Here is a 238,449-nt window from a genome sequence, read left to right on the forward strand (position 1 = left end):
CTTCTGCTCTTTGTTAATAAATTGATTATCTGATTATTGGTTTTGGAAGAAGACAGGAAAGGAAGTGATTGAGTTGGGGTTCCCACAGACCAATGAGCCAATCATCAACAAGAAGCTGCGTATGGTCAGCACAGCCGCAGACGCTGATGTTTCAGATTTGAGGAAGTATGCATTTGGTCCATACCCTAAGCTGCACTTACGTACTCACTCTTTTTGGCTGCACAGCAACAGCGGGGCCAGCCCTATGAATGCAAATGTCTTTGACTGAGTGAGTGACCTCCAACACCTGCTTCTTTTGCTCATCAATCAGCAGCAGAAGAGAGACTCTGTGGTGTGGTACAACCTCCAAATTTCACACATCCATACATGGTCCAACCATATACTAGGTTTTGTTTAAACTCTGGGTGCAAGCAAATGCTGGGGAGCCATTACAGGTCTAAAAATACATGTATTTATAAAATCTGCCCATGAAGACAAATGGTTTAAACGTGTTTGTTAGATCTCATACACATAATGAGTATCTTTAAAATACAGCATGTTTGTCATGCTGTGAATGGAGCTTATATTAGCATAGCTACAAGCTTGTTAACTACTGATTTACAGTACATACCAACCCAAAGTCAGTGCTCTCCAGGTAAGAGTTCAGTCTAGAGTTACCAGGCTGATTGAGAAGCACACAGTGTTGGTGCTGTAAACGCAGCTAAGTCACACTGAACTGAAAAGGATAGATTTCATCACGGAACAGGTCACATGACTCCCATCCTTCCATCCACCCGCCCCCTGCAGAGCTCTGTGGCCTTTCTTGTGAAAAAGCCAAAAGTGTTCTACAGCTTTGATTAGTTTAATGAGCACACACTGAAAGCACGCAGTGTATTGAATATAAGCTATGTATATGACCTTCTCTGTAAATGACTGGTCATCTGTGTGACAAGCCACATCATAAATATCTGATGGCTGATGACCCGTGAATCCATGTCTGTTGACACATGACATAGACACGATGAGCTTGAGAGATGAGAAAGTTTTAGCAACAGGAGGTGTAAAACCAGTGGTGTGCAGTCAGGCTTTGTGAAAATAAAATAGCACAAAGAGTCTGAAGACATGCTAACAGCTCCCAGACACTCCAGTGTTATACAATCAACAATATATCAGGTGTGACAACATACTGAGAATTTCCACTTTTCTTAGAGACTGATGGTGGCACTATACGAAGGGTTAAGGGATCATTAAAATCAAAAGGCTTTATGCCCTTGAAAGCATTCATGTGCACATAATGTGTTGTTTTATAGTGTAAAAGTATTTTCACCTGATTAGTTATTAAAGTCCACAATACCATAGATTTGAACGGTTTGCTGATATTCTGTATGTTTCTGGGCTAACAACAGTAACCTGCTTCATTTAGCCCATAGACCTGTTTTAATACTAAGCAGCGTGTGGAGGTATATCAGAGCGCACTGGGATACACCTGGGTAATGAGGCCATCCCTTCATGCAACTACATGACTCAGTTGTGTTCGGGTATTTTATTGTGTATTATTGTGTTTTATAGTGTATATTAAAGATGTGAAAATCAATTATATAGTATTGCAGTTAATATCAGAGGAAAAACACATTCAAGAGTTAGATGCAATTAAACTGCATTATCTAGAAAAATATATGTGTAAATGTTTCAATTTTATCTTACAGACACATTGCTTCCAACAAGTAGACTGTTGTTGTGCTCTAGACCATGGTGAGCTTGGGAATACACTGAGCTTTGAAGAGCACTGTTGAGATAAGTTTATTGTGTGTTGGCTTTTTTCAGGTGTGGGTTCAGTCTGAACGTGTATTCATGTAAGTTTGGGTGTTAGAATAGCCCTATGACACTACACAACACTACTGACTGTAGCCCATTCTCTCCCAATGTGACTTGTCTTACATAATATGGATACTGTCAAGACTATGTTCTTATCACACTCACTGAATTTCGAGGTCTGCAGATTTCATGCATATAAGATGCATCTGTGTTAAATTTGTTAAAAGGTTTATTAAAACTTTGAACTGAATTTGGTTTTCATCACAGGCAGTGGCTCTTGTCCTCACTGACTGTTACTGAAAGTGGAGATAGAGATGGAGAGAGTTGTGAGTGCACATACAAAGGGAGAGTAATGAGGAAAAGGCTAAAACTTTGGGGCAAGTAATGTGATCTAAAATGAGGGGAAATAGTGATGGAAAAGTGGAGAATCAAGACAGTTGGGAAAGAGTGGTAGAAAGAGCGATGGAAGAGGGAGAGTTGATAATTGTGTTTCTGACAGAGGGAGACAGAAAGAAGAGGTGGAGTTGCTAATAGTGTGTGTGATGTTGGTATTGATCAGTCACACAGACAGAGAGGTGGGACGTGACACTATGACCTGACACTGTGGCTAATCGAAAACTAATTCCCTGTCTCCATCATCATCATTGTCGACATCATCATCCTATCACATGCACACGCTTTCAGCTGTGATCAGACATCGTCCAGCAGCTATTACCTGTGTGAGGATTTCATCTAAAGGGAAAATATTAAGAAAATATTCGCAATTCTAAGAAGCTTTCACTATCAGGACCAACTTTTAGCACTACAAAGCTTCATGAACACAGGTTATCATCTACATGTCCTGTACCCTGTGAAACATAAAGTCTGTTGTGTGTATCCTTATAAAGAACACATGCAACAACACAAAAGCTAATGCACCTTTCATTTCCTGTACTCTTCCTTAGCTGAATTTGTATAGCTATGTGTAGACACACTGAACAAAATAAAATATTACTAAATGTGGAATTGTGTGTGTGAATCTCATGAAATTTAAAGTCTTCTTGGCAACAAATCCCATATGCAGACCCTAACCACCAAAGAATTGATCTTGCTAATTGTATGTGTATCCAAAGCTTGATATGTTTTGTCATTCTGTGCCATAGACTATAGATCGGCACAGGTCAAATGACCTACCCAAATCCAATGTGTACAATTTTATTGGAAAGGGACCGGATGACAGTCAGATCCACTGACAGTGTAATGCTCCACCAAATCCTTACACCATTAAAGGAATACTGTAGTTCAGCAATTTTTTGTTGATTTGTTTTGGAGAATGAGCTGAGAAGATTGAAGTTTGTGAAGTGTCTTTGTTGTGCAGTATGTTTTTGCACCTGATTTTCATTTAGTTTAATATTAGTCGATGGGTTAACATGACTGGAATGCATCTAGCACAAATTACATTTTTTAAGAAAAGTCAGCAGTGTGTTTGTTATGGCAAGGCATTATAGCTTTATAACACATACTTGTAGTAGGAAAGTTTAACATTAGTCAGTTTAATGTCACTAAGCAGACTTCTTCTTCTTCTTCAGTGATGTTTAACGGCAGCTGACATCCAAGTACTCACATCACTGCCATCTCCAGCCCAACTTTAAGTTGATAAGGTGAGAGTGTTGTTTGCGTCCACCTGATGAAGTTCAGTACTCACTCTCTTTTAGCTCTGTTTTTACTCCCTATTAACCCCTGAGGGAAATATATAGGTTTTTAGCTGCTAAATGCTACGTTGCTACTGCTATATTCACCAGGTAGTCTCTAATTTTGTCTGTCTGCTGTTTGGTGACAAGCAGGTAGAGACTTTTTAGAGCTGCAGTCCAAATGATGCTGTGAGAGCAGTGAGAATGAACGGAAACAGTAAATATGAAGCCTGGACAGCTGAACAAAGAACTGAAGGTACCATAGACCCCTTTGTTTTCACGTTGTCATTTGAAACATTGTTATGGCAAAAATATCAGTTAGAGCAGTTTCAATTCAATCAAACCACCAAGCTTTGCCACATACATGTCAGCAATAGCATTAATAAAATAACAGATGCAAAGCAATAACTTACATACATAATGTGTGTGTACATACCATCATATATACACATGACATCATGTATTATATGATGTTGACAGGTCTAATTTCATTCACCTCTGCTCTCTGCTGTCTGTCTATCTCCATCTCCCTGCTGTCTGTCTGTCTCCTTCTCTCCATTAGTGAAGGTGTCTCTTTGGGTCGATATTTAGCGGGATGACAAATGGTGACGCCCACTTCTCTGTAAACATCCAATCATAGACCCTATGACTCCCAGCTGACCTCTGTCCTCTCTCTATGCTCAGGGGAACTCTGTGTGTGTGTGTGTGTGTGTGTGTGTGTGTGTGTGTGTGTGTGTGTGTGTGTGAGTCTTTGTGCACATGGCAGACTGAGAACACTGAGAGATTACTCTGTCAATAAATGTTTTTATTTGCTCAGGGGCAGATTGGAGCTTTTCTTGAAGTTGAAAAGGTGTTTTTGAAGCACTTTGTTGCGAGGCGGCGCACAGACAATCTCTGTAATCAGATCGCTGTCTGGAGAACAATGTGTGGTCAAAATAATGAGCAGAAATCACAGGGTAAAAACCCTCAACACACAATCAATACTGATGACAGAGACAGTGAAAGAAATAGAGAGATAAAGGCCCTCTGCCAAATGTAAAAAGACCTCACTCACCATTTCAGTGGACATTCTTCGAGCTCTGCAGCTACTGGGACAACATTATGAGTGAGTGAGTGTGTAGGAGACTTCTTCAGTCGTCTAGATCAGTTTCTGTACAAACCACAGCGAAAAAGAGGAGCTAAATAAAACCTTGTCTTCACTGAGGTGGAAAGGCAAGACTTTAATCATTAGCTTGTCTTTTCACTGTTGGCCTTTACCCCAGTTTTATTCAGGATGAGGACATGCAAGAACGGGCTGGGTTAAATAATTTCCAGTTTTTAGGTATTTGTTTTATTATTATTTTTTAAGAACCTAGTTTTTCACATCCCTAGAAATTCAAACTCTACTGTCTAGCCTTGAGCAATTATTAATTTTTATTTGGAAATTATTTGAATTGAAAAAGCCATAGTATACATTATATTATTAATGTCTTAAGTTGATATAACAACTTTTTTCTTTCTTCCGTGAGTTTACCAAACTACAAAATTGAACACTCAGTCCCTGCCTGGTTAATATACCTACTACTTATACTCTGCTAAAGATGGTTTATTAAAGACAAACATTCCTCTGAATCATGTCAGTATTTGGAAAGACAAAGCAAGTTGTTGCAGTCAGTCATAAACACACTCTCTGACAGACAGTTCAAGTTAGCAGTTATAGCTCATTAGTTGTTGATTGATGGACAGTCAGAGGACAAAAAGTGACCAGTGTGTTAGAATCTACCAGTTAAACCATTAGGCATATCATATTGTTTTAAGTGTATCACTTTTCTGATGCCAGACTTCTATAAAGGAATGTTAACTTAAGCTGCTACGGCAGCATCATTAGGGAGCATCAGTCCAAACTTTTACATTAGCAGGCAATATTAACTTACTGTCGTAAGTGCACAGCTGTGTAGTTTGTTATCAGTAAATATAACACTATAGTGTAGTGTAGTGTAGTGTAGTGTAGTATTTGATATCTTCCTAAATGTGAGAATAATTCTTCATTTAATACCTTTCATTTACAAAGTTTGTTCTCAAACATATTAAGGAGTTTAATCTATAGAATGTAATCTCTATTTAAATTGCAACATTGGTCAGAAAAAAACATACAATTAGAGATTTTCTGCATCATTCAGCCTTATATTTTACTACTGAGATAATGGGACATCGTGACACTAACACAGTTTTTAATGGCGGGACAATCCATTTAAGATTCTTGCCACCAGAATGCATAACTGAGCTCCAGCAGAAGGACATGATGCACTATGGTATTTCAGAACTGCGTCCTTATATGGTATGTTTTTGCAGTGAGTCTTGTCAGATGTGATTTCTCTGTGTGCCTGTGTTCTCTCAGAATTCTCTCATCCATCAACAAGCAGAAAACCAAGAGGAAAACAAAAAAATCAAGAACATGAATGTTGCTTATTTTAAATCAATAATTACTGTGTGGATAATTTACTGTTCATGCAACAACACTGTGCTTAGCTTTTTTTTTTTTAATGAACTATGGGCCTTTATTGACCCATTTATTGAGACTCAGTTGTTTGTTGCTTGCTTTGTCTGGGAAAATTGCTTAGTGCACATTTTAAGTGAAAATAAAATCCTGACCAATGTATGTTCATGGTGACAGTGGGAGACCCTCATGTGGACACAGTGATAGGATAAATGATTGATTTTGAGGTTCCAGCTGGAATACTGATTCTTATACAGGGATACAGATAGGATATTGATTATTCTTGGATTATGTAGAAACAGAGCGTGGACAGGTTGGAGCAGCTCTAACAATGGTTATTTTCACCATTGGGGCAATGGAGTCTCACCGCCAATACAGGATTTTCAGAGGCCCATTCCTCTACAGTCAAGAGAGTGATGTTGTATAAGATAGCTTAAATAATGTTAGACTATAATTGCTTCTGAAGCTTTCTGGGCTTTTCATTATATGACAGAGGCCATCTTCCAGTTCGAGATGGATTTAAAGAGAAATGATTTTATTTGAAGGGCTCACCAGCAATCTTGAGTGTGGGGAAGCTTTTTTTCCCCCAAGATGTCAAAGTGGTCCACTCAGCAGCTTTATTAAACAACACATGGTCTGAAGGGTTCTCAGTCCAAAGTGATACTTGTGGGGGGCTCTTCATGTGAGGAAAAGACATGAAAGCTGGATTGATTCAACACTAATTGAGTGGGAAAGTGTTCAGCATTAACACCTACTTGAAAAAACAGAAACCGAAAGAGTAGGCAGGTGCCTCATTGTCTTCTCCTGTTGTCAGATTTTGGACAAACTATCTCCATGTGACAACTTTACAATAAAGAAGCAGCAGCAGTAGAAAATGTTAGTTTTGTAACTGTCATACAATTGAATGAGAGTGACCATTAAACAATGAGGCTAAATAACTGAAACTGAAACTGAACTGTCTGCATGTTCTCCCAGTGCCTGTGTGGGTTTTTTCCGGGTACTCCAGCTTCCTCTCACAGTCCTAAAGACATGCACATTAGGTACACTGGTGAGACTAAATTGTCCATAGGTGTGAATGTCAGTGTGAATGGTTGTTTGTCTATATGTGTTGGCCCTGTGATGGACTGGTGATCCATACAGGGTGTACCCCGCCTCTCACCTATTGACAGCTGGAAGGCTCCAGCCCCCCCACGACTCTTCACGGATAAGCAGTATAGATAATAGATGGATGGATGAATTATATGCTGCATTATATCCTCTGAGTACCTTGGGCATGAGAAGGCAGCTTGAATCGGTTGATAGGGTTTGATTTGAAACATATTCCTATATGTTGTCACTGTCTTTTGATTTTCTTTTAATTCATTAAGACTGACACTGATTTATAGTTTGAGGATTGTTTGCATGAGGCAGAATTTTCACTGAGTAACAGCAGCTTTCGTTTATACTTGTGTTGCAAACAAATGACTTAAAAGTCTAATGTTATGTGTTTCACTATAAGGCTACAGTGATAATAAAAAAGTAGCAATTGCTTATCCACACATAGAGAGTGGTCTAACTCATTTACAGGATAACTTCTGTATTTCCCTGTGTTTTTGGGTGTAATTGATTCATAGGGACAAAAATCGTTGGAATCGGTGCAGGACTGAGCAAGAACAGTGTACCCAGCCACCACGAACACCTGCTGCAGAGGGCTATTGTGCCTGTCAAAGTAAGTCCACTATCGCACCTGAATCCTTGATACACTGGTACTCTATCATACCTGAATAGAGTGACACCCGCTAGTCACTGATACACTGGCATACTGCTTATGCCATCAGCCAGTTCCACTCTGTATTTGAATTTGTTTTAATGTAGACTTGTCTTTTACTCCCAAAAAAAACAGTTTCCTCAGGTGAAACAAGGTCTGTGTTAATTACATACAAGGTAAGAAATTAAGTGTGAGTGTATCCCTGAGTGTGTGTGTGTGGGTGTCTCTCATTGCGATATACAGTATAATTACAGACAAGAACTTCTACACTGGCATACAGTGACACTCAGGTGATATCTTGACACTGCAGTATGTCTTGATGAGACGTTTTCTTTCTTGCTCTCAAAAGAGACGCGTGCATGCACACACGCACACACACACACATACAGACACATATACACATACATATACTCAGTTGGGAGTTTATTAGGAACACCATTCACACACACAGTCCTTCAATAAATCTTCCTTCAGGAAAGTTATAATGTTCAGTCTGTGGTGAAACTGTTTGTGAGAGGTGTTGATTGAACTGATTTACTTAATGGTCATTTTGGAGGCTGTGGTTTGTGGTGCTGTTGAATACAGACAGGTGTTAGTATTATTTAACACAGGATAAACAATAAAATCACCTCTATGGATATCAAGAGAATTGAACACCTCTATCTGAACATCACAACTGTCTTGAAGGAGGATTTATTGCAATGTTATTGTATTTGACTGCATTAGTTTTAGCTAAGTGTTCCTAATAAACTGCCAACTGGGTGTCTGTACCCAGCCAGTGTTATGTATAGAAGACTTGTGGTCCTCAAATGCATGTTCAGACCAAATATACAGTAATTAGTAATTCTACACATATTAATAATATACAGGGAAGGACATTTTGGCACCTCAGCACTCTCTCTCTCTCTCTCTCTCACACACACACACACACACGGGTATTAGTGCACAGTGATTATACAGTCAACACATCTACCTACATCTGAACAGTAATTACAGATAACGTGAGACGAAGGTGCCACGTGTCCTCTTGTCCAGCCTTCCTCTCTCTCTTCCTTTCCTAAACCTCTTCTGTCCTCTACTCTACTCTCTGTCATCAAAATAATTATGACATCATCTGATTCACAGTGGACAGAACAAGCTCATCACTGCACACATGCACAGGAACACACATGCCCCAAACTTGACACATATCCAGTGTAAAGCCCACATTGGACCACCAGTATACAGTAATTATAGGCAGACGGCAGAAGTTCTATCTATATCAGAACATTAATTACACACTGACCTCATCCACACACATATAGAGCAGTGCAGAACATTAATTACATACAGTCAACAGAGAAATGGGACAAGGTGACATCTCAACACTCCTTTCATGGCATCATCTGAGAACTTATGTGGCTGTATGTGTGTCTGACAATACTCAGCTGCAAAGAGTTTATAGGTGAGGTCATTTCTCTTGGCCTTTTCAAAGCTAAAAACACAAGACTGTAAGGGCAAGGAATGGATTTAGGATGTTGGAGGGGATTTCAGTCAAACTTTCTGCCCTAATCATCATGTCCATGGTGCTTTCTTGTGTAAATAATACTTTGAAACATACTGTTTGTTGGAAATGGTAACAATAAAGCAATGCTAAGAAGAGGTGTGCACCAGAAACTCAAAGATTTTTTTCTTCTATTTGTTTTTTTTTGTTTTGTTTTGTTGTTTTTTTTTTTGTTTCCCCATGGGGGTCTGTATGAAAGGGCTGATTCCTACCAATACAGTTTTTTCTTTTAGTTAAATACTTGTACCTGCCATCAGCAGCAACAATAGACTCTTTATATCCATATCCCTGATATTGATAATCTGCTATTGTACAGTATATATCAGAAAGATTTAATAAATTATATAATCACTGGGGTACTGGGGGCTATAGTTTCCTCCCAGAGAGTCTAAGGGACTTAATGAGGAATTTGCCTAGGGTGCAAACTATGCTGTAATAACTGCCATATTTATAAGCAAGCCTCACCCCTCTGAGAAACAATGTATAGTCAGTAGTCACATTTTTAAAATAGCAATACTGAACATGGAAATAAAAAAACTGAAATGCAGTGCCCATAGGTCATTCTCAGTCTCAATTAATCTGTTTCACCTAATACATACAGTACATATGGTGCTGCTGACAGGATTACTGTAAACTTCCTGAAAACCACTGCATCTCTCTAAAATCTCTGTTTGTTCATTGCCTCAAGCACATGAGTTCCCAGGAATGACATCTCAACAACTATTGCATGTCTGTCCATCTTGGGAAGTGATTGTTCTTCCTCCATTTATTCCAGTTAAAGGATTTTTCCTCATCTACTTTGTCAAGCTCCTTGAGGCAAATATGTGATTTGTGGTATTGGGAAGAGGAAACAGAGTTGCATAATTAATTTTTCTCTGAACAAAGACAATCCATATGTCATTTTATTTACAGAGGACTTCATTTCAAGCAGCTGCCAAATTTAGTCAAATAAAGTCAAACTCATACCTCACACCCTGAACTGCATCCTTTAAACAGGCTACTTCAACAAGAACTAACAGTCTAATCTAATGCTAAGACATATTTCCTTACTGTTACGGGCTGTATGTTTGTGGTGCTCTGTCCTTTTCCTGTCTTCCCACTAGCTCCACCCAGGTGATACCTGATGACCCATCAATGAACTGCACCTGGCATTAGTGAAGTGCTTAAAAGCTCCTTTGCCAGTGTCAGAATGGCAGAGGCTCCCAGTGTGGGACTGCTGGACATGTTGCTTCTCAGGTTGTTGAAACACACAAAAAGAAGCAGGCTGGACAAAGCCAGATCCCTCTCAAGGATCATGATGGGATAACCAGCAACGAGGAACAGGTAGTGGGGAGGGTAGCATTCAAGTAAATGAACTGCAACCAGGGGTCTGTACCATGAAGCAAGTTCAGCTTAGTGTGCTTTTCTTTAGGTTATCTGGAACCATAAATTTGACCTTTACAAAGATAATAATGTTCAATTTTGAGCTGTCGCTGTCAGACAGGTATTTTTTTCCCTATTTTTGCTTTTTGGTCTGATATTGATGGTACATTGATTACATTTATAATTTTCAGTCGTGTCAACCACTCAAAGCACTTAACACTATAGGTCACATTTACCTATCCACACACACATTCATATGGAGCTCAGCTCTACACATACAGCATTCTAAAACACACACAGCACAGCTCATACACTGAAGGTACATCATCAGGGGAAATTCAGGGTTCAGTATCTTCCCCAGGGATACTTTGGCACGCAGACTGGGAGAGCCAGAGAATTAAACCTCTGACTTTCCAGTGGGCAACCCACTGTACCTCCTGAGCCACAGCCACTCCCACAAACCATTATTAATATGTAATGCACAGAAAATGTTAAATACAATGTCAGACTAAAGCAGAGAGGAGAGGGGAGAAAGGTAGTTGCCTGATGAAGCAGACAAGACAAAAGCAGGTAAATTTTCAATCCAATCATCATCATTTCAATCATCATCATGCACTGGAGCCCATTATGTCACTTCAATGACAGAGGACTTCATTTCTGAAGCAACAGCCAAATTCAGTCCAATAATATGTTTACCATAGCAAATCCTACTCCAGTTAACTGTGTAGGATTATGTGAGGAATTCTTATCATTGTGATCCTTGGCTGCCATCTTCTGGCAACTCTGCATAAAGGCAAAAGTAGTAAGTAAACTCACAATTGTGTTCATAAGGTTGTGCTTCAAATGGAAGAACTGTTGCAAAATAAATTACAGAGCAACACTGAACTATTTTTGTTTATTATTACATATGCAAAGGTTAAAGGAAGAATTAAAATAATTTTAGACAATTTAAATAGGAACTCAAGAACACTGACAAATATCAGGGCAAGCTGTGCAAGTCTCTGAGTCTGACCAGTAGTAATTTATAGTATTCTTTCTTTGGTCACCAAAATGTTGTTGATTTGGTTCTTGTTTTTCATGTTTTCGTCTGCTGTTATGAATATATGTACTATAGAATGTGTGTTATAGAATTTTCTAACATTGTATGAAAATAAACTACACAATATTTTTATATTTTTTTCAGTGTTGTTACTATTAAGGAGCAGCTGAGGTGGCGGACAGCTATTGTACTTTAATCCCTCCCAAAATAAACTGACTTTTATGAAAATGGTTTCATATCTTACAAATGCAACTAGTGGAGTAAAATTAAATCAGACATTACATAGAGACACAACTATGATTTCTCATGATTACTTTCTCTTGATGATGATTACTGCACTCAGTCAGATATTATGAGTGTGGAAAATTGTTTTACTTCATCCCACCTCCACCCATTGTTGTATTAAAAAGACTAACTCCATTCAACTTCGGTACCTTGAAGAAGCAGAGAGGAGAAAAGTGAGCATGAAAAGTGAATCAGCCAATAAACTGCAGCCAAAAATTAACAACTTATTATTTTCTATGGATTATTTAGTCAATTTAATTTTATTTATATAGCGCCAATTCACAACAGAAATGATCTCAAGGCACTGTACATATAGAGCAGGTCTAGACCGTACTCTTTAGCTTATCAAATTTACAGAGAGAGATCCAACAAATCCCACCATTTTGTGGGTTCATTCAGAGATTGCATTGCTTAAGTGTCACTGTTGTAGTTTGGTTGAATTTTTAGCACCTGTTAATGTTAAGTGTTCTATCCATTAATCTATCCATTCTCTGCTATTTATCTAGAGTTGGGTTGCAGTGGTTAAGAAAGGTAGTGCAGACTTCCCTGTCCCCAGCAATAGTTTCTAAATCTTCCTGGAGGATTCCAGCCCAGCCTCTCAAGTGTGTTATCGGTCTAACTTTGGTCCTGATATTAGTTGGACATGCCCCAAAAAACACAATGGAAGGCATCCAGGAAGTATCCTGATCAGATAACTGAACCATCTCAACTGGCTTCATTCGACATCAGTGAGCAGCAGCTCTACTTCTAGCTCCCTGTGGGTGTTTGAGCTCCTAATCCCCATCTATAAGGGTGAGTCCAGCCACCTGATGGAGGAAACTCATTTCAGTCATTTGTATTCATGATCTCAGTCTTTTGGTCATTTTAAGGGTTGGAACGTAGATCGACTGGTAAATCAAAAACTTTGCCTTTCAGCAAAGTCCACTAGAACTCCTGCTTTACTGCTGAGCCTGCCTGTCAATATCACACATCCATTTTACTGTCACTCATTCAAAAGACCCCAAGATGCCTGAAGTCATTCACTCGTCTTTCATCCCAGACTCTTCACACTTAGTTGCAATCCTCGTGCGAGCTGATGAAACCAACAGAACCACATTGCTGCAGGGAGCAGTGAGGTCATTCTGAGGTCCCTGAACTAGGCACACAGGAGTTCAGTGCTATAGTGGAAAATGATGATATATTTTTGTATGTGAAATGGTACATTATACATCATTACAGCCCAAATTTGCCAATACTTCCAGAGCAAAACAATAAAAACACACAGTGGCTGCTAAAACTAAGTAAACTATGTGAGACCTCAGTTTCTTTTCATTGGCACCTTTCTCGTACTGATGTACTACACTCTGTTCACATCTTCCTGAGGATCTGTGAGGAAAGAGGATGGAAGGGGTGAAAATCTTTGCTGAGTGGTTTTGTTCATTGTTTTCATGTAGAGGGAAAATTGCAAAAATGACAGGAAAATAAATCTGCCTCCATTCTGTTAGAAAGATGTCAGTAGCTTCTCATTTCAATCAAAAACAGTTGTCATCTGTTTCACTTGGTTTTGATGAATTTAGCTATGACTAACTTATGGAGACAGTTAAATACATCAAATAATGCAGTGCTACAGCTGCAAAAAGAGAGAGAACACTGGCATCAATGGTAAAAATGACACATTAATAACACTGGATCCTGACCTGTCAAACAGACAAAGTAAACATACTCATTACATGGATGATCCGTCAACAGGAAAGGACAGCTGGTGTCCACTCCACTCCAGGGACTGGTGTTTTGCCAGATGGGTGATGTGTCCAGTCGGTTGTAGTTCAAGGAATCACCAGTCATCCAAAACCACTCTTCACCCATCAGGGACCTACCAAAAGGGAGTTCTTGAACTTTTAGTGTCCCTGTTCCATGTGTCATGGTCCACCCATTTTATTAAATATACTTTGGGAGCTGACTTGTGTGGTGATTTTTTCAGGTGAAAAAGTAAATACAATTTTTTTTTTTAAATGTACACTAGTTAATCCAAATAATTCCTACTTTGAGATTTGCTTTGACATTTTTGAAGATGTGAGGACCTACCAGGCAGAAGAGACTGCTTGGCCATCTTGCTCTTCCTTTGCCAATTCAACCTGAATGGAGAATACAAACAGCAATAGAATTCAGCAAAATGAGCTATTCCCCCAAAACAAAACTATTAGTCTATGTTTATTAAGTATTACTACCATCCTTAATCTCTGCAACAAGCATGTTGAAATTTTCCCTTGAGGGCTAAAAATCAAATCCCCTCCTGAATCACAAACATTTAAATATCTAATAACAAGTGCTGCAGTTGATGCTTATTTGTCTTAGATTATAGAAAAAAATAACAAGGGAACATGTTTGATTTTTCCAGACACACAGATGAAATTATTATTCTACAATTTAAGGTCAGTGGCTGGATAGAATAGTTTGAAAGTGGTTTAAAAGTAGTCGTGCTTGGCTGGAGGTCCGTATGGGGGGATAATCCCATGCTTGCAATTTCTTCCCCCAACTGTGGGGAAAAAAAACAAATGTATAGACCTTTGGTGATGAAAGTACATTGTACATATTTGCTGATATTGTGGCCTCAGTTTGCTAAATACTTCTGTCATTTGTTTGTTTGCTGTATGAATTAATGGATCTCAGCGGTGACGTGTGTGTTTGAGTCAGGAGGGAAGCTGGACAATGAAGAACCTGGGCCAGTGGCTTTGTAAGTGGCTGAAGATGATGACCTATTGACCTTTGTTAATCTGTCACATCTAAAGCATGCCGTGTTAGTCACATTTCGCTTTGTGTTAATGTTTCTGTTAATCTCAGTATCTTTTGTTAGGAGTATAACACTCCTAAGAATCATTCTAAATCTTCCACATTGTGTCCACATTATTAGCTGTTGTTGCTTTCTTCACTTATATCAGCCCAGTCAGTCAATACTGGGCTACTTAATACTATGGACTGTGAATAATTATTGTCACAGGACCTCTTACTCAACCAGCCCAGTAAAAGCCACCTGTACTTGTACCATCCATCCAGACTGGAGATGTACGTTATTCAGGAAAGCAAAAATAATGGAAACAGATATTTCTTGACAGTTTGTATTTCAGTCGATATTCAGACAGCTCATAAAACTTAATTTGGTTAAAAATCATATGAGGATGTGGGAAAATTTTAATTATCTTGAAGGCACAATAATTGCATTTGACTGATTTAATGCGACTTCTGATAGAAACCATGCCCACTTGCAGTCCTTTATCCAAATACAGATACAGATCATTTTGTTGGTTCAACAAATACCCAATGACGTCTCAGTACATCACTAATACAGACCAGATGTTAATTCACAAGTATTAAGCAGTAAACAGAGGTTTGATTTCTTAATTTGAGTGTATTAATTTGTGGAACAATACATGGCATAAAAACTGATATAATAGTTATAATGATATATATATTGTATAACTTATAGTTGGAGTGGAGTAATCATACAATATAACAGCGAAAATTGCTCAGTGGCAACAGTGGTCCAGAATTCACTCTACTGGTCTTAAGTACAGATGGGTGACACATTAAAGGAAAGACCTGAGGTAATGAGTGGGGAAACATAATGAATGCAGATGCTTCTACACAGGGCCATGGCATTGTACAGTTAACATCCAGTCATGCTTTGTGGCATGTATAAAACTACTGAGCAGGCCCAGTTGATTCTGACTTTGTATCAAGATGGCAAGAGGAAAAGATCTAAGTGACTTTGAAAGAGGCTTCATTGTCCCTACGTAATACTGTCGACATTCTCAGCACTTCTTTTTGCTTTCTGTGCCAAATGCCTGTATGGGCATCAGAAAATGGGCTTTTGTGTATTCTGCAACTGTGGCACGGAATACACTGGCGAAGGATTTGAACCTTATTGGATCAATCTCTTTAAATACACTTTAAAATGGTAGAACTAGAGGCAGATTCCTTAAGACGTCACTGTTTTTAACTTAACTGGTTATGAAGCAGAAATCTTGAAATGGTTCGAGCCTGGGTCTTTTCTGTGTGGAGTTTACATGATCTCCCTGTGTCTGTGTGGGTTCTCTCCAGGTACTCCAGCTTCCTCCCACAGTCCAAAGACATGCACGCTAGGTTAACTGGTGACTCTAAATTAGCCTGTAAGTGTGAATGTGAGCATGAATGGTTGTTTGTCTCTATATGTGATGGACTGGCGATCTGTACAGAGTGTACCCCACCTCTTGCCCATTGTCAGCTGGGATAGGTTCCAGCCCCCAACGCGACCCTTAACAGATAAGCGATATAGATAATGGATGGATGAATAAATTTAAATTGGACCTACCTGGTCAAACAAAAGGTTACATAAATAAAATGACATTTTTGGGACACAGATGGCAGGAGCTCAGCTGGCTGGTATTTCAATACAAACAGTAACTTAAGTGATATCAGCATTTAGATCTATGGGAAAGACAACAAAAAAAATTGCATTTGAAAGCAACTGAACTTATTGGGACTCGTTTAAAGTTTAAATGAAGTTTCTAACACAAAGTATGCTGAAGTAGTAAAAGTTCAAAGAGGCTGAAGTTTTCACAGATTTGAACATTCCGTCCATTCATTTGAATGGGTAAAAATTTGCACAAAAAGTTGAATATTTTAAAAAGTATGAATAGTATAAAAAAGTTGAATGCAAGTAATAATGTCCTGAATGAGCTGAACATTTTGGTGGTTGAATGGTTTTTCTAGCACCAAGTATGTGGGAGAAGTTAGACGCCAAAAAACGTACGGAAGAAGAATAAAAAGGTTTGAATAACTATGGATGGATGGATGTATTTATAGTGTTTCTCAGTGTATCATGGGAACCAAACTTTTCTTTGGGATGAATAAAATTAATCATGTATGCCTGTAGATACCGCTATAGTGTGCTTTGTTTAAATTGATGGTAATCACAGTTTTCTTAACAAAGTCAATTAAATAAGTAAAATAAAACTTTGTCAGCACTATGGCCAGAGACACATATTTGTGACAATAGAACAGATTGACTTCTTTCTACTTTCAATTTTTTAATTGATCTCAACTTTTGCAGATCTTTGTCCTCAGCATTCTCTCAACATCAGAAACCAAGATGATTGAAGGGATTGAGCTACATCCCTATTCTCTTAACAGCAAATTGTGTGTGATTATTTGCATGTAATATGTCACGCTAGGAACTTAACTCAGTTACAAAGCAAAGGCTCTCTAACCTTGACATTATCCATCCTGCTGCTTTATCTCAGTATTAAGTTCTTATATACAAAATAAATGAATGCATTTCTGTAAAACTGTGCTGCACAATTTAAGGATAAGGACAATACTAGAGCAGAAAGATGCCAAAGGTAAATAGGATCAGACAAGCTGATTATTTGTTTCTGAATAATTTCCAGTCATTTGTCATAAGATAAGTTTTGTTTCTCCATAGATAATAAGTGCAAAAGTCTTGAGCATTGCTTTCACTGAAGCATCTCCAGTTCAATAGTATGATTTATGTTATATATATAAAGGCAAGTGCAATTATATGATTTACAGTCTTATATTGGACATTTTTCAATCGTCTTGCCTGACAAACACCCTATTGGGCATTTTGGTATTCTTGTACTGAATATGGCAGAAATCTATTCCACCAATTCAGACTGAATTTTTGTCATAGATGGCCAAGTGATTCAGATGGTGACTGAAGGCCAGCTAACAGGTTAATCCTGCTGGGGCTCTCTATTAAAACGAAAACTGACAGTTCTTCATAGTGCACAGTGCTCTTGTAGGGACAAAATCTATTATTAATGTCTGACATTTTATTTTCTCTTTAAATAGTCATATTGAAAATAAATAAGGTAAACAAATAACCACATGGCAGTGCAATGCACTTCAGCTGAGGCGACTGACTGATCCAAATGGAGGTGACTGCAGCACTATCTAATTTTAAATGTCCTGCAGATGGCAGTGTAGTACAATGGGTGGGTCCTTTAAACATTACACACTGTTGTGTCTGATATTTCTTCAACAAAGTCAAAATTCAGTTTCACAAGAACAAATATGAGGTTTTAAATCACAGACTCTGACAGTTAATGATTATGGTATAAGCTTTGGATGACAAGGTACATGGATATTTGCCATTTGTCTTGTGTGTTGCTTTATTAAGACCACCCTCTATTTCCTTGTTTATTAAGGGAAGCCAAAAAAATCTACTGCCCTTTCTGCTTAGTGGAGCCATGGCCGGGCCAAGCATAAATAAACCAATCTTAAGATCCCAAGTCTATTTTCAACTACAACATTATTTGTAAAGAAAGATTTTAAAAAAATAAATGCACTCTTCTGGCAAAAACGTTCATGACTTCAAGATGAAATTCATTAAGTTCATGAAGGCTGTTTGTGGGGGTTGTTACTCAGCTTTTTTCACATGTATGTGTCCATGATTTTATTAATATCATCATGAAATAGCCATCTGAATAAAGGCCTTTTAACTTTTTGCCAGAAGAGCACCTTGGATTTTTCTTTTTTTTTTAACTTTTGTGTTCCCCACCAAAGAGCATCAGACTCATCTGTTTTCCCTTTAGAAAGAAATGTGTTGTTTTTGCACTGTTTTATGTTTGTAGTATTAAATTCAAAATTCTGTTCAGCATGGACTCAGTAGCCTGTTAGGAGGCCCGAGGGTAACCCCAGGTTATATGCTAGAATATTACCAAGCCCTTGGTTTGTTGTATAATTAAATCAGTGTGGAAATATGAAACAATGTAAGCTTAACACCAGCTTGGATAGTGGAGGTTGTAGCCTCCATTTTGACAGAGAGACTACGTTTTTACACAGGACCTTAAAATCAGATAATAAAATACGAAACACTTTGTTTCCCTTATCATGTCTGCGGATTTTGGACTTCATAAACTTCATTACCACAAACCACTTGATGAGTAGTCGGGCTGACAGGAGCCTGTTGATCGAGCGATATTTTCATTTGAAAGTGCCGACCGGAAGTTTCCCCACCGATCGCGGAGAGCTTGATACTGGTTAAGTGAACGCTGTACAGCTGGCTGCATGGAGGAAAGCTGCTCTCTGAACGAGCGTAGTGGACATTTCTTAATAGACAGGACACTGTGAACAACAGCACTAATGGAATGAGAGAAGACCTGCTCTGGAATATTAGACTTGTTTGTTCCACTCAGGAGCCTCCGGTTTTCTAATTTGGATAAAGAAAAGATTTGAGTCTGCTGGGTGCAGAGAGGAGCCAGGACACCGCAGAAAACATGTACGTTAATTCAATTTTTTTCTTTTTCTTTTTCCTATCCTCATATCTAACTTGCCGAATTGACCAGCCCTCTATCTGCTCTGGGTTAGTCATAGTTAACCTCCTATTGCTGGTTCAGGGTTTAGCTGTTAGCCCTGGACATCTTTTCTGTCTTGTTAAAACGATTGTCTCTAACTGCCTCTGCCTGCTGCAGTCTCGTCCTGTCTCCCTTCAATATGTCCCGTCCACTTCTCCTCTGCATGGGGAAACCAGCACGCCAAACCCGGTTAGCAAATCTGTTAAATCTGTCGGACTTCTAGCTTGAGCTCCAGCTTCATCCAAGCTGTTTCAGTAAAATATCACCTTATTGGTTTACTTGTTGTTGCAGAACATCCCGCAGTGTTCTTACAAGAAAACAAGTAACAGTGAGTGGTAGCAAGCACTGTGAAACATCCGCTAAGAGAGCTAAATTCCCACTAAAATAACTGCTGCTCGCGTGTGGCAGAACCCCGTATGAGTCCCTGTGCACCTTGTGCGTGTCGTGACGCCGAGTTTTTGAGGGCTTTCACTTAAATGTGTCACGTCGTTGACGAGAGTCAGCGCCGTCACAGTCTGTCAGTGTCACTGAAGTTGGGGTGAATGTTTGTCACTGGAAACAGAGAAAGTGTCTGAGCCTTTCTGTGCGCGTGACCGTGAGGCAGTGCGTAAGGTGGAGGGCAGTGTCCATGTTTTCATGAGCAAAGCTTTGCGTGACAGACGTGTGCAGTGTGTGTGTGTGTGTGTGTGCGCGCGCGCGCGCGTGCAGATGGAGTATTAAAAGGGAGCTGCATATTTTAAACGTTGAATATTAAAATGACAGTAAGACATGAAAAATATTCATATTCATTGTTCAGTCAAAGCATGGATTTTGTTTGTGTTTTTGCGCACGCGCATATGTACCATTTTAGAGGAGTTGGACTAAATTGCTTAATAATTAATATATTAATAATAATAATTAATAATTAAGTTATTTTTACTAATTACTGTGTAAAATATGACGTGATCTTATATCAATTCTAAATGTTCCAATTTCCATCCATTAAAATATGAAATGTTTATTTTTAGAACTCGTCTACCTGTTTATGGCAAAGCTCAGTAAGACTTCCCTCACGAAGTTTTATTGCTCATTCTTATTTGGCTGTTAACAAGCAACAACCATTATCACTTGCCACAACCAACCAAACATTTATTTATCCAAAAAAAAAAGAAAAAAAGAACCATATTTGACATAACAACATTTGACTTCTCATCAGGATCCTTGTCCTTGACAAACTTCCAACATTTGACCGACTCTGATAACTACTTAAATATTTGTCCTTTAACACCAACTTAGTCACATTCAGTCCAAAATAGGAAATGACACTTCATTGAAATAATTAAAAAATATATATTAAATGTTTATACATAGTATCTGTTGCACCTGTAAAATCTGCAATGTGACTGATGTCTGACCTTGTAAAGCTGGTGGGGCTAGTTTTCCTTTGCCATTTAGATTTGCCTTTCAATGTGTGTGTGAACTGTAACTGATGGTGACTGCCTATTTTAAACACTGAATTGAACTACCAATAAAAACTGCCAAACCTCCTCTGGTTCCAGCTTCTCAAATCATGAGGTTTTGTTGGTCAGCTTAAATAAGCAGTTAGAATACATGGCTTTGGAATCTGATGTCTTGTGATTGGTTTTGTCATAAATGTTGATATTTTCAGACTAAATAAATGATTTATTGATTACATGATGATGAAAATAACAAATTTTCAGCCCCTCTGCACCCTTCACCCCCATTGTCATGACATGTGACAAACTGTCTCTAAATGGAGTGACAGCATTCTTGGCATAGCTTTGAAATACAGCACATACTGTAGAGGTAGTGTGCCTGCGGAAACAAACATACAATCCTGTTTGATTGTGTTCCAAGGTGGAAGGTTGTGGAATCCAAATGTTGCTGTAATAGGTGACAAAAACATAGTCGGTGAGGCTGACTGTGGGAATGCTCCTTCGAAACCACAAACACACTCTCTCTGTGTTGTTCTCTCAGAGCCAAGTGAACAGTGAGCCCATTGTGCCATTTCAGGGCTCTCACTGTTAGAAGACCTAATTCAGCTAATGATCAGGCTTAAGCTAACAAGCTGCATGAAACAGATACAGAGCAGAGGGCAGACACTGAGCTCACTCATTTGAATCATCTGATTTCATCCCATTCAACATTTATTGTATTAATTCATAAAGCAGGATGGAACAACTCTTTGCAGCCTTATCTTTGTACTCGTTACACTTTCAGGTGATTTTGGCTGCAATGCAGTACAAAATAGTAAAATCTGGAAAACACTGTGCACACAGGCAAGCTTACACAATCAGGTATGCTTGTCATCTTTGTAGTCTGCTTAAGGGCACATTTCTTTCATACTGGTTCAACCCCACAGCATATGATGTGGTCAGAGGATGAGCACTAGCTCACACCGCAGCTTTATTTGCTTCTGTGTTTGACAAATTTACTCTTACAGTTTAATTATTTGGTAGAATGAGTTGGTTGTGTCAATTTGGTTGTAATATTAGAGTTGGTTGTAATATTAGAGGTAATAATAGATAAATACTGTGCATTTTGACCACATTCTGAGCCACTGAAAGAGAAACTGACCAATAGGGGAGTGAAACAAATAATAGTTAAATTGTAGTGAAAATGTAATGAGTAATAAAATATCTAATAACTAAATGGTGTTTACAGACACTAGATCTCAACCCAGCTGAACACCTATGGGAGATACTGGAGCAACATGTTAGGCAGTGCTCTCCACCACCATCATCAAAACACCAAACAAGGGAACATCTTTTAGAAGAATGGGGAAAATCTATGTTAAAGAGCGCTAAAGCTGTTCTGGAGGATTGTAGTGGAACAAAACAAAACATAGCAGGCTCACAGTAGCTGGATATGGGTGCTTTCACAACTTCTAATTTGGCACATATCTTCACCTGAACTCAGAGATGAACTGATTAAATTTTTGTGGTCAAAAGTCAAGCTCTGTTAGTGTCTGAGCAACAGTCAAAAACTCCAACATGTTGAATTCACTATCATGGAAAGCTGGGAAACTGGCAAATATACACATTTGAGAAGCTGGGTCAGTGAATTTTTGGCAGAATTACTTCAGTACTTGTAGTTCTTGCTAATAAATTAATCAATTCATCAACCATTTTGTCATTTCAGCTCTAGGCTCCTGGGTGCTTGGGGAAATAATGAAACTGCCATGTATAGTGATGATCAATAGGAAACTCTGGTGTTGAGACAGTTGTCAAAGGTCTAGTTCCAACCAAATTCTAGTGTGGTACGTTTCTGGTCCAAAAGCAAAAGTGGGGGCAGGGTTTGAACTTAGCTCTCAAACTCTGTTTTCTTCTTAAATGTACTACTTCTTTTCATGTGTACACCTGATTTCAACACTAAGAATACATTCGAAGGTAGATGGAGAAGGTACACCTACCGAAGAGTATCTCCATGTGTGCTGTTATCCCCAGCACTCTGTCTCTTTCTCTCTCCCTCACACACACACACACACACACACACACACACACACACACACACATACACATGGTACTTTGAAGTTAATGACTTCCTCTGGTGGAGTAGACTTCCTTGAAAAACTGGACAAACAGCCAATTAACACACAAACTCTCAAACATGGACATATACACACTCATATAGACACGTACACACACACACACACACACACCAGTCTGGACCATTAAAGTTATAATGAGAGTTAAAGGACGTTGACTCCTCAGCTAGATGATGTTGTGAAACAAGAATATTCTTCCATGGTTTGAACTGAACAGTTTGGTTTTTCAGAAATAAAAGTTGTATTTTGTGGTCTGGAACATTTTTAGCTGCCACAGTCAGTGTTTTCGTTCTGGATTCACTCTAGGTCCATGTCATGCCACACTGAAAGGACTATTCCAAAATAGTAAGGTGGTTTCTATGGGCTGGGTTATGCTAAAAAAAAAAGAACTAGTTTCAACAACAGGTTGTCTGACCTTATCAAAAGGTATAGTTGTTTCAAACAAGCTTGAGTTTGGCTTATCAAGTCATCCGTCATGCAGAGGAAGAAGACATGACCTAATTTTAATATGGGGATAACGCATGTTGTCAGGCATTGTGTCCTGGAGGACCTGCTTAGTGTTGTACTAAGCTGAAAAATGACAGTTTCACAAAGTTATAGAAGTTTTCTGACACTGTGCCCCCCAGTTTCAACCTGTAATGGTAACAATAATACGTGAATGCAGTTTTGGAACAGTTTGGTTATGTTTAGGTTGGTAACCTGCTTAGATAGGTTTAGTAAAGGGTCATAGTTTGGGTTCAAATAAGTGCCTCCTTAGGGTTAGACGACCTTAAAGGTCACAATAATAGACACAAAACTAAGGTTGTGGAGCTGTCAGTCATAAACACAAACCAGCACTGAACACTTGTTTAACATGGGAATCAAACACTGTTCTCCTGTGTGAAACTTTGTTTTGTTGACCCATCCATTCACCCCTCCTCCTCATGTGTACTTTGTTGCTCTTTGTATTACATCACCTGACTTCTCATTTTCTCCCATCATATTTCTACTAGAGGTGGCTTAACAACAAAACATAACTCATAACTCAATATCAGTCATAACAAGCTGCCAGCATGATGACTTATGGGGGGGAGGACAGTGTCATCAGTAGCCAGTAAAACTGTTGAGTATGTAAAGAATTTCACTTTCGTGCAGCTTCTGCACAAGATCTCCAGAACAAATGTCCAAACTACCACTTGTTGAAATATACATGCATTTCTCAGTTTATTAGAGGTGTTTCTAATATTGTGTTCAGCCTATATATATGTATATGTATATATATGTATATATATATATATATATGTAAAGATTCAATATCAGAATAATAATAGCAGTATAATGCAATATAGTTTAACAGTATCACAACCTATAATCTCTAGAATGAGCATATTTTCAATACAAAGTGAAGATTAGAAACTTTATAGAAGATTTATTGCAGTGCTGTTGGATTGGATTACATTTGATTTAGCTTGGGGGAAATACTAAACTGGTAACTGAATGTAGACATCATTTGCAACTGAAACATATGGTATCTTTAATCTATAAGTCTAAAACCTTTTAATAATATTTAGCCCCGTTTATTAGATTCTTTTGCATTGGTTTGAAACATTGACTATTGTCTGTGAAAACAGAAAGAGTGAAAATGCTAAACAAAACATCAGAATAGTCATCAGTCATAAGTACACATGGGTGGAACCTTAAGAATGACAGAGTAAAGCTGGATCACTGTTATTATCAAACCTCAGAAGTTCTACCTGACGTGACCTCTGACTCAGCCCAGTCAGGCAACACACTTAGTGTGTGTGTCCACGCAGTGGAGTTCAATACAGAGTGACTCATGGCACTGTCTTATTCTGTCTAATAACAGAGCTGCTGCAGTAATCGTATATTGCACTGGCAAGAAGGGCTATTTAGCCCTTTGCTGACCTCCTGTCTGTCTCTGTCAGTGCATGGAGAGAAGTTTAGTCATTGGTGGGTCAATTGCTGTTATTTTCAACTTCTGTAGTCCATTCCCTGAAACGCTCTTGCTTTGAAAAACATTCAGGGGAATTGTTGAGTTTGCATTAACTGCAAATTTACACTACACAAGCTGTGTTACTTCTCTTTCTCATGCTTGATCTCATTCTTCTGTGAAGCTTGTTAGTCTTATCAGTGATTTCTTCTTTGCAGTAGGCCTGGCTGAAGTTTAGATAATCAGGGAAATCCCTGCTCATCTTGTCTAATCATTTTTCCCGTTCATCTTATCTGCCCCGCCCATTCTCCTCTTCTTGTAACTCCACAAACCCCCAGCCTTCTCATTCCAATTGCACAGTGGTTTAGAAGCTGGTAATACATTCAGTTGGCAGTTTATTAGGCACACATAGCTAGAACTAATGCCGTCTAATACAGCAGACCTCCAATAAATCCTGCCCTCATGAGGTTATAATGATTCATTCAATCGTATGATGCTTTTTGAGGATGTAGTTTGTAATGCTGTTAATATGTTTCAACTGCAGCTTCCAAAATGATCAGAAAGGTGAATCAATACCTCCTTAAAACAGCTTTGATACAAATTAAACATTACAAAATTCATGAAGGAGGATTTAATACAGGGCTGTTGCATTAGACTGCATCAGTTTTACATTGATTGTTTCTGTCTCTCTGACCTCCTCTCCACCTCTGGTGGTGTCTGCACATGCAGATGGTTCAGGTAAGAGAGATTATAAGGGGATTAACCACTTGGCCTTTTGCCTGTAAGACCAAAGCCATGAAAACAGATAGGGAGAGTAAGATAGTAAGTGCATACATGTAAATACATTTATTCATCCCTATGCAATGAATATGTAAGAAGATGAAATACCTTGTCCAATATATATAATGTATAATACATATACAGTATATAATAATATATTGCAAGGATATGGATGCTTTAGGTCTGAAGCCTTATTATGTTACATATACTCCAAAACATATCTTATTGTGGAGAGGTGCTGTCAAAGGCTTCTCTGACCTTCTCCCACCCTCATTGAACAGCCTGGCAGCAGCATGGAGATATTCCCTTCTAAAGTAAAGTTTAAAGCAAGCCCTGCTAACCAATCAGAGAAGGCCAGAGTCCGGGGTGGGAGCTCACGTATGTCAATTAATATGTGAACATGCCTGCTCTCACACACTGAGGCTTCAAGCTAGTATCACATGCCATTTAATTAGTCTCAGAACCTGCGCACATAACAACTTTCACCTGGATAGGACTGTACAGAACAGTATCCACACAGGGAAAACCATCCACATGAGGGAGCAATTGTGTTCTTCATGCGCAAATGTGGTCCCATACACACAAACGTGACCCCTCCCTCCCCCCATACGCACTCAAAACTGCCCGAAACTCACTTGCTGGTCAAGTTGATGTTTGAAACTGTAGATGTGGGAACAGTGGCTGGTGTCTCAACGAGAGGGTCAAATGAACGCTCGTCAAAGCGCTGCTGCTCGCAGGGCTGCGTGTGAGCACATACTGTTCTGTGCACTCACACAGCAGAAATGCTCCCTCGCAAGCATGGTTTTCCACTCATGGATATTTTGTGCACTTGTACCACTTGTGGGATGAGCAGAGTGGTTTGCTTTCCAGTCTAATGCAAGCACTAGCTTGATTTCCAGAAATTGCATATAGTAGCTTTAAGTCAGTCAACCAATTTAGATAGCACTGCCAGTTTAACTGTAACAGCAAAAGACCAAACACCAAAACACCTGCTATGGGCAAAGGCACACCTGCAACTTTGACCCCTCACAAAGAAAGAAAATCTAAATAGATAGGTGATGCGTCACTTTGACTGGGGTCATAAGTCTGATTTTGGTGAATCCCTGTCTGACAGTTGCAATAGGGCTTTGGAAGAATCTGGGTTCAATGGCAGACAGTCTAAAATGACTGAATCCCAAGATAAAGACAACAACCTTGATCTAAGATCTTAACAAAAGCATGTGTTATGGACAAAAGTATACAGTGAGAGTGCTAAACCATCAATTCAACATTTGTTGTGTGTATCTCTTTACCTACCCATGCAACAGCTTACCCTTCAAGGTTTTCCATGAAGGGTTAACCTAATGACACAGTTCCCTGAGTGAACAGCCTGCACACTGGCCCAACAGTGAAGAGTCACAGACCCAAGTACAGTCAGTGCTCTCTAGTAGCAGGGGTTCTTTTATGCCAACATAACATTTTCACTTCCACACTTAAATTCAGGCATGCAAAACAATGCTGAATACAGTCTAGGAACAAGCATTTTTTTTTTAAATTCAAGTTTATAGTATGTTTATTATTAGGATGGGAAGTAAAACTCCCACATTTAATACATAACTGCCAAGTGAAAGACATAACTTCAATCTTCCTGTCTATTTTAACATGAGTATTAATGTAGAGGTTATTTTCAGTATGGTTATGTGTGGCTCTGAACCATATTAGACTGGCTACAAACTAGTAATTAGCCTGCTGCACTCCAGTGACAGTTAAGCTGCTTATTGGCCAGCTGGAGATTAACCAGAAAGTCCCCACTTCACAGGGGTCCACACACACACACACACACAACCACACTTAGAGAGCCTGTCATGCAGTGCTTAGTGAAGTAGGAACAGTCTGTCAGCTCATTACCAACCTCATTTTACGTCACCAGAATGAAACATGACTAAAATGATTTGTTTCATCAAATAGAACGGTACAGTACAGGGTTGTCCCTCCTCCACAAAATCTAAGGTAGGCCACTCTGACTACCTAAAAGCTCAGGTTGTAAAAGATGAATGTTACTGGAGAACATGAGCAAGAAGGAGCTGACCTTTCACAATTTTTAGCTTGCTTGTGAAGGCAAAATCAACACTTCCTGCTGCTGCTTCACAACAAGAACCCTCCAAACAAAACTTTGCTACAGCTTTTTGTTGTGAAATAAAAGTACAGGTACTTGGGGTACAGTGGCAAGAAAAAGTATTCAAACCCTTTGGAATGACCTGGTTTTCTGCATTTACATCTTCATCTAAGTCACGAGTACAGGCAAACACAATGTGTTTAGGCTAATAACACACAAATAATTATAATCTTTTACACACTCACAGTGCTGATGGAAAACGCAAGTGAGCCTTTGGAGTTAATAACTAGTTGAATCTCCGTTGGCAGCAGTAACCTGAAGCAAGCACTGCCAGAAGCTGTGGATCAGACCTGCACAACATTCAGGAGAAATTTTAGGCCATTCTTCCTACAGAACTGCTTCAGCTCAGACATATTCTTAGGATTTCTATTGTGAACAGCTCTCTGAGCTCATTCCACAGGATTTCTGTCAAAGTCTGGGCTGTGACTCTAAAAGCTGGATTTTCTTTGTTTGGAATCATCACCATATTAAGGGTCTTTGTCCTGCATCATCATTTAACTTCTACTGATCTTCAGCTGCTGGACAGCCACCCTGACATTATCCTGTAAGATACCTTGCTAAACTTGGGAATTAATGATGGCGAGTTGTCCAATGCAGCCCCAAATGATGATGCTCCCTTACTGATTGCTCTGCGTTGTGTATGTGGAGTCATCTTAGCTGAGTGTTTGCGTCTAGAGAGAGGAGCCACAGTTCTAAATCAACTCAGTTTTTAGACAGTTTGTCTGACTGTGGACTAATGAATATCTAAACTTTCTGAGGTGACTCTGGAACCATTTCCAGCTCCATGCAAATCAGCAGTTCTTGATGGTAAGTCTTCTGAGGTCTCTTTGTGACCTGGTTCACATCAGTAGATGCTTCTTGTGAATAACAAACTCAGAATGTTTGAGTATTTTTGAGTGTTTTCAAGTTAGTCTAACCCACAACTCCAGTCTGGTTTCATTGACTGAACTCCAGTTTTGCTAACACCTGACTTCAACTTACACTGTGAAAATTTGTGTGCATAAATGCTTTGAACTCCAAAGGGTTCACTTATTTTTTACTGCCAATGTTACTTAACCAAGTGGTTAGAAATTAATGTTAACTGTCTTGAATTTCTGAACAATAATAATAATAATAAGAAAAAATCAGTTAGGAACTTCATACTATATTGAAATTGAATTTTTGGCTGGGGGACCTTATTGCCCATCTCTCTTCCTCATTTCTTGTCATCTTACTCTACTATCACTATTTACTGAAGACCTAAAATGTGGCTGCTCACAATGGAAAATGACACACTCATCAACAACAACAGCAACATAGAGGTCAGATTTTGACTGTATTGACTGTATTGACTTTTCAGTTTGCATTTTACTTTAACATGACAACAGACTTTGAGGATGAGAGCTAACCAGTGAACCAGTGATTTTTACCCACTTACCAACATGACTGGCTTTTGGAGGTACAACAGAGAATGACACGCAGATCATGGAGGCAATTAAGATACTTTGAAGCCCAGAGTGTCTGATTACTTCTTAACACACTGAGATGATACATGTTTTTAGATTCAGTCTCAAAGTAATTTAGATTGTTGTTGTCTGTACATCCATCAGTACAGTGCAAACAGGAACTACTAATAGCTAATTTGGCATACTAATGTTGGTTAGCTGCAGTGTAAACAAATCTGAAACTTGAACTTGGAGCATGATTGTCCACCAACTAAATGTAAGACAAAGAATATTAATAGGAGAGACAGCAGCCGCTCATGGTCTCAAGGCACCCTAATTGCTTTGATATAGGGTCGCTCTCTCCTGAATTGGATGGCTGAATCTGTACTGGGCACCAGTGAAATTTCTAAAAATATGAAGCAGGACACTGTGGAGCTGTTAACATTCCCTGGACAGGGATTATTTTTAACCTTATAATGGGAAACACAGACACTCAGATAGAGAGGCCTTGGCACTGTTCTTGATTCACCTTTTTTGCTCAAATATTTTTTTCCTTTTTTTTTTGGTAACTTACTGGGGTCTTTGTTGGTACCAGCCAAGAAATAGTTTGGCACAGAACCTCTTAGAAAAGGTTGTTTTTTACATTTTGGTTTTGCACAGATTGGATCTGCTGGGTGGATTTTGTTCACTTCAAACAAAGCCAGGCTAGCTGTTTCTGCATGTTTCCAGTCTTTATGCTCGGCTAAATTAGTGTACAAAAGTGGAAGTGGCATTAGTGTAAGTTTCAGTAAGACAGCTGATAAGTCTGTCTCTGGATAGTCTATGGATACTCCACCAACTTAACACACGAAAATGGCTTAACATGTCACGGGGACTACTACTCAACAGTGCTGCATGAAAATAAAATAGCATTTATCAAGCACAGGAGGGTATAACAAACATATGTTGATGCTGTTGTATTTTTGGATGCTTATTTGATCTATACTGTGGACTCAAAGTCAGGATATCTTAATATCTGCTGCATCAACCAATACTAAGCTGTTGGTGTGCTCCTCTAAATAGACCTTTTTCCTAACACATTATAGGCAGGGGAGGCAGAGAGAAGGCAGGTTTTTACACATGATTCTGAAATAAAGTTACAGCAGATGGATGACAGGAAAATTAACTGACCATTGTGACTTGTGACAAAGTGGTGTGGTAGACAACTCAAAGCTTATGTTGTGGTCACTACAGTTTTTACATCAGGAGGATTATAATGGTGCGTGTGTTGCCTTTGGTATGCACATTGTGTCTGACTTTTACCTCAGTTTCATGCTGTGCCAGCCTCCATGATTCTTCACCGTGACATTTTCTGGATTCTTCTGTTTATGAAATCCTCCCCTACCACCACCATTTGGTCTCTCTCTCTCTCTCTTTACTTCTCTCTTACTCGCTGACTGTTGCCAGCATGTAGATACTGGTATCAAAATTAAGTCTCGAATGGTCTAAAAAGAAAACATACATATTTGTATACATTGGTACATTTGTTTACAAGGTAAGGTATATAAATGGTTCTTTCTTCTGGATGACAGGAATTTATGTTTTATATTTCCATTTGCAACAGCAAATGTATTAAGTAGGAAACATAATCACTAGCTGGATTATATTCAGAGGCAAAGTATTTTTTAATGAATGAAGATGCAACAAAGGACATTGCAGTTTTGTGTGGCTTAACCATAGGCTACTGAGGTGACCAATTTAGCATCAGGACTGATAGTTTCATCTTGTTTAGGTCAGTTCATCCATACAAATTAAACTATTTAAACTTGGCACTCTCTTTACAAAGATAAATGAACTTTTTTATTTATTTATTTTTTTATTATTTTTGTCAGAAGACCCACTTCCTACTGTTTCTTTGTTGGTGAAGATTTAAAAGTTAACAGTGGTAGAAAGCATTGCATGAACAAGTGTGATAAGAGTGATGAGTTAAGAATATCAAACCCAGACACAGTAATAATAAGAAAATGTGGCAGCAAACTACTGCTGGAGTTTTATGGTGGTGTATCACTCTTGAATGAGCCAGCAGAGGTCTCAAAACACTCCCTGCTCACCACTGTCTTACCACAGGATGACACTGTGTACTTGGACAAGAGTGTACTATAACTGCAAATAATATTTCATCGTCATGGACCGGTTATTTGCAGGAAGTTTCAAGTCACTGCAAGTTGATTTGCCTTGAAAAAATGATCAGCAGTCATGGAAAGTGTAAAAAAAAGAGGTTGTAGTGAAATGGATAAAACATGTAAAATCACTGCTATGGTATCTATCCTGCTATACAGTGTATGTCTTATCAAAGGAGGAAAAGGAGGATGAAAGATGGGCAGTGTTCAGAAATAACAAAAAACACCATGGACTTTATTGCATGTTTTAGACCTTTGATAATAGAAAAGAAGGCAGAGAAGATAAAGTATAGGTGTGGTGATTAATGATTTAACTCGCTGCAATTTGGGGATGTAGGAGCACAAGAAAGGGATAAAGAGAGGAGACAGAGACACAGGACACCTTTAAATTCTGAAACCTTTTACACATCAACAAAATGCAGCAAAGCTTTCAAATCCACTAAACAGAAAAAGAATGAGTGGTAGAGGAGGATGTGGAGAAAGCTGACACGCCTACCTGGTCAGTCAGAATATTGGAGTATGATTGGAATGGAAAGAATGTGGCTTCATTTCAGCACAGTGTGTATGTGTGTGTGTGTGTGTGTGTATGAACCCACTATACTTGTTGGGTACGACAGTTCCGTGGTGACCAAAATGCTGGACCCTGCAAGTTTAAGTGACCGTCTCAGGGTTAGGACTTGGTTTTAGGGTTAGGTTTAGAAAAGGTTTAGGTTAGGGTTAGGCATTCATTTGTGATAGTTATTGTTAGGGGTTAGGGAGTGTATTATGTCAGTGATGAGTCCTGACAATGGTAAGTGTACAAGGATGTGTGTATTTGTGTTGAGCTGTGCTCTGAACCCAAAGACCAACAAATTCACTGTTGCATTTGAAATCAGTAGACCCCCAGTTGCCAACAGCTACTGCCCACTAAAATATTAAAGTAACTCCAGTCATTGAAGATCACATGTAATAATTTCATTATTGCTTTAAAATGATGTATTTCTCTTTGAAAAAGCATGTTGGGTTTGAATAGACAGTGAGGGGTTAATCATGAGTGTAAATCATTTATGGATAGATGAGCAGAATCTGATTGCAGATCTGATTGGCAGAAAGACTTTATATTTGCACCACCCTTTTCCAAACAAACATCACTTTTCAGGTACAAATAAAAGCCAAGAAAAAAACTGCATTTATTGTTGTTATTGTATGTACAGCCTTCACAGGTTTGGCAAGTGAAAAGCCTTTAATGTGAAACAGTGGTAGCAGGAAGTGATCTCTTTAAATCAGCTGTAACTTGACAGTGCTGGTGCAGCTGCAGGAGAGCAATCACTTCAGACTGGTGAAAATGAACAAAGTAATTTACAGCTGAAATGCTCTATGTGACTGGTGTAAAAAAAAAAAAAAAAAAAAGATAGAGAGGTATGATTAGTGCAAGGGACATCAGTGTGTGGGAACCATCAACCTTGCTATTAGAAAACATTTTAAAAGTTCTGGGGAGGATACACTGATACAGAGAGGGTTTCTAAAATGAGCAATAGTGCTGAAAAGGGTAACTGTAATTATTAATCTGTTTTGTAACAGAAAAATATATATGGCTCTTTTTACTTAGTCAGTGTGGGAGGCCATCAGGTCAGTTGTTTGTTGATTGTGCACATGGAGCTTTGGCATTTTACTTTGTCTGTTAAGGTCTGTTAGGGTCTGCTACAGAGAAGCGTCCTTATAGTAAGATACCAGTTTTCATGGTGGGGATAGTGTTTACTGATCATGTGCTGTTTGAGTCAAATAAAATATATCATTAATGCCTGAAAATCTTAAAGCTGTGAACAGTGAATCACCCGGGCAGCAGCTGCTGTATACACAGTGTCTCTAGTCTCTGAACAGTAATATATTAGAGTGTGTATTGATCAGTGTCAAAAAATTACATCCTTGTGTGTAGTGTGTGGTTCTCACTGTCAGATGGAGAGATAACCCTTGAACATGTGGGTGTCAGATGGTTCTATTGTGTGAGTGTAGCTTAAATAGCGGCTGCTCTTCACAGATAAACACTGAGCTGTCACTCCTGTCCACAGCAGGCTGTCTTACACATTATGGATGTCTTTTTGTCCACAGAAATAGGGCAATACTGGACTTCTGGAATAAGATGAAGATTCAAGTATTTCAAAAAAAATAAAAAAATCCTGCAGATAGTAAACATTTTAGAATAGGAAAAGCTATTCAAAAATGATATTCACTTTTGCTGAGAAATCTATTGTGTGTATGTTGCATTTTCTTCTACAAAGGATTTGTCTGTCTTTTGCTTTCACTTTATTAACTTTTTTTTTTTTCATTTGTCATGCTTGAGACTGTTGGCAAATGTCAAGGTTGAAAGCGTTGGTGTGGGCATCCTGTTTCCTGGATGTTAAATTTGATTGATAGATCCATGAGGTTTCATCAGATGCTAAAACACTGCACAGTTTCAATTTCATCAATCAGAAATGATGATGCCAGTTGCACAGAACATGGACTCATGAAAACCACTGCTGATGGCTTTCATTTCAAGGCAAGCAGTAGATTGACATACCATGACATATACCAAATTTTTCCGCTGCATAAATTCACTGACTATAACCTGTGGTTTCCCATAGCTGAAAGATTCAGGCACCTTGTGAGGCTTAAGTAGTAGGTTCTTCTTTGTGTTTCCAGTGTATTTTAGAAGCATCTCAGAAACACATGATCAAATGACAAAATCAAATCACTTTAAAATTATGTATTTAATCATTAATGTGCCATTTGGTAGGTTATTGAAGTAAACAATAGTTTGACAGTCGACACTAGGAGAAGTAGAGCTGATATTTTATTGATTTTCTCTAACCCTAACCCTAACCTTAATAATGATGCATTAGTGTGTACACAGCATTTTATTGTAGCTGCTTAAGGTGGCCTAGTTTTAACTACTCAACCATATACACAGTTAGTTTAGTGCAGTGGTTTCCAACGTAATAGTCGGGCCCCTCCAAAGGATCACAATTTAAACTTTTCATATTTTCAGTTTTTCACTCATCTTTGCTTTTTGTCAAATATTGGATACATTTACTTTTATTCTACCTTAATCAGTTATTAAAATGAAAACACAAGAGAAGTTTAGAGGGGAAATGTCTCTTTGATGAAGTGGTAGCAATTCTTTAACATCATGTGAGAAGGGGCCCCAAGTAAACACTGTTTTTGGGAGGGGTCACAGTCCCCAAAAAGTTTGAGAACTGCTGGATTCATCTTTAAAACAATGTTGTATTTCATCAGTTTATAGTATGTTTCTCAATTTAAAGTATCTAGTAACTATATCTGTTAGATAAATGTTGTGGAGTAGTAAGTACAGTATGTCCTCCTGAAATCTGATGGAAAAAAGTAAGTAAAAATACAAGTACAATGCCCTTTTGCAAAAGTTTCCACCATTGCAAAAGGGCATCCAGCACATTGAACCTCATTGTAGTTTTGAGTTTGCTCCACGGCACACATTGTGATGCCTTTATTTTACTATAATCGTGTTTCATCTTATGATGTTTTTCCTACACTGGATATTTTGGTTTGTCCAACAAGTGTTCTCTGTGGTCCGTTGTTTTTTAGCATTGGTTGTCCTGAAATGATGGTTTCTGTTCAACGTGCTTGTTCTGATGTGACATCACATCTAACTAATCAGTCATCACAGCAATCTGCTTATTACATAGGGCACAGAAACCCAGCATATGAGACAGCAGGTATGACTCTGAATCTCTGTCAGCTGATAATCAAACAGCAGCAGGTGGTTGAGGCACTTTAAGTGTAGGTGGAGACAATAGAATTACTTTCTATTTGGATTCAGCCACTATAATTTGTTTGAAATATGTATTAGTTTGTATTGTTGGTGAGATCGCAACAGTGGAGCCAGCCCTATAAATGTGAATGTGAATGACTGAGTTGATCGGCCGGGCGTTGGACTTTTACCACCACTGTGGACTTTTTGTGTTTCCCTTACCTTACGCTACACAATGTTGGGTTCCTGCAGTGGAAAAGTGTTAAAGGTAATCTACCAGGAATCATGTTTAGCACAAATTTCATTGACTGGATGACACTGAATTGTGCTTTGGCCAAAGTTCTTCAATAGGGTCATCTGATTTGGTTCACTTGAGTTCAGAAGAATTCCCACTTCACCAATTTTCAATTAGGACCCTTAGTTTTCAGGCTTTTCCATGTCCCCAGAGTTCTTTCTAAAAAAAAAAAAAAGAATGTGTCATTACTGCATTAATAAATTTAGCCAATGTCTCTCTGCACTCAAATGATGCTAAAAACCAGCAATGAGTTATGTTTGAAAAAAAGCATATTGATACTGTTGTGGGAGGATGTTGGGTAAAGAATTCTGTAATGTGTGTGTGTGTGTGTGTGTCTGTGTGTGTGTGTAGTCAGAAACAATATGTTGAACAGGGAGAAGGAGGGGCAGGAAAAACTGGTGATGTCAGCAGGGAAGAAGAGAAGGGAGGACCGCCTTGCTTTTTCCTTTTTCCTCCCACCCCCCCTCCTCTTATCAGTGTGGTAGAGAGAGAGTGAGAGAGAGGATCAGTAGGAGAGCGAACGAAGCTTTAACAATTGTGACAGTGGGGATGGGGGAAGAAAAAAAGGGAAACGGACCAGGATAGAGAGAAAAGAAGTGAACTTAAAGACATAGTTAGACATAGTTATTCCCACTGTCCAACAAGTTCAGAGAAACAGATGCCACAAAGAGCAAGAGAGTGAAAGAGAAAGGAAAGTGAGAAATCAGAAAGTAAACCGTGTGAGGACTGAGCGCTTGTTTCTGGAATTGGGTGGACCCATCACTAGGAAGAGTCGACATCAACCAACACAGGGACCATGTACAGTGGATATGGAGGTATGAACCAGGATAGTGCAGCTCAGTGAGACTAACTCATCTCTAATCATTAACTCTGTGTTTTTCAGGATGAGTTGACTGTTGCTGGTTAACAGGTGTGTAACTTATTATGAGTTGATGACCTGAGAGATCACTCCAAATACCATCAGACTAACAAACCTGTAACGTGTTTGGAGCAACATTTGTTTATCATGTTTCTCCCTGAACACAGCAACATAAATACAGTGTCAAATATGTTTTTCTTTCACTTTGCATTACTTAATTAAACTGGTCAGTGACATCAACAGAAGTGTTCATCCTGCTAATGAAAAGACGAGCAGGGTCACTCCACCTGAAAGGACTATGCCACTGTGCCATTGCCAGTACATACTATAGTAAGAATAGCCAGGGTTGTGTTTCGACACCTATCTATCTGGATTTGTTAAACTGAGTTAAAGTGTCTTATAACAACACTGACAGGCCTGTATGTATAGTACACCGACAGTTTGTGTGTGATTGTTAGCCTTCATGTTGTGTTAAATTCCACTTTGTCTATAATGAAGACAGTGGATTATTTGAATCACTTTAAGAACTGATTTCTTCACAGCCAGTGTGAACAGCAGGAACATTTACAGCACTGAATAACCCTTTCGTCATATGTCACTATCAAGACAGACTTGAAATAATGTGAACAATTTGTGACAATTTCAACTGATGTAACGTCTCTTAATTTTTCAACAAAAATATATTGAGATTATATTTAGAGGTTTTAGTTTCAAAGTCCATCAATTCTTAATTTGTCACCAATTTTATGTTGCAATTTAGTCACAATTTTTTTTTCATATTTTGTGTCGTCAACATCTTTGTCATAGAAAAAAAGGTTGTTGACAAGATATTTTGTTACATGGCTTTCATTCAACTAAATTAACATTATTCAAAACTGAAACCACCCAAAAATGGTGTGTGTGTGTGTGTGTGTGTAGTATGAATGTTATCCTAATGGAATTAATGCCGTGGAAATATTGAACATGTTTTGCTTTAGTTACTATGACAACATGTACTCATGGAGGAGGTGATCCAAAACAGCAGCAACAGAAAATAAACTCAGCAATTTGATACTTGAAAAAGAGGAACTTAGTAATAAAGGCATAGTTTTAAAGAAAGATCTGGATTATGCTGCACCAGATATTTGTAAGTGCATCGCTAAGTTGACGTGTGAGGTCACTCCTGTTCTCCCCAGTCACCAGCAGCTAGTTTGAAAATAAGACCCTTGTAATTTGTAAATTGTTTGTAAGGAAACATCTGGATGTGTGTGTGAACAGGAAGTGACTGCAACATCACAAGCTGAACTTAACTTAAAAAAATTACAGTTTATAACAGCCTGTTGTACTGTATAAGATAAAAAAGTTTACATCATGATTAAACAGCATTTCCATCAAGTGTTAAGTGAGACTTGTCAACCATATTCCTATATTACCTCTTATGCACTGTAACAACCTATCTCTATGTAAAACCTAGTGTGTGTGATGCAACTTGGAGAGTTTATGGTGTACCCTTTCATACTTTGTTTCATACCTGTTATTTCTCTTTTATTTTTAGGTATTTTAATTTAGGTTTTAACAATAGTACAAATACATTAAAATAAATAGACTAAATGTCCACATTACACATATTCTGTGAAAATAACATATTCCTGTTAGAGATAGATAGTCCATCAAAGTGAATATAATCTCTGCTTTAACTGATGTCAGAGTTACATTTTTTTGCATGGTAATGCAGTTGTAAACAGCAGATCAAGTAGCTTAAATCCCTACTGTGTTACCACACAACAATAACATAACTTTAACTATGAAACTAGTAACTAGTATTATGCCTATTTCTGTGGTCCTCTCAGCTTTAAAAGAATTTTTCAGGCACTTGTTTCCTTTTCCTGGAAATGAGCAAGCATGGCTGTACAGTAAAGCATGTTGGGTTATTCCTGTGACTCAGTACAGCCATAAACTGTGCTAGTCTTTTCCTGACTCTGCCCTCCTTGCAGGATGTCACGCCCTCTGGGGTTTCCTTCTAAAGACAGTAGTATGAATGAGGGAGGGTCTTGGAGTTATGAAACTTAACTTAATGTACAGTATGGGGGTGATGCGAGAGAGAGAACAAACAGTGTATGAAATAGTGGTGTTGTGAGGGGAGGAAACTATTAACATTAAATGAAGCATTAATAATCCCCAAAGGAATACTAAGGACTAACCTGTCTTTCACCTTGCTTAACATGCAGTGTTGTCAGTGAGCACATTTCACCCAGAGAGACCATTCGTCTTTATTGCCATTCTAGTCACCTTATTTGTATTTTCAGATCTGTCTGGGACAGGAGGCTAATTCATTCACTAATTTGTTCGTCTCCGAGTTCTTACCTCACCTACCATAGTTAAGGGTAGAGATCATTGTCTCCCACAGATTCTTATTCTAAACTTTAACATACCAAACCTTAACCCAACATCCTTTTTATAAAGTTTATCAAGTCTGAAATTGGGTGCAAGGTATTTGCACAAAACCAAACAGGTAGTAAGTCCTTATTTTTCACACCAAGCATGTCATTTCATGCAATGTGAAATCTTTCAGATTTGACTCTAAAGAAATTTCCAGGGCATGCATGATTCAGATTCAGATTCAGATTTATCACTTAAGATAATCTTGAATGTGACATCTCAGTGTGCCTCGATGGAATTTATTCAAATTTGGCACAGACATTCACTTGAACTCCAAGATGAACTGATTAGATTTTGGTGGTCAAAGGTCAAAGGTCACTGTGACCACACCAAAAAATGTTTTGGCCATAACTCAAGAATTCACACACTAATTAACTGCAACTGGACTGGTTGGAGGAGGCATACAACTACAAGGCAGTAATTCTAGTTTTGTTCTGTTTTCTTTCCTGCACTTAGTAATACAGTAACACAGGATAACAGACACAGAGGCTGAAGACAAAGAAACTCATTTGTTTGCTACTGAGACGCTCTCAGCTCTGATGCTGAATGATGGCATATGTTTTCATATCACACATGATGAAGAAAGACATTAGGGTAAAACAGAAGACTCATGTAGGCTGTTTATAGAAGTTCAGCATGGAGCGGCTGCTCTGCAGGTTCACTGAAATGTACGGGAATACTGTATATGTTGATATGTTGAGTACTGAGATGTATTGATGAAGATCAGTATTGCCTGAGCGTTATGCATTTTTAGTCTAAAAAACACATACATAACATATTGCAAAATATGAAGGATTTATGGGCTGCAGTTGAAAATGTATTTTCCCTTGTTCTTAATTCCACTACAGATATTTCTGTTTTTTATTTGTAGCTGTTGTATAATTTATATTCCAGTTAAGTTTACTCTCTGACATTCACTGTTAGTGATATTTTGCTCAAATTTACTGTTGAAGAAAACAATATCCTACCTCAGCACATAGCTATAAAAATTCACTGTAACATGACCCTTATCATTATCAAGTTGTTTATAAAATATTCTGTAATATTTATATTGGTATCAGTTAAAATTCCAGTAATGCTTGAGGTCTGTAACAGATATGAAACATGTAAAACGTGTATGTGATTATTATTTGAGTAACAAGAATCCGCTGTGAAAAAGTATACATATCTGGTGTTCCTTTTTGTAGTGCAACCTTTTGTGGTTCCACTGAAATGTATTAAGTGGATGACGCCTTAACTCTGTGAAACACTTTAAACTACTGTGAAATGAAAATGTTAAAACCCCACCCGAAGCACTGCTGTCATAGTATTACACTCGTCATTTACAGGCCAAAGACATATTTGCAGCTTGTTGATGAAAAATTCTGATTTTAATTGGACCTGAAAGTTTCGCATGAGGATTTCTTAGTTAGATTTCTGAAAATCCTAATTCTTATCTGACTAATTAATACAAAACTTAAAAACTTCCTATCAGCAGTATGTTCAGCTAGATAAGACAGGATTGCTGAGTCTGGAGACAGTAGTACAGGTGCGGTGTTGGGATCAGCAGTTTGATTATTATTCTAGACACAAGTGTGTTTATCCTCTTTCCCACACTGTGTGTGTGTGTGTGTGTTCTTGGATCTGCCAGCCTGTCTGGAGTTGAAATTCCTTACACGACAGAGATATGCACACCCAGTTTTCCCAAAAGTGCATATACACATGCACACCCATAAAGTATGACTGCTTCCACTGGACATAACAAACAACATGACAGTTTGCTATTTTTAAAACCTTAAAAGTAGAGAGTCATGAAATATTGTCCAGTGGGTTGTGCTAGAACAATGTCATGAATATGATCTGCATATTTCCTGGCAATCTGTTTTACGAAATTTTATTTATAGGTTTTGTGTGGAAATTAGAAATTTTTTAGCAAGATGATGCCACTAGAAGAACACTGATAGGCTGAAGTGTTTTGTGTAAAATCAATATAAAGAATTTTGTAATATTCCCTTTTTATCAGTCAATATTAGTGCATGTCACAGTATAGGTTAAGTCAATTTTTCTGGTAAGTTTAAAGATTCACACAAGCTTTAAACTCCTCCTAGTATTAGAATTAAAACTGAAAAATAACCATGAATTACCTGAGCTGCCAACAAAAAATGTTTTTAAATAAATAAATTACTCCAAAATAAACCAGACCTTAGTCATATTGGTTTAAATCCCAATTCAGATCTCAGTTTGAATCTCAAATATGACAGCAGCATTTCTTTTTATGCTGCTTAAACATACAGATAGTGATGTTGTGGTTTGTTGTTGGCATGTTTCTCTGAGTGCCTCACTGCGTTTTCTAGGGGAGGGGTCGAGACAAATTCTACCAGCTCTGGTCTTGTGGCTTTGAAAGTGAAGTTGATGCTGATGTTTTAAGTGATAAACCTAGTTCGTTATATTTACTGTTTGTTGGCAGAGTTTTTTCAGCATGATTAATGATATTCATCATCAGTATGCTTTGCTGAACACAGTAAAACCATATGGTGTATCAATGGTATATTAGAAATTATAATTTTCTCATTAAGGAAATGTTTCTAACTCAGTAACTGTTTTATCATTTCTATCATCTAGCACTAGCATACAAGAGGTTTAAAACATTGTGAATAATCCTCAGAGGACCATGAATATATACTCCTTGAGATATCTGGTTCCAACCAAATAACCACCATCCTGTTAGTGGGCAAAAACAATGTATAGTAGAAATGGACTAAGTGTTATGCTGTGTGTGTATGTGTGTTTGGGTGCAGGCAGCATTTTTTTCCAGAATGGTCTGGGAAAGAGAGGCCAGAGAGCATCAAACAATAGGTGTGGTGTCACATACTCGCTTAGCACAGGCGTATGGAAGGCAGAGTGTGTGGCACAGAGCCACAGTTCCAGTGTTTATATGAGAACATCAATAGCAGAGGAGATGGTGTGACTGGAATCTGTTGTTATCATTGGGCAGGACTGCACCACTGTTTGGATCAGGTAGGGAACACATAACACAGCACAGTTTGATGGACATTTTCAGGTTGATGAGTTTAACTGTTGAACTTGAAGATGAAGTAGTAGAAGTTTGAGTTGATGGCTCATTAAACTTGATGGGATGTTAACTGATCAGCCAATGGAAATCTACTAATAAGGCAGGAGATTACAGAGGAGATAGGACAGTGGTGTGTGACGGGGGGAGAAATGTGCAGACTACCACTACCCTGTCTGAACAGGGACTCTGACAGAGACATGGAGCCCCTTCAAGGTTGGTGTTTTGTTTTATTAGAGATGTGTTACAGTACAAAAATCCCACGGTTTGGTACATAGCATTATTTTGGTTTTATGGTTCAGTATATTTTTGATATACAAGGGAAAACAAGGAGAGGTGCAGAAGATGTCATTTTTGTAATTTATTGTGGAAAATGTAAACATTAAATGGTGGCTCACTGGTTCTTCTGGCATATGGTAGATGACAAAACAAGCGTTGATGGGAATGTTGTCCTTTCAGCGTACTCTGTGTCGAGACCTACACACCATCTCCTTTTTGGGTGTACACACATACTGTCCGTAATGATAAGCATTCACATACACATGCAAGCTGACGCTGTAAGGTGCTGTGGGCACATCTACAGCAAGCACGCGGGAAGACTGGGGAAGAAGAAGAAGAAGAATAAAGCCAAACATGACAATCCCACCACTGAGCAGTACATGTACTGTTTTACTGTTCTTCTGGTCTTCATAAATTTGCTGGTTATCTGACCATTAATGTGTTTTTTAAGGAGGTGTAAAAGGAGGTGATTGGGTTGGAGGTACCGCAGACCACTGAGCCAGAGATCAAAGGGAATTGTGCAGATGTTTCAGGCCACCAGTTGCAGTTATGCAATTGCAAATCTTTGTGGAGCCCAGTGTGAGAACGATGCAGCAGGCCCCTATTAGAGTTGGATATTTACACTTTGACAGTGCAGTCTTAAATTCTGAACCACATTTAGTTAATTACTGATTTGATGGAGGTTTATCTGCTCTGGACACAATAGATACTACTATAACAGTAAAGAGCATCTTGTGCCTTGTATGTGTGTATGCCTAGAGTTCTGACTCTGAGAACAAGGGGAGACGATTTTGACTCAAATTGAGACAATCAGGTTCACAGAGTTGATAATTGTTGTCTTTCATTGTTTCCCTGATTGAATTTATACAGGCATCTGATTCCCAGACAGCGCTGCCAAAAAATTTACATGCAAGAACCAGATTAGCAAGTAAATCAGCCTGACAGACCTGCTGTGGTTAGAGGATTTAGTGCTTCTTTTAATGACTCAGATACCTCTGAGGAGCTGACACCATTGTTACGTTTCCTTTATTTACCACTATATGCTGGTCCAGCTGTATTTCACATTTATGTAAGATATAGTCAAAGACATAGTCTGTAAGACAGACTTCGACCTCTGAGACATCACTTATGATCTAAACTTTCTCATAGAGACTGTGAACTGCTGTAACAACGACCCCTGATGATTTATCAGGAAATAACAGAGGAAAATCTCTGAATGTGATGGACCCTGAATGAACCAACTTTTCCAGTTGCTCTGTTTGTCTACTCAACACCTCTGGCAGGCTCAGTTTCTCAGTCTGAAATGTGTTTTTTTTTTTTTTTTTTTTTCCCTTTATCTCTCGCTCCCCTTCAGCTACTCTGTCTGTGTGACTACTTAAACTAGGTTAAGTCAACAAATGGTTGACCACAGAGTCCCACAGCACACACACATACACATTTGTAATGATTTCAAGGATGATGAGTAAGAACTAATTACTTTCGCTCCTGCCACTGTTTCTGTTTTATTTTAACACTTTTGCTTTTGGTTAAAAGTAAAATTAAATGTTCCAAGTACGTTATTCACAACACATTTTTCATAAGCAACAAAAAGATGCTGCCAAAATTGTAGCAGTCTGTTTCTTTCAGCTACAATATATATAGCAAAGCACTCTTTCCATCCCTTGTGATTTGGTTCAACTCCATCAGACCTGACCTTTTCTCTCCAGCCAAATGACTGCAGACCTCAGGACTATCTCCCTTTGTTAAATTTCCTGTCAGGAGAGGCAGTTGCATCTGACTTCCTGTAGGATTGTGACATTTCCTGTGCTGGGGGTGGGTGTGGTGGGGGGTTTGGCAGTCATCTTGCAAAGGCTTTTCAGCTGTTTGAAGAAACAGGATGCAGGACATTGGATAGGCCACAGTAGGAAAACACTGCTTTAGCTGACAGAAATTAACCGCTGACTTAAGCCACAATAACAAAACGCTGCTTCAGGCCATAGACTTCAGATGTTAGTTAATGCCCACAGAATGGAAAATGGATTAACCTGCAGACAAGTAGTGCTGAAATTATTTAAACTGAAGCAAAATGTTGCCTTGGTGACACAACAACAGTTGACATAATGTATCCATATACTAGTTGTGGTTTTTAATTATAGCCATTGTAACAGATAGAGCCAGACACAAGAAGGTGTCGAACGGCACAGTGACATCAGAGGCTTTCCAGTGATAATTCCTGCATCAGCTACACAGTCATGGACTCACACAACTAGCATGGAATCTAACACACAAGAACTGGGCCATCAAAGTGACCAAAGCTCTGTTGTAGACCCAATCAGAGTGTATCAACAAAGGTGTACAGAACAGTGAATACTGTTAGACCTCTAATAGTAAGTCTAATAGCTCCATAATTCAGTGGCTGAAATGCCATGGGATTTTTAGAAGAGCTGGATGATTTTTCAGTTTTTGTTGCCCCAAGCCTAGTTTATGTTTTTTTTTTTTAAAAAAAAAGAGGAAAAAAGGAGTTCTAAAACTTTTGAAAGGTAATGTACATCCATGCAGTTTACAGACCCACTTCCAAGTCTGGGTTAGGGTTAGGTGGTTAACCATGCTTTCAGTGTCATCTATGTATAGGTGGTGTGTGCGGTGTGTTTCTACTTTGATTAACTGACTCTTCCATCCATCTACTTAACCTTGTTACAATGAGAAAGAGGCAGTTACAGACATACTGTATCATCATGTGATGCACAGTGCCGAATAGCCGGCAGTGTAGTGAAATGGGGAGGATAATTTACTGTGGTTTTCATTGTGATGTCATACCATTATGTGAGATTATACACATGACACATGATTGTATTTGTCAAGGATCAAGGAAGTCTTTATTATTTGTTATTTTACAATTTGTTTCAAAGCCAGCATTTTTACAAAAGAAACAAACATATATATATATATACCACATACAAGGAACAGTACACCATAATAAATGAACAAGGACTTACATAGAGCTATTTAAAATGATAATACCAGCAGGAATAAAAGAGTTTTTAAACCCTATTAGTCCTGCATCTTGGCACCACAAATCTGCGGGAGCAGCTTAAAGTGATGTGATCACAGTGTACAGATAGCATTGCAGTGATCCTGGTCTGTATGTATCAAACTGCTAAAAGCTAAAATATTTCTCTTATACCCCTACTCACAGACTTTTTTTATTGAATTTCATAAGACTTAAAAATGCTCCTAAATTTAAGAGAACTTCAGAAATCTCTTAAGAGTAAATCATACATGACTGCAGTACAGAGACAGACACACGCCCTCAGTGGTGCCACAGCTGCAACCTAGTAATCTAAAGTGCATGCCATGTAATTGCAACATCCCTGGTTCAGTTCAGACTGGCACCCTTGTACTCTCTTTCCTTTTTTCTGTCCTTCTCAGCTGTCAAACTCTGAAATTACAGCAGAAGTCCTCAGAGAAGTATTAAGTAAAGGCACAGAGTGTATGTTAATATCAGGTGGGAATGGAGTGGCAGTTGCATCAGATGTGCATGAGATGGATGACTGAAGAACATGTCAGTTCGATCCATCATGCTGCGGTGTTAGCAGTCTGCTTATGGTTCTTTTCCTCTGCTCTGTACAGGGAGTCCGTCCCGAACTCTCTCCACCATGTCGCTGTCCGTTCGCCCAGTCAGACGCCTCACCTCCAGATCCATCACTAGGAGCCAGAGTTTTACTGGAGTAAACACCTACGACAAGCCCTACAGGTACACACACACACACACACACAGACACACGATGTGGGGAAGTACACACTTGACAGGACATCCTGTCAGGTGGAGCAGCCTGACTGTGTGTATGTTTATGTGGGGTGGAGATGGACCGATATGGCATTTTTAGATCTGATACAGGTTATTGTTACTTAATTTTCAGATAACAGCTGCATGTGTCCATATAAATTATTGGGATTATGTATTTTGAAATTTCAGACTGGATGGATTGCATGCTACAGAGCAGCTTTTATTCAGATGATCACATTTGAAGGGAATGGTGGTACTTGTTTTCATTATTTAGCTCTTCTTTGTTTAGCTTGCGAGCTAAGCCAAGTTTGTACTGGCTGTGAAACCGCTGACACTCAGGCCTGATAAGCATGAGGATTTATTGACATCAGTGTTGTTTCAGTCATTACTATGACCTCACAAACATTCCCAATGGACTGTGAAATTTGAGGCAATTCATCTTGTAACATCTAATAACACAGTTACAGTTTTGCAGCAATTTGACTTTATTTGAATGATGTTGTTGTGATCAGTGGATTCAGTCACTGAAGAAAATGTGTTAGGAAATTGTTGCTGGACAATTTTCTTTTTCATTATGGACCGAGCTGGGCAGTTCCCCCCTTCTTCCAGTTTTGCTAAGGCTAAACATGTCACATAATCATATCTCACATTTTGCACTGTCCCTAAATAATCTATTACAATGAAAGAGGCAAAAATAAGTAGGATTTCTATATAAGCCCACCGCTACCTCAGCCCCTTTCTTATAGCTGAATTATAATGTGAATTTCTTTGTTATATACCCACACTACATTACACTGCACAAATTTGTCAGTTTTACTATTAGTGGTTCTTACCTGACAACAAATCAGTCATTTGGAACAATTTTACAACTACCCTACACTTGTCTTGTGTGTGCTGGAATAGGCTGGGTCATTTTTGTGACCTATTTACATTACATGCCAAATTATTGAGTTACTACAAGAAATGCTTCCTATCACAGTATATTACTTTATGTTGTTATATCACGAAACTCATTATTCAATGCCAAGATCTCTCATAAAAACAAGAAACAACATCCAGCTTGAATAAGTTACATAATGAAGATTTTCACAGTCTCCTCACTGCTGTTGTGGCTGCATACTCAATGAAACTGGCACAATTGGTACTTGGCCCAAAACACTATTTCTCCTTCATTAATGATTATTTGATTGTGCAAGATGTGTGTAACTATAAAATGAAAGAGAAAATATAACATGAACTTTATAACATGAAAAATATCCCATAGTAATGTAAGAAGGATCTGGTCATAAAGTGAACATGTTGCATGGGGGAGAGTGACAGAGTGAGATGTCAGTCTCATGTAATTTGTTGAGAGACAGTTTGATGAAGCTGGTCTGAGGACGTCAGTTGAGGATGTCTGTTGAGCTGATGTTGTTGATGTTGCAGGAACCTCTCAGTGTTCAGCACTCCAGGTCTCAGCAGGAAGCCCAGCAGAGCCAGCAGGATGTTCACCATGTCCACCAAGTCCAACCCACCACCTAAAGTTCCTCAACCAGAGCGACTGGATCAGGTCTATGAGGCTCTGAAGAAAGGCCTTCAGTGAGTACTCTCACAACACACACAGACACTCATGCATACAGACAGCAACTCTCAGCTTTAATTTTTTAGGGGTCGTTTGCTTGATGCTGCACTAGTGACTGATCTGCAGTTCTGAAGTGTGCTCCTATATTGTTTTACTATTGCAACATGTTTCAGGAGAAAAGAAATGTCCTGGATTGACATTAAATCTCCCTGATTTGATTCCTCAAAGACAATATCACTTGCTCAATTTTCCAACAGTTAAACTTACCCCACACAGAAAAGCCAAGTCAAAAATGAGCAACAACTGCTGCGTTAATGTTAACATGAGGCTCAAAGAACCCATCAAATGGGTAATTGAACCTCGTGGAAACCTCAAAAGTACAACCAATGAAGTCATCACAAACGTTTCAGCCTCTCTGTCCACCATATCATCACCAAACTGTCTGTTTCTCTGTAACCAACAGGCCATTGGTTTACACTTTAAGGAATAGCTGACATTTTGGAAAACAGTCTTCTGGACTTTCTTGCCAAGAGTTAGTTTGGCTTAGCAGACCAAGACTAAGGATTGAAAACAGAGGGAGACAGCCAGCGCTCAGTTTGGAAATCCACCTACCAATACCTCTGAAGCTCAGTAAAGTAGTGCTTTAAAAGATCAACTCTCAAGTGTAGAAAAACACAGTTTACATTGTGCTGGGTGGTGCCACCAACTCAGCTCCAATTCATTTTCTAAAAGAAGTGGTGAGTCACTGGTGAGCAGCACAATGGGTTTAGTCAGTGAGAGACGTCAGGTAGTGCAGAGAGTAAAGTCAAAATCATTTTCTCAAACCCTCAGCACATAAACCCAAAAATATCTACATGGTTAGATTCACTTACCCTTTAACAACTTCTGTCATTGTGTGTTTGTGTGCATGTGCGTGTTTTCAGGTCTTACCTGCAGGTTCATCAGATGGATTTGGACAACCTCAGCAGGCAGATGAAAGAATCAAAGAGGAACTCCAGACTGGTACATCCTCACATCTTACTTTTAATCCTAACTCAGTTACAATTGCATTATGTTTAACGGGGGACACGGGCAGTTTTATCTCTTGACTTTGATTTGTCTTGTGTGTCCCAGTGGTTTCCTAAAGATCTTACCAAGTAGCCAGGTTATTGGCTGGCAAGTAATGTGTCCAATTATGTCACATTCGTCTCAGTCTGTGGCCTTAGGCATTCTTGATGAAGCAAACTATCATTTAACATCAAAAGCATATGATACATTGTGCCTCCACTTGATTAAAATGTGAGGAGTACTAATGACTTGATGTTTTCTTCCTCCTCAGGGTTTCCTGTATGAACTGGACAAGGTGAGCTACTGTGACTTCAACTTACTTCAACTGCAGAGAGGATTTGGAACAGTTTTATTTTACAGATTGGCCTTTATTCCAAATCCTGCCTGTTTTTTAAGTATGCAGTCATATTTTAGTAAGATGCCTCCTGTTTCAAATTGCTATTAATGTAACACTCAGCGCTTCCTCCATGTTTACCTGTAGTTTTTATAAATTCATTATCATGTTTAATTTCCACAGTGCTAATCACATTAGTCATGTCATAGTTGCCACTCTCTCAGTCACTTCTACTCACTACAATACTTTTAATTTGAAACATTTGTAGGAGGTCTTGATGATGAAGTATTTATGGAGCTCCTCTGCTGACATTTGGATGGGAATGAGATCCTGTTCCATGTCCATGACCCTCTTCACAAAGTCGTGGACACGCTTAAATAAGTTGAGGGAATGTGAATGAATTACAATGACATACTTCAGTTACTCACCATTAGACATGGAGTAACTATTAGACACTTAGACACTTTATTCGGCTACTAGGATCTCATTCCCACGTGTTATTAACTCTTGGCCAAACAATATTATTTCCCTTCAAATGTCACTAGAGAGGCCCCGTAAGTATTTGTTTTGTCTTGTGTATGCTGTGGAATTGCTTTACCACTGGATTTCTTATTATTAGTTAGTTATAGTTATTACATTAGAGGTCATTTGCACCACCTCAGTTTTTTAGTAGACACCAGCCTTTATTTGTTGTACCACCCTGAGCCGTAAGCTGAACTTGGGTTAATATACTGTGAAAATAGTTCAGCCTGTGTTGAATAGTAGGAATGAATGTGACTCTGTGCTTCACTCTAACAGCAAGTGAAGGTGACGGAGAGGTATATAAGACGACTGGAGTTTCACCTCAGCAAGGTAAGACCTCCACAATCCCTGTCAGACAATACCTTTTCACATCAGTGAATGTTCTAGAAAAAAAAAAAAACATGTCCAAAACAATTTGGAAATATCATAGACATTTATCATGATTTAACTCTACTTGACTGGTTGTTTTACATTGAGATTGAGTTTTCATTCCTCTGTGCCAGTGATGGCCATGGCCAGGGGCAGTAATGTCTATGTACTGTTTGTCCCATTCGTGGGCACTATTTCTCAGTGAGGCCTTAATGGAATTTCACATACATTCACTGGGACTCTAGGATGAGCTGATTTGCTATTTTTGGCTTAGAGGGAATTCTTTCAGATTCACTTGGACTCAAAGATAAGCTGAAGAAATTTTGCAGGTCAAAGGTCAAGGTCACCATGACTGCACAAAATGTTTTTGGCCATTATTCAAAAATTCACATGCTAGTCAACTGCTACTGCACTGGTTGGTGAAGGAATACAACTGCAAGGCAAGTAATTCTACTTGCACTTGTTCACATTACCTTTCAATCTTTACCATATTTTGTTGTCAGACTACAGAGAGTGGACAAAACAGAAAAACCTTGTAGACTTACTGACTGCTGATACAAATTAGTGGTCAAATTTAGAAAGCCAATGCTGATGAAGGTCTGCTTGAATTTAATTTCCGTTACACATCTAAAACCAAGTACCAGTCAATGATACTGGATGTGTCGACTATAGTAGAGGTCTGACAATCTCCATTTTATCAATTAGCTTTCAAGTCAGCATAATTCAGTGATCAAAACTGAATCTCTTAAATCCAAAGAAGTCTGATGACTCTGTCAGAGCAGATCAACAGACTATAAAAGAAAACACCCAGAGAGGAAATACCACTGCCAAAGATACTTAGTCTCTGTATTTGTAATTAAAGTGGGAAAACAGGAAACTCGATGTAATTTAATTTAAGAGTACTTGTGTTGAACTGTGTAAAGCAATTAATGTCACTGAAAACATGAAATGATATCTACAAATGTCCAGACACCAGAACAACATGACTGTTTCAAATAGATGGAGACCATGGACACAACAAGGCCTCCTGCTGTAGGCTGCTATGGCAATACACAAGCATTACACACCAGGGGCGTTGCTAGGCATCTACTGGGGCACAGGCTCCCCACCGCTAATTCTCCCATGTTCAACAGAAAAAGAATATCCATCCAAAGAATAACAACTCACATTACAGAAGTCATGCAATAATGTTTCAATTAAAATGAGGTCATTTTGTTTCATTAAAAAAAAAAAAACTGACTGACTGACTGTCACGTTACCAGACTTCAGACTGCGCTCAGTGTCTTGCACCAACACATGGGGAAGCTGCGTGTGTGTTGTAGTTCATCTGCTGCTCAAGCACAGTGACATGCACTGACGAACAGGCATAGGTGCATAGGCTATAGCTCCTATGGAGTCTACACTCTCGCTACACGTTTGAGTAGAAATACATCTATTCTTTTCCCATCAGTATGCCGTAATTATCTGAATTAACGCAATGATAAGCATTGTTGAAAATTAATCCTGGCATTTATAGTGGGGCACGTGTACCAGTCAAGGTTGTCTAGCGATGCCAGTACCATACACCGTGTTGGTAGTCCCCAACAATTAAAACTGAAAACACTATAGAGCAGCTTCACAAAGTTCAAACCCATAAGAAACCCAATGAAAAATTTGTGTGCTGACTAAGTGAGTTTTAGGAAAATTATAGGATAATGTCTGGCACTTGGAAACATAATTTTGCTTCCTGTTGCTCAGTAAATCTTGAATCCATTCTTTGTGTTTTTCAGTATCATTTCTGGATCTATGCTTATACTGTACTTAGTTATATAGTCGTGAACAGGAACAAAACAGCAACAAACAGAAACCACACTGTGGCTTTTGTTATACGTCCAGCTCCGTGACTAATTAATTTCCTTCTGGAAACACTGATAAATATCATTATGTGTCATGTGTATAATCTGACGTAATGATATGATATCACACCCAACACCACAGGAAATAATCTTCCCCATTTCACTACACTGTCAGATATTCAGCTCTGCAGTGAATAATTTCTCTCTTTCTTTGTCTTTTACTCCTTGCAACAAGGTCTTGTGGATGGATTAAGTCAGTAACCCATTATGCTTTGGGTTTGTCAGCTGTCTGAATGTCTTGTTAGGCGCTATTAAAATAAACTATACTATTGCAACTCTAGTTTTACTGCAGTAAGATTCAGCTTGCTGGAGACAGAATCTCCTGTTTCATTTACATGTTGAAATGGTTTGACATAGCTCACCTTCCCTGACCACAATGTTTTAATGACCACAATTTGCAATTGTCTGACTGATACAGGCTGTCGCAAAAAAGTCCTCACACTGTTGAAATAACAGTTAGCGAGGAAATTACCTATTCCAGGCAGGAAAAAAGCTGAATGATGGTGGCAAAGAGTCAACAGTGTTGTTGTACTGTGTGGCAAAGGTGATAAGCTTACATTTTATGTGCTGCCCAATACATGTCTATTAGACTGAATGCCTCAGATTATATGATTGTGTACACCCATACACTCTATATGTGTAATATCATTAATTTTATTGCAACAATAACTTATCAGCCACATCACTGTGCTCAGCTGCTGATACAGCAATGACTCAATAGCAATGTCCTGACAAAGATCACAGTACACAAGTAAGGAGTGTACGTAGGGAAGTATCTATGTACTGTGCTTGTGTCAGTGTGTGTTCTCTCTCTTACTGGCAGGCTCTCAGCTGGCAGTAATGCTCGTTCTGGTGGCCTCTACATTAGCCAGCTATCAGTGTTGTCATGAGGTAGGATTTTACTAGCTAACAAACAAAGCTGCTCTCACTGGATAGATGAAATGTGGCCATTCTGTTGGGGTCTTTATGATGGCACATGATAATGCTGCACATGATCTCAACATTGTGATCTCTCTTTGTCTCTCTGCATAATTTAACACTTACTTAACGGGAGATAGGGAAAACTGAATTGTAAGCCTACAAGTCCCCCATATATAAACACACACACACACACAGATATATATGCAGTCTCATTTCCAGTTTTCAGTGAAAAATCTCTGATAAACCTACTGTACACTACCTGCCCAGCACCAGACAGCTGTCAGACAAAGTTAGCAGCTAGTTGGTGAACATAGTGAAGCATTTAGCAGCTTAAAGAGCCAGATATTTTTGGAGCTAAAAGGAGACTGAATAATGGGCTTATATTCAGAAAGAGAAACACAACTCTAAGTGAAGGCTAATTTTGCTGTGTGTCTGCTGGATGTGTAAATAGAGATATAAAATGATAGTATGTCAGTGGAAAGCATACACATGGAGAGAGGCAAGACCAAGTGATGAGGAAATGATTTTAATAGTGCACTTCATACATAGTTTTGAATATGCAATTTAAAAGTTGAATGTGGAGACTGTGCAGGGTGACATATTTTTGCCAGAGGCTGCAACTTAAGCAACCTCTTTTATCACCTTAACTTAAAGGCATGTCTATGACTATGTGTTTCACAAAGTGCCCTGGTTACAACACAAGTAGCCTAGCTCTGTAATGCAGACACTACCTCCTTGGCTGCCATCCTGACCATAGAACCTGCCTGGTATTGACTTGTATTTTGAACTCTCCACTTGCTATGATACTTCTTTCTTCTTTGTGTAGGAAGGAAAGATTAAATGTGCACCCCTTTGCCCTCTCTCCCCAGATTGAGGAGCTATATGAGGCTTACTGTCTGAAGAGGAGACTCAGGGATGGAGCCAACAAGATGGTGAAGGCATACACTGCTTCTCCAGGCAGTAAGGAGGCTAGAGAGAGTTTAACAGAAGCCAATAAAGGCTACAAAGAATACACAGAGGTAAGACAAAGAGGATTGGAGGGATAGGGTGAATGTTAAATAACAGTAATAGTAATCCTTGTGAGAAAAGAGGGCAATTGGATATAACAAAGCATAGCTAATGGGGATCATGCACAGTATCAATGGCAGCACTATAGTTCAAACCTGTTAAGTCGAAATGAAGAAATGAAAGTCACCTCTTCTCTCCTCTGTAGAACATGTGTGTGCTGGAGAATGAGTTGGAGAACCAGCTTGGGGAATTCCACATTAAGATGAAAGGTAAGAATGAAATGGCGAGTTCATACATTTATCTACAGTCTTTACTCCTTCCTCTTATATAATAGAACACTTGTTCTTGCCATGCCTTTAAGACAGTCTTCTTCATATTTGGCATACAGCATCTTTGCACTCACATGATTCAAAGTATCAGAAAATTACTGCTACTCTAAATCTCAAAGCTGGTGTTGGTCAGGTAGTTTTGTGGCACCAACTGGGTAAAATCAGCAATAATATGAAAACAAATTTCCAACAATTATTAGAACTTAGATCATCAGTTTGTTTGGTCTGCTCTGGATGAATAGTAAAAAAATGGCATCTAATTAAAGACTACAGCTGAAATATGCCAGAAAAAATCAGTATTTGCTAGATACATGCCAACTCAAGCACCAGATATGGCATGACCCATTAAATCTCACAAGAGGTGGATGGTAACATGTTTTTTTAGTCTCGCAAAAATAGGTATGATCATCCATTATGTAGCATTTTCATACAGAATTTGGTGCAGATCACCCTGTGTCAGTACAAGGACCTCAGTATACCTGTTTGTCTATTACCTGTTGTAATATCACAGTTAATCATTGATTTGTTTGTTTGTTTTTCTTATCATATAATGATTTATTGGAATCTATGAGAAGCTGATAAGTCACATCAGTTTCTATTTGTTTTTCAGGTCTGGCTGGATTTGCCAGGTTGTGTGCTGGTGACCAGTATGAGGTTAGTCCATCACTTCTCTCTCTTTCTCTAAAGAAACAATTAATGACACAATGTTTTTAAAACCTAACCTTTAATCACTGTTATTCACTGTTGAAAAAAATGGAAGGTTAGAGACTGGTGGATAATTATCAAGAGACCCTGGATCAATCATCATTTCTTAAGTAAAAGTTTAACCACAGCAATTTTAAAGTTAGTGGGGACAGTGTCAAGTGTAAGTGATAAATTAACAATATATAGAATCTTATGTCCCAAAGCTGGCCAGAGATCCTTGGAGGTTTTAGCTGGTAGATGATAAAATATCTTCCATGCAATGTCCCTTTCAGCGGGTAGAATGGTGAGAGCTTTGAAAAGCTAAGCTCTCCCACACTCACAATCTAATTAAATAATTTTAAGATAACCAATCTCAATTTTTGTGTGCGTTTTCGTCTCACTTAGGATGCCTTCAGGCCCACATTCTGTTTATGGTTCTTGGTTGCAAATTTCCTTTCAAGTTCTTACATGTTAACAGGAAGGATTGCCACAATAGTCATCTACATCTGTATTATATGTTCATTCTTTATGTGTCAAAAAAAGATTGACACTGTGTGTATGTGTTTTTGTGTGTCTTTCTGTGTGTGTTTAGATCTTTATGAAGTATGGTCGACAGCGGTGGAAGCTCCGAGGCAGAATAGAGATTAATGCCAAACAGGTGTGGGACAGTGAAGAGATGGTGTTTCTGCCACTAATCAATGAGTTCCTCACTGTCAAGGTCAGTCCCTCCTGATTTCCATGTTATGTGAATTTATTTTTCACTGTGCTTGATTCTGAATACAGCTCCAGAGGAAATGGAATAGCCCATTCATACTGACATACTGGTTCAGGATTCTGTCCCTAGCTAGTTGGTCCTATCCATACAGTCTATGGGCCTATCTTTCACTTTTTATGTTCTTTTTTCTTATCTGAAATTAAACTATTAAAAATATATATATTTTTTTTTTTTGCAGTGGGGACAATAATGTTATTAGTAATTAGTTTGACATTGAATCTGGAGGGCAGAAGACAATGGCAGCACCATCACACAATATTTCTCTGTCTTTCTAGGTGACAGAACTGAAGAGTTTAGCCAATCACGTGGTTGTAGGAAGTGTCTCCTGTGAGACCAAGGACCTGTTCGCTGCACTGCCCCAGACAGTTGCCGTGGACATAAATGACCTGGGTACTATTAAGCTAAGCCTCGAAGTCACCTGGAAGTAAGTTTTGCAAACCATGTTGTGTATTTGAAAAGTACACTAAGCTTCATGAGTTCTGTACTGTTTGTTAATTTAATCAGTAAAGTGTTATTCATCACTTAAATAGTATATGGAGTTTTTAATTCATTCTGTCTTTTGTCTCTGTCTTCTCCTTCCTCCATTTCTTTGCTGCCCCCCACCACCTGCCAGTCCATTTGACAAAGATGACCAGGTGTCAGTGGCAAGCACTGTCAACAAAGCCCCAACCGTCAGTAAGAGATTCTCAACAATCTTCAACCAGACTCCACCTGACACGCCGTCTTTACGTGAACAAGCCTTCTATGTGAGTTCCTCCATATTCTAGTCGATTCTCTTACCCCTGCTCTCTCCAGAGTAATGTTTGACTAAATGTTTTTCAAAGGAGGCACATTTGGCTTAAATTTGCTGACGGCTAGTATTTTGTGCTGATATTCACCACTACCTTTATATTTGACTATTATATAATGTATAAAACATTCAAATGAGAGAGGTGTAGACAACTGAGGAGTGACCAGACTTCTTTTGGACTTACACCCTAATGCATTTAGTTTGTTTCTGGTCTTTTACCAGAGTTTTGGTAGATGTCTAATAAAAGGTAATTAACAGGAAAACACTGGGGGAGGCAAAAAATGATACTGTCAGATTAATCACATTTCTGGAACTGGCCATTGTATACTCATGGACAACTGAGACAACAGAGTTGAGATCTCTGGTTTAGAACCACTACGAGTGAGTTTAGCCACCAACCACTGGTCCCTAACTGCTCCATTGCCCTTTGTTCCACCTGCTGCTACTCTGACGTGCAGTCTCTGCCTCGGAGTCTGATCAGGCGGCAGCACTGGCCACTGCTGGATATCTTCAGAGACACACTTAGCCACAGCTGTTCCTGTAGTGACAACTCACCAACAAGACAGCGCTCTGCTGTAAGTCATGATGCCGTAGAACACCTGGAGATTGTAGAAATGCAGAGTCTGCTGGTGTATTGACTAGTGGCAGCAGTGATGGTGTAGAATATTAGAAACCTAGAACCGTAGTCTCCAACTGTTTGCTCATAGATTCATGGTGCCATGAGGTATGTATGCAAGGTTTCCAAACAGCTATCCAGCTGATTTCACTGATTGGCTCCTATTTGAGAGCAGGAAGTAGAAATCTGATGCTGTAGTGTTTGGTCAAACTGAAGTCTGCACATACTGTATATGACTCCTCTAGACAATCCTCTTAGCCACCCCTGTTGTAAAATTATGATGATAAACTTTGGAGAATCACGTATCTATAAATCTGTGTGTATACCACTTGATGTAAGTGATGATAGTGTAAAACCTGTGAGACTATAGAGGATTTAACTTTTTTTTTCTTTTATCACAACCTTGGCCAAATGTTTGTAATTTTGGCCATACTAAGACAGATTGTAAACAAACCTCCAGGTGAGCATGTCCAGAAGAGAAAACAAAGGTGAATGGTAAAATGATAACCAAAAGCTTATACCTATTGTACAACTATGTACCATACTTTTGACCTCCAAATGAAGTACTGTAGATAATCTGATACTGTATCAACCAATAACATTGCCGTGTTCCCAGATCTCAACAATTGCTTGGATGAGTATAAAGTCATTTTAATTGATATAAATTATTGCCAAAACTATGATTGTAAGGACAAAATTGTAATAAATAGGAACCATCCTATGGTCCTTGAACACCTAGTAATGTAATACTGAGTGCAAAGGCTCTTAACACACAACACTAGGTAAAAACCTAGTATACGAGGGGGCTTCAAAAAGTTTGTGGAAAAAGTACATAGCTAAAAATCATATGCAGGGATTTTGATCTCAGTGCACCTGTACGTTCTCGTACTAATGTGTCATAACATGTTCTAACATCAACCCTTAAATGCATGTTGCAACGCAAAAATAAACATCATAACTTTTCCAACTGTCCTTTTTCCACTGACTTTTTGAAGCCTTCTCGTATAGCCGGACTGCTGTTAACTCATTATATCATTGCGTTTCCACTTTTGCTGTGTGCGTTCCTATCAGGGCCCCACTGTTGCCGTCCGACCAAAAAGTCATGACAAACTCTTCTCCATTATGATAAAACACTTAAAAAGCTAGGACTTTGAATCCATACTACTGTAAGGGTTTCATATGACATGTTATTTGACCTCGTCTAAAGGCAAAACTTTGCTCTTTTCACAAAAAAACACAATGTATCTCTTTTCTATTTGGTCAAGAAATTGTGTTAGCTTATAAATCCCTGTGCAGTCACTTATCTCCTCAAACACCTCAAATAGCCTTTATAATTATATATATAATTGTGGCAGGTGCATTAGGCATCAGAATGTATTCACCAATTACATTTTAATTTAATCAGACTTCTATGTATTTGTCCATATCCACCCCTTTTTCATGCTCTCCTCTTTCAGAACATGCTCCGTCGTCATGAAGAGTTAGAGAATGGAACAGCTTGGTCTAATTCATCTGAATCTTCTGATGACTCCTCTAGTCCTCAGCTATCTGTAGGAGGGCTACGCAACTCTACAAATCATAAGGTAACACACAACAGACACTTAACATTGTTATGATCTGCAGTTTTGTGCTGTAATGATAGTAATATTCTGATTCTATCTAGCTCTACTCTCTGTTAATAATTGTATTCTATGAAACATGCCTGTCATTCAGTAAGATAAGAATGTAGACTTTACCCAAAACCGTACTGTTGTGTGTCAGCAGCCATGCATAGAGCTCACCATTGGCTTCAGTTTAGTTAGGTTAACAACCTTCTGACTTTTCTATTCTGTCTGTGGTTCTCAGCCCCAAGGCTCACAAAATACATAGTAGTTTTCAAGTTTTTTCAAAGAACACTCATTTTTAAAGAAGCAGCTCCTAAAAAAAATATTTCCTAAAAATATTTTCCTAAAACATACTGTAATATTGTGAACGCACACTGTGAGTATAGAATCAACAGTTTTTATGTCAAAAAGTGACAGCTTTTATATTTATCTGTCACATCCGTTTCACCTAGAGGTCTTTCCTCTCACTCTCCTTAGGGGACCTGAGGAAACTATCCTATCCTGGAATAACGATTGGCCTTTTATGTTGCAATTGTCTAAACTCAACCTCAGGTTAATTAAAAGAGGTGGGGGACCGGGTCTGTTTCCTGGTCAGTGAGAATTGGCATACTCAAGATAAAGATACTTCCTGTGTTGCCATATCCTTAATACCATGTAGCCACATTCACTTCTGAATGGCTTTTTTGTCAAGATGGGCACACAGGTTAGGTGAGTTACACAGACTGAAGGGACAAGGTCTAAGAGGCTCAAACATAATACCGGACAGCCCAACTACAGCATATATACGTGTGTGTGAGTGGGTAAATTAAGTTACTAACACATGGCGCACATGCAGAAATAATGCAATTTTTTGTTGGTAATAGATACAATCAGAGTTTTTCCTTGACTTACAAATGCATAATTTTGTCCAAACCTTAATCTATGCATGATACTTCTCACATTTTATTTTGCTGTCTGTGTAGAAATTATTTTAACGTCCATAATCATAATCATGTATTATTACGCACCTGCAACATCTGTGGCCTCAAGCCTGCCTTGAGTGAATATCTTTAGTTTTTGCATTCACTGAACTGTTTAGATTTTGGAGGTTAAAGGTCAATATCACTGTTGCAGCACACAACATGTTTTTTGCCATATCACAAGCATTCACATGCTAACCACCTAGTAACTGCACAGGTTCTCAGAGGCACACACTGCAAGGCAGTAATTCTAGTTATTTTGAAATTAAAGCATTAAAACAAAACACAGTGATGCTCACAGGAATAAGGTAAAGGTAAAGAAAAGGAGATCAGTGGGGAAAATTTCAATTATTTGTGTTATCTGATGAAAACACATCCATAGAGGTAAAATTTTAGAAGAGATTTAAAGGTTGCACAGAATCTGTGAGCCTCCGATTCGAGTCCTGAATGACAAGGCCCAGTCAGTGCTTCTTTGTTATTAAACAGTTTAAGACCCGCTACAGGATCTAAAACTGCTGTGCACTGGCTCATGAGGAGTCAATAGGTCTCCAGTTGACGAAGGGGCCAGCCCATGAAGAGCTCTAAAAGTGATTTGTAAAATTTTAAAATCAATTCTAAAATGGATTAGCAGCCAATGTGCTAGAACCACAATTATGCAATGTCATCTGTTATAATGGCAGTTCTAAATATTCCCCTTGGGGTAATTGATCTGCACGCCACAGATAATACCCAGTATCAAACTAATGATCAGTTGAACTAAGTTTGATCAACCGGAATGTTTTGATTGTAGAACATTGTGGTGTTTCTTTACTATGACTACTATCAACTCTCTTGGTGAATCAGTGTGTCCATGTCTCTGTCACTCTGTAGGCAGTGGTGGTGACACCAGACATTCAGCCAGCTGTAACAGGAAGTTCCTACCCACAGCCTGACATCTCATTCTGCCTCCGAGACTCCTCTTCCCCAACTCCAAACTCCACTCACAAAGCCAGCACCATCAGTGAGGTTCCCAACACACCGCAACACCAAGCAGAGAGCAACAGGTATTGTTCCATCTGGTTTTCGAGCTTTTTGGGGAGAAAATGTTTTTTTAATCCTAGTCTACGTTCTCATAGTTTGACACATGTCCAAATCATATTTGTTGACTGATTACTTGTTACATCTGCCCACATGCATAGGGAGGGGTTTACATGCTTGGTATATAGTGTGTTCTGTCAGTAATACCAAATCATTTACAGGGAAGAGGCGAAGGGCACGGTCACTGTGATGACAAAACCTGCCAATGAGGAAGAAGATGCAGGGAAACAGTCTCCCATAGCAACAGAGGATGGGGTGGTGACCAACAGCCACACCTCACGCAGCTACTCGCGCTCTCTGAGCCACATCAGTGAAAGTAGCGCTGATGGCATTGTGTTGACGGACAGGTCAGCCGGCGAAACAGGGGAGGTGATGTCTTTGGCCTCCGGGATCTCCATCAACGACATTGAAATGGAGATGCCCAGTAGAACTCCTGAGCCGCCCAGCTCTGCTGCTGCAGACACTGGTGTCATCGAAGAAAACAAAACAGCTGATAATGTCCCAAATCAACACCCAATCAGGATGCAACAGGACACATCCAGCCCTGTTCTCACATCCTCCTCTACCAGGACTGAAGGAATGGACTATAACACTCCATCACAAATGAACACACTCCCACACCCAGAGTGCAGCCAACTTCCAGACAGTGGGGATGTGACATATGTAGCCCGGCGGGTGCCGGTGGAGGAGGAGATGCCAGGTGCAGGTGCAGAATCTCAGTCCAGAGAGGGTGATGGTCCTGTGGACTGTGGGCTAGAGGATGCCCTGGGAGTTGTAGTTTCCTCTCTGGATGATTACAGAGGACAATTCCCTGAGTTACAACTACTGGAACAAGAGCTCAAGCTGCTGCAGGTTACACTGAAGGTGAGGATGGAGCATGTGTGAGAAACATGAGAAGTTGTATCCAGAAGCTGGTAGAGTAGCCTGAAAGTACACTGAAGTAAAAGTACTGTTACTGTGTAAAAACAAGTACTCAAATAGAAAGAAAATGTGTAAAAAGTGTCTGGTAAGTAATTTAGTAATTTACTACATTACAGAAAAAAAGGCACACACACACACACACACACACACACACATATATGTATATATATATATATATATTACATACATGCAGCCTTAGTGATGTGCTGTCTGTGATATTCATATATTATCAGTGTATTGATATTATAGGTGAGTACCTAATATGCCATGCTTGCATATAGATGTCACAACATACAGATTACAACATGCAGCTTGTGTGTGCTGTGTGTGATATGTTATCAGTGTTTGATATTAAGTGGAACATGTTTTGTAGTCCAACTATGACTCTGTGTGTGTGTGTGTGTGTGTGTATAGGGTGGTAGGCACAGCCGGTCGCCCAGCGTGGTCAGCCTCACGGTGGAAACAGCTCTGGGCAGCTTTGATTTCCTCAACACGTCTGACTGGGAGGAAGATGAGGAGGAAAAGGGTGACAAGAGGAATAGAAATGGCAGGTCAGTGCTGATAATGAACTGTTGGAGACCAACCAAATTTTGCACACATACATTACATACATAGGAATAGCTCAACAGCTCCTATATCAAGTGAATAACCTTCCACAGCTTAATTTGTGGATAGTAAGCAGACATGTTGAGGAATCTCTGTTATTCCAGGATCTTGCTGCCATCTAGTGGAGCTCTGTGCTATAAACATATGAATAGGATGGAAAAATATATAAAAATATAAGCTTTAATAACTTCCTCAAAATCTTGAAATATGCCTTCACCAGGATTTATTTACTGCTCTAACTAGCTGCTATCACTTGTTCACCATAGAGTAAGGTAATGTAATCTGTGCATTTTAATGGCTGGTTAACCTATTTCAAACATTAAAGCATCCATGTTGAAGAAATTAAAAAACAATGTTGCTGTAGGAACGCTTAAAATAGCCACAAAAGTAGTCATATGAAAACTAAAGAAGAATCTACAGTCATAGTCACTCTGTTGCAGCTGTACTCATGCACAGTGGTGCAGTGTGCTAAATGGTAACATAACATAAATGGTAACATATAGTTTAATATACTAACATTTGCTGATTAGTACTAAATACAAACTACAGCAGAGGCAGATGGGAATGTCACATATCTGATCATAAATCAAAGTATTGGACAAAGTACTAAGTTGACCTGATGATGGCACCAGAGGAAAGGCTAAGGGATCAACAAGGTTATTGCAGTTCATCATGAGGGGACCAATGAGTGTCAGGTGGTATGGGTTTAGAGTAGGAGTACACTAACCCATTCTTTGAAAGGAGAGTTTATCAAGAAAAGGCATGAGCAAAAGATAGTAGCCAGTGATATTTACCAGCTCTCAAACAGAGTTGGAGCTGCTGCCCTCAGGACAGAGCTACAGCCTGAAATACAAACATTCTTTCATAGTCTCTGCAATAATATTCACTTTTCTATATCATCAAATAATTTGCACCATCTCTATATCACTGTAATACATTTCCTCCTATTCTTTCTTATGCTTACTGATAATGTGTTGCTTGGTTTATAGTGTCTGTTAATGTCTATGTCTTTATGTCCTGAGCTTAATTCTCTGAACTGAACTGAACAATCCAGTCGACCCCGACCCCTTAAACGTTGAAAATACCTCCTGTATGTGTGTCAGGTCTCTGCAGGACAGAGGCTGGGACAGCCCCTCCTCTCTCACCTCCCCCCTCACCACAGGCTGCACCACCTTAGACTGCTCCCTGGTGGTCCACTTGAAGAACTGCAGTGCGCAGTTGTTGGTAAGAGACCTCAAGAGAGACCTCAGCACTGTCCTCTAGTCATTTCCCACACTTGGATAGAGGTCTCTAACTGCCGTAATTACATATGCTTATGTGATATTGTTACCTTGAATTCAGTCTGTCAAGGTTCCGGCTTAGCGGTGATATTTCCTTTGTTGATTTATCTTGGACAGAAGCAGCACCATAAAGATGAGAATTGGAGATAAAAGTATTTCTGTTCATCATTTGCTCTGAAGTAGTGGGTGGAAGGAGCTTTAATAATGGTTGATATTACTTTTTTCCAGGAGAAAATGAAACCATAATCAAAAGTTTGTTATTTACAGATTAATAAATTTGTTTTGCCTGTAGAAATCAATAAATCAATTTTTTAATTCTTTTCTTAGTATAGTTTTCATTATAGTTAAAAGTAGTGACAGTGTCACTACTGCTGTCACTGAAAAGTAGTGTCATCCAGCATGAAGCAGTAGCAGACTCAGTCACACTTGTGGTGATAGTTCATATATGACATGCTGTATTAGTAAAGGCAAATTTTCTGTGGCAAACCAAGATTGGTTAGTTATTTTAAACAGGTGCCATATAATCAATTAAAGTGCATCATATCCATAGTATTAGAGGTGGACTACAGAGAACCAAATCAGTGTTGTGGTTAGAAAAATGATGTTGCTGCTCTGAATAAATGCATAAATTGACATATGGCGTCATGTCTGTAGCGTCTGGGCATGTTTGGTCCTCTGCGGTGTGGAGAGATGTACGCCTTAGACAGACTGCTGAGAGAAGCTCGAGTGCTCGAAATCATCCGACGCATCACCAAGGACAACCCCAGACGCCTCAGACAGCCTGCTGAAGGTAACTCCTAGTATCTATACATCTGTCTGTACTCCACTGTGTATCTGTCAGAACATACCTTACATTAAAATGACTACACTGTTATCTCAGCCTCAGACTGATCAAAACATGTTAAACTACAACAACACACAGCTACTAGAAGCACAGAATATACTTCCACTAAATCTGCACAACCTTCTGAATTTGTTTTGTAATTATAGACAACATTTAGAATCATTAACTGTGCAACTTCATCTGCATTTTCATCAAAATACATTTTGTGATAGACAAGGCAGATTTTTGAGAATGCAGAAATCTTGGGAATAGCTGCGCTTCATGAAGGCAGATTTTAAGTGACCCAGACACATGTCCACTGAGTTTCAGCTATTTCAGTGCATCATGTTCCTGTAGCACCACTTATAGTTCAAATGCCACCAATTCACTCAGAGCTGATGTGTGTAACGTTTAATCTAAATTTGGTCACAACGTTAAAAAAAACACCCGCCTAGTGTTCTGCAGGTCCTACTCATGCCACCAAAACAGCTCTGGTCACGCAAAGCATGGACTTCACTTGACCTCTGACCTCTGTGTACTTTGGTATTAGGCACCAACCGTTAGCATCAGATCCTTTAAGTCCTGTAAGTTGTTTTGGACTTGTTTTTCCATGACATCCCACTACTACTTGATCAGATTGAGATCTGGGGAATTTGGAGGCCAAGTCAACACCCTGAACTCCTCTTGTTGTTGATGTTCCTCAAACTGTTCCTGAAGCCACTGCTGAAAGGCCACTGTCATCAGGGAAAGTGTTGCCATGAAGGGTGCACTTGGTCTGCAACAGTGTTTTGGTCAGTGGTACATGTCAAAGTAATATCCACATGAATGGCAGAGCCCAAGGTTTCCCAGCAGAGCATTGCTGAGAGCATCACACTGCCTCTTCCCACAGCACATCCTGCTGCCATCTCTTCTTCAGGTAAACAACACACATGCAAACGGCCATCCATCCACATTGTGTAAAAGAATTCATCAGACAAAATCCACCTTCGTTTATTGCTCCATGGTCCAGTTCTGATGCTCATGTAGGTGCTTTCATTTGTGGACAGGGGTCAGCATGGGCCCTCTGACCTGTCTGTGGCTACACAGCCCCATATTCAGCAAGGTGTAATGCACTGTGTTCTTACAGCTTTCTATCATAGCCATCAGTACAGCTTTCAACAATTTGTGCTTTGGTAGCTCATCTGTGGGACTGGACCACATGAGCCAGCCTTTGCGGCCCACATTTATCAGTGAGTGTCGGGCACCCATGACCCTGTCACCGGCTCACCAGTTGTCCTTCTTTGGACCACTTTTGGTAGGTACTGGGCACTGCATACTGTGAACGCCCCACAAGACCTCTCTGACACAGTCATCTAGGCATCACAATGTGGCCCCTGTCAAAGTGGCTCAGATGGCTTCTTATGCTGGCCCATTCTTCTTGCTTCCAATACACCATCTTCAAGAACATATCCCACCCCTTGACAGGTGCCATTGTAATGAGATTATTCATGTTATTTACTCCACCTGTCAGTGGTGATGTTATAGTAGGTCAGTATATACTGATCAGCCACACCTTTAAAACCTCCTGCCAAATATTCCCCTTCCCCTTCATAGCACCAAAACAACGGCATCCTGTTAGGATGTGAACACAGGACATTGCTAGTGGTAGTGGATCCTTTGGGTTCTGTGGGTTGCGGGGGAGGACCTCCATGGATCGGTCTTGTTCCAGTGCATCCCACAGATGCTGGATCAGATTGGCATCTGGGGAATTTAGAGGCTGGGTCCACACCTAGGGCTGTGTGTTGTGTTCTTTGAGCCATTTCTGAGTGGTTTTCCAGTTGTACAACAGTCAGTATAATCTACACAATCTTAATCGTGGCCACGTTAGTAAAGCGAATTTGAATTTAAGGTAAAGAATGAACTTCTGTGCTCAAAATGAAGAAAGCCTGAAAAAAAAAAACTGATGCTAAAATTTAAAAGCTAAAGAATAATCTTTCTTTTGTTCCTTTCTCTTTACTCTGTTATACCTTCTCTCCATTACAGTGATACCTCAGCTGGGCCTGTGCCAGGGTGCTGTGTCACTATGGCAACAGTGTGTGAAGCAGGGCAGTGTGTACAGCGTTTCTGCTGAGAACTTCCTGTTAACGCTGTCTACAGCCTACTCCAGCATGCTGCCTGAGAGGGCCAGCAGCATGGCAGACACAGGTACAACAACATCTGTGTATATGCAGTACTTGTCACAGTGGGTGCCATGTTAACACGCGTGTGTTTGTGTGTGTGTATGTCTAGTGTTCTTGTGTCTGGTTGAGCGAGTACTGGATCAGAGGCTACCACGGCGGGGCTGCAACAGAGATAAAGTGACTGTGACGCTGTTTCAGCTGTGGAGTTACTTAGAGGCCAACGACATCAGTGACATGGAAACACACATCACAGAGCTGGCAGAAGAGGGTATCTCACACACACACACACATACAAACACATGTATATACAAAGCTAAATGAATGCAGGAAAACTTTCTGATCAGTGGCAGTAATCAGTTATAACCTTTCTCCTCCAGTGTGGTTGGTACAGAGACTGGCGTCGTGTGACCAGGATGTGATCGTCAACACTCTGCGGCGTCCTGCTGAGTGCAGCCTGAGGAGAGAAGGACTCCATGCTGTGGCCAAATTACTGAAAGACCCACGAGGAAAAGTGTCAGCGTCTGCTAGCTCTGTACTGAGAAGCCTGGCTGCCCAGCCCAGGCAGAGGGAACAGGTGAGAGGATACTGCACACAGTGTATATGTACTGAATGTATCTGTGCATAATAAGTTTCTCACCAAAATCATAAGAACATATGGCATAGTGTAATTGTGACACAGTTTCTAATTTTCAGCATTTTTTGGCACTATGTATTATCATCCTGCATATACATACATAGGCTGATAATATTGACCAGGCTGTAATCATAAGGCTTCTGTCATACAAACACATTGCATAAACAGCAATGTAAAAAAGTGTCAGCCTCATACTTGACATGTCAAAGACTGTAAACACTGTGTGTTCTCCTCCTCAGGCCTTGGTCAGCTGTCTGGAGCTGCTGGAAGATGAGAACGTGGACACCAGAGTCTGCGGATGCAAGGCCTTAGCTTGTCTCAAAGTAGGAACACATACACAGTTCGAGTACTCTTATCCAAACCTGTCCCAGTCTGTCAAAAAGCTATTTTAGGGCAACACTGATTTGATTTAGGGCACTTGAGTGGTATATACTTATTAAAATCTTGTTTGTTTGCAGCTTGTTTGTGCTATGTATTTATCATACTGACCAGTGTGTTCCATCTGTTATCATTCCAGGCTAAAGAAAGTATCGACCAGTTGGTGTATCTTTGTCGGACAGACAAAGAAGAAGTTCGAGATGCTGCCAAACAAACGCTGCTAGTGCTTGGTAATAATAACCGTCTTATTTGTCAGAATGACAAAACAGGCTTTACAAAGTGCTTAACAGAGTAAAATGAAATGAAAGTAATGAAAACACATCAAACATGCAGATGTTAGGATAATTAGAAGGCTCTGTTTTGATGACTGCAGACTTTGTGAATGGTAGTGTGGATAGTTTGGTTTTAAAAATTCAATAGTGCTTTGGGGCTTTGCCATGTGATACCTTTAGGTAATAGAAATCATTTTATATTCAGCTCTAAAGCAAACTTGGAGCAGTGTAATGAAGCTATGTTGTGAGTAATAAAGCTGTTTGTTGTTTGTTAGAGGTCTGACAGCAGAGTTTGAACAAGTTTGACTCAAAAAAAAAGACTAAGATACGTAGACTTAAAAAGCTGTCTCACCCAAATCTCAGCATTCATTTTAGAGAGTATAATGTTCTTACCATGAAAATAAACCCACAATCAGATAGTCAGCCTTAAATCACGAGTTAATTGTGTTCAAATTTGAATATGTTTTAATGAATGCACTTGTTGCATTTTACATATATATTTACTGTAACATGGTGACTAAAACATTGTCCTTTGGTATTTTTTCATCCATTCATTTTTTATTCTATTCATTCACATTTGACACCAGACTAATAATTAAGGCAGAAATAAGAAATATACAGTTCATCTTTCTTCTTTTCTGCCTTCAACACAAATGTCTCTGGAGACGATCAATGCATTCATTCATTCATTCATTCATTCATTCATTTGTCCATTCTTTTATTCACTTTGTCCATTTGTTGTTGTCCCTCCATTCATTGCATGGAGCAGGGGAGGAGGGGAAGATGGCCCACAGACATGTGGAGACGTCTCAGGACAGCATACCAAGACTCTTCGCTCCAGGAAGCATGGCCAGCACAGCTTTCTAACATAACAAGGATACACACACACTGGGTCAGAACAAAAGTGGAAGGTCAGCAACACAATATGAATATTGTGTTTCAGCTGTGCTTTGACACAGTGTCATAAGAATATACAGTATGGTGTACTCCTGCCCCATTACTAACACTAAAACATAAAAAGACAAATATAATATATGATATACAGAATACACACTGTCAGAGAGGTGGCAATGATATTCACATCAAGGACAGCACCTCTGCTTAACACTGGGCAAACATTTAAAGTCAGTAAGCTACAAATACAGCTGTTTATTTTTTATCAACATGTGATAATGAGGTTGGACTGTAAAGATGCTGAGAAGAATGTATAATGTGAGCAGACTTAAATGAAAGGATGGATAAAGGGAGGAGTAGAAGGATGAAATAGATAATAAAGGAGGAAGATGCGGAGGAGTTAAAAGGACAGGGTGGAACATGTCTGCATTGATTTAAGTCATATTCAAGTCCGATTACTGGACAAACTCCCTCTCATTGCAGTCATTTCCTTCCCAGACACAAATGTATTATTTTGAAATTAGTTTTAAAAAGTCTGGAAAGCTATTTAAAGTCACTTTGTCTATTTTCATAGCCTATCAAATGCCAAAAATGTACAAAATGTTTAGTTTCTTGCTATTTCTGATGTCTTTAACTCTGGTTTTGACTGATTTACATTGTGACCCAGTAGGCATACATAGAGTTAGTATTCCATTACATAGAATAATGCTACCCTAGCTCTACATAAAACCACTTTTCTTAATGGATACTCTCGTCACTTGTTCAAGCTTAAAAGCTGTTTGGACAGCACTGCTTCAGATGGAGAGCTTGTTCTGTGGCATGCATTAATGACACCAAATGGATTTTCTCACACTGTTCTCACACAGCACTGTAGCTACTGGCTGTACTCGCATTTGAGACTGAGTCAAGTGACAAAGACCAAGAAAAAATCTAATAGTATCTGAAGCAAAATATTCTTGTACAATTTTTTTTTACAATAACTGTGAAAGTAAGATTTCTGTCTATGCACATACTACCAGGCAAGAGTTTTAGGATACCTCAATTTTTCTAGATTTTATTGGAGTTAAAGCAGTTTGAGTCCAGTAAATAAATGTAATTACAAAGGTAAGCGTTTAACTGCGCGCAGTTTTTTTTTTAATTAATGCAAACAGTTACTACAGGTGTCCAAAATCCTGTTGATGACTTATAAACCCTCTGTCTGTACAAAGGCATTGTTGGAACAAAGTGTGTTAACTATACCCTATACATATTAGGACAACAATGTACTGCAGGAAGTAGTTCTGTATATTGCTGTCAGAATGGTGAGAAAATAGTAACTAATTAACAAACCCAAGATGTAAGATAATGATCCAAAACATTATGAGGGAAAGATGGTGGCTTTACATGATGGAAGACCGGCACAGTCTCTACACTTAAACCCCATCAATCTGGTTTGGGATGGACTAGATATAAAAAAAAAAACATATTTGTGGGAACATCTGCAACACTGAGACATACTTCCCAGATAACACTTCCTTGTGTTAATTTTGCTTATCCACTGAACTACCTAATTTCAATAACAGCTGGAAAACTGAAGGTGTTCTCAAATTTTTGGCTGGCAGTACATATGCATAAATGTAGATGTCTAAAATGAGGATGCTTGGTTGATACATGAAAAAGACACTGTGGGAAATAAGCACGTCACTGAACACTTATAGTTTAAAAAATGCAGTGTCTCTGGAAAACTGACCAGAGATCTACTTGCACAGCTGCTGTGAGACATTAACAGTCAAAAGTACAAGTACAAGTCAAAACACCCACACATCTTACTGTCCGAAAGTTTCAGGACCAGACTAAAGATTGAGACCAGAATTGAGTACTACAGCCCTTACTTGCAACACTGTCCAATGCATGTGAGAGTGGTTAAGCTGAAAGTGTAGAGGATGTCATCATACCAACACTTGATCAGTGCATAGAAACAGTGAGTGACTCACTTAAATTGGAAAAAAGTATTGATTTGTTCTCAAAACATAGACAATCTGAAATTATTGATCTTATTCATATGAATTCCTTTTTCACTGCAGGAACAACTAGTGGACCACTGATCCTGTGAACACTATGAACAGATTAAGATCCAAACAGGACAACAAAAACATAGAGTAGTATTAGCTTGAAGTATCAGCTCAAAGAATAGGTTCAGATCCTCACAAATTTCTCATTAAGCTTAAGTCTTACTGGTTGCTGTAATTATTGTTCCTCTCTGTTATGGCTGTGACCTTCGTAGCATAACTGCACTCAAACTTAAAACACACTAGTTTGTACAACATGTTGTCTGACTCTATCTAAAGGCAAAAGTGTTACTACCTGTTCTGAAAGGAGGAGTTAAAAAAACATGCTGTCATTGCATCCTCCTAGTTGCATTCCATTGCTTCCCTGATCTTGCTCCGCAAACTCCTGCCTGTTTTGTGTATCTCTGTATTCTCGACACAGTGAATTGTACAAACATGGATAATGATGCTCACTTTCACACAGTCTTTCCTTGAAGATACTGGCAGTGATACTGGCCTGTGTGTGACACAGAAAGCTGTGTGAAAAATGGAAAAGCAGAGCAGAACAAAAGTTTATAGCCTTCCTCCTTTCACACCTCCAAAAACCTGGCCAGCCACTGCATGAGGTGGGTGTGAATGCTAAGGGGTTTCAGGTGTATTTTAAGCATACTGACGCCTCGAGATTAGGTAAAATGCATGCTTAAGGGAGTATGAGGCTTCAGCAGCCTGCCTTCTACTAGCAACAGCAAAGATTAATTTTTGTTCTTGCATTGAGAAAGAAAATGCTTAATGAATATGGAATACATCTTTTTTTGAGTACAAACAAGTACTTTTCTCCATTAACCTGAACTTCATACATGTTGCATCATATGCATGAGCTTTGAATTTTTGATTTAGAGAATGACTTTGGAGTGTCAGAGGACTGTGTTGGAGGAGAGTCGCACCCTGGGAAGCAAAGAAATAAATGAGATCTTTAGTGCATTCTGTTTGTTGATATGGTGATAAAGGATAGGTTATGTTCTTTTACATTCTTCCTGGATTTGTCAGTGGAGCTGGAGTCCTCTAGCCAATTGTGTTATAAAGCAGCTTGTAACGAGACAGGTATGGCTTCACTGTGTTGCTCAGGATGACATGTTGTTACTGATGCAGGGAGGAAACCCTGTATACAGTAAATACAGCAGCCCAAACAGCTGTAGTCGGCAGCCAGCAGCATGTTTGAACTTGACAGACTTGCACAGGTAACTGAAAGCAAAAACATTTGCTTTAGTCCCATGTTGGCGACACATCTACCACTGGCTTACTAACTGTGAACTGTCTTCCAATTCAAAAGCTAGAAACGAAAGCTTTTCATTCTCTGTGATGGAGGCCTAATGTTGTCAACATGTTGGCAGGTTACAGGTTAGAAAGAAAGAAAAGATTGATTCACGCTGCAGTTCTGTTGGAAGGGTTGAGACTGTAGAAAACTTATTGAGTTTCTTCTGCACAGAGAATGGTTTAAGCAATTCAGTGCCATTACTCTTTACAATTATGACATATCTTATTCTTAATGGAAATACATATGACTTTATGCCACTGGAATTTAATATTCTGTGATTGTAAATTGTTTTTATCTAGCAGAGTCTTCATTTGTAAATGTATACTTTGTTTTATGAGATGCATTATTACTGTTAAAATTCTTTTCAGTCATTCACCCAATCAGTTTGATGAATTGATTCATTGTGTGGCATTGGCACTGTACCACTGATATATCTGCCGTAAATGGGGCATTCTGTTTGGAGTCACTGAAAAGTTGCATTACTGTCACATATTGCAGTGGAAGGTTTTGTCAAAGGCAAAGACAGAGATAGATGTCATCAGTTGATCAATTCATTTCAAATTTAGCTCAGTTGAATAACAGTTGAACCTCTAACAATGAATCACTGAAGATTTCTGGCTTGAAAGAATATAAATTTCTATTTGTTTGTGTTGTTTAACTACTTGCATCCTTAAAATTTTGAATAGGAATAACTACAATATAACTGTCTTGAACTTCAAGTAAACTGGCCTTAGACATGGAATCGTAAATTATTATAGGGCCATACCAGTGTTTTTGCATGTTTATGCCACATACTACATATAACAAACAAAAATCTCGACAATGCAGCTGACCATTTTCCAAAGTAAACACATTGCATTCCCCAAAGAAAAAAATTGAAGACCTTATTCAAGATTATTGACTTCAAAGTTATCAGATCTGTAATTTATGATAATGACTCAGTATTTCATAATTGCTTGATGTGTATTTTAAAATTATGATATAGTAGCTCATAATTAAAAGATCCATAATTATGAGATGACAATCTCGTAATTTCAACAGTTTACTCATAACTAGGAAATATGATCTCATTGTTTTGTACTATTTTCTCATAACTATGAGATACAGATCTTGTAATTATAAGTTACTGAGTAATGCTTTGGGATAATGTCTTTTCTTTTTTTTTTTAATTAAAGTGGTGATTCCAGTTTGTTAAACACAAAGCTGAGAGAGATAATCAAACCCAACCAAGCGTCAGCTATTTGTGACTTGATATTGTACATATTCAAAAATGTACTACACTACAAGTTTGGCCAGCATAAAGTCAAGAATGTGTTTTAATATGGAAATAGATTAAAAAAAAAAAAGATGAAAACACTGGTATCATACATTAAGCAGTGGTAATATTTCTCAAGAGATGACTAGAATCACTTTAAGTATTGAAGCATCATACACTGTTTTCCTCATAGTTCATAGACGTGCTAGTGAAAATGCCAAAATGTTCAGCCCCAGTGACCTCAGTTGTCCCTGTTTTGTGTAATCTTGTTTCATTATTTTCATAGTGACACTGCTGACAGTGATGCTGCCACTCTGCCTTTTTTTATTGGAAGTTCATCTCAGTCCAGTGACTGACGATAGTATATCATTACTGTATTGATAGTATATGGATGTGTCCCAGCTGCATACACTACACTAGTTCTTTGATGTAAAGATGATGCATTAATATTAACTATGCACAAAAAAAGAAACTGAAAATTGTATTAAGTGGATGTAATTCAGAGTCTAGTACTGTTACTGTTTGTCAGTCGGTCTACCACTTTGATCCAGATTAGGAAATCATCAGATCATAAGATCAAGAAATAATTGATGGACCCATGAAATGTGGTTCAAACATTCACCTCGACATCAGGATGAGTTGTAAGGTAACCCTCTGACTTCTTTAACGTTCATGCTACCATGCTAAACTAAGTTGGTGAACATCAACATTTTAGCATGCTGATGTTAGCATTTAGCTCAAAGGCCTGTTGTGCATAAGTGCAGCCTCACGCAGCCATTAGCATGGCTGTAGACTACCTGTTTTTCTGTTGTCTAAGCTTCCATAGCACTGGCCACAATTGTTTTTTGCATAACAACAGTGTCAATAAACATCACACAAAAATGTCATAATTTTAGTCTTGGCTGCTGACAGGTTTTAACTGCACCTCACTTTGTGACTTTTATCCAACAGGTGAATATGCTGCATGCTCAAAACAGTAGAACAGAATTAGTGTAGTGTGTATAAATGGGACACAGCTTTTGTCTTCAAGCAGAGGGGTTCATGTTCCTAATGTACAATGTGCCAACCCTGTTTACTTCTCAGACATCAATCTGACATCAAAAAAGTCTTTGTGAACTCTTGAGCTTAATCTCGAACAGAAATATTTTTCCTCATAGCCCTAATTCTCTTTAATACATCATAGATGTGTATTTATTGAAAACAGTAATTAATTATTGATTGATGGTCCCTGAAAAGAAGTGACATTCAGATATTATTTTCAGCTGTCAGGGGGAAGGATAATCCAGACAACTAGCTGGTTATATGTTGTGTACAATTTGGATGTTTACTTCTTTAATATAGCATATTATAAGCAACAGGCTGCAGTGTCACTGGAATCATAAGATTGATGTCGTGGGGGGACTCATTGTTTGTAAATATGATGGCTACCACTGTATGCAATGTATGCACCACTAGTTTCTATAGGACAGCAGCAGTCTGCAGCTATACCTCTGCATCCATAAAGCATCTCAAAGTGTTTAAGTGCCTCAAGGTTTGACAGTAACAGAGATGCAACAAGACATAGATGAGATACTTTATTTAAGAATGAAGAGAGTGTTAAGCAGTGGAGAACCACTGTAGCACATTATATATTTTTTTCCACAAGCTTGATAAATTGTGCAGCATTGGGCACAAATTGTTTTATTCTTTTTGTCTTTTTTAAAAATATATTTCCAGTTATTCTGGTGTCAAATATATACTAACTATTAAAGATGTGTTTAAATATTGTCTTGAGTGTCATTGTGTTAATTGAGCTACATTATGACCTGCTCACGCACAAATCAAAGAACATACACAAATAACTGGCTGAGACCTGCCCTTAGCTTATTCTCCTCATTAAACAGATCTGTTTGTGTAGTGTCATTTTTCCTAACATTCACTTCATGATCATTTGAACCAATGTACTATAGGATTTTGCCCAGAGGATTTAAATATAATTTATGCTGCATTCATGGCATTTGTGGAAGTTTGGATGCCCTATTGAAAACGGGAAAAGCTCAGTTCAGATATGCAGATAAACCACAAGGAACATGGTTGCAGTCATATCATCATGCACTGATTAATAATTGCTGCACATATGTGATTGCACATTCAAACCAATGCCAAAAGGCACAGAATAAATATTTCTGTGACTTTAGTTTATCAGTTACTTTTTGCATTCTCAGTATGAACACACATGCACTTATGACCGGCAGATGGGACTTTATACTATACAGCAAATCAAATACTACAGATACTACAATTATACTAATCTGTCATGGCATTTAACAGATACACTCACGTCACTTTAAGTAAACCAATATATTAGTTTTATTTGAAACAGACATAATTGTTCGAGTTGTACACGTTATCTTCATTTTTAATGTTCACTTTGACCCGTATTAATTATTTTCTGACAGTGCAAATAATATCTCCGAGGGTCGTGAAAGCAACCCGGATCCTAACATTGTGATAAATGGTCTTCAATATATTCCAACGGGGCGCCCCTCCTGGCCAATCAGGGTGTCTGCAGCAGCTTCGACACCACCCCCCAGCGGCCGCACAGGCGCACTGAGCTCCCAACTGCCATTTTGTGGCAGAGGCTACTCTGCTAAAGCGGGAGAGGGATTAAAACAAACTGCGAAGAAGCCTGCATTTCTTACCAGCCTATTAAACTTTGTAGCAGACACTCTGTGCTTTCGGTTGAGTTAAACGGGAGGAGAAACACACTAAAAAGAGGTAAAGTATCACTACTTTTCTGATATGGGGGGAGTTTGCAGGATCTTTAATCGGCCTCTAGGTGTCACGATGGGGCTCCGGGTCTGGGCAGCTCGTCGGAGAGTGTTTGTCTCCCTCTATCGTTATTGAAAAACCCGTCAAAATACGTTTAAATAACCGAAGTTCTAATAAATGTATACGCAGCCCACTGTATTTCACGCGTATCTGTGAAAATATCGTCGAGGAAAAGTTACGAATACTTCGTCGATTTGGTTGGAGAGTTTAGGCCAAGGCGTCCATTTTCTCGCTTCTTTGTTTCCCGTCTTTACAGCCTTGACGACATGGAAACTGGCGGGTTTAAGTTATCGCCCATAGCTAACGTTAGCTTGTTAATATACGCATAGTCTACAAACAAGCATTCCTACGTATACTATTACATTACATCGAGATTACACACAAATAACCTACTCGCATTTTAGTCAGTAGACGTTACTTTGACTTTGAGCATTCTGCACAATATTAAACGAGATCTTAATTTACAGAAATCCATGTAGCAACTGATGTTAGCTAAAAGTTAACAGGGTTAGCTCAGATTCAAGGCCCTTCCCCACCCAATACTCTTAGTAACGTTATGTACAAAAGCGTCGAATGCGCCCGAACCCCAAAAGTGACCGTGACACCCAGTCACATTTCATTTAGCAAGATTGAAATTAAAGTCGATTTAGGGTAGCTTTCCTGGTAAGCGAGGTACACACACACAAATTGTAACGTTAAGCCCAGTGTGGAAAACAGAATGACGAGGCATTCGCAGCAAAACGATCCTCGGCGATCACAGCAGCCACTGATTCACCAAGACCATATACACGATTTGCGTTCTCCCAAACTCTGCCGTCTTCAATTAAAGAGTATTGCATCTCTTCTTAACTCCTGTCACCGCGGCAGTGGTCGGAATTGGCAGTTGTTGTTGCACCCGTCGCCCGCTTGTCTCTTATTCTAAGCCCACCTAGAGCCTCATAGCCACAGATATATATTACAGAAGAGAGCTCCCTCTACGACTCGGCTTGGAGAGCTACAAAAATACCGCTGTATAAATGCTGTGCAAGGAGGCGACAGTTGCCCAGCTGGGCACTAATTATCTTTGCCACATTGTGGTAAATTTGTTGTACCATAAGTCAAAGGATCTATGAAGGCCTATATCACAGCCTCTCCGGCTTCACCTATTTAGCAACATAAAGACAAGTGTACATGGAAACCTGGAGACAAACAGATGTCAGGCACTGTCACAAACATGACTATGCAGATGTTACTCTGCTTGTCAGTGAAGCTATATACAGTTCACATTTGCCAAGTTGTTTGTATTCAATCTCTTGAGGCCAGAATGCACCTCTGATGTTCATAAAGGAACTAAGCAAATTCACTGACTACTTGATGTAGTTTCAACTACCTACATGCAAGTCCATCTTATTAGGTACTTTGGTTGTTGATGTAAATAGCCATCTAATCCAAAACATGAGTCATGCTTCTGTAACTTATACATACTGGTTAGTGACGCAGGCAGGATCAAGGGATTCAATCACTGTTCAACAAGGTATCGAAATAGTTTTACTCTGTCACCCACACAATCTTGAAATCTAGATGCAGTCCAATTCTTGAGCCATTGTGCATGTGTGGCAATTCCGCCTTGACCAAAATCACCAATGAAATGTTCAGTGGACTCAAAAAGTGCCAGAAAGATCCTGAGCTTGTGGCTTGTTGAGAAGTCATTTCAAAGCCTGTGTTTATCGATGTCAGCTTTTATAAACCCATGGAAAACATCCTCTGCACTAATATCAACAGTGATGTTATCCAAATGAGAATTTCCCCTTGTGAAAATCTACTTCATTCCTGCTTCTTCTAGATACAAAAGGACGACTTGCTCATTATAAAACAGCTCTACCCAATAAGGATGGCTCTGTCTGAATGCAGAGTGTTTTGATGGATTGTGAAGAATCTTTTCAACTGTCTGTTTAATCAAAGTTGGACTGACACCAAAAGCAAACACTGAACACTGCCTGGTGTGTGTGAGCATCTGTTTGTTGAGTCACCCTATTCACCACTTCACATCACTTGCTATATCTTGGTTGATAGGGTGATGGTATACTCAAGCAAACTGGGACGTTCTCTGCTGCTGTGCTGAAATACTTTTTAAAAAGAGGAGAGGAGCTGTCCTGAAAGCACTTAATAGTAGGGTGAATGTAGTATGTGATGAAATATTCCTTCCTCTCTTGCAGGTTTAAAGGCAGGTAGCAGCCTGAAGCCTAAGGTGAGCACACGTTTCTTGGAACAGAACTGTTAGAGATTTGTAGGGTGTTAAAATCACTGTCAGGAATTTGCAGCTGTATAACCTATATACCTCTTCTCCCACCCCAGGTTGGCAGGGACAGTCAGGTAGCAGACAGTTGATTGAGCAAAGCTCAGGGCTTTCTACAGCAAAGCAAAAGGGAGATTGCCAGTACCACAATTCTGCAGACTGCAGCCCAGTGTACTGAAATCATGTTGAGAGTCAATTTATCCTTGCTATTCCAGGTAACGCTAGTAGTGTTAAGTGCCAGCAATTTTACAGCAACGGGTTGTTTGAAATATGTCACACTTGTCTCAGACATTCCCTCAAACACACCGTTCAACAAACCTGTGTCAGACACTAGTAAATGAGGGTTAATTAGCTTCCAGTGAGAAATAGATGACCAAAAACATCAGTTGCAAGAGACTGAGATTCAAAGCAGTTAAACATAAAGCAGGACTATGTTTAGTCAGCCAACTCACAGCGGGTGGATTCTATATTATGTGAAATGAAATTTACTGCATAAGTTCTGACTCACTGCTGACAAGTCTAAACTATACCAAGTTTTTGATAGCCCTGTTTTTCATAATATACTCTTACTACTTTTGACTGTGGTCGTGTATGAGCAGAGGGCGATTTTGGTGAATATTTGCTCTAAATAGTCTCAGTTACCAGGCTTTAATCCTTCTCAGCACCCGCAAGAGTGGGGCAAACATGGAATCAGACACAGTGGTCAGTTCTATGTTGGGAGTAGAGAGTAACAGGAGGAAAAATCTGCACATTCCTCAGCATGATGTATCACACTGTTAGCTGATGTATGTTTCCACAATGCTATATTTCAGTTCCTTCCCAGCATGGACGGAGGGCCAACAGAGGGTGTAGGGGTGGTGGAGGTCCCCTCCAAAGACTTCCCCTCCATCCAGGCCGTTCACAGCCAGGATGCCATGGTTGCTGACCTCCTCCAACAAGCTGCAGAGGCCGGGGGCGTGGTAGAGGGACAAGCTGGAGTTGTCCTTGAACAAGGTTCTTACTAATTGGATATGATGTTTTCCCACAGTCTAATTATAAAAAGAACACAGAGTATTATGGATTCCTGTTGTATTTAGACACATTTTGTGGGGGATGTGGGTAAATGTTTTATCCCCCGGCAATGTTGTGTTTCAGGTCATGGGGAAGGAATGGTAGCAGCCACCCAGGCCCAGCAGCAGCTAATGGAAGCTGGGGTCGGGGTTGGTGTAGAAGGCGGAGCAGGGGTTGAAATGATGGTTATGGATTCACTGGATCCCACCCTGTTGCAGATGAAGACTGAGGTATGACCATTGATTAAAAAAATAGCGTTTGTTGTGACATAATAGTCACTCAGTCTTGCACAACTTAGTCTCACAAGAATGATTTATTTGTGTGCTGATGTTTTTGTAGTTTTAGAAAAGAAATCACTGGAACTGAGGATAGCAAACATGCCAGCCAGTGTGAGTTGCTTTGCCCAAAATTTCATGTAACAGCCCATTAACATGACGTTGATTTGCAGGTGATAGATGCTGCAGTGGGGGGATCATCAGCCGCAGTGGGTGTTGTTGGAGGGGTAGCTGGTGCCGCTCACCAAGCGACTGTAACAACGGTGGACCAGACTCAAATCATCACACTGCAGGTAGGTGCTCTTTTGAAGACACTTCACATCATTTTATCCTCGGTTATTTAATCTTTTGACTCTTTTAGTGTCTGGAAAACACTGGATTCACAAACTGTGCATACTCAAGTTTCATATCAAGTCTGAGATGTTTCATACCAAATCTTTAATCTTTCTTAACAGATATCCTGTATATTGCCCAAACGTGTGTGCTGACCTTCGGTTTCTCTCTGTCCTCAGGTGGTAAACATGGAGGAACAGGCAGCTTTGGGCCTGGGAGAGCTCCAGCTCGTCCAGGTGCCTGTTTCTGCCACCACAGTGGAAGCCCTGCAGCAAGGCACTTTTGTAGACACCACTGCAATGCCAAAGGATGGAGACCCAGTCATCTGCCACACCCTGCCACTGCCAGAGGGCTTTCAGGTACACACACAGCTCATTGGCTAGGCTTCAACTCAGACATACAACATTAATGCACGACTGCATTTGAAAATTAGCAGCTGCATCACTTGCTGTTTTTAGGCCCCCGGCAGAAATTTACTTCAGTACAATAATCTGTTACTTGTTGAAAGTTGATTCACTTTTACGTAAAAGTCGTTGGGTCAAACCTAGAAACATTTCTGGTGGACCAACTCAGCTCAGGTATGAAGTAAGCACTGTCATGTTAAGACCACAGCAGCACAATGCAAAACAGATTAACTACCTTCTAAGAGCACTGTGATAGATTTATCACTTATTTATTGTCTCTTGAGCACAAAGAAAAGAAAATATGTTTAATAGTCTACAAAAAGATACAAAGACTTACATCAAACCTCACAAACAACTTGTCAATAGTGAGTAATTGACAAAACAGTTATTGTGTTTGATGTGTAGGTAGTAAAGGTTGGTGCTAATGGAGAGGTGGAGACAGTGGAGCAGGAAGAGGAGGGAGGAGAAGCCCACCCTGAAGAGGAGGAAGACGAGGAGGTGGGGAACCAGCTGTTGGAAGAAGGGGAGGATGAGCCTATTCAGCCTCCAAATGACGACCCAAACTGGAATAAAGACCCGGACTATCAGCCCCCATCTGGAGCTGTCAAGAAGACCAAAAAGGTAAGATAGCTGTATGGTGTCAGTTTCTTTGTCACTGGGATGTAAGACTCTCTCTATAATTGAACGATTTGTACAGCATTTTGTGACAGGTTTATTTAAAACTGTCATTCGCTGATGATGAGGTCTGATGACTCTCTGTTCTTCAAGGGTAAAAAGAGTCGTCTGCGTTATGCTGAAGGAGATAAAGACATGGATGTCAGTGTCTATGACTTTGAAGAAGAGCAGCAGGAGGGCCTTCTGTCTGAGGTCAATGCTGAGAAAGTGGTGGGCAACATGAAACCACCCAAACCCACAAAGATCAAGAAGAAAGGTGAGACACTACTGTCCCCTGGACCAAGGGCGTGATGGAAATGACACGACGAGTCACTGTTTGTAAAGTTTGAGTTGAATTGCCTCCACAGAGTTGGTTTGGCTTAAAGCACAGCCATGGAAGTAACAAAATAACATACAACATCACTCATCTTGATGCTGAATAACAGTATACTTGCACTACATATAATATTACATACAACATCAGCTGCATTTCAAGACAGACAAGCTTTGGGATTATTTGCCTGTATCTACTGTTATTACAGTAACAGTAAAATGAAAATGCTTTTTAAATAATATTTAAAACTCAATACAACATTTTCTTGAGTATTCTGTCTAGGGTGTAAATTGGGAAGAGTTTAGTTTTCAGCTGTCCTTCAGATGCAGTGTTTAGAATGTCATTGTTTCACACTCACAGAGGGTGACTGGGATTTTCTTGATGTTGTGTGTTAGGAGTGAAGAAGACATTTCAGTGTGAACTGTGTAGCTACACCTGCCCCCGACGCTCCAACCTGGACAGACACATGAAGAGCCACACCGATGAGAGACCTCACAAATGCCACTTGTGTGGAAGAGCCTTCAGGACAGGTCACCTTGCTAAGAAACCATCTCAACACACACACCGGTATCCACCACCACACATCTTCATAAAAATATTAGACTTCAGAGACACCAAGTAGTGGTATTTTAAGAGGGAACAGAAGAATGCTTTAGTTTCATAACACCACCCAAGGGTAGCTTTCACAGTGTATTGTTTCTTCTTTATGCAGGAACTCGTCCACACAAGTGCACAGACTGTGATATGGCTTTTGTGACTAGTGGAGAGCTGGTTCGTCATCGTCGCTACAAACACACACATGAGAAACCCTTCAAATGCTCTATGTGTGACTACGCCAGTGTGGAGGTAAGTCTGCTTTATGTGCTTGACATTTTGAAGTTTAGGTTAATGCATTACAGTAACGACACTTGTCTCCATCCACATCTACTCATATACACGTGAAGAAGAGTAAAAATGCTGTGCTGTGGCTAGCAGCACTGGAGGGGGGAGGTTGCAGTGTGTTTCTCCTGCAAGTTAATCCTCCAAGAGTCAAAAAACCGTTAATAACTGCAGGTCTATATAATGGCAGGTGCTTTGCTTTGTTTTAGTGTTCTGCAAGATGACTATGAGTTTGTATGTTGCTGTTTCTGTGTAGGTGAGCAAACTAAAGCGTCACATTCGTTCCCACACTGGTGAGCGTCCATTCCAGTGCAGTCTCTGCAGCTATGCCAGCAGGGACACATACAAGCTGAAGAGGCACATGAGGACACACTCAGGTAAAACTTATACTGTAACTATCTTTTCTCTAAGGCAGAGACAGAGGACAAGTTGGCATATGTCAGTTTTCAGAGATAAAGGGCCTGTATTGTTTGTTTTTATTTTATATATAACTATAAACAACTACAACACTATAATTTTCACTTGTAATAAATGAAATTAGGCTACAGTGGTGGATTCTGTGTTGTCTAATTCTAGACACTTGAAGTAGTTAATACACTGTTTAATAGCTTCTACCTTAATGTTATTTCTTAGGATTCGTTTGTATTCTTTAACTTTGTTAGATTAGAAACATTAACTGAACAGTGATAAACCTGTGTACCTGTTCAATCGTCTTCCCAGGAGAGAAGCCTTATGAGTGCTACATCTGCCATGCCCGATTTACCCAGAGTGGAACCATGAAGATGCACATTCTGCAGAAACACACAGAGAATGTGGCCAAGTTCCACTGTCCACACTGTGACACTGTCATTGCACGCAAGAGCGACTTGGGTAAAACACACACATATAAACACACTGTTAGCCATTTTGTTTCATTTCCATAATTTGTTTTCAGTTGTTAACCGTCTCCTCGCCTCTCCAGGTGTCCATCTTCGCAAGCAGCACTCGTTTATTGAGACTGGAAAGAAGTGTCGTTACTGCGATGCAGTTTTCCACGAGCGCTATGCTCTGATCCAGCATCAGAAGTCCCATAAGAATGAGAAAAGGTTCAAATGCGACATGTGTGACTACTGCTGCCGCCAGGTCTGTATGCTAGTATGTTTGTGTAATGAAATGTAGGGTTGTCATACTTGTAGCAAATTGGTCAATTCTCTGAATGGGTGACCTGTACAACAACTTGTTTAAAGAATCATTTAAATATTAAACTTTTAAGTTGGTTATTGGTTAATGTTAATGTCCACCATCGGTGCTCTTGGTGCCAAAGGAAAAGCTGGGATCATAGGGCATTAGAATTCATCCTCTTGAAATCATGAATGCCTGTTCAAAATTATATGACCAGTGATGGTAGAGATTTCAGTCAGGGGCACTGGGCAGACACAGGGCCCTGCCGCTAACATAATGAAATGTAATAATTTGAATGGATATATGGTACTGGTGGGGTAACTATGGTGTGTCCCATTCTGCTGGGTCCAGGAGCGCCACATGGTGATGCATCGTCGAACCCACACCGGAGAGAAACCATATGCATGCAGTCAGTGTGAGAAGACCTTCAGACAGAAGCAGCTGCTGGACATGCACTTCAAGCGCTACCACGACCCCAACTTTGTCCCCACTGCCTTCGTTTGCCCGAAGTGTAGCAAGACCTTCACTCGCAGGGTAAGTACACTTCTCTTTTAGCTGTCTTATACCTGAAGTAAATTCTTAGACTATAACTAATATGGTTAAAAAAGTCATCAGAGTCTCTAACAGTGTGTTCTTGTAGAACACCATGGCACGCCATGCTGAGAACTGCAGCGGTGAGGCAGAGGATGCTGAGAACGGAGCTCCAACCCCAAAGAGAGGGAGAAGAGGAAGAAAAAGGAAGATGAGAAGCAGGCGGGATGAGGATGACAGCGGTGAGAATTTAATGCTGCATGCACAGGCACATATACTACGTTCGCTCAGCCGTGGTAAGTTTATCTGATGTCTGTCTTTATTGTATTTCTCTGTCGTTCAGAGGAGGATCACGTTGAACCGGATGAGGAAGACGAGGGGGAGGGGGAGGAAGAATCATCACTGCTACAGGAAGAGGAGGAGCCAGAAAGCATGGAACTGGACCAGGCTCCTGCCGCCATCCCTGTACCAGCCCCCGACGAACCACCAGTCAAGAGGAAACGAGGCCGGCCCCCGAAGAATGCCCCCAAGCCTCCTGCATCCAGCAAGTCAGTCAGGGTGGCTTCCAAGACAGCTGCTTCTGGTGAGTTCACTGAAAGGATTAATTAAGACACCAGCTGATGTTAAGGAGCACTTTCAAAGAAAGTCTTGAGGTCAGGTGGTCACATAAAATTAAGTACTGTAAAAGCACATGCACACTATTTAGTTATTTTATATTTAGTGATGTCATCATCAAACTGCAGACTGGAACTGTTGGAGCTGATGATAATGACTGATTCACTTGAAGATTCATACCATAACTTGAACACTGAAAAATGGAACTGAATGTACATAAATAAAGAGCAGTGTATATGTGAGTTATTAATACATGTCTCAGAGAAAAAAACTATAAAAATAGAATTGTCTTTGTAACTGGAAAGAAATCACTGGCAGTAATCTCATCCTTTAATGCAGTTCTGGCAAGGTAAACATTAGAAATAGTACACCGCTACACTAAGGAAAAAGTAGAAGCATGAAGCCTGATTTAGCTGGTATTGTTACTGTCAAAAGAAAGTCAAAAGTAGGTGTATTAGTGAAGACATTTGAGGACTCATTAAAAACTATATTAACAGGATAAATTGCAACTGAATTGTAAACAAACTTAACTTTGTTGTTGTGTTTTGTAGCTGCTGCCATCATTCAGGTGGAGGATGAGAGCACCGGAGCAGTGGAGAACATCATAGTGAAGAAAGAGGAGGGTGATGCCTCTGCAGCAACACCTCTGGAGCAGGGAGTGGCCCTGACAGTGGAGGGGGTGGGGCTAGATGGGGAAGGGGTGGAGACTGTTGAGCTGGCTGTGAATGAGGAAACGGCAGCCGCCGCTGCCAACGGAGATCTGACTCCAGAGATGATCCTCAGCATGATGGACCGGTGAACACAACACACAGTCACACACATGTAGCCGGACTATGTCTAAAATTGGCGAATACAAATTAACATTTCCACATTTTCATGTTCCATCTGTGTGTGCTTTTAATAGCAGCCATTTTGCTGCAAGAAATGGTGACAGCAAAAACAACCGTGCACAAAGTAAGAAAGCTACATGCAAATATTTCACATCCAGTTATGTCAGCCTGCATACTGATGTTTGTGGGTCTCATATGTACACACATACACAAAAATACCAGATCCACCCTCACACACACCTGTGTCATCTCCCACATCATATACAATATCGTCCAAGGCTAACAACCGACTGCTCTCAGCTCTTAAATACTTTTTTCAGTTTGAATGTCTTCTGAATGAATCATTGTGTATTTTGCTACTTGTGTCTACCCAAAGCCACATCCTGTGTCAGTCCCTACCCACACATTCTGCAGTTAATGCTGAGCCGGAAACTAACTCCTCTCTATGATGCTCTGCCACAAGGAGTCAATATTTGATCTACCTTCACCTCTCACTTTTGTTTTTCTGCTGTCTTGCTTGAGGTTCTTGCAACTATGCTGATTTAGCAACTTCCAAGCCTTTATTTGTGTATATATAGATATAAATGTAGTTTTTCCTAATGAAGACGTAGTATATGGTACTTTAGTTTGCCTCTGAGATATCACTTGCTCTCAGTCATATGATCTGTATATTTTTTTTCCCCCAAAGTATGACTTTCCTCCTTGGCCTGTGTTAAGACGTGGCCCATGTTGTGGTGTTAGTAGTTGGCTGTTTGTACATTGAGGCTTTTGCAGTACAACGTTGAAGGATTCTTTTTAATAAATTCCCAAATGGACAGGCAGACACATTCAAATGAACAGAACTCCGTGACTACCAGTCAGCTATCTTGTTCATCTGTTAGCCATCCAAACTGCCAGCACCCAACTTGTTCTATGAAAACTTTCCCTCAGTCAGCTCTTGTACATTAAATACGTGTGATAGCTGCTAAATTAGTTTTCCAGAACCAACATAGTTTGAGTTTTAAGTTATTTTTTGACTGTTTTTCTATTTTCTCCTACCTATCACTGTTGGAAGACAATTATCATTTATAGTTAATGTTCCTCTTCCTCCTGTTTAAAAAAGAACATAGATAGTTTGCCATCACATAAACTGAATGACCCCTGCTGGGAGAGAAAATACAGAGAATACTGATTGGTTAAAATATTTTACCGTAGTTGTGATTTTTAACATTCCAAATACTTCAATTAATATGGAATTATGTCTATGCATTTGAATCATCTCACTTGAATTAATCAGTAATAACAAACTCAAGCGATGTTTTGCAAGGTAATATCAGCTGCTCTTTATTCCTCCTTTAAATGTATTCACATCCCAGTTCATATTGTGTTTAGAACAGAAATGAAAGACCAGATTGTGAATCAGTGTGTTGCTCAAACACCACCCTCCCCCACAATAATCATTGATCACCAACTGTGGCAGGTGATTTGCATGTACATATTTTAAACTCCTTTGCTTTTTGATTTTTTGTGAACCTTTTTAATGTTTTTAAACAGCTGATTTGGAGATATGTTGGTTAAAAAGGACATCAAGGGTTTCATTAATGTGGTAGACATATTTGTACCGTACCTGGTACTCCATGTCCTGAGTTCATAAAGGTGATCTGCAAAATGCAAACAAAATGCAAGCTTTCCTTCCACTGATGAACCCATCTTAACCAACCAAACTGAATTGAACTAATCTGAATCACTATGATTTTTCTGTTCATATTTTGTTGCTCATAGCCTTTTTGTATCTGCTTTGATACTGTTACAGTTTTCATTTCTGGCCATTTTGTAGTGGTCACTGGGTTTCTCTACAGGTTGGTTGGTTCAGTTCAGTAGTATGACAGAAGCTCTGTCTCAGTCTGTTCTCCTTTATCCTTTGGCCCAAAGGTATGAGGCTTGTTTCACGTTTGCAGGAACAAGATGATCTTGAGTATGTGCTGAAAGACAAAACTCTTTGTTTCTAAAAGCAGATGCTGAATGAAGTTCAGCTTGTTAATTGTCTGTAATAAGACCAAAACAACCATCTGGTTCTTTTTTTTTTGTTGACAGGTTCTAATGCTGTTTTTAGAAGGATGGCAGTTTTTGGAGGCTATGTATTTTGTTTACTCAATATTATGTAATCAAGAGGGCTATTCCACACTATCCTCAGCCTTGGACTAAGGCTCCGTTAGCCTAGGTCATGCAGTTCCAATGGCCTGGGCTTTCAGTCATTGTCCATTTGCAGCTGATACCAAGGTATGTGCTGACTTTGGCCCTGGCCAATCACTCCACAAAAGGAATCTTCATGGTCCAAATCTTAACAAATCATATGATTTGAAACTGTTGAATATGTTCAGATCTACAAGCTCTGAAGTGGCTTCATTTCCCAGTGACAGTTTGACCACATAGGTTACAATTGTTGTTATGTGGCCTTCCTTTTATTACAACAAGACCTGTCATTGTCAGATGGAACCATCTTCTCTGTAACATAACATTGATTAGATGTTCACTATTATAAAAATGAGGATGTACGTAAAGAACAATGGACATGGAAATGGTCACAGAAAAATGTTAGTGCCGAGATACTGATAGGTGTCTGAGGAAATTAATGTTCATACATCAAACTGACACTGTAACTTTTGTAAGAATCATTCAGAAAGTGACTGTACCGCTGCGGTCTGAGATGTCTTTCTGTAAGATGAGAGAAAACAAAATGTTCTGTTATCAATTTATCATGTTATTGTTCTGCAGGCGGACAGATGGAAGATTGATGTCTGCCTGTTCTCATAGCAACAGCAGTGTTTTGTTTTGGTTTTTTTTTTTTTTGTACCATGCTTATTTCTTTTGCAGAATTGAAAGAACAGTTTTAAGATTTAAACACATCCCTGTAGTAAGACCAAGAGAACAGAAGAAACCTTTGTCATGTCATTTTGATGCTGAGACACTGTACAGCTGATGAAAAATAAAATCATCCTAATGGGCCTACAACTGCTGCATGCCTCTGTTCTTTCATTTAGTTAGTACAGTTGGGCTGAGGATGGGGCTGAAGAGATGGGACTCATTTAAGTCTATGGCTCTTTTTCCAGGTCAGTGCAGAAAAATAGAGGGGGTGATGTGGATTAAAACATCTTGATACTTGTGTGATGTTTGATATGGTTAGTATTATTATGACAACTGATACAGAGAACGTATTAGGTGTTCTGTTGGCGTTGATTCACAGTTTGAAAGATCCTCCTCAAACAAGTTCTAAAACAACGGAATAATTTTGTGTCTGACAAAGGTAATGCACAAAAATTGAATTATCTAGTTAGTTATAGTTCTCCCTCACTGGAAAAAAAATCCATGAAAATGCACAATCTTCCTTTGAGCAGTCTTAACTGCTGGACTATGAAATCCTGCTGTTCTGCTCAGTAAAGCTCAAACATCCAAGTCAAGGGACAAAAAGAAAACCATGTTTTTTAGAGGAGGAAAACTTGAAGATAAACTGAATTCTCTAAATATGGGAAACAACTATTATCAATAACGTTTAAAAAAAAGATTTCACAAGAAAGAAAGAAATGCCTGTAACAGTGGAAAGGAGTGATGAAAAAGTATTGTACTAAGTACAATTTTGAGGTACAGTAACTAAATAATATTTTTTCTTCTTCTTCATTTAAGGGGGAATTGTTGTCTGTAGTTACTAGTTGCTAATAAGAGAAAGAGTTTTGTCTTGTGAGATATGTTAAGGTTAAACCATACAATAATTATAGTTTAAATAAGAACCACCCCAACCTGTAACACTAAAATGGGCTTCAACTCCAACTTATCTGTTATAATAATAATCCAATATGTGTAACAAAGCAGCCTGTCAAAGGGCCATTCTGCCTTATAAGTGCTCTTTCATTTCACAATTCACTCCATCTTAATGCTAATACTTTTGTACTTTTAATCGAATATAATTTTAAATGCTGGACTTTTACTTGTAATGGAGGATTTTCAGTTTGTGGTATTAGTACTTTAACTGATTAAAACACTTTGTCCATGAGTGGTGCCAACAAAATATCTGAAATATAATTAGGAGTCATTTCTTATGCATGTTTTGGTGCCCCCTGGTGGTCAGAGGTGAATTAAGCAGCCTTGCACTGCTGATGACTGCAAAGCAAACATCACCTGATAGTCTTAAAGATGACATTTTCTGGTATGAGGTTCAGTCACTTTGATGCTTTATTGCATTTATGCTTGCCAGCATTTAGCATAATCACCTGAACCATTCAATATTCTGACAACTCATGTACGTTTTTAACAGTTTGAAGCTCACCTTTGTGAAACTGCAGATTTCCTGACTGTGGTGAGTTTCTTAGTGTGGGAGGTTAGACTGTGTTCCTGTCTGTTCAGACTTCTTTACGTTCACTACAGTAGTGACTCAATGTGGAACAGGATGTGTGTGTCGAAGTTCATGAGCAAAAACTGTGTGCACAGTAAGCAAGAAAAAGTGACGTTTGTGCACACATGCATGAGTGGAAAAGAGAAAGTGGGTTATATGCAGACGTGCATCTATAAGAGAAATCTGGCGGTGGTTCGTGTGTGTGCGTATGTCCACACCTTTAGTATCTTCACCCTGCATTCTCTGATTTATGGTGCCATGTACCAACACCTTCCTCCTCTGGTACCAACTCTTCAGCTGGCACTGGATGATTTATACAGATTTTCTTACTCCAATAGGATTTATCTTTTTCTTGTATACTTTTGTTGTTGTTGTTGTTACTGACACATTTAAGTCCACGATTCTTTCTATCATTTACCAGTGTTCAGTCACTTCACCGTTGATAGGCGAAGGGAAACTGTAGGAACAGTAAACGATGATCAGAGCTTGACTCTTTGTACCACTTTCCATTTATATCAACATTTTACCGAAGCCTACAAAATGGACTCCGTCTCTCAGACCCTGCAAGGTAAGATGAACCGACTTCAACAACAACATCAGTGCTCTTTTATCTTAGTGACAGTTTGAAGAAGTTTTGAAGAAATGAGAATGAAGCAGTAAAACAGCTCATCTTCAGAGCTGAAAGCCTACTGGTTTTTAAAGGAGCAGTGTGAAACAGTGTGTGTTTTACCCCATGTGCTACCAATCATGTATTTACAGTCAGTGTATTCATCTCCACCTGGTAAAAACTGACAGGAAGGTTATAATGTTCAGTTTGTGTTGAAACTGTTTCAGGGAGGTGATGATTCAACTTCATGCTCATTTTGAAGGCAGTAGTTTGTGACACTGTCTAATTGTACTGCCTTATATCAACAGGCGTTTTTAATATTTCTGCCACTGAGGGTAGGTCTACTATTAGAAGAATGTTTGTTTTGTCATTTATGGTCTAAAACATGCAAATTGATCCTAAATTTGACAGCTTTAAAGCCAACAACAAAAGTGGAGGGGTCTGGTATTTTCATACTAATGTGGAACAGAAAAGCCTTAAAACAAACTGTTGACCAATTGTAGAATAAATAACTAAATACTTCATGCTCTGTTATATGTACAGTATCAGAGAGAGACCAGACATCAGTGCACCAAAGTCTGACTTCACAAACATCATTTGAACTGGTCTGCACAGTGAAGTCAAGCTTAGGTTTGCTGTTAGAAAGGTCAAAGCTGAGTGAATCAGTTACACAAAAGTAATTTATACCTAAAGGGTAGCCACCCTCAGTTAACAGCTGTGTTTCCACTGTGACACTAACTGACAATAAAATGGAAACATGACTCAATCTGTGGTTTGTTAATAATGATATGAACTAGGCTAAGAGATGGAAAAGTTTATTATATAATAATACAAATTACTATTATATAGTAGTTATATAATAATAAACATAAGGGACAGGAGAGGCTACAGATGCTATTTCTCAATGAATTGACCATCACCATTTCCACTCCAGACATCATTCCAAACTCAAAATTGCATGGTAAGACTTTTCTTTAAGTCCCTCTGTTTAGCATTTATAAGCAGTATACAAACATTTAATAAATGGTTTATAACATACCGTGACGTAGTTATTAGGCAGATATGAGGAAAGTGAACCGAAAGTATTTATTAATATACAGTATTTGTCAGTGTTCAAACTTTTCCCATGAAGACATATTTTATACAACTGTGTTTTTATGTCATAAATGATCTGTTACACTGCAGGCTCCACTCTCATCCATAGGAGGAGGAACAAAACACGTGGATCTGCCTACAGCTTCATTATAGCCAATTTATCAAATGTTTATATACTCCTTATAAATGCTAAATATGGAGACCTAATGGTAAAGTGCTGCTCAATTTATCATTTAAAGATATAGATTTGATTTAATGTGCTGCATTAAAGACAAAACACAACTGACTGAATAAAAGAAATGAACAACATCTGAAGATAAAATGTAAAAATAAAACAAAAAAAAAATCATCATGAGGTTGAATATGTTCATGATATTTATTCTTTCAATCCATGTGGTCTACGGCATGTTTTCCTTTCATGCCATTAAAGTGATCAGGCTGTAACAAATCAAGACTTTAACTGTGTTTCTAGATGTCTTATTTTGACAAGTAACAAAAAAGGTCAAATTCAGGCAGAACATAACTGACAGTGTTGGGCGTGTTTACTTTCAGTTTTTTACTTCAAGTAGATATGGCTACCTTGGCTGTTTGCCAACCAAACTAGAGAGACAAGATCCAGCACTGAAAAATGAAAGAGTTCCTGAAAGAGGAGCTGATGCCATATCATAATGCTAGATAGAGCTAATTGTGGCCCAGAATTATTTTCATAAATGTTGGTTTGACTGACAAACCTCACAATATACATCAAACCACTTGTGGCTGTTGTGGTTCCCAATCAGTGACCAACAGTTGAAACATTTTTTGTTCCTCCATTAATTGGTTCCTTTCAGAGGACCTATTACATTCACAAAGTACATAGAGAACATCAGTCTAGAGAAGTATTAATAGTACAAAATGATTAAATATGACAAAAACACTGGAATTATTTTAAAGCATAGTCTAATTTCTTATAGAGTCATCAAAGTCAGACATCTGCTTACCTTCCTGCAGAAACCTTTGACTGCTGTTAGACAAAACAAAAAAAAGTTCCATCTAGTTTTGTCACTGCATGTGTCATACCCCCTTAGTAATACTGCCAAATATGTCATGGCAACTGACAGAAATAACCTTGTTTCCATCCTGTGATATTCTCACTCCGCTCAGTCATTACACTTGACCCTGATGGGAGAGAGCAGAGAAAAACACCAGCCCCCTCCCTGACCCAGCTGCTCTGACAATAACTTCAACCTCATGAAAATACTACGCTAAAACCATGCTAACCCTGAAATGATTGAATGGCGCGTTGTGTCTAGTCTGTAGAAGCTGTCATGACAGATACATCAGTTCAGTCAGCCTGTAGTTGACAGTGATCCTGTTTGTGTCTGTGATCCTGTGAGCAGATCAGATCTCAGAGCTGCTGAAGCCTCACAGAGTCTGTGTGGTGACACCTGTTGTTATAAACCACTCCAGTCAGCCATGTGGGAGGTCGGCCAACAGGTTTGTGGTGAGTGATGGACAAAGTCCTTCATGGGACAATAAAGACTTTCTATCTAATATTATTATGCTTACTGTAGATATAAACCAGGTATAATTTGAGCTTTTATGCAACATGGATGGATTCCCTTTATATTAAATGAGTAGAAAGACACAGAGCCACAGTGACTCTCTTATTATGTGAAGCAGCAAAAATTATTATTCTTCTCAACATGGCAAAATACACTCCAGCATAACTGCAGTCCTCAGTCCTGCTGTCCACTTTTTCAAGTTAGGTGAGTGAGTGCTACCCTGATGTTAACCTCTGGTGTATTTGCTTTTGATAAATAGATAATTATAGGTATGTGCATATGTGAAGGACTGGTGTGCACAATTTTGTATTATGGTTCTGTTTAATCCAAGTTGTACCTGTGTATGTACAACTTGGCCTGTCGTTGGCAAGGCTGGATCACCAAACCAAAGTGTACACCAGACTCTCGGGTCCCCAAAAACAACAAATTCACTGTGTGTCACTTTGTGGCATTTTATTACATTTTTCCAAGAATATGTATAATATATATAAAGTACAGCATCAGGTGACACCTGCACGATGACCTTTTGTTCCTGTCTCATAATGATTGTTTTGTATCTCTCCTTCTAATCATGTCTTTCTGTCACAGGTACTGAGCCTGTGGAGAGGTTACCTGGTTATAAACAAGCAACCTGTCAGGGTAAATCATCACTCAAATGTTAAAACGCCTATTGTTGTTCTGACCACTTTAATGTGTCACATTATAAATCTGGACTGGAAGATGGGAGTGGCAGGGATGTTGCAGGGATCTCACAGTTTGATGGAAATACTTTCAATTTATAGACATCTGAAACCTGATGATGACAGTTTTAAGCAGACACGGTTTGATTTTAAGGCTCTGTTGTAAAGCCTGTTTAGCCATGCAGACAGTTTTGGTTTTATACACAGAGATTTTTAGATATCTTCCTCTTGTACTGTTAAGTTTGTAAGGACTAATTTCAGTTTTAAACCATGGTGGTGACATCTATGCATTGTGAAAATATTGTGTGTGTGTGTGTGTGTGTGTGTGTGTGTGTGTGTGTGTGTGTGTGTGTGTGTGTTTTCACATACATGTCTGTGTCAATGTGTTCAGGTGGAGAGCACATTCAGCTACCTGGAGATTTGCTCCATCAACATTCACAGCCTCACACAGGTACAGCTCAAAATAAGCTACAGCTTATGTGTTTTCACAGAAAGTTAACATCAGGCATTTATGATGTGATGTGTGTGTGTGTGTGTGTGTGTGTGTGTGTGTGTGTGTGTGTGTGTGTGTGTGTGTGTTGCAGATTGTGCTGGAGACAGACAGGCAGACTTTGTCTTTCAGTGTATCATGTGTTGAGGATCTTGAAGCTATGGTCAGTCACATTACTGCCTCATTGAAGAGGATCTTCCCTGATTCATCTCCAGGGTGGGTCTCACTCCACAGTCTGCTAAAACACACAGCAATGAGTTTTCATGTCCTTGATGCAGAATTTGACTTTCACAGCACAGCAAATGTTAGCATGATAGCATACTAAACTAGGCTAAACATCAGTATATTAGCATTGTACTGTAGACTTTATGTTAACATGGTGTTGTTAGCATTTAGCTCAAAGCACCACTGTGCTTGAGCACAGCCTCACAGAGCTGCTGTAGACTCTTAGTCTGGTCATTCAGTCTCACAGTTTATTTCTTACCCTTCAATCCTCAGAAAGCTGTTGAAGACGATTCCTCCTGATCTCCAGCAGAGACTCCTCACATTGACTGGTGTGATAGAAGAACAGTTCAATAGTCAGCCTGGTTCCTGTGGTAATGCACTTTTTCACATCTTATCAGTGTCTGTGTTGACATATAATGAGCCATTTGTTAAATTGTCATACTTTGATGAAGCTGGAGATGAGACCTTCACCCTGTGCAGTGAAGGCTAGGGTATCTTGCAGGCTTTTTCAAAAGCCAAGATCGAACTGTTTTTAAGAATGCCCTCTGCTTGACCACTCCCTCTAACATCAATGCATCCATCCATCTTCTACACGCCTTATTCTTAAGGGTTGCGGGGGGGAAACCATTCACATTCACATTCTACTGCAAGCAGTCTGTACATTTAGAATTTTAAATAACGAGTCATTACAGTTCACATTTTTATTTCTTTCCCACGTTTAAATGAGTGTTTGAATTTTGACTAAAAAGTGACAGCCATTGTATCTAGCAGAAGTGTATTTTTTGTTCTGTTTACCCAGATGGTCACTGATATATTTGCCTCTATAGGAAGCTCATGTAGATGTTTGAATGTGTGTTCCACAGGAGGATTCTCTGATACCTATGCTGCTCTTTGTGATTTCAATGAGATGCCATTTAGAGAGGAAATTCAGTGGGTAAGCCACTACTGTACTACTACTAACTACTATTACTACTGCTGCTGCTAATAATGATAATAATAATGATGATGAATCAACTTAGACTACTCTAATATGCCCTATTCCATAAAATAATTAAGTGACATTATACAGCCACTTGAAAATAACCCAATGTTGGCACTGGTGTATCCAGCTAAAGCATGGCTAACTACTTTGGCAGGATGTTGATAACATCTACTACACCCACAACTCCAAACAGTTCAACCTGCAGGACTTCAGCCACTTAGAAAGCAGGTGAGATACAGTGTAGTTGTGTCATCCAATCTTACCTCACTTCAGTCACATAATCTGCTTAAATTCCTCTCCTTGTTTCTCCTCTCCTCTGCTGTCAGAGACTTGGCATTGGCAGTTGCAGCTCTGTCTTTCAACCAGTGGTTTACCAGGATCTGCTGCAAAGAACTCAAGCTGGTAAACAGTCTAGTGTTATTAAAGAACTGTGAAATGATTTGCATTCTCGAATTCCAAGTCCACAACCCAGTTTTGTAAGGAGATAGTTCACACACTGAAAAAAAAAGTAGAAGAGTCAACATTTGAGTTAAAGGACCTTTCATCAGCACTGCTTGAAGTAAGCTATCAGATCAACAGCAATGCTCAGTCAGGAGGAGGCAAAGGGTGTTTCACATGATTTTAAACACATGAGTTAGCATGAATAATATCAGACTGGATATTTGTTTTAGACTTTGTCTGTCTCTCTGTCCTTGTCCCTTCAGTCAGTAGATGTCCAGCAGCAGTTGACTTTCTTGCTGTCCAGATCTCCCAGTCTCGAGGAGCTCTCGCTGGAGGCCAGTGGACTCAAACTGTGAGTTTGTGTGTGATTGTGTGCAGATATGTAGACAGGTAAAAGTGAACAAACACTTCCCTCAACAAGACTTATTGAGGTGCATGAAACTCTCAACTTCCACTTCTTTAGGGATGGTGCTCAGTGACTCACAGTTTAGATTTAAAATAGATGTTCCTTGGAAAGAGCTTCAAACTTGTATAGATAATTCTCGAGCTCTGTAAATGTTAAACGGGGCTTTGCACAGGTGGACTCTGGCCACAGGTGAGGTGCTCTGGACTGGCCAGATTGTTTAAAACTGGGATGTAATGATGCTGTGGTAGAGAGCCCTCAGTACTGTTAAACAAATCTATGCCATCAGCCTGTAACTTCATCGATGTAAGTCAATGTTCACTTGTGATAAAAGTTTGTGTGTTTGTGTGTCACCACTGATCCTGGGAAGATTTGCAATAAATTCCTCAGATAATGTGTGGGCAAAAATCTGTTGCTTTCAGTTGGTTGATATTTTGAATGTGTACATAGATAGACCAAGAGACAATAAACCATAAGGTTTGTCCTAACTAAGGAAACTATACCTGTGAAAGACTGAAACTGAACAGGCTGTCTCTCGGTCTAATTTAAAGTCTAAGTTATAGTTATTGATTGAGATGGAAAAGAAACCTTTTTATTCTGCTGCAGGGACTTTGCAATCAAAATGGCTGCTGCCCTGCGGGAGCACACTTCCTCTGCCCTGTGTTCCATCAACCTCACAGGCAATCCAATCGAAGACAAAGGTGAGCTTTTACATATCATATCTGAGTGGCACAAGCATGGTATTAGATTAGAGCTTCCATCTTGACACAGGCTGCAGTTGTACTGTTTCATGTCTTCCTCTGTGAAGTTCTGTCAGTTGCTATATTCATGAGCTTCAAGCATGTAGCTTAATTACAAAAAGAGGAAAAATCTGCCTTTAAGAGGAGAAGTTTCATCTTCCCCTTAAATATACTGGGGTCAGGAAAGTTAAGGTAAAGTATTTCTGATAATACAATTGCACAAGCAGGTAAGATAAACATGGCTACCAGATACAAGGATGGACCACATGTGAAACAGTGTGTTTTCTTCAGTAATACTAATAAATTCACATATCGTTAGTGCAACAGTAGACCATTTTCACAGCAGACATTTTAACTTGTCAGAGCAGGAAAAGCACTTTACATTACATTATCGCTGGCTCCATCAGTACCAGAAATATAAGTAAATGAAAAACCACGAAAAAGGTCAATAGTACAAGAAGTGGCAACTGAATTAATATCAGCTGTACATTTAAATGAACATAGCATTGGTATTTCTTTGTGTGTACAGGGTGTACTATAAAACAGCTGGTTGTTTAAGTCAATGCACACATTGGATTTCAGACATATTTTGTATGTGTGTTTTTAAAGGTGTAATAGCTCTCAGTCAAGAGCTGGGGAATCTAGCTGAGAGACTCAAGCACCTTTCTCTGTCCCGGGTCTCAATGACTGCTAGAGGTAGACACACACACCACACACACACACACACACACTCATTTTGCAGACTTGTATTCATTTGTATTAATTTCCTGGAGTCTTTCCTGGAGGGCAAAATACTGAACCCCACGTTGCCCCTGATGTGTGTATCATCGGTGTGTGAATGGGTGTGAATGTGCATAGAGCAAGTGCTGTATGAATGTGTGTGTGAATGGGTGAATGTGACGCGTAGTGTAAAGTGCTTTGAGTGGTCAATATGACTAGAAAAGCGCTATATAAGTACAAGTCCATTTACAAGTACATTTACCCAAACCCCAACCATAACCATTATTTACCCAATGACCCAAAAATCTGCATTTTCCCAGTTGGTGACACAGTTTTTGTCCCCAAATGTCTTCCTCTAACAACATGACCACTATTTGTGCTGCGGTCTGATGCATCTGTTTCCAGGTCTTGGCTGTCTGAGTCAGCTGTTATCCTCCAATCAGCTCTTCTCAGCTTCTCTGACACACCTCGATCTGTCTGGTAATCCCAGCAGCCTGGTTACTGAAGAGGCCACGGTACGCTCTGCTCTGTGTGTGTGTGTGTGTGTGTTTCATGTCAAATGGTGTGGATTGAAGACAGATGCATCATGCATACATATACAATACACATGTTATATATACATTCCCAGAAGTGGAGCTGTAATTTGAAGGTTTGGGGGAAATCACAGCAGGCTGGTACAGTTCCAGCTCAGTGACTGAGTGCTTGCAGGACACTGTGTTAAAACAACATTATGTAACTATTTAACTTAACCCACAAGAGCCCAGACCCATTTGTCCTTTTAGGAAGATTATAAATTATGGCCAATATAAAACAGACTAAATGGACCACATGTAACACATCTCTGAAGTTTTATTTTATGTATATATATATATATATATATATATATATATATATATATGTATATATACACACACACACACACACACACACACATGTATGTATACACATGTATGTATACACACATTCTTCATGAGTTAATAATAAATCAATAATGTGGAGCTTTCCACAAATTTTAAAGGGTTTTGTTCTCACACTGTGTAACTTGGGGTGAGCAGTTACCATTGCCTGTGAGAGGCGCACAACCGAGCGACAAGAATCAAGAATCATAAAGAGGCCACTGTTGTTCAGCCGCGTTAAATTGTGTTGTTTTAAAGATGGAGAAAAAAGATTAAGATTAAGTGGGAGTGCAGATAAAATATTGATTAAAAACAAAAATCCCACCTTAGCTGGCTTTAGCTACATGCTCCAGAATACTGAGTATATTCTGCACATGTGATCAGTGCAAACTATTGAGTGCTGTGAAAACGATAACTTAAAACAAAATTCAGTTTTCTTGAGGTTACAGGCACTCCACTGCAGAGTACAAGACTTCAAAGTACAATTTGAAGTAATTTTTTGCGTGAAGTATAACAGGTTTTTTCACATAATGTATTTTTACAAAAGCACTTTATCAAAAGCAGTTTTTGCAAAAATGCTAAAATTTTTCTACACTTACAAAAAGTGGATAACATGATATACAACTGTAATTATGCAATATTTAAAGGAGCAGTCCACATCGCTTACTTTCTGGGCTGAAAGTCCTGGTATCTGTTCAGGGATGTGTTCAGGGACGGACCAGTTAACACCGGCTTGTGGGAATAACATCTGTTTGACATCTGATTTATTTTTCAGCAACACTTTAACTGTGCACTCTCTGCAGCAAACCATGCCCCTGCATCCTTAACATTATTACACTATATGTATATAAATTATGTGTGTGTGTGTGTGTGTGTGTGTGTGTCTTGCAGTTTCTCTTCAAGTTCTTGTCCAGCACTAACTCTCTGTGTCATCTGGACCTCAGTGATACCAACTGCCCTCTGGACACGGTCAGTGAGAGACAGTTTATATAAATCTATCTCTCTTTGTCAGCTCGCTGTTGCAGGTCAATATGGCTTTCATCCTTTCACCAGGATATGGTAAACCTTGCTTAGCAGAAAGACTGAATGTAGAGGGCAATTTATTTAATCTTAGTTACATGTTCTTATTTAAATTGTGTAGAAATATACAGATGGTTAACAGAACATAATGGTGTATCATATGGCATTAAAATAGAGGACATTTTCAGCTATGACTGACTGTGAGATTTAATCTAGTTCCATCCTATTACTTATTTAAATTGCCTAAAAGCTAAAAGTTTATCTATTATTCTTACTAATTTATTGTTAATATAAACTATTAGTGTTGGCTGGATAAATTGTTTAACAGACTGTTTCTCTTTCTATCTAAAACAATATTAGAGCCTTTGAACGCTTGCAGTGTTTCAGAATGGTCAGTCAGATGGTGATAATCCTGTGGTTACACCTTTAATACTTATATTTAATACATTTCATTAGGCTACTGCCATATTGCAATATGGGCTAGAACTTGTTGCAGTAATTACAGTGTGTTGAGAAAAAACTTCCTTAAATGCATGCTAAACACTTCATTACTAATTTCCTTAATAATTACAACAGATACATGTATTTACATGGTTATTTGTAAAATTTGTGGCAGTGGACATATTAAAAGGGGAAAAGGGTGCACTGAGGCTGCATGTATATAGGGGCCAGATTTATGTCTTATTAATATTGTGTGTTGAGCGTCTGTTTTAGTGAGTTTGTACAAAACACTTACTTATTCATACTTTCTCTTGCAGTTATTTGTGTCCCTGTCTGCTGGATGTTGTTACAAACTGACTCACTTGAACCTGGCCAGGAACCCCTTCAGCCACAGGTCAGCTCCACTGTCACAGCTCTGTAACATCAGTGGTCCTCAGTGTGTTAGTTTTTGAGATTTAAAACCTGTGAACTTGACGTTCTCTCTGCATTACTGAGACTCATGGAACAGACTGCCACCAGGGCAGCTCAGGAGGTAGAGCGGGTTGGAAGGTTAGTGGTTTGATCCCCACCGAAGTATCCTTGAGCAAGATACTGAATTCCACTTTGCCCCAGATGTATCATAGGTGTGTGGATGGGTGTGTTAGAGCGCTTCATATATATGTAGGACAAGTGGTGTATGAATGTGTGTGTGAATGTTAGCTGTAGTATAAAGTGCTGTGAGTGGTTGGTATGACTAGAAAAGCACTATATAAGTGCAGTCCATTTACCATTCTGAGTATTGTACTACAATACTTGTAGTACTACAACTACGGTAGCAGTACTAAAGTACTTGTATATGTTCTATACATAGCTTTTCAGTGGCATTTTCTTATATTGTTTCCTACCTCTGTATTTCATGAACATTTTTTTAATCCATTATTTTCTGCACAGAGCAGTTAGTTACCATCCACACATCGTTTTCATGATGCACTGTGGGGTAATTCACTCCACAGAGCAAAATAATTCTGACTAAACATTCAGATAACACTATAGAAAACTGATACACATTTTAGTGGATGATTTCAGACACAACCAAGACCTTTTCTGGAGGAGGAAAAGCACATGTGGAACTCACAGCAGTAACAATGTCTCTGTTCCATGTTAGTTGTCTAAGTCCTGTCAATGAGCCTGCTCGCAAAAATACCAGAGCCCAGACAGACACATAGACTTAGACTTAGACTTAGACAGACTTTTATTGTCATTCAGTATGCAGCAAGTGTATACAGAACGAAATTTTGTTTGCATAGGCCTCAGTTTTTTACAGTTTCAGTGCAGTATTTGTGCAAAAATTTTGTAAGCAGAATATGAATAAATATGTATAAATATAAATATTAGATATGTACAGTAGGATTTAGCAGCAGCAGTATGGATTAAATATTAAATATATAAATATCTATATAAATGTACAACAGCAGTCTAGTGTGAGACTAGCAGCACTGAGTATTTACAGACAGAAGTTGAAAAAGAATTTGTAAGTGTTTAACAGTCATAGAAATTAATAAATCTTGTTGGTGATGTTGTGATGTCAAAAGTTGTGCAGTGAAAAAGGCAGGCAGGTAAAACAGCACAAAGAACTGTAATGTTAAGGCAGCAAAGACCATCTGGCACTGGGTGGCTGGAGTATGAGGCTAATGGAGGAAATGCAGGGCAGGTGTACAGGCAGGTGATGAGTCAGGTGACGAGCTGAGGATGACTAGTGCGTAGACTGTGACATGACTGGAAATCTGAAATGAATAATTTGGTGGAATCAAATTCTATGATCCAATCTAACACAATTTCCATGGTGTGGGTAATAAAAGTGGGCTAGAAGAAAACACAGCCTATGACTTTGTGTGTATTTGTGTGTGTGTGTGTGTGTGTGTGTGTAGAAAGGTGCGGGATGTGACGAAGACCATTCTGGAGTTCTTCAGCCAGAGCTGTGAGCTAAAATATGTCAGCCTATCTGGAACCAAACTACCTCCACAAGCCCTCAGGTGTGTTAACTCCCAATAAATACACAAATTTAATATTCACTTTCATTCATTTATTTATTTTGAGTAACATAACGTTCATTCTTCACTACATGAGGTCTGTAGTTTGTCACGTTTAATACATCTTAATAAAACAGCAGTGCTAATACTCCACCCTGTATCAATGTGCTTTAGTGAGGATAACAGTGCATATGCACATTTGTGTTTGCTAACTTAGCTACCAAGGCAGCTAGTGGCTAAATAAACTGTTGTTGGTCATGTGTGCTTAGTGATATCAAACAACAGAAAAACAGCTATTGGAAACATTAGCATACACTGTGTTTTATACAAGCAGCAACCATAGTCTGACCCTCATGCAGACATATGTCTGACAACACAGACTTCCTTTTAAGCCAACAAATGACTATTTTCTTTGCATTCATAGTACTATTATCTGTCCACATACACCCGACACATGTTTCATTTCACATTTCAGCAAACTACACTCAACTGGGGGTTTGTGGTTCCTGAGTCTGTTGAAGGGGTGAGAGCTGCCAAAGCAGTTGTGCTCTAACATGTATTTTTATTTCATATATTTCAAATGTTTTGTTTGGCAACTAGGTACTTACTACAGGGTCTTGCAACCAACAATCATCTCTTTGGGCTGGAGCTGGACCTCAGTAGCTGTGAGGTACAGTGCACACACACACACACACACACACACACATATGCAAAAGCACCTTTTTCATTTGTAACGATGGGTAGCAGAAGCCACAGTATACAAATTATTGTGTGCTTGTATGTATGTGTGTGTGTGTGTGTGTGTGTAGCTACGTTCAGCGGGAGCCCAGGTAATACAGGAGCACATCTCTGAAGCTAGAGCGATCAAAACTCTGGATATCTCTGACAATGGTATTCAACACACACACACACACACACACACACACACACATCACATCATACAATTTTCACAATAATCCTCCAATTCCAATTCAGGACATTATCCTGCAATTAGCCTTAGATGGTAAACTGGCAGAACTGACCTGCTGCAGCTCCATGGTTTAACTCCGGTGATAGCCCATTCACCTGTTAAATCACCTCTGTGCTGGGCAAAACTAGTGTTACTGTTAATGACTGATATTGTGCTGTGCAAGACTAACTTTGTTGCAAGCAATGTCCCATTAAGTTTTTTGAAATAAGATTAAAAAAAAAGAACATATATATACTAAAGTATAACTATACTAAAGTTTCTGTAAAGTCACTAAACTCTATTTAGATGTTCACTCTCAAACCTCAAAGACAGCCAGTTTTGTTTAGCACAATGAGTGTGGACAGGGGGGAAACCACAGTATAAAATGTTGCATCTCATTCGTTTAATCCACATGAAAAATGAAGTGTATAAACAGCAAGCTGTGGTTTTACAGGTGGTTATGAGCTGGACTGTTACTCAGCTAGGAGCAGTGACCTCCTGGAGTCTTTGGTTGTCTGACAGCCAGAGGCGCCATTATCATTTATTTGCAATGAAAGGCCTTTAACATACAAACTGAACCAGGCGATAAAGTTAATTCATAAAATGTAGCCTCCTTTAGTTTGCCTCTATTAAAACACCTTTGACATTGTGGAGGGATGTTGCCCAAATTCGGTTATGGAAAGTCGAATGTTAAGGCTACAGGTTATTGAGGGAGAGCACATTTAGTTGTTTTTATTAGCAGATGAAAGAACACATACTTACAATTTTACAATTTGATTAACACATCTCACTGAAATATGGATATACTTTTCATTTTTGAAATATTTAATGAATGATTGTTAATGACTATTTCAAACACCCATTTTTGTCTTAATGTTGACATGATAATCTCTGTGCTGCTCCCTCTCTCCCCCTCCTCGTCCCCTGTTGGGCTGTAGGCTTTGAGAATGACATGGTGACTCTGGTTCTGTCTGTCGGTCGATGTCACTGTCTTCAACGCCTCGCGCTGGGGAGAAACTTTGCCATGAAGTCCAGGTCTGGGGAAAATAATACAAAGCCATGTTGTACATGCTCCATTGTACATGATCCTTTTACTCTACCACCTCATCTTCTACCTACAGACAGGTGACAAATGAATTTCCACAAAAAAATGAGTGGAGAACCAGAAAAGCAGTGCCCCCATCCATAGAGCATGAGGGGTCACTGATTGGTTTGATAAGTATGAAAATGATGTGTATTATATGCTGTGGCCTCCATAGTCAACATATCACAGCTATATTGAAATCTATGGGGGTGTATGGCCTGACATGTTAGACAGCGCTCTAAACCACCATCATCATGACAGAGTTCAGAGACTTGCAGAATCAGCACCTCACTATGGTTTTCACTTTAATTTGTCACCTGTCTGTAGATATACAGTACTGTGTGAAAGATTTAGGTGCTAAAGGTAAAGTTAGGTCAAAAATAATCAGCTGATTAATTTTTATTCATGCACAGTGCAGCAAACAGACAAAACCTAAATCAGATTAGTATTTCTTATTATACCCCTCCCCCCTCCTACCTGTACTTAAGTAGTTTGTTCGAGCATCTTGGAGAAGTTCCTTCAGTTCCTCTGTGGACTCAGGTTGTCTCAGTGTCCTCTGTCTCTTCATGTAATCCCAGACTGACTCCATGATGTTGAGATCAGGACTCCTTGTTCTGATCAGACACCTCCCTGATGCTACAGATGAAGGATCAGACTAAAAACATCTGAAGTGCCTAAAACTTTTGCACAGTACTATATATGCATAAACCTTTGCACACAGACAGCTGGAGATAACTGAATTGTCATGTAGCCACAAATTGAAAACTTATACTTATAAATTCACTAGAAATAAATAATATGCACTGCATATGTGAAATCTACTGTTGATACACAAGGCCCAAGTGACATAATGCCTAATGAAGTAGTGGGAGAAAAAAGTCTTTGAACGTTGATGCATTCATCTAGGTCTCAGTGTGCTTCAGACAAAGTGCTTCTTAGACTGTATGAAAGTGTCAACTATAATCACCACTTGTATGATTCATCACATCAAGACTGCAAAAATACAAAAGATGCAGAGTTCTTGGAGAGAGCTCAGTGACTCAGTGGGATGCAGCCAGGAGGAGGCTATGACAGCAGGCTTTTCATCCTGCATGTGTGGCCATGTGGCGACATGCCTAACTGGCTTTCTCAGTCTAACATTGTAGGTTTACCTAAATGTTCAAAAGATAATTTTTCCGTCCTCCTTTTGCTCATTTCATGATATCGTCCTTTCTCGTCTATGTCATATTCCTTGTTTTCTTTGTTTGATATGTGCTCTCTCTGATATGTACTCTCAGAGCTCTCACTGATGTTCTCCATCGTATAGCTCAGCTCATTCAGGATGAAGAGTGTGTGAGTGACACCTCCTTTCATTTCATTCACTTTCAGTGTCAGTAATACTAGGATCCTCATTTCAATAAATGATGGATATACAGTGTCATTTCTGTACTTATTTACTTCTCTATCTCAACGTTGTTGTTGTTGTTGTTTTTGTTTGTTTGTTTGTTTTTTGCAAATGCCAGACAGAATAGAATACTGCAGTGCAATATACTTGTATATACATTTGTTATGACTTACAGTATTAGTGGTGGTGTACATGTGTTTGATGCAGGTGTGTGTGTGTGTGTGTGTGTGTGTGTGTGTGTGTGTGTGTGTGCAGCCCTTGCAGTCTCTATCAGTGTGTGACTCCAAGCTAAAGACAGGGATGCACATTCTGCTGAGCGCTCTGGGTGGCAATGCTTCTTTGGCTGAACTGGACATCAGTGGAAACAACATCGGAGACACTGGAGCCAAAATGCTGGCTAAAGCCCTGATGAATAACACCAGACTGAGGTACACACAACCATGCATACACTAGCCTAGGTGTTGGATACAATAATCAGGGGCACAGTAACTGACTTGTCATCACATTTTCTCATATTAAAAAGTGAATAAAAAGTGAATTACAGAAAAATGCCATCCTAAGAACCATAGACAGTATCATGGTTGCATCTGTTTCTGTAACACATCATAATGCAAATTGTTCCACTATATGTGAACACAGCATTACATTAGAACATATTTTGTTCTACAACCCAAACATTATTTATCTCTATATATCTGTATAAACATATTTTTTCACTGTAAGCTGCTCCACTGTTTGCCACTAGATGTCACCATTTCATCATTTGAAACTAACATTCAGTATTTGACTGGCTGCAACTGTTTGTTGTATTTGATGTTGCATAGTGCAACCAGACTTTGAGGGAGCTTCCCTGACCTGACCTCTCTCTATTTTGTAGGACTCTAACATGGGACAGAAACAATGTAACTGCGAGGGGTTTCCAAGATGTGGCTGATGCCTTAGAAAGGTCACACACACACACACACACTTGCATGCATACATGTAAACAACTACTAATAGCTGCTTAGATAATTCTGAAAAATCCTGAAAAAAAATTGTCCTAATTGCATGTTGTTCACAGTACTGTCATGTCATGGGAGGCTTTGGCTACAGATGTCAGATAACACAGTTGAAAGTCACCAGTGAGAGCTAACTATCTAAATTTGATATCAACATTTTTGCTAACTTACACTTTCAAGGCCTGCAGTGCTAATTGCAATCTAGACACTGGATCAAACCCATAATATAATAACCACAATGCAATCAGTAAATTACAGTTCAGTTTCTCAGAAGTCCTGAAATACGATATTTTTTTATGTTGTGCACTCAACAAAAAATGATTTCTCAGGACATCAGGGGCTCTGTAGTAAACAAGCAGGTGTTTAGGAGATGTAATGTTTAGTATGTTAACTGTCTTAATTCAGTGTGCTAGCATACTAAAATTTGCTAAATAGCACTAAGCACAAAGTACAGATGTATTGGGAATGTTGTTAGTTTTTCAAGTATTTGGTCATAAATCAACTGGAGAAGCAGAAATTTTAATCTGATACTGGAGCTAGATGAAAAGTCAGAGGATCACCAAAGTTATTACAGTTCATCCTGAGGGGAACTTGCATGTGTATATATCCAGTAGTTATTGAGATATTTCTGTATGGACCAAAATGGTGGAAGTCCAACACTGCCATCTCAACAGCCATGCTGCCATGAAGACTAAAAGTCTAAAGGAAGTGTGTTTTACTGCACAGTATGCACGGCAGATTAATCCCATTTGGATAGATGTGAATTTTGATGTCAGGGTTCTGTGTTGGACAGGAACTTTACTTTGCAGCAGGTGTCTCTCCCTCTGGCTGACATCACACAGAGTTACCGCAACAACCCCGACAGAACAAAGGAGGCCCTGCACAAGGTCAGTGAGTATAATCTGAAAAATATTTTAAAATGTAAATGATTATACAGTACATTTGTCATTTCTCACATCTTGTTTTCTTTCACATGCCGTCTTTCTGTGTGAATGTGAACAGATTCAGCAATGTTTAGACAGAAACAACCAGAGACAGTCTGACACAGTGGAACTTCAACAAGTGTTAAGAACCCAACAATCTGAAAAGGTAAGAGGAATAATAGAAATATAACATATGTAGTTACAGGTCAGTTAACAGCAATAATACAAATACTGTTAGTGACTGCCTGAGGCTGTTAGTAGGAGACACTTTGTTCTAGATTTGACTTAAATTTCAATCAAAATTTGAGATTGACAAAACTTTCCAAAACTGTATTCATTGTTTCCACAGAGTGATATTTTCATCAGAATAAAAGAGAAGTCTTGTTAGAGTAATCACTGAAATTGAGATTATTATAACTGGTTATATTTTGAAAATGTTTAGTACTGTATGTGCAGGAACAGTTATGGGTCTACTCATAAATGTGTTTTCATTGTTGTTTCGGGAATACTACACATCCTCATAGTACAGAATATAGTTGGAAAATTATGAATACCATGCAGGGAACACTGCATGGGAATGGGAATTAATGAAATTGCACACACACTTAGCAGAACCAAAGCAGGTGGAGGGTGGTGTGTACAGCAATAACAATGGCCAGCAGGACTCTAGTAAATTCATTTACCAATAAATATATGGTAAATTAAATTAATCCTATCATATCAAAGATGAGCTCTAACTGAAAGTTTGTCTTTATTAAAAAACATACATATATATATATTAGTTCTGGATACCACCAGTTTTTGTCCAGGTCTGTATCTTCAGCTCTGTTGTCCTCACTTTTAGCTGGTCCAAGGTATGTGTCGACAGCTGGAAGACAGCCTTCAACGTTTAAACCACTTCAGCAGTCAGGAAGTCCAGGCTGACATCCTGACAACACATGAGGTGCTGCACAACGCCAGGGAGTCCATCAAGGTACAGGCTGCTCAGATGGGTTTGGAAAACCACTGAGGATCATATCATTATCAGCCAACATAATCACAACCAAACTATATGATTAAATCTAATGCAGTCTAATACAACACAACAACTGAGCCATAAATTCTACCTTTACAAAGAAAATAATGTTCACTTTGACACTGTCAGACAGGTGTTAATTTTGCAATATGTTTATTATTATGCAGATGTGTTGAATGGGACTGCATTGTTCTGGTGTCTCTAATGTTCTGCCTGCTACTTTTGCAAACAGAGACACATTTCTATATAATGCAGCCCAAAACAACACTACCAACACTCTGAGCTTTATAGATATATGGCAGAACTGTTTCACTGGATTACATTAGATTGTATAGGCATACTTAATAAAGTGACCAGGAAGTGTAAATGATGCCACTAATGTTTTGTTGGCTTTCCAGCTGCTCCCCTCTTTGTATGAGGCAGGCAGGAAAAGTGCCTCTGATGGAGACTTGGTGAACAGCATCCTCACTAACGCTGCTATGGCACTGACCAATGAGTTCACTCAAAGCATACAGGTACACATTTAAATACACCCACTGAGCACCCTATCACACAAGCCAAATCACAGCACAGCTAACTGTTAAGTGATAAAGATTTCATATGTATGCCAGTTTTGTAAAATTGTAGTATGTGGACAACCCTCTAATAATGTGCCTCAAAGACAGGAGTTAACAGCAAGTTAGTGAAACAGTAATACTTTTCTATCTCTGACATTGTTTTGTGATATGAGTGGCAAGTTTAAAACCTGCTCCCATGAAAATCAAGTTTTTAACTTTATTAACATGTCCACATGGTGATGGGAACTGCAGGGACAGTGCAAGGGGCAAAATTGTATGTAGCCTGAAACTCAAAACCCAGGGACTGTGGCGTTTGGACATTGAGAAGACAAAGTTCAGAGAGACCTGAGTAAGACAAATCAAATCCCCCCGGAAGCTGCAGGAAAGAAGAACCTAAAAGACAAGATCCCTGATAGTGACACTGAGAAAGCAACTCCTTCAATTACACAGCATTAAGTAGTGAGCAACTCTCTTTGTAACTGTTGCACACTTTTAGCATATACCTGGAAATGTACCTAGCTACTGAAATGTAACAGCACATCATTATTGCAGAATGATTATAATTGAACATCATTAACATATACCCAAATCCCTGGGACATGAAAGTTTCGCTCTGTGTTTTCCAGGAGATGGCTCAAGGCCTGATGAGGTGTGCAGAGGCAGTGTGTCCACGGGTGGTGCAGCGGTCAAGTGTGTGCGAGTGTCTGTCAGAGTCTGTGTCCAAAAGATGCAGACAAACACACACATTCCTGAGAAGCACTCTGGTGGAGAGCACAGGGCAGATCATCATCAACAGACTGCGGTAATAACACTTGTGGAGAGCAGTGTCATTTCAGTCTGTTTACTGAACCTCATTCACACTGTATAATCTCCATAGATGCAGAATGATGTGATTGACTGTGAGGAACAGTTTGCAGGACATCTTGGATAGAAACTGTTTCTCTGGTAAAACCAGGAACTATGGAATAATAATCTGCACATTATATCAACAGATTCACTTACCGTCTTACATGTAATCAGGATTAGAGACGTTGTCTAGACAAGGGTCTGCGAACGGAGCTTCCTTTCTCACTGTAAACCTAAAACATTTAATACTAAAAAAAGGTTCCGGCAGCCTGTACTCGAAATGTGTTGCTAATATTTAGTCCACCTCATTTACATAGAAGGAGCAAGAAATAATATAAACACAGAACAATATAATGCCATTCAATACAACAACTGATAAATCATCAAGAATAATAAGATAATAAGAAGAATTCATTTTTATCAATAACAGGACTCTTGGACTTTTGGAAATTTAAGTGAAAACATTTCAGATATGAGCTTTGTTTTGCTTGTAACCAGCAAATTAGGCTGTGCAGTGCAGTAAGCCATTCTGTTTTGATAAGATTTCTTTATTATTTAAATTTATAGTGTGTATGGTGAGTGATATTCTTGTTCCTAGATGACAAAACTTCACACAAGGTTCTATGTAGAGTCTTGGCTAACCAGGTCATTAACCTACACACTTAAGTAGCATATGCTAAGAGTTAAGCCACCACCTCAACTGGGCACCGGTAATATAGCTTTTGCCACCACAGTGGCCTTCAATGAGTCCAGTATTCTCAACAACTATTGGATTTTCATGAAACTTTGTCCAGATATTCATGTTCCCCAAATGATGCCTCAGAATGACTTTGGTGGTTCCCTAGAGTTTCCTCTAGTGTCGCTTGCAGCTCAGAGTTCTCACTTATCTAGTGAATCTCTTGACAACTAGTGGATGGATTGAGACAAAACTTGGTACAGACATTCATGATCCCCACAGGATTAATACCACTGACTTTAGTGCTTGACCTAGGACTGATTCTCTGACTAGCACCACTCTCAGGTCAAGATACTTTACCAGATATATGCTAAATAAATGGTATTCCTGTTAGCATTCATTCAACTTTATGTTTAGTGCTGATGGGTTGTGTTAGCATGTTACTCACTCAAAGCACTGCTGCTGAATTGAGATTGTCTAGGTAAAGGTGTTGAAGTCCAAATAAGATATTTTTTATTACTGTAAATAACAAATAAATTGATTCATTAAATTATTATTGATTTAGCTTTTTTGTTTTCTGTCTTCATCCATCCAGTGAACTAAGACAAACAATGAGTGTCTCTTTGGCTGAAAGCATCATCGAACAAGTACAACAAGATCTGACAATGGCACAGAACAAAATGGTAAATGTGTGCATGTGTGTGTGTCATGACATGTTGATGATTACTGTCCTCCATATAGTGTTTAATATAGTGTTGAATCTATCTCTACTGACCTCAGTTGCTGTTGTTGCAGTGGGTAGCCCTGTTTCCTAGAAATTATGTGTCTGTACAACTACATTGCTCTCACAGCACCTGGTTAAAGTGAAGGAAAGATGCTGGTCTGGTTTGATACAGAAAATCATTGAGTTTAATTATGTTTACACAAAAACTACATCTTTCCCTAACCTTAACCAAAGCACTTTTGTTGCCTAAACTTAACTACAGACGAGACTCTGGATGTGAATCTCAGTCTGTGATGTAACAGTCATGTGCTTTGAACACCTGTCATCCACCCCCACGACCTTTTGGTGATTCTGCAGCTGTTAATTTATTAAGAACTGCCTAATCCAGGCAGTGATTACATTCCCTAGAAAATATATTTCATGTTTGCAGTTTAGATATATCAAAATAGAATTTCTATGATGTGGCAGTGGGCATTGCAACAGGAACAAACACTACTGGGATGTTTTGGGAAATATCTTTCATTGCTGTCTTATGCAGAATCAGATGGAAAAACTAATCAGTTTCATATCTGTAGGTCCACAGTCCAGGATGTGTTTAGCTTAGCTTAGCACAAAGACCTGAAATAGGAGAAAACTGCTAGCTCCATCAGGAGGACCTTCCAGTAAATCCAGTTCTTAGTGTCACTCTGTATAAGATGGTTGACAAGCATAGCTCCTTGAATGTTGTGCTGTTAAACTTCCCTATTCTTTTTACTCGTCACTATAGTTACATAGTATTGTTAGTGATATTTTCCTTGTATATTATAAGAAACATTATCTGGTATTATTTTTGTTCATGCACTGTTTTTCTTTGTTTGTTGTTTAGAATTGCCTTATGAAAGAAAATTCTTGCAATCCTCTTAAAGCCAGCATCCCAGAGCTCCGTCTAGTTGACACTGACTTCCCAACTGATGATGTAAGGGACACACACCCCTTTATCTCTCTACTCATTCTGTTATTCATGCATTCATTTATGTGTTGGATTTTCCTTTTTTGTTCTACCGCTTACATTTACTCTGTCCATCACCAGTACAGTCCGGCATTTTGGAGAAACAGTTTCCACTCCAAGAGCCTGAGGCCTGCCCCTTCAATTAAGAGTAAGACACTTTGACTGTTAATATGAAATCCATATCCCTCCTTCTCTCTGAATCTGAGCACAATAAGAAACTACACAGTGAATATCCAGGACTAAAAATTACTTGGTTCATAGAATAATTTTGATAACTGGCATAAATAACCAAAAAAAAAGTGTTGATATATGTTATCAAAGACTATTTAGACACCCAACAGATGCTGTGTTTAAGTCCACCTGATGTATGTTCATTCTCCTTTTACCTCTGATTTGGTCTTACCAACTACTGAGAAAAATATCTCACTCTCCACTGTGTTTGACAGTTACTCTCTAACTTTGTCTGACAGCTGTTTGGTGCTGAGCAGGAAATGTAGAGTGGGTTTATCAGAGCTTTTCACTGAAAACTGCTGGAAAGAGGTTCACATTACATTTAGTGATGTAATCCATTGTTAATACAAACACATTGATGAGAGCAGCTTTAAGTATACTCATTTATCTTCAGTGAAATACATAACTGTATTAAACCCAAGCATTACCTCGTTTTGTATAGATTGTCCATGTCCTGACAAGCGATACTGTATATGTTTAACTGTATTAGGCTACATTGTGTGCAGTGTGCAGCTAAGAGGTAGCATGCAAAGCTAGCTAGGTTTGCTGAAACTATGTCCAATGTAGCATCACAACTGTATAAAAAAGAGAGTTGAAGGGACAAGGAGAAGTGTGAATTAAGTATGTGTACATATGTCTGTACCAAAACACAGCTACTGGTCTTCTGCAAACACTTGTGTGTTTTGACCCTAACCGACCTGACCTGAGTAGTCACCTGTATGTTAAATTTCTGCTGTTACAGTAACTTGAATGTTGGTGGCAGGGTAGCAGCTTGGCCTGGAGGTGCCCACAAATACTAAATCCCCTTCATTATAATTCAAAAGCATACGTTAAGGACACAAATTAGTCATCAAATTAGTCAATTAGCATGTATTAGTCTGTTTTTTTCTCCATGACACCTCCATACCAGTGCTGGATAGAAAATGCAACTTAACAAATTAGCAAATTAGCTACTCATTGTGCTTTACCAGCAGAGGGGCTAAGGTTAGGGGTGTATGAGCATATTTAGATTGAACCAATTTGCTCCCATGCACTTAAAATCAGTCCCATCAATTTTTATTTCAACCACAAAACACATTTGTAGATGATTATATTGGTTATGGTATAATTAGAAAAGACTTTATTATTATGGAATAATAATCAGGATTGTGAACACAAGATTAAATTCTGTTCTGCTACTGTAGAAATCCAGTATGAAATTAGTATGAGTATGAGCCCAGGTATAAATTATGACCTGCTATCATGCTATTTCATCTCATCTCATTGTATTCCTCATGTGTGCTGTGACCATGCTGAACCATTCTGTGGCAGACAGAGCACTGTTTGGCTAATTGGAGCATGGCCTGTTTACTTTCACACCAGTGACTTTCACCATGGGAGAGATGAGATGGGTAGAAGATGGAGGAGGGAATGATGAGGGGAAGGGAGGAAACATGGGGGGATCTGGGGCACTCCTGCTCACAACACCCCATCCTCACTCTTTTTGTTTGATATGACACTAACAATAAAATAAGTAATAATACAGCAAAATAATATAGCTGCTCCTCATAATTTTGTGTTTCTTTGTACTTGTGTTTGACAGAACTACTAAATGTCTAAAATTGAGTTTTGTTTTCTAAAAAATGTGTTCATCAATTTGCATTTCAAATGCCTCTGAAATATTTAGACCAGGACAAGATCCTGAAGCTGAAATATTAGTAATAATTTGGTTTAACCCTGCCACATTGTACCTTGTCTTGTGTGTATGACTGTGTTAGCTCTGTGTGTCAGGCTGATAACTGTGTTCCTGTGTGCAATACAGTGTGACTGCAGCATCCATCTGCTGCTCTGCCTCCTCTCTGTTTCCTCTCTGCATGGCTATGCTTAACTGATTATTTCTCTCTTGTATGCTCTGCTCTGCCCCCCTTTGCCCACCCCCCTTTCGTTGCTTAGCCTCTCCTCCCCCTCAGTCTTTCTTCCGTAACACCCCCTTTTTCTCCTTTTTAACACTTTCTTGTCTCTCCCCATGTCTTCCCTATCCAGCTTCACATGTCCTAGTTATAAATACATATAGTACATTCAAGCAAAAAGCATGCTTACTGCGTGGGTTGGATTCCCCATCTATCCCTCCCCTCCTCCCTCCATCTTTCTCTCTTTCATTATCTCTCTATGTGCCTTTCCGCTCATCATTCATGCTGCTTCTCTCTCAGGTCTTCTGGATGCAGACTGGGAGCAGCAAACCAGGGACAGAGGAGCAGAGAGAGAGAGGGGAGGAGGTGCCGGAGAGGAAGGAGGAGGAGAAGGAAGATGTGGCCTCCCTTGGTTGCCGACAGCAACCCCCTTGTCAGTCATGGCCTCAAGCCCCTCCCCTTCCCCTTCCACTTCCCCGTCCCCCTCCCCCCCGGGACGGAGGGGGAGGGGGCGGAGGGAGGGGGTGGTGGCAGTGGTGGATGCTGCAGCAGCAATATCAGGAGCAAGAAGAGCATCGTTCATTCCTCCTCCCAGTCTCCCCCTCCTTTACTCCATCTCCACTCGAGTGCCAGAGGAGGAGGCTGCCGGCCGTGGAGGCTTACCCAGACGAGAGGCTCCCTTCCCCGGCTGTGGCCCCAGCCCAGGCCCCCTCCCCAGCTCTGGATCCCCCGCTTCTCCCATGGAGCCTCTACCCACCCAGGGACAGACTCTAAGGCACTACACTGCCTCCCGGCCGCGGCCGCGACGCACACATACACAGCCCCCCTCCCCCAGGCCTCAGGTAAGAACACATACACATATCATACACATATACACACAGACAATTTCAGTGAGCTTGCAGAAATGATGATGCATTTGTATCCACACATACATACATGCATATACATATTCATATAACCATGGAAAAATCACACAGCATTTACATTTTTATGTACACACAGTGTTTGTATGTGCATATAAAATATGCTTTATAAGGCATTTATGCTCTATAAAATACAGCCACAGTCAAAGGTAGAGAGCAGGATGCAGGGACGGAAAGATGAGAGATAGGAGGAAAGGAGAGATGGATGAAGCATAGAGGGAACGGTAGATGAAGTGGGAAGCTAATTGCACGACTACAGAGGGATCCCTGAGGCGATAACGATGGAAATGGAGAAATTGAAAACAACGAAAGGAAAAAAGGGAAAGTAAAAAGAGGAGGAGACGGGAGGAATGAAAGCAATAGAGGGTGTACTGCTCATATGACCGGGATCCTTACATTAATGCAGCAAAATACTCACATTATGTCTATCTATCTATCTATCTATCTATCTATCTATCTATCTATCTATCTATCAATCTATCTCCATTGCACTGCATTGCTTATTATTTCTATGATGCTGTAGTAATAATGGTAGCCATCTTTTTCTTTGCATTCTCTTGCTCCATGTAGTCGTGCTCAGTGAGTGTGTATGTGTGTGTTTGTGTGTGAGAAATAGGCACATGCATTTTGGGAGTGGTGTTCCCTGGGTTGTTCCCAGTGCTGATTTCTCTCTCTCTCTCTCTCTCTCTCTCTCTCTCTACCTCTCTCTGGTCCTCCTGGGAATGCTTTCACTAACTCAATTATTCATGTTTTCACATTAATGGGGGTCTCTTTCTCTGTGCTGTCACTGTTTAAATGGAAAAAGAGAACTTCTCTTCATCTGTGGTGACCTTGTGTGTGTACATTGTGTGTTGTGTGTGATTTCTCTCTCTGAAATACATACATTTGCTGGTTTGTAGGTGTCCATGTAAGGTGGTATTGTTTTTCAAATCAATTTTTTTATGAGAAACCAGGCTACCACACTGGATGATGTACACTCTGGGCTGTGATCAGTGTGGGTCCCCAGTGGTTAGATTTTATTCATGCACTTAGCAATTTGTCACCCAACAACAAATGTTGTGAGAAATACTAGCCATTAGCCTACTGACATTGGCTACCAGTATGCTAACAATACTGTGGTTATTGTACAAATGACTGAAGAGTAAATGATTTATTCAGTTAGGCTATCTAGTTACTGGACATTGGTTTTAATGAAAAGTAACAGCTATTTTTTTTTTTACAAATTAACTAGCTAGCTTGAATCTTTGCTTCACTAACTGTAATTGAGAGGAGAGGCTAGCTTTACCTTGTTAGCATGCTACCTTTACTTTGGAGAGGCTTGCCTTAGGATGCTAGCATGCAAGTGTGAGCTTTACATTATTTCATTTAATAGGAGGAAGAGCCCTGTATCATAAGTTACAGTATTCACATTAAATGGGACTGGCAGTTTCTGTCAACATCCATGTAATAATTACATGTGAAAAACAGATTTGTTTGAAAGATTTGATTGGTGCTAAATGATATGACTGTCTGAAAAAAATAATGACATAAAAATTCACAAATTGTTAGCATGGGTTTTTACCCATCGCTAACTTTCATCCCACAGGAATGAGGCATTAGTTCTTTAGCCAGCTACTGACTTGTGATCCAGTCTTTTTTTTCAATAGATCCTCAGGAATCAGGATCTCAGGTCATTTAGACAGTAAGACTGGTCTTTGATGGAATCATTTTTAAATTGTCCATGGTATATTTCATAGGTCAGATGTTAGGGCTAGTTTCTTTTGGACCCAAATGCAGGCTAAGAGACAGAAAAAGAGTTACTGGCGTAAGAGACGCACTGTTACACAGGAAAGACGAGGTTAGTAAAGGCACAGGAGATACACAAGAGATTGCTGAGATCACTGTTATGTACTGAGCAGCTGATAGCTAAATACCATTTAAATGGCAGAACAATCTGGTGACGAGTGTAAGAGAGGTGGAGGTTGTCCTACTGGTGACGATGATTGATGAGAAGTAGGTGAACTGCTGATGGGTCAGGTGAGCAGATGCTGCCACACCTCAAACACACACACACACACAGAGAGAGAGAGAGAGAGAGAGAGAGAGAGAGAGACAAGGGGGAGGAGATACTAGGGAAGACAAGGAGGGAAAACACAGCAAACACAAGGGAAACCTGAAAGCGTAACTGCAGCCGTGACATCAGATCATTTTAAGATATGCATCAACAAACCACTGGCACAGCTGGTTAAGATTACTCTGTGTCGTTTTACACAGCAGCAGGGATTTGCTTTTTTCTCCTGCCAGCAAGCTTCTTTTAACAAGGTCCATGAGCTCTGAGTGATCTGAACCAATTGGTTGCTCAAACTAAACCACAGAGATCAGAAAATTCAGAAGTAATTTTGGAAAACAATGACAAAAAACCTCCCATAAAGATGTTTAGGTATGAGTACTTGTGGTTCAGTCTTGATGTCTGTTTCATCATGAGTTTCAAATAAACCAATTTGAAATTGTATGTGTTAAAACAAGGCCAGTAATGATTTGTAGCCCAGATGCTAACAAGCTAGTAACAACCATTCCTAATAAGCTGTAAGTGAAGCATCAAATTATAAGTCTCATTCAGAGCCACAGAAGGAGCTCCAGCCACAAATAGCTGATCAATTGGTATTATTGCCCATTGCAATATTGCAATATTAGGCTCTATCATAGTCTTACCACACACAAATCAATTCATACATCACTCACATCAATAACTCACTAAATTGGTGAGAAGAATGAGCCTGTCTCTCACAACACAGTTTCTCTATTCTTGGAGTGATGGATGACAAACAGATTCTAAGATCATCCTCCCCTTGTAAACGAGCCTCGGACGTATTCTTCATTGACGTCAAAGTAGAAAACGCCGATTAACAGAGGTAAGTGGTAGGAAGGGGGAGCAATATTTGCATGGCCTCAGCAGTGAGTTTGGGATACTCATGTGAGAGGGAGGGTCAAACGTTTGCATGATTAACCTGCTGGAAACGGGCCTTCATCGTCCTATCACAGGTTAATTCAGCTGCTCTTCTGCTTTACCTGTCAGGCCATTTTCTGTTGCAGCTGGTGCAAAGAGATTGCGCACCCAGTCCCAGTCATCAGTGTTCACATCGGAGAAGTATGAGCTGAAGTGCTTGCTCAGTGATGTGAGGTATGAGGTGGCAACCTCCCTCACTGTAGCTACAGACAGGTTGTTTGTGTGGAGAAACTCAGTCAGTGGGGGGAACATGTCTGTTATTCCGTCTTTTATCCTCCTTCTCCATAGGTCTGTTTTCTTGATGAGGGCAGGGATTTTGTCACTGACTTGAAGGATAGATGTGTGGCTTCTTGGATGGAGAGTTTGAGGCTATTCAGTATGTGGAATATTTCAGCAAGATATGCCAACTTGGCCACATGCTCTGGGTCAGTAAAGAACTGTACAATGTTGGGTTTTTCCTCTCTCATAAAAGAGAGGGTAGCATAGCGTGTTCGGCTGTAGCTTAAACACCCGCTGCAAAACTTTACCACGAGAGAGCCATTGCACCTCAGACTGATACAACAGTGCGTCATGTCCAGCATCCATATCCCGACAAACATGACTGCAGTGCCTTTGACTTCACAAAATTAACTGCAGTCACAGCTATGTTAAAAACAGAATGGAGATCTGGTTCCATGTCTTTGGAAGCATGTGCTTGATGATGCAGTATGCAGTGAGTAGCCATAATCCTCAGATTGATGGACTTGATCCGCGCTGTAACTCTACTCTTTCAGCCAGTCATTACAGCTGCACCATCCATACAAATGGCCACACATTCTTCCCAGCTCAGTCTTGCTTCAGTCATAAAAGCATCCAGAAGTCGGATTCCTTACCTGTTGTCCTGCCTGGCACCTCCTTGCAGAATAGCGAGACTCCAGAATGTCTCCTTCCAGTGCACCAAACAATCAATGAAATGTCTGTCAATTGTCCAACTGCATAGAAATGCTCACATGAAGTCTATCCAGCACTGTGAATGAATGTCTGCAAGTTCTCCTCCTCCTCCTCAATTCTCCTCCTCTCTGTGTCATTTTAAAGCAGTATAACTTTCAGTTTATTAGCTGCTTCTGTCCCAAGCACAACTTCACACATTTCAACCGCCGCTGGAAGAACACGTTCTTGTCCAATAGAGTGTGGGTTCTTACTTTTTGCAATCTATTGAGCCACTAAATAAGAAGCCCTCTGTGCTTTGAAGTTCACCATTCGTATTTTCTGGAACATATATTCCTCACCCTTTCACCAGGAAAAAAACTTTTGTTTTGTCCTTAAACTCTGGGTGCTTCGTAATCAGATGCCACTTTAGCTTAGCCAAGGGCACAGGGCACATTTTGGTCTTCCATCGCTGTTCTCAATAAAACCAAACTCGAGATAACTCTTGTCACATTTTCTCAGTTTAGCTGGTTTGGGCTTAGCATCACTTGATGAAGTGAATGAACTTAAATATGTATCCATCGTTGCTAGCTAGATGTGCTAATCATCAGCAGGAGCTGGGCACCAAGGGTGTCCTGAGCAAAGCTGATGATGAAAATGAGTAATGTGTGACAGATTTACAGGACATGTCACAATCATATTGGAGTTTTTATTGGCCCAGAGCTGCAAAAGTGGGAGTTATTGGCTCAGTATGTTTGTTTTATTGATGCAGTGGTCCCCATATGTAGTAATGCACTTTTTTAATAATACGCCATAACTTTATAAATTTATTGAGAATTGTGGCCCAAGTCAATAACCAACTTGTTATTTAACCAAATATTCCAATCTGAATCCCTGCAGTCTCTGGTGCTACCCTTGTATTAAATGATATAGTGTCCACTGTAGACAATAAGATGCATTGCGCATCTCTTTTTATTGATTTATCAAAATCTTTTGACAGTTGATCACTTTACACTCTCAGACAGCAGGATATTGCACAGGCTTCTATCTTAGGTATTATCCATCATTTATATTAATTTAATTAATTAATTAAACATCGGCAGGTCAGTTAATACATGTAATTTACATTTTTATGCAGATTACACTGTTTTATACAGCTCGGCAACCTCCATCTACTCAGTCATCAACAATCTGTAACTCTCGTGTGATTCCTTACAGCATGCCCTAAGAAGAAACTTGCTTTAAATGGAGATAAAACAAAGCTTATGTTCTTCCTAGAAGAGTTAAAAGTTAAGGAAATGGATGCTACTCTTGAAATCTGCACTTTAGATTGTGTTCTAATTGAGAAAGTTCCTCATTATAAGTACCTAGGCATCTGGAGTGATGATAAACTTACCTTTAAAACCCACATAGACAACTTAAGTTGCCAATTGGGGATGCAAGTTAGTTTTCTGTATAGGAACAGGTCCTGCCTCCCACCTATGACAGGAAAACAACCTTTCTCTCATTAATAGATTATGGTGATGTTATTTATAGAAATGCTCCCATTTCCTATCTTAAACATATGGATGGATCACTCAGCTTTTTGATTTATTACAAACGATCCATATGGCACCCATCACTGTGTCTTGTGTCAGAAGGTGGGCTGGCCCTCCCTCTCAATTAGGCAAGATCAACATTTTTATCTACTAATTTGTAAAGGACTACCTCCTTATTTATCATCACTCCTGTTTCCAAGACATTCTACCTTTAACGGCCATTCTCAGGACTGGCTGACACTATATGCAGTAAACACTATTCTTGGAAAGACAGCCTTCAGATATTACACCCTTTTTTCTGACACACTGATACTGGTAGGGCAATTAAAAAAACTGGTTGGAGGCTTTACTAAATTGAGGTGTGACAGTCTTAATATTTATGTATATGTATGTGTATGTATGTGTATATGTATGTATGTTTGCACATATATGTGTCCTGCTGTGTCATCCTGTTATGTTAAGCTTCTGCTATCCTGTATTCTAAAACTCTGCTACTATCATTACATACACACACACATGCACACACATATACTGTGTGTGTGTGTGTGTGTGTGTGTATCATCAACATTTCATCTTATATCCTCTCTGGCAATGCATCAGTATCTAATATCTAATCCAACCCTGACAGTCTTCAGGAGAAGTGTCCCGACACCCTGCATTCATGGTATCCAGTAAGGACATCTGGTCATGTGGATAGTGGTCATAAATCTTCTACCTCCATGCAGAGAAAAACCCCATTGGGTTTGAGCAGGAATAATACTGACACCCTTGGATATGCAGCAAATCAGTCTGTGACTGCAGCAGAATGCCACATTATCCCACACAACAATGAAGGTAGGGGAGTTTCTTGCCCCTCAACTTTTTCTCCTCTGCTGGCACAAGAAGAAAGAAAGAAAGAAAGGAGCCTTTCTGTATAAGCGCCAATGACTGGTTTGTGTAATTGCAAACTATCACTAGACCAGTGCTGCACACATTGACATTAGCTCCTCTCTGGCCTGGGCTATCCACGGTCGCTCTCTGTCCAATCGCATTTCTTCCCCTGCAGCATGTTTTTGCCAGGTTGAATCCAGCTTTATTCACAAAGACAAATATACTGTGCAGTTTGCCCAGCTTTCTCCATTACTCTCTAAAACAGTGAATCCACAGTTTTTCAGTGCTTTACATTAAGCATAGCTGTGTATGTACCCTGTTTGGTTATGGAACAGACATCTTACCTGGACATATTGATACCAGAGTTCTCTCACACATTCACTGTTTCTCTCAAATGCCACAGTGTACAGCTATTTCATCCTTCTTTTATGTTTCTCTAGGACTCTGGCAGTTGTTGTTGTGCTGACTGTATTCACATTCCCAAAAGTGATATTGTCTGCCAGCACTTTGTTCCAAATTTCCCACAGTTTTATTACATTGTTGCCAATTCTGTGAATATTCTCATTCATCCAGGTCATAGTTATCCAAGAAGGTTAACTTTCGATTAACTTTCTTGATATTGTTGCCAATTACCAGGTCAACGGCAATTTCCTACACATCTGAAAATATTCTTCCACTCAGTTATCACTGAAGGAGGGACATCTCACCTGTTGTTTTGCAGGTGGATGTGCACTGTTGATGCAACTGTTGAACTGATTTGGTTGCACTCTTAAACCAGTCACTCTCAAAGAAGGACCATGGTTTACAACATGATCAGTAATTGTGGCCCTTATTTCATCAGAAACCACTACTCCTGGTCTTCTTCTCCTTTGTCCTCCATGCATTCTCCCTGTCCTTGCCTTGCTTTTTTTCCTACCAATCCTTCTGTGATCAATGCTTCCAAAAAAAAAATCATTCCAAATCCTTTTGTCTCTTGGTAATGAGACTAAAAATAGAACAGCTGAGTAGGCTTTCAGCTGAAATTGCAATCAGCTCTTTAAAATGATCATTATTTCATTTTATTGTCAATGTTCTGCTAAGAGTTATATATATATATATATATATATATATATATATATATATATAAATATATATATATATATATATATATGAAAACAGTCTGTTGATGAATGAGAAAAGAGTTCATGGATTTTGGAAAAGGTGGTCACTGAATGCATTTTTTTATGAAAGCAATGAAAAATGATTTGCAATGAGTTTGGTGCACATAGACTTCTGTTTCTCTGACTGTTTGAAGAGTATAGTGTTGAATATAGTGTTGTTTTTTGACCATTGCATGTTAGCAGTCCAAACAAACTGTAAAGAGGAATGCAAAATCACATTTTTCATAGGCCTATAGTAGATAAAAAGGCCTGTTCCCTGATGAAAATGGAGCAGAACACGTACCATTTACACACTAAAATACACAGGTCCTACACACAAAGAAGAAGGCTACAAATGTGTTTATGCTGGAGTAGTGGCTTTAATATAGTGCACACATAGAACACTAATGTAAAAAAGGCAGCCCAGCATAATGAATTTAGGAAAAAGGGATTCCTGTAGATTTTGTTTGACTTGTACAACAGTCGACCCTTTGTGCTGCTAAAAGCAACCCTTTTACAAAGGTTCTCTATAGAATCATGCTCAAATGGTTCTACATAAAACATTCATGGTGCCATGAAAAACACTGTTCCACAATGACACAATTTCAAGACCTTTTCAAAAAACACCGTTAGGGCCTACTATTTTGCATTTTTACAAAAAAGACTAGTGAGTCATTACTGTTTTATTGTATGTAGTGGTCTATTCTGAAGAATAATCCAAGACAATCCTGTGGTGACAACATTATTTCTGCTTGCAGTCTATTTCCACCCGTGTTCTACAGGGTTTCCTCTCCTGGCAAAACTGGAGACAAACTATATATGCAAGGACTGTCTCCAGTATCACTGCCACAGACTAGGAATCTATAATTGGGTTTCCCAATTATTGTTTTCCCCTATTACAAAAGCGTAACATTAGAACAGGACATTTGCCAACCCATCAGCCATCAGCATGCACACCAATCACATCATTTTAATGACAATAACAATGACTTTTTCATCAGTATTTCAGAAGAATGGGCAGGCAGGCTAACAACACTCAGAATGAGGAAAGAGGCGGGCAAGGTAACAGATGGCTAGAACACAAGTCAGCATAGGAGGATCTGGCAAGTGCATGAGGCAACCTTCCCACTACACTGTCTACTAAGGAACTATAAGCAAAGGAGCAGCAGCCATGAGGAATGTCCCTGATTACAGTGTGATTCACAGAGGTGGGAAACTCTGTGAGGGCATCTGGTGGACAGGTGTGGTACAACCAGGTGTTCAGAAATTAAATAAACAACACAGAAAGAGGACAGAGAAAGTCTGAGGGCAAAGAGAAGATACCAGGGATTGGTGCTGATGTTCCCATTATATGCATATCATCAGGATGCATATCATATCACATATATCACATCAAGTCAGTTACTGATATAAAATAATGTGTAGAAGTCAGCAGATAACACTCTTCTTACACAGTTTACTGTATCACCAACTTCTCGAGCCCAAATGCTGCCTGGTATAGATTTACTTCCACTTGCTCTAGTCTGCCCAGTCAGGCCTGCGGTGTACACTGCACCGTTTCTCTGGCTCATCTGTTTGTGCAGCCAGGGGAAGAGTTAGTGCTTGCTCCCCTGCTGTTCATTCAGCATGTTTGCAGGGTAAGCAGAGAACAGCTTAATGCAGAGCTATAGATGCCAACATAACCGCATTAATATTTGTCGCTGTAAACAGTTAAAACTAAAAACACGTGATAGGATGTTGTGTGTCATGGACACAGATTCAACTGAACAGACCTGGTTATAAATTACTGTACATCTGGGCTACTGTGTAGATGTTACTTTATTTCCCTATTTACCTATTGTAGTTTGACACATCCACAACATGGGTGTGTGGGTGTGCAGATTGGTGTGTGGAGACAGCTCTGTTGCCCCTTGGTAACAAGTGTATGTTAGTGTTAGTGTGTTTGTGTTTGTGTGTGTGAGTGAGAGAGAGAGAGAGAGAGAGAGAGAGAGAGAGTCTTTATGCCAACAATCGTGTGACAAAGTGCCATGTTGGCATGTAGCACATAGAGACAGGTGGCTGTAAAGGAGGTGGCAGAGAATGAAAGAGAGGCACATTATTTTTATTGGATGATAAAAAAGAGATGGAAGAGCTGAAAGATGGAGACAAATACTGCATTCGTGCATAATTTCAATGAAATGGCTTTCATGCATTGTTCCAAGTGTTTCTTTTGGCAGCTGATTTTGACATAGTTCTAGTCTTTTGCTGAAAAAATTATTTGTTTTTGTTCAATTTTAGTTGTAGTTATTGTTACAAAACTGGACATATTAGTCTACTTGTGCAGTTTAAATGTTTATATTATAAGCATTGCTATCTTTGATATGTACAATTTTAATATATATATTTTTGTGTAATTTTTGCCTTTATTAGAGACTGAAAGTAGAGAGAGGGCAGGAAGTGACAGGAGAGAGGTGGAGAATGACATGCAACAAAGGTTCCCTGCTGGACTTGAACCAGCGACATTGCAGTTACATGGCAGGCACCTTAACTCGTACACTACACGGCCACCAAATTATGTGTGCAGATAGCATGATTGTTAGTGGAGAGGTTAGCAGATAAGGCACTGTTTACCTGTTTCTACTGTAAATACTGACACAGTGCCATGTTGCTCTGCTCTGAAGTAATGCAACACACTTACTCTCCATCAACCATCCATCCATTATCCATACCACTTATCCTCTGAGGGTCACTTGGGGCTGGAGCCAGTCCTAGCTGACACTGGGTGAGAGGCAGGGTACACCTTGAACAGGTCATTCTGTCATCCTAGCATTGCTGCAATTATTTGCTCTCAAGTGGAAAGCAGCAACATCATTCATTCTCACCTTTTGACTGAAATATTGCTGAACTTGAGATGAGCACAGGAAAAATTTCCTTCCAAGACCCAGTAATGTTACTTTACTGTAAACCAGGGTGCAAGAACAGATTACGCAGCTAAAACATCCTCTGGGAAAAAACATCTTATTATTTAGCAGGATACATATTTAACATCAGGAGCTACAGTATGTGATTCTGCAGATGTATGTAGGATGTTAAGACTTTGCATTAAAATGTAGTAAAATAATTAGTTAATTCAGTTTCATTTTTGTCTGTTTTTTCATGTTTTCTCTTTGTGTCTTTTTGTCTTGTTTTTGTTGTGAAAAATACATCAACATTTTATCTTCCATCATACTTTTTGTGACAAAATTAACACTGGTTCAAAGATGATTTCCCCCTCTGCTGGTCCTGCAGTCACACCAGATAAACTGAAATTGGAGTTTTTTCATGTTCATATTTGTAGCAGTTATTTTGACCAGATAAACAATCTAGGGCTGTAACTAATGAACCATTTTCACTATCGATTAACCTGATGTTGTTGTTTGTTTTATTCAAAAAACAAAGAACAAAATAAAAAAAAATGTATTTAAAAAATTGGTTACAAGTTTTCATCACAATTCCTAGTGCCCAGGCGGACATCTTCACGTTGCTTGTTTTGTCTAACTCGCAGTCCAAAACCCAAAGACCAGTATACTATCACATGTGACAAAAAAGTGAATGCAGTAAATGATCATGTTTGAGAAGCAGAAACCAGCAAATATTTGGCATTTTCCTTGAAAAATGACTGAAATTATTATTGAATCAACAAAATAATTGATTATGGCTTGTGGCATGGTGCCCACGTTATCTCAGTCAGAACACATTTAAATTAAAACCTAATAACTATTTTCCAGTGAAATGCCTTCATGATATTAAAGTGACCTGTCACAGTGCGCAGCTACTGTACATGTAAATACAGACAGAGGAGTGAAAAATGACGACTACATGTAAAGGGCGAGCAAAGGGCTTTGTACACCTACACAAAACTGCAAATCCAGTGAACTAATATAAGTGAATTTCTGCAGGCTGGGCTTGACCCAGTTAGAACAATGCTTACACATGACAATTGTCCTGAACTGGAACTACTGGAACTGCTTAGTCCATAGCAGCAGGTCCATTTCAAAACCATCTCAAAATCCACAGTTCCCCTGATGATGAAAAATGTAAATCAGCTGATGCATGGGACGATGAGTTGTGTTAGGATAAAGTATAAATATACAGTGTGTTAAAGGTTTCATTTTTGTCAAATCAAATGTTGTCATATATTAAAAATGTTAGTAGATGGACATACACACACACACACACACACACACAGGCAAATCATTACATTTCACAAACTATTCTATGCTGAGAAAAGAAAAGGTCATTCCTAATTATCATAATAGACAGCAAGGAAAGCAAGGACAATGTTATTACAAATATAAGTTGTTATGAATTTAATTTATGACCGTAAGTTGCTCAGATCAAAAGGAACTTTATACCAGAATAACAGTATGTAGAGGCTGAAAGAGAGTTGTGGGTCAATATGAATACCAGGGTGTTTTATATTGTCAACCATAAATATGATACTACAGACATATGTAATGACACTTGTCATTATAGTGTATTTGAGGATGTTTCACTGTTTAGTTTAAAGAAACACACTAAATTATTTCTTTTTATGATTTGGATTTTGTGTCTGTTTTTCTCCTCGAGAAGGCACACACACCTACACACACAATGCAAGGTGTACATGCTGTATGTTATATTGTGGTGTTTATTTGTTACAGGAGCCAGTGTCAAAAGTAGAGAATGAGGCCAGTGAGGCGATGGGAAGAGTGGATGAAGGAGTAGAGGAGTTCTTCACCAAGAAAATCCTCCCTGACTATGCACTGTGAGTTGAATTAACACACACACACACATACACACACACACATACTTGTTCTCTCATTCCCAAACATCCACTTAGGGCACTGGAATTAAATCTTTAATATGTACTAACAACAGGGCTTGAATTAATTTAACATACTGATATCAATTTGAAATTTAATATTGACTGAAAACCATGATTGACTGACAATACCGATCAACTTCCTGCCTCTAATCACCTGTTTCAAACAGTGATTGACTATGGCAGCCAATCAGCGAGCAGACCTGGTACTGTTGCTGATTTTCAAAGTGGAAAATCAATTGTCCATTCTGGGCTGCTGTGGAAACATGGTGGCACAAAATGGCAGACTCTGTGGAATAGGACCCACTACTTATTATTGTTTAACCAGAAACGAGCAGTCTCAGAGTTGTTAGTTTGTCTGTGTTAATGTTTGGCACTTTTACATAAGAAAGTGAATGCTTCTTCCACCACTGAAAGTCACACAATAACACAAACCAACTGACAGATCGAGGCAGTGGTTTTCCGGCAACCTCCATGTTCTGCGACGTAAAATGCCTGTTTTTATCAGTGGAGGCTGGTAGTGACAGAGTGGCTGTTTTCTGGTTAATTTATCTCTGTAGGAATCGTATCCATGTTATCAGATATTTTCAATAACAATCTAAGCCTGTCAGTGGCAAAAATAAGCACTTTAGTGAATGTACTTTAACACAGACAGTTGCCCAGTTGGATTATATTATAGCACTGTTGAGCAGTTGCAGTTACAGTTCTTGGAGCCTCAGGTTCAGTACATCCACTGCTGTGGTTAGACCTCCCCTCAATGCCCCGCTTTACATCAGCTTCTTGTAATGTAGCAGAGTCTGTCCCAATACCCATATTTGAAGTATCTGTAAATTTCCACGTGCCTTCACATTTGACATATTTTCGATGCCACAGCACTGGTAAGATTGCATGACTTAAATTACCAGGTTGCAGTCTTCTTTCTCCAGTATAGCTGATTTCTGAACTGTCATATAAACAAGAAGCCTAGGCTGAATCCAACATGCCATGCACTTGATTATTGTCAGTCAAAAAACCTGCTCCCACCAACTGGATTCCTAATAACTAATCAGTTGTAATGTGCAATACATTTGAATATTAATTTAAGCAAAGATTATTCACTGGAACTGATGAGTGAACAGAGAGCTTCTACTGTTTAAAGTGTATTTTATTTTGCTAAACCTCTCCTGATAACTGATATTGTTTTGTAATAATTGTGTTTGTGATTCCAGCCTTGTAGCTGTATGTGTAGACTGCATGACTCCGTGAATGTTTTTGTAATGTTTAACAAGCCCTGTGTCCCTTCAGTGTAACACCACATAAACACACATTCCCTGTCTGAATTCTCTTCTGGATCTGACTCAGTTTGTTGATTTCAGTTCAATTAGCTTCCATAGCTTTCAAACACATTTTATCTTTTTCATCAGTGAATGTTACTGGTTAAGTTGTAATCACATAACCTAAGTGTGACTATGATCACATGATAAGAAGTGGTTGTGTATTGGATGAGATTTTGGTCTGGTGTTCCCACACAGCTGTCCTTGTCTCACTGATGATGTAAATTTTCCCACAGCTGTCACATGTGATGTCACGATGATGGCAGACAGCTCTCCAGGGAGAGTCCTGTCATTAGGGTGTGCCAACAGAGATCTTGCTGTGTGCTGATACAAACTGATTCTGTACAATAGATAGACAAGAGAGAGATAACATTATCTCTGCAATGGATGTGGAGAGTACAAAATGAGTAATAAGCAATAGAGCCACAATAGCCACATTTATGGGGAATACACCTGGTTGAAATAAACTGCAATTTATCAATGACAAAAAGTTCTGATGGCCCAACCCCTGGAGGTTCATGGTGGAACAGCACTTTCCTTTTATTTTACATCCCTCTGTATTATAGTTTTTTTTTTTTTAAACTTGGACTAAGAGGGCAGCAGATAAATGTTTGTTCAGTTAGTTGCTGACCCACTAAGGTCTATGTCTAAACAGAACAGAATCCAGACATGGCAACACACACCCCTCCTTCCCCTTTGATTTTCTACCTTCAAAATAAACACAAACCCTGTCTGCAGCACACAGAGGTCACATCTCTCATGGTCATTAATGCAGGTTGATCTGATCTGGTTCCAAACTGAGTTTATACATAGAATCCATTGACAATTTAGACTCAAATGAAACTTTCCATGTCTGTGTAGCGATGTCAGACGCTGAATATAATGTGAAGACCGGGCTGCTGTTGGCGTCCATTTTACATATTTGTTTTCACCCCTTATCTACACCAGCTACGTGGTGAGAGCAGCACAGAGTTCACAGCCCAATACATAATCTTGTAGCTCTGCGTGTAAGTGGAGAAAAAAAAAGAAAAACTGTCCCACCCCCAACTGGTGTAGGCAGCAGCAGTGGTTAAAATGGAAGCATATCTGCTCTGTTCATGGATAGATTAAGAGAACTATATGCCTAATGTTATTACACCAAAATTGCTTCACAGCCCAGAACCATTTCAGGTGCTTTGGTTCTGTCAGACAGACAAAACTGAATGAGCTCTGCAAATATCGTGGCTGTCTGCTTTTAGATTTAGAGATGTCATGCATGCAGAGTTTACATTTTTGCCTTGTGGTGGAGCTGCAGGCAAGATTCTGGGTGAACCAAGATATTAGGTCTCATTCAAGCAAATTACTTTTTGAGGAACTTCTTGTTGCAGAAATATTGACCTGACAGTAGTGCTACCTGTAAGGTCAGGGGATAATCAAAATAATTAGGGGACAATTAACGTCAAGACCAGATTTCATGGTAATCAAGCCTATAGTCATCTAGATAACCTGTTCTGGACCAAAGTTTTGAGCTTACTGACAGACTGACCAACACTGCCATACCAGGCCTCTGGTGGAGCATAGTAATAACTGAGAGGCGTCCTTGCTCTGTGTGCTGTTTGCATGATGTCTAGTTGTGTACCTTAACTGAGCATGTGTCTTGAGTCCTGTAGCAGTAGTTGTAGTACTGAGTGTCTCTTCTTGTTTGTTGCTCTTTCTGCTGTCTCCCTGCTGCAGAAAAGGCCAGTGGGAGGAGTCAAACCCTGCCCAAGCCACTCCCTCAGAGTCAAGCTCCACCCCCTCTGCCTCAACCCCCTTTTCCTCTTCGTCTGAGAATATCACCTCTTCTACCACCACCACTGTCACCTCTCCCTCTGTCCCATTTACTGACACATCTTTTACATCCACTGATGTTCCACCCCTCTCTACATCCTCCACTCCCCCCGCCCCCTCTTCTGTCACCACCACCACACTTCCCACCAAAAACATCAAGAAAAAGTTTGGCGACTTCTTTGCCTTCAAGAGGGCTCGAGCCGGCCGAGCACCCAAGGCAGGAGGGGGAGAGGGAGGAGGAGGAGAGGGGGTGAAGGTCAAAAGGACCTCCATTGCAGACCTTATTCGACCCCTCCGTGAGGCCAAAGAAAGGGAGAGAGAGAGGGAGAGGGACAAGGAGAGAGAGAAGGAGAGAGGGGCAAGGTCAGTGGAGGATGCTAACATTTCTAATGATGCCGCCACCACAGAAGGAACCGTTGCCACCGGCCACCGTCTTGCAGGCGATGCGAGGGAAGTGATGGCGCCTGCCAATACGTTAACCATGACAACGCCTCCCAGTGAGACTGCTCCCTCTTACCCCACCATCGCCACAAGCCCTGACCTCATGTCTGCTACGCTTTCCAACCTGGAAGAAAAGGTGGTTCGCACCCCCAGTCCAGTGGTCACTTCCCCCCTAACTGAGCAGGAGATGAGCGGTGTGCTGATGAAGGAGATGAAGTTGGGGGGGACTCCTTATGGAGAGAGGAGACTGAAGGTGACCAAAAGGTCACTGAGAGAAGGCAAGAGCCAGAGTCTCATACTGCTGACCGGATTGGAGCCTGAAGACAAGGATAACTCACAGAGCAAGGTCAGTGTGACACTACACTGAACACACACAGTCAGATTATCTGATGGGGGGAGGGGACGGATGGATGAAACACCAACAAACAGAAAACTGAATTCTTAAACACCACAAGACTTGTATTAGGCTTGTATTAGAGACAGACCTGTATTTCTATGCTCCAGTTTTCTATGTATTTTTTAGCATAGAACGACCTCTTCCTGCTCTCTGATTAGCCCATGAGTTGTTGATTCTGATAATGTAACCTCAACACTTCCTCCATGTTTGCTTGTTGTCATAGTGACTTTACTCAACTTCACTAATACCACCAGCAGAACAACACAGTCATGCTTGCTCCTCTTAACAGAAATACGATTTTCAAAGACTAATTAATTGCAGTTGCTTGTTGCTTTTCTATTTTTCCATACCATTGATGAAATTCAACACCTCCAGCTCATTATTTTAGCTGGTAAGAGCTTTTCTCATGGTGCAGCCTGACCAAAGTTCCTGTTCATTTCTGTGTCAAAAGGGGAAAGACACATCCACTTCCAGTTTTAAACCGACTCCCCTCCTTTGCTTGTGTTCAGATAGTTCAAGGAACTCTCCAGTGTCCAGCCAGTTTGAGAGAGGTGATGGGACTAACCCCTCATTCAGGAAAATCTCATTATACCACAATAATACAAGCAGCATGGAAGCAGGGGTAATTGCTAAGTGTCTGTAGTGAGCACATTGACAGTGATAGAGATTAACGTCACTAAAATATTTGATAATGCTAGCCAGGATGCTAGCTATACTAGCTCCTGCAGTTTATGTGTACAACCGTATCCACAATATTTTCTGTCCCCACTGCTTTTAGCTCCACCACAGTAAATTTTGCATCTGTCTGTAGCTTCAGGTCTGTTTGGATGTGTACAGACTGACATCCCCCTGGCTCTCCTGTTAGCGTTGTTGCAGCATTGTTTTTGCCCACTGTCAACCTGTGCAGACGTCTAATCCTCCAAATTAGCTAAAAGCACATTAGGGGGTGTGCAGGGCTGTAAAAGTCAGAGCAGCAGAGTAGGATGAGGATGATATGACTCTTATTGTGGAAATGTGCATTATACTGATTTTATTTATTTGTCTCTATTTCCAGAAAGTTATTCCTGGCTGTGCTGATGAAATCATTGTTTTATTTAATAATATTGATTATTATTGATTAAATGCCCTTGTCAGTGCCAATACATGATACTTTTTTATTATTATTATGGGTTGAGTGTACAGTCATTTTAGAACCCAGTACTACTATAGTCACATGACTGGTCTGAGGGCAGGAAACACATTCAGAAACCAATGTTTTGGAATTGTTCATATGAATGTAAGGTGTCATTAGTACAACTCATTAATAGTAAAAGGGCTACAACATGGAAACCACTGTGCTAGTCTAGACTGAGGATTGAACAGGCTCCTAATCAGATTCTTGCACAAATTGATAGAGTCAGGAGATAAGAGATGTAACAGGAGCTAAGAACTTATCTGTAAGTGAATGCGAGTGCATCTGTCAGCAGAAGCTCAAACTGTGGCTGCTGGAGACGTTTAGAATCCTGGCAGCAGTGAAGAGTGTTGCAGGTCCTTTAACAGGACTGCACAGCATCTGTCAGCTACCAGCGTTTCTCTGTTGGGTTTATATGATGTTGATATTTCCATCTGTTTGGTTTACATTTCTGATATTATTGTAGCAAAATGATGGTGTTTAAATTTTGCGCTGAAATTCACACAAATTCTCATTTATTTAACATAAATACATCAGGAACACCACTACAGCTACAGTGTGTGTGTGTGTGTGTGTGTGTGTGTTTACATTTAATTTTCTAAATGTCCGTGCACTGTCTTCCAGAAACATGCATCTGAGAGCACACCTAGCTTTGAACAGAGGCTCCAGGTGATGCTGCACAGAATGGGCGTGGCCAAAACTCCTCCTGCTGACACCAAGACAAGTCAGGTAGGATGGGTGTGAGTGTCTGTACACACACCCCACTGGCTGTTTTTTACCAGGATTAGACCATGCTGGTTTGAGTTTTTTCTTAAATATAAATAATTCAAAAAGTGTTGCTTGTCTTTATTTTTATTTTTCTAAAATATGCGTGTTACTTGAAAAGTAGGAGGTTAAATCACATCATAAAGATGTGATGTAGCCTCCTATTACTGAGAGACATACGTGTCCTGAATATGTGTTATGTGTATGTTAAATAACTGACAAGTTATTAGGGTGTTTGGCCAGTTCTCAATGAACTGAGGTTGTGTACATTTAACAACAGGGGTGACACTGTAATGTACACACATTATGTGCTGCATGTGCAGCAGCTCACATTGTGGTAGAAATTAAAACTAGCACGTGCTGTCCCAAAGACACATATATTTGATTCAAAAAATTTACTTGAACAAGGAAACAAAGGTGAAGTTAGTACCCAAACTGTCTGTTGTAAACATCCATCACAGTTTAGAGATTAACTTTGTGTTTCAACTTTGACTACTTTACTTGCTGCAGCTGTGTGAGCCCAGTTTTTCTGTGTAGTGAGAGATTATCACCAACATCTGAAGTGCACTCACTTTCAGTTTATATAATCTGAATAGACTGTTTCCAACCTGTCTGATTATCTGACTAGTGGTGATTTCACCATGTTCCCAGATCCCAGCAATTAGCTTGGTAAGTACAATGGTATCATATCTGACAGGAAGGACGGACTAAACAACACTCATTAGATCCAAGTTGTAATAAACCAGAATGATCCTTTAATCTGTCCTTTGTAGTAAATGACTTTTTGTTCTATTCATCAAATGTTGTGGTAGTTTAATATTGTCCAATGTGTTTTTTGTAGAATAAAGATGAGGAGCTGAGAAAGGCCAACTCTGAAGGTAAGTGTGTGTGTTTTTGTATATGGTGTCTTCATTATAAACACATCAGTCATTTAATGTCATGTATTTTATACCCCTCTCCATACCTGGACTGACAGTACCTTTGGATTTGTCTATTTTCTTTTTCTTCAGTAATTACACTCCGTATGAACCGTATAATCCACATATGTGTGGATTCATTCTGTTTTCAAACTAATGCTGATGCTGATGATGCAATGGTGAAAGATAAAATTCCTTAAGAGAGTTATCATCACCAGATTCTGTTTGGAGGCCTACCACCTATAGCTGTGAGACTTAATTAGAATTACTTCAGCTGAGCCCAGTGTTTATATTCAATTCATTACATGCACGGCTTAGATTAAACTTGCCTCTCAGCTGTATAATATTCTGTCCCTCAGGTGCTATCCTGGACAAACCTGAACCTCCGCCCACATACATGAAGCCCAGAACCATGTCCACTTCATCAGGTATCAGTGTTATCTACAACCATTTCTAAATCAAAATAATAACAGTAGTCCCATGTGCAGAGTCAAACCAATGGTGAGTTGATCCTACTAACAAGTAGGTAGGAGTGTGTGTGTGTGTGTGTGTGTGTGTGTGTGTGTGTGTGTGTGTGTCTGTGTCTGTGTGTGTGTGTGTCTGTGTGCGTGCATGCATCCAAAGCCTGATATTTCTTATTCCTATGTGCCATAGAGCTCCATTGTTGTCCAAAAGTGTTTAAAAAACACATCAATGAACCACGCTGTAGCACAGGGTGACACATTACTTCATTATCACAAAAACACACACTGTAGTTTATTTTGACTCAATTCCACATACACTGTCCTGCTACTGGAAATACTTACTATAGCACCAAATGTGTTTCCCCCGTCTGTTAAACACTACGGTGGCCACCTGTTTTAGGAAATTACTGAACCTTTTAAACAATGAAACTAAAAATGGTTGAAGTGTTCTCAAATATTTAAGTTTTCAGTAGGAACTAGTGGGCTTGGAGCTGAGAGCCACAGACAGAATAGTGACATCAGAGAGTACTGGGAGACAGACTGACACATTGATGGTACTGGTCTTTTCATGGGGTTTGTTGACAATATGACTAGAGTTATTCTGTAAGTCTTAAGAGGTTCAGGGATAAAAACCATTTATATTCTGTTAGCAATAATGCTTTAACCTGTCTGCATGGTTACCATAAAAGATGTATAACAGTAAAACATAAAGAGCACATATTCAGGATACTTGTGTGTACAGCATTACAATGCACAATGCATAAACCATATAACTTCATAATTCTAGGTTTTCATGTTTGTTTTTGGTCTCTGTAATATACAATACATTGTTGCATCAGAATTACCAGAAGCAACGCAAGTGCAACATAGGAAAGAGAGAATGACATCATCAACATGGCCCCTGGCCTGAGCTGTGTGATGTTGCAGTGTGTTGTGTAGCACAGCCTTCCTGATGTCTCCAGGCTTGTGATGAGAAACTACATGAGGGTCTCTGCTGCAGTGCCATGGTTTTGTATTCTGCATCTGCCTGAACATCTGTCCAACTCGGATTCACTGATTGGATCAGCCTGTGTCACTCACAGAGTAGCTACAAGTCACTTGCTGTATCTCTCACCCTCTGTTTCCAGCAGACCCGAGGCATCCTATTAGAGCACTGGACCCCACTCGACCAGACCCTCCCCTTCACCCGAAACCCGCCCTCCCTGAGCGCCCCATTGGCCCCCTGCCACCCAAACCTGCCGTTGCAGCCAAACCTCCCCTGCCCACCCCAACTGCTCCTGCGGGGGGAGGAGTTCATGCGTCCTCTGCTCCTCCATCCAGCAGCTCAGCAGAAAGAGTCCAGCTCAGAGCACACACACATGATGGCAGGCCAGGGGAGAGTACAGCACAGGTACCACAGCATTCCCTCTTTGCTGCTGGGAAAATAATAAAAATAAAAAATAAAAAAATAAAGTTATTTGTTTTAAAAGAATAACGCCATGGAGAAGAACATTTCAAAGATCATGAACATGTAAGAATGTAATCTAACAAAAAAATCAGTATGATTATGCAGTTCTCGGTAATATGATATACAGAGGAACTGCTACACAATAACTGCTGTTTCAGGGTTTTGTGGGAGAAACAATAAATGTGTCTGTTTCCTCCTTTTTTTGTCTTGAAATGATCAAATATAATTAAACAGACATAGTTGCCAGTTTATTAGGTACACCTCGGAGCTGATTCTGACATTTTTCCAACTCATTTATATCATGGATAGTAGATTAAATGTCATACACAACACAATGCAACAAAACTACAGCTGTCATTTTAGCTAACTGGAGTTAATAAATAACATTATTTAATATCACCATTCATTGGTACAATTATTCTGTGTCTCTGTATGCTCAAATCAGTAATGACATAGCAGTCATATTGTTTACATCACACCCCACTGAGAACCTTATGATTTTCATCCCTAGAATGGAAGCCAGGAGGGTCCCCAGGGTGCAGCCTCAGCTCTGTCCCCCAGGAAAGAGTTGCTTCCTCCAGCTCCTTCTCCATGGAGGGGTCCCAGTGCACAGGATCGCTCTGAGAAAGCACAATCAGTGACAGACGGTACGTCTTACTGATCTCATTAAAATCAAATATTTCCTCCAAATTAGGTTTGGCTGACATATTATTCAGAGGTTATGAGAATCAGGTGTGGTCTAGTCAGTGTGGTGTGTATATAGAAGGAGGATCTGAGTGAGACAGCTGTAACATGACAGTCATCAATATTACATATACTAAAGGTGTGAAATATTGTGAAAGCACTGAAGAAGAGACGACATTGTAGAGATGGATAACATTTGGGGCGACCCGGTGACCGAATGGACACAAGCCCTGAGCAGCTGGGCCGACCCTTTGCTGCATGTCTCTCCCCTGCTCTTTCCCCAGTTTCCTGTCTCTCTCCACTGTCACTATCTAATAAAGGCTGAGAAAGCCCCCCAAAATAATAATAAAAAAATAGATAAATTTACATATCATTTGCAACAATGTTACAATATAGTCTATATATGTGTGTGTGTGTGTGTGTGTGTGTGTGTGTGTGTGTGTGTGTGTGTGCATTTGCATACTTTCAGAGAGTCTTCCTAAGACACGCCAACACATGAAGCCCCTTCCACAACGCAGAGCTGTGTCCGTCCATGAGGACGCTCTGGCCATGACACAAGGTGAGGCTTAGTTAGTGTTTGATGAAGACTTGAAATATAAGGAATTTAAAACCAATAATTACTCGTAAGATCCTACAACATGACATTGTGTGGGCTGATGATGGGCCAACGCTCAGCTTTAACTTTCACATGATGATCAGGAAAGTAGTAAGGAAAGTACAGTAATATGCAGTATTGTTGTGCCACAGAGTTGTTGCAGGAGATGAACGGTAATGTGTTCCATCCATCCATCCATTATCTATACTGCCTATCCTTATGGGCTGGGGGGGGGGGGGGCTGGAGCCTATCACAGCTGACACTGGGCGAGGGGCAGGGTACACCCTGTATGGATCACCAGTCCATCACAGGGCTGACATATATAGTCAAACAACATCACATCACACCTAATTAGAGTCACCAGGTAACCAGCATGTCTTTGGACTGTGGGAGGAAGCCGGAGAGAACCCACACAGGCACAGGGGGATCATGCAAACTCCACACAGAAAGGCCCTGGGTGAACTGTAGCTCAAACCCACAACCTTCTTGTTGTGAGGCGACAGCACCTACCACTGCACCTACCTCTTCCCCTAGCAGAGGAACATCTGAAAAATAATTTCGTGGGAATGAGTTGCCTAAAAGACATTTTTCATGTAGCTAGTAACAGCTAATTTCAACATAGAAAAGGTTCTGTCCTGTTTTTTCCCAGTTTACCACTGCATCTCCACCTGCTGCTGTTTGATTATTAGCTGATTCAACTTTTGTTAATATATAAATACTGGATTAACACAGCTTTAAATATTCAAACCACAAGGATGAGCAGTTCTTCTTGTGCAGTGGTCCACTGTGTCCAGGGCATCATGACATTTTAACATACTCAATGTACAAGTGTGTTTTAATCCAAAATACATACTTATGCACTGATTGTTTTATTATGTCCATGCATTGTGTGTTTATGTATGTTGTATCTGTATGCATCTGTATCCAGATCTTTAGTCAAAGACAAATATCTTGTAATGTATGGTTGCCATTTAGAGTTTGTTTCCACACACATGGAAAATGTAAGATTAACTCTTGGTCTCTAATAATTCTGAAGCCTCTCTGTCTCTTTCTGCATCTCTCTCAGAGCTGAAGGCAGTGTTACAGCGGTCGCCCATCCGTTTCCGTGAAAACAGGGGGGACCTGCCCACCTGCACCGAGGATCCATCCAGTGGGGAGGAAGCACAAAGAGCTCTGGACGGTGAGAAAGGTGTTTGTCAGTTATGCTCATAACTTCCTTTCGTTTTTCGTTTTTCTAAAAATATTCTTCCATTGGTCTCAATGTCTTTCATTCACCCAGCCAGAGACACAGGTAAAGAGACACCTGAAGAGAAGAAGGACGCTGTCCAGAAGGAAGAGCTGAAGGCAGGGAAAGGAAGGATGGGCTGTGGAGGAACTGCAACTGGAGCCAAGTACCCCTCTCCAGGAGAGCAAGAGGCCCCAGGTTTAGGTTGTCCTTCCTCCACAACTCAGGCCCAACAAGCAGCATCAGTGTCCCGACTCTTCAGTCCAGCTGCAGCCCTTGACAAAGCTTCATCCACCCTGGAGAGGCCTCCAGCACTATCCCAAACCCTGGAAAAGCCTCCTGTAACCCCCACATCCCAGAAAAGGAGCCCCAGCACAACTCTAGAAAAACTGCTCGTGTCCCCATCACCCCAAGACAAGACTCCCTGCACAATCCCAGCTGCATCTGAGTCCCCAGAAAACCCCCAAGTGAGTCCCCTGTCCCACAAGAAGAAGAGTCCCGGCACAGTGCCAGCCACAATGGATCCAAGAAACAGCACACAAGAGAGAGGAGAGGTGATCTCTAAACAGCACACAGTGAAGGCAGAGCCAGCAGACCAAAGAACTGAGCCCCCTCTGTCTGAATAACACACACAGACTGGCTTACCTGAGGAGAAAAAGACACACGTGGGAGATAGAGGAGGGAGGGGTCTGTGACATCACTGAGATCAGGAACTGGGAGGGTACTGAGGGGTACCTGAGTTGTACCCTCCTGTAGAAAACAGCTGCTGTGTCCCATGTCAGGGGTGTTCTCTTTGAAAGACGGAAAAATGAATATTATTTAGTACACACGGTTGGTGCTATTTTTTATTGCCAGCTTACAGCTAACAACTCTGCAGGTGACAGACTGCATAAACCATCCAGTGGTTTGGTAACGAGCCCAGAACAACAAAACTTTTGAAAGTTCCAAGACAACTTAACAATCTTCAATTGCTGACAACTTGTTTTTCTACTCCATGAGTTGATAAGGAGGAGCCAATCATGGCATCTGGTTTTGTTTGTGTGAGGCTTCCAGATTCATCCAATTTTGACAGCTGGGTTGTTTTTGCAGTCTGTGCTTATTTACCCCAAACAGCAAATATACAGAGGTTGGCTGTAGCTAGTTAGCGACATACACACCAACCGTGCATATTCAGAGTTCGTCTGTTTGTGTCAACAACTCATCCTCTGACTGATGTCAGTAACGGACTAATTTGTGTTATTTTGCTCCACTCACTATTTTCTCATCTGCATACACTGACAAAATGAAGTCATAAAGCTGCAGGATAAACAGGGATTTTTCACTCAAGTTGATTTGTTTAACTTGTTTAACTCTCAGCCTCAATTCACACCACCCAGGGCAAATCTACATCCACTCGCATCTTTGCATTGAGTAATATGCAACTGTGCCAGCTCTAACACTCACTCTGCATTCAGTCCTCACACATCTCTCTCTAAGACTCAGTGTGAGTGGAGTCCTTCCAAGGCAGACAAGGAGTCTGAAATGGGACACAGCTAGCATCAGCTAGAAGAGTGAAATGGTAAGAGCTGGGTGGATGTGAAAACTTTATTGTATGCCTCTCCACAAAAGGATGGCACATTTAAGAACACATATATGTGTGTAGTTCATCATGTTAGCTTTCATCACATCATGTCAAATACACATTTATATCACCTGCTTACTTCCATAGATGTGATCATTATAATTCCATAGCTCCATGATGTAATTTATGTCTTTTCACTTTGCCTTATTTTTTTAAATTTTTTTTCAATTCCAGAAGATAACCATGTTTCAGGAAAAAGTTTTCTTCAACTACTGTTTCACTGTAACTTACATTCAAATGATTAATCTACAGTAAGACACAGTATGGTCATTTGTTCCCATTTATTTTTAATTGGTAAATGTTTTAATTGTAATAAGTCAAAATTTTGATTGCATGATGTTTTACTTTTAATTCCCTTTCTGCTTATTTTTTGTCATTAGCCTGAATTCAGATTGAGCTGCCATTTGCTATTCAGTCTCACACTGGCTGTTATTAGCTGTTTGGAAGGGAGGATTTTTTTTTTTTTTTTTTTTTTTTTTCTTTGTTTGCTCCAAACCAATCACTGTGACATCATCCACTCACTGTCATTTTCAGTCAAAACAGAAGCTGAGTTATATAATATCAATCAAAGTCATCTGTTTTGCAACATGTCAAGTGTGTTCATTCAACTATTTACTGTTACTATTGAGGTCCTGCAGTTTACATCGCAGTCTCTAACAGCTACCACACTGGCAGGCAGAAAATAAGCTGTCCTGCTAGCATAAATATGCATTACTGACTGCTGAGGTAGCTAGTTTCCCATGAGATAAAACCAGTACCAAAGTGCAGTACCAAACCCATAGTTAATCTTCGAATTCCTTTCAATAAACATCAGTGAGATTTATGGAAATCTACAGAGAAAAGTGCTGTGCTCAGGGAGATAACAGAAAGTTACTATGGTCCATCACTGGTTTAAAGCTGAAAGCTCACAGCGTTCACAAGGCTTTGTCATGATCATTGTTTATATAGTGAGTTGTATTTAATGGTTATCATACTCGCAACAGTCTTCACTGATCCATATATGATTATAATTATGCCATAAATGATATTGTACTGGCGTTTTTGTAACTTACGCTATGCAATCATATACAAGGAGCGGACCCATCAGCAGCGCTCATTTTTTTCATAATGTAGTTGTTATTTCTTTTTTTCATTACTTTGGCAGTGTCTTCACCAGGTCACTATATCCAGCTGTCACCAGCATGGATGCATTTTACTGCTGTTTGGCATACATACAAGGCAGTAATTCCCACTTGGTCCACTGATTCACTCTTTCAGTATGGTGAACAGTGCTCGATGATAACATCGCTGCAGGACCTTAGTAGTTCACAGTGAGTATTCAGTATACAGTGAGCAATGTCACTGTCAACTCCAGCCTCTGTTTGTTTGACTTTAACCTCTGTTAAAACCATCAAGGAGGAAAACACCATTATGCTTTGAATTCCATTTCCTCACGTACTAGATGGACCAGCCGATAAACTCAAAACCAACAGGTGAAAGAGTGATAATACCTTGCTTTTCAAGAAACAACCTCAGTGCAGGGTATTCATTTTAGGGCTGTTATTTCAGTCAATCCATTTACAGTAGATTCAGTAGCTACGTCGCTCATCATCCTCATTTGTCACTATATGTGTCCCGATTCTGTCTCTTTGAGTGCTTGATTATGCCAACTGAAGTTCTGCTCACAAAGGCTTTGACTGGAAACATCCACTCAGAAGCACAGCAGCAGACCTTTGAATCACTCAGTGAAGTGGGTGGCAACTTGGAGGTCTGAAGCCAGGCTTAAATTAATCTACATAAAATATAAGCTTTTGTGTGGCTCCCAACATCTTGTAAAAACATGTACAATTCAAAAATTAACTAAATTTTCTGGTTATTTTGATTTTTATTATACTGACCATGATTTCAAATCCATTTCCTTTACACTATTTATTACAAGTCCCATCATGCCATCCATGTGGAAAAATGTTCAAAATTTTATTCTTAGAGTATTGATTTTGCCTTGTCAATATGTTTTCACATTAAGCCTTTTAGAACCTTCAGATTTACACATGGGACACTAAAACTCTGCATGTTTCTGCATATTTCTGTGAAATCCCACCAGAATGTGACATTCAGTTAATGTCACATATCGAATTCAGGTTCACTCATTCCATTAGACAACCATATACACTGATCTGCCACATTGATTAAACCACATAAAAACCAGTTACCTGTTTAGTATATATCTATATATACTGTGTGTGTGTGTACACACACACACACACTCATATATATATATATATATATATATATATGTGTGTGTGTGTGTGTGTGTGTGTGTGTAGATATAAACTGAATGTATACCAGTAATTGGTTTTAATGTTGTATCTGATCGGTGTAACCATCATGTCCATCATATCGCAGGAGGACCAGATAAGATCCTAATAAAGGACCAATATACAGTATGATCAGATATTGTGTGAGATAACAACATGAGTGTATCCAGTCTATCAAACTCTCAGGGTGGTAGTAAAGAGTGGTGTGTGTTTTGTGAGAGCAGACCTCAGTTCAGCTCCCTCTGCTGTCAGCGACCTGAGCCTCCGTCTCATCCTGGGGTAGAGTTTATTTTCTACCGTCATGTTTATTTGCCTTGCACGCACAGAATATGTACAAAAATACATAAAGCAAACAAAAACAAAGTTATGAACAGAGTGTAAATCCATACCTATACTTGTTAATAATTATTAAAGAGTTGATTGAGTTGTGTCATAAATTTGTATTCTCTTTATTTTGGTTCTCTTGTTTAATGTCTTCTCTCTCTATTTAGGAGTCTTGTAAAGTTCCTATAATTCTTACATAAAGCTTGGAGACTCTGGTAAGAATATTATATTTTTTACCTCAATACTCAAGTAATTACTGAGTTTTTATTGGCAATTCACAGTTAGTCCCTTGATATCAAACCAGAAACAGCAGGATTCTCAAAATATCTTTTCATCGTATTCAGAGCACAGTTCATTCATCCATATGTCATATTCAGTTACTCTAGATGCTAACCAGCTAATTTGTAAGCATATGATACATATGTTTTTTATGTTCCCTCAAACATTAAAATGCCTCATTTACATAAGAGATGCCACGGAGAGCTGATATCAAAAACATGAACATCATTAATACATTAATCAATAATCATTCTTATCAGAATTATGTTTATCAATTGTCTTTCTTAATTTGTTCTTCAATTGTCCTTTGTCTCTGATTGGTATTTTGTAATGTTGTTTAAATCAGCACGTATGAGTGAACCAGTGTAAACAGCAACTGACATTACCCACCTCCTGAAAACTGACCAGCACCAACTAAAGAAAATAACTAATCTCTCACAGTCATCCATCCAGAGGTGCATTGTTTTTTCACAGTGCTGATAAATGTAGATTTTAGACGTAGTCGTCCAGATGAGGGGCAGGGATGAGGGAGCTGTAGTGAAAGGACTGAGACAATCTAATAAAAGGATGAAAAGTTGAAAAAGTAATGGTATGCAAACTGAGACAGTGCTGAGCTGGGGGGAGTTATTGTTGGAAGTCAGTATGGGACAGTTTGCAGAGGAGCTGTATAGGAGAGTCTCAGAGAAACAGAAAATTGCTCTGAGGTTAGCAGTTGCAAATTCTCATATGTGTCCTCATATTCTTTCTTACATTCGTACACACATTTTTTTTTTTTTGTATTTTGAAATAGCTTGTTTTCATTCACAGTATCAGTGTCACAGAATGTTCTACAACTGCTCAGTGTCCACACATGATGATTTCCTTTTTTATTCTTAATTATGCTCTATTTCTTCCCTCCTATCTCCCACTGGAATCATTAAAGTTCTTTTTTTTTCATCTGTTGTGTCAAAGAGCAGTGAGGCAGCTCCCAGCTGGTGGATCAGAACTGGGCTCATGTGCTGTGGAGGGGAACAGTTAAATACAGTGGGATGATAATTTAAGACTACTGCAGGTGTAAGATACAAAATCTAGCCCATACATACTGGTCAAATCTTACACATTGAAACAGTGTGAAACATTGGCACTTCTGAGTCTGTTGTGCTATAGCTGGTTTTGCAATATTCTTTTTTTCCACATCAACCACTTTCTGCACTGCTGCTGTGATTAGCTCCTCTTTTTGGAGCCATCTAAACAGCATATCCTCAATCCCTGCAAAGGACTCTTTGGAATCAGAGGCCATGCTAGAGTACTGAGACAATCATGCCTTTGAATTTTCTGCAACAATCACCAGTGAGTTGACTTTCTATCACCAAATGCAATGAACAAATTAACTATATAACATATATACACTCATCTTTTTTTTTTTTTTTGGCCATTTACCAGTTAACTATTCCTGCAGTCATAAAGGGCTGAGTCAAATAGGTGTTCTCACTGAGCTTTGTCTACTTGCCAGAGGAAAACCTAAATAAGTTTGTTCTTCCTTGCTCTTAGTGTGGAGCTACAAGGCATCTGCAGGCGTTGTTTCTGTGTTCAGCAGTTTTTCTGGCCAGTTTTGGAAATTATTTGATCTGTTTTCTTTCTTTTTTTTTTTTGAATGCTGTTTGTTGTTTTTGTACTTGCCATCATGTTCCTTATAATGTGGTTGTGTTCTGTATTTTCTGATGTGTTCCTGCATTTTCTGTTTTGTTGATGAGTAAAGTTTTTTTTATTGTGTTCTGTCCAATGCTCTGCACCCCAGGGCCACTATAGATGTGAGCCCAGAGGACACCACCGAGTCCCACAATACAGTCTGTGACAGTCCACAGTTAAAATTGTATTATCCACTTACTTGGAAGGGGAAACTATGTGAAAGTGAAAGGTCTTACACAAACTGTCAGTGGTGCATATTTGTATGCAAAATGTTGGTAATGTGGCAACAGACTAACTCCACAAAATCAATATAGACAAATACAAAAGATAAAAAGTTCCAGGGAGTCAGTTGTTCACAGCAATCAAAGTGGCACAAATTCTCCATATGTGACCTGGTTTGTGGCATCAAAAATAAGACAAGACAATTCATTTCAAGTCATTTAAACACACTTAATGTATATTACAGTCCATGATAGCAGGCAACTATACAATAACAATATAAAGGAGAATACATTTAATATATAGTGTGCGTCATATTACAGACTCTCTCTTAGCGTAAGAATATTTCATCTTCAGTCTAAAATTATAATTTATCTGTCAGCAGTTTCACATTTGACTTCTAAAAATAAACCTCTGAAGGGCTTTATGAAAAACAACAGGCATCTAAAATTCATTGTTTTGTTTTTTTCTTTCAGAAACACAGTTGATTCCATCGTCACAAACTGAACATCTCTTTGGCTAACTTTCACACAGTCTCCTCTGCTCTCATGAAAAGAAGAAATGACACGTCTTCATCTGATCACAAAAAGCTCCAACCCTGTGTAAAAATGTACAGAGTTTCATTTCAAACAAAGACTTTCCACTGTGAACACAGTGAGGTCTGTAGATTATCCTGAGTAACACTGACTGGGATGTTGTTTGTGAAAAGTCATGGGACTGTTAAGTTTTTTAAATGTCATTTTCAAAACTTTACTCATTACAAACCAAATTACATTCACCTTTGTGCTTTGAGGTGGTGGCAGAAGTCTCATTAGTGAGGACCTCAGAACCTCAACAAATCAAATCAAGACTATTGGAATAACATGTTGTCAGTGGTTTGAATCTCAGGTAGGAGGTGCTGGGTGAACCCAGCTAGTTGTTGTGTTTGTAGTTTGTGTTTTGCAGTCTGCATGCTATCATTTCACACTGTGACTGTTTGATCATTAGCATGTTGGTCACAAAGGCCCATTCAAATAAATAACCCTGAACCATACAAACACGCCGCACTTGTGTGTGTTGGAGGTTCAGGTTTTGTGTCAGAGAGGTGCTGATTATTTGGAGCCAGGAACGGTCAACAAAATGGCCACAGCGCTCAGTACAATGTATTCAGAAAATATTCAGACCCCTCTACTTTTTTCACATTTTGTCATGTTTCAGCCTTATGCTAAAGAGAACATTTTAAAAACAACAACAACAACAATTTTGTCCTCTCATCAGTCTACACTCCATAAACTATAATGACAAAGCAAAAGCAGAATTTTAGAAATTGGAACTGGAACTTTCTTCCATCTCCACACAGGATGCCAGAGCTCAGAGAGAGTGACCATCAGGTTCTTAGTCAGCTCTGTTACCAAGGCCCTTCTCTCCTAATTGCTTTGTTTGGCTGGACGACCAGCTCTAGGAAGAGTCCTAGTTGTTACACACGTTTTCCGTGTAAGAATCAAAGAGCCCACTGTGCTCTTAGGAACCTTCAAAGCAGCAGAGGTTTTTTGTAGCCTTCTCCAGATCTGTGCCTCGACACAACCCTGTCTCTGAGCTCTGAAGGCAGTTCCTTTGACCTCATGGCATTGTCAGCTGTGAGACAGGTGTGTGCCTTTTCAAATTCAATCAATTGAATTTAACACAGCTGGACTCCAATCAAGGTGGAGAAACATCTCAAAGATGATCCAGAGAAATGGGATGAACCTGAGCTAAATTTCAAGTGTCACAGCAAACAGTCTGAATACTAATGTGATTTTTCAGTTTTTCCCTTTTTAATAAATTTGCAAAAACTTCTAAAATTTTGTTTTCACTTGGTCATTATGTTGTATTGATTGATGAGTATTTAGTTCATTAATATTATTTTAACATAAGGCTGCAACATGACAAAAGTTTGTATCTTTTGAGGAAAATCATCAGTGAAGAAATCTATAATTTCAAAGTTAATTTATTTTGGTATTAGACCTGTTTTATGATCCAATCATTTTAAGTCTCGGGGACCAGAATTTCCTTCACCACTTTTTGATATGTGTTTCCCCCTGAGGCCACCAAAGCTAACATTAGCCACAAATCTTTAGTTGACTGAGGAACAAAGTTGCATCTCAACCTTAAAACAATTCTATAGCCAAGCCTATTGGTAATGTTCCTGTTTATGCAGATTTGGTGCTCTTATGCAAAGAAGTGAAAGATTTGAATTGAATGTGGTGTTGTTATAGTGCTGCCATACCACCCATAAGCCAAGTTGGTTTTCACAGCGCACTGAAATGAATTAAAACAAATGTCTGGGTGGAAGAAAACTCATCTAGACGAAAACTAGTGATTGTCTTTGGAAAATGGTCAGCAATAAAACACTGGTGATTTCTAGTTGACAGGATAGCACATATAAAGCCAGTCATATAATCCTTCAAGCTGTTTCCCATGTACTCTATGCAGTCTTTACTCTGACTAAACTAATCCCAGCTTTCCACAACTCACAGCCCATCAGAATGAACAAACAGGAACAGGTTGGACCATGTGGCATGTGAATATTTAAAATAATGAGACAGATCTACCAGGACTGCCACAGGGTTTAAAATCTGTTTCTGCCTTTACCATTTTTTATAATTCTGTGTTTACTAAGCTTCATCTTCATTGTCTGAGTCAGCTGGCTCTTCTGGCTGGAACAAAGGATTGTGGGTCAGTTTGTGCAGATCCTCTGGAGTCATCTCTCTCATCTTCCCGTCCATACCGAGCTGCATGGGCTGGATCACATTGGTCCTGCAGAGAAATGGTTAAAATGCAATAATGAGTGCATGTGTGAATGCAGACGGAACAGTGTCTGTAACATGCTGGACGCCATGTGATCCAAAAAAGTTTATTCTGGTTTTATTTGACCAAAGAATGTCCTGCCAGTGTTCATTAGGCCAATTTTCATGTTCTTTGGCAAAGCTTAATCTTGCACTTTTGTGAGCAATGCTTTTTTTAGACGCAGTCTGTAGAGACTGACTTCATGCAGTGTCCTTTGCCCTGATCAGGGCTCAACACTTATCCATCTATTTTTCAATGCAAGGCCGTGTAAATAGTGAATTGTGTGTGGTGTCTTATATAACATGAAATACCCTACACTCGTAAAATAATACAATTATTTTAAGATGATAGAGTTGAATTATATAACATTTCAGTGAAATTGTACAGGTTTGTTCTCAGTTTTGTTGTATACTGATAATTTAAAAGTAACCATTATAAGGTTTTCTATTGTGAACTGAAATGAATTACAAATGACAGCAGAATGTACTGTGTACATGTACTGTGTTTGTGTGTGTTCCACTTTTTTTGACCTTGACAGTTTGTCGAACATGTTGACCAGCTTCATAGCTTCATATTCTTTCTGCTCCTCTGTCATTCCCTCCATGGGATTTGGCTGATCCTCTTCTACAACTCCTGTTATTGGGTTTATACTGGAGACAAAAGAGAGGGAAAGAGAAATATCAAAAGAACAGAAAACAGCTACATTTTTCAAAATGTCTTTGTTTGAAACCTAATTCTTGGCCTGGGAAACCATGAAACTAAAACAATAATGTCCATTTTACAAGGCTCAGGAAAAAAGGAAATTTGAACATATGACAACTGGGAACTCTGCTGAAGGAAATGAGGTGGTATGATTGAAAGCTCCAAAGCAGCTACTGGATGGATACTGAGATGAGATGGTTTTGCAAACAATTAAAATCATTTGTTTTATTTTGAGTCATTCAGTGTTATCCCTGCTCTCAAGCCAGCTGTGTTGTCACTGTAAACTGAGTAGCTCAACATGTGACTGGAGGAGAAACTGAATCTAGAAATATCACCTCTCTAGTGTAGAAAGATTTCAGAGCAATAACATTTTCTGGCATGAGGTATCTATGTACTCCATAATCTTAAGTGTACCTGCTTGAAGATCAACTGAGACAGAGAAGAGCAGTCAGCTGATCACCACCTGGTACTGACAGAGAACTGGCAAAGCCAATCGTGAGGCCCTGTCCCTCACTCCTCCCTGGACATTTTTGCACGTGCTTGTGCAAGCAAAGTGAAGAGGTAGAAGTCTTTTCAGGTTTATTTAGCCCAGTTGACTTCTGAAGCTGCAGACAGGTCTTAGAAAGCCAGAGGGACCTCAGCTTCTGTCAGCTGTGATCCAACTATCAGTGGATCACAGCTGTGATCAAAGATTCTCTGAGAAAGCTCTAAAGCAGGTTACTAGAAGGAACTTTCAAACTTCACATTTGGGTGGAATAATGCAGAATTCACCCTGCTTATGGAACATCAGAGCAGCCATTCAATCTTCCAAGAACACAGAAGGGGACATGAGAGATTGCCAATCCTATCTGCATATGCTACCATGTCCCTCCAGGTACTGTATCTTATGGGAGGGTACTGGGAAAGTATGACGTCCTGTTACAAAAATCAATCAGTCGTTGCACAGACAAAGAGCTGGTGGTGGAGCTTGATGGGGAAGCTCTGGATTTACAATTCAATTTACATTCTAACCCTTGTCTGGAGAATTTTATTGGTATTAGTGATGTAGCTCTGAATTAGCTTAGCTTCTATCTGCTCCTATCAGGTTTTTCTCTGTAATGCTTGGAGACACCTCCTCCTCTTGTGCTCCTCTATTGTTTGGGGTCCCCCAAGGGTCTATTTTGGGTCCCCTCTTTACTTTTTACATGCTACCCTAGGAAAATAATTAGATAGCCATGGTATTGCTTTCAATTGCTACATGGATAACACTCAATTATATGTCCCAATAAAGCCTAGTACCACATATGTATCCTGTGTTTTGTCCAGTTTTTGTGCAAAAACTGTCACCAAATCAGATAATTATATCAACACTTGAGGGCCCTTCTAATGGTTCCCATATCCTGACTGGTCACTAAAGTTCATCTAGCCTTTACTGTCCAGCCCTCAGCTATGGAACTCCCTGCTGGGATATCTTCAGCAGGAAAGCTCAGTGTCTTTTAAATCTCTTCTCAAAACTCACTTTTATCCAATGACTTTTTCTTAACTGATGGCATTTGTTGTAATCTTTAATTATATGTAATGTTTCACTATTTGTTCTTTCTGTAAAACACTCTATAACCTTAAAGACTCTTGTGCTACACACTACATTAGACATCATATCAGAGTTGAGGTGGCAGTGTTGAGGTGGTACTGACTGGGCCTTGGCTTCTCTGTACTCCTCTGTCTCAGAGTCCTCGTCTTCAGAGTAGATCCCAGAGTCTCTGCCTCCCCTAAGCAGTCCTCTAGCGGCCAGCAGACCTGCAGCATTTCCATATCCAGTATACTTAATGAACCTTGAAACTGGACAGAAAATACATTACTGTTATTATGGCACTGGTTAGAGTCACAACCTCATCCAGCTCAGATCTACATCTCTGATGTTTTGAATCTTGAGGTCATAGTTCAAGTTGTACTTGCAAAGATTTATAGTCATGACCATATACGTATATAGATAAAGACACTGTCCATATCAAAATCAAATCTTAACAGCAGTGTGTTATGAAGAACCTCTTACATGTACACATCTCTATGGTCACTAAAGCCTCTAGATTGGATTGAATTTATTTCTAGGAGAGATTTTAGCATTACATGTGCTGGTCAGTGATCAGCTAACTGCACAATTGATAAGTCAAGATGGTTGATGTAATAGTGAGCAATGGGATTAAAGTCATACAGACATCAACAACATTGAAACAAACCAACAAAAAGATATTTTCCTCACCACTCTCTTTGCAGAGAACAAAGAGGAATTCAGCAGCACAGTTCTTGACATCAGTGTCAATGTGTGTCATTAAACGGACCAGCTTGTTCCTCAGGGCATTGCCCACTTCTGGCCTGTTCTTCACATCACGCAGTGGGGGCAGCACCTGAATACACACACACAAACACACACTATACATAATACATACATAATACATAATACACTGATACCGAAGCCATCAAAATACATCAACAGTGCTCATACTTAATCTCTTCATTATGGATTTTATTTGCCTCAGCCCAGTACTGACCTTTGACCTGAGGAACTTCCTGGTCTCTCTGTGGATGCGGCCACTCTCAGTCAGCAAGTTTAGTGATGGGAGAAGGGTCTCCTTCAGCTTATGGCCCTTATGAAATGACAAGCAAACCCTTATGATTTTATAATAAATACAACCAATCAGCTGGACTACAACAGCAAACAACACATCAGTGTAAAACATTGATGATCCACCCCCTAAAGGACTGCGGCCCTTTGCTCCATTGATAATCAACCTGGCAATAATGCAATGTAATGTAATGGATTAAGTTTGGTGGCAACCTATTGGATAGAACTTGATCTTCTGTGTGTCACCATGTTAATAAGATAATAAGCTAACTAACTAAAAGCTATAGACCTTTTTCTAATATTTCTTTAGTTGAAGTATGCTCCAAAGCATATTTCTGTGTGGAGAGGTGCTGCCAAATGCTTTTGTGACGTAGACTCATTAAACAGTCTGGCAGCAGTGCAAAGATACTCCCTGCAAAACTTTTTTTGAGCGACCATCTGTGTTCTAACCAATCAGAGAAGTGAACAATACATGAACGCTTTTCGGGTATACTGCTCCTCTCACACTCAGGCTTTAAGCTAGTATGAGCTGCTGGAAGACATGATTATAGCTGACTCACAGGGTAGCAATTCATGTCCCAATGTCCCAATTCATATATTAGATCAGACAGTGAACATGACAAGAACGCCATCCTATTTCATTTTAACTGTTCACATTAACAGCATTCAGAATCAGTTATCATACAGCTCCACCTAGTGACAAAGTGGCTGGCTGTGCTCAGTGGTGTGTTTCCTTTTACCTCCAAGAAAATAATCAATTCACATCTTTTAACCAAACAAGTACCATATCTATTTATATATGATATTTTTCAAGTATCTCAGGTGTAATTCGTGATTTTTGTCTTGATCTTGTCTCACCCGGTCAAGTCTTTTCTCCATGAATTCCAACAGCATGTTGACAGCATCCATGTTGACCCCCATGTACTCAATGGAGCCTTGTTGCACCTTGGGCATCAACAGTACGTCCAGACAGGGTAGAGGCAGGTTACCCAGCAGGTTAACAGTATGGCTAAGAAAAAAAGGGGAAGAAAGTGAGGGGAGCAACGTCATGGAGGAGCAATGACTGTGTGTATACAAGTAAAGTGTGTGTTGTCCTACCTGTGGAACTCCTCAGTCCGCTCCTCTCCATCTGCATGGCTCATTAGACAGTGTCTCAGTATGGCTCCCAAATGTCTGTACTCCGCTGCCTCTTCCTTCACACAGAGATGTTACAGTTACTCACATACTCACGTTCCAATGAGAGCCCTTGTTAATATAAATATATGTCTTTACAGTATATTTTACACTTGCTTGTGTGTAACAGACAGAGGAAACTGACTAAAGTTCTGTTGTTTTCTGACATTGAATACAAGGGAATGTTTCTTGCATTGAGGAACATATCTCACATCTGCAGAAGGACAGCGTAAGCATTCCTGGCATGTTCAGCAGAAACACAACCAGACCATTAAAATTATGTGTAATTATGTGAGTCAGTCAAGTGCTTTGGACCAGAGTGAATGATCTCATGAAACAGGAGCAGGAGCTTTGCATTCTCCTGACTTTTCATCTATCATCACCACAAGGTTGACATTTTCTGGTTTGGCATGAAATGCCTCAACAGCTATTGGATGGATTACCTTGAAATTAGGTAAAATATATTCAATGGATTTTGGTGCAGGTCTTGGTTTTCATGTATCCCATGAAATATCTCAAAATCTACTTGATGGATTAGCACAAGGCATTCATATCTCCTTCAATATGAATAGCAATAACTTTGGTTGATCCTCTGAATTTTTCCTTCTATTATCAGGTCAAAGTTACATTTTGTCTAATATTTTGGTCCATGACCAAATATCTAATACAAACAAAACTGATGACATTCAAGTCAGCCTCTGCAATAGCTTTTTGTAAAGTGCTAAGAAGCATGTAAGTATAATAATACTAAGACAGTGCTATATCCTGATATGTTCATGCAGGCAGAAAACAAAAGGGTGCAGGTGTTTCTAAAATAAGTAATTCTCTTTTAAAATACAGTATTTCAGCTGTTACACTCATTGACTTTTGAATAAATAACTCACAGTTATTCGTATAATATTGATAATGACCAATGAAATTATGAAAACTCCTATAGTGTGTAATTTCCTTCAGTACCTCGTCGACCTTACGTCTAGTCGTATCAAACGTGATATTGAACAGTATTTTCAGTATTTCCATGGCTACTTCTGTCTGTTCCCGGCTCAGTGGGGGTAGTTCTTCAGGTGGGACGCCCTCTAACCCTGCCCTGGCCGTCTCCAATGTATCTGGCCAACACAGACCCAGTGTGGCATCCAACTGGTTGCCTAGAACACACAGGACAGGATGCTAGAAACTTCTCTTTGTACATTCTGTTTACAAAATCTTTTTCTTCTAGTAAACGCTTGACAAGTTATATCTGATTATTTTTCATATGTTAGAGGTTTGTCATGAGTAGTTGGACTGTGAGTTGCCTTTTAGCACTGGTTTCCTTTAAGACTGGTAACCTTGAGCTGATGTTGGTTAACTGGGTCAGTAGTTACAGACAGAAATCTCATTATTAAACCATTCTCATTTGTTCAAGTTACCGAGCAGACTGATGCCGTGAAGCTCCTGAGCTAGCTGTGCCCTAATGTCCACTCTCAGGGCAGTCAGCAGGAAGGTGAGGCGCAAGTCAAAGAAACGCACCTGGATAGAGAGAGCAGATGTGTGGAGACTTATTCATTGTCTATTTTCAGAGTGGGGCTGGGTATTGTACCTCAGTACTTATTGTTGCGCAGATAATCAAAATCTGTAAAGCAGCTGCAGCACACATTGAATGCTTGGTCAGTCCGTGGTTATAGTTACTTGTTGTCTTAGAGTAAACCATAAATTTGCTGACTGTGTGCCCAAGTCTTGTTCAGCTGCTTTGAGTTTAGACACAACTAACATTAAGAAGGTTAAAATTGAATCGTTCATAATCACATTCATGAACAATTTGGGGCTTCAAACAACCTGACAGTTCAAGGAAAACTAGGACAACCTGGGAGAACACAGAATCAACACACCATCATTTATGATTCTTCATGCTTTGAAGCTACAATGTCCACATTAAAACATCTACCTAACTGATATCCATACCTCATGGTTCCAGGTGGGATCATGACACTGCTTCAGTCTCTCTGCCACACCCTTTATCAACTGTAGGTCTGCTGCTACCACCTGCCATCCATCCATCCACCCAAAAATAAATGTTATAGATTAGTACCAACACAATCTGAGGATTTTGTGTTAATGTAGGTACAAAGAGAATCATAGCAGACTGACCTGTCCTGTCTCATTGTGTAGCAGGATGTTACAAATGGACTTGAGAGCCTCAACAATCACTTCCTGGTCAGGGTTTTCTGAAGGAGGGGAGGCTTCCTTCACCAGCTCACTGGAAACTTCTTCTGCCTGTTCCCCCTCTCCTCCCTCACCCTCCACTAGGAAGAAAAATAACAGCAAAGTCAAGCAGCTAGGTGCACATTCAGGTTTTATTTCTTTAAATGTCAGGGGATTTAGGGAAGTTACATGGGAGAGCCAACTAAAAAGATACACTAGGATAGAAATCTTCAAATGCAGCAAAACAAATGCAGTTGGCAGGAATTACCTTGGCCCTCTACAGGCTTGCTGTTGGCAGGTGTGGCAGTGCCGGCCACAGCGATGCCAGCATAGCGGGCGAGAGTGGACATGGCAGAGCGACTGATGAAGGGATCCAGGCAGTGTTTGTCTCTGGACAGGATGCGAACTGTTTCTAGACATGCCAGCTGACAGGAAGGCTGCAACTCCCTGTTCAGGAAACTGAGCACCAATTCCCCCAGATGCTGTGTCACACACCAAATAAATCTAGTCAGATTTATATTTATGGAAGCAAAGAACGGCCTTTAAGGCCATTAAATTTGAATATCATTAAATTCAAAGTACAGAGAGATTTTACTTTGAAAACCATTCATCTGAATTTATGTGCTCTGAATTCCCCTCCTTGAAATTCTCAGTGGGTGGAATGGTGGTGCAGTGGTTAGTACTGTCACCTCACAGCACCCGGCCAAGGCCCTACTTTTGCATGTTCTCGTACCTGTGTGGGTTTCCTCTGGTTACTCCAGTTTTTCCCCACAGTCCAAAGACATGAAGGTTAGGTTAACTGGTGACTCTAAATTACCAATCAGGGCATAGTCAATTATATATAAATGTTTAGTTAAATATATAAACCTGGTTCATGAGAAAATCTAAGTGGCTAAGATTCAAAATCTTTATTCAAATTGTTAAAATTAAGTTCAATCCAAAAAATGGTTTGGTCAAATTCAGACACTTCAAGATATGAATTCAGGCCTGACTATCTGAAATCATGGTCCAAGCATCTGCAGCCAGCTTTTCCCAGAGCTGTTAAAACAAAACAGCTTGGATTTCTGCTCATTCAAAAGTGGTGTGAACGGGGGTTTCATCCAGGCTCCGTTGCTTATGCTTGGAATTCCACATTTCCAGATCCAAATTTCTCACCTTGAGTGTGTTCAACCAAACCAATTTCAATGACCTGATTTTTTGACATAAGTTGAATTTTCAGATCTGAGCTTCAGAGCTTGCTGATTTTTGATATTTGAATACAGACTTTAAAAACTGGATACTTGAGGAAAAAACACCTGCACAGAGACATTGAACCTCTGTACTTTGTACCTTAAATAGTACAAAGTAAAGCGGTAAACTGCCCAAAGGTAGGTCACCAGAAACTGAAAAATCATGTATATTTCATAGAAACCTACAGAATACTTCTACCTCAGTATACTGCCAAATCTATAAGAAAGGGGACAGTGGTTTCATTAATACAGTACGAAGACAGCTGGATATAAGCTTCTACCTGCCTTGCTGTTTCATGTATGTTGAGTATTATACATGGCTAAGATGCTGGTTGAAAAGAAATAGTTTCACTGAGAACTTTGTGAATTGCTTTCTTTGTTAGAGCAGTAGTGACCCTGCCGGTCAAGGGACAGCTCTTCTGAAGTCACGTATGTCCTCTGGCTGATGAAGTGACCAGATGCACACAGCTAATACTGGCTCTGATAAATGCGTCTGCTAAGCTGTCTTGCATAATATCTTCCTAGAGTCTGTGTACAGGTGTATGCTCAGTGTGTGCACATGTCTGTTGGATACCGTAGGCACGCAATAGCACATAAGCTGCACTTGAACTACACTCAACTCTGAACTAACTCACTGTATGTAGCTTTCTTTTTTCCCTAGAGACTTAACCACCATTTTATCCTATGTGGATAAGCTCACCTGAAAAGCTATAAAGCTGTTGCCTTGCTAGCCCTGTCTGATGCTTCCTAATAAAGAGCTAAGGAAAGCATCTGTGCACTGCTCTTTATGAGAGATAGGAAAGTTATCCAAGCCTACATACTGCAAACTGTCAAAGGCAGTTACAGGATGTGCAAAATGTGTTGGGTACTTGGCAATTTTACAACCAGATTGATTCTTTTTAAATTAGTGTTCTGATGTTCTAAACTACCAGTCACTCACCTTAATCAGTTCAAAAGTCAGTTTTCATCAAATCTGATCTCATTCTGAGACTCATTCAAGAGTCCTGGTTAGCGTTAGGGTGTGAATGAATTGGCCATGACAGCAGAGTTCAACCTGTTGATAGTCTGGATTGAAAACAATATTTGTCAAAACTCTGTTGTTTGTTCCTTAATAGTGCATGTTCATGCATAGTGGATATGATTGATCAGAATAACTCATTAGCACCAGTTCAATTAAAATGCCTCACTGATTAATGCTATACCATTTAATTGATCAAACTGCATGTATAATGTTCAGTAGAAGGACAATTTAAAAGTCAGTTTGTCAGTTTTATTCTTTAATCTTTATTTGAGCCCCATTAGCTTTCCAGTCTGTTGTTATTGCTAGTGGCTGCTCTTATCCTGGTTTGTTGATTTTTAATTTTTGTTGACCCTCTGAACTGATTAAGCAAACTGATCCAACGTTTACATCTACTGACAAATGCCCACAGTTTATCTTGCATTAAGTCTTTAACAATTAAGGGGCTATTAAAATTAAAAAGGAACATCCTTTGGAAAGCTCTCTGTTACTTTCATTGGTGATGTTCAAGATATTAGATTTTAGAGCAAAATGTTAAACAGACAGACCGCAGACTGAAACACCCATCTTTAGGCCTCATCCTCAATACCCAGTCCTGAGAAATGCTGAAGGCAGTCACTCAGTTGGCCATGAATTCTATTTATTGTCTGTAGTCTAGATACTCTGAATTGTGGCTCGTAGACATTTCTCCCTGCAAGACTGCAACCTGTTTCACTGCACCACACCTTCTACTCTAGTTAGTCTTCTTTCACTGACTCCTCCATCTCTTTCTATGCAGCTCCACTGAGTTGCTGGTTATAGTGCTAGGAGATAGTGAAGCACATTTGTTGAGAATGTGTTCTCAGTGTAAGTGAGCAATTTACTTGCTTACTTGTGAAATGCTCAAATAAAAAATCTAACTATTGAGCATTTAACCTTAGAAATAACACTTACTGTATATCTTACAAGTTTTGCCCTGGACTTCACAAACAGTTCAAACTGGCACCAGTTAACACCCATATACACTGCAGGTCAGAATAGACAGAATAGATTCTCCCCTGTTTCAGTCAAACTTGGGCTGAGGTTGAATAGTCAAAAAGAAATGATGTCCTATGTCATCTTCCTATCCACTTTTCCTTGACCTGAATTGGAAAAGACCATGAGGTCAAAGAAAGCTATGAAGGAGAGTTCATATGAAGAGAGCCTTAGTAAAAGGTATCTGAAGTTCTAAGTGAATCCAATTTTACATACACTAGATTACATGAATGCTTTAATGTTACTGCTGCAAGGAATTGTGGGATGGCATTATTTCCTTCTTTTTTAGAGGATGGCACAGTGTTACTAAAGGAGATAAGATAGGAAGCACTGAAGCACCTTTCCTTAGCAGTGAGAGATTTCAACCAGCTCTTAGCATGGCTGCCACTTACTTCTGGTTCATTTCACTCAGTTAGGAAACTTCTAAGAATTAAAGTATTTGACCGCAGCCCAGCTGTCTACACAGGTTGGGTAAAGGCTCACGCTTTCTCACTATAGGCCCATGAATGTGACCTGAAGTGTATTTTTACACATTTTTACACTTTGAGCCTATTTTCCTGTGTTTTACATGCAGAACTAAAATGATGTGTATTGAGCTCTGAACACACCTTAATGTGTCCTGTGGAAGAGCATGGCATTCAGAGGACCAGAGTGATATCACTTATGGTTACTCCTTCTCTTCTTTATGGAATGATAATTTCAGTCTTAGTGCATATGAATCTCTGAGCAGAAGTGAATGCTGTCTACTTTCACCAGTTTAGTATATCGTATATTCACATTCATGTTGGCTGTCCAGTTTATGACACTTTACTGCAGATCATCAGAAATATGTTGGAACAAGTTCACAAATCCTGGACAAGATGTTCTGTCACCTTTAAGTTTGAACATGTAACTGCGACTGCTGGGGCAATAAATCTTTTAATTTCAGTTCAAGTGCTGTAGCATCCTCACTGACATTTGAATTTCCCTTCTATCATTTAGAGTCTACAGTAAACCCCATCCACCTTTTAATTTTTGATTATAGGGAACAAGCCAAAATTTTTGAATAAAAAACACCTGTCTTAAGTGGCAGATAAACTGTGGGCACTATTTTTTTCTAAGGAGGGAGACTAACATGTTGCTCATTTTTTATTCATACCTGTCGTAACTTCTCTTCCTAAAGCACCAAGCATGCACACACAGGGAGAGACAGATGATACAGAGGAGGTAAGAGAGCGTTAGAGAAGGCTAGCGTGTTCTTTTATTTGAGACTTCTGTTGATGTACTTGTAAGTTAGACATTTTCTTACACATTTTCAAGATTTACAGATACTTTATAAACTTCAAACTTTAACATGTTCTTAAAAGTACTATTATTTAAAAAGGTGCACATCAAAGCTCTAAAGAGTTCTTCTGTGTCGTGACCCACCAAAAATGACCATCAAGAGAAACTCTAAAGAGAGGTGATTTTTTTTAATTGACTAACAGTGAGTAAATGTATGAGAGTCAGTGTTTGAATGGGAATGTTAGGGATACCTCTCTGTCCTGCTCCTCCTCCCTGCTGAATGTAAAGCACTGGTTCATCTGGGTAAAAAGCAGGAGGCAGTGAAGAAAATGAGCCAAAGGAGGAAGAGGCAGAAAAGCAGAGGAGGGGGGCAGTGAAGGAGAGGGAGAGAGGGAAAGGCAGGCGAAGAAGAGAAAACATGATACAGTAAATCTTTCAGGTCTGAAAACAAAAAGAGATCATAGGCAAAGTAATTATACACAAGTGAGGCAGAGAGTTAGTAATGAGATAATTTTAATCATTTGTTCACAATAGATCTGTTCATAAGTTCCTGACAAGCTCTAATCAATGAGCCAATACTCACCAGTCAGACTCCCATTTCCTGTTTTATTTTGAAAACACTCCCCTCTTGTATCTTTAGAGGTTTTTTACTTCCTGTCTTTGCTCTCTTTTCTCCCCCACGTATGTTTGCCTCATCTGTGACTCTTTAGTTATCATTCCCCTGTGTATATATATGGTCTTTGTTGCTTTCTGTCTGTCAGAGTATTGTGTTGTGTTGTGTTGTGTTGTGTTGTGTTTTCTCACCTCCCCTTCTCATGGACTTAGTGGATTTTTGTGATTTTGGATTTTCACCTGCCTTACCCGACAGCAAGTCTCCTGTTATAGTAAATCTCTGAACTACTCAAGCCCTTGTCTGCATTTGGATTTATCTCCTAAGTCCCAAACTCAGAAGTGACAGTAGGAAGCAGCATGATACTATATTGCCACAAAACATCACACAGACTAACTGATCGAGGCAGTAGTATCCCAGCAACTCCTGTGTTCTGCAAGGTAAAATCACTATTTTTTTCAATGGAGTCTGGAAGGAATATATATAGCAATGTTTCTGGTTAAACAAAGAGGATCTTGCTTCGTAATAAAACAGTCTATCTCTGTAGGAATCATATCCATAATGTGGCATAAATGAGAACTTTTAGAGGACATACTTTGACGTGGACAAATATCAAACTGGATTACACTGTTTGTGGTTGCTCATACGCCGTTCTTGTTCAATACTGCACAGATTTCAAAGATTTCTGACCCTAAAATAGGACCAGGTTCAAACATGCCAGATTCATCCTTCACCTGGGCCCAGACTGTACCAAAGTCGTGCTCAAGAAAGAGGGGATTTGGGAGAAATGTCTAGTTTGTCATTTGTTCAATGTTAAACTTAATTGCTACATTTAGTTTCTTTTGCATATAGATAATATTAAGTAGTTGGAAAACTGTCTGTCCAGTGCCTGTGTGTGTGTTATTGGTTTGGCCAGCCAGTAAATATATGTTCAATCTTCCAGTTATTTAGTTAGGACAGTTTTGTGCTCTGATAAGGTTAGTTTCGGTTGCTGATCTTGTTGATGTTGCCCCAGGTTAGTTGATAATCGTCTTTGCTTTGTATTGTCTCATTCTTTTTGGGGGGGAGGTCAAACCTTGCTTTCTGTGTCTTGCTGCTTAGTCTTTCCACCAACCTACACATCCAGCAGACATTAGCATTCATTTGGAGCAGTGTTTGACATATCTCCTGAGTAAATACCTGGCTCTTAAGCTGCTAAATGATTCACTAAGTTCACCAGCTGTGTGTGTCTGCTGTTTGGTGCTGAGCAGGTTGAGTATCAGAGAAAACAGCTGCTGCTAGTACCAAGGCTGCTGATGGCAGAGTTTAATGATAAGCTAAAAGACTCTTAGAAAGTCTGGGGGAACAGTAGCAGGATATCTTTCTACATGTAGTTACTTGATCCATGTGAGGGGTAATACCTGATAAACTGTGCCTCAGAGCTTTTGTTTGTGTTGCCAGAACTCTAAACAGGAGGGAGTTCACAAAGCTGAGCCGAGCGGAATCCGGAATTTTCTATGGCCATGGTATAAGTAAAAATATTAGTGCAACTTTAACAACACACACACATTTCAAGTGAATTCATTCCAAGTGCACACCACCATTTATTTGATGTGCCTTCTGAACTGCTTAACAATTAAGAAATTATTTTGAAGCAGGCCTTTGTTGGAGGCTGAATAATCCAGAGCAGGCAAACAGCAGAAGAAAACTGTGCATGCTGAGGAAAGTATATACTGTATCGTGCAGCTTAAATGGCACGGTCTCCTGCAACACTAAGCTCCTCATCTCAGAGCGCTTTAGTGGAGTGGGATTTGACTGGGTTGTGGGAGTCTCTATTTGTGTATCAGAGAATCTAATCCTATTGCCTTTGAGCTCAACTCCCACACAGCTAAAGGCTCTGTGACTGAGAGAGAACTCACCTGGACTTAGCAATCAGCAAGTCATAAAGCTCAAATGCACTGAAAGCTTGGGAGGCAGCTGCTTTTTTACAGACTTGGAAATAAACAAGACAAATTTTTCTCAAACCAGCCATCCTTGAATTCTTTACTCGTGTAAAACTAAAAAATCCTGTTTCCTCACTTCTGACAAATTGTAAATCTCACCTTTGAGTCTAATTGAGTATTTAAGTTCATGTTTCCTGCTGCAAACTCTTGTTCATTACTGCCCCCTGAGGCCGGAGGGCCAAAAGCACCCACTGGTGCTTGACAGTTGGTGAGATCCACTGTTTTTTCCCTCAAGTGTCCAAAGGTGGTAGTGGTGAGCCCATTCCACACTTGAAAACAAAGTTCAACAAGTCAGACACATCTGATCAGATTTATGTATTGATTTTTGGAAGTGTAGGGCAGCATGGTGGCACAGTGGTTAGCACTGTCACCTCACAGCAAGAAGGTTCCAGGTTCGAGCTGTGCTGGTGTTGGCATGTTCACCTGCCAGTGTAGTCCCAGCTAGTCCAGCTTCCTCCCACAGTCCAAAGACATGCTGGTTAATTACTAGTTGTCCGTAGGTGTGAATGTGAGTATGAATGGTTGTTTGTTTATATGTGTTGGCCCCGCGATGGACTGGTGATCTGTACAGGGTGTACTCCCCCCTCTCGCCCAATGCTAGCTGGGATAGGCTCCAGCCCCCCCATGACCCTTAACAGATAAGCAGTATAGAGAATGGATGGATGGATGGAAGTGTCCTCAAAAGTATCATTTGGTTTTACAACAGACAGAAGACCTGTGGACACTACTCAGGGCTGAGGAAAGTACTGCCCCCCTACTCTTAAACTTAAAGAAAATCATTTTTATTCAAATTTCATATTATCCTAAAGTTAGATATCAGTGAAAGGACAGTAAAGCTACCATGCAGGGACAGGCCTTAACCAACAGGAGCAATTTGGGGTTCAGAGTCAGCACTGAGTTACACTGCAATATCTATCTAAACATGATACAAGTCACATGACGTACTGTTGAGAAGGACTCTGAACCAACGGTGAAGTTTAAGTTATTAGCATTGTTACAAATGTAAACAGGGGTGGACAAAACACTATATTGTTAATAAAAAGGAGTTTCTCTTGGAAACTGTTGTAATCAGATCGCTTCTTTTGAGTATCAGTGTGAGTGTGTGTGTCAGATTTAAGGTTCATGGAGACACAGTGGTTTTTATAGGCATAGACCTACTGAGGGGTGCTAAGAATGTGATCTTCCTATCAAAATGCACCCCCTTATTTAGATTTTTCCCAAGCTTCACTTCACTGAGCATGAAAAAAGACATTTAATTAGGTGGTGACACTTCTTTCTGTCAATTATAAAACATAAAGAGGTGGGCTGTGCCTAGTTGCCTCAGTCTTAATGGGGTAAGTTGTCTCAATGTCAAAAAAATATTACTAACTACTAACTACATTACTACTAACACAAAAGTCACAGTTTATCTTTTTTTTCTTTTTCAGTTACATGGCCTATAGCTGTGTCCCAATATCTGCTACATTTTAAGATGGCAAATGCTTTTATCAAAGGTGGTGCAATGAAGACCTTAAGCTTTCTAGCAGTGCCACAATACAGCTACCTTAATAAGTACAATGCATGCACCATCACCTAAATTGAAAATGTCTTTGCAGCTGAACAGAAGCTATTTATGCTAAGTCGGTAAAACAGGCAACATTTACAGAACATAATTGTACATAATAAACTTAGTGTCTGAATGCAGAGTACGTCTCGTTCCTCTGCTGCTGATGCTGATGTTTACCTCCTTGTTGTAGGTCTGTAGAGCCGTCAGAGCAGTGTCTTGTTCTCCCGTCTCCATTTGCTCTATGATTGTATTTAAATCCATTTTCAACGCCATCGAGCTGAGCTTCCTCCTGAATTCACCGTCAGGGTAGGACTGTGTATATGTGTTTGTCACTCAGATTGTATATACACGCTATAGAGTGACACCGCCCACAGATGACAGCATGATGTCTGAATCCCTACCAGCCGGCGAGAAGCGATTAACGGGGGGGATTTGTGCAAGCTAAATGCTGCGTTTAGGTGTCCTGGGGAAAGACGGACGAAACGAATTTTCTGATTAAAAAACAGATTATACCTATATTAGAATAAGAATAAGAACAACATAAAAAAAAGAAATGAACTTCACATATCAAAGTTTTTTATGTAGTCTATTTATTTTTTCATGTTTACTGCTGTGGACGTTTCTCCTGAGAGAGTAAAAATTAGTATCAGTTTGGCTAATATGAGAATTTTACTGCCACTTATTAAAAGGCTGGTTAGAGGTTGTGTGACTAAATATAAAATAATCTAGACATACTTCTATATAAACAAATGTGTGTTTTTAAATGGCTCATGACACCATTTAATTTCCTCCCTCTGTAAATTAGAGTTCTTATGTATTTCTTTATTCCTGTCCCTCATCTCTTCTGTCTGTTATTGTATCCTTATCAGCTGTTCTTCCACCTCAGAAATCTTTCCACGGTCTCTGTCTTTCCCAAAGGTCAGTGAAAAACAAATATATGTGTTGTGCATCATATTCAGTTCATATCATTTTGTTCCATATGTCATCCATGGATGTTTACTGATCAACGTTGAACCATTATGGTACGGTCAAAGCTGTTCATTTAAAATCTCAATAATTTCTGTTACTGTTTATGCTTACAGTGAAATATTATGCAATAGGCCTTTTTCAAAGCAGACGTTTTGATATTTGGCATGTTACATAAAGAGAAGAATGACATTAAAGATGGCTGAATTCCATTTAGCTGCTTCAGTTTCACAGTCCTTGTATTGTTCATGGTGGCTCACTGTCACACTGCCTGTGACTTACTGAGACACTTTTCCTGCTATGACAGGTCAAAATATCTGCTGTCAAAAATCTGTTGATTTGATCGACACTAATATTTTTTAAATAATTTAAAATTAATTAATAGGTGAAAAAGTCAATCTGTTCCCAGGTGTACCTCTCACCGAGTGTCAGCTGTGATAGGCTCCAGCCTCCCATGACCCTTTAGGATAAACGGTATAGATAATGGATGGATAGGTGAAAAAGTTTCTTACTTAATTTCCTGCTCTGTCAGGCTACTATTGGCTGTACCAAGCAGGTTACATGCATGTCAAAGTGATAGATAGATAGATAGATAGATAGATAGATAGATAGATAGATAGATAGATAGATAGATAGATAGATGACTTTATTCATCCCCGAAGGGAAATTCGGTTGTCATAGTAGTCCGTATGTGAATGCTATAAAAATACAATAGTATTTAAATAGAATACTGAGGTAGAAAATAGAATAAAAATACAGTATGAGACAAGATAAGGTGCAGCGGCAAGATGATGTTAATAATACTGATGGTATGATTGTAATGTTACTGTTAATAACAGTATAATATAGTAATATATATATAATATATAGTAACAGTTAGTGATAGTAATAATAGTAAACTAACAGTATAATAATAATACAATATATAATAACAGTATATAGTGCAAATGGTAGCAGCAACAGTATACAACATTAATAATAATAATAATATGTATACATAGAAATATATCATATATTCAGCCTGTGCTGTGCTGTGTATTTTTTCTAGGTGTGCATACATACATAACTGCAATATATAATATGTACACATGTATAGATATATGCCTATGACATATGATATATATAGGTAGGTGTAGGTATAATATATATATGTATAATATGCATGATAAATACTTGACTAGACAGATATATACACCATAAATAATATGCTATGAATATGAATATGTAAATAGAAAGTGCAAAGGGAGGCCAAATTATGAGGCCAAAGTTACATTTTAAAATGGTGTAGGACCAGAATGTAGAGCCAGTAAATATGTTCATGACAGTAGATGTGAAGAGGAAGGCTATATCAACTGTGAACAAAGCAAACCTTTTCTAACTTCATGTCATAAACTTGAGTTTGCAGTTTGTTGTTGACATCACAAAGTTTTCCTTGATGTAACAGATGCACTAAAATGTGCTAACCCAAGCATGACCTTGCTTTTTACAAGTTAAACCACTGACACCATTCCCTTGTGCATCAAGTACTGTGTTGCTGCTTAAGGAGAATTTGAGGGTTATACAGCTGCCTGTGAATGCACATACACATAACAGTGTCATAACCATGTTTGACTTCCTTCCTCTTGCTTCTCTGGATGTGAAATAGCACCAGCACTGCAAAGCTAATTGAAGAGATGATCCACAGTTTAGAGAAATTTTTCAGCTGTATCAGGAGTGCAGCCTCCATTGTCCATGAAATACACACACTTACTGCTAATAGAACACTTCTGAACTTGCACTTGAACAACACTAATGCCCGCTTACCATCAAGGGATAAGCAGTATAGGCTACAGTTAATGAATAAATGATGGATGGATGGATGTTTACTGTTCAACCATAAACCATAATATACATTTATGGTATATATCAGCATAGCCTGCTAGGAGCATTATACATATGATATAAAGTCCTGAAACTAGAGTCAGTTCAGTTCAGTCATCAATTTAAATCAAAATTTCGAGTTTTCATCAGGGCAAGAAGTATATTTATTTGGTTACTCTTGTCCCGTTTGTTTTTTGCTTTCGAGGCTAAGCCAAATGTGAAAGTAAAAAAAAAAAATCCTCAAAAACTGTTTATTATCTTTGCTCACCGCCCTCAGTAAATGGGGCGTTTTTTAACGAGCCAAGGGCGTACTCGCACTCTGCGAGTATGTTCGATTTAAAATTCAAAGCAAACGTGCGGGTGGGGACAATGTTTCACGTTACCAGAATCACAGCCAAATAGAATTCTGTAGCAGATGACTGAAATAAAATCAATTATTAATTTCTTCTGTTGGTTCACACGTTTTACTAAATGTATATAATTAATGAAACAGTATAAACTCCACTCTACCGGGCCACACAATGTTTCTATTGCTATCAATAACGCCTTGAAGTGGCACGCTGTGTAGCCAATAAAACTTCAGGGCCTGGTTTGAGCGATGGGATTTCAACCAATAGTTTTGTTGTGACCGTTTGAGTGACAGACGCTGCAGCTGTAGTGGGGGAAGGGGTCGCTGAAGTTGACGGAACCGCCATCTTGAAAAGTGCCCTCCGATGATCTACCTTTTCGCGCCTGTCAGAATCAGTTTTAAACGCTTTATTTTTCTTACCGGAATTTTGTGTTATCGCTGTGATCGTTTTGTTAAGGCCTGGGGCTAATGGCAAGATAAGCCACATGCTGGAGACTCGCCGTTTACCGTTGTTTATCGGTAAGTACACTTGCTTGTCCATGCACTTGGTTGGTGCTGAAGAGACGATTAGCCAGCAGTCTTCTGATAGCCGGCTATCGTTAGCCGGCTAGCAAGAAGCATACTGGCCATCTTAATACTGTGCTGTCAGACACTCTTGGTGTACCTCTAGCTAAGACAGGGGTAATGTTAACATTGCATTTCGGTTCCATTAAGTTCCGTGTAGCCGTAGCGTTATTTAGTTGGTCAATTATCAATTAATGTTAGCCTCAAAGTTCACTGATACTGTTTAAGTTGACGTCGTCCCTGTCTTTAGTTTGATCCCGATTTTAGGTGGCCAGGTTAGCTAACAATAGCTAACGATAGCTAGTGACGTTAGCTTGTTTGCCTGAGCCGGTGTTTTTCTGTTGCGTTAGCGGTAACTGTTGTAGTCTGCTTTGGGCCCTCGTATGTAAATGGACTGACGTTATTGCAAACGTAGTATTTCGACAGCAAAAAAGCAACTAACAGTCGACAGTCGTACATTATATAAGCTAGGTAATAGCTTGAATTATCCGACGTTTGCCTGGCGTCTCAACCCATGTTTAGCAGAAATTGTAGCGTTTTCTAACGTTCGTCAAACCAAACGTTAACTGGAACTGTATAATGGACCCATCATATGTTTTTCAGGATTGCTGACTTTGCGTGTGTTTGGTCGATAGCTGGAAAATAGTGTACATAATGTTCATAACTTGTGGTTACTATTGTAGTCTGAGGCAAAGCTGCGTCTTCACCTGGCTCAGTCTGTTGGTTTCGGTTTAGCGACTTAAAATTGGTGGAAATTATTGTATAATACTAGGTGTATGGGCTATGGCAGCTTTGTTGATTTAGGTAAAGAAACCGCTGTCACCTTTTCGCTTGAGAATGCGCACACTGCGTAGGTTGGGAACTTTACACCAGTGAAATCTACCTTAAGAACAATTCAGAACGATTTTGTTTAGGTCTCGTGACAGTGGCTGGCATACTGGGGCATCCAATCAGGAACTTTGTTAAAGCTGTATAAGTTTGTTTTCCTGAGGCTCTGCTGGTTGGCCTGGAGTATTTTTATGGCCTTTGACCTTTGATATATGCCTCACTGGTAATTTGTGTCTTTTGAGAAGTAATTAAAGTTTCACCATGATAATGGGATAAGTCATCAGCAAAAGTATCAAGACTTTGTATGAATCTAGGTGTATTTTATATTTGAAATACTTAGAGATTTGTTGCTGAGATTATGTGAATAAAAAGAACATTGCACAACTGTAAGCCAAAACAACATTAACTAACATGGTATCATCATGACTAGCCACATTTTAGTGTTTAAAGTAGTTTTGAGCACAATGGCTGTTTACCTAAAAGTCTCTTAATTTCCCCGAGGGAGTCATCCCAAGGGATCAATAAAGTCTGTCTAAGTCTTGGTACCATCTCATTTGTTTTCCCAATATAAGTAGAAATAAGGTCTATGCACCACTTTCCCCTCTTACTGTTCATATGCTGTCCCAGGGCTCCAGACTAACTTTTGCACTAGTAGTACTGGTGCTCCTTACTAAAAATTTTTACCATCACCACTTAACTTCACATTTTTAGTATTATTAAGTATACAGTATTATTAAAGGCTACACGAATTATTTAAGTTGCACTTAAATGTTGAGGAAAATGGAGTGATTACAGTGATTGAGTGATCACACAGTGTGCCATAAAAAATAATAATAACAAAATAGAACTGGTTATACAAGACTTACAGTAAAGAAATTTTAATTGTGACTTGCTCATCCTCCCAAAGTCAGGGTGAAGGCAGTGACCACCTGTAGGTATGGTTTTCTTTATCTCATCCAGACCCTCATCAGTTCAGTTCTGTTACTGGTTCCTTTTTATCACTGAAGAACTGTTTTTTCCCCCGAGAATAAATTCAGAACAGAAGTAGAACCGATTTATATTTTAAACACAGGTAAGCACTTTCTAGAGCAAAACAGTAATGTTCACAACAGCAAAGTCACCATAAACTCAATCATATATCACTGTATAGAGATCTAAATTATCAGCGAAATATGAGTGAAATTTATAAAGACTTAACACAGATCAGTCCCTCCTTGCTGTGATTCTGCAGGTACTACTGGTAGAGATATGGGGAGCTAGTTTGTCTCTGAGTACATTTTACAGGAAGAAATTTCAGGATTCATGGCAAACAAAATAATAGACTACATACAGACAGCTCTTCTATTAGCTTCTTTGTAACACTTCTAACTAACCAGGGTGTTAAACATGTTGAGAGACTGCAAACAGAGCAGTTGAAAAGATCACTTTTCTACAACTTGTTGAATAGGCGGTTTAATAAAGTTCTTGTTGGCCATTTATTTTTTATTGCTCTTACAGTAACAAGTGTAGTTATTGTTAGCTTGAGTAAACTTAACTTCACCTGGTTCACTGCAGCCTCTGCACAGCTGATTGCTTTGTGTCTGTGGAGCATGCACTAAGAATGCAGTCACAGTGTGACCATAAATGATAAAATAGAAAATCAATATGTAGTGTTTAGTGTTGATATTGTGGTGGGCAAGTAAATCAATGTAGACAATGGAGGGCATATTTGCAAGGCACACTGGTGTACCTAGCTTTAAAATTAAATTGCTCTGTCTCCAAAAATGGCCACTATATGCATCCAGATGGTCGCAGTCTGTAGCCCTGTGTCCACAGCAAGTAACTGTGTTTACATAGAGAAAGAAGAAAACTAATTATTAGGAGAAATCTATTTGACAGAAAATTGGAGAGTGGTTTATGCATCTGGTTGGTATAAAAGCTGTGTTTACTTACAGCTGGTCAGTGGTCAGATTTTTCTCTATTCCTACTACCGAATTTTTAACCTAAAACTTATCATTTAACTCTTATGGTTAAAAAAAATTGTTTGTGCATTTCAAATTGCATCATATTGATAGCTCAGACTCTGTAGTGGGACCAGACTACAGAGTGAGTGTGTCTGAATTTTACATTTATTTTGTTCAGATTTGAAAGATTTTTAGATGTTTTTATCTCCAGTTTCAATCAGTAACAATTTTGGAAAAAGCTATTGGTAATGATTACCTTTCCTATCCCGGATGATTTTTATGCAGTCTTGTAAAATATCCCATTAGAAATCTGATTTAGCATGTACATGGCCAAGAAATCAAGTATCTCCGGAAGATATCTAGCTGTGTTAACTAGGATATACTTAATCTCTTTCTCCAAGGAACCCATGTTTAGTGTGAAGAATTGTCAGCTGAAAAATGTCATATAAGTACAATTTCTGACAGCAAGTACAATTTTCTGACAGCAAGTCATAATCAGATGATTGTGAATAATTAGATGATAGTGTCATTAAAGCTTTTAAGTGGTATGGTAATCTTATGTCCCCCATACTCAAGTTTTTATGATTTCTTTGATAGCAACATGATTGCAAACAGATATCACTTATTAAACAGCATTTAATAAGACTCAGAAGTAGGCTGGGCAGAGGAATAGCCTTAGGTCCAAGATGACTTAGCTTAACTTTTATCCCAGCTCTCTTCTCTCTCTTGTAGCAGTGACATTCAGTTTAGCTGCTCAGGCTGCTAGGCTTGAATCAAGGCAGAAACAGCCTTACTCTAAGCAACTCAGGGAGCTGCATTGTTTACGGTGTGTTGTTTAAGTTACTGGAGAGACAATAATTTACAGTTCAGGAAGTCAAGTTTGAATAACAGATTTTGAGTGAAAAGGCTTTAAGCTTGATTTATGCTTGTCACATCGACAAGGATTGTGAGGGTCTGCATGGCCACAATAACATCACAACATCAGACATGCCCCTTTATGAGGGTCCTGTTTTTCCCAGGTGTGCAAAACTTTGACAGACTGGCAGACATGAGTTTTTGTTATACTGCCTTCTGCAGTTTGTCAGAATATCAGTTTGCGCTGCATAACAATTTGTGATTCTTCCCGACAGGATTGCACTATACAAAGTTATCTCAGAGGCAACTATTTTATCTTTAGTTGGGGTGAAGTAGAAATACAAAGAAATCCACCAGGAATGTGTCCTTGCATTTATTTGACAAGCTAATGCATTGCATTGCCTAATGATGTTAAGTTGCTTTTCAGCAAAAGTTGAACCTCATTCAATTTTTTTGCCAGGAACTCTCTGCATTGGTACCCCTATTGCATCAATGGACTGGCTTTGTTCAAACAAATAAGAGAGCTGCATTTTTTTCAGGCAGGGCTCACTAACTTCTTTAACACTCATAAATTTGCTGTATGTTGTGACAAAAACAAAAGTGTAGAGTATCTGCATCACTTGTGTTTTTGAGGAGTTCTTGGGATTATATTACAGTAGAAACAGTTAACTGCTAGTATGGGAATGATTTTTGCGTTTTGTAATTACAAGTAATGATCAAAATTGCTGTAATCTCCACATGAAAAGCAGTGGAATGTTCCTTTAACAACATATCTCCATCTGTTTCTGTGTCTGCTTCACAGGTGTGTGCTGTTGATCTGCTGTATGTGTGCTGTTTGTCAGTCTGTCCATCACCGTTGTCTGCCTGTCTGTCCATCCGGCTAGCCTGGAATGGGCCACAACTCCCAAAGATTAAAACACACCTCTTTTTAACCTGAGCTCTGCTATCTGGACTCCAACATACTCACAGGTAAGCAGAAAAGATAGTTGTTAAATGACCCCTCAGTTAATCACTGCAGTCATCCTTTGTTATACTCTGGTCACCTCTGACAGAAGACCCTATTTTGTATTAATTTTAAGGACACTTTTTGTTTGTGACATTTACACAAAACATACGTTAATGGCTATGTGACCCTTTTTAGAGCCAACATGTTTTGGAAATTTGACCTCCACACCACATCCCACATCGACACGCTGCTAGAGAAGGAGGATGTGACGCTGACAGAGGTGATGGATGAGGATGATGTCCTGCAGGAGTGCAAGGCCCAGAACCATAAATTGGTTGACTTCCTGCTGAGACCACAGTGCATGGAGGATCTGGTCACCTTCATCACACAGGAACCCAGTACTGATGTTGAGGAGAAGGTTAAATACAAGTAAGATAAAATGAAACATCTAGATTGTTTACTTTCAAGAGAGATTTGTAGACATGTGTTTGTCAAAGTTTCACCTCCCTCCCTGTGTAACCATTCTGGTTACATTTGCCATTAATGGTTATACAAGCTCATAGACAGAGCAAAACTAGGGGTATTTGCCTAGAGGACAGCTTATGTTACAATGAAATTACACACGATAAAAGGTTTCTGTTATGGACTCCTCATGGATCAGTGTAGTGCACAATAAAAGCATTTTGGCATTCACAGAATGTCTAAAAATAATAGATGGGAAATCGTGGCCATTTTAGACTGTGCTACAAAAGCCCCTGTTGTCTGTTGCCCTTTTCGACCAAATAGTTCAAGGAATTAAATAGCCACAGGAAGTAAAAAAAGAAATAGAAGTCTCCTTTGCACATTCCTGCTTGTGTTTCCCCATATCTAAAGACCACAAAACATTTTCTATATCTCCCAGCTTTGTTGGCAAAAAGGCAAAAACTGCATCTACTAAAGAGCTATGAACATTGAATAAATTACACTAATACACTAATAACAAATTGAAAAACATTGTTGTTTGACATGCCCCCACTCCCCACTCTCAGTCTCATACTCTCTCTCTTGCTCTCCGTCTCTCTTAATTTTAAAATGTCTTAGAGGCTGAACACCTGTTCTTCAACAGTCGTAAAGCATAGATATGTTTGCAGTTCATCTAGATGGTAACAGATGCTTTGTGGCTGGACTTGAATAGGACAGCCTTGTTTTCCTTTTTGTTTGTCTGTCATCACTAATTTAAAATGTCAGTTCACAGCGCAGCTGCTTTCATTTGCCTGCATTTCATTTTTATTTTTCCTGACAATGTTGTGATCTTAGCTCAGCAGCTTGGTAATGATTTCTGGTACACATGGTATTTTGTTTAGTTTTTGAGCCTCAAATTTCATACTCAGACAACAGAAACAAAAAATATGTGAATAAGAATAATATGTGAATAATCACATATTATGAATTTGGCTCAAAAATACAGTAGGAAGGGACACGATAGAGGTTAAATGTTAGATGTCTCTCACTCTCTCACCATCTTTTATAAACTAGAAATGCTGTGTATTAGGACTGAAGGATTTATTGAAATAGAAACTACCGGTGTTATGACGAGTTAAAACCGATTGACAATGTCATCAGGCTGGCAAGAATGATAACTGAGCTGTGATCAAGACACTGAGTCTGCAGTGTTTCCACTGTACATATATTGTAGCAGCGGCCCTGCTGTGGGAAGATTATTGCCACTGATATTATAAAGTTGCAGAACACCCGGTTGAGCTGCGAAGGAGAGAGAGAAAAAAGAGAAAAGAGAGAAAATAGTAGAATGAACTAGTTAACATTACATTAGGTTTGTATTTGTATTCTTCCAGGACAAATCATGTAGAGTTTTAATCGTCTGTGTCTGTCTCTACTGGCTCTCTGTGTGCCTGTCAGTCTCCTGTCATTCCCCCTCAATGTATCAACATTTAAAGAATCACCACAGGCAGCAGTATGGCTGATGTAAAGTTACTGCAAAGAAGGCAAGAGAACTTAGTGCTGCTGTTTGTTCTGTGACAATTGTTCTATGGTTCATTTATTAGAATTATATATATATATATACATATATTTCCATTCTCATCCTTGGATTAGTACAGAGAGCAGTTAATATTTCAATGATCTCTTAAAAAGTAATGCTCCATCAGCTCCATCACATGTATATAGTGAATCCTGAAATGAAGCTTGACTCTCAAAAGAGTGGCAAAAATATTTGAGCCCCCCACAACCCCCTTCATGTTAAGCCCAAATGTCAAACTGAAGAACACAAAAGAGTGAAGAGAGAAGCACAATTTAGATAGGGCTGATTAAACTGTGAAAATAACAGAACCATGTCTAGACAGATGATTCCGTCTGTAGTTCTTTTACCCAGTCAGAAATAAGTAATTCAAATAACTCAAACTCATTGTAGACTTCATTTGTTTCAGAATAAAGAACTGCATAGTTCATAACAACTTGTTGCCATTAAAAGCGGATCAGATCCATCAAAATATTATCCATATGGTAATATGGCAGTGCAATATCAGAGCTGCCATTTTTTTATTAAGGTAAAATGTTTCACAACATACCATGTATTGGAAAAAATCTAAGGAGAAGCTTTTGTTTTCCTCCAGGTATCCCAACATATCGTGTGAGCTGCTTACATCAGATGTGAGCCAGATAAATGACAGACTTGGAGAAGATGAAAAACTGCTGATGAAACTTTATGGCTTCCTCCAGAATGAGCCACCACTCAACCCGCTCCTGGCCAGCTTTTTCTCCAAGGTTCTGTCTATTCTTATAGGACGCAAGCCTGAACAGGTAAGTTGGTGAGAAGTGGGTGCTGTATTTGAGAATGGGATGCAAGTTGTCATTGTAAATAATTTTTTTTTCCAAAACAATACCAATTTAAAATAATCACTAGTATTCAGGTCACAAGCTCTGAATGTTTTCTTTTAGTCTTTTCCAGTTTAACAGAATATTTTAGATTTTAGACCAAAATACTTTTTTGAGTTTAATGCTTAATGATTTATGGTGTGTATGGTTTGTTTGTGTTTATAGATAGTGGATTTTCTGCGGAAGCGGGAGGACTTTGTAGATTTGATGATCAAACACATCGGGACATCTGCCATCATGGACCTGCTGCTCAGAATGCTCACCTGCATTGAACCACAACAGCTACGACAAGATGTTCTCAATGTGGGTAGCAGGACAACATTCTCATTTGTGCTAAAATGATCTCTAACATCTGTTCACTTATCAAATAATTTAAACTGGACCATAACAACTCACGAGAACAGACCAGTAAATTCAATTTTGCTCATTGTGGTCTGGCATGGCTCAGTGAACATTTGCTGAGGACAAGTGTCATTTAGAGTATGCTGTACAAAACACAGTTTAAACTGCTGTCTTTCACTGACACATCAACATGAAGCCTTTCTACTTTGACAGGCCCGACAGGTTTTGAGATTCCATTTGCTTCTGATTTTCAAGCTTGGAAAAACAATAATGGCTATCAATCTTAATTTGTTCCCATTATGGTTAAATTTGTATCTACTACACCTAATTCCATCTATGTCAATGACAGTAGGTGTTTAGAATAACATCTAATACCAGAAACTGAGATTACATTATGTTGGTGGGTGTTGTGAAGCTAGCATCATGGGACAATGCATCATATTAACTATTGCTTCTTTATTTGGTTCCCATGCTGCATCAGGCAGAAAATAATGTTGGACTAGATTTAAATGTTTTCGAACATAATCCATAGATTATGAATTGCCAAACCTTTCTGTTTGTAAATTTCCCCACTGTGGGACTAATAAAGGATTATCTTATTTTTATCTTATCTTCAGTTTGAAGGTCTTTTCTTGGTTTTCTTGGTATTTTTGATTTTTTTCCTGACTGCTCTCTGTCTTCTTTCAGTGGCTGAATGAGGAAAAGGTGATTCAGAGACTTGTGGACATGGTACAGCCTTCTCAAGATGAGGATGTGAGTTTCCTCCATTGGCCACCAGGATATTATAGTCCTCTGTGGGCTCTTGATTAACATTAAAACTTTGAAAACATTAATGTGTATTAAGAATAGTTGCATGTACTTAGGGATCAGTTCACTTAAATGAAAACTGTCTTACTTCTTCATTTTGTCCATCTTCCTTGACACAGAGACACTCCAATGCTTCCCAGTCACTGTGTGAGATAATCAGACTCAGCAGAGATCAGATGTTCCAGGTCCAGGGCTGCTCAGAGCCCGACCCACTTCTGGCCACACTTGAAAAGTATGTATTGTTTAACCATAATAGCTCTTACAGTTATTGTTCATTTCTCTGGTGTTTTTAGACTTTCACTTGTTCTTTGACACTTGCTAAGGTATTAAGGCTTATTAAATATCCCCTTAGTTCTAATTTCTGTACCAGTGATTTTTTTTATGTAGATCAGGTTTTTATTTGCTCACCAGTTTTGCTTTTGTTGGCTGTTGTCATTTTTGCCCAGAAGTCTATTGAAAACACACTCCTCCCTTCTGATCTGGTAAGTGACTCTGTGTCTGCCTTCTCTTCATCTTCATGTCTGCTGTCCTCAGGCAGGAGACGGTGGAGCAGCTGCTGTCTAATATCTTTGACAAAGAGAAGAATGAATCTGCAATTGTCAGTGTTATTCAGATCCTCCTCACATTGTTTGAGACAAGGAGACCAGCGTAAGTCATGTGGACCCTATCACTCTTGATATTTTAATTTGACATTGGGTATGTAATAGATGATGGGATTGTTGAAGAATGTGAAATGATGACAAAATGCCCCACATAAAATTAACAGCCTTAGGTTGAGATCAATTAAAGTTATGGTTTTTGTCAGTACATTAGTGTAACAGTGAACTGTTAAAAGATCATTAAGTAAGTCAGTATCTTACTTAAGTCGTTTTTTTCCACCATTTCTATGAACCATGATAACTACTTGCCAAAGTCATTGGTGAGATTGCTACAATATTGCTGTAACAGTATCTGTCAATCAGACAGGTTCTAACAGGCCCAGCTGTTTATTCAGATTATTTAAAGATACTTGGATGTAAAGCTCCAAGAAAGTGCACCTGAAATTACTATTATTAAATCAGTAACCTGAAACAGACAGTTCTGTTTCACAGTACTTTAAAGTTCATACTTGACAGCACTGTCCTCATACCACTACCAATTGCAGTTATTATAATTACAAACACACTGAGTTCATCACATGTTGAAATAATAATGAAATCAGTTTAATATCTAAGCATCTCTACACCATAATTAGCGCAACTATTCACACTACTTTGATGATAGTTTAGGAAAAAATGTATTAGTTTGTTTAGGCACAGTCTGACAGACTGTGTGTTTGGAGAGTTAGTTATTAGATGTTTACTTTCGATCTTGTAGGTTTGAGGGTCATATGGAGTGCCCCCCAGGGATGTCCCATCCGTCGTTCTCAGTCAACCACAGCATCCTGGAGGCTGTGAGACCCCGACTTAAAGACTTTCACCAGCTGCTACTGGAACCCCCAAAGGTAAGAACAACACAGGCAGCTGTAAGCAGCTTTAAAGTAACAAAATGTTTTGTAGATTGAAATTATACAATTGCATTCTGCATGAGAGTATTAAATCTCTTTAGGCCTGTCCATTGTCAGCTGTTTGAGGTTTATTTTTAAATAGTATATTTTATTTGATATTTGTGAACAAGAGTGTTGTTCCCAAAATAATTTCTAGTTACTGTACTAAAAAATTTCTAAAAACCAACTTAAGATGACAAATGGTCCAGTTACAGAAACAATATATGACAGATGGTCTTCTACCATGTAGTATATGTATAGTAATTTGTATGGACATATTCCAGTCGGTTGTGAATATACTGAGTAGTGTTTTACCCCCCCAACAGAAGAATGTGATGAAGACAACATGGGGGGTGCTGGACCCTCCGGTGGGCAACACCAGGCTCAATGTAGTCAGACTGGTTGCCAGTCTGTTGCAGAGCAACACACACAGCATCAACACAGAACTCATTAACCTCAACACACTGGGAGTCATACTAGTGAGTACTGTCTGTATTTTTGATATTTTTGGGCCACTTTCACAGGGTGCTAATTTTGTTTTGGTTTTCTCACTGCTGTATTACAAACGAACTACAGTAAAATCTAATATAACCTTATGTAACTTAAGCCTGCAGCTGAGTGCGAGGTTAGGTAGGTACACTGTCTCATTAAATACATATGACACACAGCTTCTAACTTTCTCTCTTAGTAATCATTTAAAGTAAACAGAGCTGAGCTCACAGCCTTCACAGTCTTTAGTCTTTAACTTATTTGTCTGGTGATTTTGTTAGATGACATTAGGTTTATAAAATAAGACAGAGCAGCAGCTTGGAAATGTCTTGGAATTGAACTGTTGGTTGACATGTAGCTAATGGGCTGCATTTCAGTCACTATTTCATAGAAAGAGAAAGTGTTAACGAGAACAGCTTTATCAGAAATTATGTTGTATTAAAATACTGTGTATGTGAGCATAGAGAGTGGGAGAGAAGCAGCGGATGAAGAGCTGAAACAGGCTGACTCATGGAGAAATCGCATACAATGAGATGATGTCATAAATGTGCTTATTGGCGTTTGTTGTCCAGCCATGTACTACTAGGTTGTTTTTTTAAAAACATTAGGCTATATAAACTGTGTATTAATGACTCTCCTTTCATAATTATTTTTGTTTTTTCCCACAGGACATGTATTTCAAATACATCTGGAACAACTTCCTCCACATTCAAGTGGAGATCTGCACAGCCATGATTCTGGCTATGCCACCTGCCCCCACTGACATCCAGCCAGACACAGAGCAGGATCATGCAAGGGAGAGCATCCTCATCAAACATGTAAGATTAGAATACTAGAGATACTAGAAATTTCATCACAAAGTTTTACCTTTGGGACTATAGTAAAAATTACTGTGTTTTAGCAAACTCAATCTGATTTTACACAGGAAAAAAAATACTGACATGAAGTAAAATGTTTTCTAGCTGAACATTCAGTGAAAATATGACCAAAAAAGCCAATGCAGAACTGAGTTGAACTTATGGTTAAATAAGACTGATACAGTGGTTAAGATGGTAACCCGTTATTTGACACTATTTAATTTCCGTGTACTTTCCTCCACCAGCTGTTTCAAAAGTGCCAGTTTATACAGAGAATCGTAGACGCCTGGAGCTCCAATGAGAAAGAACAGTGAGTATTTTGCTCTGCTGCCAAAGGAAACCGTAAGTAAGGTTTTAACAGCGTTTCTTGGTGTTATCATTTGCCCTAGTAGAATAGCAAAGAATAGACTACAAAATTCAAAGTTATGTACTACTTCACAATGAAAATGTAATTGTCACAAGATCACTTTTTGTCATGATTTAGACAAGTGAAACAGGTGATGCTTTGCTTGAGTGGTTGGTCAAAGTAAAAATAAATGAAAATTAATCATAATGGAATGTCCTCATGAAATAGTAATGATGCATTTGTCTGTGTGTAGGGCGGAAGGTGGTCGGCGACGAGGCTACATGGGGCACCTCACCAGAATAGCCAATTCTATAGTTCATAACTGTGACAAAGGCCCTAATGGACCGCAGATACAACAGCTCATCTCTGGTAAGGACCTGGTTCTGTCTTCCAAATTATCTCAAACTTTTTATTAAAATTTCAAATGTTTAATTATAATTTGTATTATGTGTGAAGTTCCAATGTTAGTAGTAAGTGGGTGGAAATATCAAAATAACTAACAGTTTTGTTAAATATACAGTATGTGGATAAAGAATATATGAACTCTATGTGTGCTTGACACAGAGCTCCAAGCAGAGGACAGAGAGAAATGGGAGGCCTTTATCTCTGGGCAGCTGGCTGACACAAACAAAAGAAACACTGTCGACTTGGTGAGTAACTACGTGAACATTAACACTGATGTGTTTTTTTTTATTTATAATTATTTTGTTGTGTTGACTCTGTAGTTCAGCACATTTTGACATTAAACATTGACTGGGTCTTATACAGGAAGCACAGCGCGAGCAACACATTAACAGAGCAGCAGCAGAGGCAGCTTTAGTGCTCTGTGTCATCTGTGTCATGTCATTGCTCAGAACCCAACACACGGTCACTGTAGTTACACCAATAAAATATAAGAAAACAGACTTAAAGTGAAAATACTGGGTTGCACGAATAAATCTCAAGCTGCTGTGTGGCCAATAAGTCAGGGTGTATGTGTTCCAAGATTCACACATGAGAGCGACAACACAACAATGCACACAAGCCCCAAATGTACTGTATTTTTGATAATCAGATCCTACTCAACACCAAGCTTAATTACTCATGGACTGCACTGTACATTTTCATATCACAATACAGGCAAATATCAAGACAGTTTTATTTTATTATACCATGTAAGGACAACCAGGTCAGTAGCAGTGCTTTGGAATGCATGTTGAAGCAGTGGCTAGACTGTTCTCTTTAAGGCCCTGCATTTGAAAGGCCTTAACCCTTCATACTAAAATTACATTTTCTTTAGGTGAACACACACCACATCCATTCCTCCAGTGATGATGAGGTAGACTTTAAAGACAGTGGCTTTCACCAGGACTCCTCTCTACAACAAGTAAGACGTAAACACACACATGCATATATGCACAGAAAGCTGGCCCATAGCCACACAGACCTAACCTACAAATATTCAGTCTTTTCATGTCAATCTTAAATAGAAGTTCTGTTGTTTCACCGCGTGAGCTTTTCTTTGAATATACCTGGACATCTAATTTGTGGGGGCATATCCTCTAAGCAGTGTAAGAGGATAATATTGTCTCATCAAAGATGGTTAGAGACAGTGTATCATAAACAACTGTAAGAATCAGTCCCACTTTGACAAATTATTTTTAACCCAGTTTATGCAGAGAGGGACTCAACCATCAGCTTTCCTCTGAAACCCCATAAAAATCTTCAATATGATCAGACACACGTTAGCGCATACATACCTTTCTCTGAATCACAAAAAGTGCCAATGAAACATGATTTATCTATAGCACCCAAAGAGCAACAACATGAAGAAAATTATCTTTATATGTAGATGTGAAGTCTCAATTCTTAGATCAGAATACTTTACAGGCTGCATTAATTGAGCACACAGCAATACATATCCTTAAAAGTTTAACTAAAATTTCACCTCATACTTTGTGACTATGGGTCATGCACAGTAACAAGCCACAGAAACATATTTCTGCCCTGTTTTCAATTAATTTACTTAACTACTAATATTATTAAGGAAATGTTACAGTTACTATAAGTAGAATAGAATTGACTGTTTTTTCCTACTTCTATTTTTCCAAGTAATATTAAAGCGTTTTGGCATCTGACTGTAAATGCATGTTTGTGCTTTTTTTTTAGCTATTAACCTGTGTAGCCAACATGTTATACATTCTTTGTGTTTACAACTCAGTAGATCGTATTTTCTATGTACTTGTACTGCAAGTAATGACCAGCTTTGTGTAGAGCCAAGACTATATCATTATCGTTGGTCTTGGGTTTTGCCAGGCCTTTTCTGATTATCAGATGCAACAAATGACGTCCAATTTTATTGAGCAGTTCGGCTTCAATGATGAAGAGTTTGCTGATCAGGACGATGTTGTGGAGTGAGTACTCATCCTGCATGACTAGACTTTCTGTCTTAAGTATTTCTGTGTAACACTGAAGGGACAGGACACTTGGGACATTTAAAAGCTGGCAGGGTGGATTTGTTTAAAAAGAAAAGGCTTTTTTATGTTCTTCATTCTCTGCCTCATTCTTATGGCACATCACTGCGTATTTGTGTTTAATTCCACTCCTGTTGACATTAAAATCTGAATGCCACTATATATTATGCAGCTTAATGTTGATAAATCTGAAGTTCTAATAATTGGAGCAGACACCCTATATTTACAGTTTGCTGCAGAAGAAGACAAATGACAATGACTGTAAAACACTGCATGAGCAGTAACCATATTAAAGCCAATGCCATTGCTCCCAAGATATTTTCATTTTTGATATGACTGCTATAATAAATACAAAATATGACTTGAAGAGGGGAAACCATAGCCAGCTTTAGTGTTGATGTGTGCTGTCCCTTCCTACCTCCTTTAGGGCAAACTGGTTTTGGGGGTAAAATCTTCTACAAAGGTTGTGGGTTGTATGAGATAGTTGGTAGTTGATCAATGATTTAAAATGTCTGCTTCACTTTAAACAAACCACTTGTGTGGTGAAGTAGAGCATTCATCTTTTGACATATATTTTGGGCTTTGCATTATCAGACTATGCAAAAGCCTCTTGTGTCTTAAGCAAATTGGGCTGGGTGAAATAAGCAGTATACCAATACAAATGTTCAGAGTCTATTCCTCAAGGCTTGGCATTAATCGTTGCAACTTTCAAGTGTTAAAATAAGAAATAAGTTCAAAAGATTAAATTAATAGAAACCGATTCATGCATTTATTTATAAAGCTGGGAAATCTGTTCCACTCAATAGTAATTACTAGTAATAAGTAATAACTAGCAACAATAAAACGTATCAGTAAAGCATCAAAAATGGCTGCAACTAGAGCATTTCTGCACACATTATTAAATGAAGAGTCAAATAAAACTATGACTCAGTGCATTTACAATATCCAGCCTCAATGAGAGAACGATGTTGCCATGCTAGTAAAAATGGCAGTTTAAAAACACAGCAACATTTCTACCTGTTTTGAATTCTCTGACAGTTCAAGATGATACTGTTTTGGGGGGAAAGCATGAGTCACAAACACAAAGACAAAAATTTAATGAAATCTCTTTTTAAAAATTAAATGTGAATTTAAAGTAATTCAAAGAACTGCTGTATTGGTGTACCTGTTTTCATTCTGGTTAAGTGTAAGGTTTGTCTGGTGGTCTTCCCATCTGTGCAGTCAGGATGCCTGGAAAGTATCTGACCTAGCCTTGTTGAATCTACAAGGAGAGGACTTAGCCTTTGCCAAGGCCTGAACAAATGTACCTGAAATGAACCTGTGCTGTGCTTTAAAAACAAAACAAAAAAAACTCACATGTAATACAGGTCAGATACTTGCCAGTGATCTTGAATGCACAAGGTGGAAGGTAAAGTGGGATTAGCTGATGATTGATAAGGGATACAGTTATTGTCATTACTGTAGTAAGTATGTGCCATTTCTGTTTCTCAGTTTCCAAACTTTGAGTAGTGGGGAATAGTAATAGAGTGGTTAGATACAGGAATTCTAGAGTTTGGGGTTTATAGGCTCTTACAAACTCCTGCCCAGGACGGGCAGATGGTAATGGGATTGTTGGGTTCATTTGTGGATATGTTCACAATTTACTCCTCACCTGACTTTGTCTTCAGGCTACTGTAGTGCTGTTTAGTAGTTAATTGCAGCCTCATTCACTTGTTTCCCACTGGAAAGATTTAAGCTGCTGTAGCTATCTAGAGTGACTCCCTGATCTTCCTGACAGGGCTTATTAAAAGCTGCAGTCTGACAGTTTGAGTTAAAGGGGAAAACAAGGATTTTCTCCAAATGACAAGCTCAGTATTAATTTAATCAAAGTGTTTCTGGTACTGAGACAGTCCCAGGTGTGTTTAGCCTATCCCAGCACAAAAACTGGAGGGGGGCAGTAGAGGATGTTGTACCAGTATCTGGTGAAGTTAATATACTGACAAAATAAGGCTCAGCTCCCTTATGAATTGTATCACAGACGTTTAGGATGCAGTTCTGGCCTCTACACAAGACTGAATGTGTAAATATAATGGCTGCTACCTAAACATCAATGTTGATTAGAGTGTTCGATACCAGGAAAGGGAGTATAATGTCAGTCTTAAACACATCAGATGAGTATTTCCAATAATTTAGGTAAAGTGTGCTGATGAAAATGCGTTAGTAATAGCATATAGTATTTGTCATAATATGAAAAAAGGCTTCTGCTTTTACATATCTTTTTATTTATAGTAGACTGAGCAGTTTTGGTGTTGGCCCAAAAAAAAACTACTGGATTCATTTGCATTCATTATTTTCCTACATTTTCCTAAACAATCATCAGCAGGTTAGTTGTTGTTTGATGCCTTAATCTATATACAGCTTTAGTATGTATGACAGGAGTTGAAATGGTATTTTTCCACCTTTTGCCACAGCAAGGCTAGCAATTTCCCTCTACTTTTAGTCTTTGTGCTAAGCTAGGCTAAGTTTTGAGCTTTTATCCATATTATCTGATGTTGGGTAACATGCCAAATGGTTCCCCCAAATGATTGACTTCTCCTCAAAAAATTGATGTTGGGTACTGAATAATGTTTTGGGAAACTAAACAACACAAGTGGCCATTTAGGCTTTCTTGTAGAAATGCACTGTTTCTGCTACCTGAGCTTATATGGTTCTGTGTGTGTGTTTTTTTTTTTTTTTTGTCTGACCAGTTTACAACACAAAACATGCATGTAAAAAACAAAAGGGTCCTCATCAGCATTATCTTTATGTTACTATGAAACTGGCATGGGGCGAGAAAAAGATTTACATTTTCCTGTAGTATTGAATATGAAGTGTTATAGCTATGTGCCAGAGCCTGTCTGCCTGTGTGTAGCCATATATGTGGATGCCTAACGACCCTAACTAAACTAAACTCTGTTCTTTTTAACATTGCAGTATTCCCTTTGATAGAATATCAGACATCAATTTTTCACTGAATACAAATGAAAGTGTAAGTACTTTGCTTATTAATCTTTAATTCAAACACAGTCAGTGAATGAGAGGAGAAAATGAAATTCTCATGGAACAAATTAAAATGTGTTGTTTATTAATATGGCATGTCTTGTATATCCTGATATCACTGTTAACATTCATTTAGAAGCAGATGCCACAAAGTGAGATGATAAGAAATTCAAATTCTTCCCGTAAAACAAATGTATGGTATGGATGTATAGAACATGAGCAAACTATAATGTAAAATACATAGATGAATATGCTGTAATTTATTTTCAGTGAAACTGTTGTACTATGATACTAGAGGTATATATGTCTGCTTCATGGCTGACTGGCTTTTGTTCTGTAGGATCCAATCCTAGTTTATATGTGCAACTACTGTAGATATAAAGTTTTTAAAGTACATGTCCTGTGTGTTTTCCCCAGGCAAACATAGCTTTGTTTGAGGCACGCTGTAAGGAGAAAATCCAGCAGTTTGAAGATGCTGGTTCAGATGAGGAAGATATCTGGGATGAAAAAGATGTCACCTTTGCACCAGAGGCACAGAGACGCCCCAGGTCAGCTGAATACAAACACATGCACACACAGAGAGGTGTTTGTCTTTGTAATGTCGTACTGAATAAACTTCTGTTTCTGATTTCTACATCATCCTTCTCCTGCCTGTGCAAACAAACATTGCACCAGAAACAGATGTGGCCCTGAGATGTTTATTGTCAGCTCAACATCCATTTTCACTGAAATATCAACCGCTCGCTTTGTTCTGCCTCATCTGAATGAGCATCCCACGTGTGCACCATGGGGGCTGCATTGGCACCAAAATACCTAAAATAGCATTGCAAACACCTGACATAATGAAATGGACAACAGAAGAAAGGTTTATTTTGTGGGTCATGTGGCAGAAGTAGTTTAAAAAGTTTCTGTCAACATCCCAATACTTTCCCCAGCTTTATAATTGGATTGGATTGGAAATAACCCTTGATCTGTGTGTCCACCCCAGGAGTTCAGGCAGCACCGACAGTGAAGAGAGCACAGACTCGGAGGAGGAGGATGGAAAAAGAGATCCATTCGAGGCCTCCAACCCCAGCACCGATGACAGAATGGAAGTTGACACAGGTTGGTGTATCTTAGAGAACTATTTAACAATACCAAATGGATCGAAATAAGAAAAAAATGAATTTTTGCCTGAACTGGGTTTGAGATTCTAGTTAAAGAAGATGTAACCAAATCAAAATTATTAATGATTAATTAAATTTAGCACTGTGTCTAGGTTTATTTTTAGTTTTATTTTTTGCATATAGTGCTGATGGGGAAGCTTCTGGAGTGTTTTCGGACAAAACCAGTTCTGTGGACTCCCTGAGAGGAACTCCCAATTAGGGAGCTCCCCCGAGAACTATGTACCTTTTTAAGGGCTTTTTTCTGTCTGCATTCTCACCGCTAGTAGGCGGGTTAGGGTTAAAAACATCACATCTGCACAACAAACAACAACAACCATTTCTATGACAACAACATTTACTTCATTATTGGTCCATTTTTTTTCCTTTTGCTTTTAAGTTATGTGCTGTTATAAACTGTCGTTTACACGGCCAGTGTTTTAAAAATTGTCATTGCCATGCTACATTGGGTCATGTGTTCGACCAAACAATGTAAACTTACATTCTGACCAATCACCATACGACTGTGTCACTCAAAGTTCCTCTTGGGTTGGAAGAGTACCTACTTTAAGTAGGAGCTAATGATGCAAAGCAGCATTCTAAGAACTACAGTCATTCCTAGTTTTGCTGTATGGACACAATAAAAAAACTAAACAAAAAAACTCTTCTTAGAACTGTGGGCCAAATTCCTCTGGTCCAAAAACTTTATTGTAGCTTACCACTCAGGTAAATGTGATGCTTGATTTTTTTTTTTTTTTTTTTAACCATAGTGTTTTTTATCAATACCTAACATCTTCTGGCTAATTTCATATATTTCTCATCATTATATTTTAGGGCCAGTGTGGACAGCCAACTTCGATGACATCCCCATGGACACAGGTACATCCACAGCTCCAGCCGCCAGCCCCAATGACCCTGCTGCCTCCTCTCCTTTGTCCTCCTCCTCTTCAACAGAAGTCATCCCCGAGGCAGCATGGAGCGCCTCTCCTGCTGCCACCTCCAACTCTGAGACAGGCTGGGCTGATTTCTCAAACTTCACCCCTGTTAGGTAGGACATCCCAGCAGACTGGTACAGTTTCTTGTTAGTGTGCCGGCAGTGCTGCTCTTATGGCAGGACATTGCTTGCTTTTGGCTGTCCTTGGCTTTGACTCTGGAGGACTACTACATAAATAGACATTGCTCTTTTTCAGCCCTAAAGACCCACTGAGGTGCAACTCTCCCGTTGCTATGGAAACCAGCATAGAGACAATGGACCCTCTGGGGGTCAATGCACCCATGCAGCCTGAAGGTGAGATGTGTACGCATGCATGCCCATGTTGACTGACAGTGTCACTTGTGTACACCCATCCTGTCTTAAGACGCAAACACACACACACTGAGATGTTCTCTAACATTTAAACACGTACACACTTTGATAAGAAATTTGACACCTGCTAATGTGTGTGATTTTGCTTTGCTTATCTTTAAGTGACAGAATCTAAATAATCCAAAATCACATTAGTTAGTTAACATGCCTCCTGGCAGGGTAGCTGTGAGTTGGTAAAAGTTGAAATAGCTTGAATGACCTTGACCTCGATCAGATTTAACCCCTTTGTCACTTTTCTTTACATCCCAGATTGTGATGGGTGGTTGGGAACCAGTGTGGCTTCTCCCTCCTCCACCTCACCTAAGGACTGTGGGAGATCTAAATCAGAGGAGGAAACGGCCTGCTGTGAGCAGCGCAGCATCACAGAAACAGTCATTAACGGCTCCATGAAAGAAACGGTCAGCCTCACTGTTGACGCCAAGACTGAGACCGCCGTCTTCAAGAGGTTCGCCAAACACATCCACACAAAAAAAACACTATATAGCTGTGCTACATGAATGTCATGTAGCACAGTAACAGTCTTAATGCTATTTGTTGTCCTGGCATTCTAAAAACCCAGAAGGGGAACACTCTTAGATTGCAGTGCCTTTACCACAATAACTGCTTGTCAGGATGTGTCTCATAAGTATTGTCACATCTGTTTTCTTACAAGTGCCACGATCTGAGATGGGCCCGAGACCCTTTAAATACATCTGCTTGTTGGAAAGTGTTAAAATAGTTAACTTAAAATTTCAGCATTATTCCACTACACAGTTCCCTCATGTATTTAGTTTCCTCTTGTGGATAAAATGACCAAAATGGTAAATGTGACTTTGTGCCAAAAATAGATGTCATTCCGAGATGTCTATTGTCAGCGCATTATCCAAGATCCAATTCTACAAAAATATCAACATCTCGCTTTCGTCTGCCTCATTTGAATGAACGTCTCACCTGTGCACTGCACTGGGCACCAAAATACCACACAGAGGCAAAGGCAATCTTTAGGTCAGAATACTGACGGACAGAATGCTGCTTCAGCTGGTCACTGGACCCTAAAAATAGGGTCCTTAGAATGGTTCAGTTGTCTTACATTTTGTGTTCATTCTTTCACTGTCTAATAATTTGTGGGAGTTATATTTTGCAGAACAGAACAGTACATAGCTAAGAGTCACACCTTTAAAATTATATTCCACTACAGTATGAAACACTCTCTGTAGGCTTGAAAAGTCTATTTGTATGGCAAGATACACTGCACAGCCCTTTCCACCATAATGAGATGGACAGCAAAATGCTTTATTTTGTGGTTTATGTGGTAGAAATAGTTTGAAAAGTTTCTATCAACATCCTTATGCTTTTTCCACACTCAAACTTTTCACTGCAGTATATGAACTGACATCAATTCAAGCTGACTACAACCCTCATCCTCCACAAATGACAAAACTACAAATGTTTTACAGCCGCCTTTCAGTCCTATAAGGGTGATTGTTTCATAGTAGTGAAATACTTGAATATTCTAAATCCACAGGTTTTAAAGTCAGTTGTCCTCTGTCCTTCTGTCCTCTTGTTGATGCTGCATTATATTGTCTGTCTGTCTGAGTAAATAACAGCTGTCTGATGAACTGAGCGACACTTACAACCTAAGCTTCCCCTCTCTCTCTTGCTGTGCGTTGTGGGTGTGGTCTTCTTCAGAGTGTTGAAATCTTATCGGTATGTACAGCCAATCAGAGATCAGCCTGCAGCCGTGATGTAGTCTTGTTGTCACGTCAACCACCAACTTTTCTTTCCCAGTTTTGATCTTCTTCTTTGGTTTCAGCTCCTTGTTTGTTTATTTCATTATCTCCATTCTGCATGTGTTTCTACCAAAGGTGTTGTCCAAGTGCAGTTTTTAGTCTATTCAATTTTTGGATGACTTTTATCTTCACACACCCACCCAATTTAAAACCAAATTATTATTTCAAATGTCACAAAAAGTGAAATTGCCCTGAAGTGGAGGCCAATTTTCTGAAGTGGCTTCAGCCTCTTCACAATTGGCTTTAAGTGTTTTTATTCATATGTTTATTTTATTTTTATGATTTGCACGCATATATTGGCTTTAGCTCTCAGCCATGGTCTCCGTCTTAAGATTGTGAGTTACTACAGTGAAAACGCACGATGAAACAGTAAAAATACTGAACATTGGTGAGTGCCTTGATAGTGTAACTACAGCTGTTTTAAATACATTTCCACTTTGTCGAATCTTTCTGACAAGGGCTTGTCTTCAAAGATCAGTTGAAAAAGAAATTGGGTCGTTAAGGCTCTGACTTAACACACCTACAACAACATAATTAAATCAAATGATACAATATGCTATGGTCTCACATTTACTTAATAGCCAACATGAATAATGACAAATGTTTTCCGTCTTTCCCCTGTCATTTATTTAACAGTCCACTTATTACAGTCTTTCACAGGAACAGTAGAGCAGATAATACTTACAGCATGGCCTCCTGTGTACTGACAATACGCAGTGTAATAATAACAACAGAACTAGAAGGATGGATGCATTTTAGATGCTACAAATTTGAGTCAAATCACAAAAAATGTAGATATTAATATTCAAATATCAAATATATTTGAATGCTAAAACACTTAGTTATTTTTTGATTGAAACTATCATAACATCAGTATTTTAATATCAAACATTCAGACAGAAGACGTCAGTATGAATGGTATCAGGTTTCATGAAAAGTAAAGCTGTTGTTCCACAAATGCAACTGTAAATAGATTTTTGATTCGGACACACAGGATTTTTCATACAGCGTGAAGGCTTGTTTTCTGAAATGACTAATGAATATTTGTGCAGAACCTCAAATGTTGGATTGTATTTGGATGTTTATGGGTGTTTTGCTTTGATTGAGGCCTCATCAAGATTATTGGTGGTTCTCTGAGACAAAGGAAGACTGACGGCTGGCGCAATCAATTTTGGTCCAATTAGTGTCAAAATTAGTTTATAGGCCTGCCCACTCTTTGCTGGCTAAACAGAGTATAATAGGTAAACAATCAAAACAGTTGACTTTCTCCATTTGCTGTACATTTTGATGCTTTTCTTACATACTTATGCCATTTCAACACCTCCATCCTTTGTTTTACTGTGTGCTCTATCAGTCAGCTCAGCATGCATCACTGTTCACATCTCACTGTGTTCTGTGTGTTTCTGTGGGGAGAGTGGTTGGTATAAATGACTTCTTATGGTATTAATGTGTATTTGTGTGTTTGTGTGTGTATGTACATGTGTGTTCCAGTGATGAAGAGAAGAGTGCTTCTTCAGAGAAATACTCAGTAGGGGAGTGTGTGGATTTGGAGAGAACAGGCGTCAACAGCTCAGCCGCAGCCTGCTGTCCCAAAACAGGGTCAGACACAACACACACACCACTTACCTGAGGGGAGAGGGGGAATTAAATGTGTGCATACCTCTGCACCATTCAGCACTACTCATACGTGTTCAGTCACATGATATCTCTGAAATGTGTGGGATTTTTCAGTGTCTGTAGCTGTGGTGAAATGTACCCAAATAAGACTCACATTTTTATGTTGCTTAATAGCTGTAAATAAGTTTAGAGCTATGTGCATCAAATGCATCACTTGTGTCATATCACCTTCTAAATGCAGGTATCAGCAGTGCCAAAGCCTTTTATTACACATGTGCCACCAGAATAATTTCAGTATTTATCTATTATCTATAATTGATGAATTTAAAACATATAGATATACAGGTTTTTAATGTTTCCAAATAATTTCTATTTTCTTCTTTTCTCTATAATTTGAAGACATGCATCGTAAACATGAAATAAAATCCAGCTCACAGAGTAACAGAAGGAGCTCTGATTGGCTCGCTGTCTGCACACACACACAACAGCTTCAATCAGAGCACAGTCTGTTCCTCTGTGGTCTGGCTTGTATTTCATTTGTAGGTAAATTAATTGTGTGGAGCAATATGGCAGGAAGACACATAAGTAAACAGAATAACAAAAGCCATTTTAAAGTTAAACATTACATCTATACTAAATGTTCTAAATGTTGTGCAGTGGTTGTTGAAAGTGCTTCAGTTTGGGCTATGTGATGTATAAAATGTCTACTTTGTGGAAGTCAAGTTATTTCAACATGCACATGCTTTTTATTTTAAGTTAAAAATTAATGCATATGACGGCTGACCATATTTGCTGTCCCATAAACTGTGATGTGAATAAATACAGTGTTTGCAGCCCGGCTGCAGTTTACAAGACTATGGTGACTCAGAATGTTTAGCTGACACTGGTTATATCTTAGTGAATCTAGAGGTCGTATCTACATGAGGGACAGACTGGGAAAAGATTCTGCACACTGATCTGAGCTCAGTTTATGTTTGCTCTATGGCTATGAAATGTGCAGCAGTGGAAGTCAAATGGACAATGTGTGGATTCTTATTTTATTCAGTCTGTTCCTGCTGGGGAGCCAGCAAACAGCTGTCTGCAGAAACCAGGCTCATGTCTTGTTAACACAAACAGAGCTGATGAATTAGTGAGCAGACTTTCACTTTCTGTCCTGTCTGTGCTCACACTGATCATCAAAGTGAATGTCTGCACTTAGTTAAAACATCTGGCACTGACAGTCCATGTGTAGCTATATGTAACAGCATTTATTTTTTAGAATATGCAAAATGATGACACCCTTTCTTTCTCTGTGTTCAGGATTTAGACCATAATATGAATTAACATAATTTTATATTCAAGGAAACAAGTGCTGCTCACATATTGAATGTAGAATTAGTTTAAGTTCCAAGGACAACTTCTGAGTTGTGATTTAGACAACACTGGTATTTATGTGTTGTAACTCAGGAATCCAGCTGAATTGAATCAAATTGAAATTAATCATTTCTGGAATTGAATTGAAATTGAATCAAATTAAAACATGATGTTTTCTGTTATAACATGATTCAACAAGAGTTATGTTGACATGAGTCTAGGCTCACTATTTAGTGACATTTTTTTCTCCATTCTCCTATGTCTCCTTTGAGCAGTGAGAAGTGTCGGTCCACTGTGGAGCTTCCCAACGGTCCTCTAGAGGAAATGTCAGCCATAGAGGAGGCCAAGTAAGTCTGACTGCCCTTGTGCACTATGTGTGAGAGTTTGACCCTTGAGTTTGAGCCTAGGCTACACCACTAAACCAAGAAACCTGTCAAATGTAATGTACTAATGCTGCATGCTGAGCTCTCAGTCCAGCATGCTTCATTTTACTTAGAGAAAAGTTTCTATAGAGTAAAGGCCCTGAGTTATTTTATTACTCTCAAAAAACATATTTCTTCTTATCTCCGAAAATGTCTATAACTATGTCTTTGCATTTCTTGCCAGAGTGGACAAGAGTGCCGTGTCCTCAGAGCCAGCTGTAAATGGGCCGGCGTGAGGGTCGTCTAATGCCAGCCAATGGCCAGCCTGTTCTGCCACGCAGGGCCCTCCTCTTGGCTTGCCAACAGAGGCCACTGCTCAGAGCTGTACCAATCACACGCCTCCACCAGGACCAGCAATACTCCCATCGGCGCATCACTGACAGTCAGACAGACAGGTGTACAGACACAGGATGAACTGAAAAGCAAAACGAGAGACATACTCAAATGGATACAGAATAGTTTTTTCTTTCTGCATTTGTTTATATACTATTGTTCTTATGAGGTGATGTGCAACTGATATCTTGCCACTCAAAATTAAATAGTAATGTTGCTATAGTTAAAGAAATGATTGTATGAATAAAATATTTTATAAAAAGAAAAATGTATACAGAAACATAAGATGAATTACCACAGAAACAGGAATAGCTGATTGGTGACCCAACCAACCACTAAGCTGTTGTTACTAGCAATTGCTATATTTAAATTCTTACCCACCATTGGTCTGTGTCTCTGAGCAAAGCCACTCCTACAAATTGAAACACATTTTAAAAACCACAGTTAAAGTTTTATGTTGCTGCAGGTATTCTTTGTAAATGTTTTTCTCTTGTACTCTTCTGCATTGAGTAAGATTTGACAAGCTTTTTTGGTATAATTTTTTTTATTTATTATGGAAGTAAAATGATGGTTATGTTTTGTTACTTAAGAGCCATACCAACACACTCTCTCCCCTTCTAGCGGGCTGCATTCATGCTAACTGGGTTCCTACCTCGCAGCTAGAAGGCTAATCAGGAGAGATGCAGTTTGTTGACACCACAGCCTAAACTGGGAGCTGTAAATGTTTTAAGCCCCCAAACTTCTCCACAACCACAGTCCCTGTTCTTTGGCCCAACACTCCTTTTTGTTTCTTTAAATCTCAAGTGCTTTTAGACCAGTGATTCTCAACTTGGGGATCTCCCTTAATATTACATTCACATTTAGGAAATTCCATTATTCCATTGCAGGGTGAAGATATATCCAGACAGTGTGCAGGGGTGTTTTTTTTCTTTTTGTAAACATCTACAGCATTTTAGCAGACTTGGTGGAGTGGAAGTGCTGTTAAAGATAAACAGGAACATGAAATGAAATGACAAGAAAATGCTGTGTGATTCAGTTTATGGAGAGAATTTTGAAATTTGAAATTGTAGATTTGGACAAATTCCAACCACTGGTGTTTATTGTTAGACTATGTTCAGACTGGCAACAGTACTGTGTGTGTGTGTGGGGGGGGGGACCTCAGCTCTTGTCTTTTCAAGGTGTTGATAGCAAGTCAGGGCTTGAACATGGCTAAATACTTGCTGAAACACAGTGACATCAGACAGCTCACTACGATGGCCAGTTGAAACAATGCAAGCACACATTTCTGGTAGATTTAAGATGAACAGTGACATTCTGCTGTTTTCCTGCCAGTTGTTGACATGGAGGATAAGACGACTTGTCACTGTGATAACTTTCCAGAGTTGTATAATCCTTCCTCATAACATGCTGTGCAGTGTTTTGGTGTCTGACAAGCCTTTGGTAGTATGAATCTGTTTCTCAGACTTCCTGCCTTCCTTCCTGCATTGTATTTTATTTCTCAGCAGCAACCAAAGTAACATACCCTCACCCATGCAGACCCTTGCATCTTGCAGTGATGTTTAATCCCGGAAGTTCAGTTTGAGTAAAGCATCTTTGAATGTGAAGAGTTTTTAGTGCTATTGTCAGTCTGAATGCAGCTTTCCACCTACATTTAAAAAAAATCCATCTTGATGAGGGGTTAACTTGAAATTTGACTTGCAGTTTTCAAACTTGAATTTTTTTAAAAAACAGACTTCAAACCTGCCATGGTTGTGTTCAGACATACTGTAGTTGTCTATGTATATATGGCCTTTTAGCTTTGCTTTGGTCTTCACCAACTCCTTGGAAAAATGGTGCCTATGAGGTGCCAGATGCTTACATTTTTTTCCTTAACATTATAATTAAATGATCAGTTTTAGCATTGGGCCAGTTGTTAGCCTGCTTAGCACAAATGCACAAATCAACATCAGCTAAATCCACTGAGTTCTGTTGTGGCGCTACTGGTGATTACCTGTCTATGTTAGGTTAACTAAGCCCGCCATTGACCAATCACCGATGCATCTACCTGCAGCTGGGATGAAATGATTTATATTTTACTAGAAATCACACTCTTCTGCAGCCTTCCTTCTTTCCATGGAACACCTTCTTTTCCCCACACCTTGGCAACACACGATTCACTGTTTGCCGTTTGATTCCAGACGAAAATGATTTTGTAACTCATAGTTTTCTGTACCAGCGTTGGAAAGGGAATAAGCTATTTACAGATGACAGTACAACTGAACCCCCACTTTTTTGTCTGATTATTAATGAATTAAATTTCATCTTAATTTCTGAAGCTAAGTGGTCTTTGCAGGTTGTTTATTGGGCTTGTCTGTCACAGCTGAGGTCTTATTAAGCCTATGGCACAATCCCACCAGAGGCCTTTTTGGGGATTATTTTTTTGAATATTCTAAACATAGGACTTTGCCTGATTATCGCTCTCTGAAAGTGAGCAGTCTCCATCCACTTACTCATATTTATGGGCTGTCAGAGTATTTTCTTTCAGTGGATCAAGTTTCACTTGGGTCCAAATGTGTGACTCATTGTGACTCTGCACTAGATGGTAGTTACCGGTGGCTATCCTCTGGTGTTTTCCTGCATTTATAACCATAGAATGAAATCTAAGTTTGAGAAAACGTGCTCTGTTGAAGTTATGGATGTTGATTGTGGACACAGTCCAAGAGCACTGGTGACTGCACTGCTGGAGGTTCTTGCAGTCACAGAAAACCTGGAAAAGGTCAGTATATATATATATATATATATATTTTTTATCCTTTTTTTTCTTTTCTATGTTGGACAGAGGTAATGGAAGGTAAAGGTTGAGCCAAAACAAGTTTGGAGTATACATTTAAGTTCTGTACATGGAAACAAAGTTGTGTTAAAAACTTTTATCTCTTCAGGCAAAGTTTGGTCTGTAAATGATCTAAATCTATTGGTTCTAACTTAAAAGACAGTACCTGCAGTATCAGCTTGTTTGAGACTTCAGCACAGTCTAACACTGGTATAGCTGAATACCGCAATACCACTGAGCATTATATCTGCTTATATTACTATACAAGTTACCATGTGCAATTGTTGTTTACAAAGTACAATACGTTTAGAAATCAACAGCACATGTAATATTCCTTTGAAAATTATAGCATACAAAACACCAGTGAAATCCTATAAAAGCCACTATCTGAAAAAAAAGTATTCAAAAGGTTTGATTGAAATGTTAAAATCATTTGCATCTTGCTGCATGTGTTTGCAATAGTTCACTGGTGAGTCCTGGCATAGTTCTGTGGCCTCCAATCAGCTAAGACATACATATTTATTTAAACGTTAAACACGAATCCCGTTACCAATAGAAAGCTTTCTCTGACACGTGATTATGGCTGTTGGCAAGTGAAACATTTTTGTTCGTAAACTTACAATTAAAAATACTTAGAAGGAAGATTTGTACTTGGGTTAGTGACGACCTTTCTTGTCCCATCCATTGTGCTCTGTCCCAAATTTCCCTGGGTTAAGACTGCTCAGACAGCGTACAAACCTGTCTCTTACGTTTCCTCACTGAAGGGCGAGTCACCAAGACCGCTATCATTAATATACTCTCTATAGCCCTCAGTACTTTATGGTCACTGTGTAATGTTTGCCCCGGTCAGAGCTTGTTTGGAGAGTTGAACGCGATTCTTCCTGCCAGACCAAAGTCGGGGCGAAAATCCTTACGTGATGACGTCAAACAAGTTGTGTTGACAGTTAGCCCAGCTAGCCTGGTGCTAGCTGGTTTTGCGTCAAGATCGAGTGTTGGTAATTCCCTCACCGACTCCCATGGTTTTCCACGTCTGCTGGCTATCTTTCACTCATGCAGTGTCAAGTATCAGTGTGAGAAATGCAGGATAGGTATAGCGAGATAGGCTTTGTCCAGCAAATACTCGGTTTGAATTTAGTGCCGAGAAAAAATGGCATGCACCAAGGCAACGACACATCTCTCAGTGACTTCACAGGTGGGCTAATGTTTGGTAGCTTGTTAGCTGTACAAACTATGGATGAATGCTTAAATACTAGCCGAAATTCCGTATTAGGGGGAGAAAACCACATGAAATCTTAGCGTGTTTTCTTCTTAACGAACGAGTTAAACGTTTAAATGTGTTCAATTCCCATGAAAATGTATCGGCTGTAGGTTAGTTGCTAACGCTAGTTTGTACGCGTTAGCATTGTTTAAGTAAGTGTTATACATTGGTGAAGCTAGCTAACTTCCTGCTTAATCTCAGTTGTTTTTCAATAATACTTTGACTTGTTCCAAGCGATGGTTGACAAACGTGTGGGATTACTATATATAGATGATGTGTAAGTTCAATTCACAGTTTCAGACGTGGTTAAAGTAAGTATATCAACGTTACATAAGACTGTTCTTAGCTATTTTAGATGTGTACTTTCCTATGTACTGCAGGAGAGTTGAAGCAAGAAAATACAGTGCTTGTAATTGGGAGATGAGCAAAAAGCAAAATCAAAATTGGATCCGTACTCTGTTTAAAGCGTTTCTTTTATACAGTTTAAAAATGCGTAGTAGTCGCGTCTTCGCAGCATAATAGTATTTCGTAATTCTGTGGTTGGGTTTAATGAGATACACCGTGGACACAAAAGTATGAACAACTGAAAATATAAGGCAATACAATAGCACCGCTGTTACAAACCTGTACTGTCCAGTTTATAGTGGCCCTAACAGAGGCGTGGAAGACTTGTCCGTGACTTTTGTTGTGTACTGAAGTATCTTAGACCAGGCTTTCCATTTATTACCATGGACTGACTTAGGTAAAATAATATAAACGTTAATGTAAAATACTAACTGGATTTATTGGTATGGACATTTAAAAATGGTCGTTAATATGATGAAGAACATATGGTTTGTCAAAGGTAAAAGTTTGAGACTTGGCCCTGGGACGTGATTCTCCATCGTAGTTGTTCCAACAAACCTCCAGATTCTCCAGATGTATGAAACTCATCCAGGTGGATGAACAGCATTTATCTAAAAGATATTTCCTCCTTTGGTGTGTAGACGCTGGCGGTGGAGAGCACTGTCTAACATGTTGCTCTAAAATCTCCCATATGTGTTCAGCTGGGTTGACATCTGGTAACTGTGAAGGCCATAACATAGGATTCACATCATCTTCATTTTCATCAAACCCTTCAGTGAGCGCTTATGACCTGCATGGTATCATATACATTCTTAATGTATCTCTGCTAATTTATTCAGGTTTTTCCTTTCATTTGTCAGTCCTGTTCCCCATAGAGGAGAAACAGAGAATGGAGTCAGTGAGCTAGGATCACATTAATGAATAATTGAATGATCTGATTAAATGGCCCCAGCTCCCTGCAGAACTGCGCACAGTTTGTACTTTGATTGGCATGAAGTAACGTGTGACTGCATGATTGTGTGTTTGTCCAGAGATGTGGTATGGAGTGTTTCTGTGGGCAGCCGTCTCTTCTCTGGTCTTCCATCTGCCTGCAGCTCTGCTCTCCCTCGCCACACTGCGTCAGCACAAGATGGCCAGATTCATGCCCATCGCCATCCTCCTCATGGGCATTATGGGACCAATTTGTGGGGGAGTCCTCACCAGTAAGTCTTCTGCCTATATAAGTGTGTGTATGTCTGCCTGGATTATGATATGGATGTCCCCATCAGGTTTTTCTTTGGCAAACCTGATCCCAATTTGAGTCCAAGTCCTGCTTATACCAAGGCAGATCTGATACATGTTATTTAATGACAGGATCGGTCATATACACCCTGAAAAATACACAAGAAAGAACTTACTTAATCCTGAAAGAAGTTCTTGTGCATAAGATGCTCACTATATATAAAAAATAAACATAGGGCTATAGTAGCATAAGCATGAGCAGTGTTGAGTAAATATGTTTGATCTATTATGTCTAGAACAGGTCCCATGAGCTTGGGACAACTCTTGATAACCATATATTGTGAACTGCAGTTTAGCAACTGCAAAAGTGTTCGGCAAAGTTTATTTATTAATTAATTCAGTTCAGTTTTCCTCAAATTTCATGGAAAAATAATTTGTGAATTAAAAAAAAAAAAAACCTTAGTAACTTATCAGAAACATTGTTAAATACTTACCTATTGTTTTCTCATGTTCCAAAGGTGCAGCCATAGCAGGTGTGTACAAGGCGGCAGGGAAGAGGATGATCTCTTTGGAGGCTCTTGTTTTTGGGGTTGGACAGTCATTTTGTGTCCTCATCATCTCCTTCCTCAGGATACTTGCCACCCTTTAGCAGCGCTTAGGCTGGTCTGGCTTGACCTGATGCTGCCAGGTCAGTCACACGTCTTCTGTCCGGACCTGAGTTTAACATTGTACAAGGTCTTGGCATAATCTGGGCCACATGTAAACAAGCCAGGCCTGGAACATGATGTCATTTCCTACTGATAGACCACGACCAGAGCGGATTTTATTCCACCATGAAAGAATAAGCGGTGTGTAAACTGAAGGTGTGTGTTATACAGCACTAAGCCTCCTGGCTAGCTGTTGAGCCATCTGTATGATGTCCACTGTAGGACAGCACAATACTGCATTCACATCACAGGGAAGCCACACACTACATAACAGTATAAGCTGTTTATTTAGAAAATCTTAAATAATCATTACATAATTAATCATTAAGTTTGCAGTAATTCCTGTATGATGTGAAGGCAACACAATGCTGTTCTCCCCTGTCACTGGGGGTTACACGTTAGCATCAGGATGACACTAACCTCTCTCAGGGGCTGTGTGTGTGTGTGTGTGTGTGTGTGTGTGTGTGTGTGTGTGTGTGTGTGTGTGTGTGTGTGTGTGTGTGTGTGTGTGTGTGTGTCACCTTCAGTCTGATAGTTTGACTCCATGCAGTGACTGCAGAGAGACAGAATAAAGCTCTGTTGAGACAGGAACATGATGGTTATATGCAAGATTCTGGTTTCCCTTGAGGCCTTAATTTCTATTTTCTAACTTCCAAAGTGGTGTTTATCTTCAGGGCTGTCTTTCTTTAACGCTCTCTCTCACTCCTGCTGCCCTTTTTGTTCTTCTTCATATTTTTTGTTCAAAATCAATTCAAGCCTGACTGCCTGTGTGTAACTGTTAATTCTGAATTGGCAACTACAGCCTGTCTCCCTCTAGCTTTCTCAGCTAACGTCTTTTAGACAGGCATACAAGTGAAGAGGGTTTTTCAGATCTCAGCTGTAATGGGATATGATGTTTAGGTTGCATTTTCAGGACTGTGATCAGGACTAGAAAATGTCCTCACAGTTCACACACATCTTGTTTGTTGATCAGAGGTTTGAACACGGGGCACCAGGATGGTCAGATTTTTTTTAACAAACCCAAAAATGAGAAGAGATTTTGATCTTTTCTGTTTGAATGATCATATATTTTACAGGTGTGTTATTTTGTGACAGTGAGATTTGTATATAATTTAAATTATTTCCAGGTCTTTGTAGCTTTTCGATCTTTATGACCAAATATGACTTGCTCTTTTATTTTTCTGCACTAAATGTGAATACGATGTTTCAGCAATGGTTCAGCAGAATTGTAATTCCTTGTAGTTTTTATTGGCTCATTAAATTCCCACAGTCCTCAGTGGTTGCTTTTATTTGCTTCTGGTAGCTGACAGGTGCTTTTCAATTAGCATCATATATGCATTTACAACTTGCATATACAGATAGGTAAACTCTACATGTAATACCTTAAGTTTTTGTTTAGAAAATGGAGCTTGAAAGTGATGCTGTTTGCTGTCTCTGTATTAGCAACTGTTTAGTCATGATTGAAAACTAGCTTCCAACACCACTACCAGAAATGTATGTATTGTTTTCCAGGTCTGACAGGTGTTACTTTTCATGGTTTTGATTTGATTTGATTCAGTTTTGATTTGATGTTTGAATCTTGATGAAAACACTGAACATATATGCAGTTAATCCATTGAACAGACATGAACTGCCCTGCAGTGAACCTGGAGCTTTTGAGGGTCTGGGACAGTTTCAGCTTTACCCAGTCAGGAATCTGTTTTTGACCATGAATGGGGACAGAAGCAAGACACATGGCAAATATATTTCTTTTCAAGGTTATTGTAATTCTGGTGCAGATTGTTTTGCTCATGACATTCCAATCAGAAATGTTTTCCTTCATTTCCCTGATCATGCCATAATGATCCCAGACACCTCCACTACTTCACTGCAGCCACACTGACTGCACTGAACTCTCAACATCACCTCTAGCATCATCACTGAAACCAGTTACCTTAAAGCTAGTGGGCTAGTTTTTATGTTAACTATTATTAGATACACTTTTAACTCATGTAATAGTTAAGACAGAATAAACAGCAAATTTCATCATTGTCCCCTCAAAGAAGTTCTTTAACCTCCCCCCCAGACCAAAGATGGCTCGAACTCTTCATGTACACCCTGTATTTCATCAGCAACACTTCAGTCTAGTAGTTCTGTTACATCTGAAAGCATAGTCATAGTGCATGTAAATATACAGCAAAATTGAATTGAAGCTAGAATGTAGAGTTTTAGGCTTAAGTTCTGGGAAGTAAAACATATAAAACCAGGAAAGGCTGATGAGAAAATGATTTTGAAGTCAACACGCTCAGACAAGACTACAGAGGTTCAGTATCATTGGGACCAACAATGGGACAGGAATTGTATGTGAAGTGCCCACAATGACAGTTACCAGAAGAGACTTTTTTGCTTTTGTCTTCTTATAAACTAATTTTAATGGTTGGTCTTCAAATTTTGGAGCCCACAGATGAGAAATTCCCTGCCACACCAAACCATCCATTTCTCAGAATGTTATAATATCAGTGAAATTGTTTTTTCTTGTCAACTGTGGACAGCTCAGTGTGTTCATCACACTGTGCATCTGTTGGGAAGTGCACAGTCATTTGAGGGGAGATAAATGAAAGTATACATTTCTGTTCCTACAGAGACCTTGGTGTTAGAGTAGAAAATCAGAGCACTGATGCAGAAACAAATGAGCCTTGTTTGAAATGAAGTCTTGTTAACCCCTTGGCCTTGCTGTTATGTTATACATTTTGGAGAATGTTTTTTTTATGGTTGTGTAATTTAGCTCTTTGAGCATGTGTTTGCTCTCTGGTTCTATTACAGCAGCACACACTGGGAGTGTTAACACCTTGACATTAATAATTTTAGTCTGGATAGTTTCTGTTCTGTTTGAATCTGGTAGCCTGTGTGCTAATTGAGAGCTTTAGACAAAAACCACCAACATCTATCAGCAATCTTCTTGTCTGACCTCACACACCATAAACATGTATTTCCCATGTTGTCTTCTTGTTGAGAGAAGAAAATCATAGGTCAAAGTCACTAAATTACCTTTGACATGGATTGAATGGTCTCAGGGCAAACCAAGTTCAGCATCGTCCTTAACATCAGACTCCCAGATCGGGTTGAAGTTCATGTTGTTGGAGCTACTTAAAGCAGGAGGATAAAACAGGCATGAAAATGTGAATTCACAAAAATGTTAAGCCAGAACACTAAAAGAAGATTAACACTACTAAAAGTAGCTGCACAAAACTCCTCTGCTCACTTAGTGTATACGCCTGTAAGACTATTTCCACAAGGTAAAAGAGAGGAGGAAGAAATGAATGAAAAGTTTGGAATGCTTAGAAAAAATACTCATGCGATGTCCGACAAGTCAAAAATTGACTAAGTCGGAATTGTGAGATTTACTGTGTTAGTCATCAGCAACTACACTCAGTTGCCAGTTTATTGGGATTATCCAGTTAAAGCCTTGAATTAAGTCCTGCCTTCATAGAGAATATAATGTTTAGTTTGTGCTGAAACTGCTCATGAAGTTGAAACCCCACCTCTCAAAAACAGTCTCAATACAAACTCAACATTCTGCACCTTCATGAAGGAAGGTTTATTGACTTTATTTGACTCTTTTTATCTCAAAATTTGGATTTACCATGAGAATTTTTATTTTGGTCAATCTATAAATTTTCCTGGCAGAAATGGGCTTTGATACAGGCCAGTTGTCCAGTACAGGTTTGTTTGGAAAAGATACAACTTCCTGTCGAGAACTCCCTGATTGCTGGGATGTTGTTCTATCTTTTTGTAACAGGAGGTGATGTGCACAGAAAACTGGAACAAGCCATCTGATTTCACTATAGACATGCTGGATCTGTTAATGTAAGACAACCACACTGTCAGAGGTACCAGACAAAGTCAGTGACTAAATGAATTCAACTACAAATGTCAAGATAATGTGTGCTGTGAGTGTCTGCTGTAATAGAACCATTTATTTCCACGGTCCACAGTCCTGGACCAATTTTGCTCCATTTTTACCAGATTCAAAAGGTTTTAAAGTTGATTTTACAAGAGTAAATTAAGTGCCATTGGTAAATATTTTCATGAAATAAAAATGTTTCAACTATAATGAACGTTGAGGTGTTTCTTTGTGTCCTCTAGCCACCTCTAGTGTTGACCAGTGGGAGCTGCAACAACAGTAACAGCGTTAAAACACATTGATCAGAAATATAAATGACTGATAACAGAAATACCTCAGACAAATCATCAATACCACTGACAGATATTGAGAGTTCATATAGAAATAGGGGGGGGGGGGGGGTGTTGAGAGGTTAGAGAAGCAGGATTCGGTTTTTGAGGTCACTGAGTGAGTAAACAGTGCTTTCCCCTCCCTCAACATCCACGGCTGAGGTGTCTGTGAGCAAGGGACCTTACCCCTCATCTGCCCCATGGTGCTGCAACTGCCCACCTCTGGTAAGGGTAAAATTTCCTGCGTGTGTAACTTGGACAATAATGGATGAAACATTTTAGAATATCCCTTCACAAAAAATAAATGTGTTGAGATGTCTAGAGATTTGGAATTAATAAATATTTTTGTGATTTTTGTGAATTAAATTCTGTATATAAACAGAAAAGATTGACTTTGAGTTTTACTGGGGGAAACACTGAGCAGATGATCAGAGCAGGGACTTTTCTGTTTCCAAGGCAAAGACATGGAGAAAAATTTAACTTTCTCAGTACGCTTGGTTTTAATTCATGTGAAATTCCCCATATATAAACAAGTGGACTCACTCCAAATCAAACAAATTTCAAGTCTGTCTTAATACAACACTCACATGTGAACTGCAACAGTTTTTCCTTGCTGTTGTCAGCGCTGTTATTCATGCTGTCCATTAAAAGATCATTTCCTAGGCTGAATTCAGTGTAAAGTCCACAGTTCCTCATTCTGTACAAAAACATATTCCACAGTTTATTTGAAATGAACATGGGGCCTCATCACTCTGAGTTAGACAAAGCTACAGCCTTTGATTATAAAGACATTTTGGTCTCCATCACCTGCATGATATCCTGTGGTTCACCTACAGTCTGTTTGAATGAGAGTTGTCCAGTGCAGGGCTCCGTGTGGTCGTCAGCTCTCAGCCTGGGTCTGTTGGTGCACCACCCTGTGGTCACACAGTGTTACTGCTTGTTTTGCCTCTCACACACCTCCAGTGTGAATATGAGTCCAGTATATAAGGCAGGCAGTTCAGTGAACCAGTGACTCAGAGGCCTCCCTCTACTCCCCCTACACTTTGGGAGACAGCTGAGGTCATGTCCTCTCTGTCGGTTGCAGCGGCCTGGTGGAAAATTTAATTACATAATTTTTAAGTTGCAACATATTGTAGGTATTTTAAAGTTAATTCCTGTACAGTTTTAGACTTAGTATATTTAAATTTGACTAAGGCCAGCTAAATGAATACATTGTTCAGTACTTTCTAACCAGAATGGTATTCCTGGCAAAAAAAACTTTTGTAATAGCATTTAGACTTTCATGTTGGGAGGTAAATAGCAAACACTTAACAGTTAATTGAATGAATAACATTAGAGAAATCTAAAACACTGAAAAATGATGTTGTGAAGGTGCTGCTGTTTTGGAACAAAGCCCTTCAGAGGCTTTATTTATAGACAGTGACGTGAAACTGCAGAGGGCACAATCACATCAACTCTGTGCTCTTAAGACTAAAGTTCACCTTTAATATATATGAGCTGCCAACTCATACAGTCAGCTGTAATGTGCATTAGAAATGTTTAAGAGCCGGTCCAGGAGGGAATTTAATTGTTCAGTTGAGTTGATTTTATTTAAACAGGAAACAAACCAGTCACACACTTTACACACTTCTATCTGTTCTTTCACGATAAACTCCTCACACCTTCCTACTTTTTGCCATTATTGGTTTATATTGATTGATATGGACATATTGACATCTTCACATCTAAACAGTCATACATATGTTAATGTGTGTAAATACAGGCCTGTATAAATGCTTTGATCATGCACGCTGGTTGAAACATTTTATTTGGGTGACACTGTAATTTACTACTCTGTAATTTCTGGATAATTGCACGGTATGTTTTTTTTTTTTTTTTTTACATATTACACCTTTAGCGTGGAAACACTTAGCTGATTAATCCATTAGCTGATTGACAAAAAATGTAATCCCTGACTCAGTCAGTCTTTTAAGCCTTTGATTAAACAAAAGCTATTACACATTTTCTGGTTCCAGCTCCTCCAGGTTTCTATCACTGTAGGCTGTGGGTGTGGGACTGTTGGTCAGACAGTGTAATTTTTGTCAAAATCTGCAATCAAACATCATCCACACTGAGCACAGTTTTCTATATACTGAATATATATTTATTAGTAAGCGGCTGACAGGTTCACAGTTGTACATTATCATAGATCAGGAGTCCAGAAACACATTGGAAAACTGGGCTCTCATCCTCATCAGCCGAGGAAAAATACAGCAGAATTGAGCCGGAATGACCAGAATGACCTGGAGGGACAGTGGGCTGACTGCATCTTCATCTGGGCCAGAATGACACTTTGTGCCCTTTCTTTTACTGCTTCTTCTTGTAGTCCTCCAGGTGGGCCAGTATCCAGCTGGAGGGACCAAGGATGGCAGCAAACAGGACTGTCATAGCTATAGCCTGCTCCTGCAGGACACACACACACACACAAAGAGATGGTTAAACTTGACAGCATATGAGAATACTATTATTTCTCTAACGCTCCCCCCAAAACAACACATGAATTTGATGTGGAGTACATGGGCAAGAATGGTAAATACAGTGTACACACATTAGTTTCATTTTCAGGTCTTTTATATTTAGGCTGGTTAATGATAATTACCAGCATCATGACATGAGACGTGTTTCTCCGTGATGCTTTATGTCCATATTTGGTCATATAAAGTAGAAAGCTGCAGTTATCTTTGGCAGAAGACACAACAAAAAGACTTCTCTGTAAGGATTCATTCCAAAAACAACACTGAACTGTTTTAAACCCTGCCCATGTATTTTCAGGACTCCAGAGTTTTTCCCAGTAATTCTGAGTACAGGCAGCAACTCAAACATGCTGGTTATCACATATGAGCTGAGAAGAGTAGCAGCAGGAAAACATCTTCAGTCTGTCAGACAGAAAAAAGTAGGCTCATCTATCTATCAGAGCTGAGCAGATGTGTCGCCAGGGCTGACAGTGCTAGTGCTGTGGGTTTTAAAGGGACACTGTGGAGTTTTTAGCCACCAGTGGCGCTATGGAGCATTGTTTTGATGAGCAGGTCCCTGTTTTATTTGTACCAAAGAACACACATAGAGTCACACAGGGGTAAACCTCACGGGGAACCTTTAATACAGATGCATTGGTTTATATGTTGCTACCCTACTGTATGCTAAAAAGGTACTGTCATTTCAGAGACTATAATGTGCTGAAACAAATAAATACTGGGTTATTATTATCATTATTTAATTCTGTTCTCCTTGAAGTCTGACTGTAACAGTAGAGTGTAATCTAACTGTAAGATCTCCTAATGTAGAGCAGGGAGTATCTAATCAAAGATTAACCAAACGAGTCCAAAGAGCACTGTGGTAAAATACCGTGTTCAGGATTAAACCAAACAAAGAAGCATCACTTCACAGCTAAAATAATCCAGGTAAAACAGAGGTGAGAAAACCACTGCTGGTAACAAGCACATTTATGTATGTGTTAAAATAACAACTCTCTCTTACGTGGCACCTGTCTTAACCTTTCTTAAGGTTACTGTGCTTTACAAAGTGCAAACATTTCAAATAAGTCAGCATGAGTAAAACAGCAGAGAACACAAACACCACTGAAACATGCACAAAATACAAAAACCACATTTACTACATTAAAAAGATGTAAAAATGCATTCGCTGCATGCTGTGTCAGGACTGAGTCTACATGCTGGGTCAGTTGTAATAATATAGCTATATCAGATCTTCATTTGATAAGTGGCACACAGAGGACAGCTGCAGAAATACCTGATTTTCTAGTGGTAACTTGGGGGAAACTAAGACATCATGCTCCCATATTTAAGAGTAGGTGAGTTGAAATATATAGCTTTATCAACATTTAGTGTCAAAGTTCGATTCGATTTATGATTAAGACATTGTGTGAGGAGCAGTTTATGGCCTGGTGAGCTACAAGTAACCTGACATTTAACAGACCTGAGTAAATAATAAATGCTGTCAATCCCTGAATTCAAATATTTTTAATAATCGCTGATTTTTTTTTTTTTTTTTTTCCGGGCCCACTGTCTGACCTTGGTCAGTATCAAGGTCAGTAACTTGGCACTGATCAACAGGGCGCACGTTTACACAGCGATCACACTAAATTACACTTACAGTAACACTAACACCGCAATATTAAACTCATGTGCTGCCAAAAATAATTGTTAAATAATTATGTTGAGCGGCAGGTAATGTTAACATGTGGGGATGTGCTGCTATCTATAACTTGCTATTTATGTCCGGGCTGGCAGAGATGTCTACGTGTTGGAATTAGGCGGAATAATGGCGAGACTGACGCACTTATCGAAAGTGTTAAAAATAATAGTAATAATAATAGATTTGATGGCCTAGAGATAAAAGCACTGTGCACCAAAAAAATAAATATTCAACATCTCATAAAGATGACTAACAAATATTATTAGTATGAGAGAAGCAGTGATATGTAAAGTTTGGCGGCGTTAGGGAAAGTCAGCCCTGCAGGCAGATTCTGCTCCGTCATATCAGGCCGAGATGCGCAGCGACGCGGAATAACTGCTCTGAACACATCGAGGCTGCCGGTGGTCGAGGTGGAACCTGCTGCGGGAATGTCTGGTGCCCATGCCCAAGTGAGAGTTAGGCTACCTGCTGAGGTCATGTTAGGTCAGTAGAGTGGACATGAACTCACCCCTGCAGTGACAGAGTGTTCGGCAGGTTTGGCCGACACATTAGCCACAGGGACCAGTTGAGTCCTCAGCGCGCTCCTGAACAACCGGGACACGACGGGCAGAGACATAACGGCGGTTCGGTGCTGTTAGCCCGAAGGACTGGAGGAGGAGAAGGAGAAGGACAGGGACAACACAACAGGCAGGTCTACTGAGACGGATATAGGTGCTGCTGGCCTCACTTTCAGTTTTTCTCTACGTGCGGCCAGGCGCGGTGTGTGTGTGAGCGCGCGTGTGCGCGTTTACGAATGTGTGTGTGAGGAAGCGATAGGGAGAGAGAGAGAGAGAGAAACTCCCTATTACGTTGACAGCCCACAGCCCACGTCGGAATTTAATTGGCTGTCTAACCTCCGGGTAAATGACACCGTGACCGATGAGCGCGGGACGCGTCCTCAATTCACCCTCTGTTTTCCGCCGTTGATAACATGCGCGCAGCTGCCGAGGAAACGCTGGCGCCTCGGTGAGCTGCAGATACAGGACACCACACCTTTTACGGTTGGGTTACACATACAAGTCCAGCAGGAACAAATAAATAAATTCATCTTCACTATCGCATCTTTAAAAATATCCTGGTTCGGCCTTATTTACACCAAATCATAAGCGCCCGTTATCAGATAGCCCTAAATTCTTATTCGAGATTAACTCTGCACGTGTAGGAGTCTTCCATTTAAGTAACTTTATACTGCATGAAAAAAAAAAAAAAAACACTGTTAATTAACCTACACTGCAGATTAGGTACAAAACATGATAAATGTAGTGGGAGTAACCAGCCCGTACATGGAAGTGAGGAAATGATGGTGTAGTTGTCGTAGTTGCCTTGTTTGAATAGTATGTAGCTACTTATAAGGCAGCTTTTCACAGCTTCATTTAAAAACAGACCAAGTGACATGAAACAATAAAACTGCAGAAGTAGAGAGGAAAACAGCTGAGAGGATAACATTCATATGCAGATCCAAACAACTTAAATGTTCATTCAGTTTTAAGTAGAAAAACTTTTTAGCTTTTTATTAAATGGTATCTGTGTTTATGTAGCAGTATTAGAAAGTGATAGTTCTAGACCTCATGCTGCTGCTGCTGTAAACATACCAGTGATTTTTTTACCAGCTGGTGTCACGGTCAAACAATTGAACACAGAAAAAAAATGAAATGACTGTTATTGGCCCCATAAGACAAAGATTTAAAGTCAGTGTTCACCTTGAATCCATCACACTGAAATATACAAATCAAGCCAGAAATCTTGGTGTAGTTATAGACTCTTTGAACAGCCAACATCTTAAAATACAGTGAGAATAAAAGGACTGCTGTCTAAACAAGACACAGAAAAACTTCTTTATATGTTTATTTTCTGCAGGTTAGACTATTGTAATTATGTCTTTGCAGGCTTTAGTACAAAGTCAATCAGACAGCAGCAGCTCATCCAGAACGCAGTTGCCACAGTCCTCACTAACACCAATAAAGTGGAGCACATCATGCTGGTTCTTGAATCACTGCAAGGATAGATTCTAAAATCCTATTCTTGTCTATAAGGTACTAAATGGTCTCAGGCCTAAATAAATCTGATTTACTTGCACCTCGTGAGGAAATCAGCCCCCTCAGGTCAGGGACAGCTCTCTTAATAATCTTTCACTATGTATTTGTTTTTTTCTCTGCTTTTGTGTCTTTTAAATGTAATTTGAATGTTTTTTTAATGCTCTTAATTACTATGTGCTTCTGTAAAGTACTTTGAATTACGTTGTGTCTGAATGGTGCTGTATAAATAAACTTGGTGTGCCTAGTAACAGTTGTAGTGGTAGAAACGTGTCCACTGTGAGTTCCATTTTCACCAGTTGTCCTGGCATCGTTGGCAGCACAGTTGTACCTCTGAGGTAATAGTGCCCTCTAGTGGATCATCAGTGAAGTGAGTGTTGATCACACAGACACCTGCCTCTGTGTGGCGCACCTGCTTACACCTGCTTATTAATGCATTTATCAATTCAGCCAATCGTGCGGCAGCAGTGCAGTGCATCAAATCCTGCAGATACAGGTCAGGAGCTTCACTTAATGTTCACATCAAACATCAGAATGTGAAAAAAAAAGTGATCTCAGTGACGCATGATTGTTTGTGCCAGATAGACTGGTTTGAGAGAAAATGGAAACTTTCCATTGGAATATATGGGAATTAACAGGAATTAATGGGAATAAACTAGAAATTAACAAAAATCACTGGTTAGCCTATAACAGGGAACTTTAATGTAGTTTAAAAAAAAAAAACCTGCAGCATAATGTTGGTTAAAACAGATTTAATGTAAATTGAGTTGAATTTCTCCCCTTTACTGTGCATTCCTCCATCACATGCACAGATCATTTCTAGAATCTTCACTACACTACTGCATCTGAGTCCACAGATTACATCCAGTCAAGTAAGGTTTGATGATATTACTGAATGTAATGATATTACTAAATGTATATGATCTGTGGTATTAAAGCTTAACAAGCAAAAAACAAATCAAAATGTGTTTGCAAGCTAGCTGCTCAATTAGGTATGCTAAATGATATGCTAAATGTAAGATAGCTAACACCATTTCATTGACAGTTTGAGTCTGGTTCTCTTCAAGGTTTCTGCCTCTTAACGGGAAGTTTTTCTTTGCCACTGTTGCCTGGTGCTGCTCATGGTGGGAACTGTTGGGTCTCTCTTTGTACAGAGTACAGTCTAGACCTGCTCTTCATGAAAAGTGCCCTGAGATTACTTCAAGACGTTAGTGGTTGCAATTGTAGTAGTTGTTAAAAGCAGCCGAGCTGAAGATCAGTCAAACTGAAGAACTATTAGACAGTAAAAACCACAGACATCATCACTCAGAGATGAGACAGACCTCATGCTGCTGCTGCTGTAAACATACCAGTGATTTTTACCAGCTGGTGTCACGGTCAAACAATTGAACACAGAAAAAACTGAAATGACTGTTATTGGCCCCATAAGAGAAAGATTTAAAGTCAGTGTTCACCTTGAATCCATCACACTGAAATATACAAATCAAGCCAGAAATCTTGGTGTAGTTATGGACTCTTTCAACAGCCATAACACTATTAGAAAATCAGCCCGCCACCATCTTAAAATACAGTGAGAATAAAAGGACTGCTGTCTAAACAAGACACAGAAAAACTTGTTCATGTGTTTATTTTCTGCAGGTTAGAATATTGTAATTATGTCTTTGCAGGCTTTAGTACAAAGTCAATCAGACAGCAGCAGCTCATCCAGAACGCAGTTGCCACAGTCCTCACTAACACCAATAAAGTGGAGCACATCATGCTGGTTCTTAAATCACTGCAAGGATAGATTCTAAAATCCTATTCTTGTCTATAAGGTACTAAATGGTCTCAGGCCTAAATAAATCTGATTTACTTGCACCTCGTGAGGAAATCAGCCCCCTCAGGTCAGGGACAACTCTCTTAATAATCTTTCACTATGTATTTGTTTTTTTTCTCTGCTTTTGTGTCTTTTAAATGTAATTTTTAATGTTTTTTTAATGCTCTTAATTACTATGTGCTTCTGTAAAGTACTTTGAATTACGTTGTGTCTGAATGGTGCTGTATAAATAAACTTGGTGTGCCTAGTAACAGTTGTAGTGGTAGAAACGTGTCCAGTGTGAGTTCCATTTTCACCAGTTGTCCTGGCATCGTTGGCAGCACAGTTGTACCTCTGAGGTAATAGTGCCCTCTAGTGGATCATCAGTGAAGTGAGTGTTGATCACACAGACACCTGCCTCTGTGTGGCGCACCTGCTTACACCTGCTTATTAATGCATTTATCAATTCAGCCAATCGTGCGGCAGCAGTGCAGTGCATCAAATCCTGCAGATACAGGTCAGGAGCTTCACTTAATGTTCACATCAAACATCAGAATGTGAAAAAAAAAGTGATCTCAGTGACGCATGATTGTTTGTGCCAGATAGACTTGTTTGAGAGAAAATGGAAACTTTCCATTGGAATATATAGGAATTAACAGGAATTAATGTGAATAAACTAGAAATTAACAAAATCACTGGTTAGCCTATAACAGGGAACTTTAATGTAGTTAAAAAAAAACCTGCAGCATAATGTTGGTTAAAACAGATTTAATGTAAATTGAGTTGAATTTCTCCCCTTTACTGTGCATTCCTCCATCACATGCACAGATCATTTCTAGAATCTTCACTACACTACTGCATCGAGTCCACAGATTACATCCAGTCAAGTAAGGTTTGATGATATTACTGAATGTAATGATATTACTAAATGTATATGATCTGTGGTATTAAAGCTTAACAAGCAAAAAACAAATCAAAATGTGTTTGTAAGCTAGCTGCTCAATTAGATATGCTAAATGTAAGATAGCTAACACCATTTCATTGACAGTTTGAGTCTGGTTCTCTTCAAGGTTTCTGCCTCTTAACGGGAAGTTTTTCTTTGCCACTGTTGCCTGGTGCTGCTCATGGTGGGAACTGTTGGGTCTCTCTTTGTACAGAGTACAGTCTAGACCTGCTCTTCATGAAAAGTGCCCTGAGATGACTTCAAGACGTTAGTGGTTGCAATTGTAGTAGTTGTTAAAAGCAGCCGAGCTGAAGATCAGTCAAACTGAAGAACTATTAGACAGTAAAAACCACAGACATCATCACTCAGAGATGAGACAGACCTCATGCTGCTGCTGCTGTAAACATACCAGTGATTTTTACCAGCTGGTGTCACGGTCAAACAATTGAACACAGAAAAAACTGAAATGACTGTTATTGGCCCCATAAGAGAAAGATTTAAAGTCAGTGTTCACCTTGAATCCATCACACTGAAATATACAAATCAAGCCAGAAATCTTGGTGTAGTTATGGACTCTTTCAACAGCCATAACACTATTAAAAAATCAGCCCACCACTATCTTAAAATACAGTGAGAATAAAAGGACTGCTGTCTAAACAAGACACAGAAAAACTTGTTCATGTGTTTATTTTCTGCAGGTTAGACTATTGTAATTATGTCTTTGCAGGCTTTAGTACAAAGTCAATCAGACAGCAAGGTTTGATGATATTACTGAATGTAATGATATTACTAAATGTATATGATCTGTGGTATTAAAGCTTAACAAGCAAAAAACAAATCAAAATGTGTTTGCAAGCTAGCCACTCAATTAGATATGCTAAATGATATGCTAAATGTAAGATAGCTAACGAAGAGCAAGAACTATTTACAAGGAACATAAATATACATAATTAAAAAGTGTAAAGTGTAGAGTGCAAAAATGTTAGAAGGTGGCAGTCATTGTCTGGATGTGCGTTAATGTAACGCATAGATGTACATTAATGTAACGTGTAGTGGGGGGTGGGGGGATTATAGTCTGTGATAGTCTGCGCGTGTGTGTTGGGGGGGGGCTAGATCTTGTTGAGGAGCCCAGTTGCAGATGGGAAGAAACTGTTCTTGTGGCGTGAGGTCTTGGTTTTGATGGACTGCAACCTCCTGCCAGAAGGGAGCGTCCTGAAGAGTTTGTGACCAGGGTGAGAGGGATCAGCCATGATCTTTCCTGCTTGCCTCAGGGTCCTGGAGATGTACAGGTCCTGGAGAGAAGGCAGGTTACGGCCGATCACCTTCTCAGCAGACCGGATGACAGGCTGCAGTCTGCCTTTGTCCCTGGCAGTAGCAGCAGTGTACCAGATGGTGATGGAGGAGGTGAGGATGGACTCAATAATGGAAGTGTAGAAGTGCACCATCATTGTCCTTGGCAGGTTGAACTTCTTCAGCTGTTGCAGGAAGTACATCCTCTGCTGGGCCTTCTTGACCAGGGAGCTGATGTTTAGCTCCCACTTGAGGTCCTGGGTGATGATGGTCCCCAGGAAACGGAAGGACTCCACAGTTCTGACTGGGGAGTCACACAGGATGATGGGGGAGGCTGAAGCTGTGTTCTTCCTGAAGTCTACAACTATCTCCACTGTCTTCACAGCATTGAGCTCCAGGTTGTTTTCACTGCACCACATAACCAGCTGATCAATCTCCCCCCTAGAGATGAGCCCAATGAGGGTGGTGTCGTCAGCAAACTTCAGGAGTTTGACAGACTGGTGACAGGAGGTGCAGCTGTTGGTGGACAGGGAGAAGAGTAGAGGGGAGAGCACACACAGCCTTGAGGGGAGCCAGTGCTGATGGTCCAAGAGTTGAACATGTGTTTTCCCAGCCTCACATGCTGCCTCCTGTCCGACAGGAAGTCTGTAATCCACCTCCAGATGGAGTCAGACACACTCAGCTGGGAGAGCTTGTCCTGTAGCAGTGCTGGAATCATGGTGTTAAAGGTGGAGCTGAAGTCCACAAACAGGATCCTGGCGTAGGTTCCTGGGGAGTCCAGGTGCTGCAGGATGAAGTGGAGGGCCATGTTGACTGCATCGTCTACAGACCTGTTGGCTCTATAGGCGAACTGCAGGGGATCCAGGAGTGGGTCGGTGATGGATTTGAGGTGGGACAGCACAAGGCGCTCAAATGACTTAATTACCACAGAGGTCAGGGCGACGAGTCTGTAGTCATTAAGTCCTGTGATCCTTGATTTTTTGGGGACAGGGATGATGGTGGAGGCCTTGAAGCAGGCTGGCACATGGCATGTCTCCAGTGAGGTGTTAAAGATGTCCGTGAACACTGGAGACAGCTGATTGGCACAGTGCTTCAGGGTGGATGGAGAGACAGAGTCTAGCATCAATCATAAAATGTTTTACAAGTCTAATAAGTGTCCAACTTGGAATATTTCCAAAATTCACTAGCTTAAGCTTAATTTCCAGAAATTTTCCACCCCTTTGCAACCCTACCTAGTAGTAACAAATGCATGGACTAGTTTTTCTGCATCTATCTGAGACAAGATATGCCTGATTTTAATGTTATGTAGATGAAAAAAGTCAGTCCTTGAAGTTGTTTTATTCTTGTTTGTTTTATATTTGTTTTCATATCTTGATCACAAGATATCTAAGAGATTCTTTATGGTGGAACTGGAGGCCAGCGCAGTGCCTTCTCAAGTAAATGTATCATTAGATAATGAATTTCTGAGGTGTTTGCAGCCAAGTACAATAATTCAGTTTTGTTTGTGTTTGATAGCTGGAAATTGCAGACGAGCATCTCAGAATGCAGGACCACATCAGGTTCCACTCCGGTCAGCTGAGAACAGAAACCTGAGGCTGCAGTGGGCGCAGACTCACCAAAACTGGACAGCTGAAGACTGGAAACACGTAGCCTGCTGTGATGAAAATGCATTTCTGCTGAGGCAGCAAATGGTTGGGTCATAATATGGCATCAGCAGCATGAATCAGTGGACCCAACCTGACTTGTACCAGTCACCAGATCTGAATGTGGTAGAGCACCTCTGGGATGTGGTGGAATGGGACATTAGTGGCATGAATTTGCAGCTGACAGATCTGCAGAAATAATGTGAAACAGTCACATCAACGTGGACCAGTTTCAAACATCTTTTGGAACCATGTCACAAAGATCTGACGCTGTTTTGAGAACAAATGGAGGTCATATCCAGTATTAGTACGGTGTTCCTAATAAAGTGCTCACTGAGTGGACTGTATGTTCTCAGTGTTAAAGCAGGAAGAATATAATATATATAATAATAATAATATATACTTTAACTTAAAGTCATATGGATAGTCATTTCAGTGAATATCAAACCTAAGTTTAATGTTCCTGAATGAAATTCTGGAATTTTCAATGAGAAAAAACACATATTTATGAGTTAGTATGGAAGAAGCTACAGGCTTTGACTTTAGGGCTGCAACTAACAGATACATGTATTACAGCTCTATCAATATGACAGAACTATCAGCTACAGCAACAGCTCTTACACACTCTACAGTATTTCTGTCTCAGTATTGTGTGTTTAAATTGAATAGAATGTCTCTAATCACTATTCAGTAAAATTTCCTTTCATATAGCCTAAATTACAACTCTTTTGAATAGATGAGATTATTAGATGTGTAATGAATGAAGCCTCTTGTATGTTTTCATTCAAGATGAGGCACATTCACATGAAGACTCCTGCTGAAAGAAAACCTGATGAGCATCAGGTTCCACAAAAGAAAGCAACATGTTTGCAAGAGCAGTGTCTTGCTAAACGTAATAGGGAGAAGAATTTTTTAAAAAGTGAAATATAGATCTCCAATCTTTCCATTTGATGATCTCCAAACATTACACTCAAGCATTCTGAATGTTGCTTGAAATATGATAGAACGATATTTTTTATTGTGTAAGAGAATTATGTGTTTGTGACTTTAATGTTGCATATGTTTTCCTTGTAGACATGTCTCCCTTGAAAAGACAGGTTAATCTCGGTGGGACCCCCCCACTTAAATGAAAGAGTAACTAACTCCTAAGAATTCCTGTAACATCATCAGCAACAAAATGACAAATATGTAAGAAAATCACTACTATTAATAATAACTGTGTTTAACAGATTTAGGGAAACAACCAAACAGGACCTGAGAGGAAATGGTAACTTTATGGATCTAGTAGGCATTCTGGGAAATAAAGTAGTAGATTAAGTAGTCAAAATACATATATTCCAGCATGTATTGTTATTATTATTATTATTATTATTATTATTAATAAATATAATAATAATAATAATAATAATAATAATAATAATAATACACAAATGGCTGCAAACTGTAGCATGAGTAGACTTTTTAATCTCATCTTGTTTTAATTTGGTAGCACTGCAGAGGGCAGAAATAGACTGGGTATGAGTCGACGCTGCCAGAAATAAAGGTGAAGAAGAAGAACGCTTGCTTCCTACCTCCAGGAAGTGTGGAGCTCAGCCTGGGTACATGTCTCTGCTTATTGTGTTCAATTAACAAAATCACGGCATATCGCTGGTAAGTCTCCGAAAACACATTAATTGCAGTTAGCATGTTAGCGGTGACATCATTTTATCTAGATAACCCACCTTAAAGAAAATGTCTCGTTAGCGTTAGCTAGGCTACTGTGTGGATGTTAACTGACTTCTCTGTGAAGGGATGCATCTTTTCACCATTTAACGTTAACTCATGATACACGCACTCTTGTTACTGGCATTTTAACTAGCTGTAGCATTTTGAAACAGTTTTCAGTTAGCTAGCCGGGGGTCATTGGCAGTTTGAGGTCTGACTATTTAGTACATATATGTTCCTGTTACCTTGTCCGTCGCATGTGGGCTAAACTTTGGGATTACTCATCTAAACTCGTGTTAGCGCTGGTTACTTTGATAACTCTACGCTTCCTCTTGGCCCACTATTGGACTCAGTGTGGTGTAGTTCCCTTTTATCTGATAAGTAGCTGTTCCCTGGCTTATTAACACACGAGGGACACAGTAACTTTTACCACAATGTGAGCTGGGTATCCTGCTCGGTGTAGTGTTAGCGCTCCACGGACCCGACAACACATCATGTAGATGAACTCCTAGCTTCAGTAAACGGTTCGCAGTACTCGCTGCTTCTGGGTTGCGATGTGTTTGACGAAATTGTTGGCCAATCAAGTAAAAATATGTCTGACGAGATAACGGTATGTGTTGTTGGGTATTTGAGTGAATGCCTGTGTGAAACGCCGGAGGCGACATTAAACAGCCACCGTTTTTGAATGGAATTTGGTTTCTCATTTTAATCTTTACTTGAGTGCTGACTCTGTGCAGACAGTGGTATTTGCATGTCTCCCACTACTTCTCTCCACGTAAGCATCTGTAATGACCTTTGAATATTTCCTGTTTACTTTCAGGGCAGGTCGCTATGCAAAGTGTTGAATGAAACCAGTTCTCCTTAATACTGTGTCCAGTTCTGAGCCCCCAGTGTCTTTAATGACAGTGGGTTTTCATATTAAATGGGTAACTCCTATTAATATCTTAAGTCCTAAGTGCATTGTGTAGTCAAAAGCTGACTTGGAGACTGTCAGTGTGTCTCGTGTCGCAGGAAGTTTGGGCAGGGTGGCGTAGGACAGTGGTGTGTGTTGGTTCTCAAATAAAAACACATACTACTCCTGCAGGTAAATGGCAACATGAGTTACTGTGAAATTGCTGTGGATTTGTGGTGCTGGGTCATACAGATGTGGCTAAAAGTGTTTGTATCCTTACACCCTCTATCTAAACACTGCCCTGTTTTTTCTGGAAAGTGCTGAAATTAAAAGCTCTTTTGTCAGTCATACCTACATTTCTTTAGTTTGCCACAAAGTAAAACAAAGAAGCTGTCAAAATAGCTGAATTCCTGCTTATTCTGCAAGGAGCTTAGAATATTGATTGGTTCCCACTCAGAAGTGGTGATAAATAATTGGATTGTAGTGATATTTCCATCATTTCCATAGGACTGTACCCACTGACCCTAAACTTCTCAATGATGTCAGAGGCTCCAGTCACAGGATTATCAGTTAGTACCTCAAGTGTCATTCTCCATTTAAATGGGTCCTAACTGATAATCCTGACTGGAGCTGCTGATATCATTGAGAAGTTTAGGGTCAGTGGGTACAGTCCTATGCTGTGGCTGCAAGAGGAAAACTGACCCCTGACTGAACAGAAGGAGAATGGAGAAAAAAGAACCATGGGAAAATTAAAAACATACAGGGTGACCTCCTAAGAATAAGGTACAGTAATGTCCAGCTGTGCAGGGCACAATGAAACCAGAAGATTATCAGGTCATCCTGCAGTGAAACATGCTCTTTAGTGTCAGAGAGCTCTGTCTAAGTCGCAGGTCATGACTCCTCCAACAGGTTATTGACCCAAAATATACATCTAAAAACAGCCAAGAATGAATGAGAAGAAAACATTGGACTGTTCTGAAGTGGCCTGCTATGAGTCCTGGTCTTAATCCAACTGAACATTTAATGAAAGAGCTGAAACTCGCAGTTGTGAGAAGGCACCAATCAAACCTGAGAGAAGTGGGTCTCAGTATTTTGTCCATGCCATTTTCATTTGTTGTATTATTTAAGATAACCTTTTAATTTGAAAATCAAAAGGAACACGTCAGTTCTATTAAGTATGTAAATTCCCCCGTTGCGGGACTTACAAAGGATTATCTTATTTTACGTAACAGAGAATAGTGGATGACAGTTACCTTTGTAAGGGTAACAGCACTTTTTGTTATGTGTATGTTTCCCTGTCTTGTTCCGTCTCCATCAGTTTCTGTTTGTTGTCTGATCCTGTGTCTTCTTGCTCATTTTCATGCGTTTGTTCATCCCTCACATTCAGTTCTCCTCCTTTTCTCTCATCTCATTTTTGTGTTTTCTGTGAGTTCGTCATCCTCTCTCCCTCCTTGCAGTCCTGCCTCTCACTCTGCTTCCTCTTTTCCCTCATCTCTCTCCATCTCTTCCTCCTGCAGAGTCTTCAGCAGATTAAAATCCAGCTATTCTGACATACAACTATCAAAATGTGAAAGCAATTTTTGATTAAAATTAATGTTTAAGTTCATACTAGCACGCAACTCAAATAATCAAATCAGTCGACACATAACAGTGAGTTATGCTTAGACCTAATCCCATTGTGACTGAAATGTTTCCAGTCTAGCAGTCAAGGAAGCAGTCTGTTTAAATGCACTCTCATGTGTTCAGATTAACACATGGGTCTTGGGTCGAAGGACAGTTTGATATATTTATTCACCAGTTAAATAGAAATAATAGATAGATTCTGGCCTGGCAAGGACTAAAGACTTAAAACCATAGTTTTAACTCCACAAGATCCCACAAGACCTTTAGCAGAGCCCACATCCTTTAAACTTTGTTGATTCAGATGTAATGTAACTTTTTGAAGTTAGGTTACAGAATGAATGCAGAAGATCCATCGTGGCAAGCAACGTAACTTTTGGCCAACATTACTGTAGTAACCATGTTCTGATCATTTAAACCAGTGATGTACACAAGTTACACATTCGGCTGCAAGTTGCTCCACTCACCTGTGTTTGGGCGGACACACTGTGAGTGAATGTGTTTGTTGGTTGCAGCGGGGGCATTAGCACAGTTATGGATTTTCTCTCAATTCCTCACCACTTCCACTGCTTCGGAGAGTATAGGAACATATGGTATCATATGGAATATATGGAACATATGGAACATATCTGAAGGATTATATTTTGCTGGCCTTTTTCAGTCCGAGCTCCCTATAATGATGATGTCTGTAGTCAGAAACACCTTTATTTGGTCCATCTTTAACTGCAGCACAAGCAGCTTGGCAGCTTGGATTTACAAAATCAGTTTTTTGCTTTTGTTTGTTTGTTTTTGTTTTGTTTTTTCTTTGTCAATGACAAACCGTAACTTCTTTTACCAGAGACAAATGTTTTTTTTTTTATCACATTGTTTATTCTGGCACTGGCAGAAGGCTCTGTATATGCAGTGTAGGTGGTGATTCAAAGCAGGTATTGCAGCAGAATTTGAACTAAAGCCTGTGGCATACAATGCATAATGACTTAATACATGCATGTCAAAGTGAGATGTAAAACTGTGGAAATGAACTGCATTTTCATTTCTAGTTTACACTAACATCTCAGTATGCGGAATGTTCTACATTTCCACAAGTTGAGCCTAGAGTGGAACAACACTGTAAAAAATTTTATTTGGGTAAAATTATTAATTTGTGGGAATAATTTCAGGCATTTTACTGAGGCACTGTTGCCTCCACTGCACTAACTGAGACTTGCATTGCTCTGACACTAGATGGTAGTCATTCCTCACATTTGGCTTGTGGTGGGCTTAATGCTTTCTGACCTCTGTAAAAAGCCATGAACCAAACTCAGTTTGTAATTGTTGTTATCATGTTGATACTGTAGCTCTTGAGGATGATGGCAAATATGCTTTTGACTAGATAGTACAGATGTTTTGTACAAAGAGCTTGTAGCTTCCAATACAGTTTGTTTTTTACCTAAATGAACATTGACATTGTTTCTTATTGAAACAGACTGAATGAACTGAACTGAAAAACTACCTGCTTCGACGAGGCCAATTCAATTATTATTATATATTATTATAATATTTTATATTGCTTATAAATGTGGACATTTTTGTGTTTGTTTTTTAACCTATTGAATCAGAATGGATGTAGTTGGGTATCTTTGACACTGATAAATGGAAAAGGCCTGTTTAATGTCAAAATGAAAACATTTCTTCAAATTGATTCAATGATTGATGTGATTCTCAAATTGATTTTCATAGTGCTGTACTTCAACTGTACTGAAACCAATAGCTTTCAGGAAATCCTTAACTTCACAGCGTCTCTACCATAGCTCTAATGAGTGCTGGTGACATGTGCTTGTGTTTGTCTTTTGTAGGTACTGAAAGTGGATGCTGCTTTCATTTCCTCCTGATCTCCATCCTCAGCTCCGCATCACTGCCTTGTGCCAGTTAGTTGATTGTGTGCATTTGATCGTACCTGTTTAAGTGCGTGTGCATGTGTGCAAATTCACTGTAGGCCTATGTGTGTATAGCTGTTAGGTAGTGTATGTGAGTGTGTGTGTGTGTCATTCCCTCCCAGTCCACCATGTCCACGAATGCCTTGACGATCCAGCTGAATCCTTCGGCGTGTCTTCACCTCCTCTGCCTGCTGCTGCTCCTCACTTACTCCTCCTGCGGTGTATCTGCAGATGGCCCAGCTCCACCTGAGCTCCAAACCCAGCCCAACACAGACCAAGGTAACTGCTCCACTGCATGTGAGTGTGAACCAAGATAAAGTTGTAGCTACATGATAGCGCCGTGTTTATTATGTGTTGCGGGCTTGTGGTGATCAGGTCTATAGTGGTGACTGCTTTACTAGATGAGATTTTCTCTCTCTGGCATCTGGATCTCTGGCATGCATGTTTTGATTTCTCACCAACTCAGCCACTAAGTTCTGATCTGAACAAAACGTGTTCCAGTGTCCTGGTTTCAGTTTGAGTGCTCAATGTAGCATATCCAGGTTTCTCAAAACCAGGATAAGGGCCTGTCCAGGCTTCTTAAGTCAGGATATGATGTTTACATGGACAGCACATAACCAGGATACTTCAAGGATACAAGGGCGCATTTAAATGCGCTCTGCAGTACTGCTACTCTTGAGGTTTTAAAATCCCTTTATGTGGTTTGTAATGTGGTTTGTTTTTGTTTATGTATCCGACTTTTTATTTTTAATTGTTAGTGTTTTGTGCATCAACCAGAGAGTCTCTATGAAACTTAATTGAATTTCTTGTGCATTTGTGATATTTTTCGAAGGTCTGGGCCAGACTGTTGTTTAGCCAGAATCTTTTACCGAGTCACATGAGCAAAAGTTGGAATGTTTAGAACATACAAAGCATAAGGATGAACTGTGGATTATGCTGAAAGAGTGGTTTGAGAAGTTTGGATTTGTGGTTCTTTTGATCAGCAGTAAAAAAATTGCAACCAACGGAATGTATTGTTCCAACAGAAATTCACACTGACAGCAGCTAGTGATCTTTGTGAGGGAGTAAACTGCAGCTACTTTTTAAATGTGTACCTCATAGCAAGAGTAATATGTTATCTAGCTATCTTTAGGCTTACTTAAACCTGAGCTGGAGCTGGTTAACTTGAGAATTTAAGATCAAAACCTGTAACAGCCCAACCAAAGACCAATCAGATCACTGGAAAACTGGTGTTATCATTGCTACAGGATCCTGACAGAGACATAGTACTAAGTTTACAATAAGGCAACAAGTAATGCAGAGCAATAGCTATCATTTATAGTTTATTCCATCACTGCAACTCAGAATAACATGAAGCGACTTTGAGATGAGAACTGGAGATGAAAACCATTCCTCTCTTGTCTTTTATTTAAAAAAATAGTCCACACACTGTTAATTAGCTCCCATGACAGTGAAAGCAATCTTTTGGTCAGATAGACCTTATTAGACATAAACTACTTTTCTCCGCTCCTCTCCACTCATCTATGCTTTCAACTTTTTTTATGTGCATTACATATTTGTAATAGTTTGTTCCACTTAAATGATTTTTGCTGCAGGTATATCACTGGCTCTATCTCACTTTATATTATGTACATAATTCCTGGGTCTGAGGATGTGAGTTGTAATTAACAGTCCCACCTCTTTCACATGAACATGGTTGTAGCTGAATTGGAAAATGAACACAGCCAGCTGCTTAGATTTTCTAATGGGAAAATATAGTCTTTTTTGTGATCTTGATCTCTAAGTTCACAGTGGCCACTTTTTTTAATTGGAATAAGACTTTTTTTTAAATGCTAAGTGGAGATTGGTAACAAGCACCTTTTTTATTTTTTTGTTCATATTCTTGAGCTTAGTCATTCATAGAATGTGTTGTTCCCCAGGTGATATCAGTGGATGGTAATGAAAATGCCACAGCGAACAACATTGGCCTGATCGTTGGTGTGACCAACTCATCTTCATCCAACACCCACAACTCCGTCAGCCACAAATCAAATGGCTCTGTAGCATCCTTAATCCCACCCAACCAATCTCCAGGAGGAAACCATTCAACCACGGCCTCACCATCCAGTCCAGAGACAGTCACTCCGCCTGAAGCCCTTCTTTCTTCCAAAATCACAGGCTTGCCCACTCAGGCTGCTCACACTGGATCCATTACAAGCACTGGTACTACTACATCCACCACTGGACTGGTGACTTCTACAAACACAACAATGTCAACGGCAAAAACCACACCAACCCCAAGGTTTACAATAAAAACCACAACAACACCAACATCTACAACAACAACAACACCAATGCCTCCAACAACAACACCATCAACAACAGCAGTCAGAACAACACCAATGTCTACAACAACAATAGCACCACACCCTCCAACAAGAGCAAAAGCAACAACCACACTTACAAGTGCTAGCATAACTGTTACTATTACTACAACCACAGGTACAACAATGACACCTCCATCATCATCAGCTGCCATGCCTCAGCCAAATGCCCCAAGTACTGGGATGCCACCAATTCAGACCACCTCTCCACCCACAGGGCCTTCTAACACAACTGTTACCCGTGCCATTACTCCTGCCAATCACAATGGGCCGGTTGCTTCAGGAACCAGGGTTGCCATAATAGAAGTAGCAGGCGGTACTCTGACCAGACAGCTGGTGGATACAGCATCTTTACTGGCTGTCCTGCTCTTTGGCTTGCTCTTCTTCTTGGTCACGGTGGCTGTGTTTGTCACGCAGGCCTACGAGAGCTACAGGAGGAAGGACTACACCCAGGTGGATTACCTGATCAATGGCATGTATGCAGACTCTGGGGTCTGATGGTGAAAGAGACTAAGCACAACTCACGGAGACTGTTTTTACGCTTGGATTCATAGACTCCAGAATGGAAGATCGACTGGATGGTAACACGCTGGTGCTGTGAATTCACAAGGTGATCCAGTGCTGTTGACTGTTTGGGGAGAAGTAAGAATGATCAGCTCAGTGAACTGACTCTAAAGTGGTCACTGACTGTTTCATCACAAATGCTCCACTTAATGCTTCATTTTCTCTTGTATCTTTTTCTTCGATGGATTGAATGTGAAGATTTTGGCTTGTCCTATTTTTGCCAGATGTTCAGCAACCTAAATATTGGTTATCTGGTTGTAACTCCGGTTCTTGGAGTGCATGCAAAGCCCTCTAATGGGCTACAACGCACACAGAGTCTCCTCCGCAGGTCAGTTCAGCTATAGTTGGTCCCAGGGTGGCCAAACCAATCACAATGCTTGCATAGCTCAACAGATGACCTAGTCAGTTGAGCTGTTATGTTTCTTATAACAGAGGAAAAGACAGAAAATGGGGTTTTGCCTGTATTTAGTTTTTTTTTTTTTTTTTTCCAAACAATTTCTACATGAAAAAATGTCAAAATATGTTCTTTTTTTTGGGTTATTGATGAATGTCGTCAAACAGAAGTCTTGTGCTCATTGAGGGCTCTCACTTCTCCAAAAAATCAGGTGCGAACAAATTACATGTTGTTTCAGATTTAATTCTTAAATTTGTTTGAATGCAACTTATTGCTTAATGCATTCTTTCCCACATTTGAATGTTTTGAATAGAGAGTGACAGCCCTGTTAAGGACCAAAGCATATTTGTGAATACTGCATCTCAGATGTGACTTTTATTTTCTAGTAATTAACTAATTACTTATTCCACATAAAAAGACCACAGAGATGAGTAATTCAATGTGAATTTAAAAGCCATGTTCAGCAGCAAACCCAGACCCTCAGACCCTCGTCTCACTGTTGAATTTAAAAACATCAACACTGAGCTTTGGAAAATTTGGGGAGTTCTAGATCACAGTTGCACCTGACAACTGTGTGAGGATAATTCTGGTTTATCATAACTTCAGTCTTAGTTTTGTAATTTGGGCCATCATTTCTATCACATGCAGTAATATTGTACTAATCACTGAAATCTGGGAACACAACTTCAACATTGAAGAGAAACTTAACAGCCCCTGAAAATCTTGAATCCTCCAATTAAGTAGAAGTGTATTCCAGGATGTGTCAGGACAGGGAATGGCAGCACAAGCAAACACAAGCAGTCAGATGATCAGCCAGGTTGGACTAAACATACCTTTTTCCAGTGCAGTGAGGGATTATTCACAGAGTTGGGATTTCTGGCACCCTTCACTTACTTTGAAGGTGCATGAAGAAGGAAAAAGACTGAAGAGGCCAAAACTCCAGCAACACTTGAAATATGGAAAACAACTTTAATGTGAAACCACTGCATTTTAGTAAAATGAGAGATAATTACCAACATTTCAGGTGGGCTCACTTTAAGTTTGATCTTCAAATTAAGTGGTTTAGATAATATAGAGAAACATTTTTTTTGTTTACAACCTCTCCAGATGCAGTTACTTTGGTGAGTAAAGTGTAATTTTGACTGATGGCCAAAACTGTAAAGATAAGATGTAAGTTGTAATACATTTCTTACAGTGGAATAATCCTTTAAATGTAGCCGTTTAAAGAAATACCAGTCCAATCAGTAGCAGTAGTGTGCTATGAAAAACATCTGACTTGAGTGACTTTGCAGCATAGAGACCTGGACATGAACTAGCCTCCTCCATACTTTAATCAGAAGTAAATAACCATGTGGAAAAACCTTACGATTCCACAGAAGTATAAGAGTTTTCTCAGAAAGACATTAGAATTTGATACAGGTACTCCTGCCAGCTGAATACAGTGGAAGATGTATTTCCATTGCTCTGCATTAAGTTTCCCCAGATGTGGCCTGGTGCTGGTGCATCAGCGCCAAAGTATATATAGTGTGGTATCTGGTTTAGTCAGTTGGCCAGAGAGCGAGAGAGAGACCACCGTGTCATCTTGGTCAGGTCATCAGGTTGATGATTTTTTCATTCTGTCAGTCTGTAATTGTTGGCTCAGTGTTTTTCTGCCTTGTGCACTTTATGAGCAGCCGGGGCGTTGTTTGCCCAGTCTGTTTGTTTAGATGGCAGCTGCTTTGCTTGGTGATGACGTTAAAGAAGAAGGTCAGACAGACATATTAAAAACTGCCTCAGTCAGTTCATACTGAGAAATAATAAAATCCACCCCAGTTACATAAATTACACTCCTTTCAGAGACTTGATCAATCATTTCAGCATCAGGCAGAGTAGCAGTAAGGTCTGATTCCTGCCCATTACAAAAGCAGCTGTGGATACCCATACTAATTCTACTGCTGCACTCACAAAACCTATTGCAGATTGGACTGGGGGCTGATGGAAATAATCATGCACCATTTTTTCACTGAAGCTTTCTTGTGAAAGTCTTTCAGTATATTCCAAACAATGAGGACAGGACTGTTGTATAAATTACCTTTGTTTACCCACATGAAATGATGATGATGATGTGTGATGGTATGTGCCACTAACAGCATTTTTTCATCAAGTCTTTTTATTTCCTGAAAAGGGCTGTCAGACATTATGGGGAAATAGTTTTGTTTGTTTTAAAACCCTCAGTTACAGTGAATGAGGAAATACTATCAAGTGAATAATGTACATGGTCCAGGATGTTAGCTTAGCCTAGCACAAAGCTGGGGTCGGTTCAATACTCATGAAAACACTAATGACACAAATTCCAATTCTAGGAGTTCCAAAGCTGTCTTACTTGGCTAGCTAGCAACAACCATTCAACAGATCATTCTTAGAAAGTTTTGTTAAAGAAGTATAGTGTTTGAAACCAGGCTTCCTCCACTTAACAGGTCAGATTTGGAGGAGCAACATTCAGCTATCTAGCTGTTGTTGGTCAATAAATAACTATTGCTAACCCCAGAAACCACAGGGGCAGTTGCTTGTATCATTTAGCGGTTTAGAATGAGTTTAGCTACACTGGAAGTTGTAGGTTTAAGTTAAACTCCTATACAGTGACCTCTAGTGGCAATTGAGTGATTTCTACATGTCACAGAAACCAGACTTTGATAATAAAAACAAATAGAAGAAGAAATTACCTTAAATCAAATCAGTTCAGCTACACGCTACACAAATTACCTTAAATCAAATCAGTTCAGCTACACGCTAATAAATGAAAAAATGCCAAGGAAAAGATTTAGTGGAAAAAAAGTTTCCAGAGAGCTTCTCATTTAACAGCAAACAGCAAATACAACTATTTCCCAAATGCTGGACTGTTTCTTAAAAAGTCTTATGATTTCAGTGTCCTTACATTAGATTCCACTAGCTTTCATTGATGCGATGACATTTCATTGCTTTTTCAGTGCTTATGTTTCTTTGTAAACATGTCTTGCAGTGAATTATGGGAACGGGGCCATACCAGATGGATATTTCAATATATTTTATATTTTGCCTCACAGGGAATGTACTTTGGAACACTTTGAACAGTTATTTTGAGTATGTTGGATTGTATGTCTATCTAGTCTATGATTGGTAAATTGATCTTCATATGCTTAATATGCACCTCACTGTACATTTCTCATGGTTTTGTTTGTTTTTATGAATCTTAAGCCATTCGTCCACTTACATTTAATACATTCCTGGGGAAAAAATGGTTTTCTCATAATCGTGACTTCCATGTAATATTTAAACTCTCATTTCAATTCTCTTGTATAATTGCAGAGTAAAAGTTTGAATTATATCTCATAAAATGAAAAGCACATACTCAGTATGAGTTACATCTGTTGAAGTTCTGAACAATATAAGATAATTAGGCTTATGGACAGATGTCTTATTAGCCCAGTAGTCCCCTTCTACAGTACTTTCTACAGTTCTCAATGATTTTGTAGTGCGTTAAGAACCAAAACATGAGACAAATCCCAGAAACTGATGTCCATGCTACCGACTGAATAATTGTTGCCTTTCCTCACCAGTTTGTATTAGTTGTGTTAGTACTTCTCCTGAGGGATTCATGGTTGATGGATTTCTGCCAAATAATCACTAAAGCACATTATTGTATGATAAAGCCAAGGGAAACGTAAAGCCATTATCAATATGTGACTGATGATGAAAGATGATGGGAACTGTATTCCACAGCGTGAAAGGAAGATTTATGGATGGATCTGAAAACTCACACAGCAGAGGATGTCTTCAAAGAAAAAGCAGTGTTTTTGTCATTGTGTCTTTCTGCAGCATGCACAGTGCATTTTGTGTTAATTTTCCAGTTTTTGCCATATTTTTAAAGTTGATGCCATAACTGATGTATTGTTTCCTCCAGAAAACAGTGTTTGGAAGAATGTCTGGTTTTCGCAAGAACAGAAGAGGCCATTGGTACGGAAGCAGAGATTTTGTCATAGAGATTATTATAAGGGTTTTTTTTCTTTCTTTCTTTTTAATAACAAAATAATGTCAAAAAACATGGCCTCTCTCAGCTTCCATACATGGGCATAATTATTTTTGTTTTATTTGCTCATGAACACTGGCTCATTTTAGTGATCTGAGTGACAAATTTTGTTTTCTCATCCTCACAAAATCATTAATGAGCGAACCATTTACATTATCCTGAGATCACAAAAAATTATTCAGTGATCATTGGCAACAAAATCAATGGCTTCTCCAGTCTTCTGTAAGATTGACTTGAAGACTGCAGTGATGACAGAAATTGCTCTTTTGGCAATTAAAAATTAATAAATTACAAACTGATCTAATGTCACTATGTCCATTGTGTTAGTGGAGTGTTTTCAAGATTTGATGATTTTCTAACTGTAAGTCAGAGTTTCTGATGTCAATAATCCTAAACTGAGCTGTTGAAGATCTTGGAAACAACACTGGTGGATTATGTTCAGGGTGGTTTTGTGTTTGTTGTGACTGATGTGCAGAATGTCAAGAAATAACAGAGAAGACACCTGCTGTGTGCCAACTCAACATTGTACTAATGCACTTTGAAAAGATATTTTTACTTAAGAGAGAATAAATAATATAAAAGAACCAAATTGATCTTGTTGGTGTTTGAGTCAATCAGTGTTCTCTAATCCTATGTATAATTCATAGCTGCGAGCTGTAGTGCACTTAGTGTAATACCATCATTCTACATGAAGAGAGCACTCATTGATCAAAGCTGCAGTGCAGAGCACTGCCAGGTTTAGCCAGCGGTTCAGTTTGTGTGGATGGGTCCCTCAGAGAGCCAGCTGTTCAGCACATCGATCTGCTCATCACATTTCTCACAGCTCCGCCTTGGCCTTGGGGATTCTGAAAGGATGCACAACAAGTTCAACTTGGGATTCTTTACCATGTCTTTGTAAAAGGTGAAATATTTTTATTGGTGTGGTTTTCTAAGATGGTCTTGTTTAATCAGATTGCAAAATGCATGATAATAAAATTCACGTGTGTTAAACAGTTCCTCCTCAAGGTTTGGCAAGAGAGGGGAGTTTTGCTTGTGGAAATTTTTTCCCCCAAAATCACCTCAATAATAGTTCCAATACCAGCTGGAGATTAAATGCTCTGAGCCAGCTTCTCAAAATGCCATTCCTGTTTTAGCCTGTGGACTCCATTCAAGTTAGTACAACATAACTCTTTGTTGAGTTAGTCCATCACAGTGAACCTCATGTCTTTGTTTATTGTCAGAATTACATTACTGAAGTGTAGTAATGCAGCTGAATGATCATAGTGATGAAAGTCTGCACTACAGTGCATGAACAGTCTGATTGATGGTGTTACACTGTTCCCACAAGATCACTTTAATGGCCAGTGAAAAGGAAGACTGTTAGCAAGTAAACTTGAATGTTAACAATGCTTGATGTAACATGCTTAAAAAATTGGCTCTGCACATGTTTGATGAGGAAGCAAATACACTTGACATATTTGTTAGAGGTCATAGGACCATATTTCCTGTAACTGGCAACTACGAGGCAGTAATTCTAGTTGAAGAGTAACTTATAGAAAGATATGATAAGGTGGAAAAATTCTGCATTTAGACATATACTTAAGTAACAGCACAAAAGCATTGTAAGCCAAACATCCATCAGATTATTACATTATTATGTTTGTTGGAGACTGCATAATAATGATGCCATGATACATAAGCAGCATTTTACTGTGATGAAGCAGGAAGAGTTTTAGGAATCGTTTAGAGGACAAACTTCATATCAAACATCACATTTGAAACACGTTTCATGAGGATTATTGACAGATTTTTATTGACAAGCTCTCAAGTTGTATGCAGGAGGTAGGGCATATTTAATATGCCAGGAAAAAACTGTGTGTGTGGGGGGGTACAGCAATTTTGGCACATGGAAAATGGCAACTGGCACAATTGCACATTTGTACAAATAGTTCAGTACATGTAAACTCAGTATGCGTTGCATAAACATGAGAAAATAGTTAACATGTGAAACTGAATGCTGAAACTGAATTAATAAAGCATATACCCAGCGTACATCAAACATACCACACAGCAATAAAAACCCCAAACATCAACAAAATCCAATAGAAACCCCTGCACAGAGGGGATTTTTTTTAATGTATAAAAGTACAACCTACTCTGAGTCAGTACAAGGAATAAATGATGTGGACATTGACCAGACAGGTAGGGTCTGATGAAAGATCAGTTTGCATTATGGGAAGTGTAGGATCCCACACTGTTGAAGGATTCTTTCCTTTGACCTTTCTTTTCCCAATCCGTTCCCCAACTTTATTGAAAAGCAATACAAAAAGGTTGAAGTACGCCTTTAAAACTGAGGTGCTGAACAAATGCTTGTCTTTATAGTCTAAATGTATCCATGGATGGATGGAAAGTTACAAAACAACCACTACAGGAAAATAAGCACAGCTCAAAGATCTTCACATCAGGTGAACTGTGCTGAAGTCCAAACACTCCCAACCGCTGAAATTACATACGAATCCCTGAGTAATACAGTTTCCATGTGTACCACAGCATGTCGCAGTGATGCGAGGCTTGCTACACTTCACCTCCGTACTGATGTGTTTTCCAGAGCATCAGCGAGTGCTTTTCATCTTAGTCATCTGGCATAACTCTGCCAACACACCCACAACAAAGACAACACACACAGCAACACGTCAGTCAGGGTGCATGGGAGTCCAAACACGGCAAGCCATTGGCAGACTAAACACCACACACAGTAAACATGTTTCTCAGCCATCCTGTGCAGTTTACAGCCACACAAACATGCAACCTCTCAGCCTGTAAACTCTACCGGGATCATTTAGAGTACAGTATTTTATTTCATTTTTCTTGTTGTTGTTGTTTACAACTTGGGAATGTACTCACATTTCAGGACAGTACAGATCACAATAAACAACACCAAGTGTCATAGATAAAACATACCCATTGCAAAATTTCCCTGCTACACTGAGGAGGCGGAGGGGGGGAGCGGGGGTTCAGGGCAGCTATGCTTAATGTTGATCACAGTTTCATTTAAAGCGCCTAGTTTAGCCCCTTGCAAAGTATTTCAATTTTTCAAGCTTGAAATGTTCCTTAACATTTTCCACCCATTTACTTTAATGACAGTATTGGTGGTTTGCCAGTAATGACAGGAAGCCTGAGGCGTCTGACTGTGCACCTGAGACTGCCTGAGACTCTGGAGCTCAGTCTGGGGCAGCTGTGGTTCAGTCCCCAGCTCCTCCTGTCTACATGTTGCTTGATCCTTAGGCAAGACCTACATGGTCCCACTCCCAGCTCTTCACACACAGACGCTTGGTCAGGACTCATAGGCGTCATAACACACTGAAAACCAAATTACTCACACTGCAGTTCACTGCAAAGCTTTTGAAAAACATGCTAAATAAATGCTGCCATTTGGTCATGTTTGGTCATATTACAGATATTAGGAAGTGTTTGAAAGATCAAAGACCAGGATGGTCATTTACAATTAATTTACATACAATGCCACCATTGACTGTCAGTGCAAAGCGGTGTGGCCTTTAAGTTACAGGGTAGAAAGTAAAGGTGTTGAGGTTGAGGTGAGGGAGATGAGAGTTTGAGTTTCAGTGTAGACCTGAAATGAACCCTAACCCTGATGCTTTGTGGGCCTTTACTTTAACCGTGCTGTAACTGCTATGCAAATTTAGCAGACAGGGAATTTTTAAAATCTGTTGCCAGTTGGATGTAAAAACAAACCATCAAAAATCATTGTCACTGAACTGAATCCAATCTTTGCAGAACTGTCCAACATCAGGCTTCATCTTGATGACAACATGAGCAGGTGGTATGTGATCCTGAGAGGATCTCAGGCAGTTTACCTTTGCTAAAGTGTTGTCTATGTATAACTGTAAACTGTAGTGATCCATGTCTAAATCATATGGATGTTGAATGGAGTCATGAAACTGCTGACTGAAACACTTTAGTCCAGATATCAGGCCTCACTGCTGGGGGTCCCAGTCAAAACCTTTTATTTAATCGCATGTTGGTGGGAGGGAGGCAAAAGGGGTTTTACCTCAATTACGAGCCTGAAGATTTCTGTAAAAATGGAACTGTGGAATGTCATACTGCCTAATAATTTGTCTCAAAAAAGATGAAATTGTTGTCGTAGAAAAATATCCCTCACACATCTCAGCCCCTTCCTAAACCACACTGGCTTTAACACATTATTGAAAGCCACTTTCAAATTTGTGAAACATTCTATTTGAAAAAAGGAAGACGTGGACTGATACTAAACACTGTTTTCAAGTTTCACTCATCTTTCTTTTATCTTTTCTTTTCTTTTCTGCTGACTCCAAAGTAATCCATAATATTTGAGAGGCACATACATTAGCTAAGTTGCATTTAGGTACCCCCACTTGATGTGACCAACAAACTGACATGGCCTCATATACAGTAGCCTCAGCTGACTGGTACATCTTTGCTTTGAATGAAGAAGTGAGGATTTTGCACCCATCTCTGGACAGGTGTGCAAACAGATCTTGTTGTGGTTGGTATATGGAGGAAGCATGATTACAGTGATCAATAACTCTTTGAATGCACATATAAACATGATCAGAACTGTATGACGATTGAAAAAATCTAAACCTCTACTTTGAGGGAAATCTCAATCCTTGTGTCAGCAGTTTGTGTTTGTCCATCTCGAGTTTCACCATGACAATTTCATGTGCAGAAATCATTCACACAGCATATAGTTCACGTATCCTCAAGATATTACTATATACATGTGCATATTTTAGGTAGCTAATGTTAGTCTTCTTACAGTATCAGAAAAGGTATAAAGAAATGGTTTTCCCAGTTTGATGTGGTTGAACTGCACACAGTGCTGTTGAAAAAAAAAAAACATATCACTGAGCAGCAGCTCTGTGGATAGAAACACATTGTTGATGAGAGGTCAGAGGGGAATGGAGCTGACAGAAAGGTAATAGCAACTCAGACAACTACTCTCTACAGCTGTGGTGTCCAACCTTAAGGTGGATAAGCCACAACAGCAGAAGACCACATCAGGTTCCACTCCATGTCAGCTGAGATCAGAAATCTGAGGCTGCAGTGGACACAGGACAGTGGACAGTTGAAGACCATAAAAACGTAACATGTTCAGCGTACTTCAGTAAACTTCAGTGGCCTCCCCAGTCACCAGATCTGAATGCAAAAGAACACCTGTGGGAAGTGGCAGAACAGGAGATAGACAGCATGAATGTGAAGCTGACAAATGTGCAGAAATGATGTGATGCAGTCACGTCAACATGGAGCAGAATCTCAGAGGAAAGTTTCCCACATCTTGTAGAATCCATGTCATGAAGAACTGAGCTGTCCACATACTTTTGGTTAGGCGCTGTTTACTCTAACCAGCAGTGAGTGAGCTCAGTCCTCAGAAAGCTGGGTCCATTAGCATTCTCCCCTCAGATGTATTTTCTCTTCTGAACCATACAGTGGACATTATCTTGTGCAACTTTGATTTATGAATATCGGCTGGGCTTTTTTCCCCACATCAGACGTGTTGTAACATACAGCACATCTGCTGACCTGTCAAGAGTGTTGCCTTTCCCTAACAGCATTCTGATGAGTAAGTAAAATCCAATGGCACAATGAAAGTCTGATCATGATGAGCGGTATTTTTCATGTTAACACAAAGGTCAACCGCTCTTATTTTCTGATTATGTGGCCAAAAACTGAGGAGGGTCAGTTTAGTTCAGTTGGGAGCAAAGACAAAAAATATTTTCACCAGTAGGGGGCTCAGTTAAGCACCGGTTATGTTTTTATCTAGCGCTAGGAACTTTTTCCTAAAACCTCCTTGTGAGTGAGTACCATGGCTGTAATGAGTCCACAGGGTGTGGCATCACATTTCAACCCATTGACTGATGCATTCTGATTTTACTACATGACTAATTGCATGATCTGCCTGTGTCAAGCGTATACAGTAGTTGCTCAGATGATAGTAATTGTAGCTGTAAAAATAACTCCTCCTGGGTCACCTAACACAAAAGTGAAGGGAACAACTATGATGACTGAAACAAAGCAAAAATAAATAAATATACCATCATTAAAGGAGAAGTTTCTGATTCATCTGAAAGGAGGACAGTCACTTGGCAGGTTGTTCAAAGCCAAGAAACCACTGGACAACATCACATCCCAAACTCCAGAAGTGGTGAACATAGTCCTGGAGACATTTTCACACCATATTAGGATTTTAAGAGATGTGGCAAACCTATGTTTAGTTTATGTATGCAGTAATGCATATGGCATCAGACAGCATTTGCACTGTAACTTTTGTACTCTTTAGTGTATGCATCTCTTTATATATAAATAATAATACAGTACATGCACAGAGTCATATTAACACATAAAATGATAACATGAGTGATTTAAAAAAAATGCAAAGAAGTTGGAGAAAAAAGTTCATGCACATAACCTGATGATCTTGGCGTCTTCTAAGCACCAAAAGTACAGCTGACACTGATGGGAATGTCATTAGTTTCACAGGAATTCAGTCCTAAAGCAAAGTACAGGACAAGTAGAAAAATTGTCCTCATGGTGGCACCAGAGGAAAAATCAGAGGATCCCCAAAGTGATTATTTTTCATCCTGAGGGGAAGATGAATGTCTCAACCACATTTAACAGCAATCCATCTATTAGCTGTGGAACCACTTCAGTCAAAGGTAGAGAGTCATCAAAGTGAGCAGTGTTCATCCTGTAGGTACTGTGAATGTCTGTACAAAACTCAGTGATGATTTAACAGACCAAGAGACATGTCTGTACACTGCAATAATAGAAGAAACCTGCAGTTTACACACTTTGGACTTTCTCACAGTATATACAGTAGAATTGTTTTTGTGCAAATGTTAACATACCCAGATCAATTCACTGTGTGGCCCTTGGTTTGTGATGTTTGTTTGACAATTTGCAGATCTAAAGTCAAATCTCACCTGAAAGGACAGGGACACCTGCATTATTACCTGACTTTGTGGCATTGTTGTCAAGGAGCCTTATATGTTCAATTTACTTTAAAACCTTACCCTCCCAGTTTTTAATTTAAAACTAACTGAAACATAATAAATCATGGGTCAGTTAGTATTCTAGGACAGGTGAGTGCAAGGGCAGGACATCACCTGCACTTGAACATTTGATGTATGCTAACATCTGGGGTGCTCTATCTGATGATACTGTTTTCATTTTCTAATAACATCCATTCTTTTCCTCCTCTTGTCATGGTCCATTATGTGCATGTGTCCCTGGTAACCAGAAACTAGCCACGCATTGCTGCTCTGAGGTTGTGACCAGTTTAGCTAGAGCTGCAGCAGTACGGCCCTTCTTTCAAAGTGTAAACACGAAACAGGACTGGCAAGGTTTTCAGGGCAAGTGAACCAAACTGCTTGAGTCATTTCACATTACTCAGTTTGGTCTAAATGTGCTCAAATGTGAATTAGTCCCAGCCTAACATGAACACTATCAGCTCTGAAAATCCACCATGGAATGAAGCCCATGGATTTCAGAGATCAACTCGTCACTTGTGAACAGAACCTGGTCTGGTATTTCCCAATATTCTTCATTAATTAAAGTAACATCAGAATAATTTCACTCACTACACTGATGCTTTTTAGTGTACTTGAAACAGATTTTTATTTGTTTAGAAAGTGTTGTTTCCCAGAGTTTCAGGGGTGTTTTTATTGGGCAGTTTATGTGAGTCATGTCTCACAATAATCAAGGAGGTCGAGACAAAGCCATCTGCAGAGGGCTGATTACTTCCTGAAAGCAGCGTGCTCGCTCTGCGTGTCCTGTTTGCTGGGAATCAGCCTGGTCTGAAGATCTGAGAGAGTTAATTGGCTGGAGACAAACACAAAAGGAGAGAGGTGTGAGTGCATGTGTGTGTATGTGTGCATGTCTGTGCATGGGGTTATAGGGGTCCAAGGGGTCCAACTCTCAGTGTTTTATACTGCATTCAATTTACTTTATGTTCAAACAACATTAACTGGATAGAATGTGTCTTTATGAACAGAACATGTTGGAATATTTGAGGTGCATTATGTTTGGGGTGTTTTGTGTCATACCTATTGCAAAGGATCCAATTTAGTCATGCCCAAATAAAATCAACAATATGCATACATTTTGGCTGCTGTCATTATTAGGAAAAGATATGAGGCCTAGCTATCTAGCTATGAATACACTATCCAACCCTGACAATCACACAAACAAACTAACTGATGGAGGCAGTGGTGTTCCTGTAGCTCCTGTGATCTGCACTGTAAAATTCCTGTTTTTGTCAATGGAGTCTGGTAGTGATACTCTATCTCTGTAGGAATCCTATCCATACTGTTGTCAGACACTTATAATACCTATGAGCCTGTCAGTGACAAAATCAAGAACTTTAGTGGACCCATTGGATTACATTGCAGCAGTTGTTCATTATGGTCAGGTGCACAGCTCTTGCTCTATACTGCACTGATTACAAAGATTTTGTTTATCATTTACACCAAAAACACAAGAGAATAAAGTTGAAAAATACCAGCACAATCCTTTAAGCTAGATTTATGTTGACTGGAGTTTTACTGTTGATACAAGATAGGTGTAGATTTTGATTTTTTTAGTTCAATGTGTGATTTCTCCCACTGATATCACCATGTGATCAGATTCTATCAAGCTTCCATTATATCCCACACAGTAACTTATTTTACTGTATTTCATTTATTGTGTGATACAGAGTGATATGTTACCTGCTGCCTTGTCTCATTACTGAATAGGAGACAAATGCTGAGCAAAGGCTGTTTGCATTGTTTTCACCCACTGAGACTGACCTTAACTTCATCTTCAGCATCAGTAACCTCCATCTCTGTGATGGCCACCTCCATGGCCAAACCGCCACATAATATTCAGACACTCAATTTAAAAAACAAAAAACAAATTTTCAATGAGCAGTGTTAAATATGTACACCTGTGCCCCGGACTACGCCAAACTCCTGCAACAGCATCAGACACTTGGAGCCGAACATACAAGCAACCAGTCATAACTACTGCTGCCTCCTCATGCTAACTCTGTTTCCACCCCAGCCTCAGCATGTAGTTAGATTTTTGAAGAGGTGTGAATCAGCTACACCTGAGCTTCAGTGGCTCTGTGCACAGGCTCCACATGTAGTTCCCAGGGATACTGGGCAGATGTAATCACAAGTACTGTAAGTGACTAATTAATTAAACTACATCAAATACAAAATGTAGGTTGTATACTTATAAATCTGTAGGTGCTGCTCACAGCTCATGTCCACACTAAGACATAATAGCCAATCAGTTTACAGAGCCACTGTACTTACTGTACAGAACCCAGTATTCTTGTTGAGTGTGGGACTCTCACTGTTTTTTTTTTACTGTTAGTCTCTCTTTACTTTACTACTGCTGCTCCAGTGGAGATCAGACTGTGGCTGCACTGGGCAGCTTCCAGGTGCGAACATGATCAGTGTGTTCCTGCAGGAGAAAGGCTTCTTCTCAGTGTAATTTCATTGAATAAATAAAGGTTAAATTACTGCAATTACTTAGGTTAGAACAGTGTTATTGTAACATACAGAAGATGAAGTAAAAAAAAAAAAAAAAATCGAAACACATGACCAGCACACCCACACTGACAGCTAAACCGCACACAAACATTCACACAGCAGGAGAGCTTTTCAGGTTCAGGGAAAACAAAAGTTTTAAGAGGGAAACATGGGAGCCATTAAGTGTAAAAACTGTGAGAACACAACTTTCTGGCTTCAAAGGCCTGTTTCAGGTTGCATATCCAGGCCTGACTTGTGAAACAGATGACGTTCAGTAATGTGATTACTGCACTTCACTGTGGGGCCTGATGCTTTTCCAAAGCATCGCACGGCTTTTTTTTTTTTTCACTTGTTTTCAATGGTTTGGTTACAGCAGGTGTGCGTCTCCAATCAATGAGTCTGGCACCTCAGCGAGTGCCAAGTTTAACCTGTCTCAACTTTTCAATGCAGATCATTATGTCAAGATGAAAATATTTTTCCAAACAGGTACTACACTGTTACAACTCTGTATGTTTTTGTTTGACAGTGTAGGACATACCCGTGGGCAGTAAGGGTGCTCCAGTTCTCCTGCCTCCAGCTGACTGAGGTAGGTTATATTTATGTTATTGCAGGATTGAACTGGTCCCTGTCATCTGTGACCAGTGTGATTGCTTCTGGTTCATTAACATCAAAGTGTAGTTCAAAGGTTTCGATCTTTCTGTGGAAATCACTTAACAACATTTTAGTTTCATTCAACTTTTTTCCACTTCATTAAAGAAGAGGGGGTGTGGATTTACAACTGCTGTAACTTTCCAATGACAAGCTGCACCCACCCACACGCAACTGGTGAAGATAAGAAAGTAAGCTCAGCTCTTTATCTTTTTTCATTTGTTTTTTTATTCAGATTTTCATTAAAAAACAAACAAAATAAACAAACAAACAAAAGTAATAATACAAATTATTACACAAAATGGAAAAAAATGTCTCTTTTCAAAGTTTTTGATTTGACGTCCATCACTAAACGACCTGTATCATTTCCTGAAACAGTAAAGTACGTTCATTTCCTTGTACATGCAAAAACTGCCAAAATTGGGAGTTTGGGACAGACTATCAGAACAACACGCAACTACACATGCACAGCTATAGCCTGTCTGACCTCTGTGCAGAAAACTGATTTGCTGAT

At 39.4% G+C, this 238,449-nt stretch overlaps 7 protein-coding genes across 15 annotated transcripts; 6 read left to right on the top strand and 1 right to left on the bottom strand.

The window, feature by feature from the left end:
* The first annotated feature begins 18,925 nt into the window (after positions 1-18,925).
* On the top strand, positions 18,926-70,232 carry ripor1 (RHO family interacting cell polarization regulator 1). Of its 2 annotated transcripts, none has more exons than XM_018678596.2 (24): positions 18,926-19,174; positions 45,500-45,623; positions 47,082-47,234; positions 48,141-48,219; positions 48,536-48,559; positions 49,397-49,450; positions 53,175-53,324; positions 53,519-53,582; positions 54,253-54,296; positions 54,919-55,044; positions 55,377-55,525; positions 55,715-55,847; positions 57,965-58,090; positions 59,941-60,113; positions 60,309-61,011; positions 61,483-61,619; positions 62,778-62,898; positions 63,609-63,744; positions 65,800-65,961; positions 66,046-66,204; positions 66,314-66,510; positions 66,810-66,893; positions 67,088-67,178; positions 67,990-70,232. In XM_018678596.2, exons 2-24 carry the CDS (start codon positions 45,526-45,528, stop codon positions 68,085-68,087), a joined length of 3,261 nt encoding a protein of 1,086 aa, XP_018534112.1. In that variant the 5' UTR covers positions 18,926-19,174; positions 45,500-45,525; the 3' UTR covers positions 68,088-70,232. The 2 variants fall into 2 exon arrangements, with proteins under 2 accessions (XP_018534112.1, XP_018534111.1); XM_018678595.2 differs by lacking the exon at positions 18,926-19,174 and adding an exon at positions 35,731-36,100.
* A 4,822-nt stretch (positions 70,233-75,054) lies between these two features.
* Positions 75,055-87,854, top strand: ctcf (CCCTC-binding factor (zinc finger protein)). The gene is given in 18 exon segments (XM_018678597.2): positions 75,055-75,468; positions 77,718-77,749; positions 78,610-78,790; positions 78,932-79,077; positions 79,296-79,415; positions 79,635-79,814; positions 80,265-80,480; positions 80,628-80,790; positions 81,243-81,376; positions 81,378-81,414; positions 81,560-81,693; positions 81,983-82,103; positions 82,447-82,596; positions 82,688-82,848; positions 83,239-83,421; positions 83,528-83,660; positions 83,762-84,001; positions 84,585-87,854. Coding segments are annotated over 16 exon segments (2,535 nt in total). The 5' UTR covers positions 75,055-75,468; positions 77,718-77,749; positions 78,610-78,621; the 3' UTR covers positions 84,833-87,854.
* A 1,494-nt stretch (positions 87,855-89,348) lies between these two features.
* carmil2 (capping protein regulator and myosin 1 linker 2) lies at positions 89,349-142,553 on the top strand. Of its 3 annotated transcripts, none has more exons than XM_051073651.1 (41): positions 89,349-89,797; positions 92,311-92,414; positions 93,064-93,114; positions 93,547-93,606; positions 93,740-93,861; positions 94,144-94,241; positions 94,734-94,804; positions 95,007-95,080; positions 95,179-95,254; positions 95,557-95,645; positions 96,303-96,397; positions 97,046-97,132; positions 97,562-97,671; positions 98,944-99,021; positions 99,831-99,907; positions 101,421-101,525; positions 102,123-102,192; positions 102,332-102,413; positions 103,410-103,506; positions 104,833-104,887; positions 105,195-105,367; positions 105,817-105,885; positions 106,731-106,824; positions 106,940-107,026; positions 107,705-107,833; positions 108,274-108,390; positions 109,059-109,234; positions 110,550-110,637; positions 111,544-111,633; positions 111,748-111,814; positions 114,087-114,628; positions 126,810-126,913; positions 129,997-130,879; positions 132,726-132,830; positions 133,708-133,744; positions 134,143-134,211; positions 135,378-135,637; positions 136,206-136,341; positions 136,848-136,937; positions 138,040-138,153; positions 138,253-142,553. In XM_051073651.1, exons 1-41 carry the CDS (start codon positions 89,770-89,772, stop codon positions 138,822-138,824), a joined length of 5,631 nt encoding a protein of 1,876 aa, XP_050929608.1. In that variant the 5' UTR covers positions 89,349-89,769; the 3' UTR covers positions 138,825-142,553. The 3 variants fall into 3 exon arrangements, with proteins under 3 accessions (XP_050929608.1, XP_050929609.1, XP_050929607.1); XM_051073652.1 differs by having other exon boundaries at positions 135,375-135,637; positions 138,257-138,464; XM_051073650.1 differs by having other exon boundaries at positions 89,350-89,797; positions 135,375-135,637.
* A 2,259-nt stretch (positions 142,554-144,812) lies between these two features.
* ric8a (RIC8 guanine nucleotide exchange factor A) lies at positions 144,813-163,148 on the bottom strand. Its single transcript, XM_018678593.2, has 14 exons — positions 162,906-163,148; positions 158,842-158,889; positions 154,335-154,548; positions 154,013-154,167; positions 153,827-153,907; positions 153,295-153,394; positions 152,846-153,033; positions 151,814-151,908; positions 151,574-151,724; positions 150,642-150,737; positions 150,353-150,497; positions 149,787-149,931; positions 147,942-148,061; positions 144,813-147,381 (listed from the first exon to the last, which is right to left on the bottom strand). Exons 1-14 carry the CDS (start codon positions 162,999-163,001, stop codon positions 147,240-147,242), a joined length of 1,776 nt encoding a protein of 591 aa, XP_018534109.1. The 5' UTR covers positions 163,002-163,148; the 3' UTR covers positions 144,813-147,239.
* A 3,059-nt stretch (positions 163,149-166,207) lies between these two features.
* ppp6r3 (protein phosphatase 6, regulatory subunit 3) lies at positions 166,208-194,063 on the top strand. Of its 3 annotated transcripts, none has more exons than XM_018678584.2 (25): positions 166,209-166,422; positions 170,896-171,062; positions 171,235-171,468; positions 173,649-173,835; positions 174,076-174,213; positions 174,940-175,005; positions 175,179-175,291; positions 175,594-175,707; positions 176,416-176,542; positions 176,911-177,063; positions 177,742-177,891; positions 178,176-178,240; positions 178,530-178,645; positions 178,841-178,926; positions 179,556-179,642; positions 180,572-180,669; positions 183,682-183,736; positions 184,165-184,295; positions 184,736-184,851; positions 185,724-185,937; positions 186,080-186,177; positions 186,505-186,700; positions 189,516-189,623; positions 191,270-191,341; positions 191,601-194,063. In XM_018678584.2, the coding sequence occupies exons 3-25, from the start codon at positions 171,242-171,244 to the stop codon at positions 191,650-191,652; spliced, it is 2,769 nt and encodes a 922-aa protein (XP_018534100.1). In that variant the 5' UTR covers positions 166,209-166,422; positions 170,896-171,062; positions 171,235-171,241; the 3' UTR covers positions 191,653-194,063. The 3 variants fall into 3 exon arrangements, with proteins under 3 accessions (XP_018534104.1, XP_018534100.1, XP_018534103.1); XM_018678587.2 differs by having other exon boundaries at positions 180,623-180,669; XM_018678588.2 differs by lacking the exon at positions 189,516-189,623 and having other exon boundaries at positions 166,208-166,422.
* A 1,418-nt stretch (positions 194,064-195,481) lies between these two features.
* Positions 195,482-202,182, top strand: tmem170a (transmembrane protein 170A). Its single transcript, XM_018678591.2, has 3 exons — positions 195,482-195,750; positions 197,193-197,363; positions 197,901-202,182. Exons 1-3 carry the CDS (start codon positions 195,636-195,638, stop codon positions 198,029-198,031), a joined length of 417 nt encoding a protein of 138 aa, XP_018534107.1. The 5' UTR covers positions 195,482-195,635; the 3' UTR covers positions 198,032-202,182.
* Positions 202,183-215,781: 13,599 nt separating this feature from the next.
* wu:fa25f02 (uncharacterized protein C11orf24 homolog) lies at positions 215,782-228,322 on the top strand. 4 transcript variants are annotated; one of them, XM_051073655.1, is made up of 4 exons: positions 215,782-215,885; positions 220,287-220,395; positions 220,490-220,646; positions 222,287-228,322. In XM_051073655.1, the coding sequence occupies exons 3-4, from the start codon at positions 220,599-220,601 to the stop codon at positions 223,226-223,228; spliced, it is 990 nt and encodes a 329-aa protein (XP_050929612.1). In that variant the 5' UTR covers positions 215,782-215,885; positions 220,287-220,395; positions 220,490-220,598; the 3' UTR covers positions 223,229-228,322. The 4 variants fall into 4 exon arrangements, with proteins under 4 accessions (XP_050929612.1, XP_050929611.1, XP_050929613.1 ...); XM_051073654.1 differs by having other exon boundaries at positions 220,287-220,358; XM_051073656.1 differs by having other exon boundaries at positions 220,287-220,352.
* The last annotated feature ends 10,127 nt before the right edge of the window (positions 228,323-238,449 follow it).

The sequence above is a fragment of the Lates calcarifer genome, linkage group LG10 (assembly GCF_001640805.2).
Source record: "Lates calcarifer isolate ASB-BC8 linkage group LG10, TLL_Latcal_v3, whole genome shotgun sequence".
Lineage (NCBI taxonomy): Eukaryota > Metazoa > Chordata > Actinopteri > Centropomidae > Lates > Lates calcarifer.

Coding starts and splice junctions, on each gene's coding strand:
- ripor1 (XM_018678595.2), top strand. Junction 61,620..62,777: donor AAGAGGAATAGAAATGGCAG/GTCAGTGCTGAT, acceptor TATGTGTGTCAG/GTCTCTGCAGGACAGAGGCT. Junction 66,511..66,809: donor AGCCCAGGCAGAGGGAACAG/GTGAGAGGATAC, acceptor TCTCCTCCTCAG/GCCTTGGTCAGCTGTCTGGA.
- carmil2 (XM_051073650.1), top strand. CDS start 89,770: ATGGACTCCGTCTCTCAGACCCTGCAAG. Junction 102,414..103,409: donor TCTGGATATCTCTGACAATG/GTATTCAACACA, acceptor GTTGGGCTGTAG/GCTTTGAGAATGACATGGTG. Junction 103,507..104,832: donor AACTTTGCCATGAAGTCCAG/GTCTGGGGAAAA, acceptor ATGTACTCTCAG/AGCTCTCACTGATGTTCTCC.
- ric8a (XM_018678593.2), bottom strand. CDS start 163,001: ATGGCGTTGAAAATGGATTTAAATACAATCATAGAGCAAATGGAGACG. Junction 148,062..149,786: donor TACAGAGAAGCCAAGGCCCA/GTCAGTACCACC, acceptor TTTTGTCTCCAG/TATAAACCCAATAACAGGAG. Junction 147,382..147,941: donor ATGTTCGACAAACTGTCAAG/GTCAAAAAAAGT, acceptor ATTTCTCTGCAG/GACCAATGTGATCCAGCCCA.
- ppp6r3 (XM_018678584.2), top strand. CDS start 171,242: ATGTTTTGGAAATTTGACCTCCACACCACATCCCACATCGACACGCTG. Junction 178,927..179,555: donor AAAGAAACACTGTCGACTTG/GTGAGTAACTAC, acceptor CATTTTCTTTAG/GTGAACACACACCACATCCA. Junction 185,938..186,079: donor TCAAACTTCACCCCTGTTAG/GTAGGACATCCC, acceptor GCTCTTTTTCAG/CCCTAAAGACCCACTGAGGT.
- tmem170a (XM_018678591.2), top strand. CDS start 195,636: ATGCAGGATAGGTATAGCGAGATAGGCTTTGTCCAGCAAATACTCGGT. Junction 195,751..197,192: donor ATCTCTCAGTGACTTCACAG/GTGGGCTAATGT, acceptor GTGTTTGTCCAG/AGATGTGGTATGGAGTGTTT. Junction 197,364..197,900: donor TTGTGGGGGAGTCCTCACCA/GTAAGTCTTCTG, acceptor CATGTTCCAAAG/GTGCAGCCATAGCAGGTGTG.
- wu:fa25f02 (XM_051073653.1), top strand. CDS start 220,599: ATGGCCCAGCTCCACCTGAGCTCCAAACCCAGCCCAACACAGACCAAG. Junction 220,647..222,286: donor CCAGCCCAACACAGACCAAG/GTAACTGCTCCA, acceptor GTTGTTCCCCAG/GTGATATCAGTGGATGGTAA.